The sequence below is a fragment of the Schistocerca americana genome, chromosome 1, assembly GCF_021461395.2.
Source record: "Schistocerca americana isolate TAMUIC-IGC-003095 chromosome 1, iqSchAmer2.1, whole genome shotgun sequence".
Lineage (NCBI taxonomy): Eukaryota > Metazoa > Arthropoda > Insecta > Orthoptera > Acrididae > Schistocerca > Schistocerca americana.
The window spans coordinates 308227193-308515550 of record NC_060119.1 but is presented as its reverse complement, the minus strand read 5'-3'; the positions used below and the strand labels follow the sequence as shown (position 1 = coordinate 308515550).

Below are 288358 nucleotides of genomic sequence, written 5' to 3'. Positions count from 1 at the left end.
GGGCTCAGGAAGACCTCCGGGTGTCCGCCATATTCAGCAGGGGTTACAGAAGACGGGTAAGTGAGCAGACGTGCCCTCAGTGCGTCTGTCTCAGTGTTCACGCATGAAAGAGAGGTATTTCAATATTTGTACTAATTCTTTTATATCCAGCTTCGGATTGTGTAAGGAAATGAATGTTCTCGTTTAATTTCGGAAATTTGCCCCCCTGTGTTAATGTATCTGGTCCCCAGTTTGCCCGTTATCCTCCTCACATAGTGGATGTCCCACGTAAAACATTGGGAGACTTTGGTGGTATACATTTGGCCAACGCAATTCCATCTTTCCCGTAGAAATGTGCGTGCAGATTAGAATATACCCGAGCTACAAAATGTAAAATTGTAATATCTGTAAACTGGAAGAATTGCTGCAGTCGCTGTAAAGTCGAGTGATTATGTTGTAAGTAGGCTGTTTAGGTTTTTTTATTGGTAACGCCACCTCTGTATGAAAATCACTGGCTGTGCTGTGGGCAGTCTGTGTCTGCTTTGCATTGTTGTAATACTCGCCATTGTAGTGTTAGGCAGCTGGCTGTGAACAGCGCGTAGCGTTGCGCAGTTGGGGGTGAGCCGCCAGCAGTGGTGGATGTGGGGAGAGAGATGGCGGAGTTTTGAAATTTGTCATGAACTGCTATATTTATATATGATGATATCAGGGTAAATACATTGTTTGTTCTCTATTAATATCTTTCATTTGCTAACTATCCCTATCAGTAGTTAGTGCCTTCCATAGTTTGAATCTTTTATTTAGCTGGCAGTAGTGGCGCTCGCTGTATTGTAGTAGCTTGAGCAGCGAAGATTTTTGTGAGGTAAGTGATTTGTGAAAGGTATAGTTTAATGTTAGTCAGGGCCATTCTTTTGTAGGGAATTTTGAAAGTCAGATTGCGTTGCGCTAACAAAATATTGTGTGTCAGCTTAAGCACAGTCATGTATAATTGTTGAAAGGGGACGTTTCATATGGCGACCCTGCCAGGATACCTCACTGGAATCTTCTGATTTTTTTTCTTGTAGTTTGTGTATTTAGTGTAGCTTTTGTTTATTGCTAGCGCGAAATTGTAGAGAGAATCTCCTTTGTAGTTGTAGCCTTTCATTGTTGTACAGTAAAACAGTTGTGGCATGCATGTAGATTTGCACCAAGTATTTCGCAGCTACGCTTGCAATTAACTAGATATTATTTTCAGTGCTATGTTAATGTGTTCTCCTATCTTTGCACTTCAAATTGTGCTTTTCTGTGTTATCGTGTGAAATATTGTGACAATTATGGCGTGTGAAAAACGTAACACTAGGCTCCAAACTAAACTGAGATATAATAGTGACGACGAGCGTAGCGTATCAGCGCCGCCGAGTAATGAATTTACTAATGTTCAAAGTAGTAATTTGGTAACTGTGCACAGGGAAATGGAGCGGGCGTCAAACAATGGCGTGGACAGTGAAACAATTAGTGAAGAGGGAAGCATTATCGATCGATCGGTCGGCAATAGCTCGCCTCAGGAAGCCGAAATGACACGACACGATCTCGCAAATACTGTAGATTCAGGTTTTGGATCCTCACCGTTTTCTGAAATAAGTCAAGACACATTTTCTGCTTGTCAAAATGTGAATGTTTCCTGTGCAAATTCACTGCCGGAAAGCACTGAGGAACATGTTTCAGACACCAATGCATTGTTATTACAATTAATACAACAAATGGGACAAACACAGCAAAAGCTTCAAAAGTTAGACACAATGGAACAAAATCTTAAAAAGTTAGACTCATTGGAACAAACTCTTGAACATACACGTGAAGATTTAACTACTGAGTTACATAACATTGAATCGAAATGTCAAAAAGTCTGTAATGACGTAAAAACACAAATTTGTGAGCATTTTCAACCTATTTTTTCGCGGCATGAAAATGCATTACAGGATCACGAAGCAGCCATAAAAAAACTGCGAACTATTGTTCATGAAAATCATGAGACCTTGCAAGCAAAATCTGACTCAGTTGCATCTATCGATTCGGTTACACAACTTGCAAAAACTCAGGAAAACTTAAAGGACACAGTAGATACTCTGAAACTTGGTTCAGAAAAACACACTGAGGAAATAAGTACACTATCAGAGAGTGTAGCCGAACTTTCGGATCAGTTCACTAATTTATCTACAAAGGTAGATGATGATCTGAATGACACAACACCTGTAGCCTTCACGGACACTGAAGAGTATGAACAAATTAGAAAATTCAAACAAAATCAAAATCAAATCAGTACACAGTACAAAAGAGAAATCCTGGAAGTGCAAGATCAGTTGGCACAAGTAGTACAAGAATTACGTGTTGCAGAGGACACTCGCGCCCCAATACGGGAAGAGGGACATAGAAATACGGAACAGACACAAAATAACAACACAGGGCACTTCGGAAATTGTGAAAGAAGTTGGCAAGGTACACCGAATTTTGAGATGGAACCGCCGAAACGACGTAACAATGACCGACATCCGACTTGCCGACATGATGATTTTGACTATAAGCTGTTCATTACTACACGTAAATTCAAAACATTTAAGAATTCTGGCAACGACATTCATCCACAAGCATGGCTCCATCAATTCTCTCATTGTTTTCCTCCCAACTGGTCGTTAGAACACAGATTAGAATTCATGTGTGGCTATTTAGAGAATGAACCAGCTGTAAGAATGCGATCGGTCATTCACGATTGCCACAGTGAAGGAGAATTTTACCATGTCTTCCTCTCAGCATATTGGTCTCAAGCCACACAAGACCGAGTAAAACATGGCATCATAATGATGAAACATTTCGAACAATCTGAATTCTCCAGTCTTGTGAAATATTTTGAAGACATGTTGCACAAGAATCAGTACCTGTCAAACCCATACAGCCCCTCAGAACTCATCCGCATTTGCTTAATCAAATTACCTGAACATTTACGGCATATTATTTTAGCAGGACGTTGCAAAGACGACATTGAAGCTTTTCAGGGACTGTTACAAGAATTAGAAATCGACACAGACAGTCGCGGGATGCAAAAACAGGAAAACAATCACTACAGGTCACATCCGTCACAATTTCGTGACGACAGAAGCAATAACTGGACACGACAAGCCTATTCTTACAACGCAAATCGTGACCAAAACAGACACCACCCATATGACAACCACTGGCAGAGTAATAATAGTTACAGAGAAAGATCGCATTTCCGTAGTAAAGAATATGACAGAGATTACCTTAGAAACAGACAATATGGGAACCAAAACAATTATTATCAAGGGAGACAGAATAACTTCAGACGCAACAGTTCAGCGCGCAGTTACGACTCAGGGAGAAATTCTCCACCACATGACTGACAAACAAGAAACTATGTAAACTACCGACAAAACGACAGACGTGAATTTCATCAGAACTGGCGGGATTCTAACAGAGCTGGGCCCTCTCGGCAAGGCGAATTCGTAGAAGTTAGGTCTCCTAATCCCAATAACAACGCGCGCCAACAAAGAGACAGACAATGACTCGCGCCGCAGGCACCCACGTGCGCCGGGTGGCTCAGAGAAAAATAACATAGACGCTAACCTTGTGAAAAATTTTAGCATTCTTTACCGATGTATACAACATGATAATTGCTTTGAAGTTGAAACTCTGTGCACTAGGAAGAGTAAAGGTTTACACCACATTTCACATGTAAAACCGTTTATTGAAAGATAATCTGCTTTTTAACTTTGTCTTTGCCATAAAATGTTTCACTTCACGTTACTAGTATGCTTCAGAAACTGTTACCATGCAACAATGTTTGAAGTTAAATATCCAGTCAAGAACCAAGAGAACTTATTTAAACAGAAATTACGAATGCATTGTTATTGCGAACAGACGACACAGTGTAATTGTGTGTGTACATTCTTGCTTGTTAGTTGCACGATTAGAACATTTACCAGTACTGCTAATGAGATTTTAATGCAACATTTTGGTTTACTTGAAAATACATTTGGGATTTAAAGTACTTTCTGTGAGATTAAAGATGACTTAGTATTTGGTTTCTTTGACAGCTACACGGCTATATTACGACACTACTAATGTGTGACATAATTTACATTGTTGCTTTTGCGGTGTATCTGTTTTATATCTGCACAGTTTTTCTGAATTCTTCTGGAAAGTAAAACATGTCTTAGTAGTAACTTTTGTGGTATAGCAACAATGAGACAGCCTTTTTCGTGGCATAACAATACGTTACTGTACAGTACTTTCTTCATCACGCCAATAAGCATAATAACTATGATATCTATACGCAAAGCATTTCACTTTTGTTTATCATGTGGTAAGTACATTGACTTCTGCAGAACTTAGCTTTCGGAGCAGGGGGGTACATGCTTACTTTGTGTACCATGTGTGTGGCAACCACAAGGAACCCTAGCTAATATGGTATTTGCTTACACAACTTTACACATCTGTACCATATTTCTCTAATACACACATTACACAGCTATCTGATCATTTAACTGAGAGATAAACTTTTTTTACTACATCAGTGACAGATGTTTACGTAATTACACAGTTGGATAACTTCACACTTACGAAATTGTATTTTGTCTGTACTTTGAGAAATGCTCATATTTTTTCGGAACCATTGTGATACTATGAGAGCTTTGAATGATGTATTTGGTATAGATTCATGATTTTTAAAGTACGTTTGAGGCAGATGACACTTTTGACATGAGCAGAGAATTTTTTAATTATTGGAGGAAGCTACGACGATTTTGAGATTTGACTGAGGTGTTACAATGTTATTTTTACGACGACGATGTGTATTATGCTGCTGAGGTATGTTTATGATTAATAGGCTGAGGCTATATGAGTTATTTCATTATGCTTCATATTTATAACGACGAAATATTGACGAGTGTCGATGGATACGTATATGTGTAATAAGGTAAGGAGTAATGAATAGTGGGTAGGGACTCTTGACTTGTGGAAAAGGTTGTTGGAAACCAAGAATCGTACTTTAAGAGTTATGAAATGTGCGTAAATGCGTGACTGTATCACAATGCTGACGAATATTTTATTTGGACACTTATATTTATAGGATTTTCTTTCTACAGATTTGCAACGCTAATTCTTGGCCTGTGAAATATTTTTATGTGAGACTGTCACTGTAGCGGAAACTGCTGTTGTAAATATTTCCATAAGAAAGTTAAGTGACCACCTGCACGTAATGCGTCGCGGGCACCTACCTGGGCGACAGCCGCCCAAAAAAAAAAAAAAAAAAAGCCATTAGCCTTTCAGCGGCACAGGTAGAAAAAAAAAAAGGGGGAGGCCATTGTCCGTGCTACTGACATTTCCTTGTTGAAAGCATACTGTGGAGCTTGTGATTTATGATATTTACTGAAATGCCTAATAAAATGACAAGAAATATTTTTACATCTGCACACCTGATTATGACAAGCGTCTTTCTATGAGAGTTGAGAGAATTTCTACTAACTTATAAAATGTCACATGACTACTGAATGATATTTTTATGCTTTGCTTTTCATAGTTGCTTATTTCATTTGATATCTGGTTTCCAGCTGTGTTGCAGAATTGCTTTTATAAAATGAAATGCCTTTGCTAATGTGAACACTTTCTGTCAACAGATCTATTAAATAATTATTTTATGATCCACATTCTTTAAAAAAGGAGCACTTGGAAAGGAAAGAACAATAAGAAGGAACTAGTAACAGTAACACATAATTTTCTTTTCAAGTACATGGTAATATTTCTTTTTACAATCAGTTGTTGTGGTGCACCACTTTAATTACATAGATATTAAGATGTGAATATACATTTCCCTTATCTGCATTGTTGTTTTTACTGTAATATTTTTTCTGCTTGAGCTATGTCATGTTTAGGTATAAGTTGCTGCTGTCTGCCAGGCATAGTGTTATTGAATTTGACTTTACATTATTCTGTTAAGCCAGTTTTACTAATGATTTAGTTTTATTGTTTGCTGCACATTGCCTTAGATTAGTTGTAATATTACAATTGCTTTGCTAATTTCTTAATGCTGCTTGCTTCGCAAATCTGCATTTTTTTTCATTGCTGTTTATATTAATTGTTTTATATGATGCTGCATTGCCTCGTCCCTTGGTATATATATCTGAGCTCAGTAGATTTAAGTTAGCTTAAGAGGGGGTAGACTATATAAGAAACTGACTATGGAGAATAGGTAAAGAATGCATTGCGAAGTTATATGATAAAGATTTGGGCCCAAATGAGTATTGTACAATCAGAAATAATTATTTTGAAAGAAATATGAACAGAATACAGAAAGCATGCTTAGATAGAATTTTTTTGGTGGAAACAAAGGATGAAATAAGAGGAAAGATATATGAAGTTTTGGGTTGGACTGCAGTACCAAATGTTACACTGAAAACGAACCCTGTCCTTTCCTATTGGTGTTATCCCACTATGTGTTTGTGTACCCTTATGTATTTGTTTTCTTCCTGTCTCTGTGTAGTTTCATAGGATTTTTTCTTCTTCTAATACTAAGCTACATTCACTATGATGAGGAATACTGTTATCCTCAAATATAATTGGCATTAATAATATGTTATTTACCTTGTAAATATGCTTAGACATTATTTATTCTGTTTTGTTTTAATGCTCATGTGTAAAGTTAATGTTCCAAAAGTTATTCTGATCTTTTATGTATCTACTTATCTCATAATTCGTGTAAAACTGATGTATATGTTTATTTCTATTCTTTTGTAAAGCCTGTGTTACTACAATTGTTATCTATATTGCTATGTTCTTTAATGATGTATTTCGTACCTTTGTAATTCTATTCTTATGTTATAAAATTGTAATTGACACCAATTTATCAGACTAAGTAACTTGTAAGCATTCATTTCACTGCACACGTTTTGGTTGGTCATAGTATATGGACAATATGTGAGAAGTAGGGACTGTTAGTGTTTGCACATGTGTTACTAGTTCAGCAAGGGACTGGATAACAGCATTGCTGGTTCTAAGGACAATTCCAAAAACTTTGTGAATGCACAAGTGGTGGTTATGGACTTGCTATATTATTCACAAGACTCTTCGATGGTGATTGTGCACCTGCACAGTCGCAACAGATCGCAACAGATGGCTGCTGGCCATCTCTACAAGGACTACAGTGGGTCTGCATCTTTGATGAGCCACCATGCCATTATTTCTACAAGGACTGCAGTGGGTCTGCACCTCTGGTGGCCCACCAATACCACAATCTCTACCAGGACTCCAGTGGGTCTGCTCTGTGATGACATACCTACCAATATTCTTCAAAACTTCGAATGACTCTGCTGTGGGTTTGCTCCACTGTGGCCCATTACCTGTCTGCATGTCGAGAGTCAGCACTGTCTTTCCGTTGGAAGGATAACACTACTTCTTCAGGACTGCATGGAAATCCACTACTTCCCTGTGCATTTTCTTTTACTGCTCAGACTTTGAGAAAAACACTGCAATTTTACTCTGATGCACGATTAGGACTGTCTTTATGGACTGTGAGAAAATTTGAGCCTTTGACCAACATTGTATCAATAAGTGTGTGCATTTGATTTCTTTGTTATTGTAATTATGAAAAAATTTTTTCAAATCTGTATTGGCCACTGCCCAATCCAATTTGTAAATTTTTTTGTGGGGAGCATGGGGGCTATGTAAGTAGGCTGTTTAGGTTTTTTTATTGGTAACGCCACCTCTGTATGAAAATCACTGGCTGTGCTGTGGGCAGTCTGTGTCTGCTTTGCATTGTTGTAATACTCGCCATTGTAGTGTTAGGCAGCTGGCTGTGAACAGCGCGTAGCGTTGCGCAGTTGGAGGTGAGCCGCCAGCAGTGGTGGATGTGGGGAGAGAGATGGCGGAGTTTTGAAATTTGTCATGAACTGCTATATTTATATATGATGATATCAAGATAAATACATTGTTTGTTCTCTATTAATATCTTTCATTTGCTAACTATCCCTATCAGTAGTTAGTGCCTTCCATAGTTTGAATCTTTTATTTAGCTGGCAGTAGTGGCGCTCGCTGTATTGCAGTAGCTTGAGCAGCGAAGATTTTTGTGAGGTAAGTGATTTGTGAAAGGTATAGTTAAATGTTAGTCAGGGCCATTCTTTTGTAGGGAATTTTGAAAGTCAGATTGCGTTGCGCTAACAAAATATTGTGTGTCAGTTTAAGCACAGTCATGTATAATTGTTGAAAGGGGACGTTTCAATGTTCAAAATAAATAGGTAACCAATTGTCATCAAACTTCAACATACCTTAAAAACCACAAAGAAGTCAAGTTAAAGGAATTCATTTAAAATAAAATATATAGAACGCGGGGTTCCACACATCAGCGTGTGAGCCCTCCAACCCCGTGCCTAGTATTGTACAGAAAGGGCACGCTCTCTAGGTATCGCTCTCAAGCTTCCCTCCCCAGTTATCCGTTGCGCAATTTTCATTCAGGGGTTGACGACATCAACTTTCATCTGGCGTCCCTAGGCGAGGAGGATTGACGGTAAACTTTCAACTAATTCTAATATTACATCCCCCATATCTTCCATACTGACGCTCATTTCTCTTTCTCTATCACGTCATCAGATATTTCCTCCCCTTGCAAACGCCTTCAGTTCACCATTTCCACCTACCTACTCTTTCCTCTGCGCTAAACAGAAGATTCCCCAGTGTAGTCTTAACATTTTTCCAGCTAGTATGTGGGTTTAACTTCTTTGCATTTCTATTTATTTCGTTCCTAAGGGACTTTTTTTATTGCTGTATTTCTGTTTTACATGCCATATTTTCGTGCTTCCTTCTTTCGGGGAACCCTTGAAGTATTTCTTGTGTTACCCAAGGTTTGTTCACAACTACGCTCTTTGTACCTATTTTTGTCTGCCCAGCTTCTGTGACTGTTGTTTCGTAGACACATTCATTCCTCTTGAACTGATCTGCCTACTGTGGTACTGATTACTGAAGTATTTACAGAATTGGAGAACTTCAAATGACTTTCACCATTCCTCTGAACTTTGGAGCACCCTTCTTTCCACATTGCACCTGGGAATGCCACAGATTTAGAAATGTGGGTCATACCATTATGTGAGCTAACTGGAACCTTTTTTTTGTCTCCATGTCGTTTTAAATACAATTCCATTTCTATCAATCGAAGACATGAGGTCAGCACCCAGGTCTGTGGTCATGTTTGGCATTTTACATACCACATACATACCATACAATTCAGAGTGGTCCGTTTTGGCTTAATGCCATCTTCAGACCTGTTACAAAATAGAAGCAAACACTAATGTGACAAAACAACTTCAATTGGCTGATGACTGAATGTACAGAAAATCATGGAATACACAAGAAAGGTAGCATAACTGACAGTCTTACAAATTAAAAGTATTCTGATACAAATATCACCTTCAAATAATCTGAATGTAGGTACATAACAACGGCTGGTATACAAAGGCAACTATAGCCAATAGAGGGCACTAGTGCTGAGATATATAAGCGATCAGCATCATAATTCAGTGAAGAAAATAGCTTATGGATAGCCAATCGCAGAAATGATTTCACATGACAAAATGTGCCTAATAATAAAACATAATATAATACATATAAATAATATCAGTACAGTCAATACTTGAAACCCAAATGAAACGTGCAAAAGATAATAAAGAGTCTATTGAAGGAAAAGCTTTTATCATGGCAAAGTAAATAAAACAGGACATTGTGTGAAAGATGTTTAATTAAACAATACACTGAGTTGACGAAAGTTATGGGATAGTGATATTTACATACACAGATGGTGATAGCATCGAGTGCACAAGGTATACTAGCGCAGCTGTCAATTGTACTCAGGTGACTCATATAAAACTTTTCTGACGCGATTATAGCCGCACGACGGGAATTAATAGATTTTGATTGCGGAATGATAGTTGGAGCTAGAGGCATGGGACATTCCATTTCGAAAATCGTTACGGAATTCAGTATTTCGAGACTCACAGTATCAAGAGTGGGTCGAGAACCAAATTTTAGTCATTACCTCTCACCACGGGCAACGGAGTGGCCGGTAGCCTTCACGTAACTACCGACAGCAGTTGAGTAGAGTTGTCAGTGGTAACAGACAACCAACACTGCGTGAAATAACCGCAAAGATGAATGTGGGGCGTAATACAAACGTATCCGTTAGGACAGAGCGGCAAAATTTGGCGTTAATGGGCTATGACTGTAGACGACCGATGCGAGTGCCTTTACCAACAACACGACATCGCCTGCAGCACGTCTCGTGACCATGTCGGTTGGACTCTAGACGAATGGAAAACCGTGGCCTGAAGGATGAGTCCCGATTTCACTTGGCAAGAGCTGACCGTAGGGTCCGAGTGTAGTGCAGATTCCACGAAGCTAAGAACCTAAGTTGTCAACAAGGCACTGTGCACGCTGGTGATAACTGCATAATTGTGCGGGCTGTGTTTACAAGAAGTGGACTGGATCCCCTGGTCCAAGTGAACAGATCATTGCCTAGAAATGGTTATGTTCGGCTACTTGGAGAAAACTTGCAGCCATTCATGGACTTCGTGTACCCAAACAACAATGGAATTTTTATTGGTGACAATGCTCCGTGTCACTGGGCCACTATTGTTCACGATTGGTTTGAAGGATATTCTGGACAATTTGAGCGAATGATCTGGCCACACAGAGGGCCCGATATGAATCCCGTTGAACACTTATGCGACATAATCAAGGGTCAGTTCATAGCCAAAATCCAGCAGCAGCAACACTTAGCAGTTATGGAGGGCTATAGAGGCAGTATGGCTCAGTATTTTTGTAAGAGACTTCCAAACGTTGAGTCCTTCCCTTGTTATACGAGGTGCGACAATAAAGTAATGAGACTGATTTTCTTTGCAAGATGTGGCAACCCTGTAGGCCTACATAGGCACAATATCTTTGACCTTGGTCTATAAGCTGTTTCTAGTCCAAGCGCCACAACGATGCAACTGCTCAGCCGTGAGTTGTGCTGTAATAAGTTAACATGGGTTTGTATCTCTCGTCACGGAAATGGAACCGCATAATATTGCGCAATGGTATGTCATTTCTTTTTGCGTTAAATTGGGTGAAAACTCGACGACAACTTACGGTAAGCTTCAGAAGGCTTTTGGAGAGGAGGTTATATTAAGAGCTCAAGTTTTTCGTTGGCATAAAATGTTTAGTGAAGGCAGACCGTATGTTGAAGATGAAGACCACAGTGGACGACCATCAACCTCACGGATGGATGTCAAATTGGCCAGGGTGCGTGATCTCGTACGATCTGATGGAAGATTATCCGTGAAAATGATTGCAGAGGAACTGACCATCAATCGAAAAACCGTTCACCTAGTAATAACTGAAGATTCTGCATCACGATAATGCGCCATCCCATACTTTTTTGTCAGAACAGCACTTTTTAACTTCAAAACAAATTTCAGTACTACCACAGCCACCTTATTCACCGGATATCGCTCCATGCGACTTTTTTCTATTTCCGAGAGTCACAACGGCGGTCAAGGGACACCATTTTCAAACAACACAAGATATCCAAAAAGCTGTGAAGAAGGTCTTGGAGGAAATTACAGAAGATGAGTTCCAGAAATGTTATCATCAATGGCAGAAGCGCTGGAAAAAGTGTGTGCAATCAGAAGGCAAGTAATTTGAAAGAGACAACACTAAACTTGACTAAAACGGTAAGCAACATTTTTTTTCACACCAGTCTCATTACTTAATTGTCGCACTTCGTATTCCTACACTACGCCGGGCAAAAGGAAGTCCGATATAGTGTTACGAGGTGTCCTTGATTTTTCTCGCTTCAGTGTAATTATCTAATAAAGAGCTCGATAGTGGATGACACATTCAGAGCACGAAACACGATGCATCTGGCGCCGCCTTACGTCGTCTCTAGAGCAAGGTTGTTTTTTCGTTTTGTTTTTTTGTTGGCCTGTGTACATAGTCGCGTGCCGAACTGCTATGGTGCGCGATGCTTTCAGACTAGCAAGTCCCTGAATACATCGAAGTTCAACTAATTCTCTATGTAAAAAAATTACACTGACTGTTCTTTTCTAAGTATGTAGATGTCCACTACCTCGAAGAGTTTCAGTTATTGTCATTTCGTTGATCTGTGTAGCACTTCAAAATAATTCTGCTATTTTTTGCCAGATATTTTTTTTTTTTTTGCAATGTGTACCGAATGCGCTCTTATTTAGCCTACATGTCAGTTCTTTGAAGCTTGTATGACCAATATAAAACCTTTCACAGTTCTGGCAGCTGATGTTAACCGGCCGTTGTGGCACAGCGGTTCTAGGCGCTTCAGTCTGGAACCGCGCTGCTGCTACGGTCGCAGGTTCGAAACCTGCCTCGGGCATGGATGTGTATGATGTCGTTAGGTTATTTAGGATTAAGTAGTTCTAAGTCTAGGGGGCTGATGACCTCAGATGTTAAGTCCCATAGTGCTTAGAGCCATTTGAACCATTTTTTCAGTAGATGTTATGGACCACAGATTCCAGCTATTTATTATTGATGTTGCCAACGTTGTGTCGTAGTTTACAACCAGTTGTACTTTTTGCCTGAAATCTAATTTCTAATTTTCTAATTTCTTGAAAGTTTCAGAAATGTATCGGAAAGTGTACCGTTGTATGACAAAGTAAGAGACCTGTGGTTGTTGTATAAATTAGGTAGAGCATGGTCATATCCATTCACTCTGGCCACACGCTTAACAATTCTTCTCCTTCATTGTTACAGTCACATGCCAGTACTAACATCCTTTCGCATTTATGGTCATGTCAGTAGCTATTGCCTTTCTAAATATGCTAATCTTCGGGCTTCGAGCTTCTTTCTTTAACATGAGACCCAAAAAGCTTGTATTTCTTTCTTCCTCCAATTCTACTCTAATTTTTTTTTTTTTTTTTTTTTTTTGGTGCATCCTGCACATTCCTTTTGCTAACTCAAGGATTTCATTATCACCACAATTACACAGTAATATGATGTCGTCCACAGTTGACTGTAATCGATATGTTCTTTGAATATGTCAGTATTTTGCTCAAAAAATCTATTTTATAGTTTATACACGAAAATCTCAGCTGAGAGTAATCATGATTTCCAGATGCTTCCTTGTAGGACATTGACCAGTCCAATGCTACCCCTGTATATTTTGGGTGCCGATTGTGGTGGAGTTGCCTGTCACCTCTATTCGCTGCTTTGTTGCACAAATGAAAGCAAGATTTTAAGTAGGCCATATCGTGGAACTTTCAACGATTTCCTGATGACAATGAATGACGAAGTTTATTATATTACAAATTTAAATGTCTCTTTGTAAATTATTTGTACTACTGTTTGTTTTCTAAGTAATATTCTAATTAAAAAGATATGATCAATAAATAAATCAGTTAAAGTGGCTGCGAAAGTGGTGCTCATTATGAGCAATGTCGAAAGAGCAACAGTTTCATCTGAAAGCAGGTAAAAGGTAAGTGCCAGGCAGAAAGGAGAACAAGATGTTAATTTTCTAACGTAATGTGAGGCATGAAGTTCAACTTCCACAATAGCAAATCAAATCTATATCAATAAAATTGTAAATGTTCATTTGTACAAAAACGTAAAAACAAGTGTGTATTTTGTATCAATGTTTCAAATCAACTGATGAAAAACTTTCAGAGATCTAAGATTTTTAATAAAGAAAATGAGCATTTTAGGCTAACAAATTATCCCCTTTATATGTTACATATTTATTTCTATATACTGTACACCTCTTCAGTAGGTATAAGAAACACACACATGTATTTGAATGCAACTTTCTGTAAAAATTGAAGGCAATCGGTGTAAAACTTTCAGAGAGCTAAGATTTCATAGAAAATGGACATTTACATCGACATAAACTTAAATCTCTAAGAACCTCTTCACGAAATCCTTCGAAACTATGACAGCTTTGCATTAGAATATGTGTGTGTTTTTATAACCCAATTTTTTTAAATATATATAATCCATAAATATATTTGTGTAGATAAAGGGGAACTGTTATAATCAAAACTCTCGAGAAGTTCTTGACCAATTTACATTCAGTTTTTACACAATACTCTAATGAATATTTGGACAGATAAAGGATGCATGTGTTAGCAAACTGGAAAGTTGTGTTTCTGGGTTATTGTCTTATGATTAGAATTCTACAACAGAATCAAAATATGCAATAGCAATAAACAAGGCTCAAAGCCAGATGGGAGAAGAGGAGATGTGCAAAGTGGTGGGAGGAAACTGGGGGTAGAAAGCAGAAACGAGGAGATGGAGAGAGAGAGGTGTCAGGAAGATCTCGAGAGAGAAATTGATGGCAGAAGGGGGAGGAGATGATGGGAAGAGCGGGGAGGAGGGAGAGGGCATGAGGAGTTGGAGAGAAAGGACGAGGAGAAAATAGACAGATAAAGGGGAGAGGAGGTGATGGACAGAGGGGACCGATGAGAAGATGGACAAAGACAGGGCGAGGAGGAGATGGACAGAGAAAGATGTTAGGAAGTATATCCAGTTTACGTATATGTTCTAAATGTGTGATTTCTGCCTTTTCCCTTTTTCATTTAACTAGATTGATTGATAGCAATATGTGGCCAGGAACAGTTAGAATTACATAAATTTACAACCACAGTGAAAACATTCTTTCTGTCAGTATATGTTGCCTGTGGACTCAGTTATGAAGTAAACTATATTTTAGTCACTGAACAGATTGAATAATGGGACTCACGTCAGTAGATCACATTTGCTGTTTAACTAATATGGACATGGTTATTTTCCATGAATAGATCATATATTATTAATAAAAGGAAAGCTTGCAATAACAACAGCTTTAGAACTCAGTTTCAGTATATTTTTAATTTAATATGAAAATAGTTATACATGGTAACTGTTAGAAGTCACACACATCCAGTATAGCCTTCACAATTACACCTTTCTATCTGGGTTGTGGTTTGCTCAAGATAAGAGATTATTAGTGCTCTCAAAATTAAAGTTATGAGTGTCTGGTTTGCTGCCTCAGTCACTTTTAGTCGCAAAGCTTTTTAGAAAAGACCTTACATGTTCATCAATCGATCCTCGTTACAATCATGCACTTATCAACGAGAAAATTCAGTTAAATCCAGTAGAACTCTATTCCCTGGCATAATTTATGTCCTATCAATTCGTGATACTGTTGGGGTACCAAGCCTAGACACCTCTACATTGTAATGATGGTGTTGAAAACCTATGTAGAGCCCTTGGCTCCACCGATGACAGCGATCTATATTGACCCATTGAAATGTAGTGTGCTCTCAGAAGTCCTGTATTCAAATTATTGTGGCCCCACTGGACAGATGAGCCTTGTACCCAGAAGTGCTTGCAGTGATCATCAGGAATGGAGGCACCAGATGACCCTCGCACCCACTAGTAACGATGGTGATAGTCTACTAAGCACTGCGAGATGGAATGTCCCTCTGTACCTCTAACAGCAATGTAGTAGGCCATGAGTGCAGGTCATGGTTACTTAGGTGTTGTCCTTGCAGTAATGCCAACCAGCATTTTCATGAGAAGTGCTCGAACATCTAACACCTGGACATTACCAAAAGGTAATTATCATTGAGTCGAGTACTTCAGTATTAACATAATCGATCCTAGCGACCAACTGAATTCAGAGCTGAAGAACTGCAGCATTTAAGTTGATGGGGAGGGGGGGGGGGGGGGCTAGGTGCAGACGTGAGGCTCTGTTCAGCATGCCTGAATGTGGCCTGCTTCTTTACTAATGGTCAGTGGTCCTTGTTCCACTGCCTTCGCTTAACAATTTGTTACAAGTTCTTACCTGCACTGTCAAGTCTCTGGATGTGTTGCTGCATCTGAGGTAATGCTTGTTGCTTCACATAACGAAGCTAAGGAAGATCTCTCCGTCTCTCTCTCTTCCGGCTGACATTTTGCTGAATGTGTAACTTCTTGCTTGGCGGTTGATGCCAATATAGCAATGTCTGCTCATGTGCGCAAAGTACTGATTATTTCCTTCCACTGCATAGCTAATTAATCACTTCTGTCTGATGTCCTCTTTTGCTGCGCTAGTGTGAACTTCAGAAAAAATTTATTTCGGCCTTTTTTTTCCTCTGTGGCATAAGAATGCACCTGACGATCTTGGTAAGCAATAATCTCCATAATAGTCTGAAAGAAAACAGGGGTCATTATTCAATGACGAAATGGCACACACCATAATCTTACTTTCTGGCAGTGCAGAGTGTTTTCATGAAACATGGCTTTTCGGTTGACTAAATTCTTGTATCTTCAGCATTCATGTATCAACTAAGGTGAAACCTCGTCTTATCAACAAAGAAAACAAGGTCAGTTTCTCTGATTCATGGACCCCAAAAAATGAGCAAACCTATATACAGTACACTAGACCCTTTTCTTCATCCATTTCCTTCAATTCCAGCACACTATTATCATAATGTAAGCGAATTTTATCTTCTGCATCACACTACCTTACGAGATCTAAGATTGCATATACACTCCTGGAAATTGAAATAAGAACACCGTGAATTCTTTGTCCCAGGAAGGGGAAACTTTATTGACACATTCCTGGGGTCAGATACATCACATGATCACACTGACAGAACCACAGGCACATAGACACAGGCAACAGAACATGCACAATGTCGGCACTAGTACAGTGTATATCCACCTTTCGCAGCAATGCAGGCTGCTATTCTCCCATGGAGACGATCGTAGAGATGCTGGATGTAGTCCTGTGGAACGGCTTGCCATGCCATTTCCACCTGGCGCCTCAGTTGGACCAGCGTTCGTGCTGGACGTGCAGACCGCGTGAGACGACGCTTCATCCAATCCCAAACATGCTGATTGGGGGACAGATCCGGAGATCTTGCTGGCCAGGGTAGTTGACTTACACCTCCTAGAGCACGTTGGGTGGCACGGGATACATGCGGACGTGCATTGTCCTGTTGGAACAGCAAGTTCCCTTGCTGGTCTAGGAATGGTAGAACGATGGGTTCGATGACGGTTTGGATGTACCGTGCACTATTCAGTGTCCCCTCGACGATCACCAGTGGTGTATGGCCAGTGTAGGAGATCGCTCCCCACACCATGATGCCGGGTGTTGGCCCTGTGTGCCTCGGTCGTATGCAGTCCTGATTGTGGCGCTCACCTGCACGGCGCCAAACACGCATACGACCATCATTGGCACCAAGGCAGAAGCGACTCTCATCGCTGAAGACGACACGTCTCCATTCGTCCCTCCATTCACGCCTGTCGCGTCACCACTGGAGGCGGGCTGCACGATGTTGGGGCGTGAGCGGAAGACGGCCAAACGGTGTGCGGGACCGTAGCCCAGCTTCATGGAGACGGTTGCGAATGGTCCTCGCCGATACCCCAGGAGCAACAGTGTCCCTAATTTGCTGGGAAGTGGCGGTGCGGTCCCCTACGGCACTGCGTAGGATCCTACGGTCTTGGCGTGCATCCGTGCGTCGCTGCGGTCCGGTCCCAGGTCGACGGGCACGTGCACCTTCCGCCGACCACTGGCGACAACATCGATGTACTGTGGAGACCTCATGCCCCACGTGTTGAGCAATTCGGCGGTACGTCCACCCGGCCTCCCGCATGCCCACTATACGCCCTCGCTCAAAATCCGTCAACTGCACATACGGTTCACGTCCACGCTGTCGCGGCATGCTACCAGTGTTAAAGACTGCGATGGAGCTCCGTATGCCACGGCAAACTGGCTGACACTGACGGCGGCGGTGCACAAATGCTGCGCAGCTAGCGCCATTCGACGGCCAACACCGCAGTTCCTGGTGTGTCCGCTGTGCCGTGCGTGTGATCATTGCTTGTACAGCCCTCTCGCAGTGTCCGGAGCAAGTATGGTGGGTCTGACACACCGGTGTCAATGTGTTCTTTTTTCCATTTCCAGGAGTGTATAACCTCCTTAAAGGTTTTGAATTCAAACGCAGCACCACATTCCTCATCCCAACCAATTTAGTATTAGTCAAAACAGCCGGTATCTTGGTTCTCTTCATGACTGAAACTAATCTGCATTCCTGGAAACGGTCGATTAATTTCATTAACGTTGAATTATTCGGCACTGTGGTATCCGCATATTTTCCATGAAATGCATCTAAAACGTGTGCACACAAAAACAACAGGCAAAATACTTTTGAACAATGAGAAGTGATTGCTGTTGGGAAAACGACACGTTTACTAAGCAGTGAAATACACAACACGGTGGATATCATGTGACCTTTAATCGTAACACTGACGCTGCGTTTGTTGTCATTAATACAAATAGTGCTACCTTGAGGTGACTAATCGAAAGAATGCAATGCAAGTCCTACTTGCAGATACTTATTTTCATGTGAGCGACTTTTCGAACCCATTGTATAAGTTTTCAAAGAACTTTGATAATTACGTTAAGGTACCGTTACTTTATTCCATACCTCTCATTTATCTCTCATTTCTGCCGACATATATAATTCAGCAATTCGGAGCTTCTCTTCCGCCAACACCACTGCACGCCCTGAAGTCCAACAACACGTCGTCATTCTCCAACGCAACAACCCCATCTGGTGTTGGTAAGAAAATATACACCACCTTGGTTTGGACGTGCGGAATATATTGAAACACGTATGTTGTGTGGCGGCGATGGCGAGGCATTGCAGAGTCTCTGACCAGAGAGCTATTTGTCGTTCCTAGTCTGCGCTTGACCGCGCGAGAGTTGCGAGCAGTCGTCTGTCGGTAGCAGTAGCGCAGTTCAGTTGCGGGTTAGCAGTTGTGTGTTGTACTCTGTCGGCAGTAGTGGTCTTGTACCGTCGCGAGACAGTCGCGAGCGGGATGCAGTCGCAGGCGTCGACATGGGTCTCTGGTCAAGATGCTGAATGAGGTATATTGTTAATTAAGGTAACCAAGCTGCATTGCGCACATCAGATAATGTAAAGTTTATTTAATGTAATTAATTTTCAACAAGTGCCCCAATAATAATTTTGATTTCAAAGCAATTTTTAACAAAAGAACCATTTAATTGAACCAACGATTTCCTTCCATTTCCTTTAAAGAAAAGTTTCAGTTAAATTTCAAAAATAAAAAAAATAAAAATAATACTTGCAATGCATTTCCTCCAAGCCGTGGCGAACAATAAGAGCAGAACTTTGACATGCAGTTTCGAATGAGGTAAGAAATTAATTATGATTTTTTTGCACAGGGCCAAAGACCGATATTTCGGTTTAATTGAGTTTACATTGTCACTGAAGTCTCATTAGCATTGAATTGTCTCTCATTATTTTTGTGGGAGCTTGCACGTTGAGTCAGATTGCGAGTCAAACATTTAGTTGTCATAGTCAGTACATTTCATGCAGGGAGGTTACGCTTGGCTCTCATTTATTATATTTCCGTCTTTCAAAATTTTTGTGGGAGGTTACACTTGGCTCTGGCTCCCAATTATTATTAATGTCTTCAAAATTTTCTGTGGGGAAGTTACACTTGGCGACACCCAGTCCAGGATCGTATTTCGTTGAGAATCTTTTGATAAACAGTCAGATATCTGCTCTTATTTGCATAAATATAATTAAGAATTGGCGCAACGCTTTTACTAATTTTGTGAATTTCTTTCCACAGATCATCTGTTGTATTTGTGTGTTGTTTTTGCATTGTGCTAATTTATTTTGTGAATAATTTTGACTATTGTAAAAATGCCGCGAAAGACTGTGAATAGTGTATCGCGAGGTATTATGAACGAAATTACCGACTTAAACAACGTGACCGATAGTAATTGTGACACGCAGTGTAATGATGACAATCCTGCGTTCACCGACAGTCAGTGCGTTCCAACCTCTAATGATGATTATTATGTTAATGATGAACAAACGAACTCGGTTATGTCCTCTGTTGGATTGAAGACAATCGATGACGCGGGGCGTTCTGTTGTAATGAGCGATGCCCAGCTTAACACACCCAGTTTGGAAAATTCAAGTAACGTACAGACAAATTTGTCTAATGAAAATGAACAGGATACACAAAGTATGACGGATTTATTTAATTCCGAAATAGTGAGTGACACTGTACGTCCGACTGATAATCCTTTTTGTAAATTGCAGAATGACCAAATGGTCACACAAAGCGCGACAATTCCAGGTACACCACTAAACAGCACAGATAATAGAGTAGGTAATGTTACTGAGGATCCAATCATGACATTGTTGCTACGAATTAATGAACGTATTGAAAAACTAGATAACGATTCCAAACAAAATAAGGAAGAGTCCAAACAACAGAGTGAAAATCTCAAACAACACTTAAATGACAAATTAGACAACAATTCCAGACAGCTTAATGAAAAACTAGACTACAATTCCAGACAGCTTAATGAAAAATTAGACGACAATTCCAGACAGCTTAGTGAACAAATTAGAGCCGTTGCCGCGCAGTGTCATGACACTAAGGAACAGTTACGCGAGGAAATTGAGGCTTGTTCAAAGAAAAGTAGCGAAGAAATTAGGTCTGTTGCGCAATAATTAAGGGAATTGCAAACAGCCGCAACAGAAACACTTAGAGCGGAAATTAGTACAGTCGCTAAACAATGCTCTGAAAAGGCTACACAATTACGCGACGAGTTTAAAACAATGACAGCAGAACTTTCGCGCACAATGGATGAAAAAATAGACGCGAAATTCGAACAACAGAACACTCAAATTAACGAACGTCTTAGTCTTCACATACAAAACAGTGATACGCGTTTCCGCAAATTTATTCAGGATCAAAATAAAGTCAAACGTCAAGTCATGGAAACAATCACTGCTCAGAGACAAGAAGACAAACGTAAAATGTTTGCGAAGGCAAAAAACATATGTAGACAACAATATTGCTACGGTATCGGACAAAATTAATACCATCGAACAGTTGAACGCGGAATTACGTGATGAGATTTCTGACCTTAAATCAAAAACAGATATACACACACATCAGATATTCAGATGGTGACAGACAGATTCGAACAATGAGAACTAATACAGGATTCCGATGTAATTCAAGCTGACGTTAAAAAACTGAACGAAACTACACGTAAGTTGCAAAAACAGATTAATGCGTCTGATTCTAAAACCGATGATCAGGTAAAAATACTGACTGAAAAATGTGATGAATTGGCCAGTCGTATTGACGTTATTGAAAGTAATAATGACAACAAATCAGACGATACTTCACCGGTTTCATTTAACCAAACACCTGAATTTCAAAATTTACAGCAGACGATTAATGAGATCGATTCGTCTAATAACACCTTACATAGAAAATTGACAAGTTTACAGCAAGAGGTAACAGAAATAAAAAATATTTCAGTTAATAACACATCACAGCAGACGCCACTTTGTGAACATTTGTCAGACTTACGCAGCGCGCATAATCTGGCTAATCTACAGAGACTACACGACTTAAAATCTGAAAAGCTACGCAACTTGAAATCCGAAATGACACAGACGAACAGATCCTCACACAAACCTGAACGTATTCTCAAATTTAGTGACGAGAACGTTGATTACGAGCAGTTTTTATCCGTAATAAAATCTAAGGAATTTAATAATGACAGAGCACAGATGCACTATTTGCACTGTATAAGACAATTTATTTTTGTACTTTCACCGCTATTGCCTGTAATGCGGAAGCTGGCTTTGAACCCGATAAGACAATTTGCTATTGTACTTTCAACAGCATTACCTGTAATGCAGAAATTGGAATTAGCAAGAATACAACAATTTGCTTTTGGATTTTTACCGCTATTGCCTGCAACGCAAAAGCTAAAATTTATTTGCAGTACGTAATTGACCTCAGAGGATTCATTACGCTTTAATGAATATGTGCCGTAGCGTGCATAGGGCCCCGAGCTGTAGTAGTGCTGTTTCATCTTTAGTTTTCTGCACTGCTGCCTTCTCTTCTACTATCCTTTATATCTATCAAAATAGCTCTTTAACTATTGCCTTATCTAGAATTAAGAATATGTACCGAAAACCCGATGTGACAAATTTTTACCGAAAGTGACAATTCTCTTTAGGCACTCCAGAACTACCGCCGTAATTTTAATATCAGATAAAATTTTAATCATCAGTATGTGTAATATTAGCAGCAACAGCGAATGCATTTTAGTAACAATAGACGTTTTTCACCACGACAGCATGAAAGTCAGCCGCTTAGCATACCTAACCAACAATGCAGTCTACAAGGTCAACCAAACTTTAATGTTTCGCCGCGTGCACGTATAGTCTCAGCTACAACAAATAGTAACGCACAGCAGCAAGGAAATAACTACGTATAGAAAACACAGTATTTCAATTCCTATCGCAATGCACCGTATAGAAGTGACTATCATGACCAACGTAAAAATAATGAGCACAATTTTCAGCGTACATTTAATAACAGTCGATCTTTTCAGCAGCAAGAACATCAGCAACAACACATTATCATGAATGATCCAGACAATAGGTGTCATCCATAGCTTAATACGTCAGGAAGAAGTAATAGAACAGTTCAAATAGTAGAAATGCCACAACATCCAGCTGAAAATAGTAACACATCAGATAGAATCTGACTAGATACTGTACGAGTCGCATCTTCCAGTAGCACAAGCACTACCTTTGACGCGCAAAATGTTGTTCACGAAAATGTTATTACTTTTGACGACATCAGAGACACTCTCTTGCAGGAAAGACCATTTTTTCAGAAAACTATTTCACATCCTGTCATCGAAATTAAAATTGGTTCATCGAAATTTTCAGCAGTAATCGATTCCGGATCACCTATGTCAGTTATAAATGAGGAGACTTTCAACGAGTGCAACAAAGAGAATACTTATCCTACATTACCATTAGGCAAAACGAAAGTGAAAGGAGCAGTATCGAGTAAGGGAGTAGACGTTAAATTACAGACGCATTTATCATTTTGTATTGCAGGTCACACATTTCACTCAAATTTTTGGATTGTTCCTTTATTGACAACAGACGTTATTTTAGGTACTAATTTTCTCGTACAACACGACGCAGTGGTTGATTTTCAGAATTCTTATTTAATGTTGAAGGACGAAAATGTGCAATTGGCTTTAGAATTTCAGCACTCCTTATCTGCGGAAGAACAAACAATTAATCGCACAGAGGTCATTTCCGCAACACGTAACATAGACTATAATTCCACGTTGTTCACGGATACGTACGTACATAACTATAACACTCCAGACGAAGCTGACTACGACGTAATGCAGATGATTTCCGATAAAGTTAAACAAAGCAGTGCAAATACAGACGATGAACGAACGCAATTACACAAAATTCTTTTACAGCAAGCTCCAGTTTTCGACAATGTTCCTGGTACTACGTCCGGCTTTATGTATGAATTTCAAGTCAAACAGCACGACACATTTAAAGCCAAGCATTATCCCATTCCGTATATTCATAGAGAACAGGTTAAAAAAGAGTTGCAGGATATGCTTGACCAAGGAATTATTGAACCAGCAGTTAGTCCGTACATAAACCCGCTACATATTGTTAAGAAAAAAGATGGCTCACTTCGCCTCGTACTTGATACACGCCACATCAATGACATAATTATTAATGAAACAGATCGACCACAGACATTAGAAGAACTACTGCAGAAATTTCACGGTACAGCTATTTATTCCACATTAGATTTGAAATCGGGATTTTGGCAAATTCAGCTTCATCCGAATTGCAGAAAATACACAGCTTTTCTCTGTTTTGGCGACTGTTATCAATTTTGTAAATTACCGTTCGGCTTAACTATTTCTTCTGCAGCTTTTATTCGCGGTTTGAACACTATACTTCCGACAGAACTTAAGGACAAAATTACGACGTACGTAGACGACATTCTTATCGCAGAAGCTAACTGGTGTGAACACAATATGATTCTTGAACGTCTGTTACAAACTTTCCATACACAAGGACTCACAGTTAATCTCAGTAAATCGCATTTTGGCAAAACTTCTATAAAATTTCTTGGACACCTAATTTCAGCAGAAGGCATTGCGCCTGATCCAGAAAAACTTCAAGCTCTACGTGACATTACTGTTCCTACAACGAAAAAGCAACTACGCAGTTTTTTGGGCTTAATTAACTTTTTTCGTAAATTTATTCATCACTCTGCTTTAGACACACCTAGATTATGCCAATTGACAGGTAAAAACAGTATTTGGTCTTGGGATAAGCAAGCACATTCTGAATTCGTGAACCTGAAACATGCTTTGTTGAATGCTCCACTTTTATCGCACCCAGATCTTACCAGAAATTTTTCCATTGCCACCGACAGTTCTAACACCGCTTTAGGCGTACACATTTTCCGGGAAATTGAAGAAGATGGTTCTACAGTAATTAAAAACATCGCATTTGCAAGTCGCATTCTGTCACCTGCTGAGCGAAATTATTCTGTTACAGAACTTGAAACATTATGCGTTGTATGGGCTTTCACGAGATTTAGGCATTTTCTTTATGGAAGACACACGACCGTTTACACAGACCACAGGGCGATACAGTTCTTACTTTCAGCTAAATTTACGCACGACAGGTTAAGTAGATGGAAACTTTATTTACAGGAATTTAATTTTACAATAGTTCACATACCCGGCACACAAAATGTTATAGCAGACGCACTATCTCGTTCTCTCAGCAACAATCAGCATGACATCGCAACTAACTTCTGCAAAGCAAATTTTAGCGTTATGTACATTCAACAAGTAGCATTTGAAAATTTTATTTCGTCGTCATTACAGGACATAGCACAAGAGCAAAATAAAGACAACGTGTGGAAAGAAATTAAATACCTTTGGCAAGATAAGAATAATGTTACGATTAGAAACCATTACACTGTACGCAATGACATTTTGTTTCGCCGCTCTCATCCTGACAGCAACAATTGGTTATTATGCATTCCTGACGAACTGATTAACAAATTAATTTGGTACACTCATTTAAGTTACGCACATTACGGAGCAAGAAAATGTTTTCTTATACTGAGACAGAACTGTTATTTTACCAACATGGAGAAACGTATACGACGAGTTTTAGCGTCTTGTAAAATTTGCCAGAAAGCTAAGTCAGACACCACTTCACATATTCCTCCTTTATATCCCATTGTACCTGTTAAATTAAGACACATGGCCGCTGTAGACATTTTTGGTCCGATTCCGAGAACTAATAGAGGTTTTTGCTACATCTTTGTCGCTGTTGAACTCACTTCAAAATTTGTTATTTTCACTCCGTTACGCAAAGCTACTGCTAAAACTGTTTCGAAAGCATTTGTAAAACATTTTCTATTTCATGTAGGGCATGTGACGAGAGTAATTTCCGATAATGGATCACAATTTCGATATGCTATATGGACACGCATGTTACGAGCTAGAAACATTTCTCCGATCTATATATCCAAGTACCACGCTTCTTCGAACCCTTGTGAACGATTAATGAAAGAAATTAGTAAACTGTGTAGAATATACTGCCACAAAAGACATATTAATTGGGATACACACATACTCTCATTCCAAGATGTAATTAATTCCATTCCAAATGAATCCACTATGCTATCTCCGTCTGTTATACAGAAAAACGTTGAACCACCAAACAAAATTAAAGAATTAGTAAACTTCCCTACCTGTCGTCGACTAAGACACCATGAAATAATTGACATTGCGCTGAACAACATCAAACGTGCCGCAGAGCGCCGGAGAAGACAGCAAAAACAGGTTTGTACACGCCGAGACTTTCACATTGGACAGAAGATATTAGTACGTAAACACTATTTATCCAGCAAATTAAAAGGTAAGTGCAGTAAATTTGAACTTCTATACGCAGGTCCATATCGGATTCGCAGTATTCCTCACCCCAATGTTGTACACGTCGAAACTTTGAGAACCAAAAAATCGAAAGGCAATCACCATATCTCCAATGTTAAACCGTGTATTGAATGAACATACTTTAGGATTTATCACACTGTAATACATTTTCCAGATATTTATGTGAACAATTATTGATGATTATAGTATTTTTTCTTGGCAAGTGCCCGGCAAGGTAAGGTTAGCAGGTCACTTTTCTTGTCGTTACACATCAGACCGTGCACATTTTTCCATTTTTTATGTATGTACAATTGTTTTCATGTTTTGTTTGTATGCACTGTGAAATATTTTGCATCTGAACACTGTCAATGTCTTTGACATATTACGTTTTCTGTCATGTTATGCTGTATGTTACCTTAAACCAGTCATTATTTAGTGGGTATATGATTTAAATGCAAGACATTAATCTTTGTTCATCATTTTCAGAAAGAAATAACGTGTAAAGGAAATAAATTAAACAGAAACGGGAATTTCACCTATGGAATAAACGAAAGAAGATGCAAAAACTTTATGAGGAAGAGTAAATGGATCAGGATTAACAAGCATTAACAAGAATATACTATACACATCGTAGAATAGCAGTCTTAACTAATTTTTTCTTTCAGAATACAAGGTGATTGATGCAGGCTGTCAGACAGAACTACACATCTTAGTTTTAGTGATGAAATATGCTAGAGATAAGGAATAGTTGTATAATGAGTAATGAAGTGATTTTTTTTGCAGATGAAGAGTAATGATGAAGGATATGCTACTATGAATAATGAAGTTTTTCTTTACAGGTGATGGTGATAATGGAGTTATGATGATATGGATAATGAAGTTTTCTTTGCAGATGAGGATAATGTTGAAGTTATATTTATGCTATGTAGTTATTTAAGTATATGTTGCAGTTCGTTTTGACAGCAGGTGTTATATTACATAGTATAATGACTGAAGGTTTTGGAAAGGACAGCTATGGAACACATTTTTTATACACATTTCACTACCTGTTAATTCGAAGTTCACTACTTTTCAGCATAAAATGCATTTCTCTTTTCAGCTTAATGATCCATTTTTATACATTTTTTGCAGGAGAAATTATTTATGAGATTAATGTGCTATAAACAGTTGTTCATTAAATCTATGAATGTGATTACATATACTCTACTTGTTTCATAATCTTGCTACAGCTGACTCATGACGAATGACGGTACACACTTTTCATTTACAGGAACAACCCAGAAGCAAATTTTTTTTTCTTCTTCTTTTTCTCTTCTTGCTTTCCCTTATAATTACCCAAAGCAATGCATTGCTAACTATCTAGCACAGAAACAAAAAAAAATGTATAACCAGTCCCAAATAATGTTACTAGTTTAAGAGAATTCTGAATAATACTGATCAGCTCTGAATAGTATGTCACTTCAGTAATGACTTCTTAATGATACAAAAAATACATAAAATAATGCTTTGTAACTGGCTAATAACTGCCACTGTTTATTGTAATGAGACTACTTATAATGCCCATGATTATTAATGCTATGACTGTAATTAACTGATTTTTAATAATGACTTCTTAATGATCTGAATAATACTGAATGATGAACAATGTTTTATACTATTCAATACTTGCTGGCCACTGAGTGCCAATAATTAATATAAGTAAATGAATTATGACTTTTCATATTTTGCTAACTGGCCACTGAGTGCCAATAATTAATGTCACTAAATGAATTATGTTATTAATTATGCCATTAATTAGCTCCTGTTTTCAATTATGCCTTTTCATGTTTTGGTACCTGGCCAATGAGTGCCAATAATTTGTATAACTCAATGTATTATGTTAATGCTAGGCGAATAATTGACTTTTTTTTTCAATGAAGACTTCTGATGAACATTATTCTGTCATACTAAATATGCTTTGTAACTGGCCAAAGACTGCCGCTGTTTATTGTAATACGATTACCCATGATGCCAATAATTTAATTTTATGAACATTATTCTGTAATACTAAATACATGGTACAGAAATGTTCAATAACTAGGCTATGAATGCCGCAAACTACTAATGTAATTCCTAATGAAGACGAGTAGGTGACGTAATGTCCTTCACCTTCTGACCTCACTAACCTGAATTACTGCAATATCCGTTTTGTCCTGTCTATCCTTATGATCATGGAGCACTATATTTGGTTTTTGCACTAATTCTACGTTGGTGTGCCTTGTAAGAGCGTGGTGTTGACACGACATGCTGTCCACCACCGTGAGCGATGGAGACGTTATTATGGTCCCACTGTTTGGTGTACCTAATGTACTGCCAAAATGAAAACATGGAATATTACTACGACAGTTCAGTGTCTTGGCTACGCTGATAAATTCTGATGGGAAAAGAACTTCAAATTGTGTCACTTGGTGTTGTACTTCTGTGGAAAGATATGGACTTTCAGAGCAGCTGCATGCAACCTAAAGTGCTACAACCATGATGCAATCCTTCCTTTTCCTATCCTCATTCTTGTAACATATTAAAAAAACGTTTTTTTGCTGACATCATTTATATTCATTACCTATACATTTTTTTTGATTTGATGATATGTTCTAAACTACAGTACATGTGCACTTATGTCATGTGTTAATATGCTTTCTACTGAACTTCAGTGCCTGTGCACTTTTCTCATTTTTCAATATGATTTGTACTCATTCTGTATACTTTTTGTGATTTCCTGATATGTTCAATACTTCAGTGCGTATGCACTTATGTCATTTGTTACTTATTGTATATACATTTCCTCATTTGCTGATATGTTCTGAACTGCAGTGCATGTGCACTTATTACACTTGTCGACATGATTTTTTTGCCATTATGTTTATTTGTTGTGAAAAAGCTAAAGACATTTTTCGATTTGTTCTGAAGTACAGTATAGGTGCACTCTTGTCTTTTAAATTGTATATACGTTTTCTGATTTGCTGATACGCTCAGTGCTCATTGTATACATTTTTTGTCATTGTCTAATGTTTTGTACTCGGTGGATGTGCACCACATTTAATTCATGTACTATATCTGTATATATGCTGTAACTGAAAAGTTAATTAGTTAAAAAAAAAATTTCTTGCGATGGCAAGTCCAAATGACTCACCATCGCTGCCAAATTTTTGCCCCCCCAGTGGAGGGTTATGAAACACGTATGTTGTGTGGCGGCGATGGCGAGGCATTTCAGAGTCTCTGACCAGAGAGCTATTTGTCGTTCCTAGTCTGCGCTTGACCGCGCGAGAGTTGCGAGCAGTAGTCTGTCGGTAGCAGTAGCGCAGTTCAGTTGCGGGTTAGCGGTTGTGTGTTGTACTATGTCGGCAGTAGTGGTCTTGTACTGTCGCGAGACAGTCGCGAGCGGGATGCAGTCGCAGGCGTCGACATGGGTCTCTGGTAAAGATGCTGAATGAGGTATTTATTATTGATGTTGCCAACGTTGTGTCATAGTTTACAACCAGTTGTACTTTTTGCCTGAAATCTAATTTCTAATTTTCTAATTATCTAATTTTCTAATTTCCTGAAAGTTGTATGACAAAGTAAGAGACCTGTGGTTGTTGTATAAATTAGGTAGAGAATGGTCATATCCATTCACTCTGGCCACACGCTTAACTATGCTTCTCCTTCATTGTTGCAGTCACATGGCAGTACTAACATCCTGTTAATCATGTCTGCCAAATATGTCCAATTATACTTTTTAGGATGACAGGCTTCCGCATTTATGGTCATGTCAGTAGCTATTGCCTTTCTAAATATGCTGATCTTCGGGCTTCGAGCTTCTTTCGTTAACATGAGACCCAAAAAGCTTATAATTCTTTCGTCCTCCAATTCCACTCTCAATTTTTTTGTGCATCCCCCATATTCCTTTTGCTAACTCGAAGATTTCATTCTCACCACAATTTCACAGTAATATGATGTCGTCCACAGTTGACTGTAATCGATATGTTCTTTGAATATGTCAGTACATTGTTCAAAAAATCTATTTTATAGTTTATACACGAAAATCTCAGCTGATAGTAGTCATGGTTTCCAGATGCTTCCTTGTAGGTTATTCACCAGTCCAATGCTACTTACCCCTGTATATTTTGGGTGCCGATTGTGGTGGAGTTGCCTGTCACCTCTATTCGCTGCTTTGTTGCACAAATGAAAGCAAGATTTTAAGTAGGCCATATCGTGGAACTTTCAACGATTTCCTGATGACAATGAATGACGAAGTTTATTATATTACAAATTTAAATGTCTCTTTGTAAATTATTTGTACTAGTGTTTGTTTTCTAAGTAATATTCTGCTTAAAAAGATATGATCAATAAATAAATCAGTTAAAGTGGCTGCAAAAGTGGTGCTCATTATGAGCAATGTAGAAAGAGCAACAGTTTCATCTGAAAGCAGGTAAAAGGTAAATGCCAGGCAGAAAGGAGAAGAAGATGTTAATTTTTTAACATAATGTGAGGCATGGAGTTGAACTTCCACAGTAGGAAATCAAATATATATCAATAAAATTGTAAATGATCATTTGTACAAAATCGTAAAAACAAGTGTGTATTTTGTATCAATGTTTCAGATCAATTGATGAAGAACTTTCAGAGATCTAAGATTTTTAATAAAGAAAATGGGCATTTTAGGATAACAAATTATCCCTTTATATGTTACATATTTATTTCTACATACTGTATATCTCTTCAGTAGGTATATGAAACACACACATGTTTTTGAATGCAACTATCTGTCAAAATTGAAGGCTATCGGTATAAAACTTTCAGAGAGCTAAGATTTAATAGAAAATGGACATTTACATCGACATAAATAAAAATGTAAATGAGCCTCTTCACCAAATGCTTCGAAACTATGACAGCTTTGCATTAGAATATGTGTGCGTTTTTATAAACCTATTTTTTAAATATATAAAATCCATAAATATATCTGTGTAAATAAAGGGGAACTGTTATAATAAAAACTCTCGAGAAGTTCTTGACCAATTTACTTTCAGTTTTTACACAATACTATAATGAATATTTGGACAGATAAAGGATGCATGTGTTAGCAAACTGGAAAGTTGTGTTTCTGGGTTATTGGCTTATGATTAGAATTCTACTACAGTATCAAAATATGCTATAGCAATAAACTAGGCTCAAAGTCAGATGGGAGAAGAGGAGATGTACAAAGTGGTGGGAGGAAACTGAGGGTAGAAAGCAGAAACGAGGAGATGGAGAGAGAGAGGTGTCAGGAAGAGGTCGATAGACAAATTGATGGGAGAATGGGGAGGAGATGATGGGAAGAGAGGGGAGGAGAGAGAGGGCATGAGGAGTTGGAAAGAAAGGACGAGGAGAAAATAGATAGAAAAAGGGGAGAGGAGGTGATGGACAGAGAGAGGGGACGGATGAGAAGATGGACAAAGACAGGGCGAGGAGGAGATGGACAGAGAAAGATATTAGGAAGTATATCCAGTTTACATATATGTTCTAAACGTGTGATTTCTGCCTTTTCCCTTTTCCATTTAACCAGATTGATTGACAGCAATATGTGGCCAGGAACAGTTAGAATTACATAAATTTACAACCACAGTGAAAACATTCTTTCTGTCAGTATTTGTTGCCTGTGGACTCAGTTATGAAGTAAACTATATTTTAGTCACTGAACAGATTGAATAATGGGACTCACGTCAGTAGATCACATTTGTTGTTTAACTAATATGGACATGGTTATTTTCCATGAATAGATCATATATTATTAATAAAAGGAAAGCTTGCAATAACAACAGCTTTAGAACTCAGTTTCAGTATATTTTTAATTTAATATGAAAATAGTTATACATGGTAACTGTTAGAAGTCACACACATCCAGTATAGCCTTTACAATTACACCTTTCTATCTGGGTTGTGCTTTGCTCAAGATAAGAGATTATTAGTGCTCTCAAAATTAAAGTTATGAGTGTCTGGTTTGCTGCCTCAGTCACTTTTAGTCGCAAAGCTTTTTAGAAATGACCTTACATGTTCAACAATCGATGCTCGTTACAATCATGCACTTATCAACGAGAAAATTCAGTTAAATCCAGTAGAACTCTATTCCCTGGCATAATTTATGTCCTATCAATTCGTGATACTGTAGGGGTACCAAGCCTAGACACCTCTACATTGTAAGGATGGTGTTGAAAACCTATGTAGAGTCCTTGGCTCCACTGATGACAGCGATCTATATTGACCCATTGAAATGTAGTGTGCTCTCAGAAGTCCTGTATTCAAATTATTGTGGCCCCACTGGACAGATGAGCCTTGCACCCAGAAGTGCTTGCAGTGATCATCAGGAATGGAGGCACCAGATGACCCTCGCACCCACTAGTAACGATGGTGATAGTCTACTAAGCACTGCGAGATGGAATGTCCCTCTGTACCTCTAACAGCAATGTAGTAGGCCATGAGTGCAGGTCATGGTTACTTAGGTGTTGTCCTTGCAGTAATGCCAACCAGCATTTTCATGAGAAGTGCTCGAACATCTAACACCTGGACATTACCAAAAGGTAATTATCATTGAGTCGAGTACTTCAGTATTAACATAATCGATCCTAGCGACCAACTGAAATCAGAGCTGAATAACTGCAGCATTTAAGTTGATGGGGAGGGGGGGGGCTAGGTGCAGACGTGAGGCTCTCTTCAGCATGCCTGAATGTGGCCTGCTTCTTTACTAATGGTCAGTGGTCCTTGTTCCACTGCCTTCGCTTAACAATTTGTTACAAGTTCTTACCTGCACTGTCAAGTCTCTGGATGTGTTGCTGCATCTGAGGTAATGCTTGTTGCTTCACATAACGAAGCTAAGGAAGATCTCTCCGTCTCTCTCTCTTCCGGCTGACATTTTGCTGAATGTGTAACTCCTTGCTTGGCGGTTGATGCCAATATAGCAATGTCTGCTCATGTGCGCAAAGTACTGATTATTTCCTTCCACTGCATAGCTAATTAATCACTTCTGTCTGATGTCCTCTTTTGCTGCGCTAGTGTGAACTTCAGAAAAAATTTATTTCGGCCTTTTTTTTTTCTCTGTGGCATAAGAATGCACCTGACGATCTTGGTAAGCAATAATCTCCATAATAATCTGAAAGAAAACAGGGCTCATTATTCAATGACGAAATGGCACACACCATAATCTTACTTTCTGGCAGTGCAGAGTGTTTTCATGAAACATGGCTTTTCGGTTGACTAAATTCTTGTATCTTCAGCATTCATGTAAACAAGGTCAGTTTCTGTGATTCATGGACCCCAAAAAATGAGGAAACCTATATACAGTACACTAGACCCTTTTCTTCATCCATTTCCTTCAATTCTAGCACACTATTATCATAATGTACGCGAATTTTATCTTCTGCATCACACTACCTTACGAGATCTAAGATTGCATATATAACCTCCTTAAAGGTTTTGAAGGCAAACGCAGCACCACATTCCTCATCCCAACCAATTTAGTATTAGTCAAAACAGCCGGTATCTTGGTTCTCTTCATGACCGAAACTAATCTGCATTCCTGGAAACGGTCGATTAATTTCATTAACGCTGAATTATTCGGCACTGTGGTATCTGCATATTTTCCATGAAATGCATCTAAAACGTGTGCACACAAAAACAACAGGCAAAATACTTTTGAACAATGAGAAGTGATTGCTGTTGGGAAAACGACACGTTTACTAAGCAGTGAAATACACAACACGATGGATATCATGTGACCTTTAATCGTTACACTGACGCTGCGTTTGTTGTCATTAATACAAATAGTGCTACCTTGAGGTGACTAATCGAAAGAATGCAATGCAAGTCCTACTTGCAGATACTTATTTTCATGTGAGCGACTTTTCGAACCCATTGTATAAGTTTTCAAAGAACTTTGATAATTACGTTAAGGTACTGTTACTTTATTCCATACCTCTCATTTATCTCTCATTTCTGCCGACATATATAATTCAGCAATTCGGAGCTTCTCTTCCGCCAACACCACTGCACGCCCTGAAGTCCAACAACACGTCGTCATTCTCCAACGCAACAACCCCATCTGGTGTTGGTAAGAAAATATACACCACCTTGGTTTGGACGTGCGGAATATATTGAAACACGTATGTTGTGTGGCGGCGATGGCGAGGCATTGCAGAGTCTCTGACCAGAGAGCTATTTGTCGTTCCTAGTCTGCGCTTGACCACGCGAGAGTTGCGGGCAGTAGTCTGTCGGTAGCAGTAGCGCAGTTCAGTTGCGGGTTAGCAGTTGTGTGTTGTACTCTGTCGGCAGTAGTGGTCTTGTACGGTCGCGAGACAGTCGCGAGCGGGATGCAGTCGCAGGCGTCGACATGGGTCTCTGGTCAAGATGTTGAATGAGGTATATTGTTAATTAAGGTAACCAAGCTGCATTGCGCACACCAGATAATGTAAAGTTTATTTATTGTAATTAATTTTCAACAAGTGCCCCAATAATAATTTTGTTTTCAAAGCAATTTTTAACAAAAGAACCATTTAATTGAACCAACGATTTCCATCCATTTCCTTTAAAGAAAAGTTTCAGTTAAATTTCAAAAATAAAAAAAAATAAAAATAATACTTGCAATGCATTTCCTCCAATCCGTGGCCAACAATAAGAGCAGAACTTTAACATGCAGTTTCGAATGAGGTAAGAAATTAATTATGATTTTTTTGCACAGGGCCAAAGACCGATATTTCGGTTTAATTGAGTTTACATTGTCACTGAAGTCTCATTAGCATTGAATTGTCTCTCATTATTTTTGTGGGAGCTTGCACGTTGAGTCAGATTGCGAGTCAAACATTTAATTGTCATAGTCAGTACATTTCGTGCAGGGAGGTTACGCTTGGTTCTCATTTATTATATTTCCGTCTTTCAAAATTTTTGTGGGAGGTTACACTTGGCTCTGGCTACCATTCATTTATTATTTCAGTCTTTAAAATTTCGGTGGGGTGGTTACAATATTTACACATGATAATGTAAGTAGGCTGTTTATGTTTTCTCTATGTAAGTAGGCTGTTTAGGTTTTTTTATGGTAACGCCACCTCTGTATGAAAATCACTGGCTGTGCTGTGTGCAGTCTGTGGCTGCTTTGCATTGTTGTAATACTCGCCATTGTAGTGTTAGGCAGCTGGCTGTGAACAGCGCGTAGCGTTGCGCAGTTGGAGGTGAGCCGCCAGCAGTGGTGGATGTGGGGAGAGAGATGGCGGAGATTTGTAATTTGTCATGAACTGCTATATTTATATATGATGATATCAAGGTAAATACATTGTTTGTTCTCTACTAATATCTTCCATTTGCTAACTATCCCTATCAGTAGTTAGTGCCTTCCATAGTTTGAATCTTTTATTTAGCTGGCAGTAGTGGCGCGCTGTATTGCAGTAGCTTGAGTAGCGAAGATTTTTGTGAGGTAAGTGATTTGTGAAAGGTATAGTTTAATGTTACTCAGTGCCATTCTTTTGCAGGGATTTTTGAAAGTCAGATTGCGTTGCGCTAAAAAAAAAAATATTGTGTATCAGTTTAAGGACAGTCGTGTATAAATGTTCAAAGGGGAAGTTTCATATGTCGACCCTTAGCCTAGGATACCTCACTGGAATCTTCTGATTTTTTTCTTGTAGTTTGTGTAATTAGTGTAGCTATTGTTTATTGCTAGCGCGTAATTATAGAGAGAATTTCCATTGTAGTTGTAGTTTTTCATTGTTGTACAGTAAAACAGTTGTGGCATGCATGTAGATTTGCACCAAGTATTTCGCAGCTGCGCTGGCAATTAAGTAGACATTATTTCCATTGCTATGTTATTTTATTTTGCTCTTCAAATTGCGCTTTTCTGCGTTATCGTGTGAAATACTGTGACAATAATGGCGTGTGAAAAACGTAATACTAGGCTCCAAAGTAAACTGAGAAATGACAATGAAGACGAAAGCAGTGTGTTAGCGCCGCAGAGTAATGAATTAACTAATGTTCAAAGTAGTAATTTGGTAATTGCGCATAGGGAAATGGAGCGGGCGGCAAACAATGGTGTAGACAGTGAAACAGGTAGTGAACAGGGAAGCGTTATCGATCGATTGGTCGGCAACTGCTCGCCTCAGGAATCGGGAATGACAGAACACAATATTGCAAATACTGCAGACTCAGGTTTTGGGTTCCCACCGTTTTCTCAAATGAGTCAAGACACATTTTCCACTTGTCAAAATGTGAATGTTGCCGGTGCAACTTCACTGCCGAAAAGCACTGAGGAACATGTTTCAGATACCAGTGCATTGTTATTACAATTAATGCAACAAATGGGACAAAAGCTTGAAAAGTTAGACACAATGGAACAACATCAGAGACAAACACAGCAACAGTTAGACACAATGGAACAAAATCAGAGACAAACACAGCAAAAGCTTCAAAAGTTAGACACAGTGGAACAAAATCTTAAAAAGTTAGACTCATTGGAACAAACACTTGAACAAACACGTGAAGATTTAACTACTGAGTTACATAACATTGAATCGAAATGTCAAAAAGTCTGTAATGACGTAAAAACACAAATTTGTGAGCATTTTCAACCTATTTTTTCGCGGCATGAAAATGCATTACAGAATCACGAAGCAGCCATAAAAGAACTGCAAATTATTGCTCATGAAAATCATGAGACCTTGCAAGCTAAATTTGACTCAGTTGCATCTACCGATTCGGTTACGCAACTTGCAAAAACTCAGGAAAACTTTAAGGACACAGTAGATACTCTGAAACTTGGTTCAGAAAAACACACTGAAGAAGTAAGTACACTATCGGAGAAAGTAGCCGAACTTTCGGATCAGGTCACTAACTTATCTACAAAGGTAGATGATGATCTGAATGACACAAGACCCGTAGCCTTCACTGACACAGAAGAGTATGAACAAATAAGAAAATTCAAACAAAATCAGAATCAAATTAATACACAACACCAAAGAGAAATCCGGGAAGTACAAGATCAGCTGACACAGGTAATACAAGAATTACGTATTTCAGAGGACATTCGCGCTCCAACACGGGAAGAGGGACTTAGAAACACGGAAAAGCCGCAAAATAATAACACAGGGCATTTCGGAAGTTGTGAAAGAAATTGGCAATGTGCACCGAATTTTGAGATGGAACGGCCGACACGACCCAACAATGACCGATATGCGACTCGCCGACATGATGATTTTGACTATAAGCTGTTCATTACTACACATAAATTCAAAACATTTAAGAATTCTGGCAACGACATTCATCCACAAGCATGGCTCCATCAATTCTCTCATTGTTTTCCTCCCAACTGGTCGTTGGAACACAGATTAGAATTTATGTGTGGCTACTTAGAGAACGAACCAGCTGTAAGAATGCGATCGGTCATTCACGATTGCCACAGTGAAGGAGAATTTTACCATGCCTTCCTGTCAGCATATTGGTCTCAAGCCACACAAGACCAAGTAAAACATGGTATCATAATGATGAAACATTTCGAACAATCTGAATTCTCCAGTCTTGTGAAATATTTTGAAGACATGTTGCACAAGAATCAGTACCTGTCAAACCCATACAGCCCCTCAGAACTCATCCGCATTTGCTTAATCAAATTACCTGAACATTTACGGCATATTATTTTAGCAGGACGTTGCAAAGACGACATTGAAGCTTTTCAGGGACTGTTACAAGAACTAGAAATTGACACTGATAATTGCGGAACGCGAAAACAAGGACACAACAATTTCAGGTCACATCCGTCACAATTCCGTGACGACAGAAACAATAACCAGACACGACTGGTCTATTCTTACAATGCAAATCGTGACCAAAATAGACACCACCCGTACGACAACCGTTGGCAGAGTAATAATAGTTACAGAGAAAGATCGCATTTCCGTAGTAATGACTATCACAGAGGCAATCAGAGAAACAGACAATATGGGAACCAAAACAAGTATTATCAAGGGAGGCAGAATAACTTCAGACGCAACAGTTCGGCGCAGAGTTACGATTCAGGGAGAAATTCTCCACCACATGACCGACAAACAAGAAACTATGTAAACTACCGACAAAACGACAGACGTGAATTTCATCAGAACTGGCGGGATTCTAACAGAGCTGGGCCCTCTCGGCAAGGCGAATTTGTAGAAGTTAGGTCTCCTAATCCCAATAACAACGCGCGCCAACAAAGAGACAGACAATGACTCGCGCCGCAGGCACCCACCTGCGCCGCTGGCTCAGGGAAAAATAACAAAGACGCTAGCCTTGAGAAAAGATTTAGCATTCCTTACCGATGTAAACAACATGATAATTGCTTTGAAGTTGAAACTCTGTGCACTAGGAAGAGTAAAGGTTTACACCACATTTCACATGTAAAACCGTTTATTGAAAAATAATCTGCTTTTTAACTTTGTCATTGCCATAAAACTTTTCACTTTACATTACTAGTATGCTTGTCAGACTTAGAATCTGTTAACATGCAACAATGTTTGAAGTTAAATATCCAGTCTAGAACCTAGGGAACATTTTTAAACAGAAATTACGAATGCATTGTTATAGTGAACAGACGACACAATGTTGTATTTGTACATTCTTGCTTGTTAGTTGTACGATTACGTAACGACTATCAGGCTTACATACTTAGGACACATACTGGTACTGCTAATGAGATTTTAATGCAACATTTTGGTTTACTTGAAAATATATTCTGGATTTAAAGTACTTTCTGAGAGATACCAGATGACACAGTGGTTAGTTTATGTGACAGCTACACGATTTTATCACGACGCTTCTAATGAGTGACAATTTACAATGTTGCTTTTGTAGTGTTTCTGTTTTATTTCTGCACAGTTTTTCTGTTTTATTCTGCAAAGTAAAACGTGTTTTAGTAGTAACTTTTGTGGTATAGCTACAATGAGATTGCCTTTTCCGTAACACAACAATACGTTACAGCACAGTACTTTCTTCATCATGGCAATAAGCGTAATAACTAAGATATCTATACATAAAGCATTTCACTTTTGTTTATCATGAGGTAAGTACATTGACTTCTGCAGAACTTAGCTTTTGGAGGACGATAAGTACGACACTTCCACAGAATTATCTTACAGCAAGACGCACATTTAGCGCTACAGGACACGCATTTGAGTGATTAATTTTGTACTTAAAACATTTATTTTTAAAGATATTTGAAGTACAATGATACAAAGGTTTTCAGTGATACATTTCATTTCATTGCTGTAATCTGTAACACCTGAGGGTATAACTACATTAATCCTCAGGGGGGTACACACTTACTTTGTGTACCATGTGTGTGGCAACCACAAGGAACCCTAGCTAAAATGGTATTTGCTTATACAACTTTACACATCGGTACCATATTTCTCTAACACACAAATTACACAGCTATCTGATCATGTAACTGAGAGATAAACTTTTTTTATTACATCAGTGACAGATGTTTACGCAATTACACAGTTGGATAACTTCACACCTACGAAATTGTATTTTGTCTGTACTTTGAGAAATGCTCATATTTTTCGGAATCATTGTGATACTATGAGAGCTTTGAATGATGTATTTGGTAAGGGAGCATGATTTTAAAGTACGTTTGAGGTAGATGACACTATTGAAATGAGCAGAGAATTTTTTTGGGTTTTGAAATTATTGCAGAAAGCTACGACGTTTTTGAGATTTGACTGAAGTGTTATGATGTTATTCTTACGACGACGATGTGTACTATGCTGTTGAGATATGTTTATGATCAATAAGATGATGCTACCGTATATGAGGAATAAGAAGTATGTTGGAAACCAAGAATCGTACTTTAAGAGGTATGAAATGTGCGTAAATTCGTGACTGTATCACAATGCTGACGAATATTTTATTTATAGGATTTTCTTTCTACAGATTTGCAACGCTAATTCTTGACCTGTGAAATATTTTTATGTGAGACTGTCACTGTAGCGGAAACTGCTGTCGTAAATATTTCCATAAGAAAGTTAAGTGACCACCTGCACGTAATGCGTCGCGGGCACCCACCTGGGCGACAGCCGCCCGGGAAAAAAAAAAAAAAAAAAAAGTCATTAGCCTTTCAGCGGCACAGGTAGAAAAAAAAAGGGGACGACATTAACCTCGCTTCTGACATTCCTTTGTAGAAAGCATCGCAAAAACGACACGGTCGAACTTGAAAACATATGATTACACTAGCTCTTAATTTACGATACTTACTGAAATGCTTATAAACTGATGGGAAATATTCTTACATCTGCAAACCTGATAATGACAAGTGTCTTTCTACGAGAGTTGAGAGCTACTGACTTACGAAATGCCACATGACTATTGAATGATATTTTTACGCTTTGGTTTGTGTAATTGCTTATTTCATTTGACATCTGTTTTCCAGCTGTGTTGCAGCATTGGTTTCATAAAATAAAATTAAATGCATTTGCTAATGTGAACACTTTCTGTCAACAGATCTATTAAATAATAATTTTGTGATCCACATTCTTTAAAAAAAAGGAGCACTTGGAAAGGAAAGAACAATAAGAAGGGACTAGTAACAGTAACTGGACACATAACTTTCTTTTCAAGTACATGGTAATATTTTTTTTACAATAAGTTGTTGTGGTGCACCACTTTAATTACTTAGACATTAAGATGTGATTATACATTTCCCTTATCTACATTGTTATCTTTAGTGTACTATTTTTTCTGCTTGAGCTATGTCATGTTTAGATATAAGCTGCTGTTTGCCAGGCATAGTGCTACTGAACTTTAATTTGTGTTACTCTGCTAAGCCAGATTTATTTTTTGTTTGCTGCGCATTGCCTCATATTAGTTGTAATGTTGAATTGCTTGGTAATTTAGATTTACTGTAGCTTGCTTTGCGATTTTACATTTTTTTTATTGCTGTTTATATTAATTGTTTTATGTGCTGCTGCATTGCCTCGTTCCTTAGTTTAGCATCTGAGCTCAGTAGATTTAAGTTAGCTTAAGAGGAGGTAGACTATATAAGAAACTGACTATGGACAATATGAAAAAGATTTGGGCCAAAATGAGTATTGTACACTGAGAAATAATTATATTGAAAGAAATGTGAATAGAATACAGAAAGCAGGTATAGATAGGACTTTTTGGGAATAATGATGAATGAAGGGAGATCTCCAAGAAGTAAAGAAAGTTTTGTTTGCAAAATACTGCAGTAAAACAAACCCTGTCCTTTCCCTTTTGTGTTATCCCACTATATGTTTGTGTACCCTTGTGTATTTGTTTTCTTCCTGTCTCTGTGTAGTTTCATAGAATTTTTTCTTCTTTTAATATTAAGCTACATTCACTATGATGAGGAATACTGTTATCCTCAAATATAATTTGCATTAATAATATGTTATTTAACTTGTAAATATGCTTAGACATTATTTATTCTGGTTTGTTGCTCACATGTGAAGGTGATGTTTCAAAAGTTCTTGTGATCTTTATGTATTTACTTATGTCATAATTCCTGTAACACTGATGTATATGTCTATTTCTATTCTTTTGTAAAGCCTGTACTACAAATGTTATCTGTATTATTATGTTCTTTAATGATGTATTTTGTACCTTTGTAATTGTATTTTCATGTTGTAAATTTATAAAATTGTAATTGACACCAGTTCATCTTATTATTAACTTGTAAGTTACATTTCACTGCACACGTTTCTGTTGGTCATAGTATATGGACAATATGTGAGAAGTAGGGACTGTTAGTGTTTGCACGTGTGTTAATAATTCAGCAAGGGACTGGATAACAGCATTGCTGGTTCTAAGGACAATTCCAAAACCTTTTGAGTGCACAAGTGGTGGTTTATGGACTTGCTATATTCTCCGCAAGACTCTTCGATGGTGAATGTGCACATGCACAATCGCAACAGATGGCTTCTGGCCATCTCTACAAGGACTACAGTAGGTCTGCATCTTTGATGGCCCACCATTACCATTATCTCTACCAGGACTACAGTGGGTCTGCTCTGTGATGACCTACCTACCAATATTCTTCCAAACTTCGAATGACTCTGCTGGGGGTTTGCTCTGTTGTGACCCAATACTTGTCTGCATGTCGAGAGTCAGCCATGTCTTTCCGTTGGAAGCACAACACTACTTCTTCAAGACTGCATGGAAATCCACTACTTCTGTGTGCAATTTCTTTTACTAATGAGACTTTGTGAAAAAAAACTGTAATTACTATTATGATGAATGATCAGGACTATCTTTATGGACTGTGAGAAAATTTGAGCTTTTGACCAACATAGTATCAATAAGTGTGTGCATTTCATTTCTTTGTTATTGTAATTATGAAAAATTTTTTCAAATCTGTATTGGGCACTGCCCAAACCAATTTGTAAAATTTCTTGTGGGGAGCATGGGGGCTATGTAAGTAGGCTGTTTATGTTTTCTCTATGTAAGTAGGCTGTTTATGTTTTCTCTATGTAAGTAGGCTGTTTAGGTTTTTTTATGGTAACGCCACCTCTGTATGAAAATCACTGGCTGTGCTGTGTGCAGTCTGTGGCTGCTTTGCATTGTTGTAATACTCGCCATTGTAGTGTTAGGCAGCTGGCTGTGAACAGCGCGTAGCGTTGCGCAGTTGGAGGTGAGCCGCCAGCAGTGGTGGATGTGGGGAGAGAGATGGCGGAGATTTGTAATTTGTCATGAACTGCTATATTTATATATGATGATATCAAGGTAAATACATTGTTTGTTCTCTACTAATGTCTTCCATTTGCTAACTATCCCTATCAGTAGTTAGTGCCTTCCATAGTTTGAATCTTTTATTTAGCTGGCAGTAGTGGCGCTCGCTGTATTGCAGTAGCTTGAGTAGCGAAGATTTTTGTGAGGTAAGTGATTTGTGAAAGGTATAGTTTAATGTTACTCAGTGCCATTCTTTTGCAGGGATTTTTGAAAGTCAGATTGCGTTGCGCTAAAAAAAAAAAATATTGTGTATCAGTTTAAGGACAGTCGTGTATAAATGATCAAAGGGGACGTTTCAATAATAAGTGGTGATGAATGGTCTCCCACCAACAGGATTCGAAGAGGATACCTCAGTCATGTGTCCCCACGCAGATGGGTGCTATCGACCTAAGCTATGAAGACTGAGGGTGTTACTGACGTAATACAAATTGGAATTGGTAGAGGAATTTGAAAGGGAACGAGGAAGAAGAGGAACTCGTATACGTGAAGAGAGAAAAGGGATCGACTGTGGTTTGGTAGGAAAGATTTCCATGGGACGTCTCATGATGTGGAAGAAAGAAACTACACCATCCGACCACAAATATCTGGAGGCCTTTATGTAATGCACGGCTGATTACAAGATAACACGCGAGCTGGATCCACCAGTAGAAAAAAGGAGGCGAAGACTATTGTCAATAGGAGATGGTTTTGAATGCTGGGTGACTTCGAAGCTTGACTAGTCACTGGATGTCACCTGAAAAACATATCTACCAGGGACATTTCAACCATTCCAAAGCTGCGCAAGCTGACTGTTGGTGACGTGCTTGTGAAATGGAAATGCGAAGGAACAACCATAAATAAACCGAGACCGGACAAATATCATGAACGGACGGATAGGAACAGTGGAGGATTGCAGAGGGCTGTTGTAAAAAAACGCATTAAATCAACAGAAGGAATCACTGATGAGTTCCAAAGTGCTATCAGCAGTCCACCTAACACGTTAATCGTGTATAGGGCGTCAACAGTAATCCACTTTTCACAAGCCACAGATATATGTACTCATTGGTACACAACACTTGATCTGGTGTAGAGAACTGTGCCAGTGCACAGTGGGTGTCTGGAAACGATTTGTTTGGTCTGGTGAACTATAATATGCCCTGCATTAATGCGATGTAAGTATTTGTGTTTGGGAAATTACTACAGAACGTTACCTGACATCATTCCAACAGTGAAGTATGCAGGAGGTGTTGTTACGGTATGGGGGTGCTAGCAAACACTAAATTCTGAATAATATGAATAAATTTTAAAGAGTTATGTACTTTGTACAGTGAAGGAACAGTTTGGAGGCGATAATGTTTGCATCACCCTGCCGTAAGGCAGCATGTGTGAGGCAATGATTTATGGACCTAACATTTCTGAACTGGACTGGCCTGCTCCGAGCCCCGACCTGAGACCGATGGACGCCTTTGGGACGGATCAGAACGTCGACAGTGTCAAATGGTAAAAGATGTTCGAAGTTGTGGGAGTCAAGAGGGAATAATAAGAGTGGAACACGAAGAACGAAGTGCTTGCATTAAAAAGGATGTAAGGGATCGATGTAATCTTTCACCTCTACTGTTCAACCTATACTTGGAACAAGCAATAACGGAAATAAAAGAAGGTTCAAGAGTGAAATTAAAATTCACGATGTAAGGATATCAGTGTTAAGATTCGCTTATGACATTGTTATCCTCACAGAAAGTGAAGAAAACTTACAGGCAATTGATCCTAAATTAGGAAAAGTGTGAAGTTATTCACATGAGTACTAAGAGAAATCAGCTAAATTTCGATTACACTATGAGTCACACAACTATGAAGGCTGTAAATTAAATACTTAGGGATTACAATTACAAATAACCTAAACTGGAACGATCACATAAATAATATTGTGGGTAGAACAAACCAATGTCTGCGATTCATTGGCAGAACACTTAGAAGGTGCAACTGAAGAGACTGCCTACACCACGCCTGTCCGCCCTATTCTGGAGTATTGCTGTGCGGTGTGGGATCCGCATTAGGTGGGACTGACGGATGACATCGAAAAAGTTCAAAGAAGGGCAGTTCGTTTTGTATTATAGCGAAATAGGGGAGATAGTGTCACAGACATGATACGTGAATTGGAGTGGCAATCATTAAAACAAAGGCGTTTTTCGTTGCGACGGGATCTTCTCATGAAATGTCAATCACCAGTTTTCTTCTCCGATTGCGAAAACATTCTGTTGGCACCCACCTACATCGGGAGAAATGATCATCACGATAAAATAAATCAGGGCTCGCAATGAAAAATTTAAGTGCTCCTTTTTCCCGCGTGCCGTTCGAGAGTGGAACGGTAGAGAGACAGCTTGAAGGTGATTCATTGAACCCTCTGCCAGGCACTTTATTGTGAATAGCAATCACGTAGATGTAGATGTAGGATCCGCTAAACAGAATGAACAGTCTACTGAGTATAGGATATGGATTGAGAGCAAGTCGAAGAAAGCAATAACAAGTAGCAGAAGTGAGAACAGCGAGAAAACTAACATCAGAATTGGTGATCACGAAGTAGGCTAGGTTAAGGAATTCTAGTACCTAGGCAGAAAAGTAGTCCATGATGGGCGGAGCAAGGAGGACACATTAGCACTGGCAAAAAGTGCATTCTTGGCGAAGAGAAGTTTACTAGTATCAAACATAGGCCCTTATTTGAGGAAGAAATTTCTGAGATTTCCGGTTCGGAGCACTGCATTATATGGTAGTGAAACAAGGACTGTGAGGAACTGGAAAAGAAGAGAATCGACGCATTGGAGATGTAGTGTTACAGAAGAATGTTAAAATTAGATGGATTGCTAAGGTAAGGAGTGAGGAACCTCTTTACAGAATCGGCGAGGAAAGGAATATATGGAAAACACTGACAAGAAGAAGGGACAGGCTGACAGAGTATGTGTTAAAGATGTGAGGGAAGAACCTCCACAGTACTAGAGAGAGCTGCAGAGGGTAACAACTGTAGAGGAAGACACAGATTGGAACACATCCAGCAAATAATTGAGGATGTAAGTTGCAAGTGCTTTTCTGAGATGAGGATGGCAAAGGACAGGAATTCGTGGTGGGCAGCATAAAAAAAGTCGCAATTCATTAGCTTTTTGTAGTGGTGTGGCAAGACAGCCAGCCACTCGGAGATAGCCGAAAGGCACCCGTTAAGCTCACGCAGATTGGCGTGAGGTCTGGAACAAGGTAAAGTAATTATCCTATAAAGAAAAGAACGTAGTTCTTGGAATACTTAACTTTAATCCACAATTGGAGCATCTCTCGTTATTGTACAAGCTTCACAATATTAATTATCAAATGCTATGGCCCCTAAGGCTATGCTAACTATCGTCTCGGCAAATGAGAGCGTAATGGTCAGTGAACCTTTCCTAGCAAAGTCGGCTGTACAACTGGGGCCGAGTGCTAGTAAGTCTCTCTAGACCTGCCGTGTGGTGGCGCTCGGTCTGCAATCACTGACAGTGGCGACACGCGGGTCCGACGTATACTAACGGACCGCGGCCGATTTAAAGGCTACCACCTAGCAAGTGTGGTGTCTGGCGGTGACACAACACTTTTAATGGTGGTTTCTTTATTATTGGATTTTGAAATTGTTATTTAATTTTATATTATTCTGGCTTTAAAATGTTTGAACTCAAATGCAAGTCTGAATCAAAAAAATTGCGTACTTGAAAAATCATGTAAAAATATTTCTTAAATATTGAAATTGCAATTTAATTACAACCATCATGGTCCATATTTTTTAGCTAGGCGCCTCTACCAGGATTGTCTGGTGGGGAATATACAGGGCTATTACAAATGATTGAAGCGATTTCATAAATTCACTGTAGCTCCATTCATTGACGTATGGTCACGACACACTACAGATACGTAGAAAAACTCATAAAGTTTTGTTCGGCTGAAGCCGCACATCAGGTTTCTGCCGCCAGAGCGCTCGAGAGCGCAGTGAGACAAAATGGCGACAGGAGCCGAGAAAGCGTATGTCGTGCTTGAAATGCACTCATGTGAGTCAGTCATAACAGTGCAACGACACTTCAGGACGAAGTTCAACAAAGATCCACCAACTGCTAACTCCATTCGGTGATGGTATGCGCAGTTTAAAGCTTCTGGATGACTCTGTAAGGGGAAATCAACGGGTCGGCCTGCAGTGAGCGAAGAAACGATTGAACGCGTGCGGGCAAGTTTCACGCGTAGCCCGCGGAAGTCGACGAATAAAGCAAGCAGGGAGCTAAACGTACCACAGCCGACGGTTTGGAAAATCTTACGGAAAAGGCTAAAGCAGAAGCCTTACCGTTTACAATTGCTAGAAGCCCTGACACCCGATGACAAAGTCAAACGCTTTGAATTTTCGGCGCGGTTGCAACAGCTCCTGGAAGAGGATGCGTTCAGTGCGAAACTTGTTTTCAGTGATGAAGCAACATTTTTTCTTAATCGTGAAGTGAACGGACACAATGTTCGAATCTGGGCGGTAGAGAATCCTCACACATTCGTGCAGCAAATCCGCAATTTACCAAAAGTTAACGTGTTTTATTCAATCTCACGGTTTAAAGTTTACGGCCCCTTTTTCTTCTGCGAAAAAAACGTTACAGGACACGTGTATCTGGAAATGCATGAAAATTGGCTCATGCCACAACTGGAGACCGACAGCGCCGACTTCATCTTTCAACAGGATGGTGCTCCACCGCACTTCCATCATGATGTTCGGGATTTCTTAAACAGGAGATTGGAAAACCGATGGATCGGTCGTGGTGGAGATCATGATCAGCAATTCATGTCATGGCCTCCACGCTCTCCCGACTTAACACCATGCGATTTCTTTCTGTGGGGTTATGTGAAAGATTCAGTGTTTAAACCTCCTCTACCAAGAAGCGTGCCAGAACAGCGAGCTCGCATCAACGATGCTTTCGAACTCATTGATGGGGACATGCTGCGCCGAGTGTGGGAGGAACTTGATTACGGGCTTGATGTCTGCCGAATCACTAAAGAGGCACGTATCGAACATTTGTGAATGCCTAAAAAAACTTTTTGAGTTTTTGTATGTGTGTGCAAAGCATTGTGAAAATATCTCAAATAATAAAGTTATTGTAGAGCTGTGAAATCGCTTCAATCATTTGTAATAACCCTGTAATTTCAGGACGTGGTTTACACCTAAAAACTATCGGACATCGTTTGGTGAAAAGTGAAACTAGAGATGCAGGTTATATTCTGAAAGCAAACCAAACGTATTAAACTGATTGGTGCCGTAAATACGCGAGCATTCACTAATAGACATCCCTACATAAAGTAAGCCACATTTAATTATCAAATTCACGAAAAAAGTCGAGCAAAAAAAAGGTATGATTAGTCGTATTAACAAACACAATGAAATTAAATATTATTATGCAAAATGAGCACAACCAATAAAATCTCTACTTAACATAAACCACGTAATATTTTGATGACTGTAGCAGACAATGGCTGACCAGGAAGAGAGAGAACAAAAGGTTGCGAGTCCTTGTTTGCTTAAATTACACAGATAATAGAATTACAGGGATATTAATTTCACTGCAATCGCAGTGTCTATTAAGCAGCGATAAAATGGTTTCAGCGCTACTGTGCGAAAACACACAGTCACGAAATCCACTAACACTTGGGGAAACATTACAAACTTCATTGGTTTTGCTATTGAGGAGGAAGAGGCTGCCGTCCCTCCACAGACGTTCAGACACCTCAACCTCACTGATAGTGTCCCCAGCAGTCTTCAAGCCGTCATAAAGCTGAAGTGTGGAAACGCTCAATATCAGTGTCCACTAATAGGTGTCCGAAACAAATAGTGTGTGTGAATTTTGTGTAGGTGTGTATGAAGTGTGCCGATCAACCTATTCACACAGCAGGCTGGCCGAAGAGTAGCGGCGGAAACAAGTACGGGAGGCGGCGGCAATAAAACGGTCGGAGCGCGCATGTGAAGCGGCGGGCAGCGCTGTGGCGCGGTTTGGCTTCCGGCGAGACGTGAGAGTGGAGCGGGGGATTCACACGCCGGCCGGCCGCGGGCCTCCGTCCGCCGCTTTTTGCCTCCTCCGGCGCTGCGCAGTCAGCCAACCGCGGCGCGGCGCGGCGCCTCTGTGCCCTGGCCAGCGAACGAGCGAGCTGTGTGGTCCCGCCAGCGCCGTTTCACACTGCCGGACTGAGCTGCGGGTGTCAAGAAAATTACACACGTAAACAGGCAGGGCTGCGATAAAAACCCTCGACGTGGCCACTTTTATGCCGGGTACATGCGTAAAAGATAACCCTTGTTGCCAAATTTACAGGTAAGACAAAAATAACAAGTAAGACAAGAAACACCAAAGAATGACTAGTGTTTCCAAAATAATACACTATTGGCCATTAAAATTGCTACACCACGAAGAAATGTAGATGATAAACGGTTATTCATTGGACAAATATGTTATACTAGAACTGACATGTGATTACATTTTCACGCAATTTGGGTGCATAGATCCTGAGAAATCAGTACCCAGAACAACCACCCCTGGCCGTAATAATGGCCTTGATACGCCTGGGAATTGAGTCAAACAGAGCTTGGATGGCGCGTACAGGTACAGCTGCCCATGCAGCTTCAACACGATACCACAGTTCATCAAGAGTGGCGTATTGTGACAGCCAGTTGCTTGGCCACCATTGACCAGACTTTTCAATTGGTGAGAGACCTGGAGAATGTGCTGTCTAGGGCAGCAGTCGAACATTTTCTGTATCCAGATAGGCCCGTACAGGACCTGGTCGTACATTATCCTGCTGAAATGTAGGGTTTCACAGGGATCGAATGAAGGGTAGAGCCACGGGTCGTAACACATTTGAAATGTAACGTCCACTGTTCAAAGTGCCGTCAATGGGCACAAGAGATGACCGAGAAGTGTAACCAATGGCACCCCCAGACCATCACGCCGGGTGACACGCCAGTATGGCGATGACGAATACGCGCTTCCAATGTGCGTTCATCGCGATGTCGCCAAACACACATGCGGCCATCATGATGCTGTAAACAGAACCTGGATTCATCCGAAAAAATGACGTTTTGCCATTCGTGCATCCAGGTTCGTCGTTGAGTACACCATCACAGGCGCTCCTGTCTCTGATGCAGCGTCAAGGGTAGCCACAGCCATGATCTGCGAGCTGATAGTCCATGCTGCTGCAAACGTCGTCGAACTGTTCGTGCAGATGGTTGTCGTCTTGCAAACGTCCCCATCTGTTGACTCAGGAATCGAGACGTGGCTGCACGATCCGTTACAGCCATGCGGATAAGATGCCTGTCATCTCAACTGCTAGTGATACTAGGCCGTTGGGATCCAGCACGAGGCCGTTGGGATCCAGCACGGCGTTCCGTATTACCCTCCTGAACCCACCGATTCCTTATTCTGATAACAGTCATTGGATCCCGACCAACGCGAGCAGCAATGTCACGATACGATAAACCACAATCACGATAGGCTACAATCCGACCTTTATCAAAGTCGGAAACGTGATGGTACGCATTTTCCCTCCTTACACGAGGCATCACAACGACATTTCACCAACCAACGCCAGTCAACTGCTGTTTGTGTATGAGAAATTGGTTGGAAACTTTCCTCATGTCAGCACGTTGCAGGTGTCGCCACCGGCGCCAACCTTGTGTGAATGCTCTGAAAAGCTAATCATTTGCATATCACAGCATCTTCTTCCTGTCGGTTAAATTTCGCGTCTGTAGCACGTCATCTTTGTGGTGTAGCAGTTTTAATGGCCAGTAGTGTATATAAGATATAGTGTACATATGTACTTCTTTAGATTAAAAACTTCAAAAAAATGTGCGGTAACCACTGATACGAATCAGTAAGAACAATCTGTTTCTGACATTAACGAGAACTTGCAGGAATTACATACCATCAACAAAAGCAAGAAAATGGACGTCTTACAAGAACTAGAAATAATATATTCACACCCCCAGTTCACCTCAATACATTGTAATTGAGTTGATGGAGCTAGCCAACAAACAATTTCTAAATAACATCCTTGGGCTGTTCGCAGAAATCAGACACAAACTGGAAGCTTAACGATTTCAACACTGCAAAAAAAAAAGAAACTGTTCCAGGTATCAGTACAAAATTGTACAGCTATAAGCTCTCATGATGAACAAATCTGCTGCTCTCATCCCACGATCCAACATTTTAATTTCCGTATTTCCAGCAAATAACTGATATAGAGACAATCAAATGTCTGTATATATAATGTGTGTACATTTGTGTCTACTTTATAGTATGCTGTCAGCTGGCGTTTAAAGTATTTCATCAAAATTTCCGTTGATAGTTACATTAAAATAAAGACATACTAAAAACAATTTTCGTTGTTGTCTTTTGATAGCAAGTTTACTCTCAGAATGCAAACTTTTTAAACTTGTTTTGTTATTTAGATGTTGTATTTCTCTGTTTACATCCTTTGGCCACAGGAAATGATTAGAGGTAGAGGTGTAAATGTGGAAACCCAGTTTGCTTTTGTTGTATAAAAGAAATGTTTACTTCTCATTCACCTTCAAAAATTAGCCAAAGCTAATTCATAATGCCTTAGCAATGAATGTGATATTATGAAACACAAAAACTAAATATGTTGAAAATTAAAAAAACATTTCCTGCTTGCACAACAACTCATTAATTTTTCAAGAAGTGTGGGTAATGTGGAAACGCCTTAAAATTGTAGGAAACAGACTACTTCAAAGAAAAACTATTAAAAATGTTAGAAACTATTTTATTTTATATTAAATTTAAATTAGATAAAAATATTTTTAAACGCAACTGTAATAGAAAAATGCTTCATAAGCGAAGTTCACTTGCAAAAATCGAATATGTAAATATCTCTTTCATTTCTGGCACACAAAGAGTGACTCCATTCCTCACACGCTACACACTTAATCCACAGTTCTCCCCGAACGTCTTTGGAAAATGCGCCTCCACAAAAAAATACAAATGGCATTTTCTTCAATAGGTTTTTCTTCCCCAACTGGGAAATCCAAATCTGACTTGCCTGAAGAGACAGTCGGTGCATTGAGCTCTTCATCTAAACCCTAAGATAATTTAAGCCATTTTTTGCATGTCTTTCTAGGATGAGCTTCACGTTTTATCTTGCTTTTGGCAGGTGCCTTAGAAAGCTTCTGTTTACCCTTCAGTAAGGAGTCTTCAAGGCGTGTTTTATAAGGTGAAGATGTCAAAACAGCTGATGAACCCGGCTTACGACCTCTGTTGGAAACCCTCCTCTTTAGAGGAGGGATTGTCATGATATCTTGAGGAGCCACACATGTGTTTGATGAGGTATTAGACAACGATGTTGACCTTCTGCTTCTCTTTGGCCATCTTCACTTAGGGTGTCAGTTGTCACAGGTCTGAATGCGTTCTGAGTGTCTTCTTGTCTGAGATCATTACTTCCACCTGGAAATTCTGGATTCTCATAAGTTCCTCTCAGACTTCTGGCCTCATCTAAAGCCGATGTAGCAGCTATAAAATCGATTTTTGCAAAAACAGTCCTATCACATGGGAAAATTCCAGTTTCCAAAAATCCTTTTGCAGCAGTAGAGCCAGTCTGACTTTAGATAGGTTTTACCAAACAACTCAGATATGTCATATGGTCCTAAGGACGTGCTGCTGTGCTGCAACCATTGGCGAACATATTCAGCGTAATAGGTTTTTAGAGTGCCCATAAAGGTATTATCAAGTGGCTGAGTTTTATGAGAGGTGTGAGGCGAGATGCTCACGATTGTAACATGGTTCTCCCTTAAACGTTCTATAACTTGAAGGTTTGTGGCCATCAAGAATTAACAACACAGGAGATTCTTTTGAGGGATGTGCCTTAGAAATGAAGTGGTTAAACAGCTCGTAGAAGACCTCAGTTTGAATCCAGCCTGAAGGAGGCATTTACCAATTGTTCCAGGTGGTGCTCCTTTCAGTAGAGTATCAGTCCAGTTCTTCATGGGGAAAATCATCATTGGTGGTATGAAAGTACCGCCAACACTCATACAGCATATGACAGTCACCAGGAATCCTCACTGTGCTGATGTGAGGGCACCTACCCGACGTTTACCTTTCAGTCCAACTACACGTGGTATTCTGCTCTGGACGACAAAGAGCCCAGTCTCGTCCACATTGTACACACGATCAGCACTATAGGAGTGTTTTCTGTACTCAGCTTCCAGAATGCCAAAAAACTTGTTTACACCTTCTTTGTTGAACCCGTTTGCTCTCGAGAATGAGGTACCCATAGGCTTGTGGATTGTGAGTTTATTTCTGTGTCGTCTAAGAAAAAGGTCAAACCAAGCTCTACCTGCAGCATTTGAAGTAAAAGGATGATTAACATTATTTCTTTCCGCTAGCTGATATGCCATTCTCTTGACATCTAATCTGGTAAGGCCATAGAAGCGGTTATCCATTTCAATGAGATACTGTACCAACTGTTTCTCAATAGCATCAGGTAGTACAGGCTTACTTACGTCCAAGTCTCGAAGAAACACATTCTTCAGGTGACATATCACTATGCACAAATCTTTGAAGTGTCGTCTAAGGTACACTGAAAGGTTTTACTGCTCTCCTTAACCCCATCTGCTTTGCCCTTAAGGCTATTATAACCTTAATCATGTTTTCAGCATTCCACTTCTTCACAATAGCTCTTGGTTTCCGATCAGTTAGCTTTCGTGGCATCCAGAAACAGACGCAAAACGTATTAGAAGTAATGTATTTGATGTTGGTATTGTGGAAACGTTTCCACAGTGCCATCGTATGTATGCTTCCACATTACCTAGACAATGGCCATTTCAAATTTTGGTAGATTGCATTAACCAATTATCATTTAAGATTGACAAAGGACTGCTAAAACCTTCTATGCAACTCCCTTTATAAGTTATCAGATGTAAAGAAAGATAACTACAAAGTATGTAGATAAATGTAATACCACAACTTACCCCGAAAAAGGTTTACAAAATGCGCAAACGTAAATTGCATCACTGTAGCGGCATCTGTTGCTCAACTGACTGCTAACCCTGTACCTTGAGAAACAGGAACTATTGCAACAATTACTATCTGCCCCGCTGGAGGCCAGATACTAGGCGTTTCCACATTACCTACACGCTTCCACTTTTACACCCCTACCTCTACGTTTGGCATGAGACTGTTATGATAGGCCAGTGTGAATTCGCTCTTATAATTACGTGCAATGTTTAGATTTGGTCTTTAATTAATAAATGATGAACTGGAACCTGCCAAGAAAAACCACCAGCACCACTCCCATACTCCCTGCCGTTACAAAACTGTTAACATGCAGAGCTGCAATTGTCGCGGATTCTACGACAATATTGGTACCGCGGTGCAACGTACCGGTAAACAGAGCCTGCAAGTCTCGTTGTCGCTGTAAACCGAACGTAATGGATCAGTGTAACTTGAGCAGACATGCAGGATGTCTCGCAGACATATGAGCGAACTGTACAGTCAAATCAGTGAATTTCAAAGAGGGCACGTTATTGGCATGAGAGAATGTGATTGATACATCTGGGAAATTGCTGCTCATGTGGGACGAGCAGTGAAATGGATGTGCACAGAATGGTTCACGGAGGGTCGTAGAACACGACGAGATGGATCAATTCGCACTACCAAGACACCCTCTGAAGAAATCGACACCTCACCCGAATGGCATTGCAGGACAGATCTACTTCCTCCTCGGTTCTGCCACAACAGCAGAACAATGTAACACAGGGGTGACAGTCCGTCGTCTGTTATTACGGCACTGGTTACGTGCGCGTAGTCCACTTCTCCGCCTACCTTTGACGAACGTGCAGAAACATGCTACTTGGCGATGGTATGTGGAACGACGTCACTGGAGACAGGAATGGCATCAGACAGGAATGGCATCAGGAATGGCATCAGGGTTCTGTTTGTCTGAAAGTGATGGCTGCATTTTGGTTCGCCGCAGGAAGGGGGAGCGGCATCACAGTGAATGTATTCGCACCAGACGTACAGAGCCAACTCAAGGGCTTATGGTGTGTAGTGCTATTGGGTACAACCAGAAATCACAGCTGGTTCGCTGTGGCCTGTGCAACCTACATGAATGACATCCTGCGACCCGTAGCCATAGTCCTTCTCCACATCGCCCAGATGCCATTTTTCAGCAAGACAATGCACGACCACATGCTGCTGCACTAACTAGTGCCTTCTTGGTATCACAGGATGAGAACCTTTCGCTCTGGCCCGCCAGATCACCAGACTTGTCACCAATCGAAAATGATATGGTGAAATGGTTCAAATGGCTCTGAGCACTATGGGACTCAACTGCAGAGGTCATTAGTCCCCTAGAACTTAGAACTAGTTAAACCTAACTAACCTAAGGACATCACAAACATCCATGCCCGAGGCAGGATTCGAACCTGCGACCGTAGCGGTCTTGCGGTTCCAGACTGCAGCGCCTTTAACCGCACGGCCACTTCGGCTGGCATATGGTGAAACGACAGGTGCCTGATTAAAGGTCTGATAGGGTAAATCAAGTAAATAAAATTACCTTCATTAAACAAATTGCATAAGATAGAATTAAACTACCTCCTTTAGTATCAAAAACTAATGTGCATCATACACCTCAATGTAAAAAGGTAAGCTAATCAAGCTAATGGGTACATACCCCATTTATAGAGGCATCAATCCACCAGAAATGTACTTTGGAACCAGGTGAATACATCATGGATGGCTATACCACAGGACGCCATTCGCGCCTTATACGCATCGATGTCACCTCGCATGGAACACGTTATCAGGGCCAATGGTGGATCCTGTGCATACTACGCAGCAGGACACATGCTGAATCGAGGTGAGTGAAATGCTAATGATTTCTGCAAAACATACTAATGTACATGTCTTGTGAATATGAATGTCCTGTCTTTAGTCATTCAAGGTGCTCTGTTTTTTTTTCTGAATATGAGTGTACTATAGAAAGCGTTGTAAAATAAATACACTCATTGGAGACGGTGGTGTTGTTGGCACTTGTTGTAACCTAAAGTTAATAGGCATGATGCGCTTCTTGGAGAAACGTTCCTGTCGGTAAGGTAAGTTACACGCCGTCGATCTATCAAGTAATAAGTCTATCCAGTGAATCAGATAGCTGCAATTCACGTGCAGCATTCTTGGTCACTAAAGTACGGGTACTATACTGTTCTTGAGAAGACGTTTATAGTTCTTCAGCAGTAGCAACATATTAATTAAAAAATAGACAGAAAGCAGCATCTTCATACATTTGTTCTTCATCTTCTTTCCTTCATCATCATTATTTTCTTCTTATTCTTCCTGTACGTGCCATAGCCAGTCTCCCAAACGTTGAAGATCACTATTGCAAAATTATGTTCAAAGTATTTGTGATAAGACGTTATTACAACAACATGGCCTGCTTCTGCCTACTCCAACGACTTTTCTTCGAAAAACAACACATTCCCAAAGTACGCATGTACGCATACTCGTGGTATTTAATGAGCGTCAGCACCTTTCTTGCACAGTTTCCTCCTAACAGCATCTGATAGTTGTCGCCTTCTATCTGCAAGAAGATCGTCATTCAGCAGCGTAGCTCCAGACAACTCAGTTGTTTTTAAGGTGTCGTCGTTCAATGCTCAGGTTCCGCCACGACAATGCGAAGTAATCAGTTCGTATCATTGACCAAGTGTGACGAAGTTTAGATTCTAAGGATTAATTTTCTGTTTAATCCAATCTAGGTATGTGTGGTGTCATCGCCAGACACCACACTTGCTAGGTGGTAGCCTTTAAATCGGCCGCGGTCCATTAGTATACGTCGGACCCGCGTGTCGCCACTGTCAGTGATTGCAGACCGAGCGCCTCTACACGGCAGGTCTAGAGAGACGTACTAGCACTCGCCCCAGTTGTACAGCCGACTTTGCTAGCGAAGCTACACTGACAAATACTCTCTCATTTGCCGAGACGATAGTTAGCATAGCCTTCAGCTACGTCATTTGCTACGACCTAGCAAGGCGCCATTACCAGTTATATTGTGTAGCATGTACAGTCAAGAGCGATGTACACCAATTATAGATTAAAGTTAAGTATTCCAAGAACTACGTTCTTTTCTTTATAGGATAATTACTTTACCTTGTTCCAGACCTCACGCCAATCTGCGTGAGCTTAAAAGCGTGCATTTCGGCCTCCTCTAGCAAAACGGTGTTGGCTCTTCTGCCAACACTTCAGTATGTATATTTAGTTTGTGATTTACATTTCTAGGTTATCATTACTTAACAACCAAAGTACTTTAAAAAAAGGCTATAACATCGAAAATCAGAAATAAACCAAGTTCTGGGAACTTAAGTTGGACCAGTGGTTTGCGTGTTACTGAATGCAACCGAGGAAGTTTCTGCACTAGTGCAGTATTTGCCCATAAAAGGAAGTCAGTTGAACAATAATTCCGTTAACAAACTCGTTCTGATAGCACACAAGCGGCAGCAATGATACTGACGTCACTGGCAGACTAGTGCTGAGATGCTGCTTGCTGTCCTTTCACGCCACGTAGCCGGCCGTGTTTCATAAGCTCACGCCAATTTGCTACAGAGCGGCTGCCTGAAACTTGGTCTCAAAGACGTGCTTTACGGCACCTCTTGCTCGCTGACGCTACTGGATCTGTTTGCTGGTGCATTACCGCCGCATGACTGCGTTTTGTTGGCTGAGAGAGGAGGAAGTCCTTTCGAGAGGACTTATTAGAAGTTGGCACGTGGAAAACGCTTTACTGCTAAGGAAGCGAGGAAAGTACAGGGCCCCCACACTGCTTCTGTGTGGTTTCCTTGCGACATGTAGGGCGCTTTTAACTCCGACTTCGCTGCTGGCAGCACTGAAGGGAGCAATTTTAATCGTGAGCGGATCCAGCTCGCTGTCTTGAAACGATCTACTCGGTGCTTTACACTCAACGCGGTTCACGTTTGAAATCGATGCTGCCTCTTCGTTGCTGTATGGATCATGTCCTTCCAGTAATAATTTTCCTTCCATCTTCTTCCTTTTACTTCGACATTTCACAGCTGCCTGCAACATTACTTCAGAGTTGAACAGCCAAGACGATAGCTTTCTTCTCCACTTGCATCCACTGGTACACACACAAACACATACACACAATGGACCATAATTTTCCGATCTGAAATTTATTTAAATAGTTCAAATGGCTCTGAGCACTATGGGACTTAACATCTGTGGTCATCAGACCCTAGAACTTAGAACTACTTAAACCTAACTAACCTAAGGACATCACACACATCCATGCCCGAGGCAGGATTCGAACCTGCGACCGTAGCAGTCGCGCGGCTCCGGACTGATCTCCTAGAACCGCTAGACCACGGCGGCCGGCGAAATTTATTTAAAATAGTATATTGTAATAAACTAATAATAAGCACAGATTTGGTATCTCCTCTCCTTCCGCTAACTTTCATCCTCCAATTGTTCAATTGTTAAATCACTGCCAACACAATTCGGTAATAAATGTCTACAATAAACATACCACAATGGATAGGAGCGTTATAAGGAGCCTGGATGCCAAGTTCTAAAGCTACAGAAAGAGATGTATGAGGTGCATTCAAGTTCTAAGGCCTCCGATGTTTTTTCTCCGGAGTGGAAAGAGATAGAAACATGCGTATTGTTTTAAAATGAGGCCGAGTTCATTTTCAATACGTCCCAGAGATGGCAGCACCGTACGGCAGACGGAATTTTACCGCTAGCGGCGAGAATGAGAACTGTTTTAAATACTTAAAATGGCGACGTTTTCCTTACTTGAACAGCGTACAATCATTCGTTTTCTGAATTTTCGTGGTGTGAAACCAATAGAAATTCATCGACAGTTGAAGGAGACATGTGGTGATGGAGTTATGGATGTGTCGAAAGTGCGTTCGTGGGTGCAACAGTTTAATGAAGGCAGAACATCATGTGACAACAAACCGAAACAACCTCGGGCTCGCACAAGCCGGTCTGATGATATGATCGAGAAAGTGGAGAGAATTGTGTTGGGGAATCGCCGAATGACTGTTGAACAGATTGCCTCCAGAGTTGGCATTTATGTGGGTTCTGTGCACACAATCCTGCATGACGACCTGAAAATGCGAAAAGTGTATGCGAAAAGTGTCATCCAGGTGGGTGCCACGAATGCTGACGGACGACCACATGGCTGCCCATGTGGCATGTTGCCAAGCAATGTTGATGCGCAACGACAGCATGAATGGGACTTTCTTTTCGTCAGTTGTGACAATGGATGAGACGTGGATGCCATTTTTCAATTCAGAAACAAAGCGCCAGTCAGCTCAATGGAAGCACACAGATTCACCGCCACCAAAAAAATTTCGGGTAACCGTCAGTGCTGAAAAAATGATGGTGTCCATGTTCTGGGACAGCGAGGGCGTAATCCTTACCCATTGTGTTCCAAAGGGCACTATGGTAACAGGTGCATCCTACGAAAATGTTTTGAAGAACAAATTCCTTCCTGCACTGCAACAAAAACGTCCGGGAAGGGCTGCACGTGTGCTGTTTCACCAAGACAACGCACCCGCACATCGAGCTAACGTTACGCAACAGTTTCTTCGTGATAACAACTTTGAAGTGATTCCTCATGCTCCCTACTCACCTGACCTGGCTCGTAGTGACTTTTGGCTTTTTCCAACAATGAAAGACACTATCTGTGGCCGCACATTCACCAGCCGTGCTGCTATTGCCTCAGCGATTTTCCAGTGGTCAAAACAGACTCCCAAAGAAGCCTTCGCCGCTGCTATGGAATCGTGGCGTCAGCGTTTTGAAAAATGTGTACGTCTGCAGGGCGATTAGGTCGAGAAGTAACGCCAGTTTCATCGATTTCGGGTGAGTAGTTAATTAGAAAAAAGATCGGAGACCTTAGAACTTGAATGCACCTCGTACACTGAGTATTTCAGTCGTTGGCAGGGCAAAAGAATACAACATAACAATATAGTATGTTTTCACAGCTTCGAACATAATAATCCATCAGTTTAGTAGAAGTAGTTGTCATTCAGCAAATTTTATCATTTAAAAAAAAATGCTGGTTGGCTGTCTCTCGGACTTTTAATGCTATTTGGTAAACGGTTGAAGACTTGTGGCAGCATAATTCACCCCTTTCTGTGCCAACATCAGATTTAATTCTGAATATTGAAGATTATCCCTTCTACTGGTGTTGTAGCTATGCACTTCGCTATTATTTTTTAATTGCGATGGGTTTTTAATAACAAGTCTCATGAGTGAATATATGATTCGTGAAGGTACTGTGAATATCGAGATTTCCCTAAGTAAATGTCCACAAAGTGACCTTGGCTGGGCCACAGCAATTATTGTGATTACACGCTTTTCAGCAATGATTATTTTTCCTCTTAATGATGAATTACCCCAAAATATGATGCCACACGAAAGCAGTGAATGAAAAAAGACATAGTAGGCTAATTTACTGATACGTTTATCACAAAACATTGCTATAATCCTTAAAGCATAAGTAGGTGAAGTCAGATATTTCACAGGATCGTCAACGTGTTCCTACCAGTTCACTTTCTCATCAATGCACACACCCAGAAATTTTGAGTATTCTAACTTAGCAATAGACTTCTGTTCAAAGTCTATATTTATCAATGGTGTTGTGCCTTTAAGTGTACAGAGCTGTATCTGCTGTGTTTTCTCAAAACTTAGTGAGAGTCCATCTGCAGAAAATCGCTTAATAATTTTTTGAAAGACATTATTAACAATTTCCTCAGCGAATTCTCGTTTTTTGGACGTGATTACTATACTTGTATCATCAGCAAAAACAACTAGCTTTGCATATTCACGAATGTAGAGTAGCAAGTCATTAATACTTATTAAAAACAATAAGGGACCCAAGACTGAACCCTGTGGGACACTGCTCTGATACTTCCTCAGTTAGAGGATTATGGTGATTCTTGCAGACTATCTGTAGCGTTAATTTCAACTGTCTACATTCTTCCAGTTAAATATGAATAAAACCATTAGTACACTGTCCCACTCATACCACTATACTTGAGGTTATCAAGAAGAATTTTGTAATTTACACAGTCAAAAGTCTTTGAGAGAGAAAAAAAAACCAATGGATGATATTCGATTGTTCAGAGTATTTAATATTTGATTGGTTAAATTATATGTAGCATTTTCTGTTGAAAAGCCAAATGGACATTTTGCCAGTACTTCATTTTTACCAATTCGTGAAGCTACTCTTGGATAAATAACTTTTTCAAGAATTTTGGTTAAAGTTGTCAGAAGTGAGATTGAGTGGTAGTTGTTAGCATCAGACCTATCCCCTTTTTTATGGAATGATTTTTTAGAATGTCTGCTTCAGTCTATTCAGAAAAATGCCTTGTTTCAGTGAGCTATCACATATGTGGCTGAGAATACTACTTATCTATTGGGAATAAGCTTCTAGTACTCTGTTGGAAATGCCATCAATTCCATGCAGGCTTTTAGGTTTGGGTGAACTTATTACTTTCCTAATTTCTGTAGGAGAGTCATGTTGAATTTCAATTTTATCAAATTGCATAGGTCTCTTACATACATAGCCTTGCATTTTCTAATGAAGAACTGTATATTATTTTCTCTACAACACTTAAAACTGATTATTAAAATTTTTTTCTACTTCTGACGTTTTATTAATAAACTTTTCATTGAGTTTGATAGAAATACAGACTTCCTGTACTCTCAGTTGCCCTCTCTCCTTTTTAACAATATTCCAAATTGTTTTAATTTTATCATCAGATGTGCTACTCTCAGACATAATGTACATACTTCTGGACATTTTAATAACTTTTATTAATACAGTACAGTAGTTTTTATAATGTTTGACTGTTATTGGATCATTATCCCTTCTAGCTATAAGATACATTTCCTTTTCTTGTTTACAAGATATCTTAATCCATTTACTGAGCCATAACTGTTTTGATGGTTTTCTGTTTTGTTAGGGCAAACAGTTTTCAAATACACTTACAAAGGTATCACGAAATAGGGGAAAAAATTTAAATTAAGATCAGGTTGCTTGTATACCTCGTCCCAGTTTAACTGTTACAAGCTTTGCCTGAAATTTGGTATTGTTAAATAGGTAACTGAATGCACTATTTTGGAGGACTGTTCTGCATTGGTTAATGGAGCTATGTCATATACAATAACTATCTGTGCATCATGATCAGAAAGGTCATTCTTAACAGGAAAAGTGTTTATTTGATTAAATTTATCTTTCTCTATAAAAATTCTGTCTCTCTCAGACAATCCGTATTAAAATTCCCTCAGCAATTATTTGCTTTCCTCTGTCTGACAGACAGCACAAAAAAATCCAAGTTTTTCAGAAATAGTTGAAAATTTCCCTTTGAGAACCTACATACAACTACTAATACAAAAGTATAATTATTTAGTTTAAGCTCTTGGGCTCATGATTTTATGTCATGCTCTACACGAATTTTTTTAGTTTCTAAATTTTTCGCACTATGACAAATTTTAATATATTTGCCAACTTCGCCTTTCTCTATAGAATCTCCACTTACATGTGCTGAAGCTTACATCCACCTACACCTACCTTTTCCATATCTGTGACTGTGTTGTGTTCAGACAGGCATTGTATGGCTATTCCACCCTCAGTTTCTAAATCTTCCAAATAATCATGAAGCTCATCTACTTTTTTCTTAATTCCCAGATATTCTGATCCAATATACTAACATTATTTTTCACTACACTTCTGTGAGGATATTGTGATATTTCAACATCTCTAGTACCTTCCTGTCTGTGCTTCTCCTTAAGCTTCATTTCATTCAATGTTAAATCCTTGGACACTGATCTTATCCTAATAGACAGGTACTCCAATGAGTTTCAGTGCTCCCCCCCCCCCCCCCCCCTGAAGGTATTGCCATCATCCAGGCCAATTAACCCTAGCTTTTCCTACTGATATGCCGGCTATGGCTTGTCAAGTTCCACATGCCAATAGTATCAACAGGAACCGAACCCATGCCTGACAATGTAGCCACCCAATATAGCTGATATATCACCATATTGTGCCTCCTGATACAGGTGTTCATGTGGGACTGAATGGTAGCAGGAATTAAGCCAAAATTCGTATGGTTCGTTGCATCTGCTATTTTTACCAGGTCACACTCAATATTGTAGCCCTGATCCCTATCAATACTGTTTCCTGCTCCACTCACTATCACAACATGATTCTGTTTTATAAAACCGTTGCACAATGACCGTGCATTGTCTATCACTTGGCTAGCACACGCAGTGAGCTTGAAACAACTTGTGACCTGCTAGCTGCCACCTAATTTTTTCTGCAAGATATGGCCTTCATCTCTTCCATGGCTGCTGCCTAGCAACACAACTTTCCCCCTACTTTCAAACTTTTTTGAAACATTTGGTTTCCTGGTGAAAGTATGTTGAGTATTCACTACACTTACATCTACTTGAGACTCTTCCTTAGCTAATTGAGGCAGATAGACAAATCTGTTGTTTCTGCTAATGATGAAACTGTCAGATACTGTTCTCTGTATCCCCTGTTCCTTGCTATCATTTCCCATCTGTTTTCATCCTCCTCCTTAACCACATCAGTTCCTCCCTAGCACTATCCAGTTCAGCCTTAAGGGTTCTAATCTTCCCTTTCTGTTCAGACGTTTTCCTATCACTTGAATACACTTTGCAATAACATGGCAGAGACCCATTTACTTCCCCAACTCCCATGCGACTACATCCTTCCCAATGTAACCGTCTGTCACAATAGCAGCATAGAAGTCCAGAACTAACTTTCCTACAGGAGGTCATACACTTCTCACTCGTAGTAGTTTACCATCTTTTTATAAAATTGCTCTAGACACGAACGGTAATATTCTATTAACTACAGATCACAAGAGTCACTAAGGTTATGTAGATTACTAAGATACGTGTATAATATTAGTATAGTAACGTATTTCAGTTAAAATAACGTTAAAACTCAAACCTTGTATACCTGAAAAATTTGGCATATGGTCACATATGGACGATATGGACGTTATGCGTTCAGAAAAGAAATAAAACCTATAATTTAAAATTTTTAGTACCCAGGATAGATACGTTAGTACTAAATATGTAACGAAAACTACCTAAATTCTTCACTTAATATTTATCCAAATCTATTAAATTTGTTTCAAAACTTACGCCTAAAGTACGGTGACACTGGCCCTTAGGATATGTTTTTTTTCATTTTTTCGAAAAATACATTGAAAGAAATGTAACCTTCAATAGATAAGATGATATAGGCTCTAATTAACTTCCTTATGGTGTAATATAAAACTTAATAGATAGTTATTACAGAATTATCTTCTTATCTTCGGTAGCTCAGTGTGGAACCATGTGTTGCTGTCTTCTGCACTGACAGAAAGACTAACCAAACTAATTCTGTGTGTGTGCTGTGTAAATCACACTGGATTGTACTTTAATCCTGACTCCGTTGTGTTGAATTTATGGTGCATTCGCAGCACTATGTCCTGGCACCTTTGGGTATATTACTTTTAAGTGAACACTAACTGTAACGGAGAATCTCCTTTATTGAAAGATCTATCGGTCTCTAAGCGCTCCCTTAATTTTCCGACCGTATGCAACTGCGAAATTTGTTGCGTGCTTGACTTCTAATTTAATCCCTTCTTTGTTGAGCTGTACAGTGCCTGCTAATTTATATGAGACTTCACTAGTAACAATGGACACGAAAGTTCCATTCGAAATGACTCTGGTTAAAGATCTGTGCAAGAAAGAAAATGATAATATTACGTGAGTTGACTACTCTCAGGAATGATTCGTCGTAGACAAACATCCGTAACAGAAATTCTCTAGGCATCGGAAATAATCTATTATTGACTATAGTAACCTAACAATGTAACATTTTCACAGACTACAACAATGACACGACGAAACAGGTGCTGTCTTGAATTTTAATGCAAGGAGTGGCTTTTTTCTGAATACTTCTCACGAGAAAAATTGTTGCTGAGCGAAACGTTAACTAAATTAGCCACGGGTATATTTAACTTAGTTGCTTCGGCATATGCACATATGCCTTAAAGTTGCTCACCTATCATCTCACAAAACTACACTCCTTGTAACTGAATACATGAATAATGCGGATTTGAAATGCAGGTATGATTTTTCTTTAACTTTGGGTTACTATTGTGCTTCAAGGCTGCAAAAGTTTGCATGGGCCACACCAATTTAAGTTACATAAAACATATGCTATCCTTAGAACGCATATAAAAGATCAGTTTTTCAACGTAAATCTAAAAATCATGTAAGTCACGCAACCCATTTGCGAATGAAATATCGGCTTACTAAACCCGATCACATGTAAACAGAACGAATCTGCACCGCATTCATTGCAGCCGCTACTTCCACTCTGCTACTCATTCGACGTTATTTTACTGTTCCAATGTAGCTTGGCAGGTCATAAAATAAAGACGAACATTACCTTGTGTTCCAGAATAGGCTCATAGTAAGGAGATGTATACGTTTGTTACAGCCACTTCGTCTACACAACTCTGTTGCTGCTTTCGAGTATGGCCAAACTTTCAGGAAACATTCCCCACACACAAATAAAGAAAAGATGTTATGTGGACATGTGTTCGGAAACGCTCAATTTCCATGTTAGAGCTCATTTTAGTTTTGTCAGTATGTACTGCACTTCCTCGATTCACCGCCAGTTGGCCCAATTGAAGGAAGGTAAAGTTGACTTCGGTGCTTGTGTTGACATGCGACTCATTGCTCTACAGTACTAGCATCAAGCACATCAGTACGTAGCATCAACAGGTTAGAGTTTATCACGAACGTGGTTTTGCAGTCATTGCAATGTTTACAAATGCAGAGTTGGCAGATGCCCATTTGATGTATGGATTAGCACGCGGCAATAGGCGTGGCGCGGTACGTTTGTATCGAGACAGATTTCCAGAACGAAGGTGTCCCGACAGGAAGACGTTCGAAGCAATTGATCGGCGTGTTAGGGAGCACGGAACATTCCAGCCTATGACTCGCGACTGGGGAAGACCTAGAACGACGAGGACACCTGCAATGGACGAGGCAATTTTTCGTGCAATTGACGATAACCCTAATGTCAGCGTCAGAGAAGTTGCTGCTGTACAAGGTAACGTTGACAACGTCACTGTATGGAGAGTGCTACGGGAGAACCAGTTGTTTCCGTACCATGTACAGCGTGTGCAGGCACTATCAGCAGCTGATTGGCCTCCACGGGTACACTTCTGCGAATGGTTCATCCAACAATGTGTCAATCCTCATTTCAGTGCAAATGTTCTGTTTACGGATGAGGCTTCATTCCAACGTGATCAAATTGTAAATTTTCTCAAGTAAACATGTGTGGACTGACGAGTATCCGCACGCAATTGTGCAATCACGTCATCATCACAGATTTTCTGTGAACGTTTGGGCAGGCATTGTTGGTGATGTCTTGATTTGGCCCCATGTTCTTCCACCTACCCTCAATGGAGCACGCTATCATTGTTTCATACGGGATACTCTACCTGTGTTACTAGAACATGTGCCTTTACAAGCACGACACAACATGTGGTTCATGCACGATGGAACTCCTGCACATTTCAGTCGAATTGTTCGTACGCTTCTCAACAACAGATTCGGTGACCGATGGATTGGTAGAGGCGGACCAATTCCATGGCCTCCGCGCTCTCCTGACCTCAATCCTCTTGACTGTCATTTATGGGGGCATTTGAAAGCTCTTTTCTACGCAACGCCGGTACTAAATGTAGAGATTCTTCGTGCTCGTATTGTGGACGGCTGTGATACAATACGCCATTCTCCAGGGCTGCATCAGCGCATCAGTGATTTCATGCGACGGAGGGTGGATGCATGTATCCTCGTTAACGGAGGACATTTTGAACATTTCCTGTAACAAAGTGTTTGAAGTCAAGCTGGTACTTTCTGTTGCTGTGTGTTTCCATTCCATGATTAATGTGATTTGAAGAGAAGTAGTAAAATGAGCTCTAACATGGAAAGTAAGCGTTTCCGGACACATGTCCACATAACATATTTTCTTTCTTTGTGTGTGGGGAGTGTTTCCTGAAAGTTTGGCCGTACATTTTTGTAACACCCTGTATATCAGTGTGCATACTGGTGTCATTGTTACTCAGGTGATTCGTGTAAAAATGATTCCGAGGTGCTTATGGCCGCACGACGGTGATTAACAGACTCTGAACGGGGAACGGTATTGGAGCTAGAAGCATGGGACAATGCATTTGATAATTGTTAAGGAATTCAGTGTTCCGAGAACTACAATGTCAAGAGTGCGCCGAGAATACCATATATCGGACATTACCTGTCACCACGCGAAATGGATTTAACGGCCGAAAGCAGCGACTTTTGCTCAGAATTGTCGGTGCTAACAAACGATCAACACTGCGTGAAATAATGGCAAAAATCGATGTGAGACATACGACAATGTATCCATGCAGGAAAGTGCAGCGTAATTTGGCGTCCATGGGGTGCGACAGCAGACGCCTGAAGCGAGTGCCTTTGCTCACAGCGAGTCTTCTGGGCTCGTTGGAGCCTAGGCGACTGAAAAACCGTGGCCTGGTGAAACGAGTCGCGAATTCAGTTGGCAAGAGCTGATTGTAGGGTCCGAGTGTGGTGCAGATCTTACGAAGCTATGAACGCATGTTGTCAACAAGGCACTGTGAAAGCTGATGGTGGCTCCATAACAGTGTGAGCTATGTTTACATGGGTCCAACTGAACCGATTATTGACTGAAAATGGTTATGTTCGGCTACTTGGAGACAATTTTCAGTCACTTATGGATTTCATGTTTATTAACTATGACGGAATTTCTATGGATGATAATGCGCAATGCCAGAACATTCTGGACAGTTTGAGCGAATGACTTGCCTATCCAGATTCCCAAACATTAATCCTATCGAACACTTATGGGACATAATCCAGAAGTCAGTTCGTGCACAAAATTCAGCACCGGCAACACTTTCGCACTTATGAACGGCTATAGAGGCAACAAGACTGAATGTGTCTGCAGGGGACATCCAACGACTTGTTGAGTACATGCAACGTCGAGATGCTGCACTACGCTGTCACGTTATTTGGAGGTTTCCCATGACTTTTGTCACCTCTGTGTATACTCGTTAGTCAAAAGACTTTCGAGACAGGATTAAAAAAAGAACAAAAAATTTAAGATGATGGTTTCAGTGTTTCTGGTGTTCCACATAGTCTCTCCACACTTAAGTGCAGCGCACAGAACGTTCATGCAACCACGTTAATTGTCAGAAACATTCTTCTTTGTGATGTTTTTCGACTCGCTCGCCACATTGACTGGGATGTCAGAAGCGTTGACTCTCATTTGAAATACTGCACCTCGTCGTTTTGTGGTTGGTTCGTATTGATAACACCAAGTATGATGATTTTTTTCCAAAGTAGAATTGTTCGCACTTTGCATTTGAATGCAGTTGCGGCAGGCATCCTCGCCTCGTTATTTTCTTTCGGGAACCACGGCGTGCGGTACAAACTTCGTACACAATTTTCTCTTTTCCAATACGTTCTGGAAAAGGTCTTCAACACGCAGAGGTGCTGCTTTAGTGCGATTTGTGACACAACGACGTCGACACTCCACGGCCGCACCTGTCTGTTACACGTGCTTGCACACCCAGTTCACAGCCGGCCGCTGTGACCGAGCGGTTCTAGGCGCTTCAGTCCAGAACCGCGCTACTGCTGCGGTCGCAGGTTCGAATCCTGCCTCGGGCATGGATGTGTGTGATGTCCTGAGGTTAGTTAGGTTTAAGTAGTTCTAAGTCTAGAGGTGTTTAGAGCCATTTGAACCCAGTTCACACGGCTGCTCACGACAGTAACAAGTGATCAGTCGACGAGGTTCGTTTCTGAGATCCTCGTTCCCAGGCCCCGGGCCATATTAGTCTGTCATTTGTCAAAATCTCTGTGTCACAGTGGTTTCCCCATTTGCTGCGTTTCTTCTCCCTATAATGATTCCCACATTCGTCTCTGAGCCTTTTACGTATTTTCCTTACCGTGTAACAAGCCCACAACGGTGCCAGGCAACCTTATGTCGCAATGGGCAGTTGCAATAATTTTATTGACTCATTTACTTCAAATTATTCCATCTAAAACTTCGCGTTTTTATGAGTTTCTGTCTATAGTAATTTGCATTGCATTTTCCGATTTCTAAAAATCTGTCATTCTTAGTTTCACACCTAAAGCACCAACCGACTGACACAAAGTGATATACCCTCTTATGCTTGTTTCAGGTTGTGTTTTACGGACTACTTCATTAACTTAGTAATGCAGTGGTGTACAACTGAATGAGGTATTATTCACCTGTCACCGCTGTCATACATATTACAATTACGACGCCAGTTTGCTCGTGAACAGTAATTAATAACTGCCTCAAATGTCTTTGAAGAATGAATGCGCTGTGTGCTGTCACGAAAAGGAAAGCCGAGGTCTGTTCGTAACGTAGACATCATTATTCAGTAATAGCTGACAAGACGACGCTGAGCGAATATAGATCTCTTGCATTAATTTATTCTTAAAATTGGAGTAAAATTAGTTATTAATTTGTTTTGGGACCACCAAAACAACAGTTAGTTTATCTTTACCGTAATCATAAATGTACGAATAATTGAGTCGTAGGCGTGGCGTTACTGGGAAACTAAGTTTTCAGACGATACCGTGCCTCGTTCAGTTTCACAGAGCTCGTGATGTGAGAGATTTACGAGTGGACTCTCACAGTTCCACTGCTTATCAGCATCGCCATAGCTGCGATAACTTCTGAGTTCATTTTTGTCGCTTCCTTAAAGGACGTACTGATGACAAAATATACCATAAGTTATTTAAGGTGACTCTGCATTTATGGCTCCTGTTTCATCACATACGATAATCTGTTGGTGAAAAGACGATACTGTATATCCAGAATTAAGGACACGTAGATCCCCGGTACATCAAAATTTAGCAAACAGGCCAAGAGTGATGGTATTAGAAGAATTCAAGACAAGAGAAAAAGTTTGAATCGTGTAATAACCTAAACAGTCTGAAGGAACAAAACGAAAAAAATTGTTATGTTCCTACCTGGTTGGAATAGTTAAGATGGATGATGGATATTATTTATCGTGATGATGGACGTGGAAGTGAATCAAGCTGCTGATTTAATTTGTAAACTTGGCATAAATTATTTCCGTCCAGAAGCTTTTATGCTTTCAACATCTCGACTACTAAACCGCACGATTGCCACTGCTAATGAGTTAGCACTCCGAACCTTTCGTGCCCACCAACTGAATGGTTCATATAATCCACTTAAACTGTTCTGTATGGAATTCCTTTGCTTAACTTACTTCACAACAATTGGTCATTGTGACATTTCATAATAAGAGGTTAGGTCTCAAAATTAATTATACATTAAATAAACTGTATAATGATGGGTGTTTGCAGACCGTTTATTCGAAGTTTCGTTCGTAGAATGTGTGCTAATTCCAGAGTAAACTGAATCATTCAACAAGTATTAAATATACATCGTCCCGTAATATACGTAATCCTTGACTTGACCAAACTGAACACACACTAAAACACACACACACACACACACACACACACACACAGTCGTTTCAATGACTGTGCTCCAAAATTGGGTAGACTTCGATTGCCACATGATTCCAACTCCTTAATTTGTTAAGAATCAGACTGGCACACACAGTGACTATTGTATCCAAAAAAATATTACTCCTTTATCGGAATAGGTAGACACGAAACATAATCCTTAAATAAAATAAATTTATACTTATATACCTCAAAACTATGAAACTTCTGCCAGTGTCATAATATATGTTAAATAATTAAAAAAACACCATAGTAACTGGCAAGACCTTCTACTAAACACTACTTTAGTGTACATTTCAGTTGTCGTGATCACTTATGAAATTGCAACTTTATGATTACTTGGTTTAGTTGTTTGGCATCTATCCTCAGATTACGATTACTCTAGAACTGGTGTCTAAGAATTCTATTGACCACAGCAACAGTAGTACCAAGCATAACGTGTAAATACTAAGAGATTAGTCAAACCATGATTATTAGCATGCTCACAGAGATTAGTCACCTGTTGGTTTTGCACGCTAACAGCACGCAATGACCAACCTTTTCATAGTGACACGTAATACTTAGTGACGATATTTCTTTAGTCAACACCGTACTTAGCTAGCAATTCTAGTGTAAGCGTGGTCGGGGGGTGGTTGCTTGTCGATCAAAACAGGTAATCATCAAGTTGTGAGAAAGATGGGCTACAGCGACCACTCTGAGACAAATTGAATTTTCACCACACCATGGTGAATGATAAAAGTTTTCTGTTCACACTATTTTAATATGCATGTTGTAAGGTACTACCAAAATATTATAAACGTGTGCAGCATCTCACGTCTTACAACTCTCTAATACCGAAGGAAAGATATATTTCAATGTTTAACACCAAAACTGGTATTTACTTTGTTTATTTACTGTCTGACTACTTTCGGACTACACCCATTTTCACAAGCTACGTATTTGTATTTAGGACGTGTTTGGTAGTAGTAGGGAGATGGCAGAATCAGCTCAATTTTGGTATCAAGTAGATATGCAAATTAATTAAATTGGTAAATTAATCACCCTTGCCCCAGCACACTCCCACCCACTCACACCCCCATCCACGCCCACCCCCACATCCAGTTGACATCATGTTTTTGTCTCAGCTTTCACGTGGGCCCCAGGTGTAAGGTCAGCGTCAAACGAAGCCTGCTCCTGCAACACGACATAGCATAAAAGACAGTACGAACAGTTATGGTGGTGTTTCTTATTGGCAAAATTAGGAAGACTCAACATCACACAGGTACTGCAGTCCGAGGCAGATCCATGTCCCTCAGGGTCCATTCACGTCTATCACCCAAACATTCTATTATCGTTACTCTGTACCATGCAACAGAGAGAATTTACGAACTATGGAAGCTCCGCTAACTTCATCCAATAGATTTTTACCGCATCTCTCTCTTCCGATATATCGAAAACGAATACCATCTATGTGCTGGCATCGGGCATATGCTGCGATCCTACGAAATATACAGGTATTTATCCATTGGAGCAGGTAGCCAGTGATAAACGTCGCTCGAACAGACTGGTTTAAGTTTCATCACCTGTACTGTACGAGAATCTTCTCCCACAGGTACTACATTTACACGTACTACATTTATAAGCAATTTTGCAACACAGAAGTGATGTGTTCGCATGGACAGAGTGACATAAAATCGGTAAAGTGATGAAAAATTCGTATAAATATAGGGAAAATACGCCGAAATATGGGGAAATGGTACTTGCCTGTCTTCCAATTGGTGCAGTACAATTCTGTACATGGGAATGAGTATACGACAGCAGGAGGAATATAGGAAAATGGCGAGGTGGATGGACTGTGAACTGGGGATACAATCTTTTATTTTTTGTCGAGGCAACATTCTACTGTATGTCTATTGAGGTAATAGTGATATGCATGAGTTGACTGATGTCTTTAATGCTTTCCTGGAAAAAGAGAACCATCTGCATCTAAACTTATTTGCATATGTGTTAAAGGATGACAGAGAGTGGATGGAGTGATTAGTTGAGATGGAGCTGTAATGACGTAGGATTTAATGGTAGCCTGATGATGCATTCTAGAGAGAAAGGAACATGTTGTTGCAGATTATTTGACCATTTTATCCCGTTGTTCTGTCGGTATATATCAGCTGTGTGACATAACCTGTGTTCAACTCGCATACGACTGCATATGCTCTGTGTGACTTAGAGCACTGTCTCCTTGCGATTGTTAACAGCAAACTTCTCCGTCATCAGAGGACTTCCATCCTGTTTCGACACATTACTCTAAACGAACAAAGATTTATGCAACATACTCCATTCCCCTGCCGCACCTTGGGCGTAAAATCGAGTCTTCAGTTTCATACCTATGGTGATTCTAAGTTAGCGATAGGTGTTTGTGAGATATTACAATCCCCGTGTATACATCTGCTTCACAGATAACCTGTTTATGGAGTTAGTGGCGGAATTACGTGTAATTTCACGTGTCAAACGCTGCTGATATGCGTTTGTCCCTTTCTTTGTAAGAGGCATTCTCTGTTACTATTGATCATTTTATATAGGACTGATGCGAGCATAGTATAATTTCTAAACTGTAATCGGATGTGAATAGTGGGGAACTATACACCTCTGGAAAGCTATATTGGACGTGTATCACAAGGAATAGATGTTTAAGGAATTAATTTTTCATCTTGCAGTTTATCACCATTGTTTATTGTAGAGAAACCTGCAAGGAGAATGTATGTCTTGTGCTGGAAATATATTTCTTGCATTGGGATTGTAGCAGCGTTGAATTCCATTCCATAAAACTAATAAGTCAGAAACCACAATGATCTAACATTATAGCATGTGCAGAACATTGTAGCCTTAGGAGTGCAAGTGTTTATGTTCTCTATTACCAGTGCCTTCTTGGTAATGACCCTAGACACTAGAACAACAGAATTGATAGCGCAGTTGATTTACGTAAAACGCAACAAACTCCATATGGAGCTCCATCATGCATAAAACCCAACAGTTTCTTGTTCTTAACCATCTGTTATATCATCACAACAGTTTCACACCTACTGTTCACCGATAAGGGGTGCTAACCTCCTCGACACACGCGCATCTCGAAAAATCTTGTGCTGTTGGATTTCAAGGAGCCGGAGTCCCCCTGCAGGTGGATGGAGGGAGTGGGGTATGAGGGAGGGAGGGAGGAAGAGGACCTCGATTTTCAGCAGTTTGCGGACGCCTATTGAGGAGAACGCATGTTCAACTACCGCTCTCTCTGCAGTCTTTTAGGACGATGATTTTCCCCAGCACATGTGCTGCATTACGACACATGCATTGCGACTGCTCGTGGTCTCGCGGTAGCGTTCTCGCTTTCCGAGCACAGGGTCCCGGGTTCGATTCCCGGCGGGGTCAGGAATTTTTCCTGCCTCGAGATGACTGGGTGTAGTTGTGTCGTCTTCATAATCATCATCATTCATTCCCACTACGCTCGGAGGAAGGCAATGGCAAACCACCTCCACTAGGACCTTGCCTAGTAAAGCGGTGCGGTTCTCCCGCATCGTTCCCCTACGCTCTGTAAAGAAGCATGGGACTTCATTTATTTTTTATTTATTACGACTGCAGGTTTTTTAACAACAATTTCGAAGTGTAATTAAAACTGTGATGCATTTTTTTTCCAGCAGTTGTGGTATCGTATAATGGCAACGTTTACCTGGGCTGTAGGTTGTTTTTTGAGCAGGTGTCAGTAGCAACTCTGATGTCAAAGAACTCTTCTCTGTTCAGCACCAGCATCTCATCAGTAAAATATAGTCCCCACCAAAAAGAACGAAGATAGTACCTTACACCCCTTACTTTTTCCCAACAGCTTGTGGATATAGGGTAGAGTCTGAGGGTGTCTGTCGCTGGTTTCGAATGGTATTGCGAATTTTTTTTTCCAGCAAGATAACATCAGTTGTATGGTATCGTCAGTTTTTGAGCTGTATTGCACTTTTATGCAGTACTTGTGTAGCGCTATACATGTAGTTTTGTAATTAGACCTTTATCTAATTAGGACGGGTCTTAAGTTTGTTTTCCTGACCAGAATGAATAAAGTACACTAACCTAAACTTCCTCTCCCGCATCTGAACAGTTTACATGTGTTGGGGGGGGGGGGGGGGGGGTGCACTTGGGCTTTCCATCCAGTAGAGTGAGGGTTTGAGTCCCAGAATGCCAAGTGCCTCTGGTGGTTTAATTGCACTACAGAGTCCACTTAGGCTTTCTGCCCAGTAGAACCAGGGCTCAAATCCGGGAAAGAGCACCGCCAATTTTATTTTCCCGCCAATTCCTAGCTTTGGTTTGCTTTCCCCACAATATTATCTATGTTATCCTTCCAGTTCAAGTTATTCATCATTTTAATAGTTAAGAATTCATTTGAGTTTACAGCTTAATTGGGATAAACAGATTAAGTGCAGTAATAGGTGGCCGCTCTCCCAATTAGATGCTGTATCAGCAATAGAGGTTCATAGATGAAGCAGTGAAACAAAAAGAAACAACAAGGATTTAGATTTGTAAGTCAAAAGATGTTGTTTAAAACACTGATCTTGTAACTTGTGATATTGTAACTACTCTAAGTCTAATTGAGATATTAAGGACAATGTAAATTACTTACCTTACATCAGATGACTGAAAATTAGAAATATTTTGCTAAAAGATAATGCAACAAATTTTCTTGGTCAGACTCTCTTACACAATGATGATGTGTATTAGAATTAGTTTGATCAGATCTCGGCAGGCAGCGACACTGTTCAGCACAAAAAATATCCAATGCCCACTTTTCCCACCACGGACTTTACCCCCACATATCCTTAATTACATTTTATTGCGATCTTGGCTATTATAACTTATAATAAATAATACAGATTGCTGTGTCTTCCTCTCCCAGTGATGTCACGTGATTACGAATACTTCTTTGTTTACAACTGATTTCACTGTCAGGTCATCATTAGGTATCCTGACACCAAGGGAGAGAAGGATAGCTGATGATGCGAGGACTGAAACTGGTTGCAAATAAAGATTCATTAGCTGCTCCTGGCGTGACCCACGACTTGTTTTAAAGGCCTACAAGCCGTGGGGCACCACCTTCAAAAATATATTGTGAAGGATTTGTATTACAATCACATTGCTGACTAATAACAAGCAGTAGTCTCGTGGAAACTATTGCATATGTTTTTATCAACATGATTGAGAGACCGTTCAAGAATCCGGTAAGAGAAAAATTCGCGGGTACATGGCCAGATCCCTGTGTTCTACTGGCACAACATTTCAGCAATGAATCAAGTTGCAATCATTAGGTTCGTTCGTAAGTGACCCAACCCTTGGAGGAAAATGGGAGAGAAGTAAAACAAAAACTCCATGCTCAGGCATTAAAAGGAAGCGCACCTGGCGTTAGGTAGATGGTCTCTTGCCGAACTGTTGTGCACGTTGTACACACAGGTATGGCTGTAGATGGAAGAATTACTTTATCATCATCAATGCTTAGTTACTTATGAGACATGAATATCATATATCACTACAATCGATATATTGATGATATTATTATGTTATACAAACCGAGTGAGTAAGTGATTAATCAGTTGGCTGGAAAGCTATGTAATACACACCAAGGAATTACGTGGAATACAATGAAAACGAGAACTTGATATTTTAAATCTCGCTGTATGAGGAGAATCTTGGGAAAATCATGACTGCAACATCTGTAGGTAGCGCAAAATCACCCCATGGTACTAAACCTCTATAACTGTTTCCCAGTCTGCCCACGAGTCCTTAGAAAGTGGTATAAGCAATGTACAGAACAATTGGGCCTTCCTTCGAGACTGCAAAAGTTAAGTTAAACCTTTCCTGGATCTACTTAGTGAATCGACGCTTAGAACTCCTCCCCATTTTGTTCTGTGCAGTTATCTCCCTGATGTAGTCCTCTGAAGCAGTTCTTGTAGCGCTATCGGATTCGTTAAGAGACGTAAACACTGTACCTATGCGGCTGTAAGTGGAACTCCAGGTGGGTAACCATCTTTGAATAAATTCTGGGATGCCATTATAGTGCCTTTATTAATAAACACTGTAAAAAGATCAACAATCACTCCTATAGACACAAATAATTTCAGAATTATGAAAAATTTATAGTCAGCCTTGAACTGTAACGTGATCAACGATCACCCCTTTAGACATAAATAATTTCAAAATTACGGAAAATTTATAGTCAACCTTGAACAGAGATTTGGTCTTGATTACTTGTAACGCTGGCTGATAAGAGTGCCACGCAACAGAAATCTTTAGCATCCTTCATAAAACTTCGGAGGCTGTTGACGCTGTTGGCGGATTAAAAACGTCTTTTCCTGTCGTCAATAGTTTACTGCACATTAGTGTAGTAGAAAAAAAGTTTCAATCACACTTAGGCTCCCTTTAACATTTAATGTGCCAAAAATGGCCTATAACAATTTAATCTTTGTTAATAGAAGTCTTAGTATCGCGTCTAAGTGTTGGTCGGTCCCCGGCGTTCAGAATCGCCGTATATGACTGACTCTCAGAGCTTAAGTTCGTCGTTCGCACGCCACTGGCGTACTTCAATGCCTCATGACGCGGCCAGTCTCGCTGCCTGTGTTCCGAAGGTGGGATATGGTGGCTTACTTGTCACTATAATATTCTACTATTTCTGTTAACTGCATGGTCCCAATACAACGTTAAAATTAACAAATAAAATTATGTCCAAAATAATAGTAACTTTACAGTGGTTAACATGTATAAGTACGATTTTTACTGATAGCGGTATGAAAAATCGTACTTCATAAACATGGTGGAGAGAATGTTCTAATAAAGCAGCAATGATACAGAAGAAGATCGATGCTGTCAGACAGAGGTCCATATCAAATATTTTTAGAGAACATAAACTGAAAAACAGTCAGACACAATTACAACCACATTTTAAGGGAAACATAAAACCTGATCGAAGAAAAGGCGATCAGATTCGTAAGCACAACTTTGGATAAAGATATGTAGTGTTTTAAACATTGTAAAATAAAGAGGCACTTTGAAATATACAACAGACTGAAGATGATAAGGCACAATGCAATGCAATTTGCTATATTTTATTTAAAGAATTTAATGTTTGCACTGTCGGGGATGGTTGAAAAGGTTTTAGCATCAAAAGTAAAGTATACACAGACTGGGTGGAGGCTGCTATGTCCAAATTTTGTTATACTTGAAGTGACTGAACTACTCTGCTGCAGGTACTGATGATAACGTAAGTATCTCCATAATGTTTCAAAAGTAGACTTATTCACTTTGATAAAGAAGTAGAAATATTTAGTATGGAAAAAAAACAAAATACAAGTTTCATTCTTAACAAAAGAAATTTAGTCATAGTTTCATTCAGAATATCTTTAGAGACATAATTTCTGTTACTTATATCAACAGTCTTATGTCTTCTTATACCTCATTAACCTTCTGTTTCCTTCAGTATTTCAACTATCTGCACTTCCGTCATGTTTTTTGGATTTAAATACTGGCCACTACCTATTGTCAACCAGTTTTCATAAAAAATACATATTTGTGCCAAAATCTCTTAAGACTCTTTTACATTTTTACTTGACTCAGCTATCAATTTTTCTCACTTTTGTTGATAATTGCTGTGGATTTCGCTTATCGTAGTAGACCAAGAGGTTCCTAACAAAATGACACCAGAATTTAATGTGATGACATAGTTGCTGCTGAGTTGCTGAGAGTGAACTCGCCTCAAAGGATATGATTGGTACTTTTATTCCAATTTTAATAAACTGTAAACAAATAAATACAGGTTTTTAAATTGTTTTATAGCTTCAACGTTATATTTAATATTTCTTAACAGTTATTATTGGCAAAATTATTTGTAAAGAATATTCTAGTAAAAATGGTGTAACAGTATATCAGAAAAACGAAGTATGTATAATTCAAAGAAACTTGGAAGTGCAAGAGCAAGTATGTAACATCTCACCACACTCAACTGCAACAGAATATTTCCAGCAGGTGGTAGTAGCAGCATGTGAACGCCTTTACAGAAAGTCGTCTTAGAACAGATTGTGATTAGAGACCCAGTAGGAGGTAATGAACATTTTTCTTATTACATAATTTGAAAGTGGAGGGGAAATAAAGGGAAGGGCAAGGAGAAATGGAAGGGAAGGGGAAGGGGAAGGTGAAGGGGAAGGGGAAGAAGTACTGATGTCAACAGTAGTGGAACATAGGCGATACAGCACCACTTTTGCATTGTTGCCAAATTTATTCAAGATAACGGCAGTAGATGTGACAATGTCCCACTTGGTAATGTCATGGGTTTTTCCCCACTCCCCCCATCCCTATCACCTCTCCCCCCATTTCTTCTCCCCTCTTGCAGTTTGGCAGTAAAAGCTCAGGCTGTGCTGAGCTGATGGTGTGGAAGGACAAAGGATGGTTGTTTCCTTTTTCATCATTTTTGGGCTGTTAGCCAGTTGTAAAACACTTCCCAAAATTTTCTTCTTGTGTGTGTGTTTTCACCTTCACGTGTTGAGTCCAGCTGACCTAGGTGATTCAATTTGGCAACAATGCACCCAGTCACCTAACTGTGATCTCACACATAAAAATTGGCTGGAAACGCTCTGTGAGTGTTCACTTTGAATGCAGGGCTGACTTGCCTAGTTTACAATTCAGCCACCAGGAGGTAATCAAAACTATGACATCAAGGGTTCTCTATCCCCCAGGAACACGTGGATGACTAAAAATAGGACAGCAGACTAACACTGAAGTTGGGGAGAGGGGTAGCCTCCTGCCATCTACAAATATTTAGGTACTGGGAAGAACATAAGAATGGGAAATAATAATAATGTTGTTGTTGTTGTTGTTGTGGTCCTCAGTCCTGAGACTGGTTTGATGCAGCTCTCCATGCTACTCTATCCTGTGCAAGCTTCTTCATCTCCCAATACCTACTGCAACCTACATCCTTCTGAATCTGCTTCGTGTATTCATCTCTTGGTCTCCCTCTACGATTTTTACCCTCCACACTGCCCTCCAATACTAAATTGGTGATCCCTTGATGCCTCAGAACATGTCCTACCAACCGATCCCTTCTTCTAGTCAAGTTGTGCCACAAACTTCTCCCCAATCCTATTCAACACCTCCTCATTAGTTATGTGATCTACCCATCTAATCTTCAGCATTCTTCTGTAGCACCACATTTCGAAAGCTTCTATTCTCTTCTTGTCTAAACTATTTATCGTCCATGTTTCACTTCCATACATGGCTACACTCCATACAAATACTTTCAGAAACGACTTCCTAACACTTAAATGAATACTCGATGTTAACAAATTTCTCTTCTTCAGAAACGCTATCCTTCCCATTGCCAGTCTACATTTTATATCCTCTCTACTTCGACCATCATCAGTTATTTTGCTCCCCAAATAGCAAAACTCCTTTGCTACTTTAAGTGTCTCATTTCCTATTCGACTGCATTCCATTATCCACGTTTTGCTTTTGTTGATGTTCATCTTATATCCTCCCTTCAAGACACCATCCATTCCGTTCAACTGCTCTTCCAAGTCCTTTGCTGTCTCTGACAGAATTACAATGTCATCAGCGAACCTCAAAGTTTTTATCTCTTTTCCATGGATTTTAATACCTACTCCGAATTTTTCTTTTGTTTCCTTTACTGCTTGCTCAATATACAGATTGAATAACTTCGGGGAGAGGATACAACCCTGTCTCACTCACTTCCCAACCACTGCTTCCCTTTCATGTCCCTCAACTCTTATAACTGCCACTTGGTTTCTATACAAATTGTAAATAGCCTTTCGCTCTCTATATTTTACCCCTGCCACCTTCAGAATTTGAAAGAGAGTGTTCCAGTCAACATTGTCAAAAGCTTTCTCTAAGTCTACAAATGCTAGAAACGTAGGTTTGCCTTTCTTTAATCTAGCTTCTAAGATAATCCGTAGGGTCAGTATTGCCTCACGTGTTCCAATATTTCTACGGAATCCAAACTGATCTTCCCCAAGGTCGGCTTCTACTGGTTTTTCCATTCGTCTGTAAAGAATTCGCGTTAGTATTTTGCAGCCGTGACTTATTAAACTGATAGTTCGGTAATTTTCACATTTTTCAACACCTGCTTTCTTTGGGATTGTGATTATTATATTCTTCTTGAAGTCTGAGGGTATTTCGCCTGTCTCATACACCTTGCTCACCAGATGGTAGAGTTTTGTCAGGACTGGCTCTCCCAAGGCCGTCAGTAGTTCTAATGGAATGTTGTCTACTCCCGGGGCCTTGTTTCGACTCAGGTCTTTCAGTGCTCTGTCTTCACACAGCATCATATCTCCCATTTCATCTTCATCTACATCCTTTTCCATTTCCATAATATTGTGCTGAAGTACATCGCCCTTGTATAGATCGTCTATATACTCCTTCCACCTTTCTGCTTTCCCTTCTTTGCTTAGAACTGGGTTTCCATCAGAGCTCTTGATATTCATACAAGTGGTTCTCTTTTCTCCAAAGGTCTCTTTAATTTTCCTGTAGGCAGTATCTACCTTACCCCTAGTGAGATAAGCCTCTACATCCTTACATTTATCCTCTAGCCATAATAATAATAATTATTATTATTATTTTAAACATAGCTGCACAACAGCAACGGTTTCACGTAATAAAATTATAAACAGCCGACCAGTTGCAATGGATAAAGAATTCTTTACCTAGGTTTCAACGAATTTAAATTTGTCTTCTTCAGAAGGTGGCAATTTTACATTAGTATGGACTGATGTATCATCGCCGTTTTTACAAATGTCTGCATAGATCCATTTGTCAAAATTAAAATATAGCCCTAAAAATAGGGTTTGTCACGTAAATATAAATTAGTACACGGATGTTGCAGAGATCACAACCGAGTCGGTTGTGAGCTCTGCAACATCCATGTACTAATTTATATTTACGTGACAAACCCTATTTTTAGGGCTATATTTTAATTTTGACAAATGGATCTATGCAGACATTTGTAAAAACGGCGATGATACATCAGTCCATACTAATGTAAAATTGCCACCTTCTGAAGAAGACAAATTTAAATTCGTTGAAACCTAGGTAAAGAATTCTTTATCCATTGCAACTGGTCGACTGTTTATAATTTTAATAATCATTATAGTACTAGTAGCAGTTGTAGTATTTATAGGAGAGCAAACTATCACTGAAGTACAGGAGAGTAGCCTTCTGCTGATCAACAAGTGAGTAGCTGCTTGGAAGAATATGAGAGTGGGTGATAAAAGAACAGCAAACTATCATGTGCTGAAATTTAGGGGAATACCTCCTGCTGATCTTCTATAGCTGCAGAAAGGACGTAAGTATGGGTTATAATAATAATAGGACAGTAAACTGTCACTGAAGCGTAAGGGAGTAGCATCCTGCCAGTCTACAAGTAAATAGATCCTGGGAAGAAGATAAGCATGGCTAATAATAATAACAGGACAGCAAATTATCATTGAATTGCAGGGGAATAGTGTCTAGCTCATCTACAAATAGGTAGCTGCTGGGAAAGACTTAAGGAAGGGTAATAATATTAGGACAGTGACCTTCTGTTCAAGTGTTGCTGTAAATCACTGCCTCTATACACAGGAGCAGCAACCGCACTGGGGAATGAAACGCCTTTATACCGATTTACGAGTCGTCAGCCGCGTCCTAACCAATAGATACATAGAAAATACATCATATGACCTTTTTTCTTAATAGTAGGCGGTGTCTGACTTGAAAACCCGATTTGTAGACAAACTGTATACGCTCCCTCGGAACGTCCGCTAGGGTGCCTAGCGGTCTCTATACGAGTTACTACAATGTGCGAGTGCATCGCACCGCCGCACACGTGCGCGATCTAGTGATGAACGGTGGAGCTGTGGACGGTATTGTGCTCGTGATTCTGTGTCTTTGGAGGCGAGAGCTCTCATCTCTCACTTCCTCTGTTGCCAGGGTATGTCACAGCTGCTACTTCAGACCGCACACCAGTCAGACGTCCCACAGAATTCAATGCAAGTGTGTGGTTGAATTCACCACATCCAATCCCATTTCACAGACAACATTGATTGGTGGTCTGTCAGTCATAGGATTTTGTATCATTTCTTACGACTCCAGGCTTAAATGTTTCCCCACATAGGATCATACATCCAAAACTGAGTTGCACTGAGAACTGTGGTTAATGCTAAAAGCTTTTTCTTTCGCAAATAGCACTACAGCAGGGAGAGATCTAATACCTGTCCCAACCTGTCGAAATCAGAACGCTCAATATTTGATTCAGCAGAATAGCCTGAACATGCATTTTGCAACTGTTACAGACAGTTACTTTTGCTCGAACTGCCAACCTTGGAGTGCTTGTACAGGCTACCACTTCCACCACACGAAGCGATTGTCACCAGTCCAGCAGGTAAGTAATATTAATCTCAGGTGCTACATTCTGTTTGGGGGTTAGCACACTGATAGTAGTAATACACTGAAATAATAACGTCTCTCTGCAGCCAAACAGATGGGGTTACAGTGAACCATCTCCTTCCTCAGTTCTAGGTCGTCTGATACCTTTGTGAGGCACCACAACGCAACCTGGCAACACCAAAGACGTAAAGTGAGCACAATAGCCCACTGGTCCCATCCACAGTCAGTGGAAGGACCATGATACAACAGCAGCACCCGAGGTGGTCCGGTGCCTCCCAGCGGAATAGAAAGAAGCGGAGAAGCAAGTACCCATGCTTCATAATATTACACCCATACCCGTTATATCTGTGTCTGTAGTTGATATTATTATTATCACATCGAACAGTTCTTCTTCTTCTTCTTCTTTGTTCTGTGGCACAACTTGGATCTGCACCGGTGGTGCACACCAGTTTTTCGAGACCTGCAACAGCACAGCAGCCCAGTTTGTTGGGATCTGCAGTGACAGCCACTTCTATCTTGTGGTATCCTGTAGTGGAGCCTGGTAAGCCTGCTGGAACAGGACTAGGATCTTCTGTTGTCTTCACCACTCATCAATGAAGAAACCAAACATCACAGTAGGGATATAAATGTCCACAAGTCGCAGAAATGCACCATAGGTTTTCAGTTTCCAGATTCAAAACCTGCTGACCAGTGTCACAGAGCACTGGGAGTCTCAGACAGCATGGTGCAGGTCAGTAGTGGACCCCAGCATGTGCACCATCCATTTAACCACGGACCATTCCAGTGATAGTGAAAGGACAGAGTGCAGATCTAGTGGATGAGAAGATATCAACTGCCCCTACAGCACTACTACTACTATTCACTTCTAGATGTAACCTAACTGTTAGACATTCAGAGCCTCTGAAAATAGGCATAGAAGCAGATGGTGACTGGCATGTGATAATGGATATTGAGAATGTGATGAAGAATGTTAAGGCGTTGTCTACTCAGCCTGAAGGGAGGGAGGTATAGCACATAACACCATATATCAATGCTCAGGTGACTACCGAGTATAAACCCATCTCTTCCTCCCTTGGACATTTACTGTGCTGCTCTGACACTATCTATCAGTGTATGATGACGCAATGATCAGGATGAAATCAGGGGACCTATCGATTTAATTATGGTATCCTACTGTTGCGAATTTATTTGGGCTAATGAAGGTGCTACATCTTGTGTCAGGGAGACTGAACTGCTGGCTGCCACGTAAATTATTTCGGTTCATGGCCCACTCAAAAAAAAAAAAAAAAGATTGTTTTATTAAAAAGTATATTCCCCATTAATATGTACGATGAAAAAATAATATATGCACAATTCTTATAGGTATTGGGCACTTTTTACTGTTTCCAATCAGGTTTCTCCAAAACCGCGATATAAGCTTTCAACAGATTAAAATTTACTTTAGTTATGACAGTGAACCGATAGTTCTGTACTGACAAGTTACTCTGTAACTGCAATATATGGTATGTTGGCATTTAATACATTCCAAAATTTCTTCTTTTTGTAAACTACGATATTTCTATCAGTAAATGTATCTCTCTTGTTAATTATATTTTTAACTTTGTCTAACAGATCTGGAGATGGGCAGCTAGCCTGAAACCGGTAATTGAAAATAAAAAAATAGGGATCAAAGACTGAAATGCCATATTTTTATTTAAAGAACGATCGCGGAAATCCCATTAAGACAATCGTGTCTAGTTTTGATTGTCATTAGAGATGGAACACAAGCTCAGATTCCGTCGACACGGATGGAAATCGGCCCTCCTCTTCTAAAGAAACCATCCGAGCAATAGCCTAGAGTGATTTAGGGAAAAGATAAATCCGGGTGGCTAGGCATAGGATTTAAGCACTGGCCTCCTGAAAATGAGTTCAGTGTGAAACCACTGCACCACCTAGTCTGGTCAGTCTAGGCATACTGGGATAGGTTATATGACATCAGAATCCAAGTTCCAGAATACCAGCACTATACAGGAAACTGTACTATTATAGTTCACCTGACAACATAATTGAAGAGCAGTTAAGATATACCCACCATAGATAGTCTCTTCATAGTGATCATCCATACTGCAGAGTACAAACTCCACGGATCCACTACAATTGAATGCTTGAAGTCACCTGTCAGAGACACAGATTCCTTCTCCCATTGCTCCATACGCAAATGGAATAGAAAAAGGGGCCGACTAGCAGTGACGTAAGATGTTCTCCACTGTGTGTTATATGTTGGCTTACTACCTATCCAGAATATATTCAAGCAATACAGCGTCGAAGTCCTTGACACAACATACACACACACACACACACACACACACACGCACACACACACACACACACCAGAAACCACATATCGTACCTATCATTTCTGAAGAACTGTACTGCTGTTTGTACACAAAATGTAGTATAATGGTTCACACAGATGTGAGGCTCTCTTGGTTCATTTGGTATAGTACTGTACTAGCATTTATAGAAGAACATTCAATAGATTCAAACAGTAGACCCCAAAATGTACTCAGATTTCAATAGGTCTCCAACTAACTGTAGGGTTCTCAGTGGGCTTTACCATAACGATCTACAAATCCTATTCATGGATGGCAGTATAGCTTTTTTAACTAACACTGATTTTCCCTGCAGTATCTTGTTTTGAAGGGAATTTCATATTGATGCAGACAGAATGTTAAACTCCATCTATCCTTTCTATAAACAGACTTTGATTGGATGTTGGAGCTGACACTGCGTTTTTGAGTGATTCCTCTCATAAGCTGTAAGTGTTCCATGCTGTAAATAAGACATTAAAACTTACAGCATGTTATATCCACTACTCGCCTGTAGCATCCAGGGTGGTAAACCAATGACGAATTTGCAACCTGTTATTCTCATCTGAGCAGGAGGACCATAATTCTGGTTGAAGTGACACTGCAGATACTAAGTTTACAATCCATAACGTCTTCTGGGCAATGAAATGACACAAGAGATAGTCCATATCTAGTCCAAATAAGTCCACAATGATAGAGTGTCATAAATAATTGGATAGGTCGTCAGCCGGCCGAAGTGGCCGAGCGGTTAAAGGCGCTACAGTCTGAAACCGCACGACCGCGACGGTCGCAGGTTCGAATCCTGCCTCGGGCATGGATGTGTGTGATGTCCTTAGGTTAGTTAGGTTTAAGTAGTTCTAAGTTCTAGGGGACTTATGACCACAGCAGTTGAGTCCCATAGTGCTCAGAGCCATTTGAACCATTTTTTTGGATAGGTCGTCAGATTTCACCCTGAGTGCTGTGTGATCCCACATTGATGTGAAAAATAGCTTCAGACCAGCATAATAAATGTCTAGGGAGAAATAGATGGGCTATGCTCTGAAGTCAACTGAGCATTGTTGTATGACACTGGGCGATATACGTCCCTCCCAATTCCAACTGAGTAAACAGCACTTTAAAACCCTTCATTACGTTCTTAATCTCCACCAGCACACAGTGGTCACCGTCTGCTTCTATGCCTATATTCAGACATTTTGATCCTCTAACAGTTTAACTACATGCAGAGACGAATAGTAGTAGTAATGCACTTGGAGCAATTGATATCTTCTCATCCACTACACCAACACTCTGTTCTTGCAGTATCACTGGAGTCTCCCACAGTTCAATGGATGTTGTGTATGTTGGAGTGTAATACTGACCTGCACTAAGCTGTCTGAGATACCTGGTGCATTGTACTGCTGCTCAGTCGGTTGTGGCTGTGGAAACTGAAAGCCTCCATGCACTTCTGAAACTTTGCGGACAGGTATATCCCTACTCTGCTGTGTGTCTTCATCAGTGAGTGTTGCAGACAGTACAAGATCCTTGTCCTGCTCCAACATAGTGACCAGTTCTGCTACAGGATCCGACATCCCAAATGTCACTGCCGCTACTGCAGGTCTCAAGAAGATGGGATGTTGTTCCACTGCAGGTCTCAACATGCTGGAGTGCACTGCTGCTGTACATTTTTGTTGTGCTGCTGAACAAAGAAGAAGAAGAAGAGTCTCTGTTAGATATTATCATAATAATAGCAAGTACAAACAAAAATGTAATGCTTATAGATGCAATATTATTAAGGGTACTCACTATTCCACTTCTCCTCTTCCACTGAGAAGCATTGGATGAGCCTGACTGCTGCGGACATATAATGGTCCTTCCACTGATTGTGGCTAGGAGCGGTAAACTATTGTATTTGCCTTATACCCTCGGTGTTACAGGTTATACAGTTATTAAAGTTCGCTCTATCTGACATCAACAGTTCATCGATTAGACACACACAAACACACACACACACACACACACACACACACACACACATGAGAGAGGCGGAGCTGGAGGGGGAGGGATGGAGAAAGGGTGGGGATGGAAGAGGGAGGGGTGGGGATGGTTGAGGATTTCCCAGTTCTGGAAGATAGTGACAAATTTTGTGGGAACCAATAGGTACACCTCTGCAGAGCTGTAATGTTTGAAAACCCAGATCTACAAGTACAGACATGTTTGGAATAGGGTGGTCCACAAAATCAGCACTTCCGCCATGTTTTAGTTTGGAGAAAGTATTTTTCTCATTGTTCATATGTTCCTGAAATGTCTTTGTAGCCATCGCTAGACGCCAGAACACTTAATGATTTGCAGATGCGCATGAGATTTTCTAGGCAAGAATTTTGTTTACGAAGAAAAATGTCTTTCATGGGAGATGAACTTGTTGATTTCCACAATCTGGGGCAGGTATTAAATCTCTCTCTGCTACAGTTGCTGTTTGTGAGAGAGAAAGCTTTTACCAACTCTGTTACGGGTGTATGATACTGTGTGGGGAGTCACTTAAAACGCAATGTAAGTTTGGAGTCGTGAGAAATAATACAAAATCCTACAACTGACTGATCATCGACCTCTGAAACGATATCTGCAACATGAAATCAGCAGTGATTAATTCAAGCACATCGTTTCTTTGGATTCTTTGGGACGTCTGACCAATGTGCGGTCCGATGCGATGGCTGTGACATATCCCAGTAACTCAGAGCACGACTGACGAGAGACCTTGTGTATGAAAATAAAGAATCATGAACACATTACTGTGGATAGTAACGCCAGTCGGAGTTAGGTCGCGCGGATGTGCAGTCACATAGTGCACTCGCACTAGACAGCAGTTCACATGTCGATCGTCGGTGTGCTAGCAGTCGTTCCAAGGTAGAGTATAGAGCTTTTCTGCCAAATTCCAAGTTGGGCAGGGGGAGGGGAGGATACAGGGAAATGGGGAAGAGGAGAGGGAGTGAGGGGAGAGGGAAAAGGTGATATCATCAATATGATATTGCACTATCTACAAACACCGTCTTAAATAAATTTGGTAACAATTCAAAAGTCGCACTGCGTCGATTTTGTTCCACTACTGTCAGCTGAATTTCATTTTTATGCAGATTCAGCGGTGACAACTGAAAATGTATGCCATACTGGGATTCAAACGCATGATATCCAATTTATAGCATAGTGTGTTAATCACTGTGCCATCTGAGCAAAGTGTTTTTCACAATTGTGCAGACTATCTCAGCATGCCTTCTGGCTGATCCACATTCCCACCTCGTGCCACCTATGGTGCAGTCCCTGCCCATGTCATCCACGCTCGTTGGTTTGACATTCGTGCTGGGGATCAACCGTAATTGTGAATCCATGCTGAAGATGAGGGATTAATTGTCACCAAGGTGAGCCAGTTACATGAGCATGTGGTGTCGGTTCTTTTGAACGTGCCTGTAAGAACAGACACCATGCATTCATATAATTTTCTCCTGGTTGGCATACATGAATTATAACTGTTGGAATTTTCTAATTTTTACTTCTGTAAAATATCTGGGAGTATGCGTGCGGAACGATTTGAAGTGGAATGATCATATAAAATTAATTGTTGGTAAGGCGGGTACCAGGTTGAGATTCATTGGGAGAGTGCTTAGAAAATGTAGTCCATCAACAAAGGAGGTGGCTTACAAAACACTCGTTCGACCTATACTTGAGTATTGCTCATCAGTGTGGGATCCGTACCAGATCGGTCTGACGGAGGAGATAGAGAAGATCCAAAGAAGAGCGGCGCGTTTCGTCACAGGGTTATTTGGTAACCATGATAGTGTTACGGAGATGTTTAATAAACTCAAGTGGCAGACTCTGCAAGAGAGGCGCTCTGCATCGCGGTGTAGCTTGCTCGCCAGGTTTCGAGAGGGTGCGTTTCTGGATGAGGTATCGAATATATTGCTTCCCCCTACTTATACCTCCCGAGGAGATCACGAATGTAAAATTAGAGAGATTAGAGCGCGCACGGAGGCTTTCAGACAGTCGTTCTTCCCGCGAACCATACGCGACTGGAACAGGAAAGGGAGGTAATGACAGTGGCACGTAAAGTGCCCCCCGCCACACACCGTTGGGTGGCTTGCGGAGTATAAATGTAGATGTAGATGTAGATGTAATGCTGCTGCTGCTGCCACTATTAGTAATAATGATAATGGTAGTGGCTGATAACAAATATACAATGGGGTGCAAAACTTAGAGAAAGTAACTTTCATATGACGTGCCACTACCAAGTAACTTAGTTTGGTGAAACTTGGACTACTCTTAGAAAGAATTGCTACAGTATTGTACAGAAGGCAACTGAAGAAATATATCGTGAGATGAACAGAAATTATGCTTTTACTCACAGACAAAAATTACACTGAAGTCTCTGCGCCTTGTGATGGCTCCCATCACCACAGACAGGAATGCATACTCTGCAATGTGCCCACATACTCTCAACAAGGATAGTACAGAATTCTTGTAGTAGGGCAGTCCATTCCTCTATAAGTGTAGTTATCAACTGCTGGACAGTCATTGGCAATGTGGATGTATCGCCATATGTGTCCCCACCGCATCCTAAAAGTGCTCGATGGGATGTAAGGGAATGTATAAACCACTCCATTCTCCAAATATCGTCTTGTTTCAATACTTGCTCCACCTGTGTTGTTTGGATCAGTCGCACATTGTTATTTATAAAGATGAAGTCAGAGCCGAATGCACCCGGCCGGAGTGGCCGTGCGGTTCTGAGCGCTACAGTCTGGAGCCGAGCGACCGCTACGGTCGCAGGTTCGAATCCTGCCTCGGGTATGGATGTGTGTGATGTCCTCAGGTTAGTTAGGTTTAATTAGCTCTAAGCTCTAGGCGACTAATGACCTCAGAAGTTAGTCGCATAGTGCTCAGAGCCATTTGAACCAGAGCCGAATGCACTCCAGCACGTGGGGAAAGCATACTGTGTCACTATAAAGTCGACTGGTGAGTGTAGTGTGTCAGTATGTCCATGCAACATCATGTATTCACAGCTGGACCAGCGAAAAGATCATGTTTGACAATGTTCCTAGGTGCAGTTCTCACCCTATGAGGATACATGCAGCTTCACTACACAGACTCAATTTGCTCTCACCTGAGGAGGGCATATGACCGCCTCCTCATTGGTCCAGTCCTCTGCTCTTGCCACCACTGTGTATGGTGTTGCTGATGTGTGGGTACAAACAGAACAAAACGCCGTGGATCGCTGGGCAAAGTGACTACACCCAAGCAATTGCCATTCCACTGTGGAGCGTGAGACTGTATTCTTCTCTACCCTGTTAAATGTGCCTGCATTTGTTCCTCGAGTTTGACATTGGCCTCTTCTTGCCTGTTGCACAGTGTAGAGACTTCTCTGCTGCTGTGACTATGATCGACCACCTTCTCTCCTTTGGACAGCAGTGCCTGTGATTCGGCACGTTCCACATGCACGTGGAACATTATTGCGAGCAAAATGAAACTCATGGGCTACAGACATGACACTTCGCCCTTCTTCCAATTTCCCGATGATTCTTCCCCATGTGAAGTCATCCAAATGTTGTCTCTGTGCCATGTTTTAACGAAGACTACCACCACCACAGTGAATCTCCCCATTCCTTCAACTGCTTCGTGTTGTGGAGCAGCCCCTTTTGCCACTGTAGTCAAGCTGATCTCACATGTGACGTCCAACTTCCTGTGCACCATGGGAACCTATGACAAGATGCTGTCTCACGTTCATTCAGATCCATCGATCAGTCAGTATGTTACTTACTTTATAAATCTCGGTCCTCACGTTTTGCATACCAGTTATTCATATGCGTAAAGAAGTGACATTTTATGACATAGCAAGATCTGAGAGGAAGAAATTTAAGTAGCCTGCATCAGCTAACGGTATTGGGAAATGAGGAAGATTTGTTTGGAAATAAAAATGTAGTGAGATACCAAATACATACAGAGACAGAGGTAGATATTATTGTTGTTCCAGCAGATATATCACTTGCCAGTCTTCTGAAGCTGGGCCTGTTATTGATTTCTCTGATAGAATGAGGAAGTTCATTCAGGAGTCGGGCTGTTGCTACTGAGAAGCGGTTGAGTGATGTAGTGGTACAGAAAGGATTTTCCTCTGATGGAAACGAGTGTTTTTGCTATCTTGTCCAGTCAAGATCCTTAAGGACTAGGAGAGATTCGAGGAAAAGCGTTCATTGGTGATACAGTAGAGGAGACGAGATGTGTGGAAGTCTCTGTGCATCTCTGCATGCAGCCATGATAGCTTTTCGTAAGATGGTGAAATATGATCAAAGCGTCCAACGACATAGACATATCGGACGAAGGCGTTCACCAGTTTCAGGCGCCGCGAGCCTTCGTGAGTAACATCTTGCAGGATAACATCTCTTGAAAGGCGACTGTCCTATTTACTGTATAGATTTTCAAGAAATTTTGGCCACAATTGTGAATTAAGTTACGAATTTGACAGATGTACCGAGCATCTGTAGTACAGGTATACCCAGATTCTTTATAAGTCTCTTCCTGAGACCACAGATCTTGGTCAGAGAGGTTAGTCTAACTCTGTCAGGCTAGCAGTCAGTGTGTGTTAGACAATCCGGTAATGTGCTTGGTTTGAAAGATGTAAGCTGACCTGCCGTGCAGTGGAGGCAGCATTATTTAAAAAGGGTTTTGTAATAACATATTTTGATAAAAAGGTATTTAGTAGGTGGCACTGTATTAATGGAGGAGTTATTTAGGTCTACGTGTAAGGTAATCCAGTTTTTTTTATATTTATAATTGTGTAGTTTCTTATTGTTAGAGCGTTATGTGCGATTGAAGGCTGGTGTAGAAATTTTACAACGCAGTTTATGGTCTTGTCTTATAAGTGAAACAAGTGTCAAAGAAAGTAATTGTACACAGGAAAATTATTAAGAAATATTGTGCTAACTTGTCTTCTTCTGAGATCTTTATGAAAGATAACATTGTTGTTATGCTTTAATGAAATATAGTTTAATTTGGAGTCTGCTATCGTTTCTAAGTCGTCAAGTATAGTACCCAATTTTTCATACTTTACTTTTATGAACGTGATTGTGTACTCGCACTGCACATCGCGAATTGTGTGCTGCAAAAGCATTTTGCATTGCACATCGCAAGTACGGCAAATGAAAGTTGGTTTTAAACAGTCAAATCAATATTCCTAATAACAACAGATTGAAGACAGCTAAGCGTTCCATGCGTACAGGTTGGCCAATGAATTTAAGTAGCATCAAAATTCATGACCATTGTAAGACACAGTGATTTTCAGAGTGTTACTTGTGAAAATAATATACTAGTTCAGAGGATTAATACCAGTAGAAAGTAAAATGCTGTCTTGTGACTTTTCTATACTAGTTCAGAGGATTAATACCAGTAGAAAGTAAAATGCTATCTTGTGACTTTTCAAATGGCTCAAATGGCTCTGAGCACTAAGGGACTTAACTTCTGAGGTCATCAGTCCCCTAGAACTTTGAACTACTTACATCTAACTAACCTAAGTCCATCACACACATCCATGCCCGAGACAAGATTCGATCCTGCGACCATAGCGGCCGCGCGGTTTCAGACTGTAGCGCCTAGAACCACTCGGCCACTCCGGCCGGCTCTGACTTTTCAAGCAGTTCCAACGGAAAGTCAGATGCGTTACATTTTATGTCCATTTGCCGTGGCACAGTCATTGTTTACAAAACTAAGATAAAGATTAGCAATATTTAGGATCAACATTTTAATCTGTATCATTTTATTTTTCAGTCAAGTAGCATACGTAAATTTCGTAGAAAATGGATTGCTTTGCCGGCCACTGTGCCGAGCGGTTGTAGGCGCTTCAGTCTGGAACCGCGAGATCGCTACGGTCACAGGTTCGAATCCTGCCTTGGGCATGGATGTGTGTGATGTCCTTAGGTTAGTTAGGTTTAAGTAGTTCTAAGTTCTAGGGGACTGATGACCTCAAATGTTAAGTCCCATAGTAGTCAGAGCCATTTGAATTTTTGGATTGCTTTCTCTCACTGAATTGTTTAATTTTCTGGATAGTCCGGGTTTCGCATCGTGTAGCGTTAGCTTCACATACTTCCGTTCAAAATTTAATTTTAACACAGTTGCCCTGCACTGAGATTTAAGTATTTGGATGTCAAAATACTTTTTACCAGTTTCAGAATGAGATTTTCACTCTGCAGCAGAGTGTGCGCTGATATGAAACTTCCTGGCAGATTAAAACTGTGTGCCCGACCGAGACTCGAACTCGGGACCTTTGCCTTTCGCGGGCAAGTGCTAGTTCTGCTAGGTTCGCAGGAGGTCTTCTGTAAAGTTTGGAAGGTAGGAGACGAGGTACTGGCAGAAATAAAGCTGTGAGTACCGGGCCTGAGTCGTGCTTTGGTAGCTCAGTTGGTCAGTTCCGTTTCAGCCGCGCTCGCGAGTGGCCGCTGTTAACTGTTGCGCTGCGCTTCAGTGTTTACATCGCTGTACTTGTGCTTCGCCGAGTGCTGTCCGTCCGTTAATCTCCGTGTTCGTTCCTGTTCCTTGTGATCTGATCGCTCTTTCTGGTCTTGCTGCTGCTACGTGGAATTTCGGTTGTTTAACCGAAATTGCTTCGCTGAATTAACCATGGCTACAAACCTCAGGAAGAATACTCTGGTATTTGCGTTTGACAAGGAATCCCGTCCTGTTCAGCCGACATCCCTGGAAATAGATGACTGGATTACACAGGTAATTGGACTAAATTCTGAAACCGTTCATACCTGGCAACTGGATCAGGAAAAATACTGTGTTTTTGTCAAGTTAATCAGTGCTTCGACTGTTGATAAAGTGTTACGAAAGTGGGGCTATGAAGTAGATTTTGTGCATAGAAATGGTTATAAAAGTAAGGTTTCCATCTATAGAGCGGACATTCATTACAAAACCGTTCGTGTCTTGAATCTTCCCATTGAAATTGAAAATGATAAGATTAAGGAAGCTCTTTCAAACTACGGAGACGTTAAATCAATTGCAAATGAAAGATGGTCGCCTCGCTTTAAACTGCAGTGTTTTAACGGTGTCCGCAGTGTAGAGATGGACGTTAAGACGAATATTCCGTCCCACATAACTGTTTGTGGGTATAAGGCACAAATTGTTTATACAGGTCAGGAAGCTACATGTCATATATGTAACGAAACCGGCCACTTCAGACAGGAATGTCCGCGGCGAACTGTTGTTCTTAAAAGTAATTTGATACAGCGTCAGAAGCTTACCTTAAATGATCTGTTACCAAAGAATAGCCCGGAACAACTGGTTGAGGATGTTAACGCAGCAGGCCAAACTGATGTGTCCCTTCACGATAACAGTCAATTTCCCCCGTTAACAACAAAAGGAAACCCTGTTGCCACTACTCGTGAAACTGAAACGCAACCGAAAAAACGACCTCTGGAGATAACTGATAGTTGTTCAGAGGACGAGCTGTCTTGTCCCACTCCCTCACTACGCAAGCAAAAACAGTGCGATGAGGAGGCAGAGGAACCTGAAGGCAAAATGCGAATGGAAACTAATGAACAGAAAGATAATACACATACGGTACCAGAAAATGAAGGGGGTGTAAACAGCATTAATTTGCAAGAAACAACAGGTGCAGTAGGCGATTGCAAAGATCAGAATCTATCTGATAATAAACAAATTCAGGGAGAGGTTGCAAAACTGCAGTCTCCATTTGTTTCCCTCGATCAGAAAGTGAGTGAAATTCATAAAGAACGAGGAAGTGGTGGCCAAACTGAAATCACGGTCAACACCTCAGGGCAGGCGCCGGCAACAGAAATTGCGAAAGCGTCTGCTGCTGCTCCAGATAAGCCGCGAAGTAAAATACCGACGCAACCAAATGAGAATGTAGCTCGTAACCAAGGGAAGGGAAAATCCGGTAGGGGCGACCCAAGCCCAAAGAATGTTCAGTCCGAAACGGTCGTACACGAATCACTGGAGGAAACATCAGAAAGTTTACCAGGAAATCATTCTGCTTGCGTTACAAGAGAAAACATCAGAAGCAGAAAAAAACGGGACAGTAACTAATAAACAGATGGAAGTGTTATTCCATGTTCAGCCTTCCGAGAAAACTGTTACAGCTTAGCTGAAACCTGAACCAAAGGAAACTACATTAGTTCATCAAAACAACTACATAGTGAAAACACAATGACGCAATCTTATTCTGTCACCACTATAAACATAAATAAAATCACGACCGGTTTGAAATTATCGGCCCTTAAGGAATTTCTGTACGAATCCGCGACTGATATTGCCCTATTACAAGAAGTTCTAGTTTCGGACTTGATAATTCCCGGCTTTGTCAGTTACATAAATGTGTCTCCCGAAACAAGTGCTGGAACAGCTATTTTGGTGAGGGAAGGGATTACAGTAAGCGAGGTGGAACGACTGGAATCCGGAAGGGGAATAGGACTAAATATCTATGATGTGACTATCATCAACTTGTACGCCCCTTCAGGAAGTTCTCATCGAGCTGACAGGGCACGTTTCTTCAAAGATGACCTGATATACTTGTTAAGGAAATCGCCAAGACAGTTATTACTAGGAGGTGATTTTAATTGTGTTTTAAATCGAAAAGATCAGTTACCTAATTTTAATTTCTCAAGTGAACTAAAACTACTAGTTACTGGTTTAGAATTAAAAGATATATGGGAAATCAAATACCCCTCCACTGTTGAGTTCACTTATGTCACGGCAACATCACGTAGCGGGATTGATAGACTATATATTTCTAAAAATCTTGAAACTTCCGTGACAAAAGTAGAAACCATTCCTACGTACTTTTCAGACCATTCAAGTGTCTTAGCTTGCATAAATCTAAAAAGACAGCCGGTTCACCGATTCAAGAATCAGTGGAATTTGAACACTTCCTTGTTAGTAAATCATGATTTAGAAGATCTGATTAAAGAAACATGGGCAATATGCCTGCGAGCCAGTAGTAGATATGCCACTGCTATTGACTGGTGGGTTAAAATGGCAAAGCCAAAGTTGAAGAAAGTTCTTATTCAATACAGTGCCCAGAGTGCAAGGGAAATGAAATGCACTATAGAGTATTACTATTCCGTTTTGAGAGATCTATATGATCAAGTCTCCGCAGGTTCCTCACTTCGGATAGCAGACATCAAAAAAGTCAAAGCCAAGTTACTTAATATCAAGAGAAGTCAAATGGAAGGGTTGAAAATAAAATCGAAGGCAAATTCGGTGTCAGAAGATGAAATTACTTCCCTATACCATTTAGTGAAGCATACGAAAAACGGGAGAAGGACTTTTATCGATGAAATTCGAACAAAACACGGTACGACTCTCAGAACCCAGCACGATATCATGAACGACATTTATCGCTACTATTGCGAGCTATATTCTGTACATCAAAGTAGTGATGCTTCCTTGGAAGAATTCCTTGACATCCTAGCCCCACAGCTGACAGAAGATGACAACGAAAATTTTCTAGAGGTTGTCAGTGAAGAAGACGTGTATGAGACTCTGTGCGCCTCACCACCAAAAAAATCCCCAGGACCGGATGGTCTGCCAGCAGAGTTTTACATCCGTTACTGGCCAATAGTAGGTGCGAAAATCACGGACATTGTAAATGAGGTTATTCAGGGTAAAATGATTCCGGCTGAGTTTAAGGAGAGTAAAATTGTTCTGGTGCCCAAAAATAATGGAAAAAAAGATTTAAATAATTTTCGTCCAATTTCACTGCTGAATTCTGATTATAAATTAATAGCTAGAATAATAAACAAGAGAATTTCATGCCTTACAGATAAAATTATTAGTCAACATCAGAACTGTGCGCAAGGCAGAACCATTTTTCAAAATCTAGCGGAATTCAGGGATATCATTGCTATAACTTCGGTAACAAACATAAAGTGTGCTTTATTGTTTTTAGATTTTTATAAAGCGTTCGATGTAGTAAATCATGAATATCTTCTACAGACATTGAAGAAAATAGGTTTCAACGATAGGGTCATACAGTTGATTAAGAACATAGCAACTGGAATAAATGCTAAAATAGCGGTGAATTGTCAACAATCTAGGCCGATGCAAATACAACGAGGTGTTCCTCAAGGAAGTCCTCTGTCCATGTCGCTCTTCGCCATTTCGCTGGAACCTTTCCTCCGCCATGTCCATGCTAGATTAAAAGGCTTAACATTATCAGGAAATAAAACCGTTATAAGAGCCTATGCTGACGATATAGGGGTCATTATAAGGAACAATGATGAGGTAACCACGCTAGCAACAGTGATTGATTCGTACTGTAGAGCATCTGGAGCCAATGCAAACGAAAAAAAAAGTAAGATGTTAAATCTCAGAGGTTTTGATAATATAAACGTCGAGTGGGCAAAATTAGTCCCACAACATAAAACACTTGGGATCACCCTGACAGCATGCCCTATGAAAATGACGGCTTTAAATTGGAAAGTTGCAGCAGATAAAGTGCAAGGAGCCATTGTAGAGAATTTAGCTCGTTATATGAACCAAGTTCAAAGAACACAGTATATCAACTCATGCATCCTTGCTAAGGCTTATTATACTGCCCAGCTGTTTCCAATACCGAGAATGATAGCGAGGAGAATAATGTCTAAAATCACCAACTTTTTGTGGAGAGGTGAAGTGTTCAGGGTACCTGCTAAAGTAGCCACTTTAGATCCTAAAAATGGTGGACTAGGATTAACTGATATAACGGATAAAGCTTCTGCTCTTTTTATCAAAAGGCAAGTTAATTTAATAAGAGACTCGCGAGAAAGCATAACCAGCCAACTTTTCGAGATCATTAAACCTCCAAGCCTGCTTCCCCCGATTGACGTGCAGAATATCAACAGTCGCTTACAGCACGTGAGGATTTTCTATGTTGAGTTTAGTTATGTCAGTGTCGAACTCAGGCAGTCCCGACACTTAACATCGAGAGCCATAATGCGGGAACGAAAGAAAAGCGAAGGAAGGAACAAAATAGAACGACAATTTCCAAACATTGAGTGGACTGAGATTTGGAAGAACATTAGTTCTAATGTGCTCACGTCTAATATAAAAACGTCATGGTACAAGACGGTTAACAACATAGTTTGCACCAATGAAAGACTGCATGCAATCGGACTCTGTGAAACAAATTTATGTCAACAATGCCATCTAGTTGACACAGTAATTCATAGATATACTTGCAGTGGTCACATGAATAGTTGGAAGTGGATCCGGGAGCAAATAGCTCTGATTACAAGAACATCCCCTGAGTATGTATCGCTGACATTGATACACAGGCCTGAAGCACGCTATTTCCCAGAAGCAAAAAATAACGCTGTGTACTGGTTGCTGGGAAACTTTATTAACTACGTCCTTAACAAATTAGGATCCGATAGCCTCATAGAGTTCAAGGTATACATGCTGTGTGAGTTCCACAAAATTAGAAGCTATTCGAATCACAAGAAAAAGTTCGGCAATATGTTAAAAATTGTATTTGAAAGAATGGGCATTGGTTAATATAAAAAAGAAGGCTGTGTTGACAATGATGTATTGTAGTTACCTTAAGGATACTATTTACGATTTTACAGTATATTTATGATGTGTGCTTTTTCTACTTCAGAGAGTAGTGTTTGAAATTTATAAGCTAATGTACAGAACTTATGTGACATTGAGATGTGTGTCTAATAGTGTCAAAACACAATACCTTGAAGGTGCATTATTGGTTATACTAGAAATTTGGAAATAGACAGTTTTTATAGAAATGTCCTTATCGATTGGTTAAAACCATGAGATTCTATCTGATAAATGTAATATATATCTCCTTTCCGCCATTCTCAAGTATTTCAGAAATTGCCTAATATGATTATTAAATTGTTTTATATTTAAAATTATCCCACGAACTTGTTGATATCCATCATAAAGAAATTATGCTTCTGTAAAGATTGCAGCTCATGTAATTCAAAGTGCAGATTTTACTTCTTCAGGTTGAAGTTTAAATGCCTTTAAAAAAATTTTTTTTCTTGATGTTTAACGTAATTCTTTCTGGTAATTTAGTCAGTAACACAATGTTCTGTTGTCTTTCCTTAACGTCAGCATAATTGAAATGATCAAACTGTTTTGTTTAAATAACTTCATGTATGTATAACTTAGTATGTATTTGGAATGTGTAACATTGTTTTTTTAATAAATGTTTTAATGAAAAAAAAAAAAAAAAAAAAAAAAAAAAAAAAAAAAAAAAAAGTTGGTAGAGCACTTGCCCGCGTAAGGCAAAGGTCCCGAGTTCGAGTCTCGGTCGGGCACACAGATTTAATCTGCCAGGAAGTTTTTACCAATTTGTCAGATGCCAACTAGACAGTAACAACGCGACTTTAGAAGTTCTAACATGATATACTTTCACTCTATAAACAACACTTGGAAGTATTAGCGTTAATACTAGTTTCTTTTTCAGGTCAAAAGGGCACTGCCTTATACATTTTTGTAGGGCGCAGAGAGATGTAGAAGCCTTTTTGCACATTGCAGATATGTGCTCTGCCCTACTTTGCAAGAACTCCGTCGCGAAAGCCTTCACACCAGTATTTATAAACGTAATATGTACAGGGCTATTACAAATGATTGAAGCGATTTCATAAATTCACTGTAGCTCCATTCATTGACATATGGTCACGACACACTACAGATACGTAGAAAAACTCATAAAGTTTTGTTCGGCTGAAGTCGCACTTCAGGTTTCTGCCGCCAGAGCGCTCGAGAGCGCAGTGAGACAAAATGGCGACAGGAGCCGAGAAAGCGTATGTCGTGCTTGAAATGCACTCACATCAGTCAGTCATAACAGTGCAACGACACTTCAGGACGAAGTTCAACAAAGATCCACCAACTGCTAACTCCATTCGGCGATGGTATGCGCAGTTTAAAGCTTCTGGATGCCTCTGTAAGGGGAAATCAACGGGTCGGCCTGCAGTGAGCGAAGAAACGGTTGAACGCGTGCGGGCAAGTTTCACGCGTAGCCCGCGGAAGTCGACCAATAAAGCAAGCAGGGAGCTAAACGTACCACAGCCGACGGTTTGGAAAATCTTACGGAAAAGGCTAAAGCAGAAGCCTTACCGTTTACAATTGCTAGAAGCCCTGACACCCGATGACAAAGTCAAACGCTTTGAATTTTCGGCGCGGTTGTAACAGCTCATGGAAGAGGATGCGTTCAGTGCGAAACTTGTTTTCAGTGATGAAGCAACATTTTTTCTTAATGGTGAAGTGAACAGACACAATGTGCGAATCTGGGCGGTAGAGAATCCTCACGCATTCGTGCAGCAAATTCGCAATTCACCAAAAGTTAACGTGTTTTGTGCAGTCTCACGGTTTAAAGTTTACGGCCCCCTTTTCTTCTGCGAAAAAAACGTTACAGGACACGTGTATCTGGACATGCTGGAAAATTGGCTCATGCCACAACTGGAGACCGACAGCGCCGACTTTATCTTTCAACAGGATGGTGCTCCACCGCACTTCCATCATGATGTTCGGCATTTCTTAAACAGGAGATTGGAAAACCGATGGATCGGTCGTGGTGGAGATCAGGATCAGCAATTCATGTCATGGCCTCCACACTCTCCCGACTTAACCCCATGCGATTTCTTTCTGTGAGGTTATGTGAAAGTTTCAGTGTTTAAACCTCCTCTACCAAGAAACGTGCCAGAACTGCGAGCTCACATCAACTATGCTTTCGAACTCATTGATGGGGACATGCTGCGCCGAGTGTGGGAGGAACTTGATTATCGGCTTGATGTCTGCCGAATCACTAAAGGGGCACATATCGAACATTTGTGAATGCCTAAAAAAACTTTTTGAGTTTTTGTATGTGTGTGCAAAGCATTGTGAAAATATCTCAAATAATATTGTAGAGGTGTGAACCCTGTATAATGGATAATCAGTTTTAACTTGTCTTTTCCTCCAACACGGAAACAACATGTAGTTGCTGTGACGGATTGCGAAGAACAAGCGCAGAACAATAAGAATATACCTGAAGGTTTTGCTTGGAGCACTGCATTTTCCATTAATTGTTGATATTTTATTCTTTGGTGCTATAGGAGCAGCGTATGCGTTGACCTATTACCTATAGGTGGGCTCCAGCAGCTGGTACCAAAATAGTGGGAAAGAAAAGAGAGATTAGAGTTTGACGAATGGATGATGAAGTCATTGGAGACTGAGTTCGAGCTCCGTCTTCCAAAGGATTAGAAGGCAATAGGCGGGACACTTTCAAAGAAAAGAACGTGATCACGTGATTTAGAGAAATCACAGGAAACCCACATCTGGATGGTCGGACGAGGATCTGAACCGCTATCATCAAGACGCATCTTACCACTATGCCAACTCGATCACTCGCAGTGGTGGGGAGCGGTTCGACCCTAAGAGCATGGATCTGTGGGGGAAATACATGTACTAGTTGACGTGCCATTCATTATCTATGAAAGCAGATGACCCGCACACACTCCCGCTATCTTCTACATCTACATCTACATTTATACTCCGCAAGCCACCCAACGGTGTGTGGCGGAGGGCACTTTACGTGCCACTGTCATTACCTCCCTTTCCTGTTCCAGTCGCGTATGGTTCGCGGGAAGAACGACTGTCTGAAAGCCTCCGTGCGCGCTCTAATCTCTCTAATTTTACATTCGTGATCTCCTCGGGAGGTATAAGTAGGGGGAAGCAATATATTCGATACCTCATCCAGAAACGCATCCTCTCGAAACCTGGCGAGCAAGCTACACCGCGATGCAGAGCGCCTCTCTTGCAGAGTCTGCCACTTGAGTTTATTAAACATCTCCGTAACACTGTCACGGTTACCAAATAACCCTGTGACGAAACGCGCCGCTCTTCTTTGGATCTTCTCTATCTCCTCCGTCAGACCGATCTGGTACGGATCCCACACTGATGAGCAATACTCAAGTATAGGTCGAACGAGTGTTTTGTAAGCCACCTCCTTTGTTGATGGACTACATTTCCTAAGCACTCTCCCAATGAATCTCAACCTGGTACCCGCCTTACCAACAATTAATTTTATATGATCATTCCACTTCAAATCGTTCCGCACGCATACTCCCAGATATTTTACAGAAGTAACTGCTACCAGTGTTTGTTCCGCTATCATATAATCGTACAATAAAGGATCCTTCTTTCTATGTATTCGCAATACATTACATTTGTCTATGTTAAGGGTCAGTTGCCACTCCCTGCACCAAGTGCCTATCCGCTGCAGATCTTCCTGCATTTCGCTACAATTTTCTAATGCTGCAACTTCTCTGTATACTACAGCATCATCCGCGAAAAGCCGCATGGAACTTCCGACACTATCTATGGGAGTTCAGCTACGGTTCCTTCCCATGTTTGATAAGAAACATCTCTGGCTTCGAGGTGCAATGCAGCGTACTAGTAAGACAAGTTTGCAGACAGCGTTTCCCTTCTGTTGGTAACAAGTCACTGGGTATTCAATAATTGGTGATCAGCAACTGTCAGTTGGGAATCTTCACCGTTGACAGATTGTGGTCAATGCAGTTTGTGGCTCAGCAATCTTTCCTGGTCCTTTTTTTAGTGTCGCGCTTGATGAACAACATTTTATGAGCACTGGAATACACTCTTTGAAAATTTGAAGGTAGTAGGGAGAAAGTGCTGGTAGCGTAATGTTATCTACTGCTTGTATAGAAACCGGACTGCAGTTACATAACACAACATGGACTGTAACCTAACCCTGAAATTATTCAGTTTGTACATCGAGCTCGTAGAAAAAGGAATCTTATCTACCCCCACGAACCATGGACCTTGCCGTTGGTGGGGTGGCTTGCGTGCCTCAGCGATACAGATGGCCGTACCGTAGGTGCAACCACAACGGAGGGGTATCTGTTGAGAGGCCAGACAAACGTGTGGTTCCTGAAGAGGGGCAGCAGCCGTTTCAGTAGTTGCAGGGGCAACAGTCTGGATGATTGACTGATCTGGCCTTGCAACACTAACCAAAACGGCCTTGCTGTGCTGGTACTGCGAACGGCTGAAAGCAAGGGGAAATTACAACCGTAATTTTTTCCGAGGGCATGCAGCTTTACTGTATGGTTAAATTAGACTGGCAATGGCAAGGAAAGCGTTTCTGAAGAAGAGACATTTGATAACATCGAGTATAGATTTAAGTGTCAGGAAGTCGTTTCTGAAAGTATTTGTATGGAGTGTAGCCATTAAATGGGTAGATCACATAGCTAATGAGGAGGTATTGAATAGAGTTGGGGAGGAGTTTGTGGCACAACTTGACAAAAAGAAGGGACCGGTTGGTAGGACATGTTCTGAGGCATCAAGGGATCACAAATTTAGCATTGGAGGGCAGCGTGGAGGGTAAAAATCGTAGAGGGAGACCAAGAGATGAATACACTAAGCAGATTCAGAAGGATGTAGGTTGCAGTAAGTACTGGGAGATGAAGAAGCTTGCACAGGATAGAGTAGCATGGAGAGCTGTATCAAACCAGTCTCAAGACTGAAGACAACAAAAACAACAGCAACAACAGATATATAGAAAGGCATAAAAGTTCAGAAAAGGCATAACAACTTTGAAGTCTGCCGATGACATTGTAGTTCTCTCGGAGATGGAAAAGGACTTGGAACAGCAGTTGAACGGAATGGATAGTGTCTTTAAAAGATCTTATAACATTAACATTAACAAAAGCATGATAGTGGTTATGGAATATACTCAAATTTAATCACGAGGTACTGGAGGAAATAGAATACAAAATGAGACACTAATATCAGTAGATGGATCAGCGATTTGATGAACAACATAAATGATGAAACTTCATGGCAGTCTAGATCTGCGCCTAATATTAATATAATATCGCTGAGAAAAAGTGATGGGGACTACGTCTTTTGTCTCCTTCCTACCATTTTATCTTTCTGTAACAGGAGCTTGTGCTGATAACATGTAAACAGATGAATTGTAATTCATTTTTAACCAGAACTACCATCCTCTCTCCTTATCATATACATAATTTATGTTGTGTTATGGATGTGTTTAATGTGTTTCAGCGGCAAAATAGTGTAAGTAGCCTGTTTGTATATTAGCAGCGTTAGAGACTGTTAATATCGGTGACAGTGCTCTGCGCCCTTGGCAACAGTGTCTGTGGTTGGACGGACTAGCAGTTAGTGAGTCGATAGGGAAGAGTATGGACATGATACTCTTAGTGGAGACTCTGAGTTGGTAGGACATGCATTATAAAATGGGATGAAATGGTGTGTTTATAAGAAAACACGCAAGGAAATGTATGAGTATGGGTGTATGGTTGATGATGTTTGGGCAGTGGAATTATTGAGAACTATATAATTTTTGGAACTGGATGTCACGTGAATAAGGCAAAAGTTTTCTAAAGACATTGTTTGCTCTTCAACAAAATCTTTCTTTTTGCTAACCATATGTCTCCTAGTAGTTAGAATTTAAAGTAGTTAAAATCCTTTTATTTAGTGGCTGTTGCTGCTACTTGCTTTAGTTGCTGTAGTTCGTGTTCTGAAGATTTTTTATGAGGTAAGTGTCTTATGAAAATGAATGGCGCTTTCACTATCGGGATTCGTGAAATGAGTTTAGGCAGTTAACAGAGTTGGAGGTAGTTTCATAGTTCGTTAATTTCATATTTTTTGGATTTGTATTATTGTTAGGACTTCCTGCAATCCAGGGTCATTCTTTTGTGTCAATTATTGGAAGATGTTGTCAATGTATAGCAGTCAGATTGCGTTGGGCTTGTATATTGTGGATAATAAATGAATATGTTAAGTTTGAGTTGTCTTTGTCAGGGAAAATTCTGTAGGTCAGTGTTTAATGAAAAATAATGATTAAAGAGGTAGTTTCAGTAGAAATCGTCCGAGTGAATTATTAGGGGGCGAAGGGACGAAGTCTTTTATCTCACGGACTGCTATCTAATGTCGCCTCTTTGACTAAATTTCAATTGAATATTACACTGAGAGACTGTTTGTAGTGCCACGTCTGGCACCGAGCGTGAGACACAATATAAAATTCCATTACTGTCTGTAATTACATAGTGTGCTTTTTTTCTGTTGCATATTCAAAACTAAAATCTGGAGCAAGCACTAAGGAAGAACAGCTGTAGTAAGAAAATAAAGTACAACAACTAAAGGGAACTATTATTGTAACACAAAGCATCAGTACATCAAAACAAAAATAAAGATAATGAATACCATTGAATATTTGCTTGCATTTCGCGTATCATGATTTTTTCAAACATATCATTGTACAGTTCATGACTCATATCTAATTATTACTAGTCTTGTGTTAAGAAAATCTTAAGTCTGTAAGTAACATTATTGGGAAAGATCGCGCCCAAAATGGCAGTTTTTGAGCAGTGCGGACGCCTGATGGATTGAAGATGTCATTCTGATGTCTCGTGTAGTTGCTTCGTTGCCAGTTAAAATCATTTGCCGCGCAATTATTTCCTGTATCATGAGAGATTTAATTATAAAGAATATTTGTTATTGTGTGACATCCCTAAGGTTGGGAAAATAGTACCAATGGACGAAATAAATCCTGAATCTGCTGTCGATTGCGGCAGTAATGCCTATCCGACAACAGAGGAGATGAACCCCGTAATTTCCGAATCACAACGTAATTCGCAATCATCACCTAGCGAAGAAATTCCTGAAAGCAGTGAAATGTTGGTCCATTTACGGAAATGTTTAGAAAGGTTGCAGGCCTGATAAATACACGTGGCCAAGAATTACCCATGCATATTTCTGCTGATGTAAGCACTACATTTGTGCTACGTGGCAAGGGGTTTGCCACACAAATAAATACTACACTTGGAGACAAAGAATAGCCACGCAAATTTCTGCCCAGGTAAAAATATAAGCCTTGCACGGCGTCACAAGGAATTAGCCACGCGAACTGAAGAATATGACAAAGAATTAGAAAACCGCTTCTATACCAGAGTGTCTAATATTTCAACTGAAATTTCAGACCTAAACAAAGTTTGTGGTAGTGTACCTGAAACCGTAAAGAAGTTAGCAAGTGACGTTGAGATCCTGCAGTCAGCTCAGACTACAGTTGAAAGTAGGCTACAGTAGAGCAGCTGAAAATTTAGTTCTTGAACCTGAAGGAGTGTTACAAGACCGCCTAGATGGTCAGGGGCAAATATTTTGTAGCGAATCCACGAAATGGCTAGACGGAAAGGGACACATGTTAACGAAAAATGAAATACTGTTTGAAAAGATGTGATTTAGTGGACTGTTACGTACATCACCTGAATCATGCGCTACAGGTGAAGTTATTTCGGAGTTATAATACATAAAGCAAGTGCTAAACCATGACATTCGTGAACGGTTCGACGGTGCCCTTGCTCAGGTCACTCACCTGCATTACGAGGTCACGTTATAGATGGACAGCCGCGGGACATGTCACCGGTTCCTGATGGTTCTCATGAAATGTTTGAGACAACCAGTCGCTATTACTGATCTTATCGCGACGAGGCACAGCTAGTCAGTTCACATGCAGAATATACTATCGAAACAGTGGGCGCGGTACCCACCTTGACGACGTCACTTTTAGACGCATCTAAACGCTCATTCAGGTTATCTTCAAATCGTCACCTGACATCGACAGCAGGAGAGCGACCTCTGCATTTTAAAAAGGTAATCTTCTTAATAGAGAAGTTTTATTTGCACAGCATGCAGTAAATACATATATAGTCGACTACTTTCGGCAATTTACAGTGCCCCCTTCAGATCATCTATATACATCAACCACTGTACCACTGCACGTATGCACTGTCTTCTGGTTACGTGTGTAATGAAATTTCGAGAATAAATTTGTGTAGGTAACATATTTAAGTTGTAAGTAGGCTGTTTAGGTTTTTATATTGGTAACGCCACGTAGCGCACTCTATGAAAATCACTGGCTGTGCTGTGTGCAGTCTGTGGCTGGGTGGCATTGTAATATTCGCTATTGTAGTGTTGGGCTGTTGGCTGTTAACAGCGCGTAGCGTTGCGCAGTTGGAGGTGAGCCGCCAGCAGTGGTGGATGTGGGGAAGTGAGATGGCGGATTTTTGAGAGCGGATGATCTGGACGTGTGTCCATGAGAAACAGTATATTTGTAAGAATGGATCTCATGAACTGCTATATATATTATGACTTTTGAACACTATTAAGGTAGATACATTGTTTGTTCTCTATCAAAATCTTTCATTTGCTAACTATGCCTATCAGTAGTTAGTGCCTTCAGTAGTTTGAATCTTTTATTTAGCTGGCAGTAGTGGCGCTCGCTGTATTGCAGTAGTTCGAGTAACGAAGATTTTTGTGAGGTAACTGATCTGTGAAAGGTATTGGTTAATGCTAGTCAGGGCCATTCTTTTGTAGGAATTATTGAAAGTCAGACTGCGTTGTGCTAAAAATATTGTGTGTCAGTTTAGTGTTGATCAGAATAGGTAAAGAGCGAAATGTCTGAGTACGTTCAGTTTTGCTCAGCTGTTTGAAAATCAAATAATGTAAGAGCTTTATCAGCACAGTAATTCATCAATTTTTCTAAGGGGACGTTACAAAGTGATTAACATTGCAGGTTCACAGTTTAATGCAAGCGCGAGATAAGCCACGGCAAGTGTGAAATGCTGGTACATTAACAACCGGTGTAACCACCAGAATGTTGAATGATAGCGTGCAAATGTGCATGCATTGTGTTGTGTAGGTGCGGGAAGTCGCTTAGTGGAATGCAGTTTCAGGTATGTTGCACTTGGTCGGTCAGTATAAGGATGATTAAAGCTGTTTACTCATGATGCTGGAGTTGTTGTGCAATGATGTCCCATATAAGCTCGACTGGTGACAGATCTGGCTATCGAATAGACCAAGACAACATGTCAACACTCTGTAGAGAATGGTGGGTTGCAAAAACGGTATGTGGGCGAGCGTTCTCTCATTGGAAGACATCCGCTGGAATGCTGTCCTTGAGTGGCAGCACAAATGGTCGAATCACAAGACTGACATATAAATTTACAGTCAGTGTGCGTGGGATAACCACGAGAGTACTTCTGCTGTCATATGACATCACACCCCAGACGTAGCTCCACTGTGTCTATGACGAAGACAGGTTGGTTGCAGGTCCTTAAGTGCCGCCGGCCGGTGTGGCCGAGCGGTTCTAGGCGCTTCAGTCTGGAACTGCGCGACCGCTACGGTCCTAGGTTCGAATCTTGCCTCGGGAATGGATGTGTGTGATGTCCTTAGGTTAGTTAGGTTTAGGTAGTTCTAAATTCTAGGGGACTGATGACCACAGACGTTAAGTCCCATAGTGCTCAGAGCCATTTGAACCTTAAGTGCCCTCCTTCTAACCATCATAAGGCCGTCACTGGCGCCGAGGCACAACCATCTTTCATCAGAAAACGCAACAAGCTCTCGCTTGACACACTAAAAAGAAAAAAGAAGTTGCAAAAGGCAGTGCTTTGGGGACAGAGTAATGCATGCTACAGAGCGTCTAGCTCGGAGCTGTCCTTGAGGTGACCGATTTTTAATAGTTCGTTGTGTAATTGTGGTGTCAACTGCTGCTTAAATTGCTGTTGCGGATGAAGTAAGATGCGGCAGAGCCGTACGCCAAAAACGACAGTCTCCCCTCTCGATAGTGCCTTGTGACCGTCCGGAGCCCGGTATCCTTGCAACTGTACATTCTTGTGACCACCGCTGCTAGCAATCATGTACAATGGTTACATTCCTGCCAAGTCTTTCTGCAGTATATCAGAATGGGCATACAGCTTCTCTAAGCCCTATTACACGACCTCGCGCTGATAATTGTGTCATTGTCGCTTTAAAGGCATCCTTATCTAACATTAACTCACCATGTCCAATCTGAAAGGTAACTGACGCTCATAACCGTTACAGCGTGTATTTAAAACAAACCTGATTTGCATGCTTGTATGTCCTCAGTAGACAGTACAGTTGAAGAGGGATGGATATCTCTAAAAAAAGGACAATCACGGAATCTGAAAGAAAAACATAGGAACAAAGAAGGTAACTGTGAAGAAACCATGGGTAACGGAAAAAATATTTCAGTTGATCGATGAAAAAAAAGGAAGTACAAAAAAGGTTCAGGGAAATGTGGGAATACAGATATACAAGTCGCCAAGGAATGAAATTAATAGGAAGTGCAGGGAAGCTAAGACGAATGGCTGCATGACATATGTGAAGAAATCGAAATAGAAATAATTGTCGGAAGGATTGACTCAGCACATAGGAAAGTCAAAATAAGCGTCGGTGAAATGAAAGGCAAAGGTAGTAACATTAAGAGTGCAACGGGAATTCCACCATTAAATGCAGAGGAGAGAGCAGGTAGGTGGAAAGAGTACATTAAAGGCCTCTACGAGGGGGAAGATTTGTCTGAACTGGTGGAAGAAGAATCAGTAGTTGATTCAGAAGTGATAGGGGATCCAGTATTAGAATCAGACTTTAAGAGAGCTTTGGAGGACTTAAGATTAAATAAGGCGAAAGGGATAAATAACATTCCGTCAGAATTTCTAAAATCATTGGGATAAGTGGCACCAAAACGACTATTCATGTTGGCGTGTAGGATGTATGAGTCTGGCGACAGACCATGTGACTTTCGGAAAAATATCATCCACGCAGTTCCGAAAACTGGAAGAATTATCGCACAATTAGCTTAAAAGCGCATGCATCCAAGTTGCTGGCAAGAATAATATACAGAAGAATGGAAAAGAAAATCGATGTGTTAGATGACCACCAGTTTGGCTTTAGCAAAGATAAAGGCACCTGAGAGGCAGTTCTGAAGTTGCGGTTGATAACGGAACCTAAACTAAGGAAAAATGAAGACAGGTTCATAGGATTTATTGACCTGGGAAAAGCGTTCGACGATGTAAAATGCTGCAAGATGTTCGAAATTCTGAGAAAATAGGGATAAGCTATAGGGGAGAGACGTGTAATATAGAATATGTGCAAGAGCAAAGAGGAAATAATAAGAGAGGACAACCAAGAACAAAGTGCTCGGATTAAAAAGAGTGTAAGTTAGGGATGTAGTATTTAGCCCCTGCTGTTCAGTCTGTGCATCGAAGAAGCAATGATCGTAACAAAAGTTCAAGAGTGGAATTAAAATTCAAGGTGAAAGGATATCAATGATAAGATTTGCTGATGAGATAGCTATCCCGAGTGAAAGTGAAGAAGAATTAAATGATCTTTTGATTGGAATAAACAGTCTCATGAGTACAGAATATGAATTGGGAGTAAATAGAAGAAAGAAGAAAGTAATGAGAAGTAGCAGAAACGAGAACAGTGAGAAACCTATCATCAAGATTGATGGTCACGAAGTAGATGAAGTTAAGGGATTCTACTAACAAGGCAGCAAAACAATCAATGACGGATGGAGCAAGGAGGACACTAAAAGCAGACCAGTAGTGGAGAAAAGGGCATTCCTGGACAAGATAACTCTACCAGTGTGAAACATAGGCATTAATTTGAGGAAGAAGTTTCTGAGAATGTGCGTCTGGAGCACAGCGTTGTATGGTAGTGAAACGCGGAGTGTGGGAAAACCGAAATAGAAGAGAATCAATGCATTTGAATTAGACGGACTGATAAGGTAAGGAATGCAGAGGTTCTGCGCAGAATCGGAAAGGAAAATAATATGTGGAATAACTTTTCCTTTAGGAGTGGTCGGTTTCCTGATCGATTAAAGTACTCGGTAGTGAAGCCACTTTATAAAAAAGGTGACATTGATAACGTTGACAATTTTAGACCTATTTCTATGCCATCGGTGTTTGCTAAAGTTATCGAGAAGGTTGTATATACAAGGTTACTGGAGCATTTCAATTCACATAATTTGCTGTCAAATGTTCAGTTTGGTTTTAGAAATGGTTTAACAACTGAAAATGCTATATTCTCTTTTCTCTGTGAGGTTTTGGACGGATTAAATAAAAGGTTGCGAACGCTAGGTGTTTTCTTAGATTTAACCACAAAATAGATTTGACCACAAAATACAAAGTATTACTGTAGAAGTCGGACCATTATGGAGTAAGGGCAGTAATTTACAATTGGTTCGCCTCTTACTTTAAGAACAGAAAGCTGAAGGTAATTCTCCGCAATATTGAGAGTGGTAGTGATGTTCAGTCCCAATGGGGCACTGTTAAGTGGGGCGTTCCCCAAGGGTCGGTACTGGGGCCACTGCTGTTTCTTATTTATATAAATGATATGCCTTCTAGTGTTACAGGTGATTCAAAAATATTTCTGTTTGCTGATGACACCAGCTTGATAGTGAAGAATATTGTGTGTAATATTGAAACAGTATCAAATAATGTAGTTCATGAAATAAGTTCATGGCTTGTGGAAAATAATTTGATGCTAAATCACAGTAAGACTCAGTTTTTACAGTTTCTAACTCACAATTCAACTAGAACCGATATTTTGATCAGACAGAATGGGCATATTATAAGCGAGGCGGAACAGTTCAAGTTCCTAGGCCTTCGGATAGATAGTAAGCTGTTGTGGAAAGCCCATGTCCAGGATTTTGTTCAGAAACTAAATGCTGCTTTATTTACCATTAGAACAGTATCTGAGCTAAGTGACACTTCAACACGAAAAGTAATTTACGTCGCATATTTTCATACGCTTATGTCGTATGGTATTATTTTTTGGGGTAATTCTTCTGATTCAAAAAGGGTATTTTTGGCTCAAAAACGGGCTGTTCGAGCTATATGTGGTGTAAGTTCGAGAACCTCTTGTCGACCCCTATTCAATAGTCTGGGAATTCTGACATTGCCCTCACAGTATATATTTTCTTTAATGTCGTTTGTTGTTAGCAATATTAGCCTATTCCCAAGAGTTAGCAGCTTTCAGTCAGTTAATACTAGGCAGAAATCCAATCTGCATATGGAATGCACTTCCTTGACTCTTGTGCAGAAAGGAGTGCAGTATTCTGCTGCATCAATTTTCAATAAGCTACCACAAGAACTAAAAAATCTTAGCAGTAGCCCAAACTCTTTTAAGTCTAAACTGAAGAGTTTCCTCATGGCTCGCTCCTTCTATTCTGTCGAGGAGCTCCTGGAAGAGCTAAAAAATTAAGCAAATTCCAGTGTTACATTGTTGATTTTCTTTATTTAAACTTACGACTTGTCACCAGAATGTGTTTTTTTTATATTTCATTTTATCTGTTTCTAATATCGTGTTATAATTTCATGTATTGACTCGTTCCATGACCATGGAGACTTCTCCTTAATTTGATCCCACGGAACAATAAATAAATAAATAAATAAATATGGAAAAGGACGTTAAGACATCAGGGAATGACTTCTATGGTACTAGAGGGAGCTGTAGCTGGAAAAAGCTGTAGAGGAAGGCAGAGGTTGGAATACATCCAGCAAATAACTGAATAATTGAGGCGTAGTCAGAAGACTGATGACTCAGAAAGAAAAAAAAGTGGCCTACAGATCCAGTCTTACGCGGCTGCCGAGAAATCTGAATGAATATCATCTTTCAGATGTGGAAACATGCCTACCAACTTTCATTAATGCCGCACAACTCTTTCGTCTTGTTACTGATTTTCTTTTCCGTTAGTGTAGCTGGGAGGAACTCGTTGAAGAAGCTGCGCCTGTTTAACGGCATTTGTCATTTAATAAAATCATGCGTATGATAAACACTCACAATTTTCTGATAAAATAAATTTGTTTCGAGGTGTTTTGCTTGCTGTGTCTGTATTGACAGCTCATAGCTGTTCAGAGCTCTAGTCTATATATGCGTTTATTGCGACCTGGGCAAATAAATCTTCTGTAATAAAAAATTACATTTATCTTCAAATGATTTAATGTGTTTGAAAGTTTTAATGTAGGTGTTGGCAAATTTTTGATTCTACAATGTGTGGCTTCTTACTAAAAACTAATTACAAATGTGTTATTTTGAAATATAATTACCTCTGCTGTAGCTGAATGCTTTAATTGTATGTTGCTGAAGCGATAACTGCGAGCATGCAAGGTTGCAACAAATCATTTACTTTCATTTTTTGTTCGATATGATTCATTATGAAAAAAAGGTTATATACTCTTAAATATTTTTGACAAAATATGTACTTGTGAACAAAGCAGCGAACACTTGCGTAAACCCAATGAACATTTATGATCAGAGAAACCTCCAGATCTGCTGAGGATGTAAATGTAACGTCACCGAGAAGAAGTGACGAGGACAACTTAATTTGACTCCTGCCTACCAATATGTCTTTCTGTCACAGAATCTTGTACTGATAACATTTGAATCGATTCTATTGCATTTTGTTGGCTAATATTGTATTTCATTGTAATTAGTCGAGTTCATAATTTAACAAGCACTACCACCCTGTCTCCTTATCCAACGCTTAATTTGTATTGTATTTCGAATGTGTTTAATGTGTTTCAGCGGAAAAACATGAGACGTTGAACGCGAACTGTTAGGGGGCGAACGACCGAAGCCTTTTATCTTATGAGCTACTGTCTAATGCAGTCCTTCTCAGTAACTCATTGAATATCGTTTTGAGAGACTGAAGGTAACTCCACACGGATCATAACTGCATGGCGGATCCGGACTCGAACTCTGGACCTTTGCCTTTCTTGGGAAAGTGTTCTTCCCACTGAGCTATCCAAGCACGAATCACAACCCGTCCTCACAGTTTTACTTCCAGTAGTACCTCGTCTCCTACGATCCAAACCTTCAAGACTACACAGAAAGTTCTCCTGCAAATCCTGCGTTATTAGCATTTCTGCAATAAAGCATATTGTGGAGACAAGGCTTAGCCACAGCCTGTGCGTTGGTTCCAGAATGAATTTTTCGCTCTACAGCAAAGTGTATTTTGATATGGAACTTCCTGGTAGATCAAAATTCTGTGTCGGACAGAGTGGCCAGTCATGTTTGGGTAGCTAAATCGATAGAGCAATTGCCCTCGGAAGTCCCGAGTTGGGTTCTCGGTTCAGTAAATTATTGAATCTGGAAACACGAAAGACGATAGCTGACGTGAAAAGGATATAAATTACAAGGGAAATATTTACAAAATATCGAATTTTGTTAAGACTGGCTGCAAGGGCCACGTAGAGAAATGAAATTTTGACGGTAATCAACATAGACATGAAGAGAACAGAAGATTTTGAAATGTGGTGCCACATGCGATTGCTCAAGATTAGTAATGGAGTGAGTTGTGGAAGGCGAAAACTATGGAGGGAAACCAAAGATTTAGTACAGTAAGCAGGTTGCAGTAGTTATGCAGAGATGAAGAGGTTTGCACGGGATCGACGACGACAGCAAAAACATCAACAGTCAGTGATGAATGCACTTGAGAAAATAAATTTAACATAAGATTACCTAAACTATGTTACTCGTTTGGTGTCGAAAAGCAGGGAGAGGAGGACGGCATAGCAAGACAGCCACGCCACGGAAGTAGCCGAAAGGCACGCGTTTAGTTCACGCAGGCAAGAGATAGGTCTGTAACAGGATACGTGATGAATGCTATAAAGAAAAGTACGTAGCTTCTGGAATACTTAACTTTAATCCATCCTTGTTGTATACATCGCTCTTGACGATTCAAGTGAGACTCTTTAGATACAAGCTAGGTAAGGCTCATGGCGCCTTGCTAGGTCGTAGCCATGGACTTAGCTGAAGGCTATTCAAACTATCTGCTCGGCAAAGGAGCGAGGCTTCGTCAGTGTAGTCGCTAGCAAAGTCGTCCGTACAACTGGGGCGAGTGCTAGTCAGTATCTCGAGACCTGCCTTGTGGTGGCGCTCGGTCTGCGATCCCTGACAGTGGCGACACGCGGGTCCGACATGTACTAATGGACCGCGGCCGATTTAAAGCTACCACCTAGCAAGTGTGGTGTCTGGCGGTGACACCACAGCAATGATGATGCTGGTGCCCGGGAGTATCTCGAATTAACGTAAGACGCGGCGCTGTTGTTAGCTGTGCGACGTGACCAATGGGCGGTAGCGAGGCGCGAAATGTTAACAACACCCGCCGTTCAGAGTTTGCTGCTGCAGATCGCCAGAGCGTCGGGAATTACACCGCCCGGCGAACCTCAGAGAGCGAATCCACAATTACGGCACTCACGGGTTCTTCGAGAACTCACGCGTGATGTGCGTTGTGCTGTGCTGGGGCGTGGTGGAGCTCTGCACCTCGCGAAAGCCGCGCACCGATCAGACCTGCCCTGCACCGCGCGCCACGCGCCGTTAATTCCACACAATTAGACGGCTTCGGCCGCAGCGCAGATGTGGAGCGTCGCGACGGCGCTGCGGAGAGAAAGCGACGCCCCCAGCGCCAGCGACGCCTGGCTTTCGCCGCTCCTTAATTGGCCGCCCCCTGCAGAATCGCCGCCGATCGCAATCAGCCGGCGGCAGATGCTCTGGCGCGCTACCGGCGAATCCATGTCAGTAGGCTGCTGCTCGTCCGTACGCGCCGGCGCCCATAAATCAGCGATCCTCTCGGAGGTCCAGCCGTAATTGGCGGCCCCGATCGGCCATCAGCGTGATTTGCTGTACGACTCCTGCCGGCGGCGCCGCCGTCCCCCACTGTCGGCGTTCGTGACGAATCGATAGGCGGCACTCGACCCTCTCAAAAAGGTACTGACCCGCTCGGTGTTTGCAATTGGCAGGTTTTCAGGCCCTGAAGGATTCCAGCTGCCTTATTTGCATCTACATGTTAAGAGTATCGGTAAAATTTCGCATCTGAGATCGCGATTTAATTTAAGATAATGAGGCGTTTTTCTTCTGACAGCATATATCTTACCTGTCAGGTACTTGTTTGTCCGTTAAAGGCACGATACTCATTTCAGCTCTGCCACTGTTGATATTCGTATTCGAGTAGTGTGTACTGCCAGTGGTATACACTAGCTGGCCTTTCTGATCTCGAGGTGACGTCTCTGCTTCCTAAAGCTGAAGTCTGGAGTTCGGATCCCATATCAGGCAAGGGTTAACAATTTTAGTGCTTCCAGAATGAAATTTTCACTCTGCAGCGGAGTGTGCGCTGATATTAAACTTCCTGGAAGGTAGGAGACGAGGTACTGGCAGAAGTAAAGCTGTGAGGACGGGGCGTGAGTCGTACTTGGGTAGCTCAGTTGGATGCCGGCACGGTAGCTCAGCGTGTTCGGTAGCTGCCCTCTGTAACAAAAAAACTGAGTTGATGGATCAACTACGAACTAAATCGGGTGTCTAGCGACATCCGCCCCGAGGAGATGCAACGAACGGAAACGAATAAAATGAAGTTAAAAAAAATTAAAAAAACGTTGGTAGAGCACTTGCCCGCGAAAGACAAAGGTCCCGAGTTCGATTCTCGGTCGAGCACACAGTTTTAATCTTTCTAGGAAGTTTCAATTTTAGTGCTACTAGTGCTGTCACTGGTATAGGTTATTATGTGTTGTTGTGTTCTTCAGCCTGAAGACTGGTTTGATACAGCTCTCCATGCTACTCTATGCTGTGCAAGCCTCTTCATCTCCGAATAACTACTGCAACCCACATCCTTCTGAATCTGCTTCTGCCTCTACCATTTTCATCCCCACATTTCCCACTGTACTAAACAGGTCATCCCTTGGCGTCTCAGTACCAGTCCCATCAAACGATACCTTCTTCTAATCAGCATGTGCCACAAATTTCTTTTCTACCCGATTCTAATAAGTACCTCCTCAGTAGTTGCGTGATTACCCGTCTAATATTCAGCACTCTTCTGTAGCACCACATTTCAAAAGCTTCTATTCTCTCCTTGACTAAACTGTTACTCGACAGTGGTTCACTGTCATACATAGCTACTCTTCATACAAATATTTTCAGAAAAGGCTTCCTAACACTTAAATCTATATTCAATGTTAACAAATTTCTCTTCTTCAGAAAAGCTTCTCTTGACATCGCCAGTCTACGTTGTATATTATCTCTTCATCGGCCACCATCACTTATTTTGCTGCCCAAAGAACAAAATTCACTTACCGCTTTCACTGTCTCGTATCATAATCTAATTTCCATAGCATCGGCTAACGAAATTCGACTATATTCCGTTGCCCTTGTTTTTCATTTGTTGATGTTCATCTTACACCCTGCTTTCAAGACACTATCCATTCTTTTTAACTGCTCTTGCAAGTCCTTTGCTGTCTATGACGAGTTACAAAGGCATCGTCAAACCTCGAACTTTAATTCCCAGTCCAAATTTTTTTCTTCATTTATTGGCAATGGCAAGGAAAGCGTTTCTGAAGAAGAGAAATTTGTTAACATCGAGTATAGATTTAAGGGTCAGGAAGTCGTTTCTGAAAGTATTTGTATGGAGTGTAGCCATTTATGGAAGTGAAACATGGGCGATAAATAGTTTAGACAAGAGGAGAATAGAAGCTTTCGAAATGTGGTGCTACAGAAGAATGCTGAAGATTAGATAGGTAGATCACATAAGTAATGAGGAGGTGTTGAACAGAATTGCGGAGAAGAGGAGTTTGTGGCACATCTTGACTAGAAGAAGGGATCGGTTGGTAGGACATGTTCTGAGGCATCAAGGGATCACCAATTTAGTACTGGAGGGCAGCGTGGAGAGTAAAAATCGTAGAGGCAGACCAAGAGATGAATGCACTAACCAGATTCAGAAGGATGTAGGTTGCAGTAGGTACTGGGAGATGAAGAAGCTTGCACAGGATAGAGTAGCATGGAGAGCTGCATCAAACTGGTCTCAGGACTGACGACCACAGAACAACAACTGCTTGCTCAATGTACAGGTTGAATAACATCGGAGATAGGCTACAAACTTGTTCTACTCCCTTCTCAACCACTTCTTCCCTTTATGCCCTTCGACTCTTACACTTGCTGCCTGGTTTCTGTATTAGCCTTTGTCTCCTTGTATTCTACCCCTGCTACCTTCAGATTTTCAAAAAGAGTACTCCAGTCAACACAGTCAAAAGCTTCCTCTAAGTCTACAAATGCCATATAGGTAGGTTTGCCTTTCCTTAACATATCCTCTAAGAGAAGTCGTAGGATCACTATTGCTTAGTCTGTTCCTAACTTTCCTCGAAATCCAAACTGATCTTTCTCGAGGTCGGCTTCTATCTGTAGCTCAGCGACAATGTATCTGGTTGCTATGTGGAGAATTCGGGTTCGATTAGAAGATAAAATGAGAAGCTGTTTGTATGAGAAGTAGGGGCTGAAACGTCAGGGAAGCCAACAACGGTAGCGAGAGTGGCGTGTTTACCCCCACGACCCTCTGCATCCCGTGATGCAATTGGCAACGGATGACACGACGAACGGACGGCCCAGATTTGCCTGCAAAGGCTCGAACGCGGAGTTTTGCTTTGCTTTCTATAATACAATTCTTTTTTGTGATTTCTTCTATCAGATTGTGATGTCCACATTGCCTTGTCAGTTGGGCTGTGAATTCAAACCGCCTTAATTTTATCAATTGTAACCTAAATTTGCGAAACAAATGCTGCCATGCATTAAAGAAAGAATGAAAAGTGCACAGAAGAAATTTATGTTTCTTTTTTTTTTATCATCTTTTGCATGATGAAACTTCGTAACATCCCATGTCCGTCTTTCAGCAACGTGCACACGATATTTCAACTAAGTAGCGACCATAAAAATATCATCTACTCCTTGTAAAGTGCACTTAGGCGCTGTATTTCGTTTACCGGTGCGGAAAATATATCTGTGACCCTTCACTGTAATAGGGCCCTCGCCAAGGCAGAAAATCTTGCCTACAGAAACAGAAAACTACTAACAATAAAATTTAGAAGAACGTGTATGAAGTGTGAACTTGCGCCTGATTAACAGTGGGGCAAGTAACTGCTCTCTAACGCGTGAGCTATGGTAGCAGCTTGCCATGTTAATTTCAGTTAGAGTTTACCTGCAAACCCACAGAAGATTGCTCCAATTTGAATTTGCATGTTTTTGTGATGCAATCAAGTCGATGATTTTTTAGATATTTTTTCATGGTTGTAGACAAAAAGTCGGAACCGGTAATCTCCTCTTATGCATTCCCAGTCGGGAACCCTCTGTCCTGATCCCATTCGACTGGAAACTTGTTGAGAAGATCCAAAATCTGCAGTGAGCCGAGATCTGAAACTGATACCCTGTCTTAACTTTGGGTGTGGAAGAAAGATTAAACAGCTCATGTTGCCATTTCTTTCTGCAAAAAATGTGAAACGTCCCCTTAGAAAAATTATACATGACTGTGCTTAAACTGACACACAATATTTTTTAGCGCAACGCAATCTGACTTTCAATAATCCCTACAAGAGAATGGCCCTGACTAAATTAACCTATAAGTTTCACAAATCACTTACCTCACAAAAATCTTCGTTACTCGAACTACTGCAATACAGCGAGCGCCAATACTGCCACCTAAATAAAAGATTCAAACTACTGAAGGCACTAACTACTGATAGGCATAGTTAGCAAAAGAACGATTTTGGTAGAGAACAAACAATGTAAATACCTTAATAGTGTTCAAAAGTCATAATATATATATATATATATATATATATATATATATATATATATATATATATATATATATCAGTCCATGATATCCAATATTACAAATTTACTCTTTCTGATGGACACACGTCCAGATCGTCCGCTCTCAAAATTCCACCATCTCTCTCCCCACATCCACCACTGCTGGCGGCTCACCTCCAACTGCGCAACGCTACGCGCTGTTAACAGTCAATAGCCCAACACTACAATAGCGAATATTACAACAATGCCACCCAGCCACAGACTGCAAACAGCACAGCCAGTGAATTTCATACAGAGCGCTACGTGGCGTTACCAATATAAAAGTCTAAACAGCCTACTTACAAATGTAACAAAAAAATGACTATTGTAACAACGAAAAAAGTTGATTAACGTGACAGATGCCAGATGAACGGTTTGCCTATGTGTCTCTGTCAGTGTGACTACGTATGTTTTCCCGGCATAATAACCGACAATATTCTTCTCGGGTCTGCAGCCGGATCATGAAGTCTCTTGACACAATATTTATGCTGTCCACCTCGCCGTCATCTGCAGGCGAATAAGCTGTTGCACGAGTTCGCAGGAACTGAATTCAGATTGCGAGCCGCGGAACTTTTATACGCCACGAAAGGCCAACAGGTAGTACTCAAGAAATCGTCGTAACTGGATTTTTTCCACAATTTAGGCCTTTAGATGTAGATAAACTTCTGGCAGTCAGTCACTGGGCTCACTTTTAAAGTTGAACTGATTTATCTTTATATTCAGTCTAAAGATGGTGATTTGGGAGAGGGAGGGAAGTTGTTACTATTTTTGAGGATACATACGCTGTTTGTACATAACGCTCTACGGATCCTTATCTGGTCTACGGCAGCATAAACACAGCTAAAAATGCTGCAGCCATTGCAGAGTATAATGTTACACTCTATAGCCGTGGTCGATCGATGTACAAAGCGAGTTCAAAAATTTTTGCACAGTTGTCTCAAATTTTTTTATTTTTTGCAGGAGGAGAATGAAATTTTTTGTGAACATACTTGGAACATTTAGCTATACGTTGGTGAATACAAGTATTTTCTTTCATTTACAGGTGAGCCATAATGGACCGTGAAGTAGATGTAGCCGGCCGGAGTGACCGAGCGGTTCTAGGCGCTACAGTCTGGAACCGCGCGACCACTACGGTCGCAGGTTCGAATCCTGCCTCGGGCATGGATGTGTGTTATGTCCTTAGGTTAATTAGGTTTCAGTAGTTCTAAGTTCTAGGGGACTGATGACCTCAGCAGTTAAGTCCCATAGTGCTCAGAGCCATTTGAAGCAAAGTAGATGTCAGGTTGCGCAACGGTCGGTAATGGAGTTCTTCTTCAAGACCGGCGATGACTCTGCCACATCGATTCATTGGAACTTGCTCCCTGTTTATGAGGAGGACACAGTGGATCGCAGCAGTATCCAGCGGTGGTTGCAGAGGTTTAAAGAAGGTGATTTCTCTCCACTGGACAATCCACGATGCGGTAGACCATCGACGGCAGTGAGTGATGTGAATAAGGAGACTATAGATCAAATCATCCATAATGACAAATGTGTGACGACACGACAGCTTGCTGAAATGACTCATTTGTCATTGGGTAGTGTGGTATCTCTGGGACAGTCACTAAGGTATAGAAAAATCTGTGCACATTTCGTGCCTAGATTGTTGACAAGAGAAATGAAAACGATGAGGAAAAATGTGTGCGAGGGTCTCATAAAGACCTTTATCGACGGGTGGAAACAGTGTTTTGACGGCGTCATTACCCAGGATGAAACAGAGGTGTTTTCGTCTGAACCTGGGAGCGCCGGCCGGTGTGGCCGTGCGGTTCTAAGCGCGTCAGTTTGGAACCGCGTGACCGCTACGGTCGCAGGTTCGAATCCTGCCTCGGGCATGGATGTGTGTGATGTCCTTAGGTTAGTTAGGTTTAAGTAGTTCTAAGTTCTAGAGGACTGATGACCTCAGTAGTTAAGTCCCATAGTGCTCAGGGCCATTTGAGCCATTTGAACCTGAGAGCAAAACCAGTCTATGCAGTGGCGTCATCCGGGTTGTTCTCGGAAGAAGAAACCAAGACTTTCACGAACCGCAGGCGGAAAGGTGATGGCCTCCTTCTTCTGGGATCAGTGTTGAGTCATTTTCATTGACTTTTTGCAACCTGGCTCCACAATTAACCGGGACCGTTACTGTTCGTCATTGGGCAAACTGCGATGTGCCATCAAGACCCACAGACAACAGTTTCAGGGTCAGCTCATCAGACTACACCATGACAATGCGAAACCCCATAAAGCCCTTATGACGCAGGAGAAAATCAGGAAAATGGGTTGGAAAATTGTTCATCTTCCCTACAGTCCGGATTTGACTCCGTCCAACTTTTACGTCTTTTGTCGTCTGAAGGCCCACCTGCGCGCCAAAACATTTGATAGTGAGAAAGACCTTATTACCTGTGTCAGGCGATGGTGCAAAAGTCAATCCCCAGAATTTTACCAAAGTGCATTTACACCATGGAAAGAACATTGGGCCAGATGCGCCACAGATGATGGAGGCTACAATGAGTAGGCTCAATATGTAGCTAAGTGTTCCAAGTATGTTCACAAACAATTTCATTCTCCTCCTGCTAAAAATAAAAAAATTACAGATGACTGTGCAAAACATTTTGAACGAACTTTGTAGCTAATACACACGTTAGGCACCTTCCAGGAGGGAAAAAAACACTGAAATGATTCGAGAGAAGACATAAAATCTGCAACAAGGCTTCCATTTTCACCCACAAATTCATTCATTCGTGAGGTAAGCACTATCTCAACGCTCCAGATAAGGGCTCCAGCTACATCCACGTATATACTTGGCATGGCACAATACAATCTGTGGCAGTGGCAGCTCAGGTTGAAACGTCCCCTTAGAAAAATTATAAATGACTGTGGTTAAACTGACACACAATATTTTAAGTGCAACGCAATCTGATTTTCAATAATCCCTGCAAAAGAATGGCCCTGACTAACAATAACCTATACCTTTCATGAATCACTTACGTCACCTAAATCTTCGTTACTCGAACTACTGCAATAAAGGCAGCGCCAATACTGCCAGCTAAATAAAAGATTCTAACTACTGAAGGCACTAACTACTTATAGGCATAGTTAGCAAATGAAAGATTTTGATAGAGAACAAACAATGTATTTACCTTAATAGTGTTCAAAAGTCATAATATACACTATTGGAAATGGAAAAAAGAACACATTGACACCGGTGTGTCAGACCCACTATACTTGCTCCGGACACTGCGAGAGGGCTGTACAAGCAATGATCACACGCACGGCACAGCGGACACACCAGGAACCGCGGTGTTGGCCGTCGAATGGCGCTAGCTGCGCAGCATTTGTGCACCGCCGCCGTCAGTGTCAGCCAGTTTGCCGTGGCATACGGAGCTCCATCGCAGTCTTTAACACTGGTAGCATGCCGCGACAGCGTGGACGTGAACCGTATGTGCAGTTGACGGACTTTGAGCGAGGGCGTATAGTGGGCATGCGGGAGGCCGGGTGGACGTACCGCCGAATTGCTCAACACGTGGGGCATGAGGTCTCCACAGTACATCGATGTTGTCGCCAGTGGTCGGTGGAAGGTGCACGTGCCCGTCGACCTGGGACCGGACCGCAGCGACGCACGGATGCACGCCAAGACCGTAGGATCCTACGCAGTGCCGTAGGGGACCGCACCGCCACTTCCCAGCAAATTAGGGACACTGTTGCTCCTGGGGTATCGGGGAGGACCATTCGCAACCGTCTCCATGAAGCTGGGCTACGGTCCCGCACACCGTTAGGCCGTCTTCCGCTCACGCCCCAACATCGTGCAGCCCGCCTCCAGTGGTGTCGCGACAGGCGTGAATGGAGGGACGAATGGAGACGTGTCGTCTTCAGCGATGAGAGTCGCTTCTGCCTTGGTGCCAATGATGGTCGTATGCGTGTTTGGCGCCGTGCAGGTGAGCGCCGCAATCAGGACTGCATACGACCGAGGCACACAGGGCCAACACCCGGCATCATGGTGCGGGGAGCGATCTCCTACACTGGCCGTACACCACTGGTGATCGTCGAGGGGACACTGAATAGTGCACGGTACATCCAAACCGTCATCGAACCCATCGTTTTACCATTCCTAGACCGGCAAGGGAACTTGCTGTTCCAACAGGACAATGCACGTCCGCATGTATCCCGTGCCACCCAACGTGCTCTAGAAGGTGTAAGTCAACTACCCTGGCCAGCAAGATCTCCGGATCTGTCCCCCATTGAGCATGTTTGGGACTGGATGAAGCGTCGTCTCACGCGGTCCGCACGTCCAGCACGAACGCTGGTCCAACTGAGGCGCCAGGTGGAAATGGCATGGCAAGCCGTTCCACAGGACTACATCCAGCATCTCTACGATCGTCTCCATGGGAGAATAGCAGCCTGCATTGCTGCGAAAGGTGGATATACACTGTATTAGTGCCGACATTGTGCATGCTCTGTTGCCTGTGTCTATGTGCCTGTGGTTCTGTCAGTGTGATCATGTGATGTATCTGACCCCAGGAATGTGTCAATAAAGTTTCCCCTTCCTGGGACAATGAATTCACGTTGTTCTTATTTCAATTTCCAGAAGTGTATATATCAGTTCACGACATCCAGTCTTACAAATTTACTCTCTCTGATGGACACACGTCCAGATCATCCACTCTCATAACTCCGCCATCTCTCTCCCCACATCCACCACTGCTGGCAGCTCACCTCCAACTGCGCAACGCTACGCGCTGTTAACAGCGAACTGCCCAACACTACAATAGCAAATTCCAACAATGGAAACCGGCCACAGACTGCAGACAGCACAGTCAGTGATTTTCATACAGAGCGCTAGGTGACGTTACCAACATAAAAACCTAAAAAGCCTACTTACAAAGTACCTCTGTTATGCGCCCTTCTCGTACTCCAATCGTGAACGGTTCACGAGGAGAATGACTTTCGACAAACCTCCGTATCAGGTCAAATTTCTCTGATTTTTCTAGTCATTGTCATATTGCGATGTGTTAGTTAGAGGAGGAAATGTGTTGTGCGGTTGTTCATGGGGCGTACTTATCGGAATTCCAACAGTAAATCTCTTCGCGAAACGAAAAGCTTCTCTAATTTGCCACTGGAGCTTGTCGAGCATCTCCGTAACGCTATCGTGCTTGCTAAATCATCACATGACAGAACAGGCCGCTCTTCGCTAAGTCTTCTCCACACTAGAGCTAAGCTGTAAGTCCGATAGGTATGGTACATAGGTGTTTCTATGACACGAATTGCACATTCGAGACAACAACTACTAAAATCAAGCTGGAGGCCATGAGCACCGAGAATCTCAATTCCATTATATTCCACTAAAGCAAACTCTCCGGCATCGTGACCACGAGCTGCGTTGAGCGGGCAGGTGGTCACGCGTAGTCCCGGTGCTCGGCGGCGCCGCTCGCCCGCGCGTGTGACCGGGCCCTCGGCTCACGCCCGCGTCGGTTACGCTCGGCTCGTGGCGTACCTTACTCTCCTCCGCTGGAGCCCACTTTGTTTATGGGCGCTCGTAGATTATCATGCACAACACTTCTGAGAAAAGAAAAACCGCCCCTCCTGGCTCTGAATGGCTGTACACAATGGGCCATTAATGCCACGGGTCTAGATGACAAGCACGTGATATTCTGCTGGAAGGCGGTCAGCAGACAGCTATCACCCGCGACGGAATTCTTCATTGTTAACCGCTTCTCTCATGACCACGCGCATCATGTAAGTAATGAGTCAGTACTAACGCATGCAACCAAAAACGTTTGAAACGAAGTAGTGGCATTTCCGCTCTGTACGAAAATCGGTGCATCTGATACTCAGGTTTTAAAGTTTATATTTTGTACCTCGTTCTTAATTAGTTTACCTTAATTTGAATTTCAAATGGTTCAAATGGCTCTGAGCACTATGGGACTTAACATCTGAGGTCATCAGTCCCCTAGAACTTAGAACTACTTAAACCTAACTAACCTAAGGACATCACACACATCCATGCCCGAGGCAGTGTTCGAACCTGCGACCGTAGCGATCGCACGGTTCCAGACTGAAGCGCCTAGTACCGCTCGCCCACACCGGCCTGTGAATTTAATGGCAAAGTTTACGACGTACAACATGGGCTGGTCAAGGGGAACAGCCTAGCAGGTGAAATTTTTTTCGAAAGTATGACACTTTCAAAGAGAAGACGATAGATTATAAGGGGTACGTACATGATGTCCCAATTGTATTCAAAGGAGATGAAATGTTATTGAATAATTTCACATCCCTTTAAACAATATACACCCCAAAATTAATTTCACATTACAGATGGAACAGCATTGTTCTATTAATTACCTCAACGTAACCATCACCAGTAAGAACAAAATCCATGTGTTTGTAATTCGAAGAACTTTCTCTGATGTAATTTCCAATGCCCATTCGCATCAAAATAGTATAAAAAAGCGTGCGTCTGCTCTATGATTCGTCGTTTGTTAAATTCGCCCTTATAAGAAAGAGACTGATATTCTGAAGGAGGCTACACTAGCTAATAGATATAAAATTTCCTATGTTGCTATATCTAGAATAAAATAAGAAAAAGGAGTAATAATAACAATTTCACGTGGCTTACTGGTGACTTGCCTGTCCCTAGCCTACCCCATTTATGAAATCGTGAAAAGAGAACCTACAGTTTAACGTGGAATCCGACCCACGTATCGTTTCTGAAGACTTTTGGCATTGTCGAGAGGTGAAATGTAGGCTAAAATACAGGCCGAAGAATTCACGTTCCCACCGAGTTTCGACGTCGTGACCTCTTGGTTTGTAATAAAGCTCTTTACCACCCGTTTTTCCTAATTTTTTTCGTTAGTGTTCTCATTATTTTGTATAAACGGACGTCACATGACCCTCCTTAACTTTCATCAGTACTTTAATTACGTAGGGCGCCCAGCCCGCGGCCCCAATCAACACCACCTAGACTACAGGCCTACGCGCACACTTGTGACGTCACAAACTCATGGCCGGGTCTGTATTTGGAACGTTGCTGTTAAGCACTCAGCAGCTGTACGAACTTTACGAGTTTTAGAGCTGAAACTGCATAGGGATTCTCGTGCTTTCCTCTTATACATGGCCTTGTAATGAAAGTACGAAAATTTATATCATTGCTTAAAGTAACTAAACAAAACTGCCCTATGTTATTTCAATACATAAAAGTATTTTACTATTTGCCTTAAATACGCGTTTCTAGGCTTAAATGCAAACTGTAATTTTAAATTCTGTCTTTTACCTCAGGAGCTACGTTTTCTTGCAGTAAAAAATCAGCAATATGGAACAACAAGCAGACGTTTCCGGTTTTAAATAAAGCAGCTGAAGAAAAGTTGACTTTATGCTCCCCTGTAAACTGAGATATATTTGAAATTTTGTTTTCACTTTCCTATTGATCTCCAGACTTCACACTCTCACTTATCGCTTTCTGAAGTTGTGCTACTTCCAGACGCATCCGCTTTTCATCACGCGATTCCCGGAAAGCCAGTTGCGATGACAAGTAGGAAGGACAACCGGGAAATATCGATGGAACACACCCATCTTTTATCCTCGGTCGTTCAAGATTTACAGTTAAAATCCGCCCCGTCTTCTCATCAAAGCAGTCTGCTGTCCATACAATACTTCCCGGTTGGAAATGTTTGTGACAGATCTTTAACAGCAGAACACTAATTAATATAACTATTCTGCGTGACAATAGTTGCAAATATGAGAGACATTTCACGGCCAGATTCGTATTAACCTCGCAGCAATTGTCCAGAACTAAGAAACAAATGATATTGGTACATGATACATAACTGCTTTTAAAAATATTGGCAAAGGTGGTGCAATGGAAACAAATAACACGCTATAAATTTTTCGTCATTTACTTACCCTTGAATGATGTTCAAAATGGTTCAAATGGCTCTAAGCACTATGGGACTTAACATCTGAGGTCATCAGTCCCCTAGAACTTAGAACTACTTTAACCTAACTAACCTAAGGACATCACACACATCCATGCCCGAGGCAGGATTCGAACCTGCGACCGTAGCGGTCGTGAGGTTCCAGACTGAAGCGCCTAGAACCGCTCGGCCACAGCGGACGGATTGAATGATGTCTGGGAATAGCTGCAATCCAACGATTTCTCAGCTTCACACATTTGGGAAATCGAAACATGTGCACTTTCATGCCGTTTTGGGCTGTATAGTTTCTCTGGCAAAAGGGAACGCAGCACTATTATCCCATACTTCGAAGAACTGTAGGCGAATATTCTACTAAATATATATCACTTTCATGTGGCACACACTTTCAACACAACATACACGCCAACAGGACTGCCGACTAAAGATAGACGGCCAACAGTTTGTGACATCACATATCAATATGGCCGCTGTGCGCAGGCCTTGTATCTAGAAGGCTTTGCCCCAATACACTAAGCTACCGTGCGCTACTCAACCACCGCCCCTATACGTATAGTTGCAACACTGCGTTGCCTCCTAATGATAACTGGATTAGCAGCCATCGCCTATAACAGTCCAGTTTATCAAAAAATCTAACGATGTTTCCGTGAGACAGATACAAGGATTGGTTTTCAGGCAACCAATACGCTAAAAGCTACCCTACGTCACCGAATAGGTCGAAAACGAGTAAGTTTAATGAGCTGGGAGTACATAAGATAAATTTTAATAATCGTGGCCGTTATTATATTAGCCAAACGGACAGTTCCTTCGATATCTGCTTTTGAGAACGTACACACACTTAAAATAGGGCAGCCTTCGATGCGCACATCAGTAACGAGGAACATGCAGTGCAGGACATTACGTATGGTATCAAGGCGCTGCACAGTGCACCTTAAGGAAGGAAATTATATGTGTTTGCAAATGTGGACATTCGGCCGCCAAACAGTAGTTATAATTAATGGTGAAACCTTCAGTTATCCTTTATTTTGCACAACTTGCTACTAGTTTCGGTCATTGGCGTGACGCTGTTTAACCAGAACTATTTATTTAGCCTTTTTGAGAACAGCTGTAATCATTATCGACATATTTACATAAGAGACATGCTGTGGCTATACAGGCCCGAAGGCCGCGGGCTTCAGTACCGTCTTCCGCCATCCAACGGCCGGCGCATCCGTGCTCAACGGCGTCCTTCGCTGCCTTCACGAACCTAGGAAGTAGCGTTGTACTAATATCAGCTGGCTTATCAGCTTATTGATATTTTTATTCATTTAATATTATATACCGTCATGTATAGCTCACAAACTCAGTATTGTCCGGGTATTCATTTGCCAGATTTTTTAATTATAAACGAAACCAAAAAGTCGACTTGGTCTGTAGTGGGATATCGTAACAGTTCCATTTCCCTTTATTCGTGATAACACCTTTTAAATTATGAAACAGTTCTACAAAACGCATAATTTACAAACGTACAGCAGCCAAATTAAGAAACATAGTATACAACATACAATTATCTGGAATGGATATTCCTGTACGCCGGGCCCAGCTGCTCCACAAAGCGATTTTGTAAATGTCTCCAATGCAATGCCTCTTCATAGCTCTATAGCTAGCTGTTGCTTTCGCCGAAAGCCGTTTGCTCTTCGCAGCTGAAAGATTTCGAAGGCGCTGCGAGGTTGACTCGAGTGTAGGAGTGACTTAAGAAGTAAAGAAAAAATGCATTAAAACTTCTTGCGTGATGCAGCACTTTATCACGCATCTCAGTGTTTATGATATCATATCTCTTGAACTATATGTAGTACAATGATATATTTGTGTAAGTACGTACAGCGGCACATCTGGATAATGTCTGCGAAATATATTGCGAATAGGGTTATTTGCAAAGAAGTAATAAGTTTAAACGTCATGCGTGATGCGGCAGTTTTTCAAGCATCTCACTGCTTATGACGTCCAATCTTCTGATCTACATCTACATCTACATTTATACTCCGCAAGCCACCCAACGGTGTGTGGCGGAGGGCACTTTACGTGTCACAGTCATTACCTCCCTTTCCTGTTCCAGTCGCGTATGGTTCGCGGGAAGAACGACTGCCGGAAAGCCTCCATGCGCGCTCGAATCTCTCTAATTTTACATTCGTGATCTCCTCGGGAGGTATAATTAGGGGGAGGCAACATATTCGATACCTCATTCAGTAACGCACCCTCTCGAAACCGGGACAGCAAGCTATACTGCGATGCAGAGCGCCTCTCTTGCAGAGTCTGCCACTTGAGTTTGCTAAACATCTCCGTAACGCTATCACGCTTACCATATAACCCTGTGACGAAACGAGCCGCTCTTCTTTGGATCTTCTCTATCTTCTCTGTCAACCCGACCTGGTACGGATCCCACACTGATGGGCAATACTCAAGTATAGGTAGAACGAGTGTTTTGTAAGCCACATCCTTTGTTGATGGACTAAATTTTCTAAGGACTCTCCCAATGAATCTCAACCTGGCACCAGCCTTACCAATAATTAATTTTATATGATCATTCCACTTCAAATCGCTCCGCACGGATACCCCAGATGTTTTACAGAAGTAACTGCTACCAGTGTTTGTTCCGCAATCATATAATCATACAATAAAGGATCCTTCATTCTATGTATTCGAAATACATTACATTTGTCTATGTTAAGGGTCAGTTGCCACTCCCAACTCATGCGTGCCAACAAAGATATAATTTTGTAATTACATTCAGTGGCATTTTTGGGTACTGTTTGCAAAATGTATTGCGAAAAGAACTAGTACCAAATAAATTTAAACATTATGCACACTGCGGCAGTTTCTCAGACGTCTTAGTGTTTGACTTCATATCTCCGGAACTATGTGTAGTACCATGTTATAATTTTGTAGGTGTATTTAGCAGCATATGCGTATACTGTCCCCAAAAGTTATGGCTAACAGAGTCAGTAGCAAGTAATAAATTTAGAAGTCATGCACGATGCGGAAACTTTTCACTCATCTAATTATTTATTACCTCATATCTCCTGAACTATGATAGGTAGGTGGTTCCTAGCCCGACAGTGATTGTTGCCTGATGGTAAGAGATATGTGTACCAAGTTTGGTTAAAATCGGTCCAGCGACTTAGGAGGAGATGTGGAACATAAACACACACGTACATCCATTTCTATAATACGTATGATTAAAAGCCTTCTGTTGCAGTTTTCTCGTAACAGGTCGTATTACAACGTGGAGTACTCCATTTGTAGTTACTGTATTAAACATTACTCACTGATCTTTATGGTCTCGATTTGTAATGTCAACTTTTTTTAATTTATATATAGTCCACGCTTATTTGGCGGTAATTTCAGTTCTCTTAAATAGCTTCAAGCTACATCGACGAAGCGGTATTTGTAAGTACGCTGTATGTTGACATTTATTTTACCGTGAGTGGTGTGTAGTTACTTTAATTTATTTTCTCACTTTCGGAATAATTACTATTTCAATATTTTCTGGCAAAATTTAACTTTGAATATTTTACTGTTATTCGCTTTTTCTCCGATCTGAAAACGGTTCCTCAGTCATTGCAAGCGATATAGGCAATCGAACAGTCTTTTTTGTGATCTTTCAGTAATCTTTGATCTGCTGAGGAGTAAAATTAGTAGTTAGTCCTGCTCTTACGAGTCAAGAAATTTCTTCTTCTTCCTTAGTGTTCAACCCCAAGCTTTGTTTGCCAGCAGTACGTAAATCAACTCTTCTGTTCTGGCTTCCTCTTTATTTCTCCAGTTGTAGTACACCCTACTGCACCCATAATCTGCTGCACGTGTGAAATCCTTATTCGCCCCCAGAAATTGCTTCCCTCACTAGTTCCTTCTCCTATAGTTCCAATTACGCTGTTGTGTCTTAAAATACCATATGTCCTACGAATTTGTCTCCTCATTTCGATATCCAAGCAGAGAGATTTGATTTCCTGTATTCTTCTGGGTACCTCTTCAGCAGTAACTGTCTCATTAGCTTCAACATCCTTCTGTAGCAGCAAATCTTGAGGCCTTCTGATTATTTTCCTACTGTCGAAGTTTCACACCTAAATAGAGTAAACCTCCAAACAAGTGCTATTATGATCTGTTTCCTGATTTTCACACATAGATTTTTTTTCTCGACTTAAATACTATTTTGTCCTGCCGTATTCTGCTCACAACGTTTTTTAGACTTCTAGCGTCCCTCGTGTGTCTGCTTCCCACATGGGTACGTTCCTCTGTCACTACTAACTCCTTCCTTCCGGCTAAGAGGTCATGTTCTTGTCTAGTATGCTAATCGTCACCTTAGACTTTTTCTTGTTTATTCTTAAGCTGTAGTCGATTTGCTTTAAGCTTTAGAATCGCGTTACATTGTGTTTTGATTACATTACTTTACTCAAATTGCTTGCTTACATCAATTAATCACAAGCACAACAAAATTACTTAACACAAAGAGCAAAGATACAAATAGAAACACAGAATTAATCAGAAGTGTGTTCGTTTCCCCCGAGCGCTGTTAGAAAATGAAATATCGAGAAATAGCGAGGAAATAGGTTCACGGTGGTTCCATGAACCCTCTGCCAGACACTTAACTGTGAGTTGCATGATAATAATGTGGATGTAGATGTGACCTGGAGCCATCTAATGGTCCGTTCAGTGAGTTGGAATTCCTCCTTGCGCTAGCCCTTTTCCTTGACACAGCCCCAGGGGCGGACCGCATCCACAGCCAAATGCTCAATTACCTACCGGTGGACTTATCACGAACTGGTCATTTTAAAATCTCTGTCGAGCAAGGGTGAGTTCTCATCCCAATGGCTAAAAAGAGTGATCGTCCCAGTGCTGAATCCGCTTGATATGGACAGCTATCGTCCAGTTAGTCTCACTAACTTTATCTGCAAGGAGCTCGAAAGTATGGTGAGCCAGTAGCTTTTTTGGTACACTGCTAACAACCTGATCTACCTAGAATCTGTTATCTGGTCAGCTTTTGACCGGCGCCAACACTTTATCGCTTCTTTGTCTCGCGAAAACATTACATCATCACTTCCTTGTTACCCTAAATGTGTCGGGTCTCCAGAGCCCGATCTCAATTTTTGTCCTTAGACACTTCCCACAGCATTCTTTCTGGGTTCAATTTGGTGCTTCCCATGGTAATTCCTAAATACAAGGGTCGAGGTCCTGGAGGGCTCGTATTGAGTGTGCCTCTTTTTCTAGTGGCTATCAGTGGTCAAGTTGCGATTGTAGGGTCTACAGAGTCACAAACCCTGTATGTTGCCGATTTTTGCATTTAATATTGCTCCTCGACTGTGGGCGTTGCTGATCAGTATAATTCAGGGTGCCGTACAAGAGGTGCAGTATTGGGCTCTCGCCCACGGCTTCTGATTTTCGGCCACAAAAATGTGCGTCATGGAATTCTGTCGCCATCGTACTGTCCATCCACTTCACCTCGATGACCACTTGCTCAGTATTGTAGAGTCTTATCGCTTTCTGGGACTGGTCGTAGATGCCCAGTTGACATTGCTTCCCCATCTTCGTCACCTTATGCGAATGTGCTGGTCACTCAATAATGCTCATCGCAGCTCTATTAAGTATATTTTTCAGCTTTACAAAGCTCTAATCCTGCCCCATCTTGATTATGGGAGTCTGGCGTATGGATCGGTATCAAGTTTAGCATTGTGGAGGGTAGACCTCAAGCACAATTGTGGGGTCTGAGCATCCAAAGTGCCACTCCCACAATAGAGACCCAAGACTGAAGTCATAATCGCAGTTTTCATACAGATAACAGATTCTAGGTAGATAAAATTGGCAGCAGTATAACAGACTTCGTGAAAATCGCCCTCGAACGGGGTAAAGAAACGCCGATATTGAAAGTACCAAAATAGCTGCCGGCTCTCACTATCGCCTCTTGTCAATGATAAATCGCATATGCTCCAATGTTGTGTACCGTTTCTCGGATCTGTCTTGACCTATCCATTGGTTCAAAAGACTCTGACCCCATGGTATTTCACCGCCTTTTCCTGGTAGTACTTGATGCATTTACAGGTTCAGAAGTGATACACACTGACAACATGGTCGGCTGACGAACTAGTTTTGCATGAACACAAAAGGTTCACTGAACTACGCTGTTTACTTAATGGATGTAGGATATTCACTTCAGAATTGATGGCTATCGCTCGATGCCTCAGTCATATCCGTCTTTGCACTGGCGAGACATTCTAAATCGAAAGTGGTTCCCTGAGTAGTCCTCAGCTATGGACCAGTACTTATCTCGACACTCTTTTGTTGTGACTATCCAGGATCTTTTTTCCGATCTCCATCAAGCTGGACCCCAGGTAACACGCTGTCCACTCGGCCAAGCTCGCTACCACGATTCCGACATTGAATTTGGGAGTTCTGGAACCGGATTTTCTGTCAGTTTTTGATAAAATACTAGTTAGTCTGAAATCAGTAAGTTAAAGAATGAGAGATAATTTCACAAGCTGCGATATTGTAGCGAGTAAAACAGTGACCCGTATATAGAATAAATTTCCTTTAATTTACGTCTATGGTTGCAAACCTTTGTTCACAGATTACCGGTTTCGGTCTGTAATGACCATCTTCAGATCTGTGTTTTATTAAAACAATTTCATAAGGTACTGCAGCCATAGTGGCATTGTCGAACATTAAATGCAGATTCAGCCCAAGGCATAGTCAAATGTATATTAACAACATATGCACGATTCATGTTGTCAGTAGCACTACTAAGACAAGGTTAGAAACTGTGTGCGTGTCTTGAAGCAGAATACCGCATCACCCGGACCATAATTAACCAGTATTTTAGAAAGATAGCACATAGTGTCTTCAAACAGACTTTACATATAATTTCACATCTACTACATTTCAGTTGTTCATGCAGCAAAGTTTGAGCATTCGATATGACTTATTAATTTATTACTTCTATGCCACTAACGCTATCGAAACTTCCTGAAAGATTAAGGCTCTGAGCCGAACGGACCCTCTAACTCGGAGCCTTTGCCTTCTGCTGGCAACTGATCTACCGACTGAGCTAACCGAGCACGGCTCACGATCCCTCCTCATAGCTTTACTTCCGCCAGTGCCTCATCTCCTACCTTCCAAACTTCACCGGAGCACTCCTGAGAAACGTGCAAGACTACCACTCCTGGGCCGGCCGCTGTGACCGAGCGGTTCTAGCGAATCCTGCCTCGGGCATGGATGTGTGTGCTGTCCTTAGGTTAGTTAGGTTTAAGTAGTTCTAAGTTCTAGGGGACTAATGACCTCAGAAGTTAAGTCCCATAATGCTCAGAGCCATTTGAACCATTTGAATTGTTGCCAGCTCACCCTCACTCTGGGGTAAGGAAATGCAATTACAGTGATAAAGAAAAGCACGTGAATTACTTCTATTTACTTCGTTTTTTTCTATGACCGAAAATATTGCTCTATAGGCACTGGCCATGAAAAAGAATAGGAAACGAAATTCGTTGAAAGTGACTACAAATAGTCGTTCCACGCTATGTTTTGTCTGTAACTGTAATAATCTATCACGAGAACTGTCGTTAGTTTATTAGTGTTTTCTCGAGGACATGAACGTGGGAATGGTCGATTGTTTTTTACTCGGTGCAACGGTCTCCAATGAAGGAGGGCACAAATATAAGCTGTGTCACTCTGGTGTAAATTTTCTTTGAAGTGTTGCTTCCTGTCCGTTTTGCACGGCCTCTCAAGTTTTCTTAGTAAATCCAAAATCCGCGTATAAATGGCAGTGAGTGCATACTTTTGACGTACTCATAACGCTGGTTGTCGTCTGCTAGACACAGACAGCTTCATAACTAACGGCCACATAGGTCGACATCGTAACCCGAGCAGCCGAGCCGTAATGAACGACGTTGTAAGACAGCCAACTGAAGCGTGGCGGTTGCATTGTGAGGCGTCGGGATGGGCGATCAAGCTGAATGCTGTGAAATTCGTCACTGATGAACGTGCGTCGTTCCCGTGAAGGAAGTGCCGCTAACGGCTCCTAATGGCGCAGTAATTCCCCGTGAAATCTGCGGCCGACTGGCGCGCCAGAGGAAGCCCTGTGCCCGCTTCTCGCGTTTTTGCCGCTGCAGCCCCGGCCTGCGTTAAGTCATGCGGATCTAGCAGGTGATGAGTCACGGCCGCAGGCTCGGTCGGTCGAAATGAAGCCTAGGCCCTTATGCACTATACGCCGCAAGTGCAAAGACTAGTAACTGTACGTGGCTACAGTGGATGATTCATTCTTATTCAAAGTCCTGTATTGTCCAAGGTGTTACATGTACAAATATGGTATGATTGATACGTGAATGGAACCGTAAACTCACGAAGTTTTCTTTGTGCCCAGCAGTTGGCGTTACGGTTGCAGCTCCTCGAAAAAATTGTGAAAAAGAAAGAAAAGAGTTACTGGGTGTTGGAATGCGAGATGTTCATTTGTTACAATAGAGCAGGGCGCATTCAGTAGGAATTATGGAAAAGAACCGCCATGTAAACAGAGCACGGAAAACTACCGGTCGCCCAAGTGTGCCAGATGCAACCGAGGAGATGGTGACGGAAAAAAATCAACAGTCCGCGAAAGTCAAGAACAGGAAATACCGCTGCAATCTGTGTGGAAGGTTTTCAGAGGGTGGTTACGTTGCAAACCATACCGTCTACACATCGAACAACAGCTAAATCCATAAGGTCATGGCAGGCGCATACAGTTCTGCATCACAATGCTGGAAACACTTGAGAATGAACATTTCGCCTCCAAACCGATATTCAGCGACGAAGCACCTACCCATTTACCTATAAGATTAATCGCCGCAATGTGAGACTGTGAGGCACTGAAAATCCTCATGAAATTGTGGTTCATTAACAAGATTCACCGACGGTTAATGTTTTCTGTGCAATGTCACAGGAGGAAGCTGTATGTGCCGTTTTCCCTCTGTGACAAGACTGTGACGGATACCCCTTATCTTGACATACTGCAGTCGTGGTTATTTCCACAACTGACTGCTGAATCATCTTCCAGCGTGACGGAGTACCCCTCATTGGAGGATCGATTCTCATCTCTACCTAAAAGACGAGCTTCCGCATCTCTCGATTGGGATTAGTTGTGAAGGTGATATGACTCTCTGGTCTGTGTCCTCTCCCCACCGCCCCCAACTGCCCACTCAACCACCCCAACCCTGCCGCCTCAGATCGATTGATGTAATGTCTTGAGACTTTTTCCTTTGCTGGTACATTAAGGACCGTGTTTACGTACTCCCATTGCCAAGAACACTGGAACGGCTCGGAAAACGCATCCAAGCTGCTGTGATAACCATCGACAGGATGCTGCTACATAAATATGGAACAAATTGACACCACTAGGATGTGTGTTGTGTGAGCAGAGGGGCATTCACAGAACATTTGTAGAGTGCAAAATGCAAACTTGGGTAGTTCTCGGTTTGTTCATACATCAGTCATACTTGTACATGTACGTGTCACCGATAATATAGATTTCTGAAGACGAATGGATCAATTATAGTAGCCTAGTACTTAGAATGCGATATATGCTAGATAGGCAGTTATAAGAGTCGAGGGGCATGAAAGGGAGGAGGAGGATATTAGTGTTTAACGTCCCGTCGACAACGAGGTCATTAGAGACGGAGCGCAAGCTCGTGTTAGGGAAGGATGGGGAAGGAAATCGGCCGTGCCCTTTCAAAGGAACCATCCCGGAATTTGCCAGAAGCGATTTAGGGAAATCACGGAAAACCTAAATCAGGATGGCCGGAGACGGGATTGAACCGTCGTCCTCCCGAATGCGAGTCCAGTGTGCTAACCACTGCCCCACCTCGCTCGGTGCATGAAAGGGAAGCAGTGGTTGGGAAAGGAGTGAGACAGGGTTGTAGCCTCTCCCCGATGTTATTCAATCTGTATATTGAGCAAGCAGTAAAGGAAACAAAAGAAAAATTCGGAGTAGGTATTAAAATTCATGGAGAAGAAGTAAAAACTTTGAGGTTCGCCGATGACATTGTAATTCTGTCAGAGACAGCAAAGGACTTGGAAGAGCAGTTGAACGGAATGGACAGTGTCTTGAAAGGAGGATATAAGATGAATATCAACAAAAGCAAAACGAGGATAATGGAATGTAGTCAAATTAAATCGGGTGATGCTGAGGGAATTAGATTAGGAAATGAGACACTTAAAGTAGTAAAGGAGTTTTGCTATTTAGGAAGTAAAATAACTGATGATGGTCGAAGTAGAGAGGATATAAAATGTAGACTGGCAATGGCAAGGAAATCGTTTCTGAAGAAGAGAAATCTGTTAACATCGAGTATAGATTTAAGTGTCAGGAAGTCGTTTCTGAAAGTGTTTGTATGGAGTGTAACCATGTATGGAAGTGAAACATGGACGATAACTAGTTTGGACAAGAAGAGAATAGAAGCTTTCGAAATGTGGTGCTACAGAAAAATGCTGAAGATAAGGTGGGTAGATCACGTAACTAATGAGGAGGTATTGAATAGGATTGGGGAGAAGAGAAGTTTGTGGCACAACTTGACTAGAAGAAGGAATCGGTTGGTAGGGCATGTTTTGAGGCATCAAGGGATCACAAATTTAGCATTGGAGGGCAGCGTGGAGGGTAAAAATCGTAGAGGGAGACCAAGAGATGAATACACTAAGCAGATTCAGAAGGATGTAGGTTGTAGTAGGTACCTGGAGATGAAGAAGCTTGCACAGGATAGAGTAGCATGGAGAGCTGCATCAAACCAGTCTCAGGACTGAAGACCACAACAACAACATATGCTAGATACTTGCGAGGCTACGCAGTCGTATACCAAGGTATTTACTCCTTCCAAAGCTTCTCAGGAAAATACCTGAAATCAGATACAAGTACTTCAGAACTTTTATTTGAGTGGTTAAGTAAATGAATGGCAATAGCGTTCAACTAATAACAATGAAACCATCAGTAAAACTAGTTGGGAAATGTGACGAGTAAATGAATACTTCAGCTCCATTGTAACTACACACTGAGGTGTCTGATGGTTTATGTACCCGTACACACTACATGCCAATTGATACTGACATCTTTCTTTCTGTTTCAGCACATACAGCATAAAATTCACAAAGATAAAAAAATTATTTTTAAATGAATGTAGCAAAAATGCAACCGAAAACCAACCTAAACAATATACTTTTTGCCTCCCAGCACTAATAAGACCAACGAAGACCAACCGGATTAAGTATTCTATCTCCTGCCATTCAAAATTGTCTCTGACATATCATCAGGGAAGTTGGAATAAATCGTAGTTTTCTCAAAGTCATAAAAATAAACTGCATTATGGCGCTTTAGAAGCGCTCTTCTGAGATGGAGACGTCCACAGTCTGAAAACCTTGCTGCACTGCTAGACAACACGCAGATGTGAGAGGAGGCAACAGTTTTCAGACTGTGATCCTTTAAGAAGCATGAATATACGAGCAAGTATGTTTCGAAACATGTGATATTGGGAGAAAAATCCATGCTGTATCAGCGGTAACGGGGCGCGCACGTATAAGGTGTAACCATCGTTAGTTTCACTGTTGTTCATTGTTTCAGTTTCAGCCCCCTCGGTAATATTATTACTACCCTTGTAGGTACTACCCTATCATTCACAGCTATACTACCGTTATAAGATTGAAAAACTTTTCACCTCTTCTCTCACTGTAATATCTATTCCTTGAAAATACCTTTGGGAATCGTGGCACTTCTTTAATCTCAAACTATCGCATAACTTTAATTTTACTGCACTCGAAGTGTGCTTTAGAAAATCGTATAGTTACTCCCTTTTCAATTAGCCTCTTCAATATGTTTGTAAACGTGCTAAATGATCTTTAACGTTTTCAGATTTCACTAACATATTTTATAATAATTTTCCTCCTAAAATAAGCTCTATAATGCGTAAATTCGGCAACAGAAATGTTTATAAAATGGCTCTGAGCACTATGGGACTTAATTTCTAAGGTCATCAGTCCCCTATAACATAGAACTACTTAAACCTAACTAACCTAAGGACATCACATACATCCATGCCCGAGGCAGGATTCGAATCTGCAACAGTAGCGGTCGCGCGGTTCGGGACTGTAGCGCCTAGAACCGCTCGGGCACCACGGCCGACAGAAATGTTTATACCAAGTGATGGTCAAAGTTTTATCTTAAATTATTCTGATATTTGTGACTAAAGTCACAGTGTATTATTTCTGTACACTTTCTCTCTTTCTCCAGTCCCTTCTTTATCGCAGCGTTTAACGCATTATTTTCCGTTTTGTTATCATTTTTTTCTCTCGCCTTTTTCGCTTCCTTCAAATTTTTCTTTACCTCTTCACTAGCGAACCCAGCAATGCTTCGCAATTGCTAAATATGTATGGGGACAGAACATACGTTCCAATTTCCTTCTCCCTCCTCTTCGTATCCATCTCCTCGTCTCCCCTATATCTCTCCACCTCCTTCTCCTCCCTCTTTCTGCCAATGTCCCCCTTTCCCCTCCTCGTCTATTTCACTTCTTTCCCCTCTCTGTCCATCCCCTCTTTCCGCTTCTCTCTGATGTTTAGCCTTGAATATTATTATTGTGAATGAAATCTTAATTGGGAATTGAAGTCGCTTAAAATGATTAAATAGATTGGAATTATTGGTACATGGGCTGTATTTCTATTTATTTACTCTTCATGATTACAACCTACTACCTGAAAAGCCAAAATAGGCCATAAAAGTCACATTTCCGTGGATAGTAATAAATTATGTATTAATTATTTATTTCCGATACTTAATTAAAAAAAAAGAGATATTAAAGAACTACAACTGCTTCCACTGCAACGAAACCATATCAAAACCCCTAAGCAATTACCCAGTTACTAATATACGACAAACTCTGCAGAATTTGTTGAGTTATTTTAGTGCAATTAACTTTTAGGTGGTTGTCTCCGCTACTAGATCCGACCTCATACTACCCCGGTGAATAACTGGGATTCCTGGGGCTGCTGGATTCCTTGGGCGTCGGGTAGCATGTCAGCAGCGTTTCCACTGTAGCACCTAATTACACCCATCGCTGTTACTTCTTAAAGTCCACTGTTCCATAGTTAGCTGCACCAACGCAATGCAGATTCTTGAGACATATGTCATTCGGTGGTCCCCACACTGATTTATCTTCTCTCCATCTGCAGAGCATATTGCCTATCCTGGATGGCAGCTTGATGACTTGTTGAATGCCCAGTGAAATCTGTAAACTGCGGCTGCAGTACCGTCCAAGATGGGCCAGGTCGACTCACTCCTTAGTGCTCCTTTGGGATCCTATCTCCTTACAACCTGACGCACATTACCCGCTGTGTCTTCTTAGAACACGCAATCCCACAATGGTGTGCCCACACTGACGTAAGTGCAGCTCTCATTCATCTGTCTTCTGATTTGGTGTAGAGACGTAGCATAATGGCCATGGCCAGTCTGGTTATGTGCTAATCCATTCTGTGGTTTAAGAAACCATTTTTAATCTCTCCCTGATGTTATGGAAAAATTTGTATCTTCTCCTGCCAGTACCTGAAGTGTCTCATACATTTTGTCACTGTTGTAATATGGGATCTTTTATTGCATTTTCTCGAATTGACCTCAGTTCCAAGCATCCTTCGTACTTCCATTTGATTTCTTTTCTTTAACCAGTAAAAGGCTCCCATTGTCCTGATTTCCAAATCCAGTGGTCTGCTAATCTTAGTAGTACGCCTCGTTGAACTCTTCTTACTATTGAGGCTCACTTCACTAGCTGCAATCTATGAGGCCAGACGTTCGCACCGTATCCTACAACATGCGAATATAGATTGGTGGTATATTCTGATTGTCTTCAAGGGAAGCCGAATTACATATTTGCAACGACTTTAATTTTATTCATCACGTTTGTACCTTTTTCTGCCTGCTTTCTCTACATGATGTGCAAAGTTACGACGTTCGCCCAGAAATGCCCCTAGATATCTTGTTACTGCGCTTCTCCTAATCGTTACATTATTTAATTTTATTTTAAGGTTTCAAGATATGATTAAACAACCAGCCGGTTGCAGATAAACGGTGAGTCTTATGTTGTTCCCAACTAGGCACACATACAAAGGCTAGAACGTTTTATATTACTTTTCACTTGAGCATAGATGCTTTTTAGCAATGTAATTTTACGATTTAGCAACATTTCATTCTGATGAACACACCCCTAGTAGGGGTCGAAACCTAGGTCAATGTACCTACCGTTTATGTACAACCTGTTGGCTATTTAATCCTTTGCTGAAACTAGTATACGGTTGCTGAGTAACAGCCATGTTCAAAACTGTAAAATTTTAGGATTTCTTATTAGGTTCCCTTTCAGCAGGAAGTAAGCTGTTTTTTGAGGTGCTAGTGACAATTTAATACTTCGACATCGGCCCTCATTGCCTTCTATAATTCTTCTGGAGTCAACACTTTCAATGAACGGCACAACATCTGCAAATGCCACCAGTCGGCTTATGTTACCACTGTCATGTGACATCTGTAGTATGGACTCCAGTGCTACATCTCAAAACTCTGGACCACATACTGATCTCTGCAGACAGACTCCTCTTATTGTCTTCTTTATTTTCTTTCTAGGGCATGTTAGAGAAGAATTTCGCCCATGGCAATAATCTCTAAGGCAATTAAACAGCGCTTATAAACACGCTAAAATACCTAAGGCGACCAAAGAAAGACGGCCACAATATGTTATTGAAGGCGTACGTGGAATGAGTTTCTGTCGCTAGCGAAATCGCTTTGTTAACAGCGTCTTCAGTTAACTTGCCTCTTCTAAACCTGTACCGGTGAGGTCTCATTTTTCGCGTAGTAGTTTTTCAAATTGTAGTTGTGTATTACCTTGCCATTACTAATTATTACCACTTCAGTGTTCTTCCACAGTGCAGGGACTTTTCCTTGCAGGAGACACTCATTGCACAGACAGCACAAAAAACTATCACATGGGTCACATAAGGCTTGTATTACTTCGACAGGGATCCCGTCCGGCCCTGGAGGCTGTTTCTTTTCCAGTCTTGAAATTATTTTTCTGATTTCTTCATGTGCGAAGGGGTACATAAGTTTACTGTTCCTGTATTCCTCCCAAAGCATTTCCCGTAACCTAAGCCGATCATCCGTCTCGCTTTCTTCTCCATCGGCAGGAAGTAGTGTTTCCATTAGCAGGACAGCTGACTGTACCCAACTTTCTGTTACCGGCCCATCATTCCTTTTGAGCGTGGATAAGACTTGGCGATCGTATTTTCTCGCAGACTAGTTTGTATGGTACACCCTAGGAATTGGCTTCTAAGATTCCCGAATTGCTTCCATTCTTCCATTTTTGTTTTCAACTCTTCCTTAAAACGTTGTTTAACATACCTGTATCTATGCAGCATCCGGACTCTTATTGGGTCATGCCGCTCTGGTATAGCTTCCTGGCTCTTCCAGTTTCGCAGCGCCTCGGTCCATATGCAAGGTACTCCTTTAGAATAACCTCTGTTGACAGGTATCGAAGCCTCCATTGCTCTTGTATGACCACAGCCAGTTCCTGTGCTTTAACATCTACATTATCACACAATGTTGGACTTTCTGAACACTGAAACACTCTTCAACGTCCGCAATCTTACAAGCACGTTTTCTGTGGCGTCTTGTGCAGTTTATGGCGGGTCATGGCCCATCGAACGTAGACCGGTGTGAGGTGGAGGTTACACCATTAAGTTAAGTAGTGGTTCAGACTTTGTACATATGTACTGTTTGTGTTTTCCTTTTCTTCGTTTATGAATGTATAGCTATGGTGTTCTTTTAATCATTGACAAAGGTCTTCTTAGGCTCTTGTGGGTTTTATTGTTCTGAAGAAGTTATCTACGCCGAAACCTAGGTTAACACTAGGTGCTTTTTACGCAATCGAGGCGGGTTTCTAGTTTTTTAATAAATCTGTAATTTTGCTTATATGCTGTACATATTAAAAATATGTAACCTATGTCTGTACCAACATTTGTTAGAAGATCGCGTAAAATGTTGAAGTAAATTGGTCAATAACAACTCGAAAATTTATGCTAACATTGTATTCCATTTAGATATTATGTATATTCAGATACCACACATACTGAATAAAATATAGCTTATGTCTTAAAGTTTATTAGAGCATCGCGTAAATAACTGTAAATCAGTAAAGAACTTTCTGAAATTTTTGCTAACAACGTTCCCTCTTTATATGTAGTTACATACATGTTTATATACTATATATATTTAAAAAATATGTAGCGTATGTCCATCCAAAAGTTTATAGAAGTACCACGTATTATCTGAGTTAAAACTGTCAAGAACTATCGAGATACTTGTTAACAACGTTAAACGGCGACTTTTTTTATATAGGACTATAGATCATCTTTCTGTAAACCATCTCTTTAATGTTTTGTTTCTTTTGATTCTGCAAAAATCTGTGCCATAAAACCATTGCGTTCTCCTCCATAATTATAAAAAGGATATGAAATCTTACAATGTCGTATGGACAGCTTAACTTCAAATCACAAATATCACTTTCTGATAGAATGTGTATCACAAGTTTTGCACTGACAGTTACTACTTGGTGCAATAAGTCTTCACAAGATGTATAACCAAAATCTGTAAGTCTGTACCCCACAAAAAACACGAGTATTAAAATTACTATTAAAGAAATATGTTAATACACGTCATGATATCCAATAATATTTCTGTAGATATCTGCCCTGGTCGTTGTCCCCTAACGGTTTTCAGAGTGGTCTACCACGCCCATTTGCGATGGGTGATTGCATGGCCAGCTCAGGAGGTGCACTACCGCTATTACCCTCGGTTACCTGGACCAACTATTTCAACATCTTAACCTATAACTAATTGTGCATATCATTATATAGTCCCAAAATATTAATATTATATGCTCAACTATTTTTTGGTTGTGCAAAATCCACTCACAGTAATTCATATTCCTTTTATTATCTTATTACAGATATATTGACAAGATGATCAGTAATCCTTTCAAGGCAAATTATCAGACAATCGCTTCCTCGAACCAAAATCTGGAACTTTCCGTTATACCTATCTGCGTTTAGCACTAAAATCTCAGAATGTGTTCGTATCCGAATATATCCTGGAAACCCGGATGTGATACATTATTTTATCACTGCTGTGTAGTATTCAGTCTAAAGACAAAGAAAAGTATTGTTTGTGAATTAGTTCAATTAGTGAATCTCTGTTCGTATTTCAATGTTGCACCATACTAGAACGCGTCAACGTAAGTTAGAATGTATGGTTCTGTCGGCCACGTAGTCTAATTGTCATTGAGATGCTTTGGTAGTTTCTCCTTGAAATAGTTGCAACTTTCTACCTTTTACAAATTTCTATCAGTGTAGTACTGAGCACCAGAATAACTATAACAGAAATGAGTCGTTTTAATATCGATACTCAATCGCAGCACTTCTTGGAGATTTGCGAATTAGCCTTTACACCACTGCCTCTGTCCAAGACTAGAACTCAAAATGACGAGGTGCTAAGAAACTTAACGTAATGTAAAACACCAAGCGATAGCTAAATTTTAATGTTAGCGATTTTCTCGCTTATTCCCGTTGCTGCAAAGCGGGAAAACTTCATTCTGTCTTTTGTTCCTCAACGATATCAACAGGCAAGCAAAGACACATTTTTAAGAGTCAACGATATGTTTGACGCGCCCGTATCCATGAAGGTAAAAAAAAAAAAAAGAAGGGAGGTGGAACTACAGACTTAGGCTGTGCGTTGCTTTGAAACCAGAGTGGACGGAGTCTGTCACCATTTTAAGTAGCCCAAAACATTAGCAGACTAGTGTTTGCGATTGCTTCTTGCTCATTATTTCCGTCGTGTGAGTGCAAAAACTGCTTTAAATACTAAAAATTACAGGGCTTGCTAGAATAACATAGTGTCAGGAAGGCAACTTCGAAAGTTTTTCTGTTCTCGAATACGTTTTTGCTCTAGCAAATAAGACACATTTAGCCTCCTTAATGTAATTTGTTTTTGGTGATACATTTCGAATAACAAAGAAGAGAAAAATGTGATGTGAAAAGGATGGTTTCGTGATGCATTTTATTCCACTTTTACTATGTTTGTATCGATAGCAAATGAAGCTGGAACACCGGACTAATGCTTCTTTCCTGACTGGTACTGCTTCTTGTTTGTTACATGTACAGCCTTCACCTAGTGTGTACAACATTTTTAATATTCACGTTTGCAAAGAAACTTACCTACGAGTTTTCTGTTAGCCCATAAACGTGTGCAATGACGAAAGAAGCAAGGCATGCTATCGTATCTTGTCCAGCAAAGTGAACGATTATTGAGATGTCAAAGAAACGAAACTGCATAGATGTATACATACACGAAGAATGGAATTGTTGTTTTATTAGTCTGACGGTGCATTAATTCCACTGTAGTTTACACATATTCTCACTTTGGCATCTTAACTATGATGTGTCATTCAGTGTGCAGCCAATGATAGCAATTTAGAAGGTAAAGAAAAGTTTTAAACATCTTCCAGCATTGTGTAATACTATAAATGTGATTATGGGAATAGTCTCAATGAGTCAAGACCACTTGAAGTGGATATTTTATTTTAACACATATGTGAGCAACATTTTAGTAATGATAGCCTAACATGTGTAAGACGTAGGCTACGTTTCCAAGTGTAGCATATTTGTTTATTTCCTCGAAACATTTGTCGCCAGTAACTCTGTCAGTTTTAACCAAACATAGCACAATTGGAATGTATATCTACTGTGATCATCTGCATGATAGTACTTTTGAATTTTATCCTGAGGTTTTGAGGTTTTCAAAGTATGTATGTTTTGTCATATACCAATATTTATTTACTTAGTTAGTTTCATATTTCATGTGTCATTTGCAGTTTCATATCAGCGGACACTCCGCTGCAGAGTGAAAATCTCATTCTAATATGTGTGATTGTCTTGGAAGTATTTCTGTCTCTCCGTGGAGTGGATCAAAAATTCTCTGCTGATGTAATGGGTGTGTCATACGCCATACGCTTCATACACCCTAACGAAAATAGTCGAGAAGTGTCAGACCTGGCGACCGCGCAGACCATGGAGTTGATCCACTTCTAACAGTCCATCGATTAGGATATACGCTCCTGTTAGTCTGTTTGGTAGTAAATATGGCACAATAATGAGCAGGAATGTTATTATTCTGAGTTTGTCGATCCGCAGTATACAGATGGTAAAAGAGATGGATACTCTGTTATACACACACCAAAACGAATCGGACACCAAAAACGAATTTGACACCAAAACGAATCGGACGCCAATCTGAATCGGACATCCAAACGAATCAGAACAAACCGTCACAGTCCTTTCTCAGACTTCGTATCTCTCCAGCACCCAAGCCATGGATTCCTTCTTGAAAGCCGCTCGGTCTTGGGCGTCTTGTCACGGGCCGCGAGGCTCCCCCCCGTCGGAGGTTCGAGTCCTCCCTCGGGCATGGGTGTGTGTGTTGTCCTTAGCGTAAGTTAGTTTAAGTAGTGCGTAACCTTAGGGACCGATGACATCCGCAGTTTGGTCCCATAAGTCCTTACCACAAATTTCCAAAATGTTCCTTCTTGAAAACTGATGTGCCTGCCATCCCACACAAAACAGCAAGTGCTGTCGGAGGTTTTTTTTTTTGGGTGGGGTGGCAGCCTTTATAAATATATACGCGTTGACGACCATTAAGAGCATCTCTCTCTCTCTCTCTCTCTCTCTCTCTCTCTCTGCCGTGCTCTTGCGGTAATCAGCGTGAGTCTGCGAGCACTGAGTATGGTGGACAGGGCACGCTACGTAAGTAGTGTGCAACAAATTGGGAATTTGGGTTGGATCGAGTGTGTCCTGGAAAGTGGAAAATCCTTACTCGAGTCCTGGTAGGGCACAAATTTTCACTTGTCGCGATTGACTTCAGTTCAGTGCCACATTGCGGACAGTGTTAGAATTTCTGTTTCATTTCATCATCTATCTGAACTGTTAAAGGTGTCTGTGTGGCGTGTGGTACTCTTCAAGACAATCAAACAATAACAACTGAAGTGATGGAATTATGAAGAAAGAGAGAGATGAGAAAGCACTTCATTTCACATATTTGAGTATCTGTTGGAGACATTTTCATGTAGAAGTAGGAAGTACTGTTACTTACTGAACGTATGGCGTTGAGTATGCTAGTATAAAATGTGAACGATTGCACATTAAAACAATTGCCCAGCAAGACGACAACGATCAGTAGTTAATTAGACGAAATGGCTATGCACTCTGCAGGGGAGTGTGTGCTGATTTTAAATTTCCTTGCAGATTTAAACTGATTGCCGGACCGAGACTGGCACCCAGAATCTTTTTAAAGGAAGCAAATAGCTTAAATTTTCCAGGAAATTTGAGCTAATGAGAAATTTGTAGGGCCCAGTCTAGTTACGGTGAGGAGAATCGGTTTCACGGTGACAGGTTGGAACTGAACCACAGGGAACCAGTGCTGAGGGCGGCAGGAGGCGCGGTTCAGTGGCTGGGGGCCGGCGCCGACGCCGCATGTGAGTCCCCGCTTTCTCCAGCCGGCCGGCGCCTTATCTTGCTCTAAATACTCACACGTACACCGAGGCCGCCCTGCGCCGCTGCATAGCCACGGCAGCCTCTGAAATATAAGACTGTAGAATGCAACGCCACCTCCGGCATTCCTCTGCTAATTGCTACCCGAGGCACTCTCACCGCTGATGAGCCGCGAAGAAGAAATCTATTTCCTCCTTACTAATAATATTCCAGGAACTATTTGCACTTTAGTCATCATTGCTGGTTATTTCAAAGCAGGATGTAGCCAAATGCTGCGCATCCAGAAAATACAAACAAACAAACGCCGTCCGAAGCACGTGGTCAGCACATTGCTCTCCCGCCGTCGTCAGTTTTCGTGACCAGTGGCGCTACTTTTCACTCAAGGAGCTCCTCAATTCGTTTCACAATGGCTGAGTGCACCCCACTTACCAACAGCATTTGGCCAGGGTCGACAGTGCTTAACTTCAGTGGTCTGACGTGAACTAGTGCTACCTCTGAGACAAAGCCGTTGGCACAGACTGACTGTTGCTCGAGACAGTTTTTAGGTTGTCTACCCGTTGCGACGATTGTAGAGTCAGCTTTTGTGAATTTAGGAACGACCTCTAATTTCAAGAAGGACCTCATCACTCCTTCAAAAACCTTTGTTGTTCAAGCGGCTTCTGGTTTAGCCCATCATCATGCAGACTGGGAGAGAATGAAATAGAAATAAAAATTAAGATGCAAAATTTTATCAGTAAAACTTATTCAGAAAAGAGGGACGTTTGCTAGCTAGCGGAGGCACATGGTTTGAGTTGTAATTGACTTCTAGTGTGCTGTCTCGGCTACGAAATACTAAGATTACATTAGATATATGTCTACCATTCATAGTATTCGCAAGGTAAGGTTTCATGTCTCTCCATGCTAGGATGCTTTCTTAATGCATTGACTGTTGCTCGAGACAGTTTTTAGGTCGTCTACCCGTTGCGACGATTGTAGAGTCAGCTTTTGTGAATTTAGGAACGACCTCTAATTTCAAGAAGGACCTCATCACTCCTTCAAAAACCTTTGTTGTTCAAGCGGTTTCTGGTTTAGCCCATCATCATGCAGACTGGGAGAGAATGAAATAGAAATAAAAATTAAGATGCAAAATTTTGTCAGTAAAACTTATTCAGAAAAGAGGGACGTTTGCTAGCTAGCGGAGGCACATGGTTTGAGTTGTAATTGACTTCTAGTGTGCTGTCTCGGCTACGAAATACTAAGATTACATTAGATGTATGTCTACCATTCATAGTATTCGAAAGGTAAGGTTTCATGTCTCTCCATGCTAGGATGCTTTCTTAATGCATTGTACCGTATTATGGTACAAACACAGAAGTATACATCATACTGCAGAATATTTTCGCTTCGTGATATATATGAATCGTGCTGGATCACTTACGTAATCAAAACGCGCACCAGAGGCACAACATGATTTCTAACTCTCATACCGATGTTTGTTTTAACGACTTCTTGATGTAATTTATTGCCAAATTTTTGAAACTGATTAATTCGGAAAAATATTTTAAAAGCTCTAAAAGTTGTTTCATTAATAACTTCCCATATTTTCATCTGGTAGAGGTTTTAACCCCCCGCCCCCCCCCCCCCCCCCATGAACCATAGACCTCGCCGTTGGTGGGGAGGCTTGCGTGCCTCAGCGACACAGATAGCCGTACCGTAGGTGCAACCACAACGGAGGGGTATCTGTTGAGAGGCCAGACAAACGTATGGTTCCTGAAGAGGGGCAGCAGCCTTTTCAGTAGTTGCAGGGGTAACAGTCTGGATGATTGACTGATCTGGCCTTGTAAAACTAACCAAAACGGCCTTGCTGTGCTGGTACTGCGAACGGCTGAAAGCAAGGGGGAAACTACGGCCGTAATTATTTCCCGAGGGCATGCAGCTGTACTGTATGGATAAATGATGATGGCGTCCTCTTGGGCAAAATATTCAGGAGGTAAAATAGTCCCCCATTCGGATCTCCGGACGGGGACTACTCAGGAGGACGTCGTTATCAGGAGAAAGAAAACTGGCGTTCTACGGATCGGAGCGTGGAATGTCAGATCCCTTAATCGGGCAGGTAGGTTAAAAAATTTAAAAAGGGAAATGGATAGGTTAAAGTTGGATACAGTGGGAATTAGTGAAGTTCGGTGGCAGGAGGAACAAGACTTTTGGTCAGGTGAATACAGGGTTATAAATACAAAATCAAATAGGGGTAATGCAGGAGTAGGTTTAATAATGAATAAAGCAATAGGAATGCGGGTAAACTACTACAAACAGCACAGTGAACGCATTGTTGTGGCCAAGATAGACACGAAGCCCCACGCCTACGACAGTAGTACAAGTCTATATGCCTAGTAGCTCTGCAGATGACGATGAAATTGAAGAAATGTATGATGACATAAAAGAAATTATTCAGATAGTGAAGGGAGACGAAAATTTAATAGTCATGGGTGACTGGAATTCGACAGTAGGAAAAGGAAGAGAAGGAAACGTAGTAGGCGAATATGGATTGGGGCTAAGAAATGAAAGAGAAAGCCGCCTGATAGAATTTTGCACAGAGCACAACTTAATCATAGCTAACACTTGGTTCAAGAATCATGAAAGAAGGTTGTATACATGGAGATACTAAAAGGTTTCAGATAGATTATATAATGGTAAGACAGAGATTTAGGAGCCAGGTTTTAAATTGTAAGACATTTCCAGGGGTACATGTGGACTCTGACCACAATTTATTGGTTATGAACTGCAGATTAAAACTGAAGAAACTGCAAAAAGGTGGGAATTTAAGGAGATGGGACCTAGATGGGACCTGGATAAACTGAAAGAGCCAGAGGTTGTACAGAGTTTCAGGGAGAGCATAAGGGAACAATTGACAAGAATGGGGGAAAGAAATACAGTAGAAGAAGAATGGGTAGCTTTGAGGGATGTAGTAGTGAAGGCAGCAGAGGGTCAAGTAGGTAAAAAAGACGAGGGCTAGTAGAAATCCTTGGGTGACAGAAGAAATATTGAATTTAATTGACGAAAGGAGAAAATATAAAAATGCAGTAAGTGGAGCAGGCAAAAAGGAATACAAACGTTTCAAAAATGAGATCGACAGGAAGTGCAAAATGGCTAAACAGGCATGGCTAGAGGACAAATGTAACGATGTAGATGCTTTTCTCACGAGAGGTGAGATAGATACTGCCTACAAGAAAATTAAAGAGATCTTTGGAGAAAGGAGAACCACTTGTATGAATATCAAGAGCTCAGATGGAAACCCAGTTCTAAGCAATGAAGGGAAAGCAGAAAGGTGGAAGAAGTATATAGAGGGTCTATACAAGGGCGATGTACTTGAGGGCAATGTTATAGAAATGGAAGAGGATGTAGATGAAGATGAAATGGGAGATATCATAATGCGTGAAGAGTTTGATAGAGCACTGAAAGACCTAAGTCGAAACAAGGCCCCGGGAGTACACAACATTCCGTTAGAACTACTGACAGCCTTAGGAGAGCCAGTCCTGACAAAACTCTACCATCTGGTGAGCAAAATGTATGAGACAGGCGAAATACCCTCAGACTTCAAGAAGAATATACACTCCTGGAAATGGAAAAAAGAACACATTGACACCGGTGTGTCAGACCCACCATACTTGCTCCGGACACTGCGAGAGGGCTGTACAAGCAATGATCACACGCACGGCACAGCGGACGCACAAGGAACCGCGGTGTTGGCCGTCGAATGGCGCTAGCTACGCAGCATTTGTGCACCGCCGCCGTCAGTGTCAGCCAGTTTGCCGTGGCATACGGAGCTCCATCGCAGTCTTTAACACTGGTAGCATGCCGCGACAGCGTGGACGTGAACCGTATGTGCAGTTGACGGACTTTGAGCGAGGGCGTATAGTGGGCATGCGGGAGGCCGGGTGGACGTACCGCCGAATTGCTCAACACGTGGGGCGTGAGGTCTCCACAGTACATCGATGTTGTCGTCAGTGGTCGGCGGAAGGTGCACGTGCCCGTCGACCTGGGACCAGACCGCAGCGACGCACGGATGCACGCCAAGACCGTAGGATCCTACGCAGTGCCGTAGGGGACCGCACCGCCACTTCCCAGCAAATTAGGGACACTGTTGCTCCTGGGGTATCGGCTAGGACCATTCGCAACCGTCTCCATGAAGCTGGGCTACGGTCCCGCACACCGTTAGGCCGTCTTCCGCTCACGCCCCAACATCGTGCAGCCCGCCTCCAGTGGTGTCGCGACAGGCGTGAATGGAGGGACGAATGGAGACGTGTCGTCTTCAGCGATGAGAGTCGCTTCTGCCTTGGTGCCAATGATGGTCGTATGCGTGTTTGGCGCCGTGCAGGTGAGCGCCACAATCAGGACTGCATACGACCGCGGCACACAGGGCCAACACCCGGCATCATGGTGTGGGGAGCGATCTCCTACACTGGCCGTACACCACTGGTGATCGTCGAGGGGACACTGAATAGTGCACGGTACATCCAAACCGTCATCGAACCCATCGTTCTACCATTCCTAGACCGGCAAGGGAACTTGCTGTTCCAACAGGACAATGCACGTCCGCATGTATCCCGTGCCACCCAACGTGCTCTAGAAGGTGTAAGTCAACTACCCTGGCCAGCAAGATCTCCGGATCTGTCCCCCATTGAGCATGTTTGGGACTGGATGAAGCGTCGTCTCACGCGGTCTGCACGTCCAGCACGAACGCTGGTCCAACTGAGGCGCCAGGTGGAAATGGCATGGCAAGCCGTTCCACAGGACTACATCCAGCATCTCTACGATCGTCTCCATGGGAGAATAGCAGCCTGCATTGCTGCGAAAGGTGGATATACACTGTACTAGTGCCGACATTGTGCATGCTCTGTTGCCTGTGTCTATGTGCCTGTGGTTCTGTCAGTGTGATCATGTGATGTATCTGACCCCAGGAATGTGTCAATAAAGTTTCCCCTTCCTGGGACAATGAATTCACGGTGTTCTTATTTCAATTTCCAGGAGTGTAATAATTCCAATTCCAAAGAAAGCAGGCGTTGACAGATGTGGAAATTACCGAACTATCAGTTTAATAAGTCACGGCTGCAAAATACTAACGCGAATTCTTTACAGACGAATGGAAAATCTGGTAGAAGCCGACCTCGGGGAAGATCAGTTTCGATTCCGTAGAAATATTGGAATACGTGAGGCAATACTGACCCTACGACTTATCTTAGAAGCTAGATTAAGAAAAGGCAAACCTACGTTTCTAGCATTTGTAGACTTGGAGAAAGCTTTTGACAATGTTGACTGGAATACTCTCTTTCAAATTCTGAAGGTGACAGGTGTAAAATACAGGGAGCGAAAGGCTATTTACAATTTGTACAGAAACCAGATGGCAGTTATAAGAGTCGAGGGACATGAAAGGGAAGCAGTGGTTGGGAAGGGAGTGAGACAGGGTTGTAGCCTCTCCCCGATGTTGTTCAGTCTGTATATTGAGCAAGCAGTAAAAGAAGCAAAAGAAAAATTCGGAGTAGGTATCAAAATCCATGGAGAGAAAATAAAAACTTTGAGGTTCGCCGATGACATTATAATTCTGTCAGAGACAGCAAAGGACTTGAAAGAGCAGTTGAACGGAATGGACAGTGTCTTGAAAGGAGGATATAAGATGAGCATCAACAAAAGCGAAACGAGGATCATGGAATGTCGAATTAAGTCGGGTGATGCTGAGTGAATTAGATTAGGAAATGAGACACTTAAAGCAGTAAAGGAGTTTTGCTATTTGGGGAGCAAAATAACTGATGGTGGTCGAAGTAGAGAGGATATAAAATGTAGACTGGCAATGGCAAGGAAAGCGTTTCTGAAGAAGAGAAAGTTGTTAACATCAAGTATAGATTTAAGTGTCAGGAAGTCGTTTCTGGAAATATTTGTATGGAGTGTAGCCATGTACGGATGTGAAACATGGACGATAAATAGTTTGGACAAGAAGAGAATAGAAGCTTTCGAAATGTGGTGCTACAGAAGAATGCTGAAGATTAGATGGATAGATCACATAAGTAATGAGGAGGTATTGAATAGAATTGGGGAGAAGAGGTGTTTGTGGCACAACTTGACTAGAAGAAGAGATCGGTCGGTAGGACATGTTCTGAGGCATCAAGGGATCATCAGTTTAGTATTGGAGGGCAGTGTGGAAGGTAAAAATCCTAGAGGGAGACCAAGAGATGAATACACTAAGCAGATTGAGAAGGATGTAGGTTGCAGTAGGTACTGGGAGATGAAGAAGCTTGCACAGGATAGAGTAGCATGGAGAGCTGCATCAAACCAGTCTCAGGACTGAAGACCACAACAACAACAGAGTTTTAAAATCCGACAGTTACTGCTAACGTAACATGTGGGAACGCTTTATTGACATAAAAATACAGGAAGTACATAGGAGTCCAATTCATCAAACCTGTTTCTTTTACAATATAGTTTGTTATTATCGTAAGATCGAATCATAAGAGCGCTATGTATGAGGCAAGAGAGGTTCTGGATAGATGCCGAAAAAACATATAACTGTTAAACATTTATTCAAGGACCTTCTTGCGCTAAGCACTGGGCGCTCATGACTCGTTCCTCTGATGTCAGCTATCTGACCTACATTGTAAAGCAATGACGCCCCTGTATCCTGCATGTACTTTTGAAAGAAGGAAGGAAGGAAATAAAGAAGGCTAGGGTTTAACGTCCCGTCGACAACGAAGTCGTTAGAGATGGAGCACAAGCTGGGATTAAGGAAGGATGGAGAAGGAAACCGGTCGAGCCTTTCAAATAAACTATCCCGGTATTTGCCTTAAGCGATTTAGGGAAATCTCGGAAAATATAAATGTGAATGGCCGGACGGGGATTTGAACCGTCATCCACCCAAACGTGAGTCTAGCGTGCTAAACACTCAGCCGCCTCACTCTGTGCATGTGCTTTTCACGCCAACTACGAGTCCTCACAAATAATGATCATATAATTTTCGACTTGGTGATGATTTAAGATCTAAACTAGTCGAAAATAAAGAAACAATATATTATGGTGGTGGTGGCGTCTTTCTTGAATAATCTAACAGCTTTGGAACACTGATAGCAGAAATAAAGCTAATCAAATGCTTTTTTTTATTTTATCCGTTTCCGTGATCAGGGGGTATGCTCGAAATAGTACGAAAAATAGTTTTTAAAGTAGCTGAGAAGTATGTTCCTTGAAACAAGACGTCTTTCCCGACACCATGCAAACATATAAAGAAGCATACGTACAACCCTAGCCGTACTATGAAGGAAAATATACACGTTTCAGTCGATATTTACGCACATGCTGACTGCGCTTAAGAAAAGGGCAGAGCTGGAGGTTCACTTTGAACTTATTACCCAGAATTATATAAAACAGGCATGGAAAATGTATTTCCTCGTTGGAATCAACAACACAGGAATACCATGAAACAGAATGAGTGTTTTACGGTTGTCAGAAAGAAAACAGAGAAAGATCATGTATTCGTCGATAGAACTGCTACATACACCAGCACAGCATGCAAAATTCACAAATGTAGACCACGAATCTGGAGCAGCTCAATGACTTCCGGACAGTCAAAACCTTTATAAACTGAAGGGCCAAAGAAACTGGTACACCTGCCTAATATCATGTAGGGCCCTAGCGAGCACGCAGAAGTGCCGCAACACGACGTGGCATGGACTCGACTAATGTCTGAAGTAGTGCTGGAGGGAACTGACACCATGAATCCTGCACGGCTGTCCATTAATCCGGAAGAGTACAAGGGGGCGGAGATCTCTTCTGAACAGCAAGTTTGAAGGCCTCTCAGATATGCTCAATAATGTGGATTTCTGGGGCGTCTGGTGACCAGCGGAAGTGTTTAAGGGAACCACACTGTCGTTCAGGTAAAAAAAAATCGATTTTCGGTTTTCATCTTATTTTGATAGATTAAGATTTTATTTAAGTATTCTGAAAAGGTTTCTGCCGAAAAAAATTTTTTCGAGCAATTAAAGAGCATATTCCTACTACATGTGTTTATATGCCACGCCCACTTTTCAGTCACCCACTTTTCTGCATACATTTTAGATCTTTATATCCCCTTCATTGCATGTTAAGGATTTTTTTTTTACTCCCGAGTGTGTTGGCTATCCTTGGAATGCAACGGTCGGTATTCTTTTGTTTCTGCTGTTTGTAAACAACACGCTTTGAAACACGCCGTTAGTTTTGTTCAAGTGTGATTGCGAGTAGTTCTTATAGAAAACTTGCAGTTATACTATGGGCAGGCAATTACGAGAAACGAAGAAAATCTGGAGGCAATGAAGAGAGATGTTTGGGCCATATTCTTCCATAAGTCCTCTATTGATGATAAGCCATGTCTTGGATTGTGTCCATCAGGAGAAAATTCGTGGTGCAAATACAATAGGGCTCAGGTAACTGGATAATCTTATTCTCAACATCATTCTCTTCCTGCTGCTGTTATTACAGCAATTAAACCTATTTTCAGAGACTTGGCTCATCCTGACCTTCTAAGGAAATGTCTGCATAGGCAGACACAGAATCCAAATGAATGTTTCAACAGCATAAACTGGAACCGCCTTCCTAAAACTGTATTTGTAGGCACGCATACAATGAAACTAGGAGTTCATGATGCTGTTATTACATTCAATTGTGGTAAGATTGGAAAGTGTTGGGTACTTAAAAAGCTGGGAATTAATTCTGGTGAAAATATGATCACTTGGCTGCAACATTGCGATAAAATGAGGATAGCCAATACAGACAGGTCTGCATCTAATATGGCCAAGAAAGCAAGACAAACATCCAGGAAGGTGAAAAAGAAGCTGGAAGACCTGCTATAGGCCAAAGAAGGGGCATCATATGCAGCGGGACAGTTTTAATTAACTGTAAGTAACAAATTTCAAAAGTTTTTTCTTTAAAGTCAATTTCCTGCAAACTAAAATCTTCAGTACCGCTACAGATGCCTCATTATATCAGAAAGTATCATAGATAAATGAATGAAATTTTCGGAGACACTGCATAACATAAAAATCCACCTCTGGTACTACATTCATTAATATCCCCCATTAGGAAGTTCACAAAAAAATATTTTCTGCAGAAAAATCTTAATATTTTTTGTTAATAAATTTAGAAAAGTATTTCTTAAAAACGATAAAATGGATGAAGCAGATTTTAGTATAGTTGACTCTATTAGCATCACGTAACATACAGTAAAAATATTAAGGTCTTGCATCAAATAGGTTTTTCAGAAATGGGTCAAATACATTCCTAAACTAACATGAGTTAGATAGGCAGAAGAGTGTTCCTGGAACCACTCTCTAGCAATTCTGGACGTGGTTGTCGCATTGTTCAACTGAAATTGCCCAAGTCTGTCGGCATGCAGAATGGATGCAGGTGATCATGCAGGTTGCTTACGTACGTTTCACCTGTTAGAGTCGTATCTAGATGTATCTGGGGTCCCATATCACTCCGACTCCAAACGTCCCACAACATTACAGAGCTCCACGAACTTCAAAAGTCCCCTGATGATATGCAGAGTTCATGGATACATGAGGTTGTCTCCATACCGCTACACGTCCGTCCGCTCGCTAGAATTTGAAACGAGACTCGTCCTACCAGGCAACATTAACAGCCCAATGTCGGTGTCGACGGGCCCAGGTGAAGCGTAAAGCTTTGTGTCATGCACTCATCAAAGGTACACTTATTGATGGCCCAGCATTGAAATGTGCAGTAATCTGCGGAAGGGTTGCGCTTCTGTCACGCTGAACGATTCTCTTCAGTTGTCGTTGGTCCTTGGTCCTGTTCTTCCAGGATCTTTTACCGGCCGCAGCAATGTCAGAGATTTGATGTTTTACCGGATTCCTGATATTCACGGTACACGCGTGAAATGCTCGTAAGGGAAAATCCCCACTTCATCGCTACCTCGGAGAGGCTGTATCCCATTGCCGTGCGCCGACAAAACAGCACTCACTTAAATCTTGATAACCTGTCAGTGCAGCTGCAGTAACCGATACAGCTACTGCGGCAGACACTTGTGCCGACAGCAGCACCGTATTCTGCCTGTTCACATATCTCTGTATTGGAATACACATTCCTATACCAGTTTCTTTGGCGCTTCAGTGTAAATGTTAGTGTAACAGGCGACAACACGTCTGCAGGCCGGCCCAGCCGTTTTAAAAGCTTCCTCTCGACTCGAAAGCAATGAAGGTTATCGGGGAAAAGGGAGACGGGGCATAGTTGGCGGTGGTGCTGAAGTCCGCATTTAATCAGCAAAGGCGCTGCCTGGTGGACACGAGCCCTGACGTGGAGTAGCCGTCGGAACTGTCATAGTGGTGGTGTATTGTTGTTTACTCTCCATGAAATGTAGCTTTGGTTTAGATATTCAATAACATTCTTTTAAATCTCTACTGATTTAAGAAATTCTGAGATTCTTGGACCAAAGCTATTCTCTCTAACGTCACCCTAGAAATGCCTCAGAACAATTCCTCTACCTCTATTTCTGTTGTTCCCTGCTCCAGATCCAATTAGCTTCTATTTAAGAGTCTTCTATTATCTGGTAATTTCGAAGTTTGCTGAGTTTGAAAGAAACGAAAAAGATCATTCGAGCGATATACGTAACTTAAATGTAAAGGACACAATTCGATTCACTTGACCAAGATGTTGATATGTTGAACTTCATTTAAGGCAGAAATGTTTCAAACGTTATTGTCTGCGTAATTCAATGCTATTTCATCTTACTATACCACCTGCTGGGCGATGCTTTGTGTACTAGCAGGTAAGGTTATTAAATGTATCAAAGCTCCCCGAAATACAAGTAACAGACTAATCACGTTCTACAATATTTTCCAGGTTTCTGCTACCATTAAGGCATTCTGCACACGATATGTAAGACGCATGAAAACTTTCACATCTCATAGTACACAACTGAAAACCTTTGTTTTGATGTACGGGTCGGAGTCGTGGACGTTGCGGAAGCATGTCGAAACGCATACACAGGCACTGAAATGAAATTTATCAGAGGCACGAAAGATTGCAGTGAGAGGCATCACATAGGAATGGAGACGTCAGAGCTGAGTTGAGAATTTGCTCAGCTAACGAGTTAACAATATAAACAAAGTGAAATGGTTGAAATATATCGATTAGATGCCAGAATGAAGACTCAAAACACAAGTACTGACACGTAAACAACAAGGCCATAGCTCGACTGAGGTTGGAACAGGCGAGGGGCTTACTCCTTAAAGTGAACAAGAAGGAGAAAATGAAGAATTTTTAAGAGGGAAAAATAGCAAGGCACCTGGAAACGTGGTTGGATTTGAAACAAAACGATTGAATGCTGCTCAGTCTTCCACGTGTGACATTGATACCTCGGTCAGCATTGTGTTCTGGTGATTAGTTCGAGAAAGGTACAATGATTTCTCATCCTTGGAGGACGCCTTAGAGCTCCGGTCTTTTATGATGCATGATAGATATCTGAAACACGCTTAGAGTCCGAAGTGTCGTCATCAGAGAGGTCTACAGCAGTGGAGAACCAGTTCGAGAAGAGATGTTGTTCATGTTATTCATTCAAGCTTAGCGGTTTGCATTAGTTGTTAAAGAGAGGTAACAGCACTTTGTGACCACCCTACAGAGTAGGTCTTTTGGATAGCTTCATTTTGGTACATATTTACTAGTTTATATAAGTCATTCTTCCATTTATACAGATCACGGTCAGTTTCTCGAAGCAAAACGAGGTTTGCACACTGTTAACATTCAGCGCTAAACACAAAGAATGTTAATTCAGTTTTACACTGAAGCGCGACAGAAACTATTATAGGCATGCGTATTCAAATACAGATATATGTAAACAGGGCGAATACAGCGTTGCGGTCGGCAACGCCTATATAAGACAAGTGTCTGTCGCAGTTGTTAGGTAGGTTACTGCTGCTAAAATGACAGGTTATCAAGATTTAAGTGACTTCGAAGTGGTGTTTAGTCGGCGCAAGAGCGATGGGGTACAACATCTCCATCGGGCGCAGTGGCCGAGCGGCTCTATGCGCTACAGTCTGGAACCGCGCGACCGCTACGGTTGCAGGTTCTAATCCTGCCTCGAGCATGGATGTGTGTGATGTCCTTAGGTTAGTTAGGTTTAAGTAGTTCTAAGTTTTAGGGGACTGATGACCTCAGAAGTTAAGTCCCATAGTGCTCAGAGCCATTTGAACCATACAGCATCTCCGACGTAGCGATGAAGTGGGGATTTTTCCACACGACCATTTCACGAGTGTACCATGAATATCAGGAATCCGGTAAAACATCAAATCTCCGACATTGCTGCGGCCGGAAAAAGATCCTGTAAGCACGGGACCAACGACGACTGAAGAGAATCGTTCAACGTGACAGAAGTATAATCCTTCCGCAAATTCTTGCAGATTTAAATGCTGAGTCATCAAGAAGTTCTAGCGTGCAACCCATGCAAAGAAACGTGACCAATATGGACTTTCAGAGCTGAAGGCCCCCTAATGTACCCTTGATGACTGCACGACTCAAAGCTTTACGCCTCGCCTGGGTCTGTCAACACCGACAATGGACTGATGACGACTGGAAACATGTTGCCTGGTCGGACGAGTCTCGTTTCAAATTCTATCGAGCGGCTGAACGTGTACGGCTACGGGAACAACCTCATGAATCCATGGACTCAGGATATCAGCAGGAGACTGTTCAATCTGGTGAAGGTTCTGTAATGGTGTGGTGCGTGTGCAGTTGGTGTGATATGGGACCCGTGACACGTGTAGATACGACACTGATAGGTGACACGTACATATGCATCCTGTTTGATCATCTCCATCCATTAATGTCCATTGTGCATTCCGACGGACTTGGGCAATTGCAGCAGGACAATGCGACACTCTACACGTCTAGATTTGCTAAAGAATGTTTCCAGGAACACTCCTCTGAGTTTAAACACTTCCTGTTAAACTGATATTACAAGTTCTTAGCGGTGCCTGGCGGAATTTCTATGTGAGAGGCAAACGTAAAAGCTAAATTTCTTCTCCCTCAAATTAAAGTGCCTTTCCTGATTTTTCTTTGGTTTCTTTTAAAGCTTACTCAATGTACAGACTGAATGAAATGGGGAATAATCTGCAACTCTTCTGCCTTCTTAACTCCTGCCTCGTTTCCATGTCCTTAGGCTGTAATAAGCGCAGTCTCTATTTTGTACGAGTTCTACGAGGGCGGTGCTGTAGAGTAACGCCTCAGAATTTTTATGTGAAAACTGTTAAAGCTTTTTTAGAAAATAAAACAAACGTTATTAATATTCTACATTTTTACCCTTCAAGTCTACATATTTACATCTAAACATAGCTACCCTAGCGGCAAACACTTTTCACTCAACGACCAATTTGTTGATGCCGTCACTGTCTAATGTTACACTCTGGTAACGGAGCCTCAACCTCACCTCTGCTTGCATCACTTCATCACAATCAAAGCGTAATTTTCGAAAGTGTTATTTAAGTTTTGGAAACAGATGCAAATCGAATTGTCGCAGAAGTCGCAGAGCTCGTGTGTGGTATGGCGTTGCCATGCTGAAGGAGAAAGTGCTTCACGTGTGGACTAACTGTTCAAATTCCAAAGGCGATTAGAACACGGTGCTTCTCACAAACCGACTTACTTACGTTGCGCACCATGTTACACGCTAAAATTCTGAACCCTTTAGTGGCAGAGGACTGCAAATATGTAGATACGAAGACTGAAGAAACAAAATGTTAATAACGCTCATTTTGCTCGTTTTATTTAAAAAGCTTTCAGGATTTTCACGTAAAAATTCGGAAGCACTACTTTTCAGCACGCACTGGTTGATAGCTTATTGCTCACCTCACTTCATCACTCTTACCTTCATCATGTTAAAAAGTGTGTTTCCGGATACACCGTCAAAACTGTCTCTTTACGTATGTATATTTATAAATTAAAGTAACCCACAGTAGTATCGGTTTGTATGTTCAAGATTAATCTCAGGAGTTATGATACAGTGGTAGACTGATTCACAAGGAAGGTTTGTGTATATAATTTATAAAAAAATGTGTATAAATTTTCTAGATTATGATGAATCAGTTAGCTTGATGCTCTGAAAACGATGCCATTGCTTGCTATCCGGCAGGAAGATGCAGAACTCCTCTCCACCTGACTGCAGCGACAGGCTGGCTCCAACTACCACTATCTGGAGGCCGGAGCGAGATACTGCCGAGTTTCTGAACGACCTGTAAAAGCAAGGTATACAGTAAAGTGACAAAAGCTATGGGGCAGTGATACGCACATCTACAGATGACGGTAGCATCGCGTACGTAAGTTATAACAGGGCAGTGCGTTGGCCTAGCTGTCATTTGTTCTCAGGTATCCCACGTGAAGAGGTTTCCGACGTGATTGTGGCCACGTGACGGGAATTAACAGACCTTGAATACGGGATGATAGTTGAAGCCAGATGCATGGTCCCATTTCGAAAATCGTTGGGGAATTCAATATTCTGCGATCAACAGTGTCAAGATTGTGCCGAGAGTACTAAGATTCAGGCATTACCTCTCATCACAGACGGCCTTCACTTACCGACCGAGAGCAGCGGCATTTGGATAGAATTATCATTGCTAACAGACAATCAACAATGCGTGAAATAATCACAGAAAACATGTGGGACGTACGGCGAATGTATCGTTTAGGATAGTGCACCGAAATTTGTTGTTAATGGACTGTGGCAGCAGGCGACTGACCCAAATGTCTTTGATAACAACACTGCATCGCCTGCAGCGCCTCTCCTGGGTTCATGACCATATAGGTTGGACACTAGACAATTGGGAAACTGCGACTGGTCAGATGAGTCCCGCTTTCAGTTGGTAAGAGTTGATGAGAGGGTTCGAGTGTGGAACAGATCCCACGAAGCCATGGGGCGAAGTTGTCAACAAGGTACTGGACAAGCTGGTGTTGCTTCCACAATGGTGTGTGCCATGTTTACATGGAATGGTCCTCTGGTCTAACAGAACCGAGCATTGACTAAATGATTATGTTCAACTACTTCGAGACCATTGCAACCCTTCATTCGCTTCAAGTTCCCAATCAACGAGGAAATTTATATGGATTACAATGCTTCATGCCCACAATTGTTCGGGATTGATCTGAAGAACGTTCTTGACATTAGAGCTCGTGACATTAAGTCCCATTCATCTACATCTACATACATAGTCCGCAATCCACCATACGGTGCGTGGTGGAGGGTACCTCGTACCACAACTAGCATCTTCTCTCCCTGTTCCACTCCCAAACAGAACGAGGGAAAAATGACTGCCTATATGACTCTGTACGAGCCCTAATCCATCTTATCTTATTTTTGTGGTCTTGAGCGAAATGTAAGTTGGCGGCAGTGAAATTGTACTGCAGTCAGCCTCAAATGCTTGTTCTCTAAATTTCCTCAGTAGCGATTCACGAAAAGAACGCCTCCTTTCCTCTAGAGACTCCCACCCGAGTTCCTGAAGCATTTCCGAAACATTCGCCTGACGATCAAACTTACCAGTAACAAATCTAGCAACCAGCCTCTGAATTGCTTCTATGTCCTCCCTCAATCCGACCTGATAGGGATCCCAGACACTCGAGCAGTACTCAAGACTAGGTCGTATTAGTGTTTTATAAGTGGTCTCCTTTACAGATGAACCACATCTTCCCAAAATTCTACCAATGAACCGAAGACGACTATCCGCCTTCCCCAAAATTGCCATTACGTGCTTGTCCCACTTCATATCGCTCTGCAATGTTACGCCCAAATATTTAATCGACTTGACTGTGTCAAGCGCTACACTGCTAATGGAGTATTCAAACATTACAGGATTATTTTTCCTATTCATCTGCATTAATTTACATGTATCTATATTTAGAGTTAGCTGTCATTCTTTACACCAATCACAAATCCTTTCCAAGTCATCTTGTATCCTCCTACAGTCACTCAACGACGACACCTTCCCGTACACCACAGCATCATCACCAAACAGCCGCACATTGCTATCCACCCTACCCAAAAGATCATTTATGTAGATAGAAAACAACAGCGGACCTACCACACTTCTCTGGGACACTCCAGATGATACCCTCACCTCCGATGAACACTCACCATCGAGGACAACGTACTGGGTTCTATTACTTAAGAAGTCTTCGAGCCACACACATACTTGGGAACCAATCCCATATGCTCGTACCTTAGTTAGGAGTCTGCAGTGGGGCATTGAACATCTATGGAACGTAATCGAGAGGTCAGTTCGTGCACAAACATCTGTACCGACAACAATTCCAGACAGATGACTCAATATTTTTGCAGGAGACATCCAGTGACCTGTTGAGTCCATTCCACGACGGGAAAATGAGATCCGAAGCAATACTGAGAGGTATAGCATGACTTTTGTCACCTTAGTGTAAACGACATTCGAGTGGCTATAGCCTATGCCCAATTGGCGGTGCTGTCTGGCGGACCAAGTGGCGTGGTCGCTCGCATCATTGCCACTATACGTCGGTCGAAAATGCCAGTTAAACATGCAACACATAGCATTCATGTTTCCCGAGAACTCTCTGGGATGTTGTAAGTATTAATATGAGTAGTCAGGTACTAATTTCAGAAGCACTTCTGCACGGACTCTGTTGGGAGTGGTTCACGTGCCGACGTGAACGACTGCAGTGCACCACGGCGGCGCCGGCTCGCTCAAAGCAATCGGCCTGGGTGCGGCATTAGGCACGCCCCGGCGGTCCCGAACCGATCGCATGCGCGCCACTAATTAAATCGGCTGACAATGCAGGAGGAGGCGGCGGGCCGCTCAGTGATGAACGGCCGCCCGACCGGCCATTCATTCCGCTCTGGGCGCCGCTGCCTGTGTTGCTCCTAAGCGAGGGTCGCCAGCCTCTTTTTGGGAGGGACGACCACCCACAAGGCTCCAGCAGCGACCACCAATCGTTTCCTGATAAGGAACTCTTAATCTTCTAAAATTACTACAAGAAGCTGAGTGGCGCACTGGATATGGGAAAAACAGATCGGTGGCCAACGCCCTCGGAGCCCAGATACTCCAAGGGCTTCATTTAGAGTTACTTATCTTTGAAGTCAGCTTCATTTCATACTCAAGAGGTGAACACGGCAAGTGCCACAAGTCGGTTTCCCAGAAAATCTAATCACTAGAAGAGGGACAAAATGAGCGAACAAGTGTCTCGGCTTAGCTGTGTATACTTGACCGTCAGGCGAATGTTACGGAAATGCTTCAGAAAACGACAGTCAGAGTTTTCAAGATATTTATGTGCCTTCTAGCGAGTACATATTTCATCTGAAGTGGTGGCACAGTGGATAGCACCGCGGCTTCACACTTATGAGGCCAGTGTTCGAAACCCGATTGTTATACTTCCGTTTTTCGTTTATCTAACTGTATCTGTAGAAGACTAATAACCAATGTTTTCCCATGTATATTGAAATAACGTTGCCCTTAATAGTTTACTGACTATAAGTACGGTGAATAAATTCAAGAAAAACACCAGTAAATGAATGACAATATTATTTGAAGTTGTTTTCTGTAGAATTCTTTATTGTACCTTGATTCATAACTACTTGCAAGCGCCAGTTTACGGTAAAGTGATCCTCTATGCGTGGTTTCCCACTTAATTATTGCCCACACATGAAGTGGCCGTGCGGTTCTGGACGTTACAGTCTGGAGCCGAGCGACCGCTACCGTCGCAGGTTCGAATCCTGCCTCGGGCATGGATGTGTGTGATGTCCTTAGGTTAGTTAGGTTTAATTAGTTCTAAGTTCTAGGCGACTGATGACCTCAGAAGTTAAGTCGCATAGTGCTCAGAGCCATTTTTTTGAAATCTTCATCAAAATTAGTGAACGAAATACAAGAATTTGAAGATTTAAAAAGTTTGTAACCCCTGAAAATATCATACACACCTGTTCCCATTGTGGAACCCAACTCACAAGGTGTGAGGTCTGCAGACGTAGGAGTCACCGGCGACAAAGTTCATCTCCTGCTTTTCCCAGGTCTCCACACCTCACACCTTGTGACTTTTGTCTGTGGGGTTACGTTATGTGAAAGACCGCGTTTTTAAATCTCCTTTCCCCCTGTGGAATTCTGTATTGTACCTTGATTCATAACTACTTGCAAGCGCCGGTTTACGGGTAAGTGATCCTCTATGCGTGGTTTCCCACTTAATTATTGCCCACACATGAAGTGGCTGTGCGATTCTGGGGGCTATGCCTCACACCCTTGAAAGACTGCGACATCGCATTGTTGAAGCTGTGAATTCGGTAACGAGAGACCAGCTGCTTCGTGTTGTCAGGAAATGAGCCACCGTTCTGATATTTGTCATGTAATACATGTTACTTACATTCAGTTCATAAAAATTTGAACTTTCCTCTTTCGAGGAAAGTTGGAATTGTGCTTGTATTTTTTGTAGTATGGAGACAATAAACGTTTGAAATCTGTTCCTCCTTTTTGAATATCCCTCTATAAGAGGCAGAAAAATCTATTGAAACCGTATTCCAACTATTTACTATACTTTTTTTATAAACAAGATTTTTCATTTTGTTATCCGGGGTATATATGTACAAATTTTTTCGAATTTCCTACTCGAGAGCAAGCTACGTATAGTTGGCCGTTAGAGTAGCAGGAGTCTTTGAAGCTGATGCCGCAATATTTTAAAGTTTGTCCATGCGATTTGTTAACTGTTAAACTGTTGGTAATTTGATTGGAAAGTGCAGTCTTGTAAGTTGGAATGGTAGTTCAGTAGACATCAGTGGTATTCGGTGGATAAATAGCGAGTTCCCTTTGTACTTTCCAGTCATAAATTCGGCTTTGATGATGTTATTCGATATCTGTTTGATCACCAACATTACATAGTTTTGGTGAGTTGAGATTTCTGAGTAGTATGATAGTCGATCCAGTTTTAAGTTGAAGGCAGTGCAATAGCATTCCTGGTGCAGTACTTGAAAAGAGTTTGTAAATGTTGTATGGAAAATCACTCTTTCTTCAACGTCTATCCTCGTGTCGATCGATTTGTATATTCACTTTTCGCAGAGAATTTTCTTTTGAATGTTAAAGCTGATATTGTCGACAATATTATTTTTAATTGCCAAAATTGCCCTTTCAAATAGCCATTTCGGATTGGTATAGTTCTGAACAACGTTTGGATAAACTTGGTCGATGAGTTCATTTTCAGCCGTAGCTATGTTCCAGAAATCTCTGTTGAGTTTAACGAGGCCGGTCGTCTGGTCAGTAGGATATTTGCCTTCGCCTAATTGTGGAACTTGTTGAGCAAAATGTGCTGTTGTTTCGTCTTTCGATAGTTTAGCTCTCATATTTATTGTTAGTCGCAGTATTTGTATGTGTGGCCAGATATGTGATTTTTTTTAAGCATGCACTGATCTCGCCTGCTTGTGTTGACTTGGAGATAACTGGAAATGTTTGTCGATAATCTCCTGGGATTTTGAGTAGAACTCCTCCCATCACTTCAGAGTTTCCTCGCAAGTCTTGTAATGTTATGTGCATGCCTTCGAGTGATTTTTATGTGCCATTGTGTCTTCGCCCCAGAAGATAATTAAGATAATTTTAGTTTGCTTTAGAAATTCATCACGTCCAGATGCTCTTGAGATTTTTACGTACCGGGCATTATTCTTCGGCCATGTATACTAGAAGGTATCAGATAGATTATATAATGGTAAGACAAAGATTTAGGAACAAGGTTTTAAATTATAAGACATTTCCAGGTGCAGATGTGGACTCTGACCACAATCTGTTGGTTATGAACTGTAGATTAAAACTGAAGAAACTGCAAAAAGGTGGGGATTTAAGGAGATGGGACCTGGATAAACTGACAGAACCAGAGGTTGTACAGAATTTCAGGGAGAGCGTAAGGGAATGGGGGAAAGAAATACAGTAGAAGAAGAATGGGTAGCTTTGAGGGATTAGGTAGTGAATTCAGCAGAGGATCAAGTAGGTAAAAAGACGAGGGCTAGTAGAAATTCTTGGGTAACAGAAGAAATATTGAACTTAATTGATGAGAAAATATAAAAATGCAGTAAATGAAGCAGGCAAAAAGGAATACAAACGTCTCAAAAATGAGATCAACAGGAAGTGCAAAATGGCTAAGCAGGCATGGCTAGAGGACATATGTAAGGATCTAGAGGCTTTTCTCACTAGGGGCAAGATAGATACTGCCTACAGGAAAACTAAAGCGACCTTTGGAGAAAAGAGAACCACTTGTATGAATATCAAGAGCTCAGATGGAAACCCAGTTCCAAGCAAAGAAGGGAAAGCAGAATGGTGGAAGGAGTATATAGAGGGTCTATACAAGGGCGATGTACTTGAGGACAATATTATGGAAATGAAAGAGGATGTAGATGAAGATGAAATAGGAATACGATACTGCGTGAAGAGTTTGACAGAGCACTGAAAGACCTGAGTCGAAACAAGGCCCCGGAAGTATACCACATTCCATTAGAACTACTGTCGGCCTTGGGAGAGCCAGTCCTGACAAAACTCTACCATCTGGTGAGCAAGATGCATGAGACAGACGAAATACCCTCAAACTTCAATAAGAATATAATAATTCCAATCCCAAAGAAAGCAGGCAATACTGACCCTACGACTTATCTTAGAAGAAAGATTAAGGAAAGGCAAACCTACGTTTCTAGCATTTGTAAACTTAGAGAAAGCTTTTGACAATGTTGACTGGAATACTCTCTTTCAAATTCTGAACGTGGCAGGGGGTAAAATACAGGGAGCGAAAGGCTATTTATAATTTGTACAGAAACCAGATGGCAGTTATAAGAGTCGAGGGACACGAAAGGGAAGCAGTGGTTGGGAAGGGAGTGAGACAGGGTTGTAGCCTCTCCCCGGTGTTATTCAATCTGTATATTGAGGAAGCAGTGAAGGAAACAAAAGAAAAATTCGGAGTAGGTATTAAAATCCGTGGAGAAGAAATAAAAACTTTGAGGTTCGCCGATGACATTGTAATTCTGTCAGAGACAGCAAAGGACTTGTAAGAGCAGTTGAACGGAATGGACAGTGTCTTGAAAGGAGGATATAAGACGAATATCAACAAAAGCAAAACGATGATAATGGAATGTGATCGAATTAAGTCGTGTGATGCTGAGGGAATTAGATTAGGAAATGAGGCACTTAAAGTAGTAAAGGAGTTTTGCTATTTGCGGAGCATAATAATTGATGATGGTCGACGTAGAGAGGATATAAAATGTAGACTGGCAATGGCAAGGAAAACGTTTCTGAAGAAGAGACCATGTATGGAAGTGAAACACGGACGATAAGTAGTTTGGACAAGAAGAGAATAGAAGCTTTCGAAATGTGGTGCTACAGAAGAATGCTGAAGATTAGATGGGTAGATCACATAATTAATGAGGAGGTATTGAATAGAATTGGGGAAAAGAGGAGTTTGTGGCACAACTTGACAAGAAGAAGGGACCGGTACGAAGAACGTGTTCTGAGGCATCAAGGGATCACAAAATTAGCCATGGAGGGCAGCGTGGAGGGTAAAAATCGTGGAGGGAGACCAAGAGATGAATACACTAAACAGATTCAGAAGGATGTAGTTTGCAGTATATACTGGGAGATGAAGAAGCTTGCACAGGATAGAGTATCATGGAGAGCTGCATCAAACCAGTCTCAGGACTGAATACCACAAGAACAACATATTCAACGGTAGTTGTAGGGCGGCATGGGAAGTTCGTTCCAATGGATGCAACGCCGGATGATGCTAGTGCAAGCCCGATGTGTTGTTCAGTACGTATTTCCGCCAGCAATAGATTTATTAGAAACGTTTTTCCGGTCCCGACTGATGCATCCAAGTAAATAATTCAGTCGGTGTTGTTGTCGATCCGTTCCATGATGACGTCATTGAGGAGTGGTTTATTGTGAGCAAATGTAATGAAGTAGTTCGTTGATGTCGTAGCCTTTTTCCTTTGTAATTTTGAAATGTAGCACACTGATGGCAACTCTTCGTGTTGCTTGCATCCCGAGTTGTACTAAGGTCTTGTTGCTTATTGCTAAATAATTATCTCATAGACGAATTAATGTCTCATTGAAGATATCGTCGTTTAATTCGAAGGTCAGTTAGGATGAACTTGTCGGATTTGGCACAGTATTTCATCACTCATATTTTCTTTGAAGCAGTCCCATAGCTTTTTTTTAGATTCGGTGGGTTACAAGTCCTTAGAATTACGGCTAATAAGTCTTTCATTTGTTCAGCTGAGGCTGTGAGGGAGGCTTCTTGTAGCGTTAATTCCCAGTGGTTGTCGTTTTCCAATGGTCCTTAACGTTAGCATGGTTCTCTGTACGTCTGGCATAGGTGACCGTCAACAGTCTTGAGATCTGTGAAACTTTTGGGCCCTGTATTTCGTGTAGTAAATCCGGAGATAGAAACATTCGGCGTTGTTCTGATATACACTGTGTATTCGGTGTAGTACAACAGTTTGGATGTATGATCCTGTACTGGAATTCCTTTTTCTCGTCGTTCAAAAATTTTTCTTGTTGTGTTCCTGTATAATAGATCGGGACGTCGATCTACATTAATGTTTCCGCGAACGGATCCGTTTGGCACGGTTGGTAAATAGCTCTTAACATTGTCTTCTGAGGTGTTTCGCTCGCATTTTTCCTGGCGGTGTCTTTTGTGAAGTAAACTGTCTGCTTATTTTTCAATTGTACTGCTACAATTCCAATTGGTTCGCGTTTGTGTATGGGAAAACTGAAAATTCGCCACGCTGCTTCGTTACTGTTGATGTATCATTCTATTTGGTACATGAGGATCTCGTCGTTTGTTTTGTTGTTCGCTGTCTTTGGCTACTTGAAAAAATGCCATTTCGCTGCGTTTGTTCACATTCTTACATTTGACGGATTTCACTGAATTGCAATTCTACGTTTATGTGTACTTGGAACGTTTCGGAAAGTAGTGTGTTATGTGGTACTATCCATTGATTACATATTTTCATCTTGGTCGCTGCCTTGTATTCGTATTTTTGCTGTGAAGTCACAGCTCCTGTAATTGAGACAGCCGTCAGCTCCGGTTTGTGTGTCGTCAAAATATGGTTTTGGGTAATTTTTTTGGACATTTTTCATCACTGATAAATGGCGAATTGGGGTTTAATGGCTCGCACGGTCCGTAAATAATGTTTTTCGCTACTATGTCGTGCAGTTCCGGCTCTTCTTGTCGATTGGGAAATTCACCTTGGATGATTTTTTCGATACCCGTAGGATGAATTCTATCGTGTAGCCATGTGAGATTGTGTAAAATTAGTAAAATTGTGTAAAATCAGTAAAATCAGTAAGCGGATCAAAATCATCTATTCAGTGATCACACCTGTACCGAAACTGAAGATGACAGAGAGGAGGACAAAATACTGAATTCGGTCTCCCGAAATTGTTTCACCTCGGAAGATCGTAACATGGTCTCTCCTTTCAATAGTACGAACGTGAAAGTAGCACATATTGGGATAACCGACCGCGGAATAGAGCCGGCCGTGGTGGCCGAGCGGCTCTAGGCGCTTCAGTCCGGAACTACGCGGCTGCAACGGTCGCAGGCTCGAATCCTTAGGTTAGATATGTTTAAGTAGTTCTAAGTCTAGCAGTAATTGATCGTAGATCGGTTGAGTGATCCACCTAGCGACTGGCAGAAGGCTCAGGTCATTTCCGTTTTTAAGAAGGGTCGCACGACAGATGCACACAATTATAGACCTATATCGTTAACGTCAATGTGTTGCAGAATTATGGAATATGTGTTATGCTGAAGAATTATGAAGTTCTTGGAGAAGGAAAATCTCTTCTACAAAAATCAGCATGTATTCCGCAAAAACAGATCCTGCGAAACTCTTCTCGCTCTGTTCCTCCATGAGATTAATAGTGCCGTAGACAATGGCGCTCATGTTGATGCCTTGTTCCTTGACTTCAGGAAAGCATTTGACACTGTTCTGCACTGCCGATTAGTGAAGAAAATACGAGCTTATCGAGTATCGGTGCAGATCTGCGATTGAATTCAAGTCTTCCTTGCAGACAAAACTCAACACGTCACTCTTAACAGAACAAACTCGACAGATGTAAAGGTAACTTGCGGTGTGTTCTGCCTTGCTGCAGATCTCCAGAGTATTTCCACATGAATAGCCGTTTGGGACAGAATTACTGGAGCTCTAGAGCTAAGTCAGCGTCCGGAGGTTTTACTGTCAAGTAGCATTAAGATTGTGTCTCTATGGTGCCAGTCTTGTTGCTTGTTTACTGGTAATGCGGTTTCCTGTGCAGGCTGCACACGATGTTGGAGATTCAAACGGTAGAGTAGTGGCAATTATCTAGTTCACGAAGACCGCTCATATAAATTTCTGAAATAGCATATCTCAAAAGTGTAGTTCATTAATGAAGCCTTAAATGCAGCAAAGAGTGATTAACTATGTACTTGTTTTCCTGTTTCCTAATTGCACTTCCACCTGCAGGAAAAAAACAGAAGAGATTAAATGCGGAGGCAGATGTAACACGTCCAGCGTTGAAAATGCAGACGGGCATGGGTTGTCAACATGCGGCAGCACCTGATTCACGTGTCTGACAGGTAGGTACCGCGGCAGCATAGGCACGGCCTACGAATATGTTATAAGGTTTTTTACTTTTCGTGATGTGGTATCGGTCAATAGAGGATTACTGGGCGTTCTGACAAAGAATTCGTTGGTCTCGGCATCAGCATTCTTGGAACTGATTACATTAGTGACAGCTTTTCCCAGAATTACTGAGGTCAGCATCCACTACATGTACAATGACATCATCATTCCTCCCTTTCTCCTCTGTGGCCAATGGCGTTACGCCGATGGGCCCCTGGGGCACCAATGGTGTGCAAGCGTGACCCCCATTTGCTTCGAACAATTTTAATTTTTATAGTTCAGTTGCATTAGTGTCATCATTTACCATCTGTAAGCAAGTCCAAAATGAAGTGCAGCCAGCAGCAGCGGCGATCAACTGCGTAGAAGAAGACTATCAGTAAGTATCTGTCAATATCGCCATATTGTTATAACAATACGGTTATGAGCAAAAACCCACAAATTTTGCTTGTACATGTCTCAGCATACCATTGCGGCAGTTAATGTTGTACTGTTTCATTGCGTTTGCATTTTAAGGTGCACTACCGTACTGTCATAGATTAATAATGTTTATACTTAGGTTTTTGTCATTATTACTATGGATTAGGTAACACAGTTGTTCTGTGATGAGCCTGAGTATTTCTGACTGACCTATCGCACCTGGTGTTGTTCAGCTGTGTCCTAGCACAGCCACAGCAGATACTGTCCCTGATCTAACGCAAGCAGAACCGCTGGACGAGAAGATGTAGGTGTTCAACGAGCCACAGCAGCAGTCTTCTACAGTGCGTTTATTTGGACTGCCAAGCAATCTGAAGGAATATAGCATCATGATGAGTGGCTGTTACTGTAATTGTCGCTTGTAAATTGAGATACATGTATGTAAGTAAAATTTGTCCTACAATTTTTTATTTTTTTATTTTTCATACCTATCAGCCATTAACAACACGCACGCACGCCCGAGTACGCCCATGCGTGTACACGCTCTCCTGTACATGAACCCACTAAAGTTGTAAGATAGGTATGCAGTCTTTCGCCCCTACTGTTCAATCCATAGGCCCTGTGTCGAAGAAGCAAGAAGTTTCAAGGCTGGAATTAAAATTCAAGATGATATTACATCAGTGATAAGATTCGCTGATGACATTGCTACCCTTAGTAAAAGTGAAGCAGAATTACAGGAGTTTTGAAACGGAATTGTCTAATGGGCATAGAATATGGCTTGAGATCACATAGGAAAAAAGTCAAAAGTAATGAGATGTAGCAGAAATGAGAGCAGTGAGAAAGTTATCAACAGAATTGAGAATCACGAAGTGGACAAAGTTAAGGAATTCTTCTACCTAGGCAGCAAAATAATCCATGATGGACGGACCAAGGAGGACATAAGCAGACCACTGGCAAAAAGGACGTTCGTGGGCAAGAGAAATCAACTAGTATCAAATATCGGGGTTAATTTTAGGAACAAATTTCTGAGAATGTACGTTTGGAGCACAGCAAGACATGGCAGTGAAACATGGACTGTGTGGAAGCCGGAATAGAAGAGAATCGAAGTCTTTGAGATGTTTTAAATGTTAAAAATTAGATTGACTGATAAGGTAAAGAGTTAGGAGGTTCTCCGCAGAATCGGTCAGGAGGGGTATATGTGGGAATCACTGACAAGAAGAAGGGCCGGGAAGATAGGACATCTGTTAAAACATTAGGGATAAAATCCCATGGTACTAGAGGGTGCTGTAGTGGGTAAAAACTTGAAAGTGAGACAGAAATTACAATACATCCACCGAGAAAGTGAGGACGTAAGTTTTAACAGCTACTCTTAGATGAAATGGTTGGCACAGGACAGGAATTCATGGCAGGCCACACACATCTGCTACCTGACACTCATCATCAATCTCTGTGTGGGTGCAGTGCGGCCGGTGAATTGAGCGACGGATGGAGGACCTTGCCCCTCTCAAAATGCAATCAGGATGCATGACATCCTAGAGCTGTTCCGTCTCTACCTATGTTAATGTACAGATACGCATTAAGATGTGGTGCTGACATGTATGTAGGTGCAAGGCCCACGTTATTGCAGTATTTTGAGTGGAAAAAGCCTTTTATTTTTGTCCTACCTGTCTGGGTAGCTCAGCTGGCCGTTTTGGCATGCGAGGTGATCATCACCTGGGCAATGCGTTTTCCAGGCGTTCAGTGCAGGTATAGCATGAGAGTACGAATAACAATGTAAACAAGGTTTTTTTTTACTGCTGTACCTAACACTGTACTTTGCGAGATTGTAGAAGAGAGGTGGTGATCGTACTTGTAGACGAGACATCGACTCGTCAGCTGGTAGTAAAAGTTTGTCTTTCTTGATTGTGGGGGCGATACCCCTAGTCGTGATATCTTAAAGTCAAGCAGCTAATTGTATTTTGATCTACTCCTCGGATTATATACTGCTAGTTACACTCGCAAAGTGTGACATAATTCGGAAATGAAAGGATTTCCGATTCTTGTCAGCCATACGCACGGATGCACTGTACATACAGATCTCATCATTTCACAACAGCTAAACGATTGTAAAGAAAGATGTGACAGTTGGGACTGATTATTTAGCGTGGATGAACTCCAATTGTACAGTAAAAACATAATAAATTTATACGTTAAATCACTGACTCAGGAGTGCACAAAGTTATTGGTACACACTTGTTTGATCCTTTGCTAGAATGTAAAAGTGCTTTTTTTCCTTTTTTCTTTTTTTCTTGTTTTACGCTTGCAGATGGTTTACAACATCCTCCGATGTGGTGTCAGTTAACGAATAACTTGCAGTACTGACAATGTGTGGTGTTTAATAACACTCTGCAGTTCGTCTAATGATGTACAGGTAAGCAATCCAACCAAAATGCCCAGTGATCCTCTACTTTGGTCTGTTAATTTTGTAATTTTAGAGTCGTGTTCTATGCGTTGATTCGTTCATGTTTCTAAAGACGTGGTTTTGTATGAATTATAAACGTACGTGGTTCTGTAACATCCAAGTAATTCTTTATGTAATTTTATTTAAAAAAAGTAATCATGGATTCATATTATCTCCATTTCTTATATTGTAACATTTAAAATAGCACTATGAATATTCAGAATGATTACGTAATCCAGTTGTGTTAAATATTTAATAATTCTTTTAATGTAAATGGCAAGTAACATCTTCGTTCATCGAGCCAGCTTTGAGGAAGACTCATATTTGTGTAGAAACGTGTTTTGTAACGTGTAGTCAGTTGTAATACGGATTCTTATACGGACGCGTTGTATGTAAGACAGCTTAGAGGGTAGTTGGAAGAAATATGTACATAGCACCAAAATAATTTTTGGCTCTGATGAAAAATCAATCGTTGATGGAATTATTCGTTTTATTTTAAAATATCGTAGCAACATAGGTCTATTTTATTTGAAGTTAATGCCGAACCCGAAAATCTGAAGAAGATAGTTGGCAGTTGGCTACAGTGTACTGCTTGTCAATCGTGTTCAAGGATGTGCTAAATATTTGATTGTACTGGAACATCACACACCTGGATCTGTAAATATCTGACACTTTGATGAGAACGAGTGGGTTATACTGTGCTGCCGTTTTTAAGTAGGGATAGCTGTGTGGTGGGAACTTGCAGTTAAAAAGGGGTCAGTGGAAGTCGAGTAGTTAAATGATTTCCTCTGGAAACTTGATATAAAATCGATTGATCGCGGGTAACATACTGAACGTATTCACCTGTTCCCTTGAGGAACCCTGTTACTCTGGCATACAAAGCGCTCTATGTACAGCCGTTCCATCAGCGGCCTGACTTGCCTTAAGCTAGAGTTTCACACATTTGATGCGCCTCTCTCTTCTCCCTCCCTCCCTCCCTCCCTCTCTCACTCTCTCCCTCTCTTCCTCCCTCCGCTTCGTCCCACACATATACGAATGTGACGAAGAGAAGCAAGTGAATACCGCTAAAGACGTATACGAACTGACCTCTCAGCATACGCCAACGACGATCGATAACATCGAAATAGCGGGCCCAGCAGTGCACAGGCATAAAACTTACGCCAAAAACACGGTCCATTATTTACTTTACACCTTGTCCCCTCTCCCTATAGGGTTTAGTATATATGCATACGAAACACAGACCCACTGGAAATCTAGAGCAGTTAAGCTCTCATTTTTGAAAATAATGCCGTCGTTATCCGAGAGTTCTGCAGAGCTACAAGCTAGGCGCCTGCTGCGAGAAGACATAATCAATAAACTTAGCGAATGATCATGACCGGTATTTCGCGTTGTGAAATCTGATAATGGTATAGCATTAGTCAGAGCAGGCACACCGGAACGACTGGTAATGACAAAGCTCGGCGAGAACGAGCGCTCTTTATATCCGTCAGGCAGCTGCGGCCGCCACCGCTGTCAGCACAGTGTGGGACTGGTATTGGAACGGGTGGCTCTCTTGGAAGTCCGACCCGGTCCCTCCCTGTGTCATGGTGGCGGCAGCGGTTGGCCAAGTCGGGAAACTTCATCCATCTCAAATTCAGTCGCCGAAACTATGTTGCGACAGTACCGCAAAGATCAAATTTCCAGGCAGATTAAAAATCCAGCGGGGTGTGCGCTGGTATGAAACTTCTTGGCAGATAAAAAATGGTGTGCCGGACCGAGACTCGAACTGGGGACTTTTGGCTTTCGCCGGCAAGTGCTCTACCATCTGAGCTACCCAAGCACGACTCAAACCCCGTCCTCATAGCTTTACTTCTGCCAGTACCTCGTCTCCTACCTTCCAAACTTTACAGAAGCTCTCCCGCAAACCTTGCAGAACCAGCACTCCTGAAAGAAAGGATACTGCTTAGACGTGGCTTAGCCTCAGCCTGGGGGATGTTTCCAGAATGAGATTTTCACTCTGCAGCGGAGTCTGCGCTGATATGAAACTTCTTGGCAGATTAAAACTGTGTGCCGGACCGAGACTCGAACTCGGGACCTTTGCCTTTCGCGAGAAAGTGCTCTACCATCTGAGCTACCCAACCGCGACTCACACTCCGTCCTCACAGTCATGTCTCCACAATATCCTTTCTTTCAGGAGTGCTAGTTCTGCAAGGTTTACGGGGAAAGCTTCTGTAAAGTTTGGAAGGTAGAACACGAGGTACTGGCAGAAGTAAAGTTCTGAGGACGGCGCGTGAGTCGTGCTTGGGTAGCTCAGATGGTAGAGCACTTGCCCGCGAAAGGCAAAGGTCCCGAGTTCGAGTCTCGGTCCGGCACACAGTTTTAATCTGCCAAGAAGTTTCAGATTAAAAACGTTTGCCGAACCGGGACTCGAATCAGGGACCTTTTCCTTTTGCGGGCAACGGGTGCCCGAGCACGACTCACGACCCGTGCCGCGAAAGGCAATGGCACACTGTTTTATTCTGCCAGAAAGTATCAGTGCACACTCCACTGAAGAGTGAAAATTCATTCTGGACTACAACACGTATGACGTTACAAGACGAAGCAACAAAGTGTTAACAGCAAGTGACTCACTAAATTTATGCGTCTAGTAAGAGACGCATGTCTTTCGCTTGTTGTTCCAAATCCTCCACGGAAAAATCAAACAATTTATTCAGTCCTAGACCTCCTGCTAGTCATTATCCCCTGCGTAAATACTTCACATGGCTGCACCCTACTTTGTAATACGAATCCAGCTCGCGGATGTTCCTTGAGAAGAAAGAGGAAAGAAATCTGGTGCCTAAGTAACATTTTACACCGACTGCGAAGCAGTCACAGCAAAATTCACAGTAATCAAAGAAAGTGTGTATGTCTTTCTACAGTTGTCATGCACAATCTTTCATTAAGGTAATTAATTTTGATTTATAGTGGCTCGTTTCCATGAACGATGGACTTTGCCATTGGTGGGGAGGCTCGCGTGCCCCTGCGTTACCGTACAAGCAACCATAACGGAGGGGTATGTGTTGAGAGGCCAGATAAACGTGTGGCTTCTGAAGAGGGGCAGAAGCTTTTTCAGTAGTTGCAGGGGCTACAGGTGGATGATTGACCGAAGTGGCCTTGTAACATTAACTAAAAACAGCACTGCTGCGCTGGTACTGCAAACAGCTGAAAGTAAGGGTAATCTATAGCCGAAATTTTTCCCGAGGGCATGCAGCCGCACTGCGTGGTTATATAATGACGGCATCCTCTTGGGTAAAGTATTCAGGAGGTAAAATAATCTCCTATCTGGATCTGCGGGCAGGGACTATTCAGCATAACGTCGTTATCAAGAGAAACAAAAATGCCGTTCTACGGATAGGAGCGTGGAATGTGAGATGCCTTAATCGAGAAAGTTGGTTAGAAAATTCAAAAAGGGAAATAGATAGGTTAAAGTTAGATATAGAAATAATTAGTGAAGTTCAGTTGCAGGAGGAATAAAACTTCTGGTCAGGTGAATACTGGGTTATAAATACAAAATCAAGTAGGGGTAGTGCAGGAACACGGATGAGCTACAACGGACAGCATAGTGAATACATTATTGTAGCCAAGATAGACACGAAGCCTACGCCTACCACAGTAGTACAAATTTATATCCCCACTAGCTCTGCAGATAAGTAGGAGATTGAAGAAATGTATGATGAGGTAAAAGAAATTATTCACATAGGTAAGGGAGACGAAAATTTAATAGTCATGGGGGAGTGGAATTCGATAGTAGGAAAAAGAAGAGAAAGGAAACTAGTAGATAAACATGGACTATGGTAAGGAATGAAAGAGGAAGCCGCCAGGTAGAATTTTGCACAGAGCATAACTTAATCATAGCTTGCACTTGGTTTCAGAAGCATGATAGAAGGCTGTATACGTGGAAGAGAGTTGGAGACACCGAAAGGTTTCAGACAAATTATATAATGGTAAGATAGAGATTTAGGAACCATGTTTTAAATTGTAAGACATTTCCAGGAGCAGATGTGGACTCCGAACACAATTTGTTAGTTATGAACTGTAGATTAAAACTGAAGAAACTGCAAAAAGGTAGGAATTTAAGGAAATGAGACCTGGAAAACTGGAAGAATCAGAGGTTGTAGATTGTTTCGGAGGGAAAATTAGGGAACGACTGACAGGAACAAGGGAAACGAAAATAGTATAAGGAGAATGGTTACTTCTGAGAGGTCAAATAGTGAAGGCAGGAGAGGATCAAGTATGTAAAAAGGCGAGGTTTTAGTAATATAGCGTTATAGATGAGCGAATGGCGCTTGGAACCTGCACGGCAAATGTTTTAAACGAGTGATTCCTTACTTCCACGCAGCAGATCATTTAAACCATGCTAACCGTGCATATCTTTACTTACAGCACATGATCAGTAAAAGTTAAAAAAGATCATAAGAAATTTCACATGTTGATGTCGGAAGGCTAGTTCTCTATTCGACGTACTGAAAAATTTTGGTCGGGGGTCTGAATGCACATGTTCATAGAGCAGGTCCTAATGGCGCCGATGAAAGGTTATAGATGGCTAACATATGGTCGGAGCATAACGGATAATGTGCTGTCTCGAAAGACTTTTGTTACTGCGTGGTACCAATACTCCCGAGAACAAATAGAGAATTTCACTTATGTATATTCAGAAACATTTGAACAACTTGTAGATAAGATGCCTTTCCTTGCAATGAGGGATAATCTTGATATTGGAAATCCACGTGTGTAGTTTTCTTAACATCCACAGTTCGTGAAGACTAAGGAGACAGAGTCACTTAGCACACAAACAGTTGAACTCGAAGAGCTGAATTATTTAGTTCAAGGAATTGGCATCGACTGTACGAAGAAAATGCTGGAAGAAAATACTGATAATCTGAATCTGAAATGAAATATTAGTGTTTGTCCTCTAACGACAGTATCAAGTGTCCTGAAGACTGCAGAAAAAAAAAAAAAAAAAACCCGCAGTCGATCCTCTTATTGTCTTTCAATGTTTGCATTCCCACGCAGTCTTTCGATGACCTGAGAGAATTATTCAGATCTGAGCTTTCATTCTTTCCAATGCGTCTCTTTACTGAAGACTGTGTGCGCAAGGACAGAAAGTCAGCATTCCATGCAACATTCACTCCGATTCAAGAAGCCGTAAACTTTTGGATATTCAAATACGTAGTAATTGATTGAGAATGCCTTATATCGAAATTTGTAAGGAGTGCAACTAAAACAGTCAGGTTTCAGTCAGTGCATTAAGACCAATATATAAAAAAAATCATCAGGAGCAGATTTTAACAGGTATTGTAATGTATACCTTAAAGATAATAAAATGAATAAAGTGAAATTTTTGAATGTTAATTGTTCGTTTTGAGGTCGGATACATCACAATGACGGCAGTAGTATAATAATGATGTGATATCATACATTATTTGTCTTAATATTAAAACTGAAATACTGCTGTGTTGACTAAAGAAAGTTGGCTGGCTCTGAGCACTATGGGACTTAACTTCTGAGGTCATCAGTAACCTAGAACTTAGAAGTACTGACACCTAACTAACCTAAGGACATCACATACATCCATGCCCGAGGCAGGATTCTAACCTGCGACTGTAGCGGTCGCGCGGTTCCAGACTGTAGCGCCTAGAACCGGTCGGCCACCCCGGCCGGCGACTAAAGAAAGTATTACCTGAAATTTCCTGTTCTGATGAAAGTCAGAAGCAGAAATCGTCGTTGGAGAACGGAAAAGTTTGGTGCTGTAGGATCATGAAAATAGTAAATTGCAATGGTAGTAATGATTTCCATGACAACGACTTTCATATTTGGATTTCGTAAAAAGAAAATGAGACTGTATTAATGTACATTCGACAACGAGCTGATGGCGTGATGTCATCACGTCACCAAGCCGTCCACTTTCAGCGGTTTAATTAGCTGGAACATACATATGCCTCATTTGTAGTAGAAAAAAATCACAGGGACAGTACAAAAGAATGAAACAAATAGCATTTGTAATTATCCACTATATTATTAAATTAAATACATAATCTCTTTCTCTTGCACGTCCATTCGAGAGATGAAACAAAGAAGAGGCGACACACGATGGTCCCCTATTAAGTCGTACTTCAATTTTTTCAATACATCTGATACTTGAATTTTCTGCGAAGCTTATCATATCTGCTACCAATTGACTCGCAGAAAAATGATTACATCTTTACCTTTAAATAACGACGAGGTACAGTATCCTAGTGACATTTTTTATCAAATCAGCAAAACAATCTCGTCGTGCTTTACTGTACTCGCCAATAAAATTCACTTCCACGCAACAACAGTCGTTACCGTCTCACAAGAAAACTTTTAATGCAAGGACATCACCAAAGAAAACTTCCTCTGAATGCTGAAGACTGAAATGGCAGCAAACAGTATTGTGATTAAGCTGGCAATTGAAGATACTGATGGGATGATAATGAACCTGCGGTATGAAAGGCTGCTTATTTTTATAGTTTCACTTTTAAAAAATGTAGTGTAAAAATACGTTTAAGCAGTGAAAGTTGCATACAAATAACGCTCTGCATGGAAGGTCGAAGTTCTTTTTGTCGTAGGATGCAAGTAAATAACAGTACGGAGAAAACCGAAAAAATTGCTAAGTTTGCACCTCTCAAGTTAGTATCGGGTTCTCTAGATGGAAATGTTAGATTCTACACTGCAGACCACCTACACAGTATGCACTAAAAGTTTATAAAATTTAGGCTTTTCGTAAGGTCCAATATACATACCAATTGCAGTAATTAGCCCCTACAATATTTTTTATTGCCACTTACTAAGTGTTTGGGAGTAACGAATGCGTTGTGAACTCTGTAACCTGATGATATTGCCTTCCATCAATTTCTCTCATGGCAGTTATTGTTGATATTACAAATACTGTAGACGTAAGGGAATTTGAAGTGTCTACTCAGGTGATGTACTTGGAGGGACTATTCACAGGTTTGATCTTTTTCTTTTTTTAATATTTCTCGGGTATTTAGCCAGGTGTAGTCGTCCAGAAGGCTCGATATTCCACCAAGCCGATTCTTGCCATCTTCAGGCGACCCTGATGACTGTTTTCTGCTGGGCGCCGGGTCGCCGCCTTTATATCCCCTCTCTGCCAGAGACATCAAAATATAAGCAGAGACAGCCGCGATAGAAGACAGAGAATTGAGCGGATCCGTCATCTCTCCATCCAGTCATGCAAATAAAGGCTCCTGCGGACTTTACGGTAGCAGAATTGTCTGAGCCCTGGACTGAGACCTTCCACTCGGCACTGTACCAAACGTCCGCAATCGGTCACGCCAGCAAAAAACTACTTCGAAAATATCTTCAAAACAAATTTTCCCTTATATTCCTATCCCAGTATGGTGATTCTTAAAACTATATGCCTCTCGCATCCCATACATTTCATAACAGGAAACCGGTATTTCTGTCTCCAGAATTAGCGTGCTTTGAACACAGTGTCATCCGGTTTTAATTTGCAAGTTGGAACTAGTCACATATGCGATTGCAGTCTTTCTTGGCGTATTCCAATGATGAATTCTTCTCGGGTTATCAGAGAAGAATTCATCACTCAGTAAGTTGATTGTATCTTCACTACGATGAAAGTAGATAATGTTCAACAAAATAGATGTAATAGACACGCAAGCTACAATATATCGCATTAAGTTTGCGTATTCGTTCTCAAATTGCCAATTAACTGTAATATCGAAGTTAAGGCATTAAATATTGTTTTGAATTTTTAGGTCAATGTTCATTTTTGTTGTTACTGAGGGGACCTAGTAGATAGTGTCGGAAGTTCCATGCGGCTTTTCGCGGATGATGCTGTAGTATACAGAGAAGTTGCAGCATTAGAAAATTGTAGCGAAATGCAGGAAGATCTGCAGCGGATAGGCACTTGGTGCAGGGAGTGGCAACTGACCTTTAACATAGACAAATGTAATGTATTGCGAATACATAGAAAGAAGGATCCTTTACTGTATGATTAAATGATAGCGGAACAAACACTGGTAGCAGTTACTTCTGTAAAATATCTGGGAGTATGCGTGCGGAACGATTTGAAGTGGAATGATCATATAAAACTAATTGTTGGTAAGGCGGGTACCAGGTTGAGATTCATTGGGAGAGTGCTTAGAAAATGTAGTCCATCAACAAAGGAGGTGGCTTACAAAACACTCGTTCGACCTATACTTGAGTATTGCTCATCAGTGTGGGATCCGTACCAGATCGGTTTGACGGAGGAGATAGAGAAGACCCAAAGAAGAGCGGCGCGTTTCGTCACAGGGTTATTTGGTAACCGTGATAGCGTTACGGAGATGTTTAATAAACTCAAGTGGCAGACTCTGCAAGAGAGGCGCTCTGCATCGCGGTGTAGCTTGCTCGCCAGGTTTCGAGAGGGTGCGTTTCTGGATGAGGTATCGAATATATTGCTTCCCCCTACTTATACCTCCCGAGGAGATCACGAATGTAAAATTAGAGAGATTAGAGCACGCACGGAGGCTTTCAGACAGTCGTTCTTCCCGCGAACCATACGCGACTGGAACAGGAAAGGGAGGTAATGACAGTGGCACGTAAAGTGCCCTCCGCCACACACCGTTGGGTGGCTTGCGGAGTATAAATGTAGATGTAGATGTAGAAACTACGACATTACTTAGGAAGCTCTCCTTTTTCACTGAGTGACCAAAAACTTCAAAGTTCTATTAGTGCAGTTGGTTAAGTTTTTTCTCTACTTGAAATGGACTCTAGCTAAATACTTAGAATAAGACGACATATATGACAGATTTTGTACTCTACAGGACTTCGCAGCGATTGTGTGTCAGAATCGTCAGTTCTCGTTATACTCTCTAGGATATTACTGAGTAAGTTTTACGTTTTCCCCTAGCATAAATAAATGTAGGCGATATTATATTTACTTAACAGTCAGGCAGGTTATCTGGAAGGTATCATATGGGCGTCTTTGTACTGCGTTGCAACTGTAATAAATCTGCCACAGTGAATAACACATTTACGTTTGTAAATGGTAGTCAAAGTCAGACTAATACATATCTACCAAACCTGTAGAAATCGTATCTGTCATTGTACAAAAAGGGATATATTGTTCCACGTTGGTGTATTTGAACAAAACAAACCCTTTCCATTTCTTGACATATTAATCAATTATTATGTGATATGATGAATATTGCTACGGAGATAAGCTACTGAAGTGACGGCTAAGCGGCTGCTTCAGCGAAGAAATTATCTGTGTTAGTGTTGTGGTGAGGTGTTAAAAGGAGAGCTCCAGGTTTTATTTTTATTAATGTATGGGGTGATCAAAATAAAACTGTTCCGGGGATCTTCCAGGAAATAAGTTATCATAGTTAATGAGCAGGTTAACTAATTACAGAAGATTCTGGAAATGGGCGCCGTTGACTTCGAGACAGAATCTGTTTGTTGTTTATATTACATGGTCCCACAATGCCGGAAACGCTTTTTGGAGATTGTGTTATTTGATTATTTTGATTACTACTCGTTCGCCTGTGTACTAATTTCTATCATGTTTTGGACAGTCTTATTCTACCATAGTATCCTCTAAATGCACTGAGAATGTTTCATACTTTTTCTTTTTTTCTGTTCCTCTTTACTCCACAGCCGGACTCTGTGGCCAAGCGGTTCTAGGCGCTTCGTTCCGGAACCGTGCTGCTGCTGCGGTGGCAGCTTCGAATCCTGCCTCGGGCATGGATGTGTGTGGTGTCCTTAGGTTAGTTAGGTTTAAGTAGTTCTAAGTCTCGGGGATTGATGACCTCAGATGTTAAGCCCCATAGTGCTTAGAGCCATTTGAACCACTTTTTTATATACTCCACAAATAAATTTAACGAGTGAGCACTGAGTTACTTCAGACCCGACTTCTGTATCACAGAATATAGAACTGTATCACACAATTACAGTAACTCGGTGGTACTGTACGTTGGTTTCCCTTCGCCAAGCGAGCAGTGGTGATTCAGAAGTGTTTTAACGGGCAGCGCAATACGCAATAGTGCGTGAGTGCGAACAAACTTCCTGGTGGATGCCATATATTGAATCACATCATGTAGATGTAGTAGATAGCATCGATTAACGCAAAATGTAATACTACTCAATAATTTCTCTGAGAATGGTTACGTCACAAGGAAACCTCGACAGTAAACGACTGTTGTGTCATTTTGTTTTTTCTTAAGTTCAGTCACACGAAGTAAATCGAGAAAGAGGGTTAGCATTGCTGCCTCTGGATCACGGGGACCCGGGTTCGAATCCCCTACCGGGTTGGGGATTTGTCTCTGCCCGGGCACTGGGTGTTTGTGTTGTCCTCATCATTTCATCATCATCATCATTTGTGAGAATGCCTAGATTGGATTGCGAAAAGAAAATGGAATGTGTAAAAATTGGAACTTCATACAGGCGCCGATGACTGCGCAGTAGAGCGCCCCACGAACCAAACATCATCATCATCAAATCGAGAAAATGGGCAGGAATGCCTAGGATTTATTTGTAATATGAACAAATTCTTTCGCATTCTTTAAGCAACCATCGATCTTTTCGCCACTGTTACCAGTGAATATCTTTTGCCTCAAAAATAAAACAAAAATTTCTTCTATAATTTTGGAAATGAGTGTAAAATTTATTTCATCCCGTCGCACTTCAGTATTTATACCGTAAAATGATCTGTGCCTGATAAACCCATGAGATAGATTTATTACGATGTTAAGACTCCGTGTTTCTTTTGAGCTGTAATTTAGAGCGGGCATTGTTACGTTAACAAATAAAACCCACTCATTCAACACGTATTCAGAAGGAATTACTTTGCATCACAGAGCATTAGTTCTTTTTTGTTTGGGTTGCAAGGGAAAACAAATGACAGAATTAAAACATATGGAAACATATGGAACAATTCGTTCCGTTCGGGATTTGGTTGCAATGAGGAAGAAAATTCTGAACGAGACGAGTGAGCGCTGAGTACTGTTATCAATCTGTAAACACGCCTCGTAGTTTCATTTCAAACTTAGACCGAGCGCACACGGACGGTCATTTTCCGGCAAGGAGAATAATCAGCACGAGAAGTCGCCTCACAGCTTGGCGCACAGCACAGTCACGTCATTCGAACATCCAGCTCCTAGTACGAGAGTCAGAGCGGTGGAGATCTGAGTTGTTGTGGTCGTATGCGACCAGTAACACCAGGTGATGACCGATAACTACGAATTATGGTTCGTAGGCCTACCATACACCGAAAAGGACGCAACTCTGCGGACTCCCACACGACCAACTCGTCCTCTAGGCGACCACTACGAACAATATGACAAACCCCCAGCACTTTAACTCGTGAAGAACATGGATAAAGACCATTTGGCATGCACTCTTCAGAGAGGACTGCAGGATTTTTCTAACGCCTCGTGACTGTCGTCAATTGTGAGTAACACGATCCACGTGAAAGTCATTAACGGCGCTACATGCGGCAGAGTTCTTTGAGAGATGAAGCAAGGATTCCGCTTCTGCCACACAGTCGGAAATGTTTGAGAACTATCTAGATTATTCGAGAATTACGAGTTGCGCTTTCATTTTATATGATTGCGTAAGCAGCACATTGCACAACCGCCACACTGGGGGACTGGGTCTTACATCAAAGTACCTTCTCCTAGGTAGATTGCCAACCACAGCTTACGAGATCTACCTCCGCTTTTCTTCCCTGTTAATTACGCGCTAGAACAGAGGGTGGTTACTTTTGCCCGACAAGCAGTTTTGAGAACGTCTCATACGTAGCTCTTGTCTTCACTCTAGCCCAGGTAACGGACCTTCACAGCGTTCTGTCATCTGGGATAGATGAACCAATGTTTCGGACGTTTCGGACTAAAATTTTCCCTCAAATTCTAATTAATTTTATTAATTACCCCGGTCACTTTCAAGCTATGCTGGTCAAATTAACGTCTCGTTCGTCCATTTCCCACTCTTCGTTTGGCTGTAAAAGTTTGGACAAAAATCCATTATGTAATTTCTAGGGGCTCTTGTTTTCGCTCTACTCAAACCTTTGACCAAAGAAGACTTTTGTATGATGATATCTCGATCAGCTGTAATTCGTTTGTATGTACTCTGAACACTTTACAGTGTTTTTTGTTAGTTTAGCGACCACAACTGATAAACAAGAGATAAATTAATCAGCAGCAATACGTTCTTCCACATTATTTAAAACTGACAATGCCCTGACTCACACCTGTAAAAACCTGTTATTGTATGTTGGTAACACATCGTCTTCTTGCGTGTTACGCTGCAATGACAGTAAACCTGTGCAGCTCCGTGTGATGAAAAGGCGAGGGATGTCGCGAATTCTGTCAGTGCCTGTGCGTTTATGTAATATGAACAGCAGAGCTTAAAACAGTCAATACATACTGAAATAGGTAGTTAAAGGCTTACAAAAGTTGAAATCCCTATAACATTACTAAAACTGAAAAATCTGAGCACTGCTTTTTACGTGATCTGTAAACATCTGAATCATTCCACTCTGAAGTTTTTTTTCCATGTCTCCAACTTGTTTTGTTGCAGGAACAGTGTTTGTTGAAAAGTACACGTTATGCCATACTATTTTCAAGGTGTAACAGCTTGTCATGAGTCAATACCCTACAAAAGGCAATGTATAAACTGTATTGCTTTAGAGAAACAGCATTTTCATAGTAAGGGAAATTTGTGTAGTTGTGTAAGAAAGTTACTCGCATCCAGAATACGGCACAAGGCCGACAACTAGTTCATCTACATCTACGTGATTACTCTGCTATTCACAATATAATGCCTGGCAGAGGGTTCAATGAACCACCCTCAAGCGGGAAAAACGAGCACTTAAATTTTTCCGTGCGAGGCCTGATTTCTCTTATTTTATCGTGATGATTACTTCTCCCTATGTAGGTGGGTACCAACAGAATGTTTTCGCAATTGGAGGAGAAAACTGGTGATGGAAGTTTCGTGAGAAGATTCCGTCGCTACGAAAAACGCCTTTGTTTTAATGATTGTCACTCCAATTCTTTGTACTTTTTCGATATCATCCGTCAGTCCCACCTAATGCGGATCCCACATCGCACAGCAATACTCCAGAATAAGGCGGACAAGTGGGGTGTAAGCAGTCTCTTTACTAGACCTGCTCATCTTATAAGTGTTCTGCCAATGAACCCCTGTCTTTGGTTTGCTCTACCCACAACATTAGCTATTTGATCGTTCCAATTCAGGTTATCTGTAATTATAATCCCTAAGTATTTAGTTAATTAACAGCTTTCAGATTTGTGTGACTTATCGCGTAATCGAAATTTAGCGGTTTTCTTTTAGTACTCGTGTAAATAACTTCACACTTCTCTTTATTTAGGGTCAACTGCCACTTTTCGGGCCACATTGTCTAAATCATTTTGCAATTAGTTGTGGTCATCTGATGACTTTACAAGACGGTAAATGACAGCATCATCTGCAAACAAACTAAGACGGCTAATCAGATTGTCTCCTATGTCGTTAATATACATCAGGAACAATAGAGGGCCTATAACACTTGCTTGGGGAAGGCCGGATATTACTTCTGTTGTACTCGATCACTTTCCATCTAATGTTTTTACTACGAACTGTGACCTTTCTGACAGGAAATCATTAATTCAGTCGCAAAACTGAGACGATATTCCGTAAGCACACAGTTTGGTTACAGGACGCTTGTGAGGAAAGGTGTGTGAAAGCCTTCTGTAAACCTCAAAATGTGGAATCAATTTGACATTCCTTGTCGATAGCACTCATTACTACATGAGTATAAAGAGCTAGTTGTGTTTGACAAGAACGATGTTTTCTGAATCTGTACTATGTGTCAATAAATCATTTTCTTCGAGGTACTTCGTAATGTTCGAATACAGTACATGTTCCAAAACCCCTAAGGCAAATCGACGTTAGTGATATGGGCCTGTAATTCAACGGATTACTCCTACTTACATTTTTTTGTATTGGTGTGACTTGAGCAATTTTCCAGTCTTTAGGTACGGATCTTTCTGTGAGCGAGCGGTTGTATACACATATAATTGCTAAATATGGAGGTATTATATCAGCATACTCTGAAAGGAACCTGACTGGTATACAATCTGGACCGGAAGCCTTGGCTTTATTAAGCGATTTAAGCAGCTTTGTTACACCGAGGATAGCTACTTGTATGTTTATCATCATAGTGGTAGTTCTTGATTGGAATTCAGGAATATTTCCTTCGTCTGATTTGGTGAAGCAGATTCGGGAAACCGTGTTTACTAACTCTGCTTTAGTGGCACTGTCATCAGTGACTTCACCGTTGTTATTGCGCAATGAAAGTATTGATTGCGTCTTGCCACAAGTGTGATTTATATATGACCAGGAACTCTTTGGGTTTTCTGCGAGATTCCGAGACAGTTTCGTTGCGGAAATTATTAAAATCATCTCGCACTGAAGTGCTCTCTATATTTCGAACTTTTGTAAAACATTGTCAGTCTTGGGGATTTTGTGTTCTTTTAAATTTGGTATGCTTTTTTCGCTGCTTCTGCAACAGCGGTCTGACCCGTTTTGTGTCAGTTGTTAATATTTGTGGTATATATCTCTCATTTTCTGTCGATAGCATCTGTTTGAAATCATTCCACAACTTTACTACACTTAGATGATCAGAGCGGAAGGAGTGAATACCGTTTCTTAAAAAGCCGTTAAGAGCATTTTTATCAGCTTTTTTAAATAGTGATACTTTGCGTTTCTTTTTGATGATTGTAGGTGTTACGGTATTCAGCCTAGCAGCAACTGCCTTGTGGGTTCTAATCCCTGTATTCGTCACGATGCTCCCTATTTGTCCAGGATTATTTGTTGCTAAGAGGTCAAGTATGCTTCCGCAACCATTTACGCTTCGACTGGGCTCATGAACTAATTGTTCAAAATAATGTTCTGAAAAAACATTCAGTACAATTTCGGATGACGTTTTATGCTTTCCGCCGGCTTTAAACGTATATTTTTTCCAGCATATCGAGGGTAGATTGAAGTCATCACCGACGATAATTCGATGAGCGGGGTATTTATTTAAAATGAGACTCACGTTTTCTTTGAACTGTTCAGCAACTATATCGTCTGACTCGGGAGGTCGGTGAAACGATCCAATTAATAGTTTAGTCCTATTGTCATGTATAACCTCTACCCATACTATTTCGCAAGCACTATCTACTTCAATTTCACTATAAGGTAAACTACTTCTAACAGCTATAAATACACCACCAACTGTCTTTAATCTATACCTTCTGAACACTGTTATATCATTTGAAAAAAATTCGACTGAACTTATTTCTGACTTCAGCCAGCTTTCTGTACCTACAACTATAATACCCACCGTTTCTAAAACTACCTTAATGTGTTTTACCTACCTCCTTTTAGATGGACGCCGTTTCTGTGGTTTCCTGAGACCCTCTAACCTAAAAAACCGCCCAGTTCCTTCCACGCAGACCCCGCTACCCGTGTAGACGCTTCCTACGTGTAGTGGACTCCTGACCTATTTAGCGGAACCTGAAAACCCACCACCCGACGGCGCAAGTCAAGGAATCTGCAGCCTAGAAGTTCACAGAACCGCCTGAGCCTCTGATTCAGACCTCCACTCACCTCTGCACCAAAGGACCACAGCCGGTTCTATCGACGATGCTGTAGATGGTGAACTCCGCCTTAATCTCGCAAGCAAGACTGGCAGTCTTTACCATTTCTGCTAGCCGCCCAAAACCAGAGAGAATCTCCTCTGATCCAAAGCGACACACATTAGTCCCGACATGAACCACCACCTGCAGTTGGCTGCACCCTGCACTCTCCATGGCATCCGGACGCACCCTTTCCACATCCGGAATGACTCCCTCCGGTATGCACACGGAGTGCACACCGGCTCCCATATGTGAAAATAACGAATTCGTTCCACAAAATTGTTGTTACCTGTCTTTGAATTGTTTCCATAATCGATCGAAACTTGATACCATTAAAAATCCTTTTTTAAAGTCTACAGAAGGAGGGACCGGGAATAATTTAAAACAAGTTTATTTAACACAGACATTTATTTCACAAATTAATAAGACACAAATAATATCATGGTAATGATAATCTCTAAGAATCTGAAGTGTGCAGAGAACATACTTGAAATGGAAAGAATAAATAAAGTGAAAACATTTAACTATAGGTAAAATAGATGCTAGGAGAGCAACATGAGTTCACTCTCTGAAGAGAAATTTACATGTTTCAACTGGCTTTGCCACGGCACAGACACTACACGTGAAGGAAAGAGGACGGAGCTAGTGAATTAATAGAACAGAACTAATAGAACAGATAACAGGTGACGAAACTGAAAAATCTTTTAGTCTACACAACAATTTAAGGATTTTATAATAGACAACTTTTTTCATTTATGTGTGCGAGGCAAAGCCATGAACTGTAGAAAATTTTAGCATCTGCTGATATCACTTTATCTCGAAGTCCTGTGATATAAATATCTCCTTAAGAGCAATATTCAGACGTCAATAGCAGTTGGACACCTTACTTGTTTTGTGATAAAGAAAAAGTAAAATGTATAACTATTGTATGAAAATTCTTCACTTTATTAGCTTAGAAAATTAAGTAATTACAGAGTCCTTGTAATTTTTAAAGATAACAAAATTCATATGTAGAAATTCCCTTTTTTCTTCAATCAAGCTTGAAAATAACTGGTTTAGTTGATCTGGAGGAGGGGACCAAAGAGCGAGGTCATCTGTCTCATCGGATTAGGGAAGGATAGGTAGTCGGCCGTGCTCTTTCAAAGGAACCATCAGAGCATTTGCCTGAAGCGATTTAGGTAAATCACGGGAAACTTAAATCAGGATAGCTGGACGCGAGTTTGAACCATCGTCCTCCCGAATGCGACTCCAGTGTTCTAACGACTGCGCCACCTCGCTCGGTGATGAAAATAAGACGTAAAAAGGGCAAATGGGTGAACAGATGATTTTCATAGTTATACAAGCTAGAGAAGGAGTTTAACTGAAAATGAAGAACGACAATTTTCAACTTGTTCACACTATCCAACCATTAAAAAAATATTTCCCCCCGTGAACTATGGACCTTGACGTTGGTGGGGAGGCTTGCGTGCCTCAGCGACACAGATAGCCGTACCATAGGTGAAAACCACAACGCAGGGGTATCTGTTGAGACGCCAGACAAACCTGTGGTTCCTGAATAGGGGCAGCAGCCTTTTCAGTAGTTGCAGGGGCAACAGACTGGATGATTGACTGACCTGGCCTTGTAACACTAACCAAAACGGCCTTGCTGTGCTGGTACTGCGAACGGCTGAAAGCAAGGGGAAACTACGGCCGTAATTTTTCCCGAGGGCATACTGCTTTACTGTATGGTTAAATGATGATGACACCCTCTTGGGTAAAATATTCCGGAGGTAAAATAGTCCCCCATTCGAATCTCCGGGCGGGGACTACTCAAGAGGACGTTGTTATCAGGAGAAAGAAAACTGGCTTTCTACGGATCGGAGCGTGGAATGTCAGATCCCTTAATCGGGCAGTGAGCTTAGAAAATTTAAAAAGAGAAATGGGTAGTTTAAAGTTAGATATAGTGGGAATTAGTGAAGTTCGGTGGCAGGAGGAACAAGACTTTTGGTCAGGCGAATACAGGGTTATAAATACAAAATCAAATAGGAGTAATGCAGGAGTAGGTTTGATAATGAATAAAAAACAGGAACACCTGTAAGCTACGACCAAAAACATAGTGAATGTATTATTGTGGCCAAGATAGACACGAAGCCCACGCCTACTACATAGTGCAAGTTTATATGCCAACTAGCTCTGCAGATGACGAAGAAATTGAAGAAATGTATGATGAAATAAAAGAAATTATTCAGCTGGTGAAGGGAGACGAAAATTTAATAGTCATGGGTGACTGGAATTCGGTTGTAGGAAAAAGGAGAGAAGGAAACGTAGCAGGTGAATATGGATTGGGGGTAAGATATGAAAGAGGAAGCCGCCTGGTAGAATTTTGCACAGCGCACAACTTAATCATAACTAACACTTGGCACAAGAATCATAAAAGAAAGTTGTAGACATGGAAGAAGCCTGGAGATACTGACAGGTTTCAGATAGATTATGTAATGGTAAGACAGAGATTTAGGAGCCAGGTTTTAAATTGTAAGACATTTCCAGGGGCAGATGTGGACTGACCACAATCTATTGGTTATGAACTGTAAATTAAAACTGAAGAAACTGCAGAAAGGTGGGAATTTAAGGAGATGGGACCTGGATAAACTGACTAAACCAGAGGTTGTACAGAGTTTCAGGGAGAACATAAGGGAAAAATTGACAGGAATGGGGGAAAGATACACAGTAGAAGAAGAATGGGTAGCTTTGAGGGATGAAGTAGTGAAAGCAGCAGAGGATCAAGTAGGTAAAAAGACGAGGGCTAGTAGAAATCCTTGGGTAACAGGATAAATATTGAATTTAATAGATGAAAGGAGAACATATAAAAATGCAGTAAATGAAGCACGCAAAAAGGAATACAAACGTTTCAAAAATGAGATCGACAGGAAGTGCTAAATGGCTAAGCAAGGATGGCTAGAGGGCAAATGTAAGGATGTAGAGGCTTATCTCACTAGGGGTAAGATAGATATGGCCTACAAGAAAACTAAAGAGACCTTTGGAGAAAAGAGAAGCACTTCTCTGAACATCAAGAGCTCAGATGGAAACCCAGTTCTAAGCAAAGAAGGGAAAGCAGAAAGGTCTAAGGAGTATATAGAGGGTCTATACAAGGGCGATGTACTTGAGGACAATATTTTGGAAATGTAAAAGGATGTAGATGAAGATGAAATGGAAGATATGATACTGTGTGAAGAGTTTGACAAAGCACTGAAAGACCTGAGTCGAAACAAGGCCTCGGGAGTAGACAACATTCCATTAGAACTACTGACAGCCTTGGGAGAGCCAGTCCTGACAAAACTCTACCATCTGGTGAGCAAGATGTATGAGACAGGTGAAATATCGTCAGACTGCAAGAAGAATATAATAATTCCAATCCCAAAGAAAGCAGGTGTTGACAAATGTGAAAATTACCGAACTATCAGTTTAATAAGTCACGGCTGCAAAATACCAACGCGAATTCTTTACAGACGAGTGGAAAAACTAGTAGAAGCCGACATCGGGGAAGATCAGTTTGGATTCCGTAGAAATATTGGAATACGTGAGGCAATACTGACCCTACGACTTATCTTAGAAGCTAGATTAAGGAAAGGCAAACCTACGTTTCTAGCATTTGTAGACTTAGAGAAAGCTTTTGACAATGTTGACTGGAATACTCCCTTTCAAATTCTGAAGGTGGCAGAGGTAAAATACAGGGGGCGAAAGGCTATTTACCGTTTGTGCAGAAACCAGATGGCAGTTATAAGAGTCGAGGGACATGAAAGGTAAGCAGTGGTTGGGAAGCGAGCGAGACAGGGTTGTAGCCTCTCCCCGATGTTATTCAATCTGTATATTGAGCAAGCAGTGAAGGAAACAAAAGAAAAATTCGGAGTAGGTATTAAAATCCATGGAGAAGAAATAAAAACTTTGAGGTTCGCCGATGACATTGTAGTTCTGTCAGAGACAGCAAAGGACTTGGAAGAGCAGTTGAACGGAATGGATAGTGTCTTGAAAGGAGCATATAAGATGAACATCAACAATAGCAAAACGAGGATAATGGAATGTAGTCGAATTAAGTCGGGTGATGCTGAGGAAATTAGATTAGGAAATGAGAGACTTAAAGTAGTAAAGGAGTTTTGCTATTTGGGGATCAAAATAACTGATAATGGTCGAAGTAGAGAGGAAATAAAATGTAGACTGGCAATGGCAAGGAAAGCGTTTCTGAAGAAGAAAAATTTGTTAACATCGAATATAGATTTAAGTGTCAGGAAGTCGTTTTTGAAAGTATTTGTATGGAGTGTAGCCATGTATAGAAGTGAAACGTGGACGATAAATAGTTTAGACAAGAAGAGAATAGAAGCTTTCGAAATGTGGTGTTAGAGAATAATGATGAAGATTAGATGGGTAGATCACATAACTAATGTGGAGGTATTGAACAGGATTGGGAAGAAGAGAAGTTTGTGGCACAACCTGACTAGAAGAAGGGATCGGTTTATTAGGACACGTTCTAAGGCATCAAGGGATAACCAATTTAGTATTGGAGGTTAGCGTGGAGGGTAAAAATCGTAGAGGGAGTCCAAGAGATGAATACACCAAGCAGATTCAGAAGGATGTAGGTTGCAGCAGGTACTGGGGGATGAAGAAGCTTGCACAGGATAGAGTAGCATTGAGAGCTGCATCAAACAAGTCTCAGGACTGAAGACCACAACAACAACAACAACAACAAAAAGATGTTTGTATTTTTATAGGTTCTTAAGTAATGGAAGAAGGTATCTCTAAACTTATTTTTAAGATGTCCAACAGAACATGCTCCACATTGTTAAGTATTTGAATTGAATTTTTTGATTTTTATGGGAATGTACTCACATGATAGAAAGACTGACACGATGAGTCACTGTCAATTGCTGAGAATACGAAGGTTCCATTAGTTATTAGACTGTAACAGTAGTAGAGTAAAGAAACTGATGTTCGCGCTCCCACTTCCTTGTGGAATAAATGAGTTTGATTTATTTTGGAAATACAACTGAAATGATACCAAATGTAAAGTAAAAGTAACTCTTTTGATTTTTGTTATTCATCGTAACTCCTTCATCAATATTTCTTCCTTTTTCGGGTAATATTTCTTATTTTAAGTTCAACAGTTTCTATTTTTGTCATGTTAAAGAAATTACCAGGAAATACTGTCATTATGGATTTTTGAGATCTGAACTATCTCTTTAGAAACTGCAGTACATTCGTGTTCGACAAAATCTTCTGCAGACGCATTAGGTATGCTACGCCACGACTGTCAACGATTTCACAGTTAGATGATCGCTAAAATAAACGTTTCTAATCATGGATATAGATCAGGGTAATCAATTACTACGTCTCCTCGATGAACATGTGCTAGTACATGGAAAGGTTCAAATCATCGTCGCATATTTGATTAGATTTTATGAGATCATTATTAAATTTTTCGCCTATATTCATCAATTAAATGACCCAACTGCCCTCTGTAAGGTGATGTACTAAAAAAATGAAAAACAGTGAGTTACGGTTTCTTCTTTACTGTCAGTTAAAAGAAACGATCACAGATTCAGCCTGCGGATTGTGACATAGATTTGATTTCAAAAAGGTAAAAATTAAAATCAATTTTTTTATAGTTTTGCGACTGAATTCATCAGATAATACACTGAAGTGAACGCAAAAATAAGTGAAAAAATTGAGTGATTCCCCCGAACATGCAGGAATAAGTCTGAATTCATCTACCGTGATTTATGTAGTAACAAAAGAGAGATGGAAGAATTAACAGATGGAAATACAGTGGGCAGGAAATAGTATACATTTTAGGGTCCAAGGAGACGCACATTTGGTTCTCAGTTTGCCAGGAAATGACTCTAGCTTTATTACTCGTCAGAGATGCTAACATCTAGCGACAATTATTTTTTCAAGTATTTTTATGCAGAACAGACTTAGTATATGATAGCTATCCCGTGCCTTATGTCTGATGGTGAGCCGGGTTTTTGATTCGTTTAGTTCTTATGCTTCGTTATGGTTGTTGTATGTTTTTGGAAAGAATGTGTGTATGATGTAAATCACGCGCCTGAAAGAGTACCAACACTGTTACCACAACTATGTGTGTGAATATGCAAAACTAACCTCTGACAGAAAATAATCCTGAATGTATTCGATAAAAATTATATGTACATGTAACAATGTCGCTATTAGTGGCTGTTTCCACAAGTCGGCTCCCGGTATCAGAATACTGACAGGAGGTCTGCTGAGGTAACAGTGCGTCAGTGCATGTGTCTCAGAACAACATTACCTTACTCGCTCCACATTTAAATTTAAATATGTCTAATCGATGATAATTTTACGTTACTGTGGCAAATTAAAGTCGTAACTTTGCAATTAAATCTTGATAACTGGAAATGGGGTACGGAAGATTCACACTAATTTTGTACGCAGTTTTACCTGTTTAAGAGATGAAATGCGATAGAATGTTACAGAAATCATTTAGAAAATAGATGGATCATCAGAGACGGACAACAACCTCTGCCATTCTGTCAACTGATAGGCGTCATTACGGGCAGCCGAGTCTGGGAACAACTGAGTCCTGAAAATCAGAGGACGATAGAAAAGTTCATCTCGACGACGATGGTGAGTCATACCGAAACATTTCTAATCTGAGCTCTAGATAATGGCCATAAATTCCTACTTCTTCTGGCTAAACATGAAAAAGCAAATCTGCTTTGACTGTTGAAAACAGTAGCAGTTTCACACAGTGCAAAAATAATAGACAGACACATCTAGAACTACGTGAAAAACCACTAGATAATAGGAAGTACTTATTTCAGTACATTGAGACATACACATATCGTAAACAAACAGCCTGTATGAAGGTATTCAAATTTATGCCAGATCACCAACTCCTTTCAAGCGTATCTGCAGAGAAAAGAATCTTACGTCTCACGTATTCAGTTTCATTAATCGTAAAGTTTTTTGTATGTAAGCTTACTATTGGAATGTAAAGACGAAATCTTAGAGAAATTGTTCTCAATGAAAGAAATTAACATTAAAAGGAGTGCAGAACAGCTGACGTAGTTTCAAAGCGTATTAGGTGATACACTGATATGGTTGGCTTCATAAATGGCGCGTACTTCCAGCTGTGAACACTGAACTATTTAGATGCTCCTTAGGCTCAAAATATTTTCTTACCGTTCTTTTGCTTTGTTAGTTCGTAAATGATATTAAATTAATGGTGAAAGTCAATTACGTGTAGTTAATACTTCACTGCCTGAAATGAGCAGAAACTGAGAACGTAAAACTTCCTCGTTTGGTATTCTATGAAAATGAACCGTACACTTTAAAGGACTTTGCTTTCTGTTTGAAAGGTGTATGGCATTTGCCAATTACAGAACAGATGTCAGAAACGGTAACCTTTGTACTACTTCAGTGTAAGAAGCATTGTAACAGATATTTTGTTTCAGTCTTCTCCTTTAGTGAGAGTCATATTCGTAACGAGCCCCGACGTCGCAAGCTGTAGACATGATGGACGCAGCGTAACTCTCTGGCGAAGTCGCCTTCGGCTGCTGGAAGTAACGAGGCTCCTGCAGGTGGCAGGCCGGTCGTTCCGTTGTGGCGCATGGCTGCATCTTGTGGCAGAGTCTTCTGTGATAACACACCGGGAATGTTTCGTTAGTCATTATATTACTTCAAAAATAAATAACATTTATAATTATTATAAATACATCTATATATCGAGTGAGGGAAAATGATCTTTTTATATATCTGAACCTTCCCTAAGGTATTTTCTCGTTATCCCTATGCGAGATACACGAGTACGATGATTATCACACAGTCTCTTTCGCATACAGGTGCATGTTGTACTTCTTTCATAGATTCTTATTTAAAGCTCCCGAGAATTTTTGTTAAGCTTTCGTATAGACTATTCTGTCCTATTACGATCCTCGCAGCGCTCCTCTGATTTAGGATTTAATGTACCAAAGTAGCCTGCTAAAATGAACCTCGAGGATTAGTGTAAATAACGCCATCAAAGAACCTGTCCTCTTGATGCTACCCCTATTACACGTTATAAAAATCACGTAAGGAATAATAGAAAATTATCCCTAAATACATATACGACATGAAATGCCGGAAGCTGTCAGGTTCTTTCTCTTTGTTACAGCAATTACCCTCTATGTATTCACGTTTAAAGGGAGTCGCCATCCATTCCATTAAGTGGAAAACTATCCTCATCTTATTGGTTCTCTTTGAGGTGATCCAGTGACGATAGTTCCTGTGGACAACATCATAGTCGGCGAACAGTTTCATAATGCTGCTGATCCCATCTCAGAAGCAGTTAACTCATACTTAGAGCGTTAGAGATCCTCTTATACTTCCTTGGAGCAGTTTCGACTTACTTTCAGTTTAAAAACTGTATTCATGACAAGCTGAAGTTGTAATACACTCCTGGAAATGGAAAAAAGAACACATTGACACCGGTGTGTCAGACCCACCATACTTGCTCCGGACACTGCGAGAGGGCTGTACAAGCAATGATCACACGCACGGTACAGCGGACACACCAGGAACCGCGGTGTTGGCCGTCGAATGGCGCTAGCTGCGCAGCATTTGTGCACCGCCGCCGTCAGTGTCAGCCAGTTTGCCGTGGCATACGGAGCTCCATCGCAGTCTTTAACACTGGTAGCATGCCGCGACAGCGTGGACGTGAACCGTATGTGCAGTTGACGGACTTTGAGCGAGGGCGTATAGTGGGCATGCGGGAGGCCGGGTGGACGTACCGCCGAATTGCTCAACACGTGGGGCGTGAGGTCTCCACAGTACATCGATGTTGTCGCCAGTGGTCGGCGGAAGGTGCACGTGCCCGTCGACCTGGGACCGGACCGCAGCGACGCACGGATGCACGCCAAGACCGTAGGATCCTACGCAGTGCCGTAGGGGACCGCACCGCCACTTCCCAGCAAATTAGGGACACTGTTGCTCCTGGGGTATCGGCGAGGACCATTCGCAACCGTCTCCATGAAGCTGGGCTACGGTCCCGCACACCGTTAGGCCGTCTTCTGCTCACGCCCCAACATCGTGCAGCCCGCCTCCAGTGGTGTCGCGACAGGCGTGAATGGAGGGACGAATGGAGACGTGTCGTCTTCAGCGATGAGAGTCGCTTCTGCCTTGGTGCCAATGATGGTCGTATGCGTGTCTGGCGCCGTGCAGGTGAGCGCCACAATCAGGACTGCATACGACCGAGGCACACAGGGCCAACACCCGGCATCATGGTGTGGGGAGCGATCTCCTACACTGGCCGTACACCACTGGTGATCGTCGAGGGGACACTGAATAGTGCACGGTACATCCAAACCGTCATCGAACCCATCGTTCTACCATTCCTAGACCGGCAAGGGAACTTGCTGTCCCAACAGGACAATGCACGTCCGCATGTGTCCCGTGCCACCCAACGTGCTCTAGAAGGTGTAAGTCAACTATCCTGGCCAGCAAGATCTCCGGATCTGTCCCCCATTGAGCATGTTTGGGACTGGATGAAGCGTCGTCTCACGCGGTCTGCACGTCCAGCACGAACGCTGGTCCAACTGAGGCGCCAGGTGGAAATGGCATGGCAAGCCGTTCCACAGGACTACATCCAGCATCTCTACGATCGTCTCCATGGGAGAATAGCAGCCTGCATTGCTGCGAAAGGTGGATATACACAGTACTTGTGCCGACATTGTGCATGCTCTGTTGCCTGTGTCTATGTGCCTGTGGTTCTGTCAGTGTGATCACGTGATGTATCTGACCCCAGGAATGTGTCAATAAAGTTTCCCCTTCCTGGGACAATGAATTCACGGTGTTCTTATTTCAATTTCCAGGAGTGTATATGCAACACGTACCACACAACGGCAGGGAGGAATATCTCACCCCGGTGCTGTAACATTGGGATTTGGATTTTTTATATTTGTACATGTTGTGCAACAACATCAGTCAAGAGCAGATTAATAATAAAAATATTCCTTTGGACGACGTATCTCAAACATTAATTCATCCATGATTGTTGATGGTTTAGCTTTTATCTCTTTCACTTTCAAGAACAAATGGGCAGCGAAAATCTTTGATACTCATTAAGAGAGCCAAAATCTGTTTCCATAGATGAAAACTTTGAGAAATTTTCACACAGATATTCCAGGATCATCAATTAAAGACAACGTTTTCTTTGACGCTGTCAAAAAAATGAGGTGTTTGAAGATGTTAACCAGATGCGACATCTTATTGCTTCCTTTAAAGACACATCTAAATAGGTTTATGCTGGAAAAGCCTTTGAACCAGTTAAAATGTTATGACAACTGTACAAAAGTATTTTACATATCTTGCAGCAGGTTACACAATAAATAGATGTTTTTATAGTTGTATAAATGTATTGAAAATTCTAATAATCTGTGTGCTGAGAAACTATCGATCGAAGCGTGCATACACCTCAGGAAAGATCACTTTTACTTAAAGCATGGGAAGTTTTCTGTTTTTCCTCATAAAGCTGTGAGGACGGGGCGTGAGTCGTGCTTGGGTAGCTCAGATGGTCCTTTGCTACGTATTTTCCGATGCTGACAAGGGCACACTCGATTTTTGGTCCCTACTGATGACGACACGTGCAGCTTTCAACCGCCCCCCCGTAGTACAGAACCCGTTTCGCAAATTATTTTGGTTCATTATTTGTGGATTCTCCTGCTCACTGGGGCGTTCCGGGTATGAGATGATGAAAATGAAGAAGAATCCTGGAGCATATTGATCCTCTACAGACTGGATAGGAGGGAACCCCTCCCAACAGACGAGAAGACGACTCGGATGCTCGGCTACGGCAGTTGTAGGATCTTTTTTTTTTGTAATGAAACAAAAATAAATCCATAAATACAATACAAAATAAAAATAAAATATTAAATATGTTATAAAAATTAAATAAATAAAACAACATACACGTACCCGCTACGTCCTCTTCCCGATCCTTCGATCCTCGGGAAAAAAAAATGGTAGAGAACCTGCCCGCGAAAGGCAAAGGTCCCGAGTTCGAGTCTCGGTCCGGCACACAGTTTTAATCTGCCAGGAAGTTTCATATCAGGCCACACTCCCGCTGCAGAGTGAAAATCTCATTCTCGAAACTTTCCTCGTATAGTTTACTTAACTCCCACTTCCTTTAAATATACTGTTGAAATGTACATTTGAGTGCGCATAACCTTTTGCGGCTGGGTTGAACTACTATGGAGTAAAAAGCGCACTAGAAAAAAGTTTAGAATTTCAGCCACTCATGCGACTGTCATCAGGCGCGCCTGTAAACATAGCGACCGAACCGCAGTACGCACACACGCATTAGGCGCCACCAGTGCTATATCAGGGCAGCCATTAGCCACTGGTAAGTAAATACAAAACTACAAGCTGGCCCCGACATACTATCATCACATGAGCCCAGGAGGAAATGCATCGCAACGGAACAAGAAAACCCTTAAGTGACAGGGTTATGTGAGTTATTTTCGTTGTGGCAGTAAGAGACTTATTTTAATTAAAAAAGGCACATTTTTCCATTTGATTCCCTAATAGCTCAGTGCACTTTCTTAAACATTTCTCCAGTGTGTAGATACCGTTCTTGAACTGAGATTCTCGAAAGTCTGAAACACATCCACAGTTTCCGTGACATTTTTAAATAGTTTCTTATCGACAAGTCAGTGTGCACTAAATCTAGCGAATAGGATGGATCTTGAAAGACTTTTTATGTCAGATACCGCCGACATACCGTTGTCAAAACATGTTATGGCCAAGTGCAATTTTATGATTAAGTTTCTTTGTTCTTTTGCAGTCCAGGTTTGACTACCGTATTTTACCATCGAGCTATTCCAAAATCTTGTATGATATTGGACAACTAAGGTTTCACCTTTAGCAAAGTAAGAGATAGGAAGACTCTTTTTTCATCCATGAAGCTACTGACTTGAACCTTTCTCACAGATGAAATCGATTTGATGGTCATTACCGCAAGTCCACCATCCTCATCTGAGTAGCTGGATTGCTGCTTCGTGTCTGGTGAAGTGGGGCACTCATACTGGATTGACTTTTTTTAACGTTATTCGCAAAATTCGTTTCCGTTCATGCCATATGCCATCGTTCAGCAAACGCGCCACCCATCTGGCATAAGCCTTTCATATTGTTCATTCGTTGTGTTACAGTCTATCATTTCTTGTATGTCTATATAGCGTTGACTGTTTCGTACATCTTCAGTTGCAGAACGCTCGGTACGAAATTGTGTACTTTCTCCTTGTCTTAACCACTGTTGTAGACCTTTTGAGGTCTTTCGTGTGATTAATGTCTTCAGACCTATTACTACGTCAAAATTCCATCGTGACTATTATAACTATTGAAAACGTAAAGTAACAACATAATTTTCATGATGGCACGGTAGAAGAAAGAACACAACATGTCATTCTTAACGGTTCAAAATCTGCAGATGTAGAGGTAATTTCGGGAGTACCGCAGGGAAGCGTGATAGGACCTTTATTGTTTACAATATACATAAATGACTTAGTTGACAACATCGGTAGCTCCGTGAGGCTATTTGCAGATGACACGGTTGTCTACAAGAAAGTAGCAACATCAGAAGACTCGTACGTACTCCAGGAGGACCTGCAGAGGATTAATGCATGGTGCGACAGCTGGCAGCTTTCCCTAAACGTAGATAAATGTAATATATTGCGCATACATAGGGGCAGAAATCCATTCCAGTACGATTATGCCATAGGTGGTAAATCATTGGAAGCGGTAACGACCGTAAAATACTTAGGAGTTACTATCCGGAGCGATCTGAAGTGGAATGATCACATAAAACAAATAGTGGGAAAAGCAGGCGCCAGGTTGAGATTCATAGGAAGAATTCTAAGAAAATGTGACTCATCGACGAAAGAAGTAGCTTACAAAACGCTTGTTCGTCCGATTCTTGAGTATTGCTCATCAGTATGGGACCCTTACCAGGTTGGATTAATAGAAGAGATAGACATGATCCAGCGAAAAGCAGCGCGATTCGTCATGGGGACATTTAGTCAGCGCGAGAGCGTTACGGAGATGCTGAACAAGCTCCAGTGGCGGACACTTCAAGAAAGGCGTTACGCAATACGGAGAGGTTTATTATCGAAATTACGAGAGAGCACATTCCGGGAAGAGATGGGCAACATATTACTACCGCCCACATATATCTCGCGTAATGATCACAACGAAAAGATCCGAGAAATTAGAGCAAATACGGAGACATACAAGCAGTCGTTCTTCCCACGCACAATTCGTGAATGGAACAGGGAAGGGGGGATCAGATAGTGGTACAATAAGTACCCTCCGCCACACACCGTAAGGTGGCTCGCGGAGTATAGATGTAGATGTAGTAGATTCCAGTTTTCTGATTGAACGAACACGCGTAACTTTAATAGCCATGTCAGTAGAATTATTCATAACATCAAGTACAAACTTGTTCTATAATAAAACAAGCAGAATTTCACTCTTATCTGAGCCGTTTCAGTACCATACGAACAAACGTCTCTCATTAGCTATATAAAGAGAATGAAATGCGTTCTTAATTAGTGGCACACGGTAAACTGATGAAGACTGTCGGTACTGCATTATTTTAGACGTCAGCGCTGTCATACATTGGGGAGAATTTTATTGGAAGTAAAACGTCTGAAAATGAGTGATGTATTAAAATGTGAGGAGGATTCGAAACGGTAAAAAACTGACCTGGAAAGCAGGATACGTGAAAGAATAGACAAAATATATAATAGATTCCAAAGAAAACGGATAATGTCACGAACTGTTTATTGATCTGTACTATCACTAAAAAAAATAGTCGGAAACACCAAAAGTTTTGTTTACAGATTGAGTCGATGAGGATAGAGCGGCACGGAGAGGGGGAACAAAATTCATGGAACATCGGGAGAATTCTGGTTAAGTAGTGCACTGAGAGGGGAGACATATTCCTTGTATGATTTGCAAGTGAGTATTGGTCAAGGTTTGAAATCTGTACCATATGAGTCTGAAGGATGAAATTAAATTTGAGGCGTGATGCAACAGCGATATTCTTAAAATGGCTCTGAGCACTATGGGACTTAACAGCTGTGGTCATCAGTCCTCTAGAACTTAGAACTACTTAAACCTAACTAACCTAAGGACATCACACACATCCATGCCCGAGTAGTTCGAACCTGCGACCGTAGCAGTCGCACGGTTCCAGACTGCGCGCCTAGAACCGCGAGACCACCGGGGCCGGCAGCGATATTCTTACACTTTGTTGATATCATAAGAGAAGATACTAACGTGCTCAGTATAAGTTCGATGAACTCAGTGAAATAATGGGGGTATTCCTTCCAGTCAAAGATATTCGATGAATTTAACAACTGTTGTTTTAAAGGAAAACTTACAAAGTTTTATAAAATTTTGTTTCGTTACGCTTCCATACACTTTAAACGTAACGGCCGAAATATCAGGGAGAGGGAGCAATGATTGAATTAACATTCGTCAGCATGGGGATTACTGTAAAAGAATGGTCAGTATTAGACACATCCAACGCAAGACATTAAAAAAAAATCTGAATTTAAATGTGTGTCGACTGAGTGAGAAGGGACACAATGAAGTTCCGCAGAACTTAAGACACATTCCGAACAAACGGTGTTCGAATACCAGTCTTATCATCACCATTTTGGTCTTCTGAAATGATCTTCAAGCACAGCAGACAAATTCTAAAGGTACTCTGAATGAAAACACACATCACGTGTGTAATCTTATACAATACTTATTATCGATTTCACAAACCGGATTTTGCTTTTTATCTCATCATGAGTTACAAAAGATAAGTATGTGCTGCAACGAAATTTTGTTGGTTCGAAGATTGTAAATTAGTGCAACTACAGAGTATCTCCATTTTCAGAAATGAAAATATTACGTTAGGTTAAGGAATAATACGGGAGTTTAAAATTATTAAACTATGATAAAATATGTGACACATTAACTAATTAACCATATAGAAATTACAACAGTCGCTCCTAGAAGGAAATAAACTGAACAGTAAACTTTGGTACAAGTACCAATGATGTTGCTTAAGAAAATAATCTTGTCTTTAATAGGTCGTAAATTACGAACAGATAAGATATACTAGTGAGATTAAGCAGGTATGTGAAGTGTTGTGGGCTGGCAGGAGAGCCAACCTGTATGCTTAGAGGAAGCCGAAAGGCACGCGTTTAAGCTCACGCAGGCTGGCGGGAGGTCTGGAACAGGACAAAGAAATTAGAACTTAGAAAAACGGACGCAGATGGTGGAATACTTAACTTTAATCCATTAATGTTGAACGTAGCTCTTGTCTGTACAGTATTTACAATATCAATAGTAACTGAACATGGCGCCTTGCTAGGTCGTAGCAAATGACGTAGCTGAAGGCTATGCTAACTATCGTCTCGGCAAATGAGAGCGTATTTTGTCAGTGAACCATCGCTAGCAAAGTCGGTTGTACAACTGGGGCGAGTGCTAGGAAGTCTCTCTAGACCTGCCGTGTGGCGGCGCTCGGTCTGCAAACTCTGATAGTGGCGACACGCGGGTCCGACGTATACTAACGGACCGCGGCCGATTTAAAGGCTACCGCCTAGCAAGTGTGGTGTCTGGGGGTGACACCACATGAAGCAGCTGTGATTACACAAAGTAAACATTTTTAGAACAAGACCAATTACAGTAACTGAACCAAAGGAAAACGGGTCACATGAGTTCGAAGGGAATTTACAATATGGCATGGATCGGATTATGAGTAATGTCTGTATTTAGAACAGGTGAGTAGAAGAACTTTGGTCATTCAGTTCTAAGCTTGGGCTGAGGGACCTATGTTGATTATTTCCAATGTTTCAACATAGTTCTTCGTTGTATAACACAACAGCTTGAACATATTTCTCCGCCTCAGTTTGTGCTTTTTTTCCTGTAGCAATCTCGATGAGTACGCTAGAAGTTTTCCCACCCTCTTTGTCAATTTCTAAGATCGAATAAAAATACTTTTTTGGCTGTATCGGCGTGTACGTCATCCTGCATTTTGCGACAGCCTTGTGAAACATCTCCTACATCTTTAAGTGTTTGGTTCAAATGACTTATCAAACACGCAATTTATTTCGAAGACAAATAACTTTATCAGGTGCAGTCACAAAGTTTTAATTATAATTTCGAAAAAATGAAGTCACACAACTGATTTTTGTCTATTTGTAAGTGTATGACCATAGCCATGGTACACATACATTGACGTTCCCACACCGCAGTACCCTGTAACGACGCTAGAGTTATCAAAATAAGATGATGGAGCCCGTTAATAAAGTGTAGCGCTGTATGGTGTGTTCATTTAAGAAATAAAATGTAGTGTTGTGTGGTAATTCGTTTCTGTATTTGAAGGGGAACAACGTTGTAACAATTCATGCTGGTGGAAGTGCATAGAAACAATGCACCTTGATATGAAAGCGTAGTAAGCAGACGGACCCAATGTGATCAAACGAGTGTCTGTGAAGAACCGGGCATCGAATGGAAAGTAGGGGCTCCATAGCTCGAAGACTGGCGTGTCACAATGGACGCGATATTGGAAAAAGTGAAAATCAGTCACGTGTCAGGTTTCAAACTTATTGCAAGACGTTGCAGACATGACAAAGATTGCCGCAAGCTGGGTCAGGAGACTGATCACACCAGTCGAACCGAGGCATCAGTGGGAATTTTGCAGCTGTGTGAGACTAATTCAGATTTCTTTAGTCGCCTAATCGCCATGGAAGGCGCCATGATTTAACCATAACCTCCAAAGGATGGAGCACAGCAAATAATAAATTCACCACAGCCAAAAAAAAAAGACCCAACTGCAGTTGGGTTGAGTGGTTTTTCGGACTGCCATGGAACGCTCGTAAGGGACAAAGCAGTAGGAAACATGCTACCGAAATCTCCCGACGAAGTCAAAACGAAGCGACGCGGGAAGCTGTCCAAGGGAGTGGGTTTCTGCTCCACGATGGCGCCTCAGCTAATTCTGCACATGTCACAGTCACAATTCCACTCTCTTTGAGCTATCCAGTTTTGTCTCACACCAGCTAATCCGATGACGTGGCACCCATTGACCGTTTCCTCTTCAGTCGTATGAAGAAACTGAAACTATTCCGTGGCAGATATCTGCAGCCCTTAACTCAGCTTGTATGGTCTCTTAAACCGGGTCACAATTTTCGAGCTCGCTGTACAAGGCTATTTCTGGCAGAGTACTTTTGTACACCCCTGCAAGCTTCCACCGTTAAATCTCAAATCCTACAAAGTTTTATGAGCCATTGCATTATCGTTTTGTTTGTTTGTTTCTTTGTTGCTGACACGTCTTTGGCTTTCCAAGCCTGCGCCACGTAAACTACCTACCTGTTTTCCTCAGTACAGTACAAAATTTGTTCGCAGGAATATGTCAGTTTCATCGACCCCAAGTTTCATGAAATTATTAGTCGGTTCAAGCAGGACGATGTCAGAGATACGGATTAAGAAGTACGCAAAAAATACGACGATTTCAAAATACGAGTGATCACAGCTGGCAGCGAACAAGAGAACCATTTAGAGGAAGAATCTCCGGACAGTGGTGATGGTGACTTCTGTGTTTCTCCAGTAAAATACGTGAAGTTGTTACTTAAAAATCTAATGTGTTCTGAGTGAGGGTAAAGAAAATGTAGATCCCAGCATGGAATGTCAATTTTGCAGATTTATTTTATGCGCCTATCGAATGCAACTTTTGTGCAAGTGTAAACCCTACAATTTATGGTTGCCTGACATTGTCGACAGGAGAGCGATTTCTTATTATGAAAAATATAATCATCTAGTTGGAGAAGTTTTTAGTACGGATCACATGAAATGTCCACGTATGTATTTCACGCAGTCTGGACTAAATAAAACTTTTCCAGTCAGAAGATTATATTTTTCCTATAATTTAGTTCTGTGTAAAATTTACTTGCCAAAGACAAACAGTAATTTCTCAGAATGCGAAATTCAGTTCTCTCTTGTGTACTATTTAAAAAATAGCAAAAATAATGAGATTTTGTGCGTTAAAAAATAAAATGATTCAGGCTTTAATTAGTGCAACAAAATCAACGTAGAGTATTTAAACAACTCTTAATTTATTCGAAACATAAATGCTATATAACTAAAATTTTCAGGTGTTTTGCGCCTTAAATCTCGGTTTAAACATAGGGGTCCAAAGGACCGGACCTTGTAGCGTACCTTACGGAAAAATCACTATGTGATTTCCATGGTGGAATTTTTCTTTACCAGCCAGAATGCAGACAACTATAAACAATGTGTTCACAAAGTCAGTCATCATTGGTATATATGTTTCGCATTGGAGCACGAATATGAGGAGAAGGACAAACATCACGTTTCATAGTCATGCTTGAATCATTTTCGAGTTGATAAGTAAGACTCTACCCCTCGTGCCTCGTGTGTTGGGGAGTAATTTTGATGAGTGAAATACGAGTGCGCCTCTTTGCATGCTTCGACCTTTGATGCTGTGCGTCACGTATTCGCATGATACGACACCGACGCTAATAAATGGAATGTTAATTATTCCTGAGTGCTAATGCAGAATCCATAGGAAGCTGCCAACGCCTCAGACATGTGATTTCGTCTCCTGAGTGCTTTTGGTACTTCTGCAACGACTACCTGTTTGCGCCTTTGTTTACGGCACACGCGCAAGAAGCTACAGTCATTTTTTGGACAATTACATCTAGATACAAAGGTAAGTTTAGTTCTGAAAACTATTTGTTCGTTATATACCACATGTGAGGTGACATAAATGACATTTGATATAATAAGCTAGTCGCAAATGAACTCAAAATGTTGTTTGTGTAAAAAATATAATCATTACGCGTTTGTGTACCTCTGTGGCAGCATACAAGAGGTTAAATCAAGTGACTATAAAGTAAATATTTCCGCTGATTTGCTTCAGAGACCAATTGTGTTCATTATTTACGTGTATATGTATTTTAATTTATTCCAAATAATTGATATGAACATCCGACGTCAACATTGTTTTGGCTGGTTATATTTAATTTTCATTGCGGTATGGGAATTGTAATGAACTGTTAATACTCTGAAGCTTCATTTTATTAGCTATGAACCGCCGAGTTTTATGGCTCAGGAAATGAAAATCGAGATTTCAAATCTAGTTCACCACACGCGGAATGGGGATATAGCAGTTCCAAAATTCCCGGTAATAAATAAAATGATCCATTAGAATTCACATTCAAAGTAGCAGAGCCATGACCTAAGCAAGGAAATGACAAACAATAGGAGAGATAGGCCTGCAGCCAGTGCAGAAGCAGAAGTACAACGGAAGAAGCATCAGCCTCCGAAAAACCAGTTCCAGTTAAGTCTACCCGAACTGATGCAGTAAGTCATTGGCCTCAGCTTACAGACACAAGGAAATGTTAAAAAATACCACACTGCAATGGACAGACAGCATTAATGTGTAGTAAGTGTAACGTTCATCTGTGTCTACACAAGAGAATAAACTGTTTCTCAGAATTTCACGAGAAACACTAAGTTGTACTACACATACAGGGTGTTACAAAAAGGTACGGTCAAACTTTCAGGAAACAGTCCTCACACACAAAGAAAGAAAATATGTTATGTGGACATGCGTCCGGAAACGCTTACTTTCCATGTTAGAGCTCATTTTATTACTTCTCTTCAGATCACATTAATCATGGAATGGAAACACAGCAACAGAACGTACCAGCGTGACTTCAAACACTTTGTTACAGGAAATGTTCAACATGTCCTCCGTTATCGAGGATACATGCATCCATCCTCCGTCGCATGGAATCCCTGTTGCGCTGATGCAGCCCTGGAGAATGGCGTATTGTATCATAGCCGTCCACAATACGAGCACGAAGAATCTCTACATTTAGTACCGGAGTTGCGTAGACAAGAGCTTTCAAATGCCCCCATAAATGAAAGTCGAGAGGGTGGAGAGCGTGGAGGCCATGGAATTGGTCCGCCTCTACCAATCCATCGGTCACCGAATCTGTTGTTGAGAAGCGTACGAGCACTTCGACTGAAATGTGCAGGAGTTCCATCGTGCATGAACCACATGTTGTATCGTACTTGTAAAGGCACATGTTCTAACAGCGCAGGTAGAGTATCCCGTATGAAATCATGATAACGTGCTCCATTGAGCGTAGGTGGAAGAAACTAAAATGAGCTCTAACATGGAAATTAAGCGTTTCCGGACACATGTCCACATAACATATTTTCTTTCTTTGTGTGTGAGGAATATTTCCTGAAAGTTTGGCCGTACCTTTTTGTAACACCCTGTATATCTTAATGGCGCGTTGCAAGCGTACAGTTTCGCAAGTGCCTGTTGTTGCAAATATGTGACATAGCCGGTTATACCTGAGAGGTACAGCAGATTTTAGATTTTACGTTATGTACTTAGCACGTCATTAGTGGCTACAAAACATGAATTTAGATTTTTCTTTCAAGTAGAAATTTATTGGGGTATTGAGGTCCTAGACAGATGTACTTAGAGTGTCGAAAGTCGGACTGTAACCTTCCACGAATAGCTCTTCCCACGTGGCGAGTTGACGCGACGCGCTGGCAGGGCGGTGACGTCACGTCACGGGGAGCGCCGAAGCTTATCGTCGTGGTTTCGGGAGGCGCCACCAGCGCCAGTGGCGCCACCGGCGGCGGCGGCGGCCCGCCTCCCGCGGCAGGCGCAGCAGAGGGTGGCGCGGAAGGCGCGCCGCAGCTCGCGCGACGAGCACGCGTAGATGAACGGGTTGATGCAGCTGTTGAAGTAGCCCAACCAGAAGGCGAACGTGAACGGCGCGCCGGACAGGTCGCACGACGAGCACGACGCGTCTAGCAAACACACCAGACCAGACATTTTCATTATACGTCGTACGGTGTATGTGTGTGCGTTCTACCTCAGCAACCATCTATCAGACGCAAAGCTAACCCGGAATGCATGTTTACTTTTCAGCGGTGTGCGTGCTGATGTGAAAGTTTCTGGCAGATTGAAACTGTATTCCAACCGTAACCTTTGCTTTTCACTTGGAAATCTAGTTCGGTGAAGTCGGGAAGGTAGCTGAGAATTACTGGCGGAAGTAAAGCTGTGAGGGAAGGTTGTGAATAGTTCCTGGATATCTCAGTCCCTTTGGTCGCGTAGGAATGGTACCCAATTCGAGTCCCAGTCCGACATACAGTTGTAATCTGCCAGAAAGTTTCAGGGAGCTGAGTGTTTCATTTTTCAGTAAACAAATACACTACTGAAATTATCCAAAATGCCTTGCCTTGACTCTTCACCTTTCACTGACACCCGAAAAATCAAAATGGCTCTTAGCACTATGGGACTTAATATCTGAAGTCATCAGTCCCATAGAACTTAGAACTACTTAAACCTAACTAAGCTAAGAACATCACACATATCCATGCCCCAGGCAGGATTCGAACCTGCGACATTAGCGGTCGCGCGGTTCCAGACTGACGCGCCTAGAACCGCTCGGCCATCAGGGCCGGCCCTGAACAATCATTTGCAGCCCAGTGGACAAAAACCAAAAATTATAAATATGGCATCACATAACTGGCAGGAACCGCCTTGGTGTGCAGAACATAGTTCCCATGCACCGCTGCACAATTCGTAGTGTACTCAACTCCGTAGTACTGTGAACGATAATGGTGTAGGAGCAGACGCACCAACATGTACAATACATCCGAGTGAGTCAAAGTACATTATAATTGGAAGACTGAAATTCGCAGAAACACCTCGGTATTACAGACATCGCTCCCTCAGACCTAAAAAGGGAAGCTGCCCTTAGAATCCCAGTCAGATTTAGTGGTAAGGTAGCCCAATGATAAACTGTCAAAACGGAATACAGATCAAGCATGAAGACAGGAATAAGGTGTATTGAACTATGAAAAATACAGCAAAATAATAAGACTGAAAAGTCCAAGCTTAACAACTGCTGTATTTAGGAAGCAGAACAGCCACGGCGTCGTAGTTATGTGGCAACGGTGTTGGACTGTCAAACGGACGAGCCATGCCCAAAACTACTTCGTGCGAATTTTTGTGAATTGTCCGTCCGGTCATTGAAGTGTTTGTTCTCTTTCTGTAGTCTTGCGGTTTTCATACTATACATTGGTTACAGAACATGAACCATGTGGTAAGAATACGTTACCGTCGCAAGTAAATGTGATGAATAGTGAGAGCAGGCGATATACCATATAGACGTCTCACAGAAATCAAAATAACAAATAAAAGGGTGTGAACTATGTTACAAGAAAGGAATTCAAGAGTCAAAACTTCCAAAACGGAACCAAACTTCAAAAACGTTATAAACATATGTTTTGACAGAGCACAGAGAAACTGCATGTTCGTGGAACTGTTGCGTTAATTTGTTTTCATAATTTCCTTTGGAGTGATCACATTCACATTCATAAGAACACCTAAATCGGGCAAGGAGGCGTGTCTCACACACTTTACCAGACGTACAAATTAGATGTGTCGGTAAGAGATTCCTATCATATGCCAAACGTACTGTCACTAATGCCGTGTCTGACACACCGGACGTGTTATCTGGTGGAGGATTCGGATGACTTGTCGCCTTGTCTTCAATAATTTGCGGTTCGCACTCGAAAGCCACTTCCTTTCGGCTTCTAACAGAGTAATTGTACATAATCGACTGTCATTATAGGTCTCACACTTCGCTGTAGCAAACGGATACAGGTACACAATATAGACACAGATACACGATACAGACACTAGTTTGAATACAACGCACAGCGGAAAAATAAAAATAAAAAAATGCCTCGATGTAGGGTTGAACACAGCTCGTTTGCCTTGGCAGTCTAATACCATGACCACCTTCTTTTTAACAGTCTCATTTTTTTTATGGAAAATGGATCAGGTCGCGGGATGGTGGAGGCAAGGTGGACAGGGGTCGCAACCCGAGAACCCGAGGTTTCGCCACAATGTCTCCTCCCTCCCATTTGTGGGAATAAAGCATGCAATGGTTTTATTGTTTTGAATTTTTTTAGGCTGTAAGTACACTCGTTGCTCCGAATTGGGGACGCACATAACTGGAAGCATACTTATATTTGGAGCAAGTGGCAAAAAGAAAGAGAGCAAAGTGTGAGGCTAAGAAATCCATTAAATAAAACCTAAGGTTGGAGTCCGTAACACCATTAACCGGCACTACGTCTTACACAGGATGGGAAACAAAAACTCTGAAGAACCTTTCGCACTGAGGACAAAAAGGGGAAAGGGGGCAAATACTGGTACACAGTGCGAAGAGTCACGACGAACCTCTCCATCTGCATTATGATCCAGGAATGAATTCTCGCAATGAACAAGGTAGATCCCACTTTGTACCGTGTATTGTTCTATCTTCGTCTTGTAATTTTAGCTTCTCTTACCCGTGATGATCCAGCTGCGTGGAGCGTCGTGGAACCCACTCCAAAAATAATTGGAAAAATATTGTCGATACTTTGGGTTACAGAGGATCTTGCAATGTCCTTCCTGCAAATAGTTCCAAATGTCGAAAGTGTCCCTAGTGACGTCTTGAAACAAATAACGCACTGCATGTCCACGAAGCCACGTCACGGCATTACTTTGCGTGCTTGGGTAATACGTCTCACCGGGGAATATGATTCGGCGGCACTCGAGGGAAGTACACTAACATTTGCTTCACTAAGTGCCACACTGCCGTAGACTGTCCACAGCTAAACGGTGTCCATTGTTGTCTTGGACGCCACAGCTCGTGCACTTGGGTGAGTCCATCATGTGGATCGCATGTAGCCTTGATCTGGTTACCTGCTTACCGTTGACAGTGATATACCACATCGCCGTGACGTCAGTGTCCAGTGTTAGGTGGTGAATTGTCTTCCACACTGCTCGCCAGTTGACTTCCAGGTGCTTCCTCTCCACAATGTTATCCGGTCGCCCACGCTGCAGGACACGATAAACCACCCGTGCGGTCGCCAATCGAGTCGCTGGTAAGGCAAGTCGAATGTAACTGAGATCGAGTTACAAGACATCGGTGTAGAAGAGTGACGAGGGGACGTTGTGTATTGGCACAGGTGGCGAGAGGGAGATCGACGCTAGCTCTTCTAATAACAAACTCGTAAGGCTGTCCAGACTAACGTCATGAAGGCCAAGCCGTCCCAGATCCGGGGGAAGGACGAGAGTCTCACCAGTATAGGTAATATCTAGGCGATGTGCGGAATGCGTGACGCTAAATTTTTATTGACATACTGGGTCCACTGGACGACGTCCAGTGCTCGTAGGCGGATGTTGGCTCTCCAAGTCCGAAAAGTCGTCGAAAATTGTGAGCAGCGGTTCGTCGTATATTGTCTGTGAAATCAAAGCCGAGACATTTAAAGTATCTCCAAGCAGTAAGGAGGTGACGCTGTCCTCGGGCAGTCCGACTCTGATGTTCATCGCCACTGATTTTGCGACGTTCGTACGAGTACCAGTGACCATGCTATATGTAGCTGTCCAAAGCACTGCGCCGGAGGTGTCGTTGCCGTCGCGGATGACAATCACCAGGTCGTCAGCGTATGCTTTACGTCGGAAAGCGTGGCCTCGTAGCATCATACCCATTCGTCGTTGGCGTTGGCCGCATAGGAGTGGTTCCATGGTCACGGCGTAAAGTAAAGTGGACAGAGGGCAGCCTTGGCGTATCGATAGAGAAATGATGAGAGGCTGCGCAGGGCGGCCGTTGACGATCACCTTGGATCTCGCGCCACGGAGTAGTCGCATGACGAAAGTGACAAATGGCTTCCAAATAACTGACGTCCATGCGATCGAAAGCTTTACTGAAATCGATTGCTGCCAGTGCACCCTCCAGACGACATGCCCTCGCCAGTGAGATCAAGTCACGAAATTCGCTGAGTGCTGTTTGAATATTATTGTCGCCTCCTAATGACGTTTGATAGGGTGAGATGACTTGTTGTAAGGCCTGGTGTATCCGCGAGCCCAACAGTCGAGAAAATATCTTAAAGTCGCAGTTCAATAGCGTCAGCGGGCGGTAGTCCTGCATCCGGACGGTTTGTGAATAGGAATAATCATCTCTTCTACAAGGGCCGCAGGGAGCAGCGCTTCTGGGGATAGTAGTTCGCGACAGATGTCCGTCCATCGGGTGGCTATTAAATATTGAAAAGTCCGGTAAAATTCCAAGGGGAGCCCATCAAGACCCGGAGGCTTCTTTACAGCTCCTCTTCTAAAGGCGTCGATCACTTCTTCTTCCATAATTTCTTCCATCAATGCCGCTTCCATTGCCGTAGATCGTCTGAGAGACGTCCTCCAGTGTTGTCGGATCAGGAGTCTGAGCTGAAAAGAGTTTGGAATAATGATCGTAGAACGCTGTGCTTATGTCTTGTCGCGTGGTGAGGCGACGATCGTCCTCCGTGTCGATGAAGTATGCGACGGTCTTTGGCGTCGTTTACGTTCACGAAGTACGTGGATCATAGACGGGCGTTCCGCTCGCTATCCTCTCCTGCGTTCTCGAACGAATTATCACCCTTCTCCCCCCCCCCCTCCCCCCTGTAGGTGGCGTCGCATATTAGCGATGATCTGAGCCTTAGCACGGTGGACCGCCGTTTATCGTTTCGGAGACGGCGCCATAGCATCGCAATCTCGCAGTACTCTGAAGTAAAAATCGAGTGTATGTCTATGCCAAGAAGCGTGGTCGCGACTGTAAGTTATCAACGTTCGCCTCAGTGCCGGTTTGGCGCAGTCCAACCACCGCGGATCGTCGCAGGATATGCCAGGTATCCTCAACGACTTGGCGGCAATCCGGGTAAGACAGGTGAGCGACGTTTAATATCCACGGGCTGCAGTTTCTCCACACTTGCTGTCGCCGTAGGGTGATGGCACAGATGGAGGCAGAGTGGTCCGAGAAAGCTGTAGGCCATAGCTCCGCATCCTATGTCCCAGAGGCAAGAAAGTGTGAGACATAAAATCGGTCGATGCGACTGGAAGAATGACTCGTGAAGTGTGTAAATCCAGGCCGGTGGCTGCGAAGATGTTCCCAAGTGTCCACCATCTGCAGGTCTCGGATTAGTGTCTCGAGTTCCGGGCACGGATCATGTCATGCGATTTGGTCTCTGGGTGCCAGTACGCAATTTTAGTCACCTCTAAATATCAGATGGTCGTGGTGGCCTTGGAAGAGCGGGGCGACATCTTCCGCAAAGAATCGCGAACGTTCGCGACGTTTCTCCGTCCCGGAAGGTGCGTAGATGTTGATAAGGCGGACACCCAGTACTACGAGTGCCATTCCTCTTGCACCAGGCAGAAAGAGGATATCGTCCGCCACTATCCCTTCCCGAAGAAGTACACAGACGCCGCTGCCTGTGGGGGAATCTGGAGAGACGCATGCTTCATAACCGTAAATGCTGGAAAGTCGTCGACGCACACCTCCTCTAGAAGGGCTATATCGATGGAAGCAGAATTCAACCTATCCTGAATCAAGTCTGTCCAAAGCACCCGTGTTGGCACTCAACACCCTTGTAAGGAGTGTGTGCACGTGATGTCAGGGTGTCTCATCGCTGCCACTGATGGTGGAAAAGGATCAACACTGGCGGGGTAAATTCCCTCGAGTGTCGTCTGACACGATGGGCATGGAGTTTTCCTCACTGTCGTCTGCTCAGTAGCCATGAAATACCATCGGCTGTTGGTGGCTGTTGGTGACTGGCTGGCAATCCGCAGCGGCTGTCTGCATGTGATCCTGCTGCTCTGTGGGGTCGGGGGGGCTGAAGCCGTCACCATAGCGATATGGGTGGATGGGATGTTACTGCGGCCTCTGCACCGCCAGTACCGTCGTCGGATTGTCCACAGTCCTTGTCAGATGTTCCCTGCAAGCACTCGTCCGATGGAGCACGCCGCCGTCTCTTATGTTTCCGTGGGGAACGCTGTTTACGGACGTCTGTTTCAGTATCCGAATGTGGGAGAATCTCTTCAGCTGTTTCGGTGTATGGAAGAAAAGCCGCTGTCGGTACAACTCGTGGGTCAATGGCCATCCTGTCATCCGTGCTTTCTTGCTAGCTCCGTCGGTGATAGTCCTCAGGAGGGTGGGAGGGTGCGCCGATGTAGTGGCTGGTTCCGGTACTGCAGAATCAATTGTGTCCTCGCTGTCGGGGGTGGCTATGGGACGAACGTGGTCGGTATCGGTATAGGTGGCTGCTCGTGTAACCCCGGCATAATTGAGAGGAAAGGTCGTTACCATAGAAGGAGCCTTAGATTCACCCGCCGGGATTTGAGCAAACCGTCGTCGGAGACAATCCGACCTCACGTGTCCTTTTTGGCCACAACCGGAGCAAGTGTGTGGCTGTGCGTCATAAATAATAATCGCCCTACATCTCTCGATGACAAGATAGGATGGTACACGTTTTGTCAGTTCAGTTTTGATCTGTCGTACGCCGTTAAGAACAGGGTACATTGTAAATGTGGTCCATTTTTTGGCCATGTGGCTGACCACTTTGCCGTAAGGCTGGAAAGTCGCGGTGACTACGTCCGTTGGTACTTCGAACTGGAATTCGAAGACTCGTATCGTACGGAGCCCAAGCCCCGAGGGACCGATAGACACTGCCCCAATATGGTCATCAGAATACTTGAATGTAAGATCGTTCGCATGCGGAAGCACGATTCTGTTGCACACCTCGTCCGTACTAACCTGACGCAGACAACACTGCTCGTGATAGAGAGATGGATACCAATGATATCCTAAGGATCAATTTGAACGTCATCACGTAGAAAACGTTCCACTTCAAAAGCACGCGGCCGGGCATGATATGGTTGAATAGTGATCTTGATGGTGGTTTGTCTGTATGAATGTGCCATATTACGTCGGTAGTGATGGACTCTGAATTAGCGGCGACGAAGTATGCAGTATGATTCAACAGAGAATTTCTTTGTCTTCTGGCCAACTTAAAACCAAAACAAATACGTTTTTTGTAACACTTAACATACAAACACTGTTGCAATCTGGTGAGCTTCATAATTTGGGAGACAATTAAAATAACAGAAGATTCAAATTTTGGCACTTCAAGAAACACGAGCGACAGACAATAAAATCATGGATTTCGGTAATTATCGTCTTTTTAAAAGTAAAACGGATAAAAAAATACCTAATAATACACCGCATCTGGGAGTTGCTTTTGCAGTCTCCAAAAATATTTTAAATTCAATAACGGAGGTAAAACCCATTCATAATAGACTAATGACAATTTCTCTTAAATGCACAAATAAGGTATACACTTTAATTAATGCCCATACGTCAGTCAATGAGGATAACTGTAAAAAAACTGAAGAAGTAAACGAAGCTTACAAAACGTTAGAAGGCATCATCTAGAAAATTCCCTCAGACCATGTTAAAATTGTAATGGGTTGTTTTAATGCTCCATTAGGTTAGAGAAAAAATATAAGAAAATGGTGAGAGGATCTCCTGAGCATAAATGGACAAACTGAAGCGGCCAAACACTTGTTGACATGTGCAAAAGTTTTAACCTTAAAATCATATCAGCACATTTCAAAAAGAACCCTTCTAGACAAACATTTGGTAGGCACCCAATACATTTATTGGGCAATTTCAAATAGATCATGTAGTTATTTCATACCCTAATACCAAAGAAGTTTTCAATGTCCAAGTTAGGAAAGGGGCTAATATAGATTCTGATCACTATTTTTGCGAATAAAAGTAAAATTTCGATCTCTAAAACTCTTCAAAACGAAAGAATGTTATCCCAAAATTTGACACTACTAAAATATCCACAACTCTAACAAGCGAACTTGACAAAAACCAATCCAACAACTGGCAAAACCAAAAAGAAAAGTTCATCACAACAGCATACAATTTCATTCCGCTTCGAAAGAAACAAAAACACCCTTGGTGGAAAGCGAACTGTGGAACAGCAGCCTAGGCATGAGGCATTAAAAAGTTGGAATAGTAACAAAATGGAAAATACGGACAACACCTTTCTAACTGTGAGAAAGTAGAAGAAGCTACGAAAATGCCCAACATTTACAAATCGAAAAATACTTCTAAAGGAACATACAGGAAACTTGTATAAAACATTCGAAACAAAACTAACTGGCCACTAACCTCAAAGTCTGTGCTTCAAAACTGAAAATGGCTGTTTGGCTCTTGATAACCAGGAAAATTGTAAGGTACTTGCTGATTATTTTGAAAAACTATTAAGTGTCCAGAACCAGCGAATAAATTCCAACCACAGCAACTATTAATACCAACCCCATCTCTAAAGAACCTGACGAAATCGAAGTAAATAAACAGATTAAGAGACTTAAAGCAATAAAGCATCCTGAGAAGACGGTATAATTGCAGAACTACTAGAAACAGCTGGCCCTAACAGTATACAAGAGATCATCAAGTAGTAGGACAAATCTAGCCAACTGATAAAATACCTGATGACTGGAAAACTGCCCTAATTCATCCATTGCATAAAAAAGGGGGTGGAACCGATGTTAATAATTACCGAGGAATCTCTCTTCTCCCGGTCACGTACAAAATTCTCTCGCATTGAATATTTGATCGAGTCCATGAACAGCTAGAACCTAAAATTGGTGAATACCAAGCATGTTTTAGCCCAAACAGATCCTGTCCGGAACAAATTCTTAATCTGAAACTGATCCTTAGGCCCCAAAGGATTTCTGGTAACAATATTGTATGTAAATTTGTGGATTTTAAAAAGGCCTACGACTCAGTTGATCTTGAATCTCTTTTCCAAATTTTAAAGGAGCAAGGGATAGATAATAAAACTCTAACACTGATTAAGAAACTGACACTGGGTCTAAATTCATGGGAGAAATTTCTGAACCATTTGATATAAAGACTGTGTTTTGGAAAAGGTGGTTACAGAATGCCGAGAGCAAAAGTCGAGTCAAAATATAGACCAATCAATAAAGTTAGGCAGAAGTAAATTAGAGTGGATTGCCTCGCCTTTGCGAAAATGGTTCAAATGGATCTGAGCACTATGCGACTTAACTCCTGAGGTCATCAGTCGCCTAGAACTATGAACTACTTAAACCTAACTAACCTAAGGACATCGCACACATCCATGCCCGAGGTAGGATTCGAACCTGCGACCGTAGCGGTCGCTCGGTTCCAGACTGTAGCGCCTAGAACCGCACGGCCATTCCGGCTGGCTCGCTTTTGCAGATGATCTGGCAATTTTAACTAGGGTTTTTAACACAGCTAAAAATGTGGAATTCTTAAAGAAGTTGCGGAAAAAGTAGGACTATAAATATCGTTCGAAAAACGGAATTTATGATATGCAACAAATAAGCACCAATGTTTTTGAATACAAAATATGGAATAATAGAAACGGCTTCTCAGTTTAAATACTTGGGGGAAATCACACAAGAAAAAAAAAGCTGCAAACGAAGATCACTGTCAAAAGTTGTAACTGCATTCAGATTAACACAAAATATTTATAATAAACACAAAGAAAGGCCAACCATCAAAAGTGACATTTATGGATTGTACCTCGCGTGGTCCTATTCGGCAGATAGTGAATAATAATAATAATAATAATAATAATAATAATAATAATACTTTCGGACAAAGTTTAATGACAGTGGAATACTGAAAATGTTAACCGGCACTACCTCTGATGTAGGGCGATATTTCTGAAACCGCAGAGTTGTTAGTAATTGTGATCCTTGGAGCACTCAGTGAAGCACAGTGCTCCAAAATAATATACTGCGCAAAGTGAATGTCTTGGAAGCCGACGCTGTTAACTGGATATCGAATATTCATACACAGAGGGTACGATAAAAATTAGTGAAAATTGACGCAGGTGGAAATGTACGATAGTTGAAGTAAAAACTTGGCAGTAAAAATGGGCGTGCAACGAAGATAGTTGCGAATGTGTGGCTACAAATCAGTGGCTGCGAAATATTGTCCTAGCACAAATTTAATTGAAATTTTAACTTCTCGTTTAAGTTCCCATCCAAATGGACAGCCTTAAAATAAATACAGTACTTAAATGCGTGATATGTTACAATAATATACGGGTCACTTGTTCCTGTTAAAGGATTTGTTCCACATGTCGTCCTCATCATTGAATACAATACCGTACTCATCTTTGCAGTGAATTACACTCCCAAATAAACTAGCAAATCCTGACAAATCTGGTCACTTCGTTGCTTCAGCTCTTGAAGCGTTCACTTGAGAGGGAACCCTAGACAAAAAATTCCAGAGAATTCAGATCGGGTGAGCCCAAGGCAAGGGAACTACTCCATGTATCCATTTTAGATCATACTGGTGAGAATGATATCGTCTTACATCAGCAGCAAAGTGTGCCTGCATGCATCTACTATACTCACCAAGAAGTGGCTACAAGTGAAACATGAGCTTAATTAGGAATGGACTTAATCGAAAAGTTAACATTTCAAATACCTCTGCACTAACTACAGGGTGTTTCAAAAATGACCGGTATATTTGAAACGGCAATAAAAACTAAACGAGCAGCGATAGAAATACACCGTTTGTTGCAATATGCTTGGGACAACAGTACATTTTCAGGCAGACAAACTTTCGAAATTACAGTAGTTACAATTTTCAACAACAGATGGCGCTGCGGTCTGGGAAACTCTATACTACGATATTTTCCACATATCCACCATTCGTAGCAATAATATGGCGTAGTCTCTGAATGAAATTACCCGAAACCTTTGACAACGTGTCTGGCGGAATGGCTTCACATGCAGATGAGATGTACTGCTTCAGCTGTTCAATTGTTTCTGGATTCTGGCGGTACACCTGGTCTTTCAAGTGTCCCCACAGAAAGAAGTCACAGGGGTTCATGTCTGGCGAATAGGGAGGCCAATCCACGCCGCCTCCTGTATGTTTCGGATAGCCCAAAGCAATCACACGATCATCGAACTATTCATTCAGGAATTTAAAGACGTCAGCCGTGCGATGTGGCCGGGCACCATCTTGCATAAACCACGAGGTGTTCGCAGTGTCGTCTAAGGCAGTTTGTACCGCCACAAATTCACGAAGAATGTCCAGATAGCGTGATGCAGTAATCGTTTCGGATCTGAAAAATGGGCCAATGATTCCTTTGGAAGAAGCGGCGGCCCAGACCAGTACTTTTTGAGGATGCAGGGACGATGGGACTGCAACATGGGGCTTTTCGGTTCCCCATATGCGCCAGTTCTGTTTATTGACGAAGCCGTCCAGGTAAAAATAAGCTTCGTCAGTAAACCAAATGCTGCCCACGCGCATATCGCCGTCATCAATCCTGTGCATTATATCGTTAGCGAATGTCTCTCGTGCAGCAATGGTAGCGGCGCTGAGGGGTTGCCGCGTTTGAATTTTGTATGGATAGAGGTGTAAACTCTGGCGCATGAGACGATACGTGGACGTTGGCGTCATTTGGACCGCAGCTGCAACACGGCGAACGGAAACCCGAGGCCGCTGTTGGATCACCTGCTGCACTAGCTGCGTGTTGCCCTCTGTGGTTGCCGTACGCGGCCGCCCTACCTTTCCAGCACGTTCATCCGTCACGTTCCCAGTCCATTGAAATTTTTCAAACAGATCCTTTATTGTATCGCTTTTCGGTCCTTTGGTTACATTAAAACTTCGTCTTGTTGCAACAACACTGTGTTCTAGGCGGTGGAATTCCAACACCAGAAAAATCCTCTGTTCTAAGGAATAAACCATGTTGTCTACAGCACACTTGCACGTTGTGAACAGCACACGCTTACAGCAGAAAGACAACGTACAGAATGGCGCACCCACAGACTGCGTTGTCTTCTATATCTTTCACATCACTTGCAGCGCCATCTGTTGTTGAAAATTGTAACTACTGTAATTTCGAAAGTTTGTCCGTCTGAAAATGTACTGTTGTCCCAAACATATTGCAACAAACGGTGTATTTCTATCGCTGTTCGTTTAGTTTTTATTGCCGTTTCAAATATACCGGTCATTTTTGAAACACCCTGTATGATGACACTAATATCAAAGGCGGCTCGTATATCTCGCAAACGGCTCGTTTACAGTCCCCTGTCAAATGGAACGTTTTAGCTTCTATTACTGCACAGTTTCACTTCTGTCAGTTTCGGCTGTTAATTAATTACATCCTGTATAGTTATGAATATTGAATTCCGTGTCAAAACTATTTTTCCCATAGAATATTATACTTGTTTGTTCAATGTTATAATTTCTAATTTTTGTCTGGAAGTTTTGTGATATACAATCCGCCTTTTCTCTTCTTTCGTACGTCTAATTTGGAACTTGTAGATCTTGGTCTGCCATATTACAGGTGAATTCACTGCCCAGTCACATTAATGTGACCACCTGTCAAAAGTCTGTATAACCATCTTTTGCAGTGTAAACCGCTGAGAGACGTGCAGGAAGAGAGTGAGTGACGTTCCGGGAGGTGCCGAGAGGGACGTACAGCCATGCCGACTCCAGTTATATGGCCAGCTGCGCCGGGTTCCTCGGCTGACAATCCATGGCGCATACAGCCCGATCGAGGTGGTCCCACAGATTCTCGTTTGAGTTTCAATCCGGACAGTCCGGTGGCCAGGAGAATGTGGTAAACTCATCTCGTTGACGTTCCTACTAAGCACATACAATGCGAGCTGTCCTGCTGGTAGGTGCATCGTGATGAGTAAAAACAAACTGCATATAGAGGTGTACATGGACTCCAAGGATAGATAGATGCATACTTTTTTCGATCCATTATCTCTTCCAGAATGACGAGATCACCCAGGTAATTCCACAGACAATAATGCTCTCCTCCTTCGGTAAGTCAACAGACTGGTGAAGAGATCTTCTACTTTTGTAGTCCTGTCTTCCACATTCAGAAAGCCAAAGCTGAAAACAAACACTTAATAAAAGAAATTATGAGATAAAAAAAATAAAAAATCGTCCCTCTCCCACAACCAGAAAAAAGTAAAATAAAAATAAAACTCTTCCCCTTTCGCCTTCTGGACACACACACACACACACACACACACACACTCACACACACACACAGCCCACAAAAAAATTATATCACACACACACACACACACACACACACACACACACACACACTCGCACGCGCGCGCACACACGCACGCACAAATACATACACAAACAGAACACAAATACTTCAATAATTACACTCGAAAGTTAGGCAATAACATTCGATCTTTGACAATAATATCTAACAGTCGGTAACACAAACCAAACATTACATTGAAACAAGTGTCAAGTTCATAGTGGGAATAAAACCGCAAATTGGCATTTAGAAGAAGAACAACAACACCAAAAATGCAACAGGAGCGTAATATGTAGAAAATCGTCCACGCAACCTGTAAGTAGAGTTCAAAATATTACTACGTAATAGGAAATACCAACCAACAGAACTGTTTATAACCTATAGGTACAGTGACCAAAATGTAAATTAAATAGCAAACATATGTACATATTCCAGGCTACTTAAGATGCCTTGCAGAAAATAAAGGCGAAACTTGTATGACACTAAAACTGTGTTTTATTCAGTTACTGTCAGATGGTCCATAAAGAAAAATTATCAATATACCGTAAGACTGGTGAAGGGTGATTAGTGTCAAGCGTTTCACGCCGAACTAAAGTGCGCGTCATTTATGACGGCGGCCGAGTTCAGGTTCGTTCTGCGCATCTGACGTCACAAAACACAATCAGCCAATGAACAGAGAACGACGTTGCCAGAGCTCGACTGCAGTGCGGAGCACGGAAGAGTGTCTTCAGTTTTAGAAACGTTCAGTCATAAATAAAGTAATTGAACAAAATCAATGTCTTGATAGCAGACTTTCTTTTATAGTAAGTTTCGAAAAAGCATTCTTTATACCGATTGCTTCATACTCTTTTAATTAATGAAACCAAACAAGCAATAGGTGTTTGTATCATTCTCACTAATCGCTGTTTCACAATAAAGAACAGCGGTAATTGTTTATTTACTATTGTACTTCGACAAAACGTGACTAATTCATAGTCATACCAACAGTGTTTGTCGGTATTTTGCGTGATATTTTAAAGTCCTCCGGGGGGATATATTGAACGACGAGCTGCCTTAGCGTTAGCTGGCATGGTAACTCAGCGTGTTTGGTCAGAGGGCAAGCTGTCCTCTGTAATAAAATAAAAAAAACTGAGTTAATGGATCAACAACGAACTGATATGGGTGTCTTTCGACGTCCACCCCGAACAGATACAACGAATATAAGGAACAAAATGAGATTAAAAAAAATAAATAAAAAATTGCGTAATGGTTAAAGCTTATGACTACTAAGCGAAAGGTTCTGAGTTCAGACCTTGTTTGGTGCTTAATATTTTCTTTATTTAAAAACAATGTCGAAGTGTCTTACTTAATGAATTTTATTCGTTTGAATGTAATTTTTTGAAATTTCTAGTGGCAACTAAAATCGACCTTACAGAAAGTATGCGCTATGTACTTTTACCTCTGCAAACTCTTCAAAATTTCGTGCAATGGTTTACTGCATCTAATACTCCACAATAACTGCGTTGAACATCGAAACAAAATTAAGTCATTTATGGGGAGAAGGTATCAGTAAAGAAGATGTGTAAAAATCAAATTTTTGGGCCAAATAGTTTTTGTGAAATCGAATGATAAAGTGTGTCAAAGCAGTGGAAACACCATAAGTCTGCACAGGCGTGCAGTGCAATGATGACAAAATCGCGCACATCGCGGAATGCGGGGAGTACGTCTCTGTAGCAGCAAAAGGGTTAATGCGGCCGTGGTGGCTTTAGTTCATAAACTCCGCGCTGCCCCCTAAACGTAAGTGTGCGAACTATACTATGGCGCTGCTTCTCTTGGCGCGTACAACTGGCAACGTAGCAATGTCCCGCGTCTGGGCGGGCATGCGCGAACCGCCAAGATAAAAGAACTGAACTATAGGCGTCATCTGCCTGATCGAGTTTAAAACGTGGTTCATCTGAAAGAGCCACCTGTAGCCTTTCAGTGGACGTTCAGTTGCCATACTGGAGTGCAAATTCCAGGCGTCATCGGCGACGAACAGCAGTCAGCGTGGGTGCGTGAAGCAGTGGCTGCTGCGGAGTGCTATACGCACCAACGTTTGCTGATGGTTGTTGAGGAGGCTCTGTTGGTAGCCCCTCGCTTCATCTGGGCGGTCTGTTTCTCAACAGTTGCGCGTCTAGTGCCCCTGCACATCTGCGCAGCCGTCGTTCAACCCTGTCATCTCTTACCCGTGGTGTACCACAGCTGCCTCGGCGTTGGTTTTGAATAGCGCCATTTTGCGTGCACAGTATAAGTACGGAGGCACGCGAACGGTTCATGAACTTAGCCGTTTCGGAAATGCTTCCCCCTTTGACCCGAAAGGCAATGATTATGCTCTTCTGGACGTCAAACACATCACTCCATTGGCGCATTACGACCACAACAGCACTGGTTTCCATCTCCATCCTGACACGTTTCATGTACCCTGAGCTGTTAGTGCTGCCACGTGCCGTCTCGGGGTGGTTGTTGCACGTTTACGTTGAACACAGGCGGCTATCACATTAATACGCAGGACCGTTAATAAATAACGCAACTTAAGGACGCCATAAGGAAACCCACGAAGTGATGTACTCGTATTCATTGTATCAGCACTGCAGTGACTTCGTCAGTGGAGGCATGTATCTCAAATGGCAACAATATTATGAGTAAGAAATTGAGGTGTCTACAGTCCATGAAGAAAAACCGTTTATACATGCATTCATGTGTCAGCAACGGCGGAATCCGAGCGCGTTTCACAGACGAAGATTTCCATCCTCGACTGTGGCCCTCCTAATACGACGGCTATTTTTTGACCTCCAATTGCCCACGAAGTTAACATCACGGAGAAAATCCGGTGAAGCTTTGTGCAGATGTATCACAAGAGTTGTTTAGTATGCACATCAGTCGTGTCACGTGTTACTTTTCAGTTCTGATCACACAGTGACCAGGTAAAAATGTCTAAAAGATAGTGTCTCCCGCCAAGTGTGACCTGCCCACTGCTGATTCGTACGTTCTCTTCTTCGTGGCAATTTTCGGCCGCACACAGCAGGGGCAACGAAAGTGCTCCTGTAGCGTTTTCATTGGGAAGTGTATGATCACCTATTACGGCAACTTGGAAAACAGAGAGAGTGCTTGTAAACCCCTTTCCCTCAAAAATATCTCTCTCTTTCATACCTCCTCTGTGTTACCACACTTAACATATCGCTGATCTCATTTGCACTAAGATTGCAGCACACGCGAGGTTCCTGTTCGCTTCCACCGCCCTGAGTGGAATACATAAATTCTAATAAAAGTTCACCAGCCTGCAGTCTTCTGTACTTGTTGTCTCCTGGGCAGAAAACAGGCTGTAAGAAACTCTTTGTGAGGAATTGTTATTTTAGAAATGATTAAATTTCCAATCAGTTTGTTAATATGGGATGCCACTCGCTTTTTATGGACAGAACACGAGAAACTGTACAATTACTTTCCTTTTGGAGTCACAAATGATTTCTATACTTCAACAAATTAATGAACTGCATATATCCGTAATTAGTAGCACACTATTCACAACTATATGCTACATGTTACATGAACTCAATTCATGAGGTATTGCAAAGATATTTGGAACTTAATCGAGAACATTAGGGCAAAGTCTGGTAATCAGGAACTTACTACTGCCAATCCTCCCATTGCCGGCCATATACTGGCAGTGTAGATTTCACACACCATCAGCATTCGAAACGGCTTCAGGGACAGCATATTGAATATTTCTAACACTGCGTATTTTTACTCTTTCGCGGCTTATATGTTGCTGTCAACGTAATGAACATTTGAGGTGTGACCGGACAGCGCCGTAGGAAACGCACTGCCGTGGTCAGAGATCCGGGTTCGTCTCCCAGACAGCACATTCTATGCCAATGTCCCGTTTTAAATTCCAATGACGTATTAAGTGAGGACATGTGACGTTGCTGACGGCGATACGTCCAATGGATGGGGACGTTAATGCAGGCAGTGTCTCTGGAGCTGTTCCAGAGGAGCAGACAGTGGGGTTTTACCCTCTCCACTCCCTCATACAGCATACAACGCAACGTATCACCACACTACCTACACACCCATTACAGCCACATTCACTCAAGAGAAACACTTATCACACATGGCATGAAAAGAGGCCACTGTGTGTGAAAGAAGGGTTCAAATGGCTCTGAGCACTATGGGACTTAACATCTGAGGTTATCAGTCCCCTAGACCTTAGAACTACTTAAACCTAACTAACCTAAGGACATAACACTCATCCATGCCAGAGGCAGGATTCGAACTTGCGACCGTAGCGGTCGTGCGGTTCCAGACTGAAGTGCCTAGAACCGCTCGGCCACTGCGGCCGGCTGCGTGTGAAGGAAGCAACCCTTTGCCGGGCAGCTGGGGTAACACCTCACCAAGAGTGCCATACCACTTTTTCTTTCTTTTTATTTCAGTGTTTTTAATAACCACTTAAGCAGAGGTTCAGTGTTACTTCTTTCCATCAAGCCCCATAAGGAACGTTATTTATTGCTGCAGTTTAGGATAAGAGCCCTTTTTCTTTAAAAAAATAAAAAGAGCTTCTATAGGCCGTGAAATAGACCATCATAAATGTTTTCAGAATGAAATTTCACTCTGGAATGGAGTGTGTAATGTGAAGCTCACTGGAAGATTAAAACTGCGTGCCGGACGGAGACTCGAACCCATGACCTGTGCAGACGGGTCGTGCGTCGTGCTTGGGTAGCTTTGTCGGCAGAGCACTTGACCGCGAAAGCCAAACGTCCCGAGTTCGAGTCTCGGAGTTTCAAAAACGTATTGTTTGCAACGTTTAGCTACTTTCCAGCTACTTCTTAACTGCCACTCCACTTTGATTTTTGTTATAGCGTGGCATCGCTTTTCCAATACCCTCATCATAGAAGGCAGTCGCTTGTGATTTTCATCTTCCCATAGGCTGGTCTTCAGGTCGTTGTCTGTGCCAAATTGTCCTCATAGGCTCATGTGAGCGAAGAGATGAAAATCAGAGGGAGCCAAACCGAACTGTATGCTAGTGTAATATTTCGTGCTTTTGCAGCCATCATATTCTGCTACAAGAAACTCTTTTTCGAGCGGTTTAGAAGGCAGCAGTGGCGAGATGACGCAATTCAGTGTGCGGTACCGATGGCAATTGTTTTTTCGTTACGGGTATCTTGGGAAAGACCGCCTAATTTAAGCTCCTTCTCCGCGCTTGGCTGCTGCATTCGGATGTTGCGCGCCAAAATGACAGTCTTCTGTTATTAATATTAGACAAGCTAATCAGCGTATTTAATTGCATGTCATGTTTAAAGCATCTCTCAACAGGGTGCTTTCATCCCATTGTATCACAAGTATTTATAACCAGCAAATATTAAACAACTGCGGAACGAAAGAGGCAGACGAAGCACTTCGGTGATCTTCGGATCACGCCTAACTTCGATTGTGGGTGAAGTGGCTCGGATCTGAGAAAATTGGAAATTTGTAGTAAGGTCTTATGGGACAAAACTGCTGAGGTCATCGGTCCCTAAGCTTACACATTACTTAACCTAACTTAAACTAACTTACGCTAAAGACGACACACACACACACACACACACACACAAACACACACACACGCACGCACGCACGGACGCGCGCGCGCGCCCGAGGGAGGACTCGAACTTCCGACGGGGGAGGCTTGGCTGTGAGATCAGACCTAGTTTGGCAGTCTCGGAGGATGGACATATTGTCCACCGCGGTATCAGTTAAGACTTAATTTGCAATGTATGGTTATTTGGACATATAGTTGTGAATAGTGTGCTACTAATTACGGATATATGCAGTTCATTAATTTGTTGAAGTATAGAAATCATTTGTGACTCCAAAAGGAAAGTAGCTGTACAGTTTCTCGTGTTCTGTCCATAAAAAGCGAGTGGCATCCCATATTAACAAACTGATTGGAAATTTAATCGTTTCTAAAATAACAATTCCTCACAAAGAGTTTCTTACAGCCTGTTTTCTGCCCAGGAGACAACAAGTACAGAAGACTGCAGGCTGGTGAACTTTTATTAGAATTTATGTATTCCACTCAGGGCGGTGGAAGCGAACAGGAACCTCGCGTGTGCTGCAATCTTATGTAAGTAGGCTGTTTAGGTTTTTTTATTGGTAACGCCACCTCTGTATGAAAATCACTGGCTGTGCTGTGTGCAGTCTGAGGCTGCTTTGCATTGTTGTAATACTCGCCATTGTAGTGTTAGGCAGCTGGCTGTGAACAGCGCGTAGCGTTGGGCAGTTGGAGGTGAGCCGCCAGCAGTGGTGGATGTGGGGAGAGAGATGGCGGAGATTTGTAATTTGTCATGAACTGCTAAATTTATATATAATGATATCAAGGTAAATACATTGTTTGTTCTCTATTAATATCTTTCATTTGCTAACTATCCCTATCAGTAGTTAGTGCCTTCCATAGTTTGAATCTTTTATTTAGATGGCAGTAGTGGCGCTCGCTGTATTGCAGTAGCTTGAGCAGCGAAGATTTTTGTGAGGTAAGTGATTTGTGAAAGGTATAGTTTAATGTTAGTCAGGGCCATTCTTTTGTAGGGAATTTTGAAAGTCAGATTGCGTTGCGCTAACAAAATATTGTGTGTCAGTTTAAGCACAGTCATGTATAATTGTTCAAAGGGGACGTTTCACTTAGTGCAAATGAGATCAGCGATATGTTATGTGTGGTAACACAGAGGAGGTATGAAAGAGAGAGATATTTTTGGGGGTAAGGGGTTTACAAGCACTCTCTCTGTTTTCCAAGTTGCCGTAATAGGTGATCATACACTTCCCAATGAAAACGCTGCAGGAGCACTTTCGTTGCCCCTGCAGTGTGCGGCCGAGAATTGCCACGAAGAAGAGAACGTACGAATCAGCAGTGGGCAGTTCACACTTGGCGGGAGACACTATCTTTTAGACATTTTTACCTGCTCACTGTGTGATCAGAACTGAAAAGTAACACGTGACACGACTGATGTGCATGCTAAACAACTCTTGTGATACATCTGCACAAAGCTTCACCGGATTTTCTCCGTGATGTTAACTTCGTGGGCAATCGGAGGTCAAAAAATAGCCGTCGTATTAGGAGGGCCACAGTCGAGGATGGAAATCTTCGTCTGTGAAACGCGCTCGGATTCCGCCGTTGCTGACACATGAATGCATGTATAAACGGTTTTTCTTCATGGACTGTAGACACCTCAATTTCTTACCCATGATATTGTTGCCATTTGAGATACATGCCTCCACTGACGAAGTCACTGCAGTGCTGTTACAATGAATACGAGTACATCACTTCGTGGGTTTCCTTATGGCGTCCTTAAGTTGCGTTATTTATTAACGGTCCTGCGTATTAATGTGATAGCCGCCTGTGTTCAACGTAAACGTGCAACAACCACCCCGAGACGGCACGTGGCAGCACTAACAGCTCAGGGTACATGAAACGTGTCAGGATGGAGATGGAAACCAGTGCTGTTGTGGTCGTAATGCGCCAATGGAGTGATGTGTTTGACGTCCAGAAGAGCATAATCATTGCCTTTCGGGTCAAAGGGGGAAGCATTTCCGAAACGGCTAAGTTCATGAACCGTTCGCGTGCCTCCGTACTTATACTGTGCACGCAAAATGGCGCTATTCAAAACCAACGCCGAGGCAGCTGTGGTACACCACGGGTAAGAGATGACAGGGTTGAACGACGGCTGCGCAGATGTGCAGGGGCACTAGACGCGCAACTGTTGAGAAACAGACCGCCCAGATGAAGCGAGGGGCTACCAACAGAGCCTCCTCAACAACCATCAGCAAACGTTGGTGCGTATAGCACTCCGCAGCAGCCACTGCTTCACGCACCCACGCTGACTGCTGTTCGTCGCCGATGACGCCTGGAATTTGCACTCCAGTATGGCAACTGAACGTCCACTGAAAGGCTACCTGTGGGATATCCCAGCCATCAAAGCCACACTGCTTTTTCTGACTGCTTTGACACGACTCGCCACAAATTCCTCTTCTATGCCAAACTCTTCATCTCAGAGTAGCACTTGGAATCTACGTCCTCAATTATTTGGTGGATGTATTCCATCCAGTCTTTATTTCTGTCTACAGTTTTTGCCCTCTACATCTCCATCTAGTACGCGAAAGTCGTCTCGTGATGTCTTAACAAATGTCCTAGCATGTTGTCCCTTCTTCCACATATTAATTTCCTCGCCGATTCTGCGGAGGATGGCCTCAGTCTTTACGTTATCAGTCCACCCATTTTTCAACATTCGTCTGTAGCACCACATCACCAATGCTTCGATTCTCTTCTTTTCAGGTTTCTCCATTGCGCATGTTTCACTCCCACACAATGCGAGTTCCAAAGGTACACTCTCAAAAATTTCTTCCTCAAGTTATGGCCTATGTTTGATACCAGCAGACATCTCTTGGCCAGGAATGCCATTTTGCCACTGCTAGCCTCTTTTTTATATCCTCCTTGCCCTGCCCGTTATGAGCAATTTTGCTGCCTGCGTAACAGAATTCCTTAATTTCAACTACTGCGTTACCACCAATCCTGACGTTAAATAACTCATTGTTCTCATTTCTAATACTTTCGCCTTTCTTCGACTTACTCTCAATCCATATTATGTACTCATTAGATAGTTAATTCCATTCATCAGATCCTATAATTATTCTTAGCTTTCACTGAATATAGCAATGTCATCAGCGAATCGTATCACCGGTATCCTTTCACCTTGAAGTATAATTGTACTCTTGAACCTTTCTTTTATTTCCAACATTGCTTCTTCAATGTACAAATTGAATAGTAGTGGCGAAGACAACCTCAAAATCCCTGTATCTTTTTTAATCCGATTACTTCGTTCTTGCTTTTCCACTCTCATTGTTCCCACTGGCTCTTGTACATATTGTATATCACTCTTCTTTCCCTATAGCTTACCCTCATTTTTCACAGAATTTCGATCATTTTGCTGCACTCTGCATTGTCGAGTGCTTTTTCCAGGTCGACAAATCCTATGAACGTGTTTTGAATTTTATTTAGTCTTGCTCCCATTATCAATCGCAACGTCAGGACTGGTTCTCTGGAGCCTTTACCTTTCCTAAAGCTAAAATGACTCTCTTCTAACAGATCGTCAATTTTCTTTTCCATTCATCTGTATATTATTCTTGTTAGTCACTTGGATACATGAGCTATTAAGCTGATTGTGCCATAATTGTCGTACCTGTCGGCTCTTGCAATATTCTGACTTGTGTAGATGATGTCTTTCCGAGGCATATGCCAGAGTCATACATCATACACGCCAGTGTAAATAGACATTTTCTCGCTACTTCCCCCAATGATTTTAGAAATACTTACGGGATGTTACCTACCCTTCTGCCTTATTCGATCTTAGTCTTCCAAAGCTCTTTAAAATTTGTTTCTAATACCCGATACCCTATCTCTTCTACATCGACCCATGTTTCTTCTTCTATCACACCTTTAGACAAATCTTCCCCCTCACAGAGGCCTTCAATGTACTCTGTCCACCCATCCGCTCTCTCCTCTCCATTTAACACTGGAATCACATCGTTCTGTTAATGTTCCCTCCCATGAATTTACTTTCACCGAAGATTGTTTTGACTTTTCTATATGTTGAGTGAGTCGTCCGGCAATCATTTCATTTTAGATTTCTTCACATTTTTCATGTATTTGTTTCGACTTAGCTTCCCTGCACTCCCTATTAATTTCATTCCTAAGAGGCTTGTACTTCTGTATTCCTGAATTTCCCTGAATATTTTTCAATTTCCTTCTTTTATCGATCAACTGAAGTATTTCTTCTGTTACCCATGTTTTCTTCGCAGTTACCTTCTTTGTGCCTATGTTTGTCTTTCCAACCTCTGTGATCGCCCATTTTAGAGGTGTCCATTCCTCTTCAATTGAGCTGCTACTGAGCTGCTCCTTATTGCAGTATCTATAGACTCAAAGAACTTCAAGCATATCTCTTCATTCAGTACACGGCATCTATATTTACATTAAGAAAGTTTCAGTTAAGTTGTTTCTATACCTCTGGAGAAGATAACGTTAAAGAAAAATACGTAAGACTTCCAGTATCAATACAGAAATATTGTATGCAAAGACCAGCGAGAACACAATCATTGCTTCTCCATCCCAATACAAACATGAATTACTTAGGTGATGGCTATCTGATACGTTATAAAAGTTACAAGCATGTAGCAAGTTCCCGGACGTGGCTCGAAGCAAGATTGTATCCGTGGTAGTGTAAGGTGTGTTCAGATGGCACGGTTTGTAGAGCGTTACTTCAAAAGCCAAAGATCCGGTTTTAACGCAGTAGTATTCCCCGCAGCGGCTTTAAGACGTGAACCCAGGGTAAGTGTGTTAGGTTGTATCAGGACCTCATCTTGCACGCGCTGTGCGAATGCAGTGCGAGCTCGAATGTGTCTGCTGCAAAAACTATACTTCATCTATTATTCCTCAAAACAGAAGAAAATATGAAACTCGCATCAGACAAACGTAAAAAAGCAAGTTTTCGTCGAAGAGTCATACTGAAGCGTTATACGTAGCATTAACCTCTTATTCAGAAAATTATTAATTCTTCTCTGTGTATTAATTTCTACAGTAGCTTGACTTTATGACATTTTATTAATCTAAATCATCGCCGACATCTCCAACAACCACTTCACAATTAAAGAGCAAGTTTATTTTATATAATATTAACGTTATCGCTCTGTACTAGTACAAAAAAGAATTTGAAAACTTGCCCACAGATGTAAGTTCTCCGAAGTAAATACAGAATATGAGGACAACACAAACTAATATTGCTTATGAAAATGTGTGTTTCATCTCGGTGGAAAATGTTCTCCAATAATTCAAAAAGGTTACTCTGAAAGTCTCCATTGAGGAAAACCGAATACTCAAAATCATTCGTTGCACTGACATTTATTTCTCGACTCTGGTTGTGAGTTCATTTCCGCCCCAAGTTGATGGTCATAAAACAGATATCAAGAACGTCAAGTTACCAACAAAGTCATTGATATTTCACCAATATTCTGACAAGCAGCAAAACGTTGTCAGTTCTCAAACGGAGCGTCTGACAGACAAGTCGCTAACGAAGAAAATTTAAACAGCTCGCTGTCACATTACGCCTACTGAGCATGCTGCTGCTACCCGCTTCTCTGGAGTACACTAGGTGTTGCCTACGCAGAAGGCACAGCGCACCAGCAAAAGAAACAGAATAATCCATGTTCGTATTCTTCTGTTTATTGCTCTTCCTTCCGTGCCCGCAAAGTAGAAATTGTCGCTCTTGTGCAGGTGGAATAAGAAACAGAAAGAAACTGAATACTCGTAAATGTGTCTTATGACACAGAAAATTAAACCTGAGTATCTCTTTCATTTACTCTTCGCAGAGGTTTCGTAAACATTGTTAGCCCGCATCTCGTGGTCGTGCGCTAGCGTTCTCGCTTCCCACGCCCGGGTTCCCGGGTTCGATTCCCGGCGGGATCAGGGATTTTCTCTGCCTCGTGATGGCTGGGTGTTGTGTGCTGTCCTTAGGTTAGTTAGGTTTAAGTAGTTCTAAGTTCTAGGGGACTGATGACCATAGATGTTAAGTCCCATAGTGCTCAGAGCCATTTGAACCATTTTTTAAACATTGTTATTGGGGTCTGAAATCTGCACCGATTATTTTCTCCATAACTCATTTCTTCAGTTACACTTCCGCAATGTCCCTCTAGTTTTCTCTTGAGAATTCGTTAAAAATCAGCGTACTTACTGCCAACGAATTGACTCTGAAATGCTGTGGAGATCTTTCGCAAAGAACTACGACAACTAGAAATACGTAGAGTACAACTGTGTTTCAGTAAAAAAGAGGTGAGTGAATAAGGAGCAGTCGAATGAAAACGAGACAGATGAAAAAAAAAGACAATGGGCTGTTTATAATGTCAAAAGTAATCGCCATAACTGTTAATACACTTATTTCATTGTGGCATAACACCGTCAATGCCTTCATGGAAAACTAATTGACGTTGCCTACGGAACCATGATTGTACCCAGGCGCGCACCTCTTTGTCCGAAGCACATCGATGGCCACAAAAGTCCTTCAGGGCTCCAAAAACATGGATGTCGCATGGAGAAAGATACAGACTGTGTGTAGGATATATAAGCCCTTCCCAGCGTAACTTCTCCAGCGCCGTCAAAACAATCTCGGCAACATGTGGGCAGACACTGTCTTGCGACAGAATGATGTCGTTCGCCAACATTCTTGCACGTTTGGACTCGATGGAGTGCTTCAGTTACTGCAAAGAGCTCACGCTGGACAGACTTGGTGGAAAACGTGTATACTCAATGTGCAAATACAGAACATATATTTTATTCAAGGGTTTCTCTTTTTTCTACTATTCATATAGGGACCTAATGAAATTTACATCATCTACTATAGTTCAATTCTTTTATCTTGGCGGCTCGAGCATGCCCGCCCAGACGCGGGAGATTGCTGCGTTGCCAGTTGCACACGACGCACGCGCCAATAGAAGCAGCGCCATAGTATAGCATAGTTCGCAAGCTTATGTTTAGGGGGGAGCGCGCAGTTCATGAGGTAAAGCTACCACGGCCGCATTAACCCTTTCGCTGCTACAAAGAAGTGCTCCCTGCATTCCGCGCTGTGCGCGATTTTGTCACTACACTGCTCGCCTGTGCAGACACATCGTGTTCCGACTGCTTTGACACTCTTATCAATCGATTCCACAAAAACAATTTGGCCCAAAAATTAGATTTTTACACATCTTCTTGACTGATACCTTCCCCCCATAAATGACGTAATTTTGTTTCGATGTTCAGCGCAGTTATTGTGCAGCATTAAATGTAGTAAACCATTGCACGAAATTTTGAAGAGTTTCCAGAGGTCAAAGTTCATAGAGTATACAGTAAATTTTATATGAAATTTAGGTATCTTGTCCACATTTCACTCTCAACATTGTGGCAACTAAAATCGACCATACGGAAAGTATACACTATGGACTTCTACCTCTGCAAACTCTTCAAAATTTCGTGCAATGGTTTACTATATTTAATGCTGCATAATAACTGCGTTGAACATCGAAACAAAATTAAGTCATTTATGGGGGGAAGGTATCAGTCAAGAAGACGTGTAAAAATCAAATTTTTGGGCCAAATAGTTTTTGTGAAATCGAATGATAAGTGTATCAAAGCAGTGGGAACACCATGTGTCTGCACAGGCGAGCAGTGCAGGGATGACAAAATCGCGCACAGCACGGAATGCGGCGAGCACGTGTCTGCAGCAGCGAAAGGGTTAATAGAGAGACAAAGCACTAGAAATTTCAAAAAATTGCATTCAAACGAATATAATTCGTGAAGTAAGGCACTTCGATATTGTTTTTAAATAATGATAATATTAAGCACCACCCAAGGTTGAACTCATAACCTTTCACTTAGCAGCCCAACACCTTAACCGTTACGCTAACGCACCTCGTCTAGCTACATAATGCCATGAGTGAGTACATAACGCAATGAGGACTACAATACGTCACGCAAAATATTGACAAACACTGTTGGTATGACTACGAATTACTCACGCTTCATCGAAGTACAATAGGAAATAAACAATTACTGCGGTTCTTTATTGCGAAAAAGCGGTTCGTGAGAGTGATACATACACCTTTCCTTGCTATCACCTGAATTAGGAGTCTTATTGCTTGTTTGGTTTAATTAATTAATAGAATATGAAGCAATTGGTATAAAGAATACTTTTTCCAAACTTTCTATAAAAGAATGTCTGCTATCAAGACATTGCTTTTGTTCTATTACTTTATTTATGACTGAACGTTTCTAAAACTGAAGACACTCGTCCATGCTCTGCACTGCAGTCGAGATGTGGCAACGTCGTTCTCTGTTCATTGGCTGACTGTGTTTTGTGACGTCAGATGCGCAGAACGAACCTAAACTCGGCCGCCAACATAAATGACGCGCACTTTAGTGTAGATTTGCATAATTCAATGACACCTATTGACATGTATAATGTCGATAGTTTTTATCACGTTTTTTCAGCTTCAGGGCAGGTCATACTTCTGAATAACTCAGTGCGGTGAGTAACTTCTGTGTTAGTAGAAAGACAGAGAATTTCACGCCGCTGCAACGTGTTCCGCAATACCTTAGTGCATCAGTACGGGTTCAGGTGCAAAATTCAATGTCAAAGTGTAACCAGATACCCCAACCACTCCTCTCGCACTGTTTTGTGTGGAACATTCGGCCATGTGTAAGGCAATCCCCCCCTCCAAGGTCACCCATGCCTATGGGGCATTTGTGTGACATAAAAACGGGGGAGAACAAATGTCACCCACCAACTGTGAGAGTTCTTGCTCAGATAAGGTTCTAAGACAAGTCACCCATCCCCCATTGATCTAGGCCAATAGGATGACTTAAAAAAGGCATGGAATCAAGGTCGCTCAACCTTTCCCTTTCTCTCTCTAGATCCGAAGGATGACTTAAAACAAACCTCGTCATTCGAAAGTCTATGCACTGTAGTGAAAGGATGATCAGAGAACTCAGACACCATCCCCAGAGATAACATAAAGAAACTGCCTACTGGAATGTCAATGTTATTAATCCCTTCATCACATTAATATAATACCCTGACGTGGCGAAAGTCATGCGATGTGCACATGAACACATGGCGCTAGTATCGCACATACAACAAATAAAAGAGTAGTGCATTGACGAAGCTGTCATTTGTACCCACATTATTCATGTACCAAAGTTTCCGGCGCGAATATGGCCGTACGACGGGAATTAACTTACATTGAACGCGGAGTGGTAGTTGGAGCTAGACTCATGGGACATGCCATTTTGAAAATCGTTACGGAATTCAATATTCTGAGATCCACAGTGTACCGAGAATACCGGACTTCAGGCATTACGCCTTACCACGGACAACGTGGTGGTCGACAGCCTGCACAACGATCGAGAGCAGCGGCGTTTGCGTAGAGTTTCCAGTGCTAACAGGTAAGCAACACGTCCTGAAGTGATTGCAGATATCAATGTGGGACGTACGGTGAATGTATCCGTTAGTACAGCGCAGGGGAATTTGGCGTTAATCGGCTGTGGCAGCAGACGACAGACGCGAGTGCCTTCGGTAGCAGCACTTTATCGCCTGCAGCACCTCTCCTAGGCTCGTGATCATATCGATTGGACCCTAAACGACTGGAAAACCGTGGACTTGTCAGATGAGGCACGGTTTCAGTTGGTAACAGCTGATGGTAGGCTTCCGATGTGGCGTAGACCCCACGAAGCCATGAAGCCAAGTTATCAACAAGGCACTGAGGACGCTGGTGTTGTCTCCGTAATGGTATGGGCTGTGTCTGCACGGAATGAACTGGGTCCTCTCGTCCAACTTAATCGATAATTGACTAGAAATCGTTATGTTTGACTATTTGGATACCATTTGCAGCCGATCATGGACTTCATGTTCCCAAATAACGATGGAATTTTTATGGATGACGAAGCTGCACGTCAGAACGTTCTGTATAATTCGGGGAATGGTTTGGCCACATAGACAACCCAAAATGAATCACATCGAACGTAATCGAAAGTTTAGTTCGGCAACACTTTATGAATGGCATAGAGTCAGCGTGGCACAATATTTCTGAAGGGGATTTCCAACGACGTAATGAGTCCACGCCAAGTCGAGTTGTTGCACTCTTTTTTCTTTTTTCTTTTTCATTCATCAGTCTTCTAACTGGTTTGATACAACCGCCACGAATTTCACCCCCGTGCCAACCTCTAAGGGCGGCACTTGCAACCTACGTCCTCAGTTACTTGCTACATGTATTCCAATCTCTGTCTTACTCTACAGTTTTTACTCTCTACAGCTCCCTCTAGTTACTGATGGTTAAACATATGTTGTTTCATATTTTTGCTTGTTCTTTTCAGTATTTTCCACATATTCCTTTCCTCTCCGATTCGGTGCAGAACCTACTCATTCCTCACCATCTATGTCCACCTAATTATCACCATTCTTTTATAGCACAACATATCAAATGCTTCTATTCTCTTCTGTTCCTGTTTTCCTCACAGTCCACATTTCACTACCATACAATGCCGTGCCTCAAACGTACTTTCTCAGGAATTACTTCATCAAGTTAAGGTCTACGATTGATACTAGTAGACTTCTCTTGGCCAGGAATGCTCTTTTTGCCAGTGCTAGTCTGCTTTTGAAGTCCTCTTTGCTCTGTCTGCCATTGGTTATCTACCTAGGTAATAGAATTAATTAACTTCATCTACTCTGTGACTATCAATCCTGATGTTAAGTTTCTCGCTCCTCTCATATCTGCTACTTCTCATTAAGATAGTATTTCTTCGATTTACTCTCAATCCATATTCTGTATTCATTAGACTGTTCATTCCATTCAGGAGATCTTGTAATTCTTGTTCACTTTCACTAAGAATAGCAATGTCATCAGCTATAAGTATCATTGATATTCCTTCAACTTAAATTTTAATTCCACTCTTGAACCATTCTTTTATTTCCATCACTGCTTCCTCGATGTATAGTGCGAACAGTAAGCGCGAAAGACTACGTCCCTGTCTTACATCCTTTTTAATCTGAACACTTCGTTCGTGGCCTTCCACTCTTATTATTGACTCTTTGTTCTTGTACATGTTGTATATTACTTGTCTCTCCCTATAGCTCAGAACTGTTCTCAGAGTTTCGAACGCCTTGCTCCACTTGGCATTGTGGAACACTTTCTCAAGGTCGACATATCCTAAGAATGTGTCTTGATTCTTCTTTAGTTTTGCTTCCATTATCAACTGCAACGACATAATAGCGTCTCTGGTGCCATTATCTCTCCTCAAGTCAAACCGATCGTCATCTAACGCATCCTCAGTTTCCTCTGGTATGAACACATTCCTTAGTTGAAGCACTACATGTTGTCCTCGGGTCCTTGCAACACGAAAAGCCCTTCTCCAGGGGTTTTTAACTTCTTTGACCGCTCTCGTCTCATACTTTCGTCATGTAATAATACCTTGTCTCCCGCCTCAAATTCTTTTGGATTTTGCATGCAATCATAATATTACTTATACTTTTTCTTAAGTCGTTATTAAAACTCCTTGCCATCTGGTGCATCTGGGGCAGTCCCTCCTTAAGTTCTGTTGCGTAATCATCATAGTCGTATCGTACTTTAACCAGATCTCACTGTAGGTTCGCGGAAATATTCCGTAATTTCCCGAGAAATAGCCTGATTTGGGTGAACCAAGTCGATGAGTGCAGTGTGGTGTTGTATACGAAAATGACAAAATATACCCATCCATCCAGTTTTCTTGCTTTGTTCCCTCATAATGACATAGATACTCTATTAGCATTCAGTGCGTGCTCCGTTGGTCTAGAAATGGTTTGCACAAGACTGAAACTTCTCAGTCTTCAGTAAACTACAAACTCTCTTCTGGATATCACTTAGGAAGTTTGTTGTCAATAATACTAACGATATTCCGCAATTGGTGATTACTTACTGTACGAGACTCACGCTATTGTGCCTATTGTGTTATAGGCTCTGCCACGATTTAGTTTCGTGAAGTGTTGGATGTATCTCTTCCCTTTCTTTGTTACGTGAAGCGGGCGAACCACAAAAAGCAAATACTTGGTCAGGTATTTCGGTCAGCATAAGTCCACCTTGAGCTTATTCCGCGTAATTTTCTGTTTCTGATAACGCATGCAACGTCAAATGTACTCTTTTGCGTCTTTTTTTCATACCTCCCCATGACAAATACCTTTTAAGACATATGTGCAGTTGATTCCCTAGCGTCCATCTATGGGCGAATCATGAAATTCCTTTGAACCGGCTGGGTTCTCTTCTTCACTAATTATTAGTTACTGGTCGTTCTGATCTTGCTGATCAGCCTTTCCCACGTTCTTAAGGACTGCAGCTGGGTCTTCTGGTATGCGTGACAATTCATTTCGCGACCCTTTTTTGTACATAATCATAAAAGAGTATTCTGCCAGTTTAACCCTGAATTTCATTAACCTTGACGATGGATTACTTGTACGCGCAATCATTTCAACGGCTTGAGATCAATATAGACGACAAGTATATAAGTGTTCTAGTACTTCACTGTCCACAATATGGCTAAGAGCTCTCGCCCAATCGTACTGTACCCTTCTACTGGTCAGTTCAGCATTCTGGACGCGAGAGGTATTGGTAAATCCTGTCCTAATTCTCCTTGACTGTATAAGGCACCGATTGGTTCCTGCTGGCCTCTGTTGTGCTTATGAACTGCTTCATAACATCAGGATATTGTAAGATCGGGCAACCAACAATTATCGCTTTTAATTCTTGGAAAGCCAGTTCCTGGTGTGTCGATCACTTGTAGTTTGGTCCCTTCTTCAGTAATTCATGTAACGGTTTCGCTATATGGCTAAAGTCCTTGATACACTTTCGGTGAAATGACACCTTACATAAAAAATTCTTCAGCTGCCTTGCATATTCTTTTATTGCAGTTACTCTTTGTGGGTTGGGTTTTAATTCTTCTGTCATAATTATTTGTCCTATGTAAGTTACTTCCTTCTGTGGGAATTCACGCTCGTCAACCTTCAATTTTAGTTTGTGCAGTCAGGATCATTAAAATATTTGTGAGTCTGGCATCATGCCAGTCTAACATAGTTCCGAACACGTCATCATCATCTAAATATACAAACATCTTATGTCCGTGAAGTCTGGTTAGTATTGCTTTCATCAGTCGTCGAAAGTAGCTCATTTATCTATCACTCCCACTGGTAATCTCTTGTACTCATAATGTACCTCTGGAATAGAGAAGACTGTTTTCTTTCTGTCATTCTCATTGAACAGTATCTGTTGGGAATTCTATGCACAATCTAAAGTGGGGAAGTATTTGGATTTTTCTAGGCTGATTAAAATCTCGTGAGCACACGGTAGTGGAAATACAGTGATAACGTAGTTGGCCTTATATTTTCCCCCTTGACGATTACTGTGCCTATCTTCACCTTGGGGCTGTGCAGTATAACTTCTTATTCCGTGGTATTCGGAATACTATTAATCTCTGCACAGTTACAAATTCTGCAGGCAAATATGAGCCCATTTGCTGTTTTTGCTTCTTTATTATTCCTTCGGTCAGGTCTGTGATCCGCATCTTAATCCTGAAAATCTTTTTGTCTCGTGGGCCTTTTCCTTCAGTTTTTCATGTTTGTTTTTTGTTTCCATTAGTTGTGATGCCCTATTGCTTCTTATTTCTTCTGCTCTGACGCTCAGGAGGATATTCTCCTATCTCGGATCTATTTCGGATTCTATCTGAATTCCTACTGATGCGTTCAGTGCCGCATTTGCCCTCGCAACCCATCTTTCTCGGCTGCCCAGTGTCCATTCAATGGGACAATGTTCCTCTAATGACAGCTTTATCCTTGTCTACAAGACTTGATGGTTCGGCTTCCGTTCTGTCTGTATTCATAGTGGTCAACCTCTACTATATGAAACTTGTGTTTTACACACACACACACACACACACACACACACACACACACACACACACCTCGTCATTTATTGTCATGTTAACATTGCAACTTAGCTATCTTCATATAATCCATGGGGAAATCTAGATTAAACACGCAGTTCCACTACTCTGGTGGAATACTGGATATTCTTCATAAGCAAATTGCATTTCAAAATCAGGATGACGCAGGTTTGCGATGTACATGTCGTATAAGTCTGTAGTTTAAATGGAACGTTTTGAAACGTTGGGAGGCAGTACCAAGCACTAATATTCAACTAAACAGGAGGAATAAAAAGTATAGCGTAGACTATCTCTTGGCAGAAATCTGTGTTATGCATTAGATTCCATTGGTCTGCTGGAGCACGGGCTTTTCGTCATAGCCCAGCTGCATTTCAAAATCAGGAAGATGGATGTTGCTGGTGGGTCTATCAGAGAGGACTAGTTTTAATGAAACATTTGTAACGGCAGGAGGTAGCATCACTCAGCAACACTCCACTAAAAAGAAGGGGCTGACAGTCACATTGCAGCCAATATTTGCTAACACAGATTCAAAAACAGATGACATGGAAATTGTACATAAATGCCATATTAAAGCTGGGGAAACATATTTTTCCTCATTGCAGAATTTGTTAAAGTGATAAACCATGCATCAAAATTCCATGTTGAGACGGATAATACCTAAAAGAATCAATGTGTTGAGCAGCTTTAAGCCATTTCCTGTCGAATATCATGTTCTGCAATTTTTCTTCCATGGGGATAATAAGGACACACAAAATCAGGCTGTTTCTGCCTATGGTTTTAATTATATACCTGTAAAACAGACTTTACAATCAAGAGCGAGAAAAGCTTATAAACTATTCTATGACTGTCTTACGTTTTAATTATACACCCTAAAATCGTTGATTTTTAACAGAGACGATATGATTACTATACATAAGTTTCGCTATGTATTTTTCATGTTACCGAGCAGTATTTACAATATGTCCCCTCTTATATGCTTCTCTTGTGAGGTAAATTGGTGAGCATCTATTCTTTTGCTAAGTGCTACAAACTCTAGTTCTATACACACAACAACATTAAGGATAAACGTTGATGACATGTGCTAAGTCCTCTTCCCTCAATGCTTTCATTGCTGACGTTAGATACTCTTTATTTTGATTATGAATGTTATGATACTCTTTCCAAATACGTGTAAGATGTGAGTCATATATATTTTGACTTGTAAAATATTTGGAAGTAACCACCTGACGCAGTATGAAGTGGAATGATTCCATAAAACGAAATACAAGGAAAAAATGCGATAAACGTGGATCACATGGGGGATGAGAGGAACAAAGTGCTCTCAGGACGTCTACAACACAAGCAGAAAAGTCCCAGCATCAAATATCCAATGATTTATCACAAATAACGTAAAAGAACAGTAGCACATCTCTTTGACTACTTATATACAGTTCATTACATTTACATCGTCCGCCCCCGGTAGCTGAGTGGTCAGCGTGACAGAATGTCAATCCTAAGGGCCCGGGTTCGATTCCTGGCTGGGTCGGAGATTTTCTCCGCTCAGGGACTGGGTGTTGTGTTGTCCTAATCATCATCATTTCATCCCCATCGATGCGCAGGTCGCCGAAGTGGCGTCAACTCTAAAGACCTGCACCAGGTGAACGGTCTACCCGACCGGAGGTCCTAGCCACACGACATCATCATTACATTTACATGTAGTAGTCATTCATTCACTGCAATTTGCAGTTAGATACAAACCGCTGAAATACCAATTTCAACGAAAAAATTCATTGATTTACACAAAAGTGAAAAAACCAACTGGCATACCCTCCTGACGTTAGAGTCCGTCAAACGATGATATATATGAAGGACAGCATTTCCCTGTTAAGATATGTTGCTTGAGTTCTAACAATGTTTTGTATTGCCCTTTTATATCTAAAGAATCAAGTACTATAAACAACATTGAACTATATATAACTGTATGTGTATGTTCTCATAACCATACCCAGTATACTCTCAAATGACATACAAATAAAATTATGTATTCCACCCCACGTTTACCTTTGACTCATTGTTGCTATCCTAGGGGTACTGTAGTTTGCCGTTCATTATCTCCTTTTATATGAGGTATCACTGAAGAATGTAATGCTGGTCTGAACTCTAGATTTCTTTATGCTTAATAGATGGTCATGCATCACTTTCGGTCATGATTCCTAAAATTATAACGCATATTGACACTTCTGATAAAATCACACGACATGTGTAGTTGACTAGTGACGTTTTCAGTGTGTGTTAGATGCTGATGCCTGCACCTGTATGTCAGAGTCCTTAGTGTACCAACACTAAAACACATGAAAATATATGGGGTAACGTGTTGCAGTCTTCACTACAATACTGGTAATATGCCACCAAAAAATACCTAACCTTACCCAACCCGTACAATCTAGTCTAGAGTTGCTTATCATCTGTATGACATATTTTGGGAAAGTGTTCAGATGGATAGTAAACTGTCGTGGAAAGCCCACGTTCAGGATCTTGTTCAAAGACTTACTGCTGCCATTGTTACTATTCGAACACTATCTGAAGTAAGTGATCGTTCGACACGAAAATTAGACGCCTCGCTTATTTTCATTCGCATATGTCATATGGTATTATATTTTGGGGTAACTCTTGCCATTCTCAAAGGACATTTTTGGCTCACAAACTGGTAGTTCGGGAAATAAGAGGCGTAAGTTCGCGAACGTCTTCTCGACCCCTGTTCACTAGTCTGGGTATTCTGACATTGGCCTCTCAATATTCGCTATGATATCAAAAGATCCGGACGCCTGGCTGAAAATGACTTACAAGTTCGTGGCGTCCTCCATCGGTAATGTTGGAATTCAATACGGCCCAACCTTAGGCTTGATTACAGCGTCCACTTTCGCAGGCATAAGTTCAATCAGGTGCTGGAAGGTTTCTTGGGGAATGGCAGCCGATTCTTCACAGAGTGCTGCACTGAGGAGAGGTGTCAATGTCGGTCGGTGAGGCCTGGCACGAAGTCGGCGTTCCAAAATACACCAAACGTGTTCTATAGGATTCAGGTGAGGGCTCTGTGCAGGCGAGCCAATTACAGGGATGTTACTGTCGTGTAACCACTCCGACACAGGAAGTGCATTATCAACAGGTGCTCGATCGAGTTGGAGGATGCAATCGCCATCCCTGAATTGCTCTCCAACAATGGGAAGCAAGAAGGTGCTTAAAACATCAATGTAGGCTTGTGCAGTGATAGTGCCACGCAAAACATCAAGGGGTGCAAGCCCCTCCATGAGAAACACGACCACAACGTAACACCACCGATTCCGAATTTTACTGTCGACACTACACACGCTGGCAGATGACGTTCACCGGGAAATCGCCATACCCACAGCCTGCCGTCAGATCGCCACATTGTGTACCGTGTTTTGTCGCTCCACACAACGTTTTTCCATTCTTCAATCGTCCAATGTTTGCGCTCCTTACACCAAGCGAGGCGTCGTTTGGCTTTACCGGCGTGATGTGTGGCTTATGAGCAGCCGCTCGACCATGAAATCCAAGTTTTCTCACCTCTTGCCCAACTGTCATAGAACTTGCAGTGGATCCTGATGCAGTTTTGAATCCTGTGTGATGGTCTGGATAGACGTCTGCCTATTACACATTCCGACCTTCTTCAACTGTCGGCGGTGTCTGTCAGTCAACAGAAGAGGTCGGCCTGTACGCTTTTGTCCTGTACCTGTTCCTTCACGTTTCCACTTCACTATCATATCGGAAACAGTGGACCTAGGGATGTTTAGGAATGCGGAAATCTCGCGTAAAGACGTATGACACAAGTGACATCCAATCACCTGACAACGTTCGAAGTCCGTGAGTTCCTTGGAGTGCCCCATTCTGCTCTCTCGAGGTATTTAATGACTCCTGAGGTCTCTGATACCGAGTACCTGGCAGTAGGTGGCAGCACAATGCAAACGTATGTTTGGGAGTGTCTGGATACTTCTGATCACGTAGTGTATATATTCTTTACTGTCGTTTCTTGTTAACAATATCAGCTTATTCCCAAGAATTAGCAGCTTTCACTCAGTCAATACTAGGCAGAAAACCAATCTGCGTTAGGATCGCACTTCCTTAACTCTTGTGCAGAAATGTGTACAGTGTACTGCTGCATTCATTTTCAATAAGCTACCACAACAATTCAAACATCATAGCAGTAATCCACGCACTAACAAATTGAAACTGAAGGGTTTCCTCATAGGTCACTCTGTCGAGGAGTTCCTTAAAAAGTTAAGCTGATTCCTTTGTTGTAGTGTTGATTGCGTTTATTTAGAATTACGGCTCGACTTTTTTTTGGATACATTAACATTTTATTTTATCTGTTACTACTTTTATATTGTAATTTCATGTTCTGACACGTTCCATGACCTTGGAGATTTGCTCCTCAATTTTGTCCTACGGATGTGGACGTGTAAATAAAATAAAATAAAATATGTGAGTTCTGAATTCTAGAACTATTCTGATTAACATTTCCCTCTAACTCGTCGAATTGTGTTGGTTCAAATGGTTCAAATGGCTCTGAGCACTATGGGACTTAACATCTATGGTCATCAGTCCCCTAGAACTTAGAACTACTTAAACCTAACTAACCTAAGGACATCACGAGAATTTTGTTCAGGATACATGTGTATACATGTGTATTGTATGATCACCTAGCAATCTGGGGTACAGATATTGCTTTTGAGAGGAGCGGGGTTCAGATTTAGGATTTCTGCAGTATTCCTAAATCTCTTACGGCAAATGCTGAGTGGCATACTTACCTGTCCTTGCCAAACCTGTGCCTCTGCTGTCCTCATTAATGATATAGTTAGCTATTTTTGAGTACGTACTTGTGGTGGAGTAAGGGAGCTGAGCAATCTGTACAAGAAATTGTAGTGGTGGTCTTATATATAGCCCTTCATGGTAATATATCTAGGAGAAGCCTCTTCGTTTCTTCATAATTACTAGAATCTCCATTTATTTCAGCATGCTTTCAGTACTTAACCCGGATTCTCCCTCTACAGTTTCATCTCACTCCTTCCTCCATATGTATCTCCTCTACAAAAGACGTTTCCTCGTGCCTTCATTCCTTGGTTGCTCAAGTCCAGTTCTGTCACAAATGTATTTTCTCTCCATCTCTCTATGGTTACAGATGGCAGAGGGGTACCCTTTTTAGGTTAGAATCAGGATTCAGGCACCTTTTCTGGAGGAAGTTAAAATAACAGAAGAGCACCACAAAATGCCTAAGAATGCACAAAAAGGCAAAGTTAGCCTCGCTCATCAGAGTATTAGAGGATTGAGTAATAAGGTATAAGAGCTACTTGTCTGTTTGGAAAACTGATAGAGATCTGTAAAGGTAAACATCCTGCGCCTACGTGAGCACAACATAACCGCTGGGTTAGACAAATTACATTGAAAAGATTACACTATAACATATTACTAATGTAGAACTAACATGGCAAAAGGAGGAGTTGTTGCATATATTACTACAAAACGAAAGTTCAAAAACACTGAGCCATGTAGAGTATGTAGTGATTAGCACACAGAAGTGTCAAGTAATACTGAAAAATAATTATCTTTTATTTCACTGTGTCTAGATCCCCACAAGGAAATTTTGAACTTTTTTTTATAAGGAATTTGGAGTCCATATAATGCTATCTGTCAGAAAGTAGCAAGCAGTTAACAGACTGCGGTGATGTCAGTGTACGTTTTCTAAAGGATTCTGATAGGAAAAATTATCTGAAAAATTGATTTCGATCTTACAATTTGATCACAGTATTTAACTTTCCAACACAAGTGGATAAAAACACTAGAACCCTAAATGATAATGTTTTCTTTGATGAAGCTCAGAACAGGAGAGCAATCACATACCCAGTACCAAATGCTCTCTCTGATCATGATGCACGGTTAGTTGGGATAAAGAAGCTAGTGCCTTACGTCACTCGTACTGCACGTTGCAAATCGCTTACAATAGTAAATGGCTCCAGAGCTAATGTTTTTGAGAACAGATTGCAAGAGATGACCTAGGCTACGGGCTAAAGTTTGCAATGAACCAAATGCAGGCATATAATTTAATCATTCTGCGACAGATTCATATCATCATTTGAAAATAGCTTTCCACATAAACTAATATGAAAGGACATTAAACGACCAGTAAGAAAACATAGACCACTGGAGGAACTACATTGCAAAAGAGAAATATATATGTTCTCAGAACAGATGTCCGCAGGTACAAAGGCCAGACATTTCAAAACGGTGAGCAAACGTGAAGCTCTGCACGCGAACGAAACTAATTGTTAACAGGAAAGCCGATCTGGGAAACATTCCGAAGCAAAAATGAAGCGTAATCAGAAAACGGAGACTGGTATTTTATGAACATGAAAAGAAAACAAGTGGCGTTTGTCATGATATCCACTACAAAACCACCCACTACTGTAGAAACAAAAACTGTAACATCGGAGGTAGGAGCCATTGCTTTGTAGAGATGCAGTCCACTAGTTTCCCTCATCCGTGTCATCATACTCGCTACGCTGTTTAACGGCAAACTCTCTGTTCCGCTGCATACAAACATAAAACAGTTGCGCGTAGTATACAAGCGATACACGAATAAACGGGTGACACGGGAAGTGCAAGTTTAAACTGCAGGTTGATTAGAGCGTGAACCACACTGCTGCTCTGTTTGCGAGTTTCTGCCTGCCACTGTGTGGCGTACGGGGTGACGGCAGGCAACGAAAACTGCTTAGACATGCTACTAACTTCCGTTCTCCTGTAATTTTGGAGAGCGGAACGACAGATTCACCAAGTGTGTTAAATCAGTTTTCTCGATACAAAGCGCAGGTAACTACTCTCTGGAATTTATTCGCCTACTCTCCAGGACGGTCAGATGCAAACGACCGAGTGAGGTCTAGGCCATGGACTTGCATTCTGGAGGAGCGGGGTTTAAATTGGTGTCCAACAATACAGATTCAGAACTCTCCTGACGCTTCCTTAAAATCTCTTCCTAGAAAATGTCTGGGTGATTACTTTGGAAGGGCCTTTCTCCATTCTTACCCAATGTGAGCTTATACTTCGTTTCTAATGGCCTTGGTCGTTGACAGATTGTTGAAATGCAACATTTAATCTACCTTCCTCGTGAATGAATGTACAAATACAGTTATCGGTGGAATTAGTTTTAGTTTATTAGCAACATCCATCGGCGATCTTGTTAAATAAAAATAACGCAGTCGCACACAAGTCACTGGTAGCCAGAGGGAAAAGATGCTCTCCAAGGGTCGTCTGGACTTTCAACTCGTGGAAAGCAGTGTTCTGTGCAAGATACACTGATGTGACGAAAGTCATTGGATATTGATGTGCGCATATACAGATGGTGGTAGCATTGCGTACACGAAGTATAAAATGGCAATACACTAGCGGAGCTCTGACATTTGCGATGAGGTGATTATGGCCGCACGACGGGAAATAACAGACTTTGAACGCTGGATAGTTGTTTGAGCTGGACACATGGGGCATTCCACTTCGGAAATAGTTTTGGAATTCAGTATTCCGAGATCTACTGTGCCAAGAGTGTGCCGAGGATACCAAATTTCAGGTATTATCTCTCACCACGGACAACGCAGTGGCCGATGGCCTGCACTTAACTACCGTGCGCAACGGAATTTGCGTAGATTTATCAGTGTTATCGGACAAGCAACACTGCGTAAAATAAACGTATAAATCAATGTGGGACGTACGACGGACGCGTCTTTTGGATAGTGCAGCGATATTTGGGAATAATGGGCTTTCGCAGCAGACGACCAACTCGAGTGCCTTTGGCCTGCAGCGCCTTTCCTGGGCTCTTGACCGTATCGATTGGACCCCAGACAGGTGAAAAATCGTGGCCTGATCAGATAAGTCCCATTTGCAGTTGGTAAGAACTGATGGTAGGGTTTGAGTGTGTCGTAGACCCCACGATGTCATGGACCCAAGTTGTTAACAAGTCACTGTGCACGTTGGTGGTGTCTCCATAATGTTGTAGGCTGTGTTTACACCTAACGAACTGGGTCCTCTTGTCCAACTGAACCGATCATTGATTGGAGATGATTATGTTCGGCTACTTGGACATCATTTGGAGCCTTTCATGGACTTCATGTTCCCAAACAACAATGGAATTTTTGTGGGTGATAATGCGCCTTGTCGCCAGCCCACAATTGTTCGTGATGGGCCTGAAGAACACTGGACAATTCGTGAGAATGGTTTGGCGGCCCAGATCGCTCGACATGAATCCCATCAAACATTTATGGGCCATAATTGAGAGGTCAGTTCGTGGACAAAATCCTGCATCGGCAACAATTTTGCAATGTGGATGGCTAAGGAGGCAAAAAAAAAAAATGGTTCAAATGGCTCTGAGCACTATGCGACTTAACTTCTGAGGTCATCAGTCGCCTAGAACTTAGAACTAATTAAACCTAACTAACCTAAGGACATCACACACATCCATGCCCGAGGCAGGATTCGAACCTGCGACCGTAGCGGTCACGCGGTTCCAGACTGAAGCGCCTTTAACCGCACGGCCACACCGGCCGGCGCTAAGGAGGCAGCATGGTTCAATTTCCGCAGAGGATTCCAACGACTTGTTGGGTCCATGCCATGTCAAGCTGCGTCACTACGGTGGGCAGGAGGAGGTCCGACACGATATTATGAGGTACCCCACGACTTTTGTCACGTCAGTGTTTGAGTTTTATGTTTACAATACGTATGCCACTACAGCGTAGTGTGAATGTTAAAACGGCACTTTCAATTCTGTTACAGTTAGTTTCTTTAACTCACAAAACCAGTATTTGCAAACTTTTCGCAAAGACAGTCTGTAGTCAGCAGTGGATGCTGAGTAGACTCTGACTGAGTGTCTTCGGTAGACGGTAGTGGTAACGCGTGTATGTCGAGTTGTCGTCACTTCCAGCCTGCCAGAATAGCGAAAGTTATTGGCCCATGCTGGCCAGTGAGTTTGAATATATACTGTGTTACCGGGTTGTTCAGGCGAGAGATCTTGCAGTTTGGAAGTGGCGGCTACCGCTGGACACGAGGTGGGATAGTTTCAGTTACTTGGCGTGGTTGTTAAATTTTCGCGCACTGAATGTGTGACGAATTGCGAAAGTATTCTTGTAGTTAGATGTGAGGTATTACAGAGGCTTAAGGGGAGGTTTACTATCTTTTGGTTCAAAAAAATCGATTTTTTTTCAATTGCATTTTTGGATCCATAAAAGTGTTTAGAATCCACCCCTGAAACGGTTTTTCCGATTACGGAACGGAAATGTTTCTTATTCGAGGTTGAACAAAAAAAATGCACCTGCCTGAAATCGGCCTCTTACACGCACCAGTTTTTTTTTCTTTAGGAGGACGAGTTAGTGTACCGGTTCTTGGGAGGAAACACACAAAATTCAAATGATAGTTTGAACGCGTGTGTTTGGAAGTTAGCCCCCAAGCATTTGCATTCTGGTGTGAAGACTGTGGAGATTGCGACTTTCCTGGCAGTGAGCAGCTTTAACGAAGGGTATTCAGCAATTCTGAAGACAATGACAACGATGGACGTCACCATGGGACTCTATTCGACGCACTTCGCCAAGCATTCGGACGACCACCGGATTCAAGCGGCCGAAAACCGCTTGTCACCGGCCGTACGAGTGGCTCTGGAGCAGCGCAGGATGGCCCAGATCGAGCAGAACGCCCTCTATGTGGGAGAGGAAGGACTAGTTTATGGACCCGGAATAGCAGATTGAACGTACGTTGCATAATATTACATTTATATGTAGTCAAAACGTCAAACGCGTTTTTCTCGAAATGACTTTTTTTTTTTTTTTTTTAATCGAGTCTGGCGACATACCATCTCACTTTCGGAGAAGTATCATCCACTCAATTCCGAAGACTGCAAGAGCTGACCAGCGTGAGCATTACCACACATTCAGCTCAACAACTCATGCCTCCAACTTGCTGACAAGAATGATATACAGATGAATGGAAAAGAAAATTGAGGATGTGTTAGATGACGATCAGTTTCGCTTCAGGGAAGCCGGGATGGCGGATGTGCCGCCCAAAGAACAAATCTGTTGTTTGGGGAGATGTAATTAAGGATTAACGATAAAGGATAATTTCTAAAAAAACGATTTTATAGAGACTCCTCACTTGGCAAAAGGTAACTGCATTGAGTTAATTTTTCTTCATGCACTGGACGAGTAACTGTGTTGTGTAAAGATTTCATTGTGTTTAATAATGTCTACGTGTTGGCATTCAGGGTGAATAGTCAGGTGTCCAGTATTCTATTTAGTTTCCCCGAGGAAAATTATCTTAAATTTCATTAGGAGTCTAAAAGACCAAATTTTACGTGATTTATTAAAAAGAGTCTGTTGAAAATACTCAGTACGGTGCTTGACAATGGAGTAAGTTGAGAAAGAGTAACAGTTCAAGTCAGCTCGAGTGTTCTTAGAAGGCTTAAGTCTGATTCCAAAATACCCTCTTACTTATTTACGAAATATTTGATTGAAGTTGATCCTCACTGTTTAAATGGAAAATCTCTTTGGTAAAAAAGTTGCACTGTCACGCCTTACAATAAAAAATACAAAAAATTAATTTACTAATACAGTTTGGAAAAACAACTAAAAAAAGACAAACCGACACTCATTGATTTTCTTCACTTGATTATTTTTGTGTAGCCGGACGAAACAGTCGAGGTATCCGTTGCCAAGGAAAGAAAGAATTGTAGGATCTAAACGAGCATTTGACAGTTTGGGTTTACAAAATTTCACTTAAATTAGTAAATAGGTTCTATAAAAGGGTACAGTTTTTATAACCCAAGAGAAAGTCATTCTGAGAATTCATTACATTCATTTACAGATAATCAGAGGCAGTTTAGATTAACTGGTGTCACACACATCAAAAGTAATTTTCACAGTTATTATCATATTTAAAAAGAGGGTAGCAAAATCAATTGTAGATCAGACATGGTAATCGGAATTTAGAAGTCCTTGCTTTCACATAGCTAGCGAGAGATTTTGCTACGCACAGTTTACAGTTAACAGGTTCCACTCTCTTAATTAGGTTAAATGTTTGGGAGGTGCTCAGAGGGAATGTCGTGCGTGGTTATGAACGACGACCGGCTACACTTCCGAAACACCGTTTAGCATCCGTAACTGGGGATATGTATGTAAACAATACATATTAACCTTAGTTTAAGAGAACTACCAGCTACAGAAAATACTATCGCTTAATTCATACAGGACAATGTAATAACGCGCACTGCCAGTACGTCGAAGGCAATGCTACAAAGTGTTTTTGTAGCTATCCTATGCCGCTGCCGCAGCAGTCGTAAGAGCTAAATAGCGCAATGATGTCCTCAGACTTCTATCCAAAGCCGCTCCTGACTCGTCTAATTCGGATAAATTCGATACATCTTGTAGTAAGAGAAGATGTAGGAGCCTTCATATTGCTCTTCTTCGCGACTAAGCGATTATAGGAGACTAAACTGAGTAGTGACGTATTTTTTGCGACATCAGTTTCAGTGAGACATTTACAACCAGCAGAGGGTTATGCGGGCCAACTACTGAAGTTAATTCTGCAACTGGGTTCAAATAAATGGTTCAAATGGCTCTGAGGACTATGTGACTTAACATCTGAAGTCATCAGTCCCCTAGAACTTAGAACTACTTAAACCTAACTAACCTAAGGACATCACACACATCCATGCCCGAAGCAGTATTCGAACTTCCGACCGTAGCGGTCGCGCCATTCCAGACTAAAGCGCCTAGAACCGCTCGGCCACACCGGCCGGCTGCAACGGGGGGCCTCTGTAGTTCTGCCTGAGCAACCTGAAACGCGACGCCCTACCGTCAGTGGTGCAGTGGGTTGCCGTATGGTACACCATAACGCGCCATCTCCACAGCCAACTACACTGATAAGCGAAAACACTGTGACCCCTGTCCACCGCGATGTTGGATGTCCCCTGGTGGCGCTGTGGGCACATGACGCGGCAGCGAAAGTATGTAAGCGGAGCAGACATGAGTTGGGGATCACTCTAGTGAAGATATGGGTTCCCAATGGAGATAAGCGACTTCGACGAAGGGCAGGTTATTATTATGCGGGCCCTGTGAACGAGTGTCTCGAAAACGGCGAAGCTGGTCGAATGTTCACGGGCTACTTTCGTGAACGTCTACGGAAAGAGGTAGAAGGATAATGAAGTAGGAACTAAATGGTTGGACGTCCACGATTCGTCACAAAACGTGAGGTTCGGAGGCTTGTCTGCTCTGTGAAACAGGACAGATGGTGATCTGTGGTATCTCGGCCGAGAGAGCACAATGCTGGTGCACGCACAAATTTTTAGGAGCACACCGATCATCATTTGTTGTTGAACATGGAGTTCCGCAGCAGACCACGCCTATGTGTTCACATGTTGACCCAGCCACCACGTCAATTAAGAATGCAGTGGGCACGGGGCCAGCGGTATTCGACCGTCGATTAATGGAAACGTGTCGGCTCTTCGGGTGAATCACATTTGTGCTACACTAAATCCACTATTAAGAAGGGTGTAAGACAGGGCTGTAGCCTTTCGTCCCTACTCTTCAATCTGTACATCGAGGAAGCAATGATGGAAATAAAAGAAAGGTTCAGGAGTGGAATTAAAATACAAGGTGAAAGGATATGAATGATACGATTCGCTGATGACATTGTTATCCTGAGTGAAAAATAAGAAGAATTAAATGATCTGCTGAACGGAATGAACAGTCTAATGAGTACACAGTATGGTTTGAGAGTAAATCGGAGAAAGACGAAGTTAATGAGAAGTAGCAGAAATGAGAACAGCGAGAAACTTAACATCAGAATTGATGGTCACGAAGTCAATGAAGTTAAGGAATTCTGCCACCTAGGCAGTAAAATAACCAATGACGCACGGAGCAAGGAGGACATCAAAAGCAGACTCGTTATGGCAAAAAAGGCATTTCTGGCCAAGAGAAGTCTACTAATATCAAATACCGGCCATAATTTGAGGAAGAAATTTCTGAGGATGTACGTCTGGAGTACAGCATTGTATGGTAGTGAAACATGGACTGTGGGAAAACCGGAACAGAAGAGAATCGAAGCATTTGAGATGTGGTGCTATAGACGAATGTTGAAAATTAGGTGGACTGATAAGGTAAGGAGTGAGGAGGTTCTACGCAGAATCGGAGAGTAAAGGAATATGTGGGTCAAATGGTTCAAATGGCTTTGAGCACTATGGGACGTAACATCTATGGTCATCAATCCCCTAGAACTTAGAACTACGTAAACCTAACTAACCTAAGGACATCACACAACACCCAGTCATCACGAGGCAGAGAAAACCCCTGACCCCGCCGGGAATCGAACCCGGGAACCCCGGCGCGGGAAGCGAGAACGCTACCGCACGACCACGAGCTGCGGACAAAGGAATATGTGGAAAACACTGATAAGGAGAAGGGACAGGATGATAGGACCTGCTAAGACATGAGGGAATGACTTCCATGGTACTAGAGGAAGCTGTAGAGGGCAAAAACTGTAGAGGAAGACAGAGATTGGAATACGTCAAGCAAATAATTGAGGACGTACGTTGCAAGTGCTACTCTGAGATGAAGAGGTTAGCACAGGAAAGGAATTCGTGGCGGGCCACATCAAACCAGTCAGTAGACTGATGACAAAAAAAAAAAAAAAAGATCGACTGTCGTCTTCAAAAACGCCGTCATCGAGATAAACGGCAGCTATAAACGTGCAGCACGCCACGGATGCAGTCTGGTGGTAGTAATATTCTGTTGACAGCTGCGAACCATCTGAATTCCTTCGTGCTTGATGCCTTCCCCGACAGCGATGTCATCTTCAAGCAGTATAATTATTTGTGTGTCAGAGCAGGACCCGTGGTACAGTGGTTTTGGGAGCTCACATTGATGTCTCAGCTCCCAAACTGGCCTGATGTAAATCATATTGAACCCAAATGGTCGCTATCGCGTGCCCTCACCGCGTACGCATATCAGCGGCCTTGTATTTAGGCGTAGACATCGAATGCCATATACATCCACAAACCTACCAACAAAGTCCGATCCCTGATATGGACAATAAGTGAAGTATTTCGTTCCAAAGCCGATCAAACAAGCTAATAAGCAGGCGGTCATAATGTTTTGGTTCATCAGTGTACAACACGGGACTATTATAACACTCCAGGCTTCAGCTAGTACAACTGAGCCTGCACAGCGGGCACAGCATTCCTCAGGCGCCGAGTATACGACCGGCACAGTCTTCGTGTCAGTCGTCGGTCGAATGTGTGGCTAAACTGCTACAGCCTCAAAGGTCAGTGGCGCGAACCTGCTGAATGAAATTTTCATTCTGCAGCGGAGTGTGCGCTGATATGAAACTTCCTGGCAGATTAAAACTGCGTGCCGGACCGAGCCTCGAAATCGGTCCGGCAAACAGTTTCCATCTGCCAGGAAGTTTCAAGCGAACCTGCTGTCTACGAGGCGTCCTTGATGGTTCCAGGCTTCGAACTGGATTCGAGAGGCGAGGCCGTCTGTGAACAGCATCGCCTGACACTCTAGGCACTTTTCGAACGGTCTGGACTTATCTTGGGGTGCCTGCGTGTTCCTGACAGCCACTTCGGACCACGTGTGGGGTACACAAGCCCACTCGTGAAGCCTTGCAGCGTCGTGGAGCTGACACCCGACATGCATCATGCCAGCTGCTGTTGTGGTGCCGCTAGCACTCGTCACAGTATACGTAGCTCGCTGCCTGCTAATCAGGTTCTGGGTCGCTATTATCGCAGTGGAAAGCAACTAATAATAAAGAATTTTCCTGTTCAGATAGCATTCTTGACTTCGTATTCACCAAAGTGCTGGAGAATCCGTCTCATACTCTTATCTTAACCGTCAGGAGTGGCCGCCCAGCGGCACTGGTGGCATTTAGCTGCAACGTATCATATATCAAAGTGATTTAAAGTGTATCTTATAAATTTTATTTGTGTGTTACGATATTACATATAACATATATTTAATAAATGTCTCTTACTTCTGTTTCAAGTCTAGCACACGAGCCACCCAGCATTCCGATAACAGTATTTCGATGCCGCAGCCAGATAGAGGGTGGACCAGAATTCCATTAACATAATTTCGGAGGCTGTTCATGGATATTTTCTGAGCGTTTTGGTATAACAGACCTATGGTCGCCGGTGGGTCGCTACAGAGTAACGGTGTAGTTACGATTTATCAATTTTTCACCCCAACTACGTTTGTTTATGGCAAAATATCATCACAACGACGAAGTAATAAGACAACACAAAACACAGAGTAATGCAGCAATCCGCAGAATGTACACCTGTCATTGCAATTTACACCTGTCCATTTACTCATGTTCACATACTACAACCACCATCAATAGACAGTCTTTAAGCAAAACTAGTGTCGATGGGAGAACATCTCAACATAACGTCGTAGGGGCGCTGTTCCAATGCTTTCAGTGAATCCGTAAACGAGGAGTATTTCGGAAACCTCTCTTGTAGTAAATCTACCGTACTGCTATGTACCACTGTTAACGAATAACTAACTCAGCTGAAAAGAAAGTGTGGTGTCACCGCCAGACGCCACACTTGCTAGGTGGTAGCTTAAATCGGCCGCGGTCCATTTAGTACATGTCGGACCCGCGTGTCGCCACTGTGTGATCGCAGACCGAGCGCCACCACAAGGCAGGTCTCGAGATACGGAATAGCACTCGCCCAGTTGTACGACGACTTTGCTAGCGACTACACTGACGAAGCCTTTCTCTCATTTGCCGAGAGACAGTTAGAATAGCCTTCAGCTAAGTCCATGGCTACGACCTAGCAAGGCGCCATTAGCCTTACATAGTTGATAGTTATCGTATGAAATGTCTCATCAAGAACGATGTATACAACAAGGACGATTAAAAGTTAAGTATTAAAACAGCTACGTACTTTTCTTGTTACCACTTATTACGTATCCTGTTTCAGACCTCTATCTAGCCTAAGTGAGATTACGCGTGCCTTTCGGCTACTTCAGTGTGGCGTAGCTGTCTTGTTACGCCACAACAGAAAGGATTGAGAACCGAGCATTACTGGTTGTAATAAGTGTTTCCGAAAAGATACACGGCGCTTGCAGTCGACTGTTGCAGTGTGATACAGATATTTTCAGTGGAACTGAAACAAACAAAATTCTGTTATTCTATAACGAGCCATCGGGGACCTATGGTCCCTTATCCCAAAAAACTCTAAATATCCCTAACAACTTCAGAAATGGTGTCGCTGGAGTTGTGATTCACCCTGTATACAGGTGACTCTCAGTGTCACATGCGTAACAGACGGCGATCGGAACTAGGTCCCACGATGCACTGTTGTAGTTCTCTGATTTCCTTGTATTAATTAAATTTCAAATGTAATGAGAAGAAATAACTGAACGAGTTACGTGAATAATATACTGTATTTCATATTGAAAAAATGTTCACTAGCTTCCAGTCGCAATCAAGAGCAAACGCTCTGATTTGTTACTTGCGAAATTTACACCTATGTGCACTTGAAACTAATAAACGATTTAGCATTGAAGGTATGTACATGTGAATGGTTCTGCAACGTATTTGATGATTTTAACTGATTCACCGAAAATTTAAATTGATGTTGAGGCAACCGGGGTAAGTTGAGAGAACGAGAGGTTGTTGAGAGTTTCAAAAGAGCATTAAACAACGACTGAATGACATAAGCGTAACGGACATAATCTGAAATAGTGAACGCAGTAGATGATCAAATAGGTAAAAAGACAAGACCCAATAGAAATTTATGGGTAACGTACGAGATATTAAATCTAACTGATAAAAGGAGGAACTATTAAAATGCCAAAATAAAGCAGGCAAAAGAGAATACAGATATTTTAAAACGAGACTGACAGAACGTGCACCCTGGCTAAACAGAAATGAGTGGACGAGAAATGCAAAGTGCATGCATCCATGCATGCGTGGCTAGGGAAATGATAGATGCTACCTATAGGAACATTAAAGAGACAAAAAACCAGAGGAAATCCTTGGATAAGACAAGTGATGATATATTTAATTGATGAAAAAATGAAATATCAAGCAAACAGAGCCGTCTATGCATAAAATATGAGAATTACAGAAAGTGAAAAATAGGAAAACAGGTTTGGCTGCAGAAGAAATACAAAGCTCTGGAAGCTTGCACGACTATCGGAAATATAGATGTCTCGTATAGGACTACTGAAGAAACCATTGGAGAAGAGAGAAGCATCTGAATGAATATCAGAGTGGCAAGCCAGTATTAAGCAAAGAAGGGAAAGCTGACAATTGAAAGGAGAGCTATACACGGGGAATAAAAGCAGTATTATAGAAACGGAAGAATAAGGAGATGAAGATGAGCTAGGAGGTATGATATTGCGAGAAGAGTTTGACAGAGATCTGGAAGACCTAAGTCGAAACAAGGCTCCTGGCGAAGACGACATTTCCTTAGAATTATTGACACCCTTCGAAGAGCCTGCCATGATAAAACTATTCTAGCTGCTGTGCAAGATCTATGAGACAGTTCAAATAGCCATAGACTTAGGGAAGAATAATTGCTACAATCTGCTGCAAGCAAGGCACGTGATGACAGGTGTAAATATCCATCAGTTTAATATTTCATGGTTGCAAAATACTGACACGAATTGCTTGTATATGAGGGGGAAAACTGGTAAAAACTAGTCTCGGGAAAGATACCTTCGTGTGCCGGGGAAATGTGGGACTACGCGAACCCATACTGACTCTACGACATATCTTAGAAGGTAAACAAAAATAAAATCTTCGGATAACTACACGCTAGGTCATAGCCACGACCGAGGTATTGTCCGTAGCGTATCCGGCGATCCGAGCATTCCTACCAGGTATCGGCTAATGCGCAGCTCTACACCCAGCGCTTACGTCCTAACAGCGACTGAGTGCGGCTGCAATGTAGAGTGAAAGTGCAGACATCGCTACACTGCAACTTGAGCTACAAATTCCACTCTCCATTCCAGTTTCCAGTCGAGGGAGCAATGACGTCGTGGTTTTAGACGATTCCTGTATTTACACAGACCTTTTGCGTTCAGTTCCACTCGACCGATTAAAGGGCTTCAGTGTCAAGCTTAGACGCCCTAAAGTTAATCACTCTTTTGATGGCGTACAGAAAACGACGTTAGGTGGGAAATCGACACACGTGTTGCCTTGTTGACCGGCATCCATTACCAGTGAAGAGCGATCTGACGTCCGACAAAGGCGGCGCGTGCTGTCGTCGCTAGCACAGTAATTACTCTGAAACAGAGGCGGCGGTGCTCTGCAGAACATCAAAGGGCCGCCATTGATAACGCGGCGTCAGAGAGGCGCGGAGTCCTACTCGACCCTCCGTCAGGCTCGGCTTTGAGCGAGTTAGACTTGCGGACGCATCCTCGTGTGCTGGATAGCGTCGCACACGTAGGCAGTAGTTATGAACCGTGGACGTCGCCACAGAAACGTTCTCTCAAATTACCAGAGCAAATGGGAGGCCGGCAGCTTTCGAAAATTCGTGATAAAACGGAAGTGGCTATCACGGAATTCTCTTCTAGGTAACCTGTCACCTATTAGATAGATATATAAACTCATTCCTTGTTTATGGCACTGTACATACGTACTGTTAAGTTGAAAGGGTGCAGATATCGAAACTGCTAAGATGTATCGAATATTTCCCTTCCCATCTCTACTGGTCCCATGACACAGACGGCGCGAGGATATCCCGTCAGCTATGGGGGTGGTGTGAGCTTTTGGCGCCTGCAGAAAAGGCACGTAGTCTGCGACTTCACTAATGGTACTAAGAAGTACGAGTCCTCTCCCGGCCCCGTTGATGCGAAGTATTTACACTACTGGCCATTAAAATTGCAACACCAAGAAGAAATGCAGATGATAAACGGGTATTAGTTGGACAAATATATTATACTATAACTGACATGTGATTACGTTTTCACGCAATTTGGGTGCATAGATCGTGAGAAATCAGTACCCAGAACAACCACCTCTGGCAGTAATAAGGGCCTTGATACGCCTGGGCATTGAGTCAGACACAGCTTGGATGGAGTGTACAGGTACAGCTGTCCATGCAGCTTCAACACGATACCACAGTTCATCGAGGGTAGTGACTGGCGTATTGTGCCGAGCCAGTTGCTCGGCCAAAATTGACCAGACGTTTTCAGTTGGTGAGAGATCTGGAGAAAGTGCTGGCCAGGGCAGCAGTCGAACATTTTCTGTATCCAGAAAGGCCCGTGCAGGACCTGCAACATGTGGTCGTGCATTATCCTGCTGAAATGTAGGGTTTCGCAGGGATCGAATGAAGGGTAGAGCCACCGGTCGTAACACATCTGCAATGTAACGTCCACTTTTCAAAGTGCCGTCAATGCGGACAAGAGGTGTCCAAGCCGTGTAACCAATGGCACCCCATACCATCGGCCGTGTGATACGCCAGTATGGCTATGACGAATACACGCTTCCAATGTGCATTCACCGCGATGTCGCCAAACACGGATGCGACCATCATGATGCTGTAAACAGAACCTGGATTGATCCGAAAAAATGACGTTTTACCATTCGTGCACCAAGGTTCGTCGTTGAGTACGCAATCGCAGTCGCAGTCGCTCCTGTTTGTGATGCAGCGTCAAGGGTAAACCCAGTCATGGTCTACGAGCTGATAGTCCATGTTGCTGCAAACGTCGTCGAACTGTTCGTGCAGATGGTTGTTGTCTTGCAAACGTCCCCATCTGTTGACTCAGTGATCGAGACGTGGCTGCACGATCCGTTGCAGCCACGCGGATAACATGCCTGTCATCTCGATTGCTAGTGATACGAGCCCGTTGGGATCCAGCAGGGCGTTCCGTATTACCCTTCTGAACCCACCGATTCCATATTCTGCTAACAGTCATTGGATCTCGCGATACGATAAACCGCAATCGCGATAGGCTACAATCCGACCTTTATCAAAGTCGGAAACGTGATGGTACGCATTTCTCCTCCTTACACGAGGCATCACAACAACGTTTCACCAGGCAACGCCGGTCAACTGCTGTTTGTGTATGACAAATTGCCTGGAAATTTTCCTCATGTCAGCACTTTGTAGGTGTCGCCACCGGCGCCAACCTTGTGTGAATCCTCTGAAAAGCTAATCATTTGCGTATCACATCATCTTCTTCCTGTCGGTTAACTTTCGCGTCTGTAGCACGTCATCTACATGGTGTAGCAATTTTGATGGCCAGTAGTGTAACATAGTTCATGATATCTGCTGGGAGTGACATTACAAATGAATTTAAGGGGGGCTTTCGGGACATCTACTGCACCTTCGAAGCGTAGACAGTGATAAAGTTGTAAAGGTGTTAAGCTGACAGTACTGTGCCTAAAAACATCTGTAGAGAGGGACTAGCACACTTACCCACATTTTTAAGAGCTTGATGTCTTTGACCCCAGCTGTTTAATCTGTACGTCGAAGAAGTATTGACAGAAATAAAGCAAATGTTAAAGATTAGGATTAAATTGAAAGGATACGATGTTTGATTTTGTTGGGTGCTCAACTGCGCGGTCATCAGTGCCCATACGAAGTCCCAATTTTTCACACACTTCAATTTCTTCACTAAGTTCAATTTAGACACTGTCATGAATGATGATGATGATGAAAACAACACAAACACCCAGTCCCCGGCCTGAGAAAATCCTCAACCCGACTGGGAATCAAACCCGGGACCCCGTGATCCAGACGGAGCAACGCTAGCCACTTTTTTTCCTCTATCCATCTCTTTTTCCATCTTTTTTTGTTCGCGCTGACCGCTTTTTTCAACTTTTTTATTTTTTTAATTATCTCCAAAAATAAAAGAAACTAAATCAAATCAACTCTTACTTGGCACCGCCACTTTAACTCTGTCATAAGAGAAAAGAAATTAACTAATTCTGTTCAAGCGTTGCCCCTAACTATTCCCTCATTTTTTAATTTTTTTCTATTTATGTATGGTTTTTTTTTACATGATTAAATTTAGGAAACGTGTACAAATGAGAATTCTAGTAACAGTGTTACAACGACAAAAGTGTCATTCAAAAAGCAAACAAAAAAATAAAAACGTAAACCTCTGATGCAATTCCAGCTAAAACGTTCTTCAATAAACGTAACTGGTTCCACGTGGTGCTTCGCCAACGTTATCTGACATCTCCAACAGCGCTTTTGAAAGGTAGCTGCAACGGAGTAATTCTGCTTTGCTAGTGCCTAAAAGGAAAACAGCAATCCTTGCAGTAGCCTGTCTCTTCCTTCCCTCATCGCTGACAAGGCAGGACGTTCGGCCGTTAGTGTGATGCGGCACAGAACATTAACCGCAGCTTGGTACTCCCAGCTGAGTGGGGGGTTAACGAAAACGCTGCATAAATAATTTGCGAAGAACTTACGGTATCTCGGTGTACGTTCGAGGGCATTGTGAGCATTTTGGAGGAACCAACAATAATCAAGCTGCTCTTTCTCTCCGTCGCTAAGGATATAGGCGACTGTAATTCCTTTGAACCATGTAAGCGGATGATATTTTGCGGCGGGAAAGTAAGATTCATCTGGACAGAGTAGGGTCTGTGGGTCAATTATATCAGGCGTGAACCGGAGGTAACGAGCCAATACCTTCTGTGTTAGTCGCCAAACTCAGGGCGACAATTCACATGTAAAACGATGTTAATCGGTATCCAGGAGGTGACAATCTGGGCAACAAGGTGAGTCTGCCAGTCCAATAGCGTGAAGTCGCTGTCGTGTGGCATATTTTTTGTTGACGAACTGATACCACTTCGAACGCACCGTGGATGAAAGAAAGTTGTGGTGTATCATTTTCCACACTCTTGGCCAGTGAACCGTAGGGTACTTGTTTTCCACCACGTTATGGGCAACAGCCCGCAGAAGGTTGGTATAAAAATCTTTCGCCTTTGGTGGACGTGTGGCGGGGAGGTTAGTGCTGACATAGCTGTAATCAAGTATGAAGGTCGAAAAATGGGAGAGCTGTGGTGCGACGTGCGCAGCCAACACCGGAGGGACGTGAGAGACTGGCGTCAGAACCTGTAGTAAACGACCCGTGAGAGAGGTATGTTGACTTTTTCAACATTTCCTCATTTTGCCCATGTAAAGGGCAGCTGCTCTCGCCCTGACGTTGTCCAATCCCAGCCCCCCTTTGGGCACTGGGAGGGTAAGAGTGTCGTATCGTACTTTAAATATATGACCTGCGGAAACGTAGTAACTGAAGGCCGCCTGAAGCCGGTGACCTGTCTGCAGCGGTAGTGTTAGGACTTGTGCCACATGGTTGAGTTTTGATGCCACGTAGATGTTCAAGCATCCAACACGTTGTAGGTGATTCAAGTCTCGGAGCAGGTTCTGTCGCACCATTGCGCCTATGATCTGTAGTAACCGTCGGTAGTTTGTTGCAGCTGTTTTACGTACATCCTTCGTGAACGTGACTTCCAAATATCGCAGATCCGAATGTGGTGGGAGGGGAGCGAGGGCGTCCGGTCTGAGACCACGCCCAATAGTCAACGCCGCCGACTTGTTGATGTTCAGAAGACTGCCTGCAGCCTGTCCGTATCGCTCGATCCAGGTTAGTGCGCTTTGAACTTCGTCATTGGAACGAACCAGCATTAGCAGGTCATCAGCGTATGCCCTATAGCGAAAGGTGACTTCCCGCAGGGTGATGTCAGATAGGCGGTGGTTAAGGCCCCCTAGGAGTGGCTCGAGTGCGATTGCATAAAGGTAGGTAGAAAGGGGACAACCCTGTAGTAGAGACTCCTTAATGGGTGCTGGTCCTACCGTACTTCCATTGACCTGGACGTGTGAGTTGGCTGCGGTCGAAGACGCCAGAGGGTATCAATGAGGCCTGGGGGGAATCCCATCCGGTCCATCACTCGTAGGAGGAAGTTATGGTGCATTCTATAGAAGGCGCGGTTGAAATCGATGGAGACGATCGCCGCCCTCAGACGGCACGCATAGGCGATCACTATTGAGGCCCTGATGTCACCGGTGGCCACGTGTGTGTTGGGTTCTCCCCCATGCGACGTCTGTTCTGGGGTGAGAATCATCGGCAAAGTCGTATTAATGCGGCCCGCCATAACCCTGGCGAAAATCTTGTAATCGCCGTTCCGCATTGTAAGCAGCCGATAGTCGTTAATTGATCGCCCTCCACCTGGCTTGTATAACGGTATGAGAAGTCCTTCTACAAAAGCTGGCGGCACAACACAGTCTGGAGATATGAGCTCGCGGAACATTATAACCCAGCGAGGCATCATGATGTCACGGAAGGTCCTTTAGAATTCGATGGGCAATCCATCAGACCCAGGAGACTTATTGGCCGCACCTTTGTCCACGGCGTCTTCCACTTCTTCGAGTGAGACTTCCTCTGTTAGTGCATTCACAGTAGCCTCGTCGATAGTACGTGTTACCTGCTGTAACACTTCAGTAGTGGCCCCGTTATCTACTATTCTTTCCTGGTAAATATGACGAAAATGATTCTCCACCGCCTTTATTATGGTTGCTTGGGTCGTACAGAAGCGACCGTCTTGTGCCCTGAGTTGTGTGATTAAGTGTTGGCGATGTCGGCGCTTGTCCGCCACAATGTGGTGCATAGTGGGTTCCTCTGCAGCCGTTCGGTCGTGCCGCCGCGAGCGGACTACGGCACCTTCTAGTCGGCGCTTCGTCAATGATAGTATGTGAGCCTTGATTCTGCTTTGGTCATGTTGTCTCTCCAGGGAAGGGGGGGGGGGGGGTAAGGCGTCGAGATCCCTGAGTGCTGCCTAGTAAAAATCGAGGGTCTGTCGATGCCACGCAATCACGTCCTTGTCAAACTGCATAAGTGTCCTGCGGATTACTGGTTTGGCACAGAGGAGCCACCACTCCAGGGTCGAGGTGTATCGTGGGTGGCGGCGTTCACAGTCAGTCCACGTTGCTTCAGCTTGCCGACGGCAATCCAGGTCCTCGTGGTGAGTTATGTTAAGCTTCCAAAATCCCATTGCTGCGCCAGACTTGCTGGGGGCGTAGATGTTTAGTGTAGATATAGACACTATGATCGGAACAGGCCTGAGGCCATTGTTCGGCGGTCACCACTCCTTGTTGAGGTCTTGTGACACATATATGCGATCAAATTGGCTGGCCGAATGACTGGTAAGATGAGTGTGGCCAGAGCGATTACCGTGGACTTTTTCCCACGTGTCGCACAAGTGAAGTTCTTGGATCATCGCACCCAGTTCCGGACAGCGCATGTAGTGTGGGATTTGGTCCTTGGGGTGAAGTACGCAATTAAAATCGCCGGCGAAGACGCTGTTGTCGTACCGTCGAAGGAAAAGGGGGGGCGACATCCGTGGAGTAGAATCTGGCGCAGTCGTGACGTCTGGTGGTACCCGACGGCGCGTAAACATTAATGAATCGGGTGTTGAGCGCCGTAAGTGCTATTCCTCGCGCAGAGGGTAGATACATGACGTCAGTAACTTCAATACCATCACGCACTAATATTGCCACTCCGGTGTCTGCAGGGCCACCGGGCGTCACATATGTGGCGTAACCATAAAAGTTCGGGAGTGCGGTCGTTTTCACTTCTTGCAGGAAAGTAAAAACAACCCCCATGGCTCGTATTGTTTCTTTCAAAAGTTGGATCTTGACAGGAGAATTTATCATGTTGAAATTCATTGTCGCCAGTCAGTAAGTCTGGCAACGCGTTAGCTGGGCGAGGTGATCCATGTCGAAAGAAAGAACCGAACATCGGAAGTGATGTCACCCACCGCCGAACGCGGTCCTCCTTGTGCTGCTTACGCTGCATGATCCGGCGGCGCCTCAGCTGGCCACGGATCGGGATCTTGTGTCTCGACGTCCTCGGCCCACGAAGCGGGCGCGGATGTCTTTTCATTTTCCATAGCATCGGAATGTTTGATAGTAATGGACCGGGCGACTTCGCTCCCTGCACTGGTACCTTCCCCTCTGCTCATTATTTATGTCAATGGGCTGATATTCGAACGCTGCATGTTTCTCTGTCTGTTCTGCAAAGTTGGAGTCAGTGGAAACGGCCTCAGCCTCGTGGTTGGCTTCTTGAGAGGTCAGTTTTTCTTCCCCGGCCGAATGTGAACTGCCGTGTTCCGTCACGGTCCGACGAAGGCGCTTTCGGCGTTTCGGTGATCGCTGTTTCCGTACGTGGCCTTCATTGTCAGGAGACGGCAATGACTCACGTCCCGCCGGGACAAATGCTCCGGTCGGTACAATAAGGGAATCAACTGCCATCTTGCATTTTTTCTCTCTTTTTAAAAAAAAAAATAGTTCAAATGGCTCTGAGCACTATGGGACTCAACTTCTGAGGTCATTAGTCCCCTAGAACTTAGAACTAGTTAAACCTAACTAACCTAAGGACATCACACACATCCATGCCAGAGGCAGGATTCGAACCTGCGACCGTAGCGGTCTCGCGGTTCCAGATTGCAGCGCCTAGAATCTCACGGCCACTTCGGCCGGCTGCCATCTTGCTGTCGTCAATGTCTGTCGCGTTCGGTAGCTCCAGAGTCGAAGTACTATTTTCCACCACTGGCCAGGCCGGTGGATCATCCAGGTTTCTGCCCGTTAAGGTTCTGTACCGCTAAATCGGTCAACTGTGTCTGTTGAGAACGTCGTGAGCGCCGTCGCGTAAGTCACGGGGAGAATAGTCTTCGTCGCTGGTGGTGCAACGTCCGTCGGTGGGAATTGTGTGATCCGACGCTGGAGACATTCGGAACGAAGGTGACCTTTCTTGCCGCATCCGGAACGCGTCTTCGGCTGGCCGTCATAAATAACTATGGCCCGGCACCGTCATATCTGTAGATAGGATGGCACGTGTCGTTGGAGGTCAATGGGCACTTGGCGAACTCCATTGAGCACTGGATACGTCTAAAATTGGGTCCATTTTTCAGCCACGCGTTCGTGTACCGTGCCGTAGGGGAGGAGCGCCGCCACAACGTCTGCTGCAGCGAGTTCAAATGGAAGTTCGAATATGCGTATAGTCCGCAGTCCCATTGCGGCATGGCCGACCTCGACGTTGCCAACATTTCCGTCTGCGTGGCAGAAGCGGAATTCTTGTTTCGTCTCACGAAGCACCTTGTCGCATGTAGCTTCGTTTATGAATTTTACATAGACCGTGCTACTGACGATCGAAAAGTGAATGCCGACAATGTCGGCAGCCGGGATTTTGTCTTCCTCTTTTAAAAAGCGTTCGACTTCGAGCGCCTTTGGTCAGGTAAAGTCGTTCCGAAATGAGAATTTTAAGGTTCATCTTCTGATTGGTTTGCCATGGTCTTGTAGCGCTACGGCGTCGCATTAGTGTCGGCCGAAGAAAGTAAACAAGGCGAGCGGGCCCGCGCTGACGGTGGAGAGCACGTCTGCTACGCTCGGCTGCGGGAGCCGCACTCACGATGATGATGAAAACAACGCAAACACCCAGTCCCCGGCCGGAGAAAATCCCCAACCCGACTAGGAATCGAACCCAGGACCCCGTGATCCAGATGTAGCAACGCTAGCCACTAGACCACGAGCTGCAGACGTGAAAGGATATCAGTGATAATATTCGCTGATGACATTGCTACCCTCAGTGAAAGTGAAGAAGAATTATAGGATCTGTTGAATGGAATGACCAGTCTAATGTGTGTAGAATGTGGATTGAGAGTAAAACGAAGAAAGGTGAAAGTAATGAGAAGTGGTAGAAATGAGAACAGCGAGAAAATTAACATCAGAATTGGTGATCACGAAGTAGATAAGGTTAAAGAAATCTACTAATTGCGTTAGGTAACAAAATAACTCATGAAAGACGGAGCAAGGAGAAGATGAAAAGCAGACTAGGATTGGCAAAAGGCGCATTCCTGGGCAGGAGAAGTCCGCCATTGGTAACGCTAACTCTGAAAGCTGGGTGTTGATAATGAGGCTGGTAACCGCGTCGTTATTTGTTTAGATCCTCGGGGGAGCGAACTGTAGATATCCGAGGAAGATATTCTCTTGGAGAGAGAAATATGTCGTGGAAACCTTGATAAGACCAGAATGAGACACTCAGTTAAAAATCGTGCAAATTTTCTAGTTCTGTACTAAAAAAAATTACGAAATACATATCTTCAAAAAAATGTTACTTATTACATTCAGACAAGGGAAATTTTATGTGACGTAGAGAACAGATTTTTGGAGGTAAATTTTGTAGCTAGCTCAGCCTTGAGCTGTTAAAGAGTAGCCGTCCTGAATCCGAAATTTAATTCTTGTCATACGATTGCAATTGGTCCTTCCTCAAATATTTTGATTTCGAACGAATGAGTATAGTTAATTTCATATTTTTCGCAGATTACGAGAGGTGGTCTGGTGGTTTAGCGGGTAGAGTGCTGGATTACGGACCTGAAAACCCTGTGTGGGAGGGGGCATTTTGCCCCGTTCCGGTCCTTCCAGGAGGCCAATGGTCCACTCAGCCTGCTATCAAACTGAGTGCTAGGGATGTCGCCCGGGGATCAAAGGCGGCCGGGGCGATGGGCTCGCCACCCTCCCCCTCCTAGCGCCGTGGCGAACGAAACGCGCACTCTACATGCTGTCACGCCAGAAGCATGTTTCATGGATTCATAGGTTATTAGTTATTTCTATAGCTGAAGTGACAAACGTTGAAACAATTAGGACTTATGAAGTGCAGTTACTTAATAGGCTGCGGAGAAGAACTATGTTCCAGTCGTTAACAGCTTCAGAAACATTTAGAGCAGCTACGTCACCACATGAATGTTTAACGAAGTAACCGGTAATATGTAAAAGTAAGTTTTCAGCGCGATGTTGATTACGAACATCTGAGGTGACAGCTGAATCTACCAATTAAACACGCGATTCCGTACTGACAATTGTATATAACAATTTTGTGTAGGACAAGAGCTACAGCACGAAGTTTGATAGTATCCATATCAAAATGTAACTGTACCTTTTTGCTTAAATAAAGGCACTTAATTTTTTTTATTTATGACGCACTGCCGAACCAATTCACTTTTCATTGTAGCGATCCAAGATCCCCTAATTATCTGCTACACCGGGGAATGAGACATTATCTATAGAAAACACGAGCGAAAGTTCTCGCATACGGCCAACAGACTATTTTGTTATATTTTAGAGATGTACAGCCCTGAACGCACCCTAATCCGTAGGAAAACTTTCGAGATGTTGGTGGTCTACGGAAGATTTTTCTTGACGATCTTTCAACTGCTTAGCGTGTAACCTGCGGACAATGGGAGCTGCACCCTCCAACAGAGGCTTGAGATGTGAGGATTGATCAACTCTTCAGTTTTTCTTTCACCTGTTATTTTTTTTGTATCTATTACGTGTAATTTCTTTTTTTTTTATCTAGTTTGTCGATCCCATCCGTTTCCCAGGACATAGAATAATTACATTATACGTGTCACTATCTTATTTACATTCCACATCTCGTATTTGCTTTCATAATTTATTAACAATCTTTTAGTTAATATCTACCTTGCTTAGGTTTCTTTTTTCCACATAACGGAAAAATGTACCTTGTGAAGATGCTTTACGTAAAGAAAACGCACTTCAGTACTTCCCACCGAGTGAGGTGGCGCAGTGGTTAGCACACTGGACTCGCATTCAGGAGGACGACGGTTCAATCCCGCGTCCGGCCATCCTGATTTAGGTTTTCCGTGATTTCCCTAAATCGCTCCAGGCACATGCCGGGATGGTTCCTTTGAAAGGGCACGGCCGACTTCCTTCCCCGTCCTTCCCTAATCTGACGAGACCGATGACCTCGCTGTCTGGTCTTCCCCAAACAACCCAAACCCAACCCAAACTTCCTGAAACGATTGATAACAAATTTTAAAGGTAGTTCAAGAGAAGAATTGTCTCTGTTCCTCGGTGGGAGACTTAATATTTGAAAAAAAAGAATAGTCTGTCGAGAAACGCTAGTATTAGACGTCGTTACCTGTTTCAGGTTTCATTCCCAGAAGCGGTGAACGGCTCCCTACAATCTGACGTTAATCCATTTATTCTAACTTCCTTCTCTCCTCCCAACATTTCTCTGCTAGGTTTTTTTGTGGTATCTACGCAGTGGTCGCTGCAATAACCCCACCCTGAATGGTAGAATATCTGTTCAAGAGCATAATTTACGTGGAACGGCTGAATGTTGCATGCTATCCTTGCCTAAGTGGGAGTGTTATTTTAGGTAAATGAGATTTAAGCTTGGATACTTTCAACGACTGTGCAAAACAATCAAATAGCTGTGTTAACGAACATCGAAATGAAGATGTAGAATGCAGTTAATTTAAGCTTCTATTAGCATAACTTTCAAACTATGGCGGTGCATTCTTAAGAAACATAATCAACGATTATAAATGTTTCTTACGTTATCTCAAAGAAATTTATTTGGTATTCTATTTCTTTTCCAAGTGTCAAAGAAGACCAAATAAATTTTCTTAACATAATAAAAATAAAGGAAAATGTCATTCTTTCAACAAACAGAAAACCAGAATCCATAGACACAATACACGATCCACTTAGCATCGTCCCCATAAACAGAAGCTATATAGTTACACTAAATCACATCATATACAGAACTTTGTGACGGGCAAAACCTCTTGTTCGCTCTTATGTGGTTGGCCGAGCGAGGTGGTGCAGTGGTTAGCACACTGGACTCGAATTCGGGAGGCCGATGGTTTAAACCCGCGTCCGGCCATCCTGGTTTAGGTTTTCCGTGATTTCCCCACATCGCTTGAGGCAAATGCCGGGGCGGTTCCTTTCAAAGGGCACGGCCGACTTCCTTCCCCAACCTTCCCTAATCCAATGGGATTGATGACTTCGCTGTTTGGCCTCTCTCCCCACATCAACCAAACAACCAACAACATGCAACAGAGGATGACAAGAGTGAAGGATGTTTCCTCAGTAGTAGGCCTACGCGCTGCCAGCTAGGAAGACGCAAAGCACTGTGGGTGCAGTGCCAGGACCGGAAAAAGTCACAGGAATGTTGCGAGGCAGAGAGGAATCTACTGCCCTTTTGTGCCCGAACACACGCAATTTCTCTCTCTCTCTATCTCTCCCCCTCTCTCTCCCTCTCTCTCTCCCTCTCTCACGTTCAAGCTACACGCCCGCCCACACACACACACACACGCACACACACAAACACACACACAAATAAAAGAAGGCACTCTTAGACACACATTTCTCACCGTACCCACATGGTCATTAAGTTTCGCGTATCCCTTTCCCTTGCCGTATAATAGCAAGAAATTATTAAGGCACTAAAACACTCACACAAATATTCCAGCAAACGAAAACAGTGCTAACCGCAACCACCTCATAGGGAATGGAACAAGTACATTACGTACCTTCCACACAACCGCTACAGACACCAAGAGCTTCAAATTAACACACCAGTAAAAGCAGGTGCTCAATATGTCATCCCTCATTATAATGGAAATAGTGACGTATGAATAAAACTATAAATTCAAGAAATAATGTTTCGTCCCACATCCATGACTTGTGTAGTTTTCCAACATGTTACGAATATAGGAAATCGCTACTACTCTCTTCTTTTAAATGGAGGAAAAACTAAACCTGCTTTCCCTGTGCATTCCAGTAGAGCGTGTTTTTTCTCTGCTCCTGAACCGGGTAATGTGGCTTTTGGACAGTATTTGGTCTGACAACATGTTACATTTTAAGCTTAGACTGTGTCCAGTCTGCAGCAATTCATGGTCGCCAGCTCGGGAAGCTTCCCGCCAAATTTTCGCACCGTTCAACTGCTGTCGAGAGACACAAAGACGCGCCTTGTAGTGTTCTCCCTAGTTCAACACAGTCAACTGATGACCGCTACCAATATATTATGGCTTGCGCGTAGCCCTACAAGATTACAACAGAACTGTGAGCTGTATTTGTGGAGACAACTGTGCAGTACGCAACTGCCTTCATGTAATAAATTTGATCCATACCCTAGCAGCCTCACCACAAATGTCACAGCAGCATTATGCGCCAACAAGAGGGGCAGTTGAGCACTTGAAACAGAACCTAGATCAGTGATGTTAGGTTTTCTTCAGCAGAATTTGCCTGACCCCTGATGATCCTTCCAATATACGTCTCAAGCATGCAGTCCCACAAGTCCAGGGGAAAGGAAGCGTAACTGACTAGCAATCAACATGTTCTGAGTTCCAGGTTCGATATCCGCCAACACTGAAATTTTGAATATAAATCATCAGCAATGGCGGCCAAAGACTTCCGGCGTAAGGAACTCTCATTAAAAAAAAAATGGTTCAAATGGCTCTGAGCAATATGGGACTTGCATGGTCTATAGCCAGAGTTAAGCGGTATCCATAGACCGTTTGCTTACCGTACATTCTGCAATTAACACACGGGTGTATTGATGCACGAGGAATCACATCTCACACTGATGTAGAAGGTGAACGTAAGTTCCGAAGTTTAAGGGGGGGGGGGGGGGGGACGTTCATAAAAGACACATACTGTTTAAAAGATGCAGCAAATCCACTGTTTTAAAAACATGGCAATGAAATTTTGTGCCATCTTTACATGAAAATAACGCATGTACTGTTAAGTTCCTCGGACTATTAAAAAGTTTTCTACAATATTTCCTCTTTCTAATCTCTTTGCACATAGTAAACTTATCTGATGAGGTTTTTTGAATATATCGAATGGGAGAATTTTAATATTTTTTAAAATTACAATTCTGCAAGAGTAATACAAAATTCTTGCAAAATATCAAGTACTTTGCCTCATATCTTATCTTACACTCAGAATTTCAAAATTTACTCTTCAGACCACGTTTACTGGATTTGTAAAAATAAATGTACAAAATTTAATGAGTCCAGCCTTCATAGATTCTGCGAAAATAATTTCTAGCAGTTAGTTTATGAGCCCACGCGAATAGTAAACGGTTGTGAAAACACACTTGACCTCTTAGCAACAAATAATCCTGAGTTAATAACGAGCATCAGAAACGATTCAAAAATGGGTGAACACAGGGTTGTCGTAGCGAGACTGCATATTGTAATCCCCAAATCCTCCAAAATTAAGCGAAAAATATACCTATTCAAAAAAAACAGATAAAAATTCACTTGACGCCTTCCCGAGAGACAATCTCCACTCATTCCAAATTAATAATCTAATAATCTAAATGTAGACTAGATGTGGCTTAAATTCAAAGAAATAGTATCGGCAGCAATTGAGAGATTTGTACCGAATAAATTAACAAACGACGGAGCTGATCCTCCTTGGTACACAAAACGGGTTAGAACACTGCTGCAGAAACAACGAAACAAACATGCCAAATTTAAACAGACGCAAATTTCCCAAGATTGGCGACCTTTTACAGAAGCTCGAAATTTAGTATGGACTTCAATGCAATATGCTTATTACAGTTTCCACAACGAAACTTTGTCTCGAAACCTGGCAGAAAATCGAAACAGATTCTGGTCGTATGTGAAGTATGTTAGCGGCAAAAAACAATCAATGCCTTCTCTGCGCGATAGCAATGGAGATACTATCGAAGACAGTGCTGCCAAAGCAATGTTACTGAACACAGCCTTCCAAAAATGCCTTCAAAAAAGAAGACGAAGTAAATATTGCAGAATTCGGATCGAGAACAGCTGCCAACATGAGTAACGTAGAAGTAAATATCCTCGGAGTAGTGAAGCAACTTAAATCACTTAACAAAAGCAAGTCTTCTGGTCCAGACTCTGTACCAATCAGGTTCCTTTCGGAGTATGCTGATGCATTACCTCCATACTCAGCAATCATATACAACCACTCGCTCGACGAAAGATCCGTATTCAAAGACTGGAAAGTTTCTCAGGTCACATCAATATTCAAGAAAGGTACTAGGATTAATCCAGTAAATTACAGGCCCATATCGTTAACGTCGATATGCAGTAGGATTTTGGAACTATATTGTGTTCGAACATTATGAATTACCTCGAAGAAAACGATCTATTGAGATACAGTCAACATGGTTTTAGAAAACATAGTTCCTGTGAAACACAACTAGCTCTTTATTCATATGAAGTGTTGAGTGCTATTGACAAGGGATTTCAGATCAATTCCATACTTCTGGATTCCCGGAAGGCTATTGACACTGTACCACACAAGCGGCTCGTAGTGAAATTGCTTGCTTATGGAATATCGTCTCAGTTATGTGACTGGATTTGTGATTTCCTGTCAGAGGGGTCACATTTCGTAGTAATTGACGGATAGTCATCGAGTAAAACAGAAGTGATTTTTGGCGTTCCACAAGGTAGTGTTATAGGCCCTTTGTTGTTCCTTATCTACATAAACGATTCGGTTGTATGCAGATGACGCTGTAGTTTATCGACTATAAAGTCATCAGAAGATGAAAACAAATTGCAGAACGAGTTAGAAAAGATATCTGAATGGTGTGAAAATTGGAAGTTGACCCTAAATAACGGAAAGTGTGAGGTCATCCACATGGGTGCTAAAAGGAACTAGTTAAACTTTGGTTACACGATAAATCAGTCAAATCTAAAGGCCGTAAATTCAACTAAATACATAAGAATTACAATTACGAACAACTTAAATTGGAAGAAACACACAGAAAAAATGTTGTGGTGAAGGGTAACCAAAGACTGTGTTTTATTGGCAGGACACTTAGAAAATGTAACAGACCTACTAAGGAGACTGCCCACACTACGCTTGTCCGTCCTCTTTTAGAATACTGCTGAGCGGTGTGGGATCCTTACCAGATAGGACTGACGGAGTACATCGAAAAAGTTCAAAGAAAGGCAGCACGTTTTGTATTATCGCGAGATATAGGATAGAGTGTCACAAAAATGATACAGGATTTGGGGTGGACATCATTAAAAGAAAGGCGTTTTTCGTTGCAAAGGAATCTTGTCACGAAATTCCAATCACCAACTTTCTCCTCCGAATGCGAAAATATTTTGTTGTCACCGACCTACATAGGGAGGAGCAATCACCATGATAAAATTAGGGAAATCAGAGCTCGTAAGAAAGATATAGGTGTTCATTCTTTCGGCGTGCTATACGAGATTGGAATAAAAGAGAATTGTGAACTAGGTTCGATGAATCCTCTGCCAGGCATTTAAATGTGATTTGCAGAGTATCCATGCAGATGTAGATGTAGGTACATAAATTTTGAAGAATCGTAATTGTCAGGAAATGCAATCTAACTATTTTCCAATGTCACCTCTTTCGAAGGCCCCAGTATTCTGCTTCCTTCCAGGGCTTCTCTTCTGGTTTCTTGTTTCCTGCCTTCTTTCCATAACCACCTCTTCAACCGATTTCTCATCTGGAGAGTGGTGCTGTAAATGTATTTTTCTCAAGATGTCTTGAGTGAATTTTCCAACGTTAAAGCCCATTCTCTACAATACCTTCATCCTCCCTACGTCCCTATCATTAAACACAAGAGCTGCATCATAAGTTGCAACTCTGCTAACTGTAGCAGATGGAAACGAAAATTTGGTTTCAGGGCATAAACAAAGCACTTCGTTTGTTACTGTTTCTAAATACAGAACAGAGTCAGAGATGATCTTACAACCAAAGAGAATATGCTGCGGCCTTCGAGATTTATTTCTTCTAAGTTAGTCAGGGAATTATTGTTCACCGCGATATTATTGAAGGTTTCTTGCCAGCCAGTGTGGCCGAGTGGTTCTAGGCGCTTCAGTCTGGAACCGCGTGAACGCTACGGTCGCAGGTTCGAATCCTGCCTATGGCATGGATGTGTGTGACGTCCTTAGGTTAGTTAGGTTTATGTAGTTCTAAGTTCTAGGGGACTGATGACCTCAAATGTTAAGTCCCATAGTGCTCAGAGCCATTTGAACCGTTTGAAGTGTTGCTTCGAAAATTGGACGTGTAGAGAAGGTCGCGTCAAACATTCTTTCGGACTCTTCGGATGTGATTTCATCGTTGAAAATGGAAACTTGTTGTCCATGTGTACTACTAAAATAAATAAATAAAATAAACAGAAAATTGACATTTTCGGTCAGTTCGATGAACGTCTCCCCTTAATCATTTAACGCCCGTTATGTGTTGAAGACTGGAGATTGATGGTGTAACACATTCCATTTCCATCAGTGTATCGTGACACGATTTTACAGCACCTGGCGAAATCGTACGTGTCCGGTTCAAATGGTTCAAATGGCTCTGAACACTATGGGACCTAACTGCTGTGGTCATCAGTCCCCAGAACTTGGAACTACTTAAACCTAACTAGCCTAAGGACATCACACACATCCATGCCCGAGGCAGGATTCGAACCTGCTACCGTAGCGGTCGCGCAGCTCCAGACTGTAGCGCCTAGAACCGCTCGGCCACTTCGGCCGGCGTGCGTGTCCGGTACTCGAGCGCTAGATACTCACCGATGGGCAGGATGAGGAAGAAGGGGAACCAGCAGAGCAGGAAGCCGCCCACGACGATGCCGAGCGTCTTGGCGGCCTTCTTCTGTCGCCGGAACTTGGCGGCACGTCCGTACAGCGTGAGGCGGCGGCCAGCCTCCTGCCACGACTCGCCGCCCTCCTGCAACACGGAGTCATCGACGGTAGACGAGGCACTGCTCTGCACCCCATACAAGGTGCCAACTACCCACACTACTGTTACCTTTAAGGAGATAGGGAATGACTCTGATACTCTCTCCATGTCCATCTTTTTAGTGGTGATTGCGGGACTCAGCTGTTCGATAGAGGATGTCAAATTAAATCCTATTCAGCCGTCAATTTTCAACATTTCATTGGGTAACCAGTTTCAGCGTTTTACTACGCCATCTTAGTCGGCAGGTGATGGTTGAAGTGGTCACCGCAGCAGATATCTACTAATAACAGTGTTGCTGGCCCCTGTTTTGATCACAAGCGAGGTAAAAAATGTCGTGTGACTAGGGCCTCCTGTCGGGTAGACCGTTCGCTGGGTGCAAATCTTTCGATTTGACGCCACTTCGACGATCAGCGCGTCTATGGAGATGAAATGATGATGATTAGGACAACCCAGCACCCAGTCCCTGAGCGGAGAAAATCTCCAACCCAGCCGGGAATCGAACCCGGGACCTTAGGATTGACCTTCCATTTCGTTCGTTATTGATCGTTGTGTTTGGTCGTTGCTGACGTCGTAAGACATCCTGTTCAAGTTCGGTGGTTGATCCTTCCACTCAGTTTTTTATTACAGAGGCCAACCGGCTCTCTGACCGAACACGCTGAGCTACCGTGCCGGCATACATTCGGTCACGCTGACCATTCAGTTACCGGGGGCGGACACAAGCAAGGTAGATTATATTATAAAACTAAAAACCTGCCTCCATTGCGAAAAAAGCACCTAGTGTTAAGTGTTAACCTTGGTTTCGGCGTAGATACCTACACCTTCTTCAGAACAACAATAAAACCCACAAGTGCCTAAGAAGACCTTTGTCAATGATTAAAAGAACACCACAGCTATACATTTATAAACGAAAAAGAGAAGGAAAACACAAACAGTACATATGTACAAAGTCAAAACCACTACCTAAATTAATGGTGTACGCTCCACCTCATACCGGCCTATGTTCGATGGGCCATGTCCCGCCATAAACTGCAGCTACAAACGGTCGCTAACTTACTAGACTTAAATCTCTCCAGGCAAATGCCGGGATGGTTCCTTTGAAAGGGCACGGCCGACTTCTTCCCCCGTCCTTCCCTAATCCGATGAGACCGATGACCTCGCTGTTTGGTCTCTTCCCCGAAACAATCCAACCCCAACTTACTAGCCTGACCCGCTATCTCGCCGGGTCAGGCTAGTAAGTGAGCGACCGTTTGTAGCTGCAGTTGATGGCGGGACATGGCCCATCGAACATAGGCCGGTGTGAGGTGGAGGGTACACTATTAAGTTAAGTAGTGGTTTTGACTTCGTACATATGTACTGTTTGTGTTTTCCTTTTCTTTTTCGTTTATAAATGTATAGCTATGGTGTTCTTTTAATCATTGACAAAGGTCTTCTTAGGCACTTGTGGGTTTTATTGTTGTTCTGAAGAAGGTGTAGCTATCTACTCCGAAACCTGTGTTAACACTTAACACTAGGTGCTTTTTTCGCAATCGAGGCGGGTTTTTAGTTTTTTAATATATTAACCAACGATTGCTGACACGCTGCGATGTTGAAGGTTCTTAAGGTAGATTATACCTACAAGTCGGTAAAGGGCATGAAGATGGCTTAGTAAAACCCTGAAACTGGTTGCTCAATAAAATAATGTTGAAAATTGACGGCTCAAAGGCGTTTAATTTTACATCCTGACTGATACAGTCGAGGAAATTCACACGTTTCTTTTGGCAACGATGTCGAAGTTCGTCATCCTTGCACGTGAATCACGGAGTGAATGGCATGATATGTAAAACAAATCGAAAGCTAACTGCAATGACGGAAATAGAACGCAACACGAAAAAATAAATAATGTAGAGTAATGAAATTTCGGGAATATATTTTTCTAGGTAACATTTAAGTGATTAACATTGCCAAAACCCATATAAGTGTAAGAGCGAGATATGCCACTGAAAAATTGAAATGCCGGTACATTACCACCCGGCGTAACCGCCAGAATGTTGAATGCAAGCATGCAGCCGTGCATGCATTGTATTGTACAGGTGCCGGATGTCAGTTTGTGGAATGGAGTTCCATCCTGTTGCACTTGGTCTGTCACTACAGGGACGGTTAATGCTGATTGTGGATGAAGCTGGAGTTGTCGTCCAGTAACGTCCCATATGTACTCAACTGGAGGCTCTGGTGATCGAGCTGGCAAAGCCAACATGTCGACACTCCGCAGAGCATGTTGGGGGACGTTACCCTGTTGGAAAGCACCCTCTGGAATGCTGTTCATGAATGGCAACACAAAAGATCGAATCACCGGACTGACATACAAATTAGCAGTCGAGAGAGCTTCTGCTGTCATACGAAATCGCATCCCAAACTATAACACCAGCTATAGCTCCAGTGTGGCTGGTTGCAGGCCCTCCAATGGCCTCTTTCTAAGTAACATGCGGTCATCACTGGGACCAAGGCACTACCAGCTTCCATCAAAAAACCCTGCCCTCCAATGAGCTCCCACTTGGCTCAACTGGAGTCCCAAAGGACAATAATTTGAGGTCAGTGGAATGCATGCTACAGGGCGTCAGGCTCGGACCTGCGTTTCAGGTAACCGATTTGTAACACTTCATTGCGTCACTATGATGCCAACTGCTGCTCAAGTTGATGCTACAGATGCAGCACGATACGCCAGGTCCATACGCCAATACGATGGTCTTCCCTCTCCGTCATGTCACGTGGCCGACTGGGGCCCGGTCTTCTTACAACTGTACCTTCTTGCGACCACCATTGCTAAAATCATGTACAGTGGCTATAACTCCACCACGTCTTTCTGCAGTATCTGAGAAGGAACATCCAGCTTCTCATAGCCCTATTACACGACCTCGTTAAATCTCAGTGACATATTGATAATGGCGTGTTTGTTGAATTAAAGGCATTCTTGACTAACATCAACTTACCACCTCTAATCTCAAAAGTAACTAACGCTTTCGAGCCTTACAGCGTGTATTTAGAAGAAACCTGATTTTCATTCTCGTAGTGATGCTACCAGCGCCACTGTTATGCGACGGGCGCCAAACGTGAATAGACGTCAACTTTCAGATGTGGAGACACGCTTACCAACCTTTTTTCATACCTCACAACTCCTTACTGGCGCGATTTTTTTTTCGTCAGTGTACATTAGTGTTCAGCCCAATTTCTTTCTGTGTTGATGATCTTGCTGGCGGCCTTCCCGAACAGACTGGGTTGTCGGTAGGAATGGCATTAGGGTATATCTCTGCAGCACCGGAAGCGATTTGAGCTAGACACGTACAGTACGCGACTAACTAGAATTTTAACACTCCATCCCTCGGGATGTGATGCCGACCGACCGCCGTGCCATTTTCTATCAGTGGCGTCATTTGTGATTTGAGACTTTCTCGGCGTATTCCATTCGTGAAATCTTCTCGGGTGATCAGCCGAGTAAAGGCGTCGTCTTCTCGCTTGAAGATGATGGGTACGAAACCCTTCGAAACGTTGCGAGAAGACGACGCCTTTACTCGGCTGATCACCCGAGAAGATTTCACGAGTGGCGTCATTTTGATACAGTATGGAATCCATGAAGGCAGCTCACAGTTCTCCCAGACATTAGCACTTTTGCAGAGATTGGAGCTGGGAAATTTCGGCTATCTTGTCCCTCACCTCCCCCCCACCCCACCCCCCCGCATCAATGAAAAATTCTTGACAGTACCTGGAATTGGATCCGAAATGTCTGTATGACAGCTTTGCTACCGTGTCTGCCTTGGGAAAAAAATACTTTTCTGCATAGGGTGCTCCATCAGATTCTGTTTATGCTTGCTGAACTAGTCACATATTTTAAGAAGCAGATTCTGGTGCGAACTCCTGCAATGATACGGCAGAGCTCGTTTTTTACTACGCTCACAGTTACCACGGCTATATGGGATTTATATTTGGTTCGCTGCTGTCTTTCTGTTTCACCGATGATGCCTTCAGGAGCCAAGAACCATTTCGAAAGACAATGCAAAGCCATGTAATATTATAACTGTTCAACATTATCACTGTTATTACAATCTTCAGGAAGGTCGCCTAGGAAGACACTTCCTGCGTAGAAACGGGTGAAAAAGTGGAGATTGACTTGTACGTATTTTCCCTGTTACCGTATGCAGTGACCTTGACATTTCCCTTTTCGACTACGACACAGTTAGTGTCGGCACCAACACACTGCGGCCTGGTTGCTAAATGGTGAAAGCGCCGTGACTTGCTCATTCTGCTAAATGTAGCTGTGGTAGGGAGCCTCTATTATCACATGGCGTCGAACACGCAGGTAAACAATACTCAGAAATTTATGAAGCGATCACGTTTCGTATCCTGAATGTAAAGCCTTCAACGGCTAATAATTCTGACACTCTGGTTGTTCCTAACGACACCTACACAATAATTCGACGGTGTTGGTCACCTGAGGAGAAATAAGGTATGTCTGTGGCATTCTGACGGCCTGATGGCCGATATTCCATTTGCTGTAATACCGTCCAGTTGCACATATCAGTGTATTAGTCAAAAATGGCTCTGAGCACTATGGGACTTAACATCTTAGGTCATCAGTCCCCTAGAACTTAGAACTACTTAAACCTAACCAACCTAAGGACATCACACACATCCATGCCCGAGGCAGGATTCGAACCTGCGACCGTAGCAGTCCCGCGGTTCCGGACTGCAGCGCCGAGAACCGCACGGTCACCGCGGCCGGCTCAGTGTATTAGTCCTCATAACTAATAACCACTTGTGTAACAACGATATCGTAGTTTAAAGATGGCTAAGAGAACCAAATATATTCTAGACATATAAATCCTCCCATACCACGGCTATGTTACAGCAACCTTCATGATATACTTTCAGAAAAAAAAAAAAAAAAAAAAAAAACTCTATGTTGCAAATGACAGCAGGAGCTTTATTTATACCTTTCGCCTTCTCGAGGCATGTTCAGAAGTTCTGCATGGGAAGAAATAAATAGAAATTGCGGGTGCATTGGGTATCCCAGTGCAAAAAAAAATCGACTTTGTTTGAGGAACTGGAGATTGTGGAACAGTCTTATACAGCTAAATATCAACTAATTACTAAGAATCAGACGCTCTAGGAATATATATATATATATATATATATATATATATATATATATATATATATATATAAATTATTTGGTGGCTGTAATCTCTGTCTTCCTCTACAGTTTTTAGCCGCTCAGCTCCATCTAATAACATGGAAGTTATTTCCGGTGCCTCAGCGGATCTTCTACCATCCTGTCCCTTCTTCTTGTCAGTGTTGTCCACATATTTATTTCCTCGCCGATTCTGTGGAGAAGGTCCTCACTCCTTACCTAAAGCCCATTCAGTTTTCAACATTCTTCTGTAGCTCCACATCTCACATGCTTCAATTTTCCTCTGTTCCGGTTTTCCCACAGTCCGCGTTTTACTATTATAGAATGTTGTTCTCCAAACTCTCAGAAGTTTCTTCCTCAAATTAAGATCTATGTTTAATATAGTAGACTTCTCTTGGCCAGTAATGCCCTTTTTGCCAATACTAGTCTGCTTTTGATGTCTTCCTTGCTCTTCCGTCAAGGGTTATTTTGCTGCCTAGCTAGCAGAATCCTAACCATCTATTTCGTGATGACCAATCCTGATTTTAAGTTTCCCGTTGTTGTCATTTCTGCTATTTGTCATTACATCGTCTTTCTTCGTTTTACTCTCAGTGTATTTTCTACTGTCATTAGGCTCTTCAATCCATAGCAGATCCTGTAATTCTTCTTCACTTTCACTGAGGATAGCAATGTCATTAGGCAATCTTATCTTTGACATCCTTTCACCTTGAATTTTAATTCAATTCTTGAATCTTCATTTTATTTCTGTCTTGCTTCTTTGATGTATAGATTGAACAGTAAGGGCGAAAGACTACATTCCTGTCTTAAACCCTTTTTAATCTGAGCACATCGTTTTTGGTCTTGCACTCTTATTGTTCCATCTCGGCTCTTGTGCACATTGTATGTTACCCGTCTGTTTTTATCAGAATTTCGAACACTTGCGCCATTTCACATTATTGAATGCGTTTTCCATCATCAGCCGCAATTGCAGAATTGCCTCTCTGGTGCCTTTATCGTTCCTGAAGCCAAACAGATCGTCATCTAACACATCCTCAATTTTTTTCGTTCTTCTGTATATTATTCTTGTCAGCAACATGGATGCAAGAGCTGTTAAGCTGATAGCGCGATAATTCTCACACTTGTCAGTTTTTCCAATCTTCGTGATTGTCTGGCTGATGTTTTTCCGAAAGTCGGATGGTGCATCGCCAGACTCACATAGTCTACAGATCAACGGGAATAGCCGTTCTGTTGCCACTTTCCCCAGTGCTATCAGAAATTTTGATAGAATGATCTCTATCCGTTCTGCCTTATTTGATTTTAAGTCTTCCAAAGTTCTTTTAAATTCCGATTGTAATACCGAGTCCCCTATCTCTTCTATACCGATCGCTGTTTCTTCTTCTATCGTGTCATGAGAGAAGTCTCCCCCTCATAGAGGCTTTCAAGGGGCTGTTCCCACGTAACAGCTCTCTCCTCTGTATTTAAAAATATAATTATTATTTATTGTATTTCCAAACATGTAATCGCCGCCTTCCGGAACTCCAGTCCGCTGCGTTGGCAGCTTCCTACTTGCCATTCTTACTTAGCGTCTGCAAATGTTGTTATGTATTCACGACTACTACAATTAGTGTTGCAAAATATATGTTTCAACGTTATATGTGTGGCCCTATCTTAGCACTGTTGCATGCCTTCGCCGAAGTTAAGAAACATCGTCTTTTATGTGGTTCCACTACGAATTTGCCTTTTCGTTGCTAGTTTTTGCCAACATAAAACAAATATTTTGTTTTTCAGTTTTGCATTCTAGGTACATACCAAAATCTTAGCTATTTGTGATTAATGAACAACACGGAGTTCCCAACCCTAAGTCCCCCTTCATTCCGATTTTTTATATAGTGTTTTTTTTGCATTTATTTAACCTTCTCAAACTAGACAGGACCATAAGCCTATTTCTCCTTATTTTTTTCCCATTCAGAAATACTACAGATGGTCAAAAGGGCCAAACACGTAACTAAAGCTTCTGCTGTAATGTGCAACATAGACTGTTTTTCTTACTGAAAAGGATTCCTTACAGTTTTTTGCCTGAATATTGCAATACTGACTCTACGACTTATTTTAGAAGAAAGATTAAGGAAAGGCAAACCTACGTTTCTAGCATTTGTAGACTTAGAGAAAGCTTTTGACAATGTTGACTGGAATACTCTCTTTCAAATTCTAAAGGTGGCAGGGGTAAAATATAGGGAGCGAAAGGCTATTTACAATTTGTACAGAAAGCAGATGGCAGTTGTAAGAGTCGTGGGACATGAAAGGGAAGCAGTGGTTGGGAAGGGACTGAGACAGAGTTGTAGCCTCTCCCCGATGCTATGGAATCTGTATATTGAGCAAGCAGTAAAGGAAACAAAAGAAGAGTTCGGAGTAGGTATTAAAATCCATGGAGAAGAAATAAAAACTTTGAGGGTCGCCGATGACATCGTAATTCTGTCAGAGACAGCAAAGGACTTGGAAGAGCAGTTGAACGGAATGGACAGTGTCTTGAAAGGAGGGTATAAGATGAACATCAACAAAAGCAAAACGAGGATAATGGAATGTAGTCGAATTAAGTCGGGTGATGCTGAGGGAATTAGATTAGGAAATGAGACACTTAAAGTAGTAAAGGAGTTTTGCTATTTGGAAAGCAAAATAACTGATCATGGTAAAAGTAGAGAGAATATCAATTGTAGACGCAATGGCAAGGAAAGCATTTCTGAAGAAGAGAAATTTGTTAACATTGATTATAGATTTAAGTGTCAGGAAGTCGTTTCTGAAAGTATCTGTATGGAGTGTAGCCATGTATGGAAGTGAAATATGGACGATAAATAGTTTGGACAAGAAGAGAATAGAAGCTTTCG

General features: G+C 41.9%; 1 protein-coding gene across 1 annotated transcript; it reads right to left on the bottom strand.

Moving 5' to 3' along the window:
• Nucleotides 1-115225: 115225 nt before the first annotated feature.
• Nucleotides 115226-280450, bottom strand: LOC124545726 (alpha-1A adrenergic receptor-like). The gene is made up of 4 exons (XM_047124704.1): nt 280168-280450; nt 211937-212096; nt 162161-162270; nt 115226-115392 (listed from the first exon to the last, which is right to left on the bottom strand). Exons 1-4 carry the CDS (start codon nt 280448-280450, stop codon nt 115226-115228), a joined length of 720 nt encoding a protein of 239 aa, XP_046980660.1.
• Nucleotides 280451-288358: the final 7908 nt, after the last annotated feature.

Bases quoted from the DNA above. Each gene is read 5' to 3' on its own strand.
- LOC124545726 (XM_047124704.1), bottom strand. From the start codon at position 280,450: ATGGACATGGAGAGAGTATCAGAGTCATTCCCTATCTCCTTAAAGGTA. The intron at 162,271-211,936 runs GCGGGCCGCCGC...TTGCTTTTACAG, and splicing joins TGCTGCGCCTGCCGCGGGAG to GTCGTTCAGAAACTCGGCAG. The intron at 115,393-162,160 runs GCAAGCAATGGC...ATTCGCCGGTAG, and splicing joins CTGCATCTTCCTGCCGGATA to CGCGCCAGAGCATCTGCCGC.